Source organism: Sarcophilus harrisii, chromosome 3, assembly GCF_902635505.1.
Source record: "Sarcophilus harrisii chromosome 3, mSarHar1.11, whole genome shotgun sequence".
NCBI classification, from domain to species: domain Eukaryota; kingdom Metazoa; phylum Chordata; class Mammalia; order Dasyuromorphia; family Dasyuridae; genus Sarcophilus; species Sarcophilus harrisii.
Window position 1 is genome coordinate 283,942,189 of NC_045428.1, and position 288,358 is coordinate 284,230,546.

At 33.0% G+C, this 288,358-nt stretch overlaps 1 protein-coding gene across 5 annotated transcripts; it reads right to left on the reverse strand.

Moving 5' to 3' along the window:
• Positions 1-5,779: 5,779 nt before the first annotated feature.
• On the reverse strand, positions 5,780-223,303 carry CBLB (Cbl proto-oncogene B). 5 transcript variants are annotated; one of them, XM_012544469.3, is made up of 19 exons: positions 222,840-223,303; positions 221,518-221,719; positions 208,121-208,371; positions 137,420-137,566; positions 123,500-123,656; positions 114,615-114,736; positions 110,693-110,830; positions 105,061-105,148; positions 102,202-102,333; positions 90,983-91,186; positions 76,305-76,490; positions 74,294-74,656; positions 57,863-57,957; positions 44,212-44,334; positions 41,037-41,134; positions 40,789-40,920; positions 37,086-37,226; positions 30,310-30,429; positions 5,780-9,579 (listed from the first exon to the last, which is right to left on the reverse strand). In XM_012544469.3, exons 2-19 carry the CDS (start codon positions 221,683-221,685, stop codon positions 9,320-9,322), a joined length of 2,925 nt encoding a protein of 974 aa, XP_012399923.1. In that variant the 5' UTR covers positions 221,686-221,719; positions 222,840-223,303; the 3' UTR covers positions 5,780-9,319. The 5 variants fall into 5 exon arrangements, with proteins under 5 accessions (XP_012399923.1, XP_023354720.1, XP_031815480.1 ...); XM_023498952.2 differs by having other exon boundaries at positions 44,212-44,358; XM_031959620.1 differs by lacking the exon at positions 222,840-223,303 and adding an exon at positions 222,356-222,509 and having other exon boundaries at positions 44,212-44,358.
• Positions 223,304-288,358: the final 65,055 nt, after the last annotated feature.

The following is a 288,358-nucleotide window of genomic DNA, read 5'->3' on the forward strand; positions in this document are numbered from 1 at the left end:
CTCTGAACAAGGTCAGACATAACACATATACTTTAAAAGGCTTCTTTTAAGTAGGCAAGTCTTATGACAGTCCCCGAAGGCACATAAACTCCAAGTCTCTTAGAGAGAGGAGGAGACTTCAAATTTCTTAGCAATGCCATCTCTCCAGTATCCCAGATTTTAATTTTAGGGATTTATAGCAAACACAGTACTCTGAGAGAGACAGGTCATTTAGCTTGGAATAAAATCAGTAGGTGATTAAAATTAACCTTCCTAATTATACTCCAAAGTCATAGCATAGACTTTGGAATGCTGCTGTAAAACAGTCTGAAAAATGTTAAATTTTTCTTTAAACTAGATCAGTAGCTGAATTTAAAGGCAGCTGAAACTCAGCAGAAAACCATTCTGAGAAAGCCCCACCAGCAGTGCCTCCTGGTCACCTGTGCTGAAAATTGTTCCATAATCAGATCCTGATGCTTACAACTTACCTGGAGTTATCAGTTTCTCACTATCACTTGGGTGTGTGCTATGAGGTCTCAGCTGGTGAGGAAATGTCAAGTGTTCACTAACCCTTAAGATATTGAAGATGTAATTCTCTTCACAACCTCTGCCAAGCAAAGTGATATTGGCAAGATTAGCTGTTCATTTTTTAAAGACTGTAGAACATTTCTCTTGGGAATTTGGTTGTGAGTCAGAGCCAGATTAAAAAACTGGGTGCTGGGAACTAAAATAATCCAAAATATAGAAATGTATCTAGTTCCACCAGTGAGGGACCATTAGTACAAGAAAGGATGATGTTCAGGGCTTTTTCCCACAAAGACCACCAGAAGTGATGCTCAACTTTTCACTAAAGGGTTTGAAAGAGACAGCACTGTTAGAAAGGAGAATGGAGAAGGAAGATGAAGAAGCCAAGAGAAAAATGTTCATGAACTATATGAAGGATAAACACATCCATTGGGGCATGCAATTACAGTAATAGGGAAATGGAGAAATAAATTGACTTTGTTCCCTGTGCTGTGATTGATGTATATAATTTGTTGTTCAGTCATTTTAGTCCTGCCTGGCTCTCGTGAACTCGTTTAGGGTTTTCTAGGCAAAGATACTGAAGTGGTTTGCCATTTCCCTCTCCAGCTCATTTTATAGATGAGGAAACTGAGACTAATAAGGTTAAGTGACTTATCTAAGTCACTAAGCTGTAGTCATACAGCTAGGAAGTGTCAGAGACCAGACTCAAACTCCAGTTCCAGCATTCTGTAACCTATCTGCCCTAATCTCAAATTAGTAGTTTAGGAGGGAATTATGAACTATCAAAAAATTATTTTAATAAAATTTAATTAAAAAGTTATTAAAATCCCTAAAAAATCTCTTCTTTGAATTTTTACAATATCTAGAAGCAAGTATTAACTTTGCTTTCCAAATGAAGAAAATTAAGTATAGCAAAATAAAATGCAGTGATAATTGTGGAAATATATAGAGAAGAATTGCATATGTTTAATACATATTGGATTACTTGACGTTTAGGGGAGAGAGTGGGAGGAAGGGAGGGAAAAAAAACTGGAACACAAGGTTTTGCAAGGGTGAATATTGAAAATTATCTTTGATGTGTTTTGAAAATAAAAAGCTTTAATAAAAAAAAAAAATAGAAGGCTGGCCACCTTCTTATTCACTCTTTTCCTGTTCATTATCATTCTGGCTAGAAATTGGAGGCTGCCAGCCAAGGCCTTTAGGCACTTTTATATAATTTCCTGGGTTTTATGGGTTTTTGTCTTTTGTTTTTGCTTTGGTTTTTATTTTGTTTTTTAAAACCAATAGGTATTTGGAAACATAGGAAAAGTCACCAATGGTTGCTATTAGTTAGATCTTGACTTAAAAAAAAAAAGGCATGCAGAGCTAAAGGTTAGTTAGAGGCTACCAAGCTGAGAAGAGAGCCCTTAGGCTTCCTAATTTTTTCCGCTAAATCAGGCTCCATCTCTCACTTAAAATATTCTGCTTCTCTCCTCTCCCCCAACAATAGCCTTTAAATTCTGCTCCTAACAGTGCAAAACTTAAGCATTGTTGCAATGTTTGAATATGGCCTTCCATGGTGGAATAAGAGTGTGTGCCCTCGAAAAGGAACCAGTGCTTTCATTTCCATTCATAAGTATGGAGCCAGTTTAACTGAAGGGATTAATATTGAAGATGATTGATTCATTACTTTAGTGCTTCTGGCCCTTTGGGAAAGTTGTAATTGCAACAAAACCATTGGTCTTCTCAGACATCCTCAGATTGACAATGGGCAGCACAAGTGTTCTTATATGCTGCTGACATACAAGGTAACGTAGTCAAGCAGCTTTTGCAGGGTCCTCATCCTGACAAGTTTATAGGCACTTAGGCATTGATAGTATGACTGCCTAAAAAGCTTCAATACCTATTCAAGTGTGCTTTCTAAATGAAACACATGCTTTTTTATTTAACCTGTAAAACTCTCCTGGTCTCATTCACCTAACTTGGTATCTTCACAGAACCAATCCCTTAAATTATTCCTTTATTTGCTTAGAAGGGGCTACACTTGGTATTCCCTTTTTAGTTATAGCAAATGAATAAAAATCAAAAGTGACCCAGAGTACTGAGTCATTTTATAACACCACTTGTTAGTTTTTTAACTTCAGTTGGGTTTGACCTAGATGTGATGTAGGATTGGGAGCGGGGATAAAACATCAATAATCACTCTCTGTGTATATACTCCTGGATTAGCAGTTTTAGAGGATGTTTAAAAATCTAAAAAGATTCTAAAAACTTTTCACATATATTAATGAAAAGTGGGTATTAGAAACATCCCTGTGTATCCAATGGAAACCTTCTTAAAGATTTTGTCAATTTATGTCAAAGCTTTGTGCATGAATAAATCTTAAAGATTAGATAATACATTTGAAACATGAAGTTTGGAGAGATGAGATTAGGGTATGTCTCTTTACTGAACTGCTATAAAAGTTATTTAAGTGTTGCATGATCTTTAAGTCCCAAATTTGTAAGAATTGTAAAGGGAATGTCCTTACCTTTCTCTTCCACTTCAATAGAGGTATTGAAGAAAATAATGTTGATTATTAAAAATAAAATACTTCCCAGCCTCAAAGTACAATATAAATGCCTAATTTTTTTTACTGTGATTACAATACCCGACAAATGTATGTATCCACATTTTGCAAAAAAATTCCAGATAAACTGGCATTTAGAATTGTTCTTGAATAAAAATTTATACAAGCAAATGTCATGGTTAAGGTTCTGTGTCAGATGTTACTGAGTTTTTTCAAGCTCAGTATTACTACTGGATTAAAAAAAAAGAAAAAAAAAAGGATCACTTGGACCCTAAAGAGGTGACAGTTTATTTTTGCAAGGGAAAGTGGAAAATGTGTAGGAGAATGAAGGGAACCAGATTTTGTATATACATGTACACAAACATATATATGTATATAATACACATATATATATATACACACACATATGTATGTTATATTATCTATTATTTCTTATATTATACTATTATATAGTCATATATATTAAAATTAACAGGGAACTGTAACCAAAATATGTACATAGTAAGAAAGTGAGTTGTGTTTCTTGAATTCAAGGACAAATTAAATTTTAGGGTAGCAAATGAGGTGGCATTTTGTAATGGATAGAATACTGGACTTGGGAGAAGGATAAAATGGGTTTTCAATTCTACCTCAGACATTACCCTGGGCACTCTGGGCCTCAGTTTTCCAAATCTATAAAATGAAAAGTTTGGATATGATGAAGGTTCCTTCTAGCTCTGAATCTCCAGGATGACCTTATGAAAGAAACTGTGGGATATAAATGCTTCATTGCTGCCAGTGATCTTTGAGAAAATATGGTCAATGGAATAGGGACCATTGGCCTAGGGACAGACCAATATTCTCCCAGTTTTCAAATGTTTGGTGGGCCTGAGGAGATTTTTATGTCAATTCTTGCTAAAAATCTGTAATGTATTAAAGGGACAGTTTGTGGGCACTTGCTTAGAAAATTAAGAGATGATGAATATGTGATATAGGTTTACTGGATTTCTAAATCGGGGAGAAAATATGATTGGATTTCAAAAAGATATCTGACAAATGCATCATGGTATCTTTGGGTAAAACATGAAGAAATACAGATTGGGATACAAACAGTCAGTTGGATTGAGAACTAGTTGAATAAGAACAAAGAATTTTGATGAGTGAAATCTATGTAATATTTTAGGATTCTGTCCTTGGCATATATTCCTGCCTATTTGAAAGCCCACAGTAGTACAGGTTAAGATCCTAGGCAGATCTGTAACTAAAAGTGCAAGTGAGTTTCCTAGCTTTTCCTATAGGGAATAATCCTAGCAAATTTGAAAATCGAGAAGATGTGGTTCAGTCTGTCATCCAATTTTCTTTACAGAACTATTGACTACTTACTTTTATAAATAGATGAGTGTTCATTTTCATAGCTGTAGTTCATCTCCTCAAAAGACATTTCTAACCCTCAGATTCTATACGCTGAGAAACTATAGCAGTAACTTATCAGTATAGACCATCCTTAGTCTTCTTTCTGGACCCAGGTGATGTTTATATGCTGTTTTAAGTTTTCGCTTGGATTATGTTATTTTATCTTTGAAAAAACTCTATGACATAGCTAGTGCATTTTGCAAATGAGAAACAACGATTTCAAGAAAGTACTATGACTAGACCACAGTCATAAAACTTATAGGTGTAAGAGCTAGATCTTAAAGCCAGTTTTTTTTTTTTTATTATTAAATCAGTACTCTCCCCCTATATCAGAGTAAAATACATTATAAAAGGAATTTGGTTGTATTAGAGTAATTTCTAATTGTTTCCTCCAGTTCAAGTATATTGTAAATGTAATGTGATGGCAATTACAGACAGAAAAGCAGAAGCACCAAGAAGTGAATGAAAGGTGTTCTCTGTATCCAGAATTTTAAATTCTTGGTTGGACTAAATGACATTTAAGGTGTCTTCCAGCTCTAAATCATCTATAATTCTAGGTAGGTTTATGATCTGATGTAGTCAGCTCTAGTATAGTGGGCAGAGCATAGCATATAGAATGAACAAGATCTACATCCAATTCTCACCTCTGACACTCAAGACCTTTATAACAAGTCCACTTTGCCACTTTAAGCAGGCCACTTAATGTCTATCTGCTGCAAGAAACTCCCTTGGATTTACTTATTAAGTCAAAGAAGGTTCTAATCTGCATCTGTTTTAGAGGAAGGCCCACTAGTAGTTGTCCCTTCTGCAGTTTCCCCAGTGAAATTATAGACCTCTCTTCACAAAGCTATTTATATCTCATGCTTATTACATAACATTTCTAATCTGGGGCCTTCCTAAAAAGTTAATAGTTTTAAGTCATGGGATTATCTTTATAGGCAAGTACTTTACTGTTCTTCAATCCCCTTGAGTGAGTTCAAATTTGGACTCTTCTTATCCTGAATTCAACTGTGCATAATCCACTTCACATTGTATAATTTTCTTTCAAATTAAATGTCATTTGTTCATTTAGCTTATCATGAAAAGAAGGGAAAAGTACAGCCCTTAAAAGAAACAAAAGATTGTTTGATATTAAAAGAAGAAGTGAGTCAGTATTCTGGTAACATTCATTTTATAAAATACCTTACAAGAACAGATAAAGTACTTGATAACATAATAACCAGAATTGGAAAAAGAACGTTGAATAAAATATAAATTAATTGAACACATAACTATATTTGCCACATGTTAGACAAAATTTTAAAAGTATTTTTTTTTTTTTTTTTTTTTTTTTGCTGATAAAATAGTTATTTGGAAGAAAACCCTTCAAATATGCACTCAATTTCTGTCTTTTTTTCTGGAAACTTTTCCTAGAACCTTTAAATTCCAGGTTAACAGGTAGTACCTGAAACTATTTAAAATGTACTGTAGTTTGCTTCCAAATCTGTCAAGCTTAAGACACAAAAAATTTAAAATATAACCAAGTCAGATACTAAGTGCAAAGTAAAGCTTCAAGTTGAAAATCTGAGAGGAAAAAAAATTCCAAACATCTACAGGAAATGCTTCTGGTGCATAAAAAAATTCACATTATGAAGAAATCTTTGCCAAGTGTTCTTGGAATGTGAAATACTGACAGTTATAAAAAGTGGGCCCTTGGGAGTTACGATCAGAGCTCTAATGACCATTTGCCAACGTGTGAAGGTTCAGGAATAGGAAAGAAGAATAAGAGCCATTTCTTTGGAAGGGAGTTGGGCTGAAGCTATGCATGGTTAGCTTTTAGAGTTAACTCTGGTTAACTTTTAGAAAGTCTCGCTAGGATATCAATCTTATTTTCCTAGCAGTACAATAATAGATATTAAAAAACCAAATTAACAGCAGAAGCCAGAGATGAGTGAACTGGAAAGTCAATGGGGAAAGTTTGTCCACAAAAAACCTCACAGGAATTTAAATTTCATCTTTACCTTCCTATCATACAGAATACTGATCAAAATAAACAATTCTGTAGATATTTTTGATACATACAGAAAAAAAAAATATATGTATGTGTGTGTGTGTGTATGTGTGTGTGTGTGTGTGTGTGTGTATACATACACACACACACATACTTTTTAGGTTACAAATACATAAAATCTAGACCACTTCTAACTATAGAAGCACAAATTTTTGTTAAGTAGAGGGAGTTTTTAGTATTTTAGATATTTTCAAAATAATCTTTCTGATGTCCCCTATAAAAGAGAGCAACAATTCTTTCAAAAAAATCTCATATTTAATATAATGTTTGATGTATCTCTTTTCTTTGCTGCAAAAGAATTTCTGATAGGTTCATTTGAGATGATAAAATGATGTAAACTGTTGAACACAAAAGTAGATATTTTGATCAGTTGGAAAGTTTTCTGTGCATGAAAGTTTTCACTTTTAAAATAGTGCTCATTGATTTGAAGATCTTAGATCAAATTTATTAAATGTTCAGCTATCTTTGCTGACAGATAGGTGAAGGCTCACTTTAAGTTCTGAGAACCTGTGGAAGTTGCAATGCATTATTTTTTCACCAATTTTATGAAGGTAGGAGGAACAGATTGCTATTCTAATAAAGAAGCCACTTGTTTCTTAATAGCACACATATACAATCAGAAATTTCTTTAACATGGCTAATGTAGGATATGGTGTTTCCTTTATGAAGTATCCAATGCACAAAACTGAAAGCTGTGCATGCTATCAAAAGAAAAGTAAAGAAATTAAGTTACCGCAATCCAGAAAAGGAAGAATAAAAATATGGTCATTTGGGCTTTGGTATGCCTATTCACAGAATGAACAGTGAATGAAAAAAGCAAATTCCCCTTTCTGGCCAACCATCAGCTGAGAGATATTTGCAGAAATCAAGCAATAGAATGAAGATCCCTAACTTGTGTCTGCTCAAGTCTCAAGTCTCTTTGAGCATCTCCTACTGTGGGACTTAAAAATTTAAAATAAATAGGTGCAGTTCTGAAAAGAATTGAGTTTATGATGTTTTCCCTCTTCCCCCCAACTACCCCGGGGAATATTGGAATTAGTTTTGGGAAATGCTAATGTGTATTGGGCCTGCTTTTTTTGTCAACATTTTGTATCAGATGTTTGGCAAATATTCTTCAAATTACTGTAGACTGCAGGTGAATTTATCCCTGATGTTAGGCTTCCTAAGTCAGATATCTTTTACAACATGCTACTATGCTGATGAGGAAGGAGAGCGGCAGAAGACACATATTAAGGTCAAGATTAGTTTATATTAGAAAAGAATATTCTTAGGTGGACCAGGCAATTTAGGATGAAGAAAGGAGCACATTGATTTAGCTTTATCTTATTTTCCATCTTTCTGTAAGGCAAAGAAATATGAAAATAACCGTGAAATCTAAACAGAGCTATTTTAAAAATATTGTCTTAAAATTAGAGGCCATTTTGCAAAGAGAAGATCAGATATAACAAGGAAAGATTAATCTAGAGTCAGCTAGTGTCAGTTTGTGCAGTTCCTAAAATTGTGCTGGCTATATGTAGCAGGTATTTAATACTTGCCAATTGATTAAATTTTGCAAAATGGCTTCAGAAGAACCACTTCTGTATGATAAGACTGAGGAATTTTTGGATACTTTCACTTAATTAGAAGGGGCAATGAAGGAGTGAGTCTACGAATTAAATATGGATTCTAATTTGAGTGCACAAGGAGGAAATTACTAGGAACTCTGGAAAAATATATTGCCACAGTAGCATTAGCACTTAACAGTGCATCAAAGATTTAAAGTTTCCAAGCTAATATGAACTGGTTCCCGAAGTCGTTATGAACCAAGTATAATCATTCAAACAGGAAATGAACTGTATTACACTCTGGAAAAAACGTTTGACCATAATTTTATGTGAAAATTATTAATATAATTCAAAGAGGAGGCCCCATTATTCAGTATGCCCAATAGCAGGTGACCTCATTAAATAACTTCAGTATAGCATTATCCTATGCATTTGAATTTTGCGAATATCTGCAGCAGTTGTATGGCCATCTCTTAGATTTTGCAGAACTGTGATGATCTAGATCAGATTTTGGTAGATGAAACACCCCAATATCTACAGTAAAAAGAAAGGTAGTTCTTTATTACTGCGCAAATACCTCAGAAAGGATAGCTCCTTGATAAAATAATGCATTATACATTCAGATTCTACCCCTCTCATCCTCCTCCCACCACCCCAAACTGATGGTTTCAGAAGAAAAGACTCAGTAGTGAAGGCCACATACTTTTTTTTTTTTTGCATTTGTTCACTAAATTAAAATTCAAAAACCATTAACATATATAAACTGGAGAAACAGAAATGGGCATGTGAAGGGGAAAATCAAATTGAAATAAATTCTGATGATTCTTCTGCTGATATGGATGGGAGAGAGGTTACTAGGAAATGCTACAGTAGACTTGTCTATACTACAAAGGGTCACATATAGGTCACATACAGTACAGATATCAAATTAAACAAAACAAAACAAAACAAAACTGTAACTTGCCAACTTGTAAACAAGGAAAAGCATTTCACAGATTCAAAGTTCAAGGGAAGTAAACTTCTTTAAATTATTTTTTTTGTCAGTTCAACCCTGATTTAAAAGTATGGCTAGCAAAAATATTGTAAGCCGCACGCAGCCCATTTACATCTTCAGTACAGCAGCTGTCTTCCTTTGAAAAGCTGCACCAGTTGGGCTCTCTTCTACAAAAGGAGAGAGAAAACTTTCTCTTTTGAAATCCATCTTGCATTTGCTCTCACTTACACATTTCTAGAATTCCTCATCTGCTGATTTCCATTTGAGAGATTCAAAATCCAGGTAGCTATAGATTTAGCCTTGGAGAAACAGGAGGAGGGAAGGCAAATTCTCTTAGGATGCTACGGGCCACGTCAACATTGTTCTGGGCTATCTCTAGGGCTCTTTTCACCTCTTCAAAAGCATAGCCCTCTCCCATAAGTTTTGCAATTTTTGCATCAACATTTTCCAATGCTGCTTCAGGACCATGGGCTTTTCTATGGTGAATTTCTGGTGCAGTCTTGCGGGGCCGTGGCTTAGGAGGTCTGGCAGGAGCTTGTGAACCATCTGTGTTTAAAAAAAAAAAAAAAAAAAAAAAAGAACATTGATATGTAATGGGGGAAAAAAGGGCTTCTCTCAAAGGTACTAATTTTGCAATAACATGGTACAATTAATTCACAAAAGCTAAAAGCATTTTACAAATAACATTTCAACAAATCTTTTCAAATGCTTCTTTGGAAGACGGAAAAAGGGAGAGAGGGAGCTATTATTCTCATTTAAAAGATGAAGAAACCCAGATTACTATAAATAAATAGCAGAACACTAATTCACAATTCTATTTTCTTGGGTCACAAGAATGAGATGGAGAGAAAACCAACCAATTAGACTGAGATAAAACCATAAGATAAAACTCTTTCTTCCGTTAGTTTAGTATTACAGTCGATTCACTAGAAAGAGAAAATCTAGTGGCATGAGATTATGCTTCTTTAGCTCTCTAGTGAGGTTCCTATGATATCAAATGAGATTATCTGTAAAAAAAAAAAAATTGCTAAACTCAATGCCTAGAACATAGTAGGTGCTATATAAATGTTTATTTATAGAGGCAGTTATATAATTGCAAGATCCAAGAAATTAAAGACAAAAACAAATGAAAAGTCCAATGGATCATTGAATATTGGCCATAGCAGAGATGCTTTGGCTAGACACATCTTCTAAGGTCTCTTCTTTAATTTTTCAATTCAATGGAATCACAAAACCAGAAGGGATTCAGAGGTTCTATAGTTTAATCTTCTTAGAGATAAGGAAACAGGCCAAGTAATTCACTTGCCTACAGTCACATAGGTACTAAGTGTCAGAGGTGAGATTTGAACCAGGTTCTTTAATTCCAGAACCAGACTCTTTCCACTGTATTATGCTGCTTTCCTATTGTTAAGAATTCATGTTTTGGTAGTGACTGGAAAGAAAAAAGTCAAAATAGCATGTTTCCAAACTTTTTTAAGTCAGTGAATCATGATGACTAAAATCTTGATGATCTGCCCAAATACATTTAATTCCTTTTCCACAACCAAAACTGAGAACATTAAGAAGTCCTGTTATAGAAAATGTACAAGGAACAGAAATGTAGGAAGCAAAGAGTACACTAACTTAACTTTCAGTTGATTCGCATGATAAAAGCAGTTTGTCAAAGTTAAACAAATTACAGGGATGCTCAAGAGAGGAGAGCAACATGAACAGGATAAAGAAAATTAATTATAAGCAAAAATTCTACACTGATCCCTAGGCATCATCTAGCTTACTTGAGAGAGCACTTTAGCTATTTCTAAAAATATAGACTATCCCTGTCTAAAATAAAATTTTAAATTATACTCACTAAATATTACAATTTATATAAATAATGGAATATGTTTAACAAAAATAATACAAATAAAAATAACAATAAGACTAATCACCATATTAGTGTATTTCTGCCATTGTTTGTCCTTCAATCTCAAAGAGCACCATGACATTAGGGAGGTGGTACCATGACATGCAAGCGAGTTGGATTTCAGTGAGGGTGGGCTGTACAAAGTTACCTCAGTATATTTCTACAAATATCTCAAAGGCACAAAGGATTGACCAAACTCATTCAATCCTAATCATGGTACTACTGAAGCTAGAAAAAAAATCTCTTGGCTCTCATTCTGTCACAGTCTCTTATTCTTTTGTATTCCTCCAGCTCAAGTGAGTAAGACTGGATGGGTGGGAGAGGGGGATCCAAAGACAGGCTTCTTCATGAATCATTATTCTTAATGACATTTCCAATGAACTGAAACCACTTTAAAATTATTTATGCTTTCTTCTTTGCCCTCTCTTCCAACTCCTTTATAAACAGGAGTAGAGCCCTGATGGTTTTCTACCAAAGATAAACTTTTTGTCAATTACAGATTTAAACAAGATCAAGATAACACACTTTTAAAAAAGAGGCCCATGAGACCATATAACAAAAACAAAGGATGATGCCATGTGGATTCAGAATAAATCTGAATAACTATATAAGTTTTATTTTATGTTTTGTGATTATAATTTAAGATTATATGTGTTAAAAACAAAGGATGATGCCATATGGATTCAGAATAAATTTGAATATACAAGTTTTATTTTATGTTTTGTGATTATGATTTAAGATGATATGTGTATATATTATATATGTGTTTGTAATCAGTAATGTTCATTATTAGCAAATTGCTAAGTGCATGAATTATTTGTTTTGAAGTTTCATTAATTTTCCTCTTAACCATTTCCATTAGAGTCAGCATAGTGGACAGAGTAATGGACCTAGAGTCAGGGAAGGCTTGAGTTCAAATATGAACTCAGACATTTGCTAGCTGTGTGACCTTGGCTACAAGCTTCAATCTGCTAACTCATCTGTAAAATAGGGATAATTGTATAGCTGCTTCATAGGATTGTTGAGAGGATAAAGAGAGATGTTATTAAGCACTTTGCAAAACTTAAAGCATTTTTCAATTGCTACATATTATATAATTTGGACAATGAATTAATTCTTTAGGTTTCTAATTATTTTTTATAAGCTATTAGAAATTTTTAAAAAAATCAAACTGTTCTCTAATGGGATAATTAAAAAAGAATTCAATTGGAGATTAGGGTTTCAAAGAGAAAAATCAAGATTTTCAACATACTTCTCTCAAATCAGACTGTTTTATCACTAGCATAAAACATTTAATAACATATAAATGATGAGGATAAGAATGACAAGTATTTATTAAAACAGTTACTATGTGTCAGATACTGTGTTAAGCTCTTTACAAATTTTATCTCATTTGATTTTCACAAAATGGATTCTATTATTAACCCTATTTTATAGTTCAGGAAAGAAAGAGAAACCAAAGTTAAGTGACTTGTCCAAGATCATGCAGCTAGTAAGTGCAGTCTGACGTGAGATCTGAACTCACCTCTTCTTGACTCTAAGTCCAGTACTCTATTAACTTTACTTTTTACTTGTCTCAATGAACTCTCTGATCTTCATTGCCTATCAATTAAATTTCCATTTACTTAAAACAGAACTAATGCCTCCTTTACAATCTTCACTAATTATTAGAAGTTGCTTTGTATCATGTGCTATATTATGTAGTATGAAAAAAAAATGGAACTGAAGCTGTGCAAGCTTTATTTGCTCTGAAAGGCTGACATCTAAAAATGGCAATTTCTGACTAGTTATTTAAGTATGTTTATACTAACCGAATTTAACTAAAGTATTTTAGATTTGTGATGACTAATACCAGTTCTGCCACACAGTTCTGATTTATTAGAAAGCTGTTTTAATGCTGGACCAGTGCTGGACCACATTAGTAAAAAATATCTGTAGCAGATCTTTTTGTAGTGACAAGGAATTGGAGAATGAGTGTATGCCCATTAACTGGGGAATGGCTAAATAAGTTAAGGTATTTGAATGTAATGGAGTATTACTGTTCTGTAAGAAATGATGAGCAGGATGATTTTAGAAAAGTCTGGAAAGACTTACATGAAGTGATGCTAAGTGAAATGAGTAGAACCAAGCTAATGTTATACACAGTGGCAACAAGATTATATGATGATCAACTGTGATGGACTTGGTTCTTTTCAACAATGAAGTGATTCAAAACAATTCCAACTGACTTGGGATAGAAAATGCCATCTGCATCCAATGGAAAAAAAAAACATTTAAAGGCTGAATGCAGATCAAAGCATACTGTGTTCATCTTTAGTTTTTCCTTCTTATGGTTTTCTCTTTTTTTCTTATTTTTCTTTTACAATATGACTAATATGGACATATGTTTAAAATGATTATATATGTATACTCTATATCAGATTGCTGTTTTGGGGCAGAAGAAAAAAATTTGAAATTCAAAATCTTATTGAATGTTGAAAATGAATATTGAACATTGAAATGTTGAATGTTAAATATTGAAATGAATGTTGAAAACCACTTTACATGTATCTGGAAAAAATAAAATCCTATTAAGTAGGGGGAAAGGAGAATATTAGAAATCAAATAAGAAAGGACAGCAATAAAAAGTAAAAAAAAAAAAACATCAACCTTGATTTAGGAAAAAAAGTAAGGAAAAAAAAATACAAAACTCTCATAGAACTTTGAATATCTTCTGTTTTTACAAATATGAAAATGTCTATTAAACATCCCATTGTATTTCTCTTTTAGACTGTGTGAAAGAGTAGTTAAAAAAAGAGGGGAGGGAGGAAGCCTGATATTCCATAGAATGTTCCAAAACCATGGTCCTTCATCACCTCTGCAACATCTTCTTAAATCTCTCTCTTTTTTTTTTTTTTTTTTTTTTGGTGGGGGGCAAGTTCATCCATGCTACTAGATGTTATTTTCTTCCTTTTGGAAAGTAATCATTTAGTAATTTGGTAAGAGAATAGGATCTGGTACTATTAAATTTTAAATCTTTATTCTGCCACTAAAATTATGCTATTTCTGAGTAAATCATTTAGTTTCTCAATATATTCTACTTAACAGAGCTATAAAATGGGAATACTACAACTAATGACTGTTTTAGTAGGAGGTAGTGGGGATTAATTAATCTTACTTGCAATAGAGGAGCTAAAAAGACTATTAATATGAGAGGACAATAGCTTCACGTCTACATTGGTAATTAATACATCCCAAAGTTAAGGAATAAGAAATATTTCCAATGACCGTCAAGATCATGTGAGAGAGGAAAACACAAGTTTTATTATATACCTTTAATCCCACAGTAAGCTACCATATTACAATTTATAATATAAATTATAAAGCACAGTATCAATAAGCAAGGACTGTTAACGTGAATAAATATAAAGGTATTTTTAAGAATCAGGAATTCTGAGTTGATGATTATAGAATTACGTTTAGCAAATCAACTGAAAAATCATTTCTCTATCACACTAGCAGCGCTTGAAGAGTGCTCTTCACTAGTTACCAGATGTTCCACACTTACAAGTCTTTTTTTTGACAATGTTCCTCCCAAGTCTAAAGTACTTGACATCATTTGATCATGAATGTTAGCAGAAAGATGCAATGATAACAGAAGTAGAAAACTTTAATCACAATGTAGCTTTTGTCATATGTTATATAATATTTAATTCTAATGCAATGAAATTTTGGGTTTTTTAAAAGCTAAAGTACTTAGACTTTAAATTAGCCATCTAAATGTTTAAATAGCATTCTTTTTAGTCACTTTAGAAGCTATCTAATTATGCCAATAAAATTTTCATCAACTACAAATATCTCTGAATGATCCTTCTGGGAAATTATTTTTGAAAAAACTTAGAAGCTTAATATTACCCAACTGTCATAACCAATCTTATTTAGCAAATTTGTCTCTGAACTATTTGCATCAGTTTTGAAAAATCAAAACTCTCACAAGTTAGAGATTTTTCATTATGAGGATTCATTAAAGAATCTCTTCTCAAAAAGGAGTTGCACAAATGTTTTCAGTAACAATAACTGTGCAGTCTGCCAAGATAAGGACTTTAAACTGGGTTGTGTTTGTTTGGGTGTATAACTTCTGGTATATTTGTTTAAACAATAGCCACAATCCTTTAGAGTCACACCTTATCTAAATGTTTTCCAGTTGATTTACCTTCCTAATTACATTTTGCTTTGGCTAATGTGGGAGTCATTTTTCATTCACTGAGGACACACCATATAAGGAGGGATGGCCTAGAAAAGGGCTGGATAGAAAGGAGAAGCCCATCTAGGATAAAATGTATTTTAACTAATTCAGGCAGACAAATTAAGAGCTGAAGTAATATGCTGCTATTTTGCAGAGAAGGAAAGCAAGGAACATAAAGGTTAAACCATTTGTCAAAAATCATTCAGAATATAATGACCAAGAATACAGGTCACCTAAATCCTAGCCCAATATTCTTTTTAAAATAGCTGTTTCATTCTTTAATCATCTTTATAATCTTCATCTGTCTTACTCAATGACATGGAAAACAATTATCAGCATGGTATAGAAACCTACAGCAGTGAGGCTTCCATTTTGTAGTCTTCAGTCTTTCCCATCTCTCTGGAATCCTTGATCAGATTAGAATTTAGGAGTAATTTTAATCCCACTAAGAAATCTAAACCTTTGATCAGTTCAAGAAACCTTTTCATCTTCTTTAAGGATATGCTTACAATATATGCTCACATTATAATCAGTCCCTTTAACAAATCATTTAAAACTACAACTAAGAATTATTTACATTTGTTTCTTTTGTAGCCACAGAAATTATTTTTTTTTCTTGGTTACTATACAATATGAGCTACAAATTACTTCAGAGTGTTCTGTTTAATGAAGGGAACTCTACTGGCCAGATTTCTTTCTAAGCAAAATTACTTGCAAATATATTTCTGTTAGACTTTTAATTAAAGGATAGACTATTTTTTTTTAATTGTGCATGCTGTGGGGAAATTTTTTAACTTAATTATTAAATATCTTTCTAGAGAAAAAGATAACAAGCATCCTTGAATTGTTTAAAAAAAAAAAAAGAAAGAAAAAAGAGCATCTGTATAAAGGATTATAAAGGATCTTTTCACATTACCCCCCAATGGTTAATAACCTTTTCAGTGTCAAATTATAACTGGTTTTTTAAAAGCTATCAAGCTCTAATGCTTCAGCAAATTGTAAGCTTCTTGGAGTCAGGGTTCTTCTATATGTATTTGTATTCTGAAAGTTTAGCTTAGCCCAATGCCCTGTACACAATGGATGTTTGCTATATTGAACTGGACATGTCATACATTCACTATGGTTAAGATAACACTATACAGCACAACCTAAAATTCTGTATGAGACTAAACAAATTAGATGGAAAATTCTGAAGAGTCTTATTCCATTATAGTGAAGTAAGTTTCTTTATGAAGCATCATATATTAATGAAATACAAGAGCTGCTAAATTGAAATTTCCTTTAAAATGATATTAAATATTATTTCAAATTATAAATCTGAATATATAACATCAGAATACATGTATTTTGAATAGCATATACTTTTAATAAACATTTATTTCTTTAATATGTTCAACATTCAATTTAAATAAATATATATTCACTACATATTCAAATGTTATACATTAAAACAATTTGAAATCTAGAAAATAATACTAAATACACATCAATGCTCTATCAACTTTATAAATATGAATATCAAACAACATAAAGATAACATTTTAACTAACTGAAATTAAAAAAGAGAGCCTTAAATACTTATATAGAGCAAAAAGCATGACTCTATGTTTACATAATTAATCACTGGCAAAGTCTGTATTATAAATGAAGAGTTCTAACTCTTAGGAAACTATTCTTCTTACTAAAAATAAAAGGGTGAGGGGGAGAGAGGGATTTAATAATAAATCCAAGCAGTAATGATATTTGAATAGAATTGGAAAGAAAAAAATGACAAGTGAATTTAACTGGTTAAAAGATATAAGGAACCCTATGTGCCCTATCTCTGTGCCTTTATGAATTCTACTGTAAGAATACAGACTAGTTAATCCCGGAATTAATTTATTCCATACACTGGAATTATTGCCATCATAAAAACAACCTTCCAATTATAGGAGGACATGATTTAACATGCAGTTTTCATTTAATTCAAATTAAAATCTTGATATACATCATGCTGGATAATTATGATAGTTAAAGTTGAGGATATAACATATGATTTTAGGGGATACTTTCTAGACATAGTTATGGAAAACATATAGATATGAAAGTAATATTTATAAGCAATATGTGCTGAATATCACAGGTACATAAGTTATTAATTAAAAAAGGAAGGAGCCTGAAGGAGAATGTTACAATGTTAATTTAGTAGAACTAAGTTAACACTCCATAACACTGTTGAAGGTTTAAAATAATTTTTGGGGAGGGTTGAAAACCTTAAAATACCCCTTAGAAGTCTTACTATGAAATTATGCAGAACAAACAACTCTTGTGTGAAATACCAAGGGTTGCCAAGTGAAAGAAGATAAGGTGGGAATATCTGATCCTATTATAAAATTCATTTGATCTCTATTGAAATGGAAAAGGAAAATATTTCCATACTACTAAACAAGAATAATAGAGATACTGTGGCACAGAGGACAGAGTTGGCTCCAGAAACAAGAACTGTATTCAAGTCCTCTCCTGGTACATAATGGCATTAAGATGCTGGATGAACTATTTAACATTTTATTCCCCCTACTTCCCTTCTCCACACCTTGATCCTTCCCTCATTCTCTAACATTCTAAGTTGTGGTCCTCTACAAAGAAGAGGTGTGATCTCCTTTTGGGGTCTGTTCCCTTATACCACTAATATCACAAACGTGTCTTATCTCTTAAGTGCAATATAGGAAAATATTTATTCAAATGAGGATATGGAAGGGCTTGTATTATAAGAAGAGTTACTTTCTACTGAATTTTAGTTATGACCTAGAATTACCTTAGAATATGATGTTAGGCTTCACAAATATAATGCATTCTAAGCTTTTTTCAAGCAAACAATTAAAATTGTGTGGCATTATATAATCCCAAAGAAAGAAGCGAATATGGAATATTGGAAAACAACTTATACACTTACTTAAAAATCCCTGTAAAATATTTTTTAAAGGACTACAAGATAAAGGATTACTATCTGCATGAGTACATGTGTCTAGGAATACAATTCCTTTCACATATTTCTAACTTAAAATTTCTTTGGAATAGAATTCGTATTGTTAAGATGTTTTCTAAAAACTTTTAACAAGAAAAATTATGGAAAATATGTTAAGGCTTTATTGTGTTATGTAGATGTGTATATACATAAATCATATAAAGCACAGAGACTCTTTAGACATGGAGATAAGAGGAAAGATTTTATAAATTAGGTCGTAAAGCACTTCTGAATCCTTCAAAAAATTCCTTCCACAGAAATGCTCTATATAAATATGAGTCATTATCATTTATTTAAGGAGCTATTAAAAAAAAAAAAGAAATTGGGTTTGAAAGGTACAGCAATCATACCCAAATTCTCATCCTGTCATCTCCAAAAGGACAGAATAAAAAACACATTAGTCTCAGCAAATAAGGGCTATTAAAATCCCAAAGGCACACAGGCATCCAGTCTCAGAGTTTCATATGAAAAAAACTAATCTGGAAGACAAACTCAGTCTCCCTACTGCTTTGTCAAAATCTGTATAAAAAAAAGAAAAAGGAAAAAAATACAGGACAGGATGGTAAGCCTCTGATCTGCATATGAACAAAGGCTCTAAATATTTACTCAAGAATAATCTGCTTGAGCCCTGAAGATTAAATATCTATAGAGTGTGCTCTAGAGAGGTTTAATGATTCTGCATTTAGGATCTTTAAACCTGGAAAGAGATCTCAGAGACTGTCCCATATAACTTCATACTTTGTAGATGAAGAAATTGAGTTCCCCTTATATAAAGAGATTTCCCCGAAAGTCACACAGGTTACTAGAAGGGTTTTGAACCCTGGAGCTCTTACTCCAAATGAAGGGTTCTTTGAATAATTAGTAAACAAAATTAAATGTCAATAGACACAAACTATCCTTATAATTCTCTTGAGATCTGAGGTACTTAATACAATGTTGTTGATACAACATATGAATAAGGACCTGGTAATATTGATTATAAACTATAAATTTCATAGAAATTGATAGCAATGTAGTAAAGAAGATACATAAAGTTGACTTGTCCATTCAAAATGAACTAATGTGTATTTGAGAAGAAAACTGTCTTGACAATATAAATGTTGTCATTTTCTAGGAAAACTATTCCAACATGTCAACAGGTATCCCTGAAATAGATGTCTCCCTGGAAACTTAGATGAAAATGAAATTTTTAATGTAAAATTTGATTTTTTATTCTTTACACTATGAAAATAGGAACTTGTTCCCTCTTTTACCAAGTATCATAATCCAGGAAGAGTTAATTAATGTAAATGTTAGTTCATAAACTCTGTAAGATACTTCCTGTATTTTGCTTTCCTAATGGGTTTATGCGTCACCCATTGAAGTTTGTGAGGTCATTCCTAATTTTAGGATGAGGAGATCAGACTAAAGGGCTACTGCTCCAGACTTAGAATCCTAAATTTTATACTAATTAGACCCCAGAAAGAGTTAGAAAGTACAAGAATGGATCTAAATATTGAGAGAGGGAGGGCCAGATGGACAGAGATTTCTAGCTGAGGTCTGAGTGTTTTCAAAGTGAGGCCATGTGCTCAAGTGATGGTGCCCTATCTCTGCAACATTATATTCCCACAGAGGATTTGGTAAAAGAGCCATAGAGTCTGAAGTTTATTGGTTACAAACAGTTCCATAATTTAAGTGTTCTTCCTTTACTCAAGGCTTTGTACCTTTGGATGACTCGCAAAGTTAGCAAAGTACTGCATAAATATTCATTCATAAACTATAGCTGTGACTTAGATGGGATGACTAAGGGTACCAAAATATAGAAGTGCAAACATTTTAATAACTTTTTTAGAAGTGTAAATAATTTCTATATGTTATATTTACATTTTGATAACACAACTCTTTCAGAAGCAAAAAAAAAAAAAAAAAAAAAAAAAAAATTGAACGAGCTACTAAGTTTGTGGGCTTCTGTTCTCAAATAATTATAGCCTAGGTAAGCTCCAACCCAGCTTGGCCCAATTTTACCTTCTGTTAAGCAGTCCTTCTCTATCCAAGTAAAAATAGGAGACATAATTGTGAAGGGTTCAAAGTTTTCTTCCTATTTCTTTTTTTGCCTACTTGGTGAGAAGGTGAGAGTTCCCTTCAACTTCATGATCATTAGACAGAAATTTATTTGACTGATTATCTGATTATAATTTGAAACTTATTAATATTATTTATAATTTAAAATATTATAATAATTAAATAAAATGCAAGCACCTACCTAGCAAGGGTGGGTAGATTCTGCCTCTATTTTAGGTAGAGGTGTGTCTTTGAATGGGACTAATTGGATGAAGTTTTCTCAGTTTGAGACTAAGTCACATGATCCCTATGCCTGGGCCTTGAACCCTGGGATGCAGGAAGTTAGTGAAGTTACAGGAAGTGATGTGATCTGTAGGAAGCAGACAACATTGGTGACCACTGGTCAAGGATGGTTATGTCCTTTTAGTTTATCCAATGAAACCCAGAAGCTGGTCAAGTTCCATAGCACATAGTGGGAGTTGGGATGGCTCCCAGGTGTGTGTCTGGGATTCTCCCTGTAGGGCCAAAATAAATGCTTTCTCTTTGTAATTGAAGATGTCTTTGATTAATTAATTTGGGAAAGGGGGTCCCATCCCACACAGTTTATAGGGGCTCAGTCCGGGATCTGTGGCTTCTCAGAGAGATGACTAGGATCCTGATTCAAAGCAAGGGCCAGGTTGGGTCCTCTGACCACCCTTGAGATCAGACTCTCAGCCTCCCTCTCTGTGAAAAATAGGCCCTGGGATATTCAAGGCTTGGAAGATCCGGGTTAAGGAATGAGTGTCAGCAAAAAGGTTCTGTTAATGACACAAGGCAGGGGCACTCTGGTGGGCCAGGGAGGTAGGTAACTCCTTCTGAACTTGATCAGCCAAGTCACTGGGGCTCAACTTTGTGTATTACAGGAAATCCAGCTGTGAGTTTGGATGCTCTGATGATCCAGTGGAAGGGGTCGCACTCTGAATAGGGGATCCTGGGATCATCAAAGAGAGGGAACAGTCCAACTCAAATCTTCGGAGCAAAAAGAAAAAAAAAGTGTATTTCTGGGGAAGGGATGGTTCTCTTCCATGTAATTTTTGTCTGTGTTTATGTTTTTGTGCAGAATGTCTTTGTCATGTCTGTTCTGTGAGCTAAGATTTGTTAAAAAGAGAAAGGCCGGCTTTCCTGTAGACTCAAACTCAAAGTTGGAACTGCAGGAAAGTCTATTGAGAGTGATGATTGGGGAATTTGGCAATTGGTCATTTCAATGCAAATTAAGACAACTCTAAGATACCACTACACACCTATCAGATTGGCTAAGATGACAGGAAAAAATAATGATGATTGTTGGAGGGGATGCGGGAAAACTGGGACATTGATGCATTGTTGGTGGAGTTGTGAACGAATCCAACCATTCTGGAGAGTAGTTTGGAACTATGCTCAAAAAGTTATCAAACTGTGCATACCCTTTGATCCAGCAGGGTTACTACTGGGATTATATCCCAAAGAGATTATAAAGAAGGGAAAGGGACCTGTATGTGCACGAATGTTTGTGGCAGCCCTTTTTGTAGTGGCTAGAAACTGGAAACTGAATGGATGTCCATCAGTTGGAGAATGGCTGAATAAATTGTGGTATATGAAAATTATGGAATATTACTGTTCTGTAAGAAATGACCAACAGGATGATTTCAGAAAGGCCTGGAGAGACTTACACGAACTGATGCTGAGTGAAATGAGCAGGACCAGGAGATCATTATATACTTCAACAACAATACTATAAGATGACCAGTTCTGATGGACCTGGCCATCCTCAGCAATGAGATCAACCAAATCATTTCCAATGGAGCAGTAATGAACTGAACCAGCTACGCCCAGAGAAAGAACTCTGGGTGAAGACTATTGAATTCCCAATCCCTATATTTATGCCCACCTGCATTTTTGATTTCCTTCACAAGCTAATTGTACAATATGTCAGAGTCTGATTCTTTTTGTACAGCAAAATAACGGTTTGGTCATATATACTTATTGTGTATCTAATTTATATTTTAATGCACTTAACATCTACTGGTCACCCTGCCATCTGGGGGAGGGAGTGGGGGGTAAGAGGTGAAAAATTGGAACAAGAGGTTTGGCAATTGTTAATGCTGTAAAGTTACCCATGTATATATCCTGTAAATAAAAGGCTATTTAAAAAAAAAAAATGGTCATTTCAAGATTTCAAAGTAATTCAATTAAATTGGGGCCTCCTGGAGGAGGATAGTGCATACATTAATGATAATCTCTTTCTTCCCCTTCTGCAGGAGGGACATGAGGGACCAGAGGGAGAGAAAAAAACTATGCTCAATCAGTTTAGTGAAATTGGTTACCTGAGATACGATAGCAAAAGAAGTTTTATTATTGGGAATTTAAAGCTGTATTTGATTTGATTTTAAATTAAAATATAGATTATTAAAAACAAAGTTTTGGTAGCTTACCTTAGGGGAGGTCACATTTATATCCCCCTAATTAGATGGTATGTTGCTTTCTAGAAGTATATTGGGCAATTTGTAAAATTATGAGTTATGCCTTAAAATTTTGTCAGCTCTGCTGGATATATGTATAAGTTGTATGAAATTTTGTCCAAAGTTACTGTGAATCTTAAAGTTTAAAAAAATGATTTAAAGAGAAGGGACAAAAAAGATTGATTTGCAAAAGCAATTAATAATTTAAATGTAGCATCTAGTTAAAAGGGTTATTGGTTTGGGAGCATGTTAGAGAAAGGGAGAGAGTATGTTAGAGAAGGGGAGAGTATCGGGAGGAGAGAGATGGGACAGGGGAAGAGATGGTGTGAGAAAAAGAGAAAGAAAGAGGACAATGGCTTGTTAGAAATAGGGGAGAAGAGTTAGATTGAACAGAAAGTTCCTAGTGGAACTTGCCATTTGCCAGGAGAAAGGAGACATCCTATGAAGCAGAGGCCTGTCTGGGAGAAATGCCATGTGGAGTTTGGGGGGGGGGAGAAGGATAAGAGGACCCGTTAGGTGACAATCTAATTTCCCCCTCTCCCCTCCACTAGGTTTGGTGCAACTTTTTTTTTGTTGTTGTTTGTTTGTTTTTAAACAAACTGCAGCTCTTTGGAGTTCCCCTCCCCCTTGCTGGTTGAAACATTAATTGCTTATACTGTTTAAAGCAATAGCCTACATTTACATGGTGTTAATAACTGAATGTTTTATTTTTATTTTTCAAGTCTATAGCTGTTCTAAGAGCTATATAGCTCAGTTGGAACTGTAAGTTTTCTGAAAGAGATTTATTTCTATGATAACAAATGTGATTTATAATTTTCTTGAAGTATCCAGAGCAGAATTTTAATCTGATTTGATAAATTGATAGAGCTATTTCCAAAAAGTTTATAGGGAGTCCTCAATTGGAGGAAGTTGACCACATTTTTTTTTTTTTTAAGAATGAAGAAACTGTTAATTCTGATAAGGTTCTTTTATGTGAAATTAAGATATTCTATATTCTGAGTTTTAATTGATTGTACTGTCATCTTAAAGTTGTACCCATTATTTAAAGGGACTCTGAGCATAATAGTTTTTGCCTTTGTCCCTTTGAATATGTTTTTGTTATGGACAATATGCAATTTAGAATTTTTCTATGTACTGGACATTTTAAAAACAAAATGATTTATATAATGTTGAACTTAACCATCTACTTAGCTATGAAAAATAAGCTATCATTCTTATTGTAATCCTTGAGAGCTAGATTCATCTGAAGCTTTGATTAATGAGAATTGCTATTGGAGATAAAATCTCTTAGGACTGCAGCTGATATTTATTTGAAGTTTTAAATTCAGGTATAACTGTCTGATCATCAAGCCAATGATCTACCATCTAAAGGGAATATGCCACAAGCTCAGAAGAAATTGTTACAGGTAGAAGTTTGTCTGGAAATGAATGAGAAGGACGATCTTGGCCTCTGCTTAAGCTAGGATACTTCTGACTCAATTTCCCAGTGGTGTTCTTTGAATGAGAATCCACCTGATTATTTCGGAGTCTGGCATAAGATGGAATTGTTAAAATTAGGACAGTTACTTGAAGTAAGACTGCATTAAGGATGCTTTATCCTGTATGTTTTGAAAGACCAGTTTTGATATTTAAATCATGTCCCTGATTTTTCCTCTTATAACAAATTTCTGTAATCAAAGCAAGTGGCCAGTGGAAGACATTGTATGTTGATGGAAGGTGGGGCTAAGTCTTAGGGGTCCTCTGGAATGCTATCCCAGACCTGCTTACTTTTCAAAGATCTATACTGCATTTTTCATGTTTTGTATGATCATGGGAGCTATATGGAAAAGAAAAGGGATTTTTGACAGCCAAAAAATTCCCCATTCAGTATGTAGGGAAAACAATTACTGCTAGTTGTCCATGGATCTAGAGAAGTTTCTGTTGTTTCCTAAAAGAAGGGGAATTCACTTCAGATGAAGGGAAGCAGGCTTACAGATTAGCTGCCTGTTTGCCCCTGACCATGGCACCTTTAATTCCCCAACTCTTGACTCCTGCATTTCCTCATATAGTTCCCAGGCAAGTAAATTCTGAAAAGACTGTTAAAAGGGCCTGCACATGTGCCCCTTGCAGGGACTTCAAACTGCTTTAAGTTTTGTTAACACCTGTAGTAATTGGGTAAAAGCCTTTCCCTGTAAGGCTCTAGGCAGGGGTCCTCAAACTATGCGCGGGTCAGATATGGCAGCTGAGGACGTTTAACCCCCTCACCCAAGGCTATGAAGTTTCTTTATTTAAAGTCCCACAAAACAAAGTTTTTGTTTTACTATAGTCTGGCCCTCCAACAGTCTGAGGGACAGTGACCTGGCCCCCTATTTAAAAAGTTTGAGGACCCCTGCTCTAGGGTTTTTGCTGAGAGAGATCATACTCACTAAAGGGCACATGTTCTACCCACTGCATCTACTCCTTTGAGGGAACAAAAGAAAGACTTTTGGGAAAACATTCTTTGATATTTATCTTAGGAAAAGCTGTTTGAATGAAAGGCATTTATGATAGCCTCTTCTCCCTGCCCCAGCCTTCCTTTGGGTGGGGTTTCTGGTTCCTGTACCTAGTAACCTCCATATTAACTCCACTTTTGTTTATTCTTTCTCTTTTGCTCATATTTAGTCCTTGTATTTTTAATCTACTTATGAGAATTGCTTATGCGCTTAGAGTAATTCAGGATTTAGCTGAGTTTAGGAGTAGCTAAAGTGGTTCCTGAAAGCTTCTAATGATGTGGGGGTGTTGGTTCTAAATGAAACAAGAGGGTGGTACAGTTAGTACTGAAGAGGGACCCGCCTGAGGGCCCAGGTCACAGAGATGCCCTAGTGGGAGATGTATATACCTCAGGACTGGAGTAAGAAATCTTCAAATAGATGAAAGAGAGACTGAATGAGACTGATGGGATGAAGTTTTCTCAGTTTGAGACTAAGTCACATGATCTCTATGCCCAGGCCTTGAACCCTGGGATGCAGAAAGTTAGTGAAGTTACAGGAAGTGATGTGATTTGTGGGAAGCAGACAACATTGGTGACCATTGGTCAAGGTTGGTTACGTCCTTTTAGTCTATTCGATGAAAAGGCTTGGATCCTTTTCTAATTACCCCCCCCCCCCCAAGCTTGAAGCTGATCAGGTTCCAAAAGCACATGATGGGCATTGGGATGGCTCCCAGGTGTGTCTGGGCCTCTCCCTGAGGGGATTAAATAAATGCTTTCTCTTTGTACCTGAAGATGTCTCTGATTAGTTAATTTGGGAAGGGGGTCTAGCACCCATCCCACACATCTTTTAAAAACACACACACACACACACACACACACACACACACACACACACACACACACACTAAGCCTACTCAGCTGGATCCCAAAGCAAAGTTGATTTAATATTAGAATTATTAATGATGATGATTATTATTAATAACAGCATTTACATAGTGCTTACTATGAGCCAGACACTATGCTAAGAAATTTACAAATAAGATATTTCATTTGATCTTCTCAACAAACCCCAGGAGGTAGCTATTATTATCTTCATTTTACAGCTGAGGAAACTGAGAAAAAAGAGGTTAAATGGCTTACCCAGGATCATATAACTAGTAAGTATTTGGGTAGGGTGTGAACTCACATCTTCCTGATTTCAGCCCATTGCTCTATGAGTTGCACCACCAGAAATGTCTTTATTGGCATAGTTTTATATTTCCTGGCACTTCACATTTTTTTTTAGCTATTATTTAATGACTATAATAAAATCTGGTGCTAATGCTCTAATCTAGTTATAAAGGTTAGGACAAAAAAAAATACCTATTTGAGGTTGTTCTCTTCAATAATGGTAATATCACTATATTAATCGTAAAGCAGTCCAAGGTAAAATTATTTTGGGAATACTAGATTAGATTATCACTTCAATTTTTCTACAGCTCTGAAATGGAAAGATTCCCTACATACATGCTGAATACAGATTAAATCAATAGACCAAAGTATTGAAGGTCATATCCAATCGATTAATCAGTAGGATAATTCATTTAGACATGAAACAAACTTCTCCAGAGCTAGCATCTCTCCCAACCCCAAGAAACAAAAAACAATCCAGAAAAATAAAACACCATAATATCAGATAAAGTACACCAAGGTGTTAACATTATATTACAGTAGACAATGTACTGTTCCCTTAAGGTCTGTTGCTCAATTAGGTTCTGCTCACAGTTCTAAAGAAAAGCTGCAACTATGAGAGACTTTTTCAAGGTTTTATTCTTTAGAGTTCTGAAACAACTGTTGTAGAGTTTGTAATAAAGGGCAGAAATGTGTTGTATGATTACGAGACAAGTATAAGTTATCTGACTGTACTGTGAGACTAGTTGGAGGTATTGAACAGCTGTATTTTGAACTGATTCATTTAATACTATAATTGACGTTAATGGATAATAGTACTATAATTGATATTAAGGATTAAGTAGCTGAGCAGAGATTGTTGTTTTTGTCCTTTGTTCTTGAAGAAGACCACGTATCAGGGAGATGATGCCGTGACATACAAGTGAATTGAATTTGTGAGGGAGAGCTGTGCAAGGTCACCTGCCTCACTTTCCCCTCAAGAGCCATTTGGATCTAGTGGCCAGATATAGATCAAGACAATTGGAGCTGAGCAGAGGAAAAGACTAGAGGCAAAGAATTATGAAAATCAATCAGTGGATCAAGTAGTTTGGCAATGGAAGTACCTTATAATCAGTCATCAAAGAACATACATCATTAAGAACTTATAAGAAAGCCATACTCATCAGGGAACTTTTATCTGTGATTCTTGAGAAAGAAAGAAGACATTAATCTTCAGATCCAGAGTTCTAAATTACTCTGACTGTGTGGATTTTACTCACTCGTGTGCCCCTTTGACAAGCTTCTGTGTGTGTCCTACAGGCAAGGCCCTGAGTACATTGGTGGAAGAGTGTGACTTATATATATGGACTGAGACAAATAGATCACTATGTATATATATCTCATGCATTTATATTAACACGAGTCCTTATGTTATTTCTTTTGCTTTATTACATATTATTATGTTTTAATATCTAAAAGCATCATTGTGAGTTGCTTGTTGTATAAAAATGCATCAATAAGGGTTCAAGCTCAAGTGCTAAAGTTATTAGTAGAAAGAGTATTATCTTTGTAAAAGCTCTTAGGGAATTTGAATGTAAATAGGTGGCAGTCCTTCTCTGGAAACCTCAATCTGCAACTGAGCAGGCTGGAGTAAGTGAGGACAAATAGTTACCCATACACCCATGTAAGAGGCATGAGGTACTAGAGTTGGGGTGTACACCTCATGTAATCCTATAATACGTTACATGAAAATAATGAGAATAATTTTTGAAAAACAATTTCATGGCTTTACAATTATATCATGCAATCTCATTTAACAACTGACTAAAGGACAATGAATTGTTTTACTCCACCCCTGAAAACTGCACTAATGAGCTAAAATCATATCACCATCCATTTTACTGGACATTTGTCTTTTTTTTATTTATAAATCAAGATTAATAATATGTTTTGCAAAGAGCTATGGGGGGGGGGGAGGGGGAACCCAGTGGTTACTCTTAGAGACTAGATAATCAATTTTATATTAGCTCATAGCCACTGTTACTAGCTAAGTTTTCTTACTGTCAAGGGAAGGAAATGTGCCTAGCCATTGATAAAGGAAAGAAATATCCATATTTGCAATTGTAAGGCTTGTCAATGGAAAATCAAAGCAATTCTCTGAAGAACATTCTTAACACCTCTAAAACTTTTCAAATACAAAATCAGTTAAATATAATAACAAAAAGCTACTAAATAGTATTCTGTACACTTTGTCCTTTGGACTCAAAAGAATGTTAAAAGGGAGTATTATAAAGAAATCTGGAAGGACTTCAGGACTTTTAGAATAAAAAGCATGAGAAATGTCTTGAGTTATTAAAAAAAAAACTGCTAGTTTCCACATAACTGTAGTAGAGAACTATATGCATGTACAAGAAACACATACAAATCTGCTAGGTTTCATTAAATTAAAAAAAAAAATCGACATGATTTTGAATTTAATATGATAAGCTAATTTTTTTTTCATTCTACTATTTGAAAACATATTACAGGTAAGTCACTGAAGAATACAAAGATGGATACAAAGTAGTTACAGACCAGTGGGAAAAGTACGGTGGGTCTTCACCCAAATATAGATAATGGTGCATAAACTAATAACTGATAAAAATCCTTTTGTGATTAAATTAGAAGGTATTTATTTCTCTTTTCCACTAAGAAAGGAGAAACATAGATCAAACAGATTTCAGTTACTTAGAGGTTACTCCTCAATTCTCACATGTTAACTACACATCATATATTGTCAATGCTTTCTGAATGCAGACTCCATTACAGGGAGAGAGCTCTCGGTATTCCATGGTTTCACCAGACAGATTAAGATCTAATAATGATACTGGGATGTCATGAGGAAGAAAATTTAGAAATGGTCTATTTTGATCATAACAGGGAAGAAATAGGAACAGAATGAAATTAGAAAGATGAAGACAGGATTTTAGATCAATTGTAAAGAAAACATTTCTAATAATTAGATCCATTTCAAAGGGACATTTAGAGCAAAGTCTACTTGTTGGAGATCTCATTGAGGTGACTCCTATTTAGATATGAGTTGAATTAGATAGCATTTATTTGAAGTCCATTTCAATTCTAGGGCTCTGTAATTAAAATAGTATTTGTATAATCTTCTGACCAAATTTCTATGAAAAATATATTACAAGTTTTCAACCTTGCATTTCTAAGACATAGTATCACCATATGGCAAAGTGGGCCAGAAGATTATTCTCCATGATTTAGGATGGTGGAAAAAACATTAGAAAAACAGTTAAAAGACCTAGGTTCAAATTTTGGTTCTGCCTGTAACTTGCTATGTGATCATGGATTTTACTTATGTGCCCTGGTTTCCTATAATGATGGGTACCTAGAATATTTTCCAGGGTTCTTCCTTTTAGTTCTAAGTCTGTGTTATTCTTAATTCCTTTCCCCCATTGCTAATCTCAGAATATCCAGGGATGATTTATATTTAATCCAATTTTCTCATTTTACTGAAAAGGAAACAAGCCAAAAGCTTTTAAGGGCTTTACACAGAGAGTAAGTGGAACATATAAGATTCAAATGTGAATCTTCTGGCTCCAAATTCATTGTTCTTTTTAGGATACAGCATTACTCCTTTAGTCTTAAAGTTTCATAATCATTGTCCCCAAATGACTATAAAATGTGGGGCAGAGGTTGGTAGTTTCTCCTATTCAAATAACACAACAGAGTTAAAAAGAGTCTGAAAAGTGAAAGTACTTTAACACAGGATCTATGATTTTGCTGGGGTAGGTGACTTCTTTCACTGACGCATCACATCAGTGCAGACTTTTATAACTTAATAAATAGCTTCCAAGATCTAAGAGCAATATAAAAATATATTGCTGAAAATTTCATTTCCATGATACCATGATGCTGTTGATCCCTCTTTGCATTTGGCAAGGATGGTCCACAGACAAAACACTACTAGGCCTATAACACAAAAAAAGCACTAAAAAAAGCCATTACTACAATTTGTAATCAACTCACCTGAAGCTGAAGGAAGCTGATCATAGTCTTGAGATATCCTGTTTGTTTTGACATTTTCACTTGTTAATCTCCGAGCAGGAGGCATAGGTACTAAGCCATTTGCTGGATCAAAAAAGGGATCTTTAAAATAAATACAAAATTCTAATGAAAAACAATGAAATAATCGTTTTGTTTACTAACCTTCCCCTCTCCCCAACTCACTAAAAGTTTATAATCTTTAAAAAAACCCAATTAGTCCAGGCTTGAAAAGCTTTAAGAAAACTAATTAGGAACACTAATAAACACTATTCTATATGCTCACTCATTCCTCCCTCAGGAGATATTCTCAATATTGACTATTGATGGGATATACTTATACTTAATCTCTGTTAATTAGCCATAAGCTATATAAAGGTAGAAATGTAACTTTTAAAATCTAGCACTATAACTTGGCATTGAGCTATAAAGACTGGGTGATAGACTCAGGCTCCCTCGTACTTACATATAAACTGAACTTATCAGAAACTCTGCTACTCTTCCTGTAAAGTGTTGATTATAAAATCTGATTCTGTCTAACTTTGATGGTTAAAGTTGGGGGTAACAAGAAAAGGAAAACTGGATGGAATTACTGAATGTTATAAATTGGAGATTCTAGATTTCATTGGTTTTTAGCATAGGGAAAAGCCTCAGAAATGATGTAAATCCACTCATTTTATAAAGAAGAAAAATGCAAAGTAGGGAAGCAAACTTCTTACTCAAAAATCTCTTAGTCAGCAGAAGCAACTTTAGAACCCAGTAATCTTGATTCCACGCCCAGAGTCCCATTTACTATATACCCTTCTGCCTCTGAGTTTTATTACTTTAAACTTTGTACAGATATTGGAACCAACAATTAAAAATGTAGTTTCCAGGATAAGTCCTTTCAGATCAACTTTAAAGTTCTCTCTTTTGAGCTTCTGTGAGAACAACTAAATTCATTTACTCTCAAGTTATTTTGTTGAAAATAAAACATCAGTTATCACATATGTAAGCGTTTTCTATTTAAGAAGTTTGAGCTTGAATCCTCAGTGCTTTTATGTTTTGCTATCAACTATATACCATTCAAAGATGAGTGAGAATAGAAATAAAAGATAAGCTTTCTTTCTAGTAAACCAATTTTCTATCTTTGGGAAAAGTACTAAATAGAAGATTTGCCTATTTTAATATGAAGACCCAGGAGTTCTGTAAATAAACAAATTAAGATATAGGTTTTCAAAATCCCACCTTCCCAAATATTTAAAATGTTGTTGGAGAACTCTGAAATAATTTGATAAAAAGCATGTTGTGATAAAAAACTATTGGAGTTCAATTTAGGTATTCTTCTAAAATGTGTTTGCCTCATTATAGTACATCATAAATAACTGTATTAAAAATGGCTTTTTTCAGTGCTCCAGTGTTCTTGGATTTGGTGTTTATTTATTCAGACTTAAGGAAAAATATGTTCAGATTACAAGTCCTTGCCAATATATATCAATGCCCCATTAAAATCTTTTACTAATATATCATTAATTGCCATCAGAAGTCCTACAATTGTTGTAGTGTTGATTTACTCCCACCACTCATCCAATTCAAAACCCATTTCTAGATGCAATGACTTTTGCATCTTGCTAAGGCAGAAGCTGTACACATGGCTAATAAATTGAGTCTTATGCCTGGAAGAGTTCATATTATTGCCCAGTACTTAGTACTCAAGCCTTAAAAGACAAGAACACATATATAACTCAATTAGCAATGCAGACTTGAGTCTAATATTATCAGTTAATAGCAAGACCTTCATTTATATAATGCTAAAATGTACAAAACAAGCACTTTGCCTATATTTTCTTGTTTTGCTTTGTAATGTTATGTGTATCATTATCCTCATTTTATACATAAGGAAACTCAGGCTCCAAAAAGGGACAAGCCTTTTCTAATGACCACAGAACTAGTCAAGGCAGAGAGATAAGATTCAAATCCAGATTCTGCTGATTCTGTGTGTAGAACTTTTTTTTTTTTTTGCCATACTGCATGACCCCACTGATATAGAATAGCTGAAGAACAGCAAATTCTTAAAATATATTTTCTAATTTGTAATCTTGAAGTAAAATAAAATAGAAACAATGACCATCTTTGATACAATGTAGTGCAAATGGTAGACATTTAAATGTTTGCTGAACAGATTATTGTACCACATGATGAATTTAATAATATGGAAAGCAATTTGTACAGATATTATTTGTTGTAAATTATAATTTAATATTTCCTGTAAAACAGGAAATTTGCTATTTCTTATAAATCACTATATATATATATATATATATATATATATATATATACACATACACACATACATATATGTCTTCTAAATATCTACTAAATGTCTTCTTATATTATCAAGAAAGTGTGTGTGTATATATATGTCTTCTTATATTATCAAGAAAGTGTATACGTATATCATACATATATATAGATATACATATACACTTTCTTGATAATATAAGAAGACATTTAGTAAAAGTAAAACATTGATATGGAAAGATATGATATTTATAAATAACTGAACCATGAAAGGTTCTACTAGATAGAACCTTATAATTATAAAGCTTTTTTGAAGAAATTGTCAAAGCATTCCTGCAATAGACAGGTTACTATTTCAAGGAGCAATGGCTATGCTTCTACTGGAAGATTTCTATAAGAGAATAATGGGATATAACATAAGACAGGTAGCTAGGGATCAGGTTTTGGAGGGTCTTGAAATCCAGGAAAGCATTCTTGTGTTTTCTTCATATATTAACACTATCTTTCTTTTGGACCTACTCTATATTTTGTCTGTCTCTTTAGACTAGCTTTAAATCCTATTCTAAAACTATAATCCTATGAGATGGAATAAGAAAAAAAATCACACTGCAAACTAAAAATGATAAAACAAAATATCAATGGACTCAGTTTTTTTTTTTTTTAAAGACAAACACAACTAGTTTACTATGGAGTTAAAGGTTACTATGTTTATTAAGGTTACATAATTTACTATGGAGTTAAAGGACAGCAAGTTTACCAACAAGATAACTGAAAAGCAGAACACAGTTACTCAGTGTTGCTTAGGAGAGAAGGATAAGATGCTAAGGGGAACTCATGCTTGGAATTTAAATTGATGGGAGAAGATATTACAAGAGAGACAACTGTTCAGGCTGAATAGAGCATCAAGCATTAAGCACTTAATAAATAATCTCTCTCTACCTTCTTCCTTTCCTTTCTTCTTCCTTTTTCCCTATCTCCCTTCTCCCTGTGAAGATAGTACAACTGTGCTTCTAGTGTGGATTTCCCAAAAGAACATTATTGGCAAAATCTAGGCCTATAAATGGGGTAAAAATGATTGAGTCCAAGGGGTTCAAACTGAGTAAACTGATCCTAAAGTTTCAAATTTTTCAATCTTCTACACAGAAGATAAAGCTATAGAATATGAACTTATATTTAAAATTATAAATAAGATTGTGAATGAACATAACAACAATGCATGTGGAAATCAATATTATTATGAAAAATTGCTTTGATATTTTCCTGTAATAAAAAGAACTAAAGTTTTGTCAAGGTCATATGAATTGATAAATAGCAGTCATGACTTGACTTCTGAATCCATACCTTAACCCTTAGCTGTTGTTTATTCTTCATCTTTAATGAACTTTTATGATGAATTATGATGGATGGAGAGGTACAATTATACACACAAGATGTCATGTAATATTAAAATCTTGTTTGAGTGTCTGTTAAAACTTTCTGTTCTATAGAAAAGATGGAATCTTCAAACACTAAGGCAGGTTTATTTGTTTGTTTGTTTTTTGCTGAGGCAAATCAAGGGATCACACAGCTAGGAAGTGTTAAGTGTCTGAGGCTAGATTTGAACTCAAGTCCTCCTGACTTCAGGGCTAGTGCTCTATCCACTATGCAACCTAGCTGCTCCACTAAGGCAGTTTTTAAAAGAAGTCATTCTAATCATTCATCTAAGCACCTAGATCATACCAAGATTTACCCAGCATTGATGTATTATAATGTAATATAATAATATAATAATGTAATATAATATAATAACCTGACATTTGATCAGGTCCATATAAGGTGACAAATAAATATTTACTCAATGAATGCTTGCAGATTGAACCAGTAATTCTGGGGAGGAGGAACAAACTAAAAAACCAAAAACCAAGCAACCTTAAGAAGAAACTACTCTCTCCCCAACTCCCGTCTGTTTAGGGAAAAGAGCATGTGTGGCTTAAGTATGTTATTCGTAGTGTCACACACCACATAATCCACCCCGCCCCCTTTCCCTTTTAATTAGCTGTGGTGGTTGTTTTTAAGTAACTTGCCCATGATCACAAAGCTAGTCAATGTCTGAAGCCAAATTTGAACTCAGGAATGAATCTTTCTAACTCCAGCACTCTATCTGATGCACCATAATGGCTGCTGGGTTTTTTTTTTTTGTTTTTTTTTTTTTTACTACAGCTACAAAAAAGAAACAAGAACTTTTAAGTCACAAGTTTTTTAAAGGAAATCTTATATTGTTCTTCTCAAACAATCTAAGCAGAATGAAATTCCCAATCATGGTGAGGACATGTAAGTTCCTCCCATGCTAACTTCTGAAAACAATAATACCTTAACTGAAGTTGCTGAGAGATGATCTGAATTGAGGAACATGAGATTGTTTGGTGCCAACCTAGTTCTGAAAGCACAAGACCCTGGAGTATTTGGGCACCGACTTATATTCAGAATATTTTTTAAAGTTAAACCTAAGGCTATATAAAAATGTTAACATTAGAATAAGCTGACAGCAATAAAGTGAATGTTGTGGAAAATGTAAATCTGTCTCTTACTATTTATGTCTAAAAATCCTGAGCAGCTAGTGGCTCAGGTGAATACAGTGCCTGGCCTAGAGTCAAAAAGACTAATCTTCCTGAGTTGAAATCTGGTTTCTGGCACTTACTATCTATGTTACTCTGAGAAAGTCACTTAATCCCATTTGCCTCAGTTTCATCATCTGTAAAATGTGCTGGAAAATGAAATGGCAAACTACTTGCCAAGAAAATCCCAAATGGGGCATGAAGAGTCAGACATGATTGAAGCAATGAACAATGACAACAACAAAATTTACTTTTAAAACTGGACACAAAATGTAGGGCCTTCAAATGGGGATACAGTTATGATTATAATAAACTAATGTATCAAGAGATGCTAGATAAAAGGAATTCAGAAAAATGTAGAAAAATTTTGTTAAACTGATATAACACAAAGAAGATTCAAGGAACCTAAATAGAAAATGAGCATCATAATAGAAAACAATAAAAGAAACTATCAGAATTCATACTGATGCAAGTATTAATCTTCATCATAAAGGCCTGATGATGAAACATATCTACGTCTTCCCCTCAGAAGAGAAGTGATGGGCTATGGAATGAAGCATTAACTGGTCAACACAACAATGTGGTTTCTCAAATTTCTTTGTTACAAAGTGTATTCTAATGGCTAGGGCATGTTATCATAGTAATGTAAAAGAACAGTATGCAAAAAAAAAATCAATAAAACATTAAAAATCTATAAAAGTATCTTTTTTTAATGGTTTATTATCTGGTTATTTTAGCAATGTGATACTTTTTGATCTAGAAAAATAGAAACTGGGAAAAAAGGTGTTAATTTTAACTAAACTGCTTGTATCAAAAAAGCTGCAGCAGAATACTATCACCACTTTGTGGCAACATATTCAAATTGCAGGTCATTTTGTTAAGCAGTGAACTGATCCAATTTGGAAGATTAAATGGTGACATGAAAATTAAGAGTGGCAGTAAATGTCATAGTACTTGAGTAACCTTTCCAACAAACTTTTTTCAATTATAGAATCAAGTTAAAAAGGCAAGACAAAGAAATTTTCAGTGTGACTGTCAGTCTACTAAAGAAAATCATTTTACATCACAGATTTCAGTTAAGGTATTCTTGTTTTCAAAAGTTAGCATGGGAGTTTCAACCTTTATGGTTTTTGGTTTATATGGTTGATTCTTAGATTTTTTTAAAAATATTTTCTTGGGTGCAAACCTATTTCTATGGTTAAGCAAACAATCATATCAGTTTAAATTTTAAAATACATATTTCATCAACATTAACAAGGTATATTGTTCCAGCTTATATAGTAATGATCATTTTAAAAGTTAATTCTACCTAGGAAGTAAATTTTTTCTTAATATTGCCAAATGAATAGTATTTGGAAGTTTCTTAGTCTGAAAACAAAACACTAAGTTAATTCTTCTAAAAAGCCATAAAAATTGTTGAGTAAGACAAATTACATGAGCTATCAATAAAAACAATATAGCCATTATTTGACACAATGGAAAAATTAGTAAGCATCTGCAAGTTAAAAAAAAAAGTTAGTTGTTCTAAAACCTAAAACTATTTTAGTACTTTGCAAAGTATTTATTAAAGGGACTTAAAAATTCAAAAGAACTGATTTTGTCACAAATTTGTACTGCAACCTTGAACATTGCACTTAATCTCATCTGTCCAGTGAGGGGGTCAACTAGATCTTGAAGGTCCTTTCTACCTCTAAAAAAACCACCTATGATTCTATTTTTTTTTCTCCTTTCTACTTTTTAAAAGTTTCTTTTGTTTCAAAAAACAGATTCTTACATTTTTCTGATAGCTAACAGTAAGCAAATTGTGAATGTTTGAAAGCTATCTCTTCAGAAAAAGAGATGTTTCTATTCTCAGTTAAAGAACTGGATTTAATTGTTTCCTCTTACCTGAAGGAGGAAGAAAGAGATCGTGTCCTGAGGATGGCCGGCTCCCAGAGCCAGGAGGTTTTGTATGTTCAATGACACTATGTCTGGCAGGAGGTGGGGGTGGTGGGAGGGATGGGGGAAGGACATCAAAAGCATCTTCACCTGTTTTCAGAGAAAAGTCAATACCATAAGCCCAACTTTATTAAGAAAAACATAGTATCAAATAAAAGTTACAACTGATTTTCTCTTGCTCTTTCTAGTCTCTCATTTTTAAAATCTAGCAGTTCATTGTTTCTGATAATGGAATCTTTAAGTCTGATTGCTTGTTCAGGAACTGTGCACATGTATGTGTACAAAACTCATACACACAAAATGATTGACCATTAATTCCTATATGTTCTTTTCATTTCTCAGGTGAATTTTTGCAGTTTATGCAATTTTTCAGCTTGTGGAATTTGCAGCATATAGCTACAAATTTTAAAATTATGAATAAACAAAATTCAACAAACATTTACCACTAAGTCAAAAATGTTTCTCCCCCTCTACCCTATTTACTACCAGTGCTGCTTTATTCCCCAGTGTAACTGTTCAATACAACAAAAGAATGTCAACCATCCCTTTAAGTTAATTTAATAGGATTTAATCTTTTTAGTCTAATTGCTTTATTTTACTAAATAAAAGCTAAAACATTTCAGAAGATATATTCACAAGCTGCTGACATGCTAAGTCTCTTAAAGAAAGAACAATTAAGTTTTGAAACTATTTTCTTTTGTGTGGTTCCAGGATTCCTAATAACTGATACTCAAATATTGCAAAAACAAACTGCATATTTATCTAATCAATGATTTTACTAAAAAGAAAAAACAAAACTATATTTTTAAAGAAAAAAATAATGTTCCCATGTATCTTCATCTGGTTAAATTAGTAAAAATATTGTATGTGATTACATCTATATGTACAAATGTCACTATATATGAAAATATCTAAGTATACACATATACTTCATTAAGCTATTGAAAAAATATACGGATATAAACCTTTGTAGGTCATTTTATTTTTATATGGATATACAAAAATCATATAGAGATTTATATTTAACTTTATATTATAGTTAAATTTATAATTACAGATATCCTACACCAAACCCTTTTCCAATATTTCATCTTGGCATGGAGATGACTCAGTGAGAAAATTTTGATAGGTTCTAAAGAGGAGGGAAGCCTTGTTAGTTCTGACCTGTTGATTTCAGATAACTGAACGCTGGTTATCTGGAGACCAACTTAGCAATGTTTGGAATGGTTCACTCCTAGAGAGATGGCCAATTGCTGATGATTTTTGTTTAATCCAAATAATTTACCAATACTGTCTTGTAATGAAAAAAAGGTGAAAATCTATATTGATGGAAGGACTCACACTAATGAAGTACTGAATCTCTTAGCTGTTGAGCTAATACATATCCATACATATATGAATTTAAAATGGGAGATTTAATAAAACATTCTCTACTTGATAACAATCTACATTAGTGTAACATTTTCTTTGTACATGTATGGATGAGCTTCAACAGAGTTTTTAATTATACCAACTTTTAAGCTGTTATGACTTTTGTTATCATAGGTCCACATTGAATGGGGATGCTTTATTTTTTAGCATTCTTCATTGCAAAATTGGAGTTTCATTCCCATCAATCATAAATACTGTTCAATATGATAGTAAATACACATCTATATTTATACATATACATGTCTGTCTAGATACACATCTCTGATGAAAAAGCTTCCAAAGATATTCAGGTCGGTTTCTTTTTGAAATAAATGGATACAGAATAACAACACAAAAGACTAGAATGGAAAGGGAATAGAAGATATAGTTACTTCTCTTTTTACCATTACCATATCTTATAGTAGCACAGAACCTAGAGCTCTCTGAAATCCCAGAGGCTGTATCCAGAGGGATTAAGTGACCGAACTTTGTTCTAGACCTATAAAGTGTGTAAAGGCAAAATTCAAACTCAGATCTTCCTGACTCTCTTGTGCTCTATTTGAATAACATCTGGGCAACCTGCTGGGGATGTTTCTGCTTGAAATCACCCTAGCAACAGCTTCTGATTCTCAGATCCACACCTTTAGTTCTCTAATATACAGAATTTTTTTTTCCAATTTTCCTCCTTCTACTTTTGTTCTTGTTATTGCTGGCACAGCTGGACTTTTTAAAAGCTCATTTGCCAGGGAAGTAGCAGCAGTGGCAGTAGCAGCAGAGACAAAGACTTGAGATTCCTCTGAGTACAAGTTTAAAAATAATGTATTTGTGTATGTGTATTAAAATGGGTCCTTGACAAATTCTACAACACTGATGTTGATACAAGGAACATCTTCATGTTAAGAGACAGGAATCCTCTTCTTATAGAGTTTTCCTGAAGAGCTCAAAATAACCTAGCAAATATTAATTGTCCTGTCAACAAATTTGTGTTAGGTAGTGGGAAAAATCATTCTTCTTCTTTTTTTTTTTAAAACAGACTCAGACATCAAGGAAATAAGGGATTTGCCTTCTATCACAGAGTGAATGATAAAACGATAAAACCAGGAATAAAGGAAGAAAGGAAACAAGTATTTATTAAGTACCTACTATGTGCCAGGGATTGTGCTAAGTGCTTTATAAATATTATCTCATTTGATTGTCACAAGAACCCTGGGACATGATGCTATTATTATTATCTCCTTTTTACATTTGAAGAAACTGAAGCAGAATAGTGGTTAAGTAACTTGCTCACAGTCACAAGTTGGTAGATGTATGAAGCCATATTTAAATTTGGATATTCCTAATTCCAGGCCTAGCTTTATAGTTGTCATGATACTCAGTTGCCTGAAATGCCAGTTTCTCTACTCTTTTTGATATATGTGTAACATCAGGTTCTAATCTGAAACAAGAGATCTGAGATTTATGCTTTTTATGTAAATATGTCAATCATTAAAAAAATAGGGAAATAAATTATAGTGTTAATCTGTGGAAATGATTGAGAATTGGGTCACAAGTCTTATATGTAAAAGATACTGCTTATTTGACTCTCATCAATTCACTTAATCTTTCAGTGCTCTGGATGACTCACCAAGATTTTAAGTTCTCAAGAAAGTGTCGATTTGCCCTGGGCAGAATAGATTTCCTTACTGGGACCTCTCTAGATCAATGAAATCATAGGTCTAGTCTACAGTTCTATTCCTAGGGATGTAAGACATTTGACCTTTATAAGAATTCTGCACAATTAAGAAAACTATTTCTTATGGCATTCATAGAGGCCATTAAAGAGCTCACTAAACTAACGTCAGTGGCACACTCATTAACATCTGATAAGTTTTAAAATATCATAGTTATTTATATTATACTAGTTAAGTTTAAAGGTGTTATAAATCATATTTTATATATGCACTTTGCACAAACTGCAAAGAATATAAATATTATATCATTTATATATTTTTTCATATTATATGACATGAGAAATTGGCATTTATTTTTCCTCCTACCTAATGGATGTCTGTCTAAACATACAATATTATTCATTAGTAGTCATGGCCATAGAAACGTGAGAGTCACCAACACCTTTAAATCCTATCAACCTTCCAAGGAAAGGAGAATGATTAGTAAAAGTTTAACTAAATGTCTAACTTGGAATGCTGAAAAGATGCAATGTGTTTAAAAATTTTGTTTGTTTTATAAAAAAGTCTTCAACCTAATGGTGGGATGAGAAGATCATAATCAGAGGGCGTCCTGTTGAGTGAAGAATCAAGCTTTGGATTGTCCCGGGATGGAGGTCTGGCAGGTGGTAATGGCACTGGAACAATAGCTGAATCAAAAACATCTCCTAGAGGATAACACAAAATCTTAGTGTATTTTTAGTACAATAAATTGACATAATTTTGCCTTTCAATTCTAGCATTAAGATGCTAAATAAAGATAGGATAATTTTCATATACTTACCCTTTATATATATACCTAATTCAGGGGGATTTGATTTCTTCAGCTCTGATGAGGTACCATGTATTCCATTCATTATACATTGACCATTCTCACAGGACCTGAGGGTAGAGGGGGAAAAAAAGACATTGACTTATTTCACTATAACTAAATCCAACTTTAAATTTATTTTATATATTTGAGAGGAAGAAATAATTAACTATTTTTATGAAAAAAAATATACCTAAAATACCTTATATGTCCTAAAAAGCAAAGGTAAAAAAAAAAGGGCTATTTTAAGAGACAGTGTCACTCCTTAAATGAAAGTAAAGATTGCAGTGGCTTTGGAAAAGAACTTAGACAATAAGAGTTATCAGTAGATCATACAGCTCTAGAAATCTATATTTGTTAAGCACTAAAAAAGAACAATCTGTATCATTCTTAATTAGTAGTTTTAAAAAATGGCTCCTGGCCTCTTGCAGAAGGTTAAAAAATGCTTATTGGTTATCACATATATTTTTTTTTTCCTTTACAACACAAAACTTTTTTTTCCCAATGAAAAAAACTAGTTTCCATTATATATTCAAAATATAAAATAATAATCGTTGAACCAGCAAATGAGATGAGAGAAAAACATAGAAAGGAGTAAATTATATTACACAAGGGATTCAATTCAATAAACATTTATTAAGTGCTTACTATATGTCAGGCTGTGTGCTAGTTGCTTGGAGTAAAAAAGACAACGTGAAAACAATCTGATTCCTGTTCTCAAAGGAAGAAAGAAGGAAGGAAGGAAAGAAAGGGGGAGGGAAGGAGGAAAGAAGAAAGGAAGGAAGGAAGGCAGAAAAAGGGAAGGAAGGCAGACAAAAGAAGGAAGGAAGGAAAGAAGGAGAAAGGAGGTAGGAAGGAAGGGAGGAAGAAAGAAGGAAGACAAAGAAGAAAAGAGGAGAAGAAGCAGTCTTCAAGAAAGACATCAATTAGAGTTGAAAAAAAAATGCCAGGGTCTCCTAAAAAGATCAGATTCTAGTAATGGTTATTCTCCTGTTGCAGCAGTTAATTAATACCAATAGGGGCAAATATCAGAATACAAACAGCATAAACAGCCTAAGCCACTAAAAGTAACTTATGAAAGTGAGGAAGGATGAATATATGAAATTTAATACTCTGTAGATTCAGTTTTATTTTTTTTTCTTTTCATGAAGTACTTGTTATAAGTCTGTATAAAGGTTCAATCATTTTACAACAAATATGATTAGCAAAAATGAACCCCATGAAAATATCTCTATAGTTATAAGTACTAACTTATTCCATATAATATTTGATACAATGTAAGAATTTCACAAGTGCCTCTTGGATTTTTTGCAAATAGGTTTGGAACAGTGTAGCTTTAGTATTAATGGGAGGCACTGACAACATATTTTAAGAGGGCTCTAAATAATTTCCAGACAGTACTGTTGAAGTGAATGAACGATGTAGCACTTACACGGTAACCTTTATGATCTCACATACTAGTATCAATGTCTCTTGCCCTTTCAATAGAACTGAGGAATAATGAATCCTTTTGTGAATTGTTACTTTCACAAAATCTACAGAAAATGTAGGCAAACTAAACTGATTCTTAGAACGAATGAATGAATGAAAATATATTAAATATATTAAAAAAGGGTGGAAATTTCAATATTTAGAACAAAACAAGTTCTCTTTTGGAAATGCATTCCATGGACTCTGGCAGGTCATTCTCTTTAGGAGGTAAAAAAAACAAAACAAAAACTGGTTTATTTTAAATTTTTTGAATAGATGAGGAAACCTAGGTCAGCAAAGGTGAAATGATTTGCCCAAGATCACCGTCTTCTAGCTAGAACATTATAGCCAGAATATAAATTAATAACAATCTCTAATTCATTCTGAGACTCACTTTTGACCATTTTTATTTTATTACAGATTTTTTTTCTTCACAAAGCCATTAAAGGTTTTGTCAGTAAAGGTTCCAAACAAAATACATTAGCATCACAAACTTGAGTTCTATCCCTGTTATAGAATGCTTGTGGCCACCAGGCTGTTGATAACCCTGTCTTCAGAAAGATGCATTTCACTTAACTATTTAAAACTACCTCCCCTCCCAAATATACCTAAATTCTCAAGAGAAGGGTTTGCTTCTCTTGAAGCCCCTTCATTTTTTCTTTTCTTATTCTATAAAAATGGCAACATAATTTTGTATCATTCTACTCCAGTAAATAGTTTTACATTTATTTGGATGGGTTTTAAAGTAAATGGTAGATTGCTGGAAGCATCAGGGAATAAAATCAAGTGTCCATGAGAAAAATTAAAAAAAAAAACCTGGTATTTTATGCACACATAAAACTAGGTGAAACTGGAAGAATACAATTAGGTTGAGGATTATTAATAAATTCACTTTTTGAATTCAGTTTCTTCTTCCAACCTGAAAATATGAATCCTTATCTAAACTCTTCAAATTCTCAATGACGTTTGAACTAATGGTAGTTGCCTCTCCAAAAAGCTAAGGATAACATAATTTTAGTGGGAATAAAGAAAAAAAATTGAATTTTATGTCAGTATCTGATCTCTGTAAGCCTGATGAAATTTTAACTAATGCAAACTGCAGGGATGTAAGGATGTGATCTAGTATTGTGAACAGCAGATACTTTTTAGATGATTTAGTTTCATTTATTCAAAATTTGAATGGAGGCAGCTATGTTCATAAGTGAAAAGACATGAATATACAAATTCTCCAATATATAATAAGGACAATGTTAAGGCACATTTACATAATGACTTTCTTTATACCATTTCAAAGTTTCTATAGATACTCATTCTTCTTGCAGAGGAAGGTAGGCAGAACAAATTCCAAGCATTGAAATAGTTTACTGAAATTGTACATATTGTACATGAGCAGAATCATATTAAAGTATGAGCTATTTTTTTCATGGAACAAAACATCCCATTATACCCACCAGTTAACTAATTTACTGTAATGGCTTCCTGATTAATGAGATGTTCACATCTTTTAGTTCACTCTGAAATAAGGGTAAAAAAATAGAAAGCATAAGGGAGGATACAAATTAACCCAAGAATTCAACCATTTCTAATGAAAGGTAAATGACCAAACCCCATAAAATCACGAACAAAAGAAATGATGTCTATGAAGATTTAAGTTGATAAATGTTGTATCTGTTCTTACCGTACAGCAGGCTTTATACTATGACAATGAAGTGGTTGTGAGCTCAGGGATACAGGATGGGATGAAGGAATCTTGTAGTCATCATCCTCTTCCTCTACGTTCTCTTTTATTTTTTCTGACAGACTATTTGTTAAAGGAATAGGACACCTATTAAAAACAAAAATTCTCGTCTAGAATTTGCCTGACTTTTCAGCAGACAAGTTAGATGTGATACATACAAATCATAAAAATTATTCTGTCAATCATTCATATTTCAATTACAGGATAACATCAGAGGAGCTGCTCCTTAAAATTAATATAAATTAATCAAATTTTTCATTTTTTGGTCAAGATTCAATAGAAGATGGGAAAAGTATCTTTATGGTTATAATTTTAAATGGAAGAATAAGGAGTACTAGGTGCTGTCAAATCAAACAACAACAAAACAGCAACAAAAATCTTGCTGTGAAAGATGCAGAAATTTTCCCAAAGCCAACTCAATAATATATTCATTGACAAATTAACTTTTAAACTTTAAATGAGTAAATAAAATAACAGAAATAGTTGTAAATTTCAATTTGCTTTTTAAAAAGGGTTCATGAAAGAGCTAATGTCTCAGGATAATTAGTGCTTTCCATAGTTAGGGAATGGTCAATTCAGTTGAAGGATATCTTATTTTATTTTCCATAAATTTATATTATGAAGTAATTAAAAAAAATTTAAGCATGAAATATGAACTGAAGCTACCTAGAGCAGGAGAGAAAGAAAGAACTTTACTTGAGATCCCCACTTCCATTATCTGATAAAGTATAATAGATAATTGTTTAAGTTTTCTTATTTGGCTATAAGAAATAGAAATTAATAAAATAAGGGAAAACATAACTGGAACATAAGATGATTAAGTAAAACATATGAAAAATAAACTTAAAATGAATGATTTATGTGTCTACTTTCATATTCTAAAAATGCAATTTTCAACCACCTTCCGTAGAGGGAGCAAGAGTTCTTCTATAGACTGAAATAATTTCTCCTCCCCCTTGATTTCATGTCAATAAGTAATAAAGTTTTTTTTAAATTATAGAATGGAGACAGATCTTGTACTTAAGAGTATTTTGAGTTAGAAGCAAACTCAGAGATGATCTAATCTAACACCCTTCATCTTACAGGCATCTTTTTAAAGAAGGAATTTGGAAAAATTTGGAGGACTATATCCATATACTTTAATCTATGAAGTTCACATAGCTAAAAGAAATAGTTCCGATAAGAATTGTAAAGCCATATTCTTAGTATCCTTTGAAAATTTAAAAAAAGTTTTCAAAACAACTAGCTGTGAACTTTGTTTCTTATTTATTGTTTCACTGATAAGCAACTTAGAAAATGCCTATACTGATACACGAAGGCAAATTCTAGATTCAACACAGCTGAAGGATTTAATGAGTTCAAAGTTAAATCTGGAATGATATATGAGCCCCTATTAGTAAAGTTAAAGTGAGCACATGTTCAGCTGAGAAGGGAAGAAGGTAGGCATGAAAGGGACACACACACATACACCACACACATATGCACACACACCGACACGCACACACACATAGACACACCACATCACACACACCATACCCCCCATAGAGACACAGACACAAACACATCACACAGACATGTATACACCACACACCAACAAAACATACCGACACACACACCCCACACATAGACACAGACACACATCACACCCACACCACACAGACACACCAACACATAGACACAAACACATATCACACACAGACACACATCACACATACAGACACCACACACAGAGACACAAACACACATCACAGACACACACACCACACCAACAGACACACTACACATACACAGCACATGCAGAGAGACACACATACACACACTATACACACATAGACACATATACCATATACACACATACCATACATATACCACATACACATCACACAGACACATACAGCATAAACACCACATGCACAGATACACACCATACACACACACACTACACACACCATATACATACACACAGACATCCCCCCACATCATACAGACACACTCACAGCGACATCACACTCACAGAGACACAAATACACACCACACAGACATACACACCAAACCAACAGACACACCACACATACACAGCACATGCAGAGAGATGCACACACCATACACACACCGACACACACATGGACACATATATCACATACACATATACCATCCACACACCACATAGACACATCACAGACACACATAGCATACACATCACATGCACAGATACACACACCATACACACAGACACACACAAATACACCATATACATACACACAGACATCCCCATTTTTCTATTTATATTTTCTATTTTAGAAAGCTCATTTACTCTCACAATTAACCCATTTTCCCATCTATGAAGAATGATTATTAAATCAATTCATAAAGCCAATCATTATCTTCTCCTGAGTTTTAGTTCACACTTAACAACTCTTTTTAGGATATTTTCACCTGGATATTTTTCCTGGTTTGCCTCCAACTGAACATGATCAAGGCAAATCATTTTCTTTGTGAATTTTGTTTTCTTTTGACTTTCCTTTTTCTTTCTATTAATATTAATAATCTTGCCAGGTTTATTCTTGTTCTTACACATCCAGTCACCAAGTCCAATTCTTTACATTTCTGTGATATTTTTCTATCTCCCACCTGCTTTCAACACAGTTACAATCTTTGTTCCGTATTTTACTACCTCTGAATTACTGCAACAAGTCTCCCCAGCTCCAATGTCTCTTTCCCTAACCCTAAGTCATCCTACACACAAATTAACCTCACTGCCTAATGAATTTGTACTCATCATTTACAAGCCAAGTCAAATACTACTTACAATCATACCTTACCTGCCTGAGTTGGTAATGACTCTGACTTCACAAGGCCAGGTGCTTGCAACAATCTCTCTCAATATAGTTACTGTATATTGGTTGTTTTTTTTTTTTTTTTTTTTTTCTCCTCTCACAAATGTCAGATCTCTCTAATAGTCCAGAAGTTCTATGTAGGAATGGGTAATATTTCATCTAAACTTTGAATCTTTCCCATACTTCTATATGCATAAGTCCATTATAAATGACTGTCACATTAATCTTTTTGAGTCTAATTCTGGTCATGTCATGCATACCCTTCTCCAAAAATCCCTTCAATGGCTTCCCATTATCTAACAAATGAAGTCCACATTTTTTGGGGGGATTAATATTAAAAAGCTTTCTTTGATTTGATTCCAATGTATCTTTACAGTCTAATATTTCCTACATTTTGTCTTCTAGCCAATTTAGACTAGCTTCCTTTCCTTAAATGCTCTATGATTTCTTGTACAGGTTCTTCCTTCTGACTTCTTTAATTCCATTTACTTGTATCATACCTATGCCTTCAAGGCCCAGCTAAAACTGCCATCTCTTCCAACAATATATCTTATTCCTCCAACTAGGTATAATAAATTAAAAATAACATTAATTTCAGTTTTCTTATTATATATTACCATGGATAGAGAGACTCTAAAGTGTATGAGAACATGTAGTTTTTCTTCTTTTATTATAGCAGAATTAAGGTTTGTATTCAAGCTTTTAAAAAAATTTAACTACCTTGTAGTTCTATGGCCATGTACAACTCACTTGAACTTCCTAAGCTTCAACTTTCTTTCTGTAATATTAGGATATTAATATTTGAAAGGTTTTATTAGAAAAGCACTTTGTAAAACTCCAATCACCATATAAAGGTGAATTGCTACTATCCCTATGGTATTTAACATACTTTTTTGGACACAGTAGATATTTGAAAAATGTTTGGCAAATGAATGAAAGGATGAAAGGTAAAGTTCACCTTTCACTTTGTGGGTCTATGAGAGTCTAAAATTCATCATTTCAAAGTAATTTCAGAGAATTAGCTTTATAAGTTAAGGATGATAATTCTTTAAATGACATTTGTAAAATAAAAAAAAATATTTACTAGGGCTCAAGCTAACCAGATTTGTTTTTTGTTATAATAACATTTCATATGTGACTTTCTCACGAGGACATATTACTTAGAAGATTAAGTAATTTTAATATGATAATGTGTTCAATAATGTCGATATAAGATTTATGAATTAACAGATTATATTAATAAATAATATTTCTCATTCACATACAAAATTATTGAAAATAAATCTCAAGGGATCAGAAGGAAATTAGTTTATGCAATAAAATGAATAAGCTAGGGTTGACACAAATTTCTCAAAAGTTGAATTTTTTCCATGGAAACACCTTTTTTCTCTCTCTCAAATAATTTCATTCCTGACACTCAATTCAGGTCTCAAATAAAATTTGTGACAAAAGAAGTAATTAAGTTTAGGAACATTCACCATTTATTCATATGTCTATTTATTTTTAGTAGTGGATAAATGTTAATTTTTTTTCCAAAGACTAATTTTCAATGACTCATTTTGTTTTGTGAAAAGCTGTTGGGTCAGCAGATTAGCAAAATAGAAATAATGAGATCTGACTGATTCCCAGTTAAAGTTGGCCAAGAACCCATCCTGCAATTTTAATTTTAAATCATAATTTGATATTCTTTTTAATAGTCTACAAACATTTACTAAATGTTCAAAGGCTACATTGCATTGTGAAAAACATTTGTATGCTGTGATTCAAACAAATAGTGCCCTTCCAACTATGTTCTGACTGGATATGAACCATAAATGAAAAAAAGAATAAATCTATGCCTTTTTATACCTGCACACAAAAACCAGGTAAACTTCAAAGGAAAAAATAGATGTTTATTTTTTTGGTATTATGGCTTCAATCAACAAATACTTATCTTTGATAGATTCATTCTTCAAACCCTTTAGTCACTGAATATCTTATCTTCCTAATGTGGGGCTATTTAAACTTTGGCTAGTGTCATCGTCATCTTACACTTAATTTAATCTGTGTAATATTTTTTACACATTAACTCTATTCCAGTTTGCTAATCAGTGTTTCTTCCTTTCATTTAAGCAACTCCCAAATAAAATTCTCTCTTTTTTTTTTTTTAACAAACCATTCTGGATTAGGAAAAGAGAAGTGATTTTCACTCAAGTGAATTCTATCTAAGTGTAGGATTACAATGAGGATACTCCCTATTACTTTACTTAAATCTTTATTAAACTTTTACATAATGGAAATATTTAATCTGAAATATAACCTGAAGTCATACATATTTGTTCTCTCATATATATGTTTCATAATAGAGTCTGCTATATTGCTGCTATATACCATGCAAGATCCTTATTTTCCTAATTACAAGAACCATCACTAGTCTCAAAGGGTGAAGTCTTTATTGAATTTTTCCACAACCCATAAAAGTGTAAAATAACTCACATTTATTAGTGGCTTATAAAGCACTTCCCTCACAAACATTCTGTGTTGTAGCAAATATCATTATCCTTATTTTAAAGTAGAGAAAACTGAGTTGAAATGACTAGTAATTTAAAAAGATTTGATTCAACCCTCTCTTGTTCTCTACTATGTCATGTTAAAAGAGGGTTGAATGTTGTGGAGCTGACCCATTTGTCACATAAAAACAACATTATCCAAGCATATCTTACTTATCATTTATAGATAAATGTCTCCTCAGATGCATTTCAGAAGATAATTTTTATTAACTGAATTGAATCTTCTGGACCAGCTAATCTCTTACTTTAGATTTTTTTGTACTATATAGGATACCAATTTCAAAAAGATACTGAAGAACTTAGAACCATAAAAATTTTAAATATGAGGGATCCTGGTCCAAACGCTTAGTTTATGGACGAATAAATAGAGATCCAGAGGGAGAAAGTGATTAGATTAATAATAATCACTAGTTAAAGTAAGAAAATAGCTTCAAAATCTAGGCGTAATGATCAGTTTGGCCCATTGTCTACCACAAGAATACTCATTCCAGAATGTAGATAAAGTAAACTAGACTCGTGTATGAGAGAATAGTTGCACTTGTACCACACAAACCTATTTCCCCCCCCAAAATATCAAGGTAAGATTAAGAGAAAAGGAAAGGAAAGGGCAAGGGGTGGGGGAGGGAAGTTCTATGATCCAAGAAAAGCACACATATGTTACTAACATATGGTTTAAAAAAAAAAACACAAAAAACTATTAGAAGTAAAAAAAAAATCTCTCTACCACACACTAAAGTTGCCAAATATAGGTCTCATAAAAGAATAATATCACACTTACTAACACTTAAAGCTTTCTGGCCTGGAATGAGAGATCAGAGATGAGAAATTTATTTTCCTCCTATAGAAGATGTAATTTCCAATAACTGTTGAGCAAACTATATGGAATAGCTCACCACAAAACATTATTGAACTTACCTATCTGGTACTTGAACAGTAAAGCAATTATACCAGTATTCAATTCACTGATTTCACATAGGGATAGGAATAGAAATATGAACATTTTCACTTTTAACAAAATGTAGATGCTACATCTCAAGATCTTAATCACAGTCTTTTCCCCTAGCCCTACAATTTTCCCTATTGTGGGAAAATGAACAATTCATGAGGAGAGGAAGACAAAGATTCAGCTCTTCACATGTACGAAAGAGAAGGTTGTATTAAAACATAGAAAAATTAGATTGTGAATTGTTATGGCATAATAACTGTTACTTTATTTGTGGAAAATAATTTAAAGGAATGATAATGCATTTCCTATAACAAATATAATTTTCTTTCTTTTTTCTCTTTTTTACCTTCACTATTTTTCTAATCTGTTTCAGAGAAAGGAATTTTATGAGATTATGTATTAGTAAAGATATTTCAAAGATTGTTCCTAAGTTTTTGGTTCTATTTAGAAAGGATTAAAAGAACTTGGATAATAGAAGAAATGAGTTTCCTATCAAGTTTGGGGATGAAAACAACTGGGAGGAATAGAAAACATACTGAATGACAGAATGAGGGTTCAAAAAGATTCCAGCAGAACAGAAAGAAAATCCTCAAACTAAATTAACAGAAGCAGTATCCAAAGTAAAATACATAACCATGTCACTGTATTTGGCCTTGACCATCTCTGAAGCACAAGGGAAAACTCTAGTGGAAGGCACTGGAAATCAGAATATAAGGATCAGCTGAAGGAACTAGAAGACAATTAGCTTAAAGAAGAGAAGATATACAAGAATATTACTTCTAGTATTGGAAGTGCTATAATGTACAAAAAAGATGAGAATGTGTCTTACTTGATCCTAAAGAGCAGAACTGGAAACAAAGGGTGGAACAGATAGCAACCTGATATAAAAAAATCCAACTGACAATTAGAAGTGCCTAAAATGGAACAGATGTCCACAGTAAGTAGTGAACTGATAATTACTAGTGATGGTTCAGGCACAGAATGGATGATTATTGTTAGATATATTGTATGGGTTGATCTAGATGGCTTCGGGGGTTGCTTTTAATTCAAGTTTCATAATCTTTGACTATAGCAATCTGAATAAAAAGAGTCCCCTGGTGGGTTTGTTGCCTTGTTATTTAGATTTAAGCATTGAAGGGATTTTTGAAGTATAATAGAAAAATAAAAAGCAAAAAAAAAAAGACTTTGTTGGAATCTAACAAATTTGTTGAGCTCTATACTTTACACTGGTTCTAAAGGCAACCCTAATTATGTTTAGGACTTAATATTAAAGAATTAAAGTCCTTTGCTTCTAAATTATCTTTCAACTATCCTGCTTCCACAAAAAGTAATAGGCAACTTATATTCACTGGCAATTAAATAAAATGCTACATGAAAAGAAAACAGTATGCATATATTTGTAGTATACTGACTGACATATTAATGCTATTAAAATGATGAGTGACAATGCTTTGCATACCTGAATTATGTATTATAGTAGGATAACTAAAACACTAGGAAAATTTACCTTAAAATAATTATTCCTTCTTTGGCAAGAAAATGAACCATAATATCTTTTTTATACCCAATTTCATTCATTTAAAAATAGGAGTGATTGTTGAATAGTCTGTGTTTCCCTTGGGTCAAAAGCAAATCCACACAAATCACAGCAATACATAATCAATGGAAGAAAGAATTTCATGGAAAAAAGAACACTGGATGAGCTGAATAAATGATTTGCTGGTACTATTTATCACATACATTCTTGCTTATGTGAGACAAAAAGCCCTGCACATCACCTTAAAACAAAAGAAGATCACCAAGGTTAGGAAGAAAGCAAGGGGAAAAATGTTGGGGCAATTAGCTTATATGTAAGAATTAATATAGGATTAATTAGTAAATGGAAAAGGAAACTTCTCCAGGAAAGATATATACACACATCTTATACATATGCATGTATTTATATAAGAATAAATTTACATATATATTTCACTTTGTACAACATCATTGCCTTTAGGTATTTTTCCCCACATGCTCTTACATTTCTCTTAAAGAAACTTATTTCTTATAATTTGAACAAAATAATCAGTATAAAATTTGAGACAATTTCATCTACTTTACATTGCAGATAAAAATGAAACAGCTTATTTAAAAAAAACACATCAAGTAACTACAAAAGTATAAAAATTTTATGGGTGTGCAACTGTATATGCATATATGTATGTGAAATAGTAAAACAAATATTATATGAGTCATTTCTCCTTTCTCTTGCTATTTTATTTTCTTGTTAATTCTATTGACCTACAGTGAATTACAAACTTTTTTGATCACAAGGTCCTATAAAAATTTTTTGAGTACACACTCCCTATATGTGCATATTTACATCTATCTATCTATCTATCTACCTACCTACCTACCTACCTACCTACCTATCTGTCTACCTACCTACCTATTCATACTACTATATTGCTAATTATTTCATTGTAAAACTTTTTTAAAAATCTGAAACTGAAAATGAATTAAAGATAAAATAATCTTTGAAATGAGAGTTAATAGAGAGCCAATGGAGTCTATTAAAGAGGAAAAAGAACATGAAATGGTCAGACTTGCATTTCAGCAATAGCTTTTTGGTTAAGAGTGAAATCCTACAATTAGGGTGTGTTGTCATTTTCTAGGTGGTAAGACTATGAGCTAAAGCAGTGGCTGTATCAAAAGAAAGATGGAGAAAAATAGAAGAGATTGGAAGTAGAATTGACAAGCTTTATCATCAGAAAGAATATGGGCATTTGGAATGAGAGAAAATTATAAGTCAAAAATGACAATAAGGCAGTGAAAAGCCATGACTAAAAGGATGGGAGTACCACTGACGATAACTGGGAAGTTTGGCAGATGAATTGGGGGTTTGAGGAAAAATATATTCTAATATATGTAGTGCATGTTCTTACCCATCCATGCCTACTTATTCTGTTGTGGCATTCACGATCCTCCCACGAATGAAAAAGAGTAAGGGTCTGATTCAGCCTCCCCGTTCATGGCTCCCAAGCTCAGAATTCACACTGTACAAGGAATTGTACTTTGGGGCAGTATTGAAGAATAAGTGAAGTTGTGGTTGTTGCAGACAAGTCTAAAATTGGTGAACTGAAGTGAGGGTAAGATGTAATCTGTCTTCCCAGACTCTACTTTTTTTGATCATACTTCCCTTGGGTCTAGCCAGGTCCCCTATCATAACTGCAAAGTCCCAGTCCCTACTTTGGATACTATTGTTCAAAAGAATACTAAATTTCCTTTACCCTTTAGGAATTCAAACAGTTAGAAGATGGCTTGGAAATTTAAGAGAAGTGTATTAGTTCATTACTGTTAGCTAAGTAGCCAGGACTGTTCTATGAAGCACCAGATCTATTCACATCTGGAAAATGACAATTTTGTTGTTGATGCTCTTTTGTTTGTTTGCTTTTTAAGTTGATAGAAACTTTGTTCTATTTCTTAATCTAAATAATCAAGTAATAGGTAATACTGGAATTCTTGTTCAGGTTTCTATGGTTATAAATCACAGAATCTAAGAAATGTAAAGGATATCCATCCAAAGATTATTATCACAGATGAGAGTAAATACACATATACTTACTGTTATCCACAATATATTGTGTATTTTATAATATTTGATTTTACATCATTTTACATCTTGAACTAACTTTCTCTCCCTCTAATTCCTCCAAATGTTTCTCCTCTAAACCTATTTAATCTTCATTGACCACTACTGTGAATTTCTTTTGATAAGTGGGGATCTCCTATAGTGACATCTAAGCCTTGAAAAGAATTCATTCAAAAAGCATTTATTGAGCCCCTAATGTATTCTAGCCATGACAGTTAGAACTAGGGATACATTTTAAAAAAAGAAAAGAAGAAAGAAATAGTTCCTGCCCACAGGAAGTTTATACTCAACTGGTGGTAAACATTTACGTAAATGAAGAAATTAAAAAGAAAAAAAAAAAAAAGCAAACCCAAACATTGCAGGGTTGGAGACTGAAGACTACCAAGAAAAAACTTTATGTAGTAGTCTACTGGACACTTTAATTGGCATAAGTTGAAGGAAAATTCATTATTGGTAGGGGAAAGCCAAAGCACTGAAACGAAATCTCATGTAAAGGAAACAGCAATTAGATCCAATTGGCTAGAATGAGGGATTCATGCATGAAGGGAAATAGTATTTAATTATCCTAGAAGGAGCTGGAGCCAGATTGTTAAGGGGTTCAAATCCCAAACAGAGAGTTTGTATCTGATTGCAGAGATAATAAGAAGTCACTAAAGCTTTTTGAACAAGAGCGACCTGTGTTTTACATATAAAAAATTTGACAGTTTTGTGGAGAAACAGACTGGAGAGAGAAAAGACTATAGACAAGTGGATCAATTAAGAAGGAAGCTTTTGCAATCACCCAGGCAGAAGGCAATGTAGGCTAAATGAGGGTGGTGGGCATGTCAGGAGAAAAAGAGGGCGAGTGAGAGATATTGGAGAGGGAAAATCAAAATGACTTGGCAACTTATTGGTTATGGGGATGACAAAATGGTTTTGAATATGTTTTATCAAAAAAAAAAATAGCAGGACCCTAGACCAAAATATGTCTGAGAAAGGGGTGAGTTGGGGAGAATTGGTAGGCAGTGCTGAAGAAGATGAATTCTTTTTTCTGCTGGGGTCAGGTTCAATTTGAAATAATCTAGTTGGGGAAAAAATGCAATTGGCAATTACTGATATGGGATGAGAGATGAAGAGAGAAACTAGGTTACAAAAACCACAAAGGACATTGAGAGGAGGATAGGAATATGAAATAGATAGTATGAAGAAAAGAATCTCTTTGGGAGTCAGAGGGAAATATAAAATTATGCATTTTAGAACCTATTTCTTGTTACTTAGGCATGACTTTAATAATAATGCCCTTGATTTGAACTTAGGCCCCAGCATTCTATCCACTACACCAACTATGTACTCTGATATAATACAGATATGTATATGGGTGAGTATGTATGTGTGTGTGTTATCTGTATACATATATATACACATACATACATATATATATATGTGTGTGTGTGTGTGTGTGTGTGTGTGTGTGTGTATGTGTGTATAGGAAGCAGGGAGAGAGAGTGGTTGGTAGTATGTGCTTAGTTTTTTTTTTTCAATATCAAATATTCATGCCTAAGTATGACTAATAATTTCAACAGGCTAAAAAAAGAGCTAATAAAGCTAATGTGAATTACAAAAGTAATCAGGACCATATGATCAAAATTATATTAAATTTCAAGATAAATAAATTATATTAAGAGAGATAACTTGAAAGAAATTTACAGGTCAGGGAGTCCAACATCTTTTTACATATGATGAAACTGAATCCCAAAGAAGTTATGGAACCTATTCAACATTTTACAATAAGAATCAGCAAATGTCCGAGTAGAACCCAGATCTTACGATTACTCTTGTTTTTCTACAAAATGTGCTTTTGACAGAAAATCTTTCATCAAGAGCCCAGAAGCAGTATAGGGGAAAGTTCTTGAGAGCACTTAGCGGGAAGGAAAAAAGCATGCTAATAGAAAGGGAAACCACATGGGTCTGTGAGAAGCATTTGGAGATTCACAGATTTCTACAACTAACAGATTCATGCAATTATCCAGTCTAAATTCATTTTTATATAAATCAAAGCTAAAACACATAGAAGTGATATAACTTGTCCAAAGTCACATATTTAATAACAGAATTGGACCAAATTTAGGGAAAACAGATCTGGGTTTTTCCCCAAAGAACTCATCATAGCAATGATTTTATCAGCTTTATTACTTATACTTCATCAGGATTCTCAGTTGTTTGTGCCTTTTTGACAGGGGTATAATTTTTTAAAATCCTCCCAATATTTAGCTAGAGATTAGAAGTTCAGACAACTCTTCATTTTCAATGGCTATATTGTTTGCCTTTGACTACATTATCATCAAACATTTTCCACTTAATCTTCTTTTAAGCTTCCTTTTCTGTGTGTTTTCTATCATTAAGACCAGAAGAATCTTGATTGTCTTTTTTATTGGTATCCCCAGTAGTTAGGACAGTGTTCAGGACATTCTAGGTGCTTAACAAATGTTTACTGTATTTGGATTGTAGTGTACTTGGAATTTTAAGAACCTGGGCTTGAGTTCCACATAATAAATTTTGGATAATTACTATTTTGGGAAAGTCACTTTTCTTTTTGGGGCTCTTTTTCATAATCTGTAAAATGATGGGACAAAAGTGTATGATCTCTACAATCTCTTCTAATTCTAAATCTAAAATTCTATGATTGGGATCCAATGCTACATCCCTATCTAATGATTTTTCTGTTATGTCATTTGTCATCTCAGTACACAGAACACCTGAGTCATTAAAAGCCAACATTACTATTTTTACCTAGGAAAAGAGAAATTGTGTGGATAAATAGCTAAAACATGAACTAGAGTCTCCAATTATGAGATGTACAAGTCAATTTACCAAACCTCCAATTATAATTGGTATTATGATAAAAAAAGATTACAGCAAATGTTCATTACTGGAAAATGTAAAATTCAATGTGTTGAAAATACAGTATTAAAACACTCCTCTATTTAATCAATACAATTTCATTTTGCTTCTGGGGAAAAATAAGAGGTAATGGAAAAATGTATACACTTGGACAGTTTTAGATTCACTAGAAATTTTATGGGTTAGGAAATTGCCAATGAAATAAATTTCATGAGAACTTTGCTAATTCTTATTTCACTTATCTACAAACCAGATAATTATAGTTCAATAAAAATGAAATGACCCACACACCTAGAGGTTTTATTCCACTTCCCCACAGAAATTTAATAAGCAGAATGCTAAAAGTATAGACTAATTATGACAATTTCATTAATTTCATTGAGTAGTGGTGAAAACTGTGTTTTAGAAAGATTATTTTTATCTAAAAAAGTTCAAGTTTCATTAAAGTATAGATATATGAAATCTACAAATGATGGAATAAAATAATCTTCATAAAATATAGTTTTCATCAGTATTCCCTTGCTTTAGAACCTATGCTTCCCATTCTCTGCTAAATGCAATCATACTCAGTAATTTTTCTTGTATTAAAATCAAAACAATCTGAATCATTAAAATTTGCCATTTATAACTGTATTATAAGGCTATTTTGTTACTTCTTGCCCATTTATATTAAATTCTCTTTGAGGAAAGGCAACTGATAATGGTTTCCATTTTTAACAAGTGATTTCCAAATCTCAATACAACTTACTTTAGGTTAGAAAGGAAGGATGTAGTTGGAAGAGGAGGGGAAAGCCGGGGAGGGACATCATATTCTTCACTTCCCAGGTGACCATTAGAAAAGACCTGAAAAAATGGAACAATTGGTTACTTTAAATAGTCTACTTTCTGGAGGTGTTTTGAAAAAAAAAAATTAGACCCAAATCATGCTAATTACTGACAAAGGTGAAACTCAATATTTCATATTTATGCTTCATTTTTATGTAGTATTTACAAATTCCACTGAAACCAAAAAGGAGACGGTCAAATCCAGTTCAATTATTCTTATTTATTGTTAAGAATAAATTAAGTATTATTAGCAAGAAAGAAAGTAAATCCCATGATTAATGAAGGACAGGACTTGTTAATTATAAATTTGACATAATTTTCTTCTTTTATATGAAACCACTAATCCCTAATATGTTCATCTTGTCTTTTTAGAACAAGTATATAATACATTTAGAATTTAACTTTCAAAACTTGCCAGTTTCCTTATGAAACTTTCTTGTTTCTATTCCCTTTCTTGTGCTTAAAAATGTTTTTCTCCTTTTCTTTTCTTCTCTTCTCTCCTCCTCCTCCTTCTCCTTTTTTCTTCTCTTTCTCCTTCCTCCTCCTCCTCCTCCTCTTTCTCTTTCTTCTCCTTCTTCTTTTTGATAAATTTTTTGGTAATTTTCCTTTCCCTCTCCAATCCTCTCCCAATTAAAAAAAAATACAATCCTTGTAACAAATAGGCATTATCAAGCCAAAAAAATAATAATCAACATTAGCCATGTCCAGAAAAGCATCTCATTCTACCCCTTGGATCCATTACCCTGTCAGGAGGTAGATAGTATGTTTAATTATTAGTCTTCTGACACTGTGATTGGTCATAGTATCAACCAAATTCTTTAAGTCTTTCAAAGTTGTTTTTCTTTATAATTTTTAGTGTATAAATTGTTCTCTGTTTCTGTTCATTTCACTCTGTAGTAGTTCATACAAATCACCATCTCATGTTTCTTTGAAACCATCTGTCATTATTTTTTTTTAATTATTGAGCAATTCTATTCCATCTCAGTTGTTTTTAACAACTAGGTGGGAGTTGAACTTCTTTCAAAACCAATAGTTTGTCATCTTGATTAACAAATATCACATTTAAATAAGTATAAAAGATCTTTATCTGGATTTGTTTATAGAGTATACTTGCTAAAATTCAAATTAAGATAAAGTTTTTATAGGCACAAATTTAAATTGAAAGGAAAGTTAGTAAGAAAGTTAGTTCTCTGTAAGGAATATGCTAAGAAAAAAGATGGACTAGCATGATTTTTTTTCCTAATCTAAATATGAATATATTTATATATACATACAATCAGTTACTAAGCATTGTTTAAGCACATAGAATGTAGTAGGTATTGTGTGAGGTACTAAAGATACAAAGGAGAAGAAACAACAGTCCTGATTTTCACGGAACTTATTACAGTTTAGTGTAGATCACAACATGTATGCACGGTGTTATACAGAAAATATATACAGACTAAATACAGGAAATTGTATGGGCTAAAAAGGATGAGTAAATGTATCGCAGATGTGGGGGTGGTCAATGCAAAGACCCAGAAATGAGTAGTGCTATGTGTAAATAATAGCAAGACTAGTTTGGCCAGACACAAGGAGTTCAAAACAGGTAAATATATAGAATAAGGTTAGATAAGTAGGTTGGCCAGTTTGGGAAGGGTTTTGAAAGCCAACAAAAGAATTTAATATTTTAATCATTTTAATGATTAATAATTAATAATTCTAATTAGAGCAGATATACTAAGTAGAAAAGTAACATGGTCATACCTGGACATAAGAAAAATCACTTTGGCTGTTCTATGGAAGATGAATTTCAGTAGGGAAAGATTTAAAGGTTGGAAATAAAGGAGGAGATTTCTGTAATAGTTTAGTAGAGATGTGATCAGTTATTCAACTATATAGTATGCATATTTAGAAGGGGGCAGAGGCAAGAGATGTGGAAACAAGATTCAGTAACTGGACACATGGAGTGAAGGAAAGGAAGGAATGCATAATAACACAGTGTTTGTAAACCTGGAAGATTTCAAGGATGGTGATTTTCCTGAAAGAAACTGGGAAGTTCAAAAATAGAGTAGGTTTGGGGAATATTAATGAGTTAAGCAAAGTTTGAGATATTTATGGGTCACTCAGCTTGAAATGTCATATACTTACTTCATGATATCAGACTAAAGCTCAGGAAGGATTCAACCTGGATATATAGATACTGAATTAATTTATATAGAGATGGTAATTGAACTCATGGGAGCTAAGGTCACAAAGTGAGAATCAATAGAAACAAAGAAGAGCGTTCAGGGCAATACTTTGGGGTACATATAAAGTTACAATCCATGATACTGAAGATGATCCAGAAGCAACAGTTAGACAAGGAAGTTAGAACCAAGAAAGAGCAGTCATGAAAACCTAGAAAAAAGACTATTCAAGAAGAAAAAAAAATGTTCAAAGTATGTTCTCTCTCTCTATTTATATTTACTAACCAATCAAAACACAAGTAATTATTTATGATCACATTAACTTGACAATAAAACAATACAAAATAAAAGAAGTGGTAGGAAGGTATAGTTTTTCGGAATAATTTTATTTTTTAATTATTCTGAATACCAACAAACATGAACATCTTTACATAAAAAACTGCACATCTCTAATGCATAAAGCTTGCTTTAAAAAAAACAGAATATAATAAATTCAACATGTTAGCTTCAAGGCTGTTCTTTTTGCTTCCATTTGAACTTCCTTCTGTTCTCTTTTGTATATTAAAATACTTAGATGAGACTTTTCTTTTTTGCATCACTCTTTCTGGCCCTATCTCCCTCCACTATACCTCCATCCCACTCAAAATAAAAAAGAATCCTTGTAATAAATTATCAAAACAAATCCCTACATTAGCTATAAGGGAAACTGTTTCATTCTGCACTTTCAAAAATGAGTAGCATTGCTTTATCCAGAGGATCATTAGATCCTCTGGAAACATGACTAGACACTGCAACAATCACTTCTTGTGCTTCAAACTTAAGTTTAAATATTGCTTTTTCAATATTGTTTTCTGAGTTCTATTCATTTCATTTTCTAGTAATGAATATAAATTTTCTCATATTTCTCTGACTGCAGCGTGTTTTTTACTTCTTATGGTGAAATAATAGTTCATTACATTCATATAAAATAATTTATTGAGCAATTCCAGAAGTGCAAGATACATCTTTAGGTAACAGTTCTTTTAACCCAAAAAAATGATATTAAAATATTTCTGAATTGGTCTTTTCACCCTGTCTTTAATCACTTTAGGAATATATGCCTGGCAGTGAATTGAATGGGTGAAAGCACTGATTTTGGGGATATTATTCCAAATTGAAGTCTGGAATTAGTAGACCAATTCATAGGGCACACTTTTTAAAAATGTACATGTATCTATTTATAAGTATGTATTATAATGTTTTTTTTCCAACCCCTAGATCATTGTTTCTTGTTTAATAGAAGCAGAAATGATGTGTGTATATGGGGAGGGGTATATTTTATATATAAACATTTGGGGAAAGGGTGTATTCATTACTTAGAAAATTAGTTAAATAGCTATAATGATTTCTCTTCCTTATCTGAAACTGTATTAAATCTTTATCATAGAACATTAAAAGGCAATTTCTTTATCATAAAGGGGGAAAAGAGCTGATATGAAAAGCTTCAAATCTCTTAGCTATAATTTAGAGAATGATCCATGTCAGAAAGTACAGCCTGTGCTCTGGTTAAAGAAATCACTTCAACGTGCTTATCATTATGTATGTGTACTTGCTAAAACTTATTATGTATAAGTGAACCATATATAAGTGTACTGCGATTCTGTCTGAAACAGCATTTCAAGATCCTTACCCACTGTGATATTAAAAATGCTATTACCTTTTACATTAAGTAAACAGGGAACAGGCTGTATAACAGCAAATCTTTCTCTGCACCCATTTAGAAATTACTCTTAATTCTTCACAGAAATAATTAATATGGGCATTAATTCTTATCATAGCTAAATCACTTTGAGAAATAAGTGAGGGAACTTATTCATGGGCACACAGAGAATACTTACCTTTCAAAGGTGAATGCATTATTCCTAACTGTATAGCATAACATCCACCAATTGTTTCTAAATGTTTGGATGGCCTGGTTCATTACTGACCTCCAATATGTGTATCCTTAGTCAAGGAACTACTTTTCAGTGGCACAGGTCAATCTCTTAATATCAGAATCATTCTAAACTGATCAGCTGCCAATCTGTACTGGTAGAGAAACTTTTCTTGGTATTAAAATTTTCCACATTGGTGAAATCACATTTTGTTTTTTTTTTTAAGAGCGTGTCCCAAATAATCTACTATTTCTACCATAAATTCAGTCATGGCATGACAATTTGTATTTCCAGTTATACATTTATATAGATGGTTCCACATCTTTTTGGCAAGATTAATATACTTTGAAGGCAAAGACTCTTTTTTATCCCTTTCCTATATTTTGTAACAATTAAAATAGTGTCTTAACAGTAAGAAGAGTATCAAATTAGCTCTGGAACAGACCTCAAAGGTTATTTAGTCTAATGCTTTTATTTTATATATGGAGAGTAATTGACTTGCTCAAGGTCTCAAAAACATTAAATCATGGAAACAGATTCTAAGCCCAGACCTCTGCCTCTCACACACTAGCACAAAGTATTAAATAAATATATTTGACAGACAGTATCCTCACTTTCAAAGTTAAAGTGGCTGAATTTGATACTGTAATGCCAAAGTTCACTTTTGGGGTGACCAGTTCCTACAATTGTCCTATTTCGTAATTCTGCCTTAAGGTTATGACTGTCCCCTCTTAATGGTTGAGATAAAGGTGTTATAGACATTCCTTAATGTCATTAGAATATCAGTAACCTCCATCTATTAGGTTATCCCCACTTAGGTCTCTGCATTATGTCATTGTTCTTGTTATTCCATAAAAGGCTTGCTGTCCCGATACTCCCGGCTAGACTCTTTGAGATGATAGTCTCAACTAACCCTGGGATCCATTGGTCCTAGTATTTCTCTCCATTTAATAAATTATTGAATTGGTCTCTAATCTCTGTCTTGCTCAGTTTCTTTTGGCATTACAATACAGGGATATTTCTCCCCTTCATTCTAGTTACTTAATAATATAAAAGCTCAAAAATGTAAAAATGTTCATCTATTGCAACATGTTAACTGCCATCAGTTAACTAAGAATCCAAAACTAAGAAATTTATTAGTTTCCAATAAATAAAAGCTAAAAGTCACCCTGCCTAGCGCTACTCAGAACATGAAAAGTCCAAATTTAATATGTCTGCTGAAATATGTAAATGGGGCGGGGAGTTGATTAAATAGCTGCTGAATATATTTAAGAAAATGTCTATGGATAAATATTTTCAATAGGATAATATTACTTTTTTCTGGTTTTTGTTAATATTGCATTATCCTGTATTTCATGTTTCTCTGTACATTTCATTAAATCTAAAATCATTTTAGTTGCCTCTACAAGACAAGCTTAGGAAAAGGAATTGTTAAAACCTGTTTTTTTCTGTATTGGGATGGTGTAAAAGGATACTTCGTTATATTCCTTAGGAGACTAAAGTGCTTCTTTTTTGAGATACTTACAAAGTTGCTCCTCTAAATTAAGTCTAGTTGTACCCTGAAGATTTATGAGCAACTTTTGTGATTTCTGTCTAAAAAATCAGGCTAAATTAGTCTGTCTCTCCAGAGGACCACACATATATTCTCTTTTCTCTCTCTCTCTCTCCTTCCCTCCCTCTCTTTGTCACACCCCCTTAGGTCCCTCCCCCCTCCCCCCCTTGTTAAGTCTGGGCTAGCTCCCTTGGGGCCTCAGCATCAGCCAGAGTCAGGATAAGTAAAAGTCCTTGGTCTTTAGGAGGAGAAGTGAAAGAAGCAGGCAAACTGCCACAAGCTTGCCAATGATGTATCCTGGATTCTGGAGTCCAAAGCCACCAACTTCTCTCCTCATCCTGCCTCAAAGTGAGTGTCTGGCCTCTGTCCTTCCACCCTCTAATCTTGCCTACGATTATCTTTACATCAAACATTGACCCAGCATCAACTGTAAGAAGAGCCATTTATCCAAACATATGCTAATAGAGTCATTGTCTCATATAGAATTAGGTAATTAGTGTTAAATGCTCTCTGCTTCAAGCACACCTTTTTCAGAGTTTTAGCCCTTTACATCCCCTCCTGAAATAAAGAATATATTTCATAGGAATGTTTTCCCCTAGAAGAACAAAAAATCAAAAATCAAAAAAACTCAAAATACAAAAATAATTCAAAGCTCTAGATTCATACCAATGATTGAAAACAAAAATCTCCATACTCATAGTTCTTTTCTGACAGGCTGTCCCTTTTCTTATAGAAATATTTGAATACTTCACTGAAACACTAGCTTCCAAATAACTCCCCAAAGAAACATGCTAAAGCACCAAAATATGTAGTAAAAAGAAATTTCAAATGCACTTTCACGGCAAAATCTTAGAACAGTTACAGAGAAATAATGAAAAGTAATTTTCACTACAAGCAACATCAAGTAATACCTTAAAACAAAAAAAATCTCAAGTGAATATAACCCATAAATGAAAATAGGTTTAAGTCATCAAGTATACTGAGGAGTAAAGCTGTTGACATAGAAGGAAGAGGGGAAAAAGTTTTCATGTTTCCAATAATACTGAAAACTATTTCAGAAGCAAACATTTTTTTCATGTAAGTTAGAAAAGAAAAAAATTAGAAACAAACAAAAACAAAACCTCAAAGAACTTTAAAATTAGCAAGAAAAAAACTGGATCGGATATAAGATCAGACTTATCATGATCCAAGAACTAGAGAATTTCATGAGTACATGAGAGAATTTAGTGAAAGGGAGTAATACTAATTTTTATAATTATAGCCTCTATTTCAAGGTATCTACCCAGTGGCATGAAGAAATAGACAAAGTTTGCTAGGGTATTTTATGCCTGACTCACATACCTTCAACTCAGGAGGCTGCAGGAATTTATTTGGTTCATTTTTGCTTAATTCAGAAGGGACTTAAAATTCTTTCTTGCCAGCAAAAAGACCAAAAAGAACAGTTTTCAATAAAGAAAAATTCTCCTACTTGAGCAAAGTGTCAAGGATCTTTTCTTATCTTTCTCAGAAGGAAAGACTATAAGGATGTTAGAAAGCCTATCCTTCCCTCTGCATTTCTGTACATTCTGGTGAAGGGTCAGCCCAGTTTGTTCTTCATGTGATTACAAATGGTGCTATATTGTGGCTCCTTGGCATATTGCTCCCACTGAGTGTGTGTTTTATCTTGTTTGTTTGCTTGTTTGTTTAAATATAAAGGTCCCATTTCATTTTGGTTCATTTTTCAGAGAAGTTCTAGCTGCTTGTTAGTGCACATAGTTCTCCATAGGACTTGGAGATACATGAGGCTTTCTTATAGCCTAAGTTTAATCCAGGGTATATCCATTTGTTTTGCAAAATGCACACTCATTATAAAATCTAAGTATGGAGCTGGGGGGGGGGAGGGGGGAAGGCATGGGGAGAAGGGAGAGAATCCAATTTGGTGGGCATGTTTGACAAATTAAACTCCTTTTGTATAAATATAAACATGTTAACAAACTCTAAAGAATTCTTCCTCACAAGACATTAATAAAAACAAACAAACAAACAAAAACCTAGCAGGATATGAAATTGTCCACTATTTATTGTCTGTTAAAAGAAGGGAAGTTTAACATAATTTTGTTGCTGGATAATGTCTTCATTTAGGGACAGCTATGTATGTGGCAGTATAAAATCCAGGGTCTGTAATCAGGAAGACTCACATTCATGAGTTCAAATTGGGCCTCAGATACTTACTGGCTATGTAACTCTAGCAAGTTGCTGACCCTCAGTTTGCCTCAGTTTCTTCATCTGTAAAATGAACTGGAAAAGGAAATGGCAAACCACTGCAATATCTCTGCCAAGAAAACCCCCAAAGAAATCACCAAGAAGTGGATTTAACTAAAAAAGCAACTGAAAGTCAAATATCTTCATGTATAACATGTATTCAGCTAGGTGGCACAATGGATAGAGTAGCAAGATACAACTTTCTGAATTCACATCTAGCCTGAGACACTAGCTGTGCAACTTTAACAACCCAATTTGCCTCAGTTTCCTCATCTATAAAAATGAACTGGAGAAGATAATAGCAAATAATCCCAGTAGCTTTGTCAAGAAACCCCTAAATGGGGTCACAAAGAATCAGACACAAGTGGAAAATAATTGAAACAACAACTTGGCATATACATACTTGGATCTGCCTTCTTTGGCTCTGTATCACTTCATAAATTTTTTAAAAATTTCTTGATATTCCTCAGTGTTTATGGCACTAATGAATACTCTGCATTCACATATAATATTTTATTAAGCAATTCTTGATTCTCGAACTAACTGTTCCCTAACTAGCTGTCATTACAAATAGCTCTATCACGAGTTTCCCTTTCACACTATCTTTCTCCTTTATTCCCTCCCGTCAATTCCTTTCTTCCCCATGTTCCTCATTTTCTTTCTCTTTTTCTCTTGCTTATGCCCCCATAGGTATATTAATCAAATGGTAGTATTGTTGTAAGAAACAAATAGGATAAATACCTTTGAGGCCTCACTGGTTCCCCCAATACTGAATTAGTATATAATTCAATACTTCTCCCTTAGCTTTATCTATCCATCTATCTATCTATCTATCTTTTTTTTTTTTTTTTTACTAAAAACTATCTTTACAGATTTGAGCAAAATGATATGCCAGAAATTTTTTCCACTTTAAAAAAGTTTTGTTCAGTAATTTTGAACTTTTAAAAAATTCACATTGGTAGTTTTGAAAAGAAATGGATTGTTACTTTTATTTTAACAATGTGATATTGAACAATTCCATATAACATTCTCTTAGAGATTGATGTCAATTCTATCAATTAATATCGATTTTGCCAGAGATAGCCAATAAAAAGACCTGGTTTTACTCCACGTCCTTATTTCATATTCTAACAGTTATTGTTAACCATGCAAAAACTTAAAAGTTTTATAAATTTTTAAATATATGTCCATATACATATATAAAAGATAAAAATCTATTCCCCTTTATTATTATTATTAGTTATCCTTTTTTCAAAATGTAAATTGTAGTTACTTAGTATTTAGTGTAATTTGAGAAAGATCATAGTCTGAACTGACTTTCCAATGTTTACCCTGTATAAGTTTTGTTCTTGGATTTAAAAAAACCATCAGAACTATACATAAATCATGCCCATGCAATCAATTTTAGTGAACTAGATTTCTATTCTTTTTAAAATGTGACATTAGTTATTTTTGATGATGGCTGATCTATAATTTTAGCTCTATAATAGCATTTATCTCTTCTTCCCAAATTCTTCATTATTTTTCTTGATGCTGTTAATTTTCTGTCTCTTCATGTGAATTTTGTTACTGTTATAAACAATTTTTTAAAATATCCATTGATGTTTAAATTTGAACATAGAGCTTAATTTAGCCAGCAATATCACCTTTACTACACTAATACAAACTAGTCATATAAGCTGAATATCTTCCAGTTATTTAGCTTATACTTTATTTTTTCTATAAAAACCTAAAACCCAATAATAATAATAATATTATGTATGTAGAAAACAAAGAAATGCCCTCTCTTTGTTCTGGCACATTCAGGTAACAAATTTATTTAAAATTTGTTTAAGTTTTATTTCTTTCTAGCATTTTCCCCATAAAACATGTTGATTATTCTTGTGGATTATTTTATATTCTACTATTTTATTACTTATTACCTTTCTTCTCAGAGGATTCTTTGGGATTTTCTAAGTAAACAAGATATATTTATTTCATGAGCTGTGATTTCATCAGGATAGGGAGATTCAGATGACATCCTTTTTACCAAAGAACATCAGCAACTGTTCTTACAACCTATACCTTAAGTGTAGTTTCCTGAGGTGAAATTGAAATGTTAAATCAAAAAATTCCTTAAGATCACATGGCCAGTATGTGTCAGAGATGGTTGTGGTCTCCTTGAAAACATATAATGCTCTGTTTCTACAGTTTTTCTAAAACAATATATTTTTGTCCCTTAACCAATTCTTATTTCCTGAATTTCTTTATCTTGATTGGTTGCTATAGTAACATTTCTGATAATTAGAATGAGAGGCAATATGATCCCAGTGGATGGGACACTGGACAAAGGTGGGCAGAACTGGGTTCAAATTCAGTACCAGATACTGATTAGTTGTGTAATTGGGCAATTTATTTAACCTCTATGTGCCTTACAACTATGAAATAACAGGATTAGCTTGGATGGCTACTAAGGTCCTATTCAAATTCTTACATATTATGAATAATGATGAGGGAGCATCCTAGCTTTAATCTTGAATTTAATGGGAAAGCTGCAAAAATTTCCCTTTATTAAAAAAAAGTGTTAGTTTACAAATTTAGATAATTTTCCCCATAAAAAAATTTCGTGTCAATGATTTTAATTCAACATAAATTTTAAAAGGTTACATCAAAATTATTTTTTTGTTTTGATTTACACCAAAATTATGGTTTTTTGTTTTGATTCCTATTATTAATGAATTTTCTTGATAGCAACAACTAATAGAACAGTGTAGCTGATAAGAAATTGACTCTGGCATTAGGAAGCCTGTGCTTCTGAAATATATTAGCTAAGTGATCCTGGCAAGTTACTTTACTTCTCAGTGTCTTAAGACAATTCTTTATGACTATAAATAGCAGAGCAGTCAGTTGCTGATCTGCATTGATATATCTATTTCTTTGTGAGAATTCACTAGATCAATGAAATAAGAAGTCTGGCTAAAAACAAAAACAAAAAAACAAACCCAAAAAAACTCCACCAAAAAAATCAAAACCAATATTTTCTTACCCTAGAACTATCCTTACATCCCTGATATGAATATAACTTGATCTTAACAAACAATTCCAATGATAAGTTATTGTGGGTTTTTAGATAGACTTTTATTACTATTGCATCAATACTCACTGGTGATAATGACTTAAAAGTTCCACCTCAGCTCTAAGATTTGGGTATTAAAATCATTATTGTCACACAGAAGGTAAACTGTGGTTATCTTTTTTGTTTCTGAAAAAGTTTTTTTAGTATAGATTTCACTTATTCACATCTTTGATAGAATTCATTTGCAAATTACTCAATAAGCATCAGTTAGGTGCTTACTATAATGTATCAGGAAATGTGGTAAGGAAAATACAAAACAAAGGTAAAAATAAAGAAAATAGTATAATGGAAAAGCTGTTTTGAAGGGAAGGCACTAGCAGAGAAAAGAGAATGGCGGGGAGAAGGCAGAGAGGAATGGCAACTGGGAGGTAATAGGGAGTTTAAGAGTGGTAGGAGAGGGAGAAGGGAGGAGGGATTGACATGGATATGCCAGTATTTTAGGAAAATAATTTTAGTATATAAGCAAAGAATGAAATGGAAAATGACTTGGAATAGTCTATTACAATCGTCTAAGTATGAAAAGTGATGAGAATTTGCACCTGTGTGTCACACAGGTGTCTGACACAGTGTCAGAACATATGGGGATATGAAAGTGTAACAAGATTTGACAACAGATTGGACAGGTAAGGTGAGGAAAAGTGAGGAGTTGAAAGTGACAGTCAATCACCTTGAGAGCCTAGTCCAGGGGTCCTCAAACTATGGCCCACGGGCCAGATTTGGCAGTTGAGGACGTTTATCCCCCTCACCCAGGGATATGAAGTTTCTTTATTTAAAGACCCACAAAACAAAGTTTTTGTTTTTACTATAATCTGGCCCTCCAACAGTCTGAGGGACAGTGAACTGGCCTAGCCAAAAGAAAGATGATGGTATTCAGGACAATAACAGTTAAGCTGGAAATAAGAGCTATTTAAACAGGTTGGATGCCTATGGAACATCTACTTTGAAATACCTATTAGGAAGTTGGAAGCAGAATTAGAGCTCAGAAGAGAGATTACAGTTAAAGATATTTATGTGTAAATGTATACAGACTACTCCCTTAAAACCCCTCTCCCATTTGTATATACAGATATCTGTATCCAACTCTACATAAAATAGATTATCTAGATCAATGACTCAACACTTTTACACATATGCATATATATATGTACACACATATGTATAGATACATATGGTAATTATCAGTATAGAGATAATAATCAAGCCCATGGGAATTACTGAGATAGAATACTAAGTGAAGCAGCATGGACGGAGAAAGAAGAAGGTAAAGGGCAGAACCTTGGGGGACAACCCTGATTAGTGGGTCTGACCTGGAAGAAGATCTAGAAAAGGATACTGGGAAATCGTGCAAGTAGAGGAACAAAAAGATGACAGTGTCTCAAAACTCCAAAGAGACAAAAGAATAAGAAGAAAGTGATTGATAATGTCAAAAAGTACAAAGAAGGCAAGGATGAAGACTGAGAAATAGCAATTATTAGATTTGATCAATAAGACATCACCAGTAATTTGGGAAATAGCTTCAGTTAAGAGAATAGGTTGGAAGTCAAGCTGCAAAGTAGTGAGAGTTAAAGGAAATACTTTGACTTTGTGGATGCTGGCTTTCACAAGTAGTTTATCTGAGAAGGGTAGGAAAGCTATAGTCCAAAAGCTATAGGGATAAAAGGATGAGTTGTTTTTTGTTTGTTTGTGTGCTTTATTTTTTAAAGGATGAAGGAAACATGGGTGTGTTTGATGGGAGGAAGGAAAATATAGAGAGAGTGAAGATTAATGAGAAAGCATTGGGGTGACAGTGGGATCAATCTATAGGGGAAAAGAAGAGAGAACAGATGGGGTCAAAAGAACATGTAGAGGTGTCAGCCTTGGTCCATGAGAAAGGACCATGTGAAATCAGTGGAGGAATGGAAGAAGTAGTGGGTAAAGATACCTGAGTGATGTCAGATTAAAAAGTGAGAAGGAAAAAAAAAGCTTTCAGCAAATGCTGTCAATTTTTTCAATATTGAAAAATCCTTAGCTGAGAGGGTGAGTGAAGAAGATGCAATAGGGTATTTTGGAAGGATGAAATGGTTCAAAGTAGTTGCTGAGGTAAGTGGAATATCAAATGAATAAGGAAATAAAAAATAACTGATTTGTTACAAGGAAGGCCTAATTAATATCATGTAACATATATCTGTATATCAGCAGGTTTTTATGATTTTCTCCAGCTCATTCAACTACATGTATGGGAGCAAAAAGCAAGAATGTGGGAATAATCCAAGGCTGAAGTCTGGCAAGCTGCGATCAGTGATAAGACAGAAGAATAAAGGATTTAAGAACAGATTAGTCAGTAGTATTCTAATAAGTGTTTAAAAACTAGCTCTCCAGGGAAGAAAAGAAATCTGTATTTATGACACACTTTTTGTTGTTATTGTTGTAGTTGTTTTTTTTTTACAATTATGTGATACTTTAATACTTAAAAATACTATTCTCCTTTTTTTAGGTTACACATGCATATTCATTTTAAAAATATTTCTAAGTCATATTGGGAGAGAAAAAACAGAACAAAAAGGAAAAAATAACAAGAAAAAAGCAAGAAAAGAAGAAAATTGAAAATAGATTGTATTAATCTACATTGTCTCCATAGTTCTCTCTCTGGATGTCAATGGTATTTTCCATCCAAAGTTTATTAGCATTGTTTTGGATCACTTAATTGCTGCGAATAACCAAATATGACACATTTTAAAGTTCAATCTGCATTTTCTCTATTACTTTCTTAAGCCTAGAAATCAAATGAAGTCTTTGTAGCATTTCTTGATTTCTAAGGTGTAATTCTCCCACTGAAATCAAGGGAGAAGAGTATAGCCAAAATAGAGATGACAATTTTCTAAAAAAACTTAAGACTTGAAGGAAATAGAAGCAAAAAGTACAAATAGGCTAAAGGTGAAATGAAAAATTATCAGATAAAGCTCATAAATACTGAAATAGACAAGTCTCATTATAATCATTGGTCATCTTATTTCAAGTAGCTGAAGTGGAGTACAGGAGTAAGCCATGGAGAAGGAGTAGATTAAAAAATTTGTAAATTAGGGTATTTAGGGAGTAACGCAACTCCAGGACTTTCATTCCAAGTCTAACTTAAATTCTCATTCTAAGATTAAGGTTATCTATTTACTCTCTTGGATTATTTGGGTATTTTATATTAAATATGTTATTTACATTTTCTTCAATTTTTTCTAGGGAACAAAAAAAATGTTTTCCTAAGTTCTTTCTTCTAGTCCATTTTTTTTTTCCAGGCACAGCTAAGTAGCACAGAGAATATAGAGATGGGCTTGGAGGTAAGGAGATCAGAGTTTAAATCTGGTCTCAGACACTTACCAGCTGTGTGACTCAGTGCAATTCACTTCTGTTTCCTCAGCTGTAAAATGCAGATAATAGCAGCATCTCATCAAATTAAATCTTATTTGAAATTTGCTTGGCATAATAACCTGGGACATTGGAAGTACTATATAAATGATCATTTTTTCAAACCCTTCCATTTTAGGAGCTCTTAAATTCATATTCCTGTTTTGTTTTGTTTTTTAATTTGTTCTACCCCTTCTGTTTCCATTTGGATTATACAGGTACTGTATTTTTTCTCTGTGTCTTTCTGTCATTCTCTCCTTATGAGGATTTTTTTCTCTACTGTCATTCATTCATTCATTAGAATTTTTTTTTGTCATTTTGAAGCAATAAAGGAAAACTACATTTAATCATGACTCTAGTAACCTTTCTATAGGTTAATATCTGAAAAACAAACAGTGACAATAAGATTTGATGAATAAAGAAGCAAATGTGGATATACATAACTTCACAATTCTGCAAACAGCTTTTGGCTAAAGCCGAATTCACTGTTTCCCCTGTTGTTTCCTTGATTGTTACAGTACTACCTTTGTTAGGAATTTAAGAGTAATAATATCATCTCAGTCATGACTCATTATATAGACAAGTTTCTTTCAAAGTGTATTTTTCAGGCAATCTAAATTTTGCCACACAGGAAATGTTAATTTTTAATCCTGTAGTTCAGTTTAGGTTTTTATTTAATATTTTGTATGATATTAATCTAGATTTCCAATCTGTTATGTTATAAAAAAAGCATAGATCCACCCCCCCCCAAAAAAAACCCTCAAGAAAAATAAAGTAAAAAAAAAGTATGCTTCAATCTGTATTAGACACAATCAGTTCTTTCTCTCACTATGGATAGCATTTTTAATCATAAGTCCTTAAGAGTTATCTTGGATCATTGTATTGTTGGGAATAGCAAAGTCACTCACAGCTGATCATATGTAATACTGCTATTGCTTTGTACACAGTACACTTCATTTTTCGTGAGCTCAAGAAAGTCTTTCCAGGTTTTTCTGAGAACACACCGCTCACCATTTAGTAAGAAATAGTATTCCATTATAATCACATAACACAATTTATTCAGCTATTTCTCAATTGATGAGCATCTTCTCAATTTCTAATTCTTTGACCCCAGAAAAGAGCTGCTATAAATGCTTTTGCAATCATAGGTCCTTTTTTCTTTCTTTTTTTAATCTCTTTTGGGATACATGTCTAGTAATGGTATTGTTAAACTAAAGAGTATGCATGATTTTATAGCCCTTTGGGCATAGTTCCAAATTGCTCTACAAAATCACTGAATCAGTTCACAAGTCCACCACTAATGCAATAATATCTTATATTTCCTCCAATATCTGTCATTTTCTTTTCTGACCTATTGGGCAATCTAACAAATATGAGTTAGTACTTCAGAATGGTTTTAATTAGCATTTCTCTGATTTTGGATAGGATTTTTCAACATAAGTCCTTTGGAGTTGTCTTGGATCTTTGTGTTGTTGAGAATAGTAAAGTCATTCACAGCTGATCATCTTTTAATATTGCTGGTATTTTGTGCACAGTACAATACAAAGCATAATTTTTCATATGGTTCCATCTGAAAACTGTTCATTTTTAAAAATCATTTATCAATTGGGGAATGGCTTTTTTATAAATTTGACTCAGTTCCCTATATGTTTGAAAAAATGAGACATTAGAGAAACTGGCTACAAAATTCTTTTCGGAATAACCATTACTAACTGTATTCCCCAATCTGTCCCCCATCCCATTTTATTCTATTCTCTCTTTCCTTTTGTCATGTTTTTCCTCAAAAGTGCTTTGCTTCTGACTATACTCTCTCCCATTTCTGATTGCTCTTAAGCATAAGTTTTAATGAGCTTTTGGATATTTAGGCCACAATAATTAAAGTACAGGAAAGATCTATACTCTAGGACAAGACTTAGACAATCTTTCATACCACCTCACAACCAGCTGAGTTTACATGTAAATTATCTAGCCTTTGCTTTGTATGTCTTACCTTAGCTCCTTCCAAAGGCAAATCGTGGCGTCTGTGTTTTCTCATAAGTACTTGATCAGAGCCTATCCTGTGCCTTCCGTTTATGTTTGAACTTGCAGTGAGTCCAGGTTTAGGTGAGCCATCCCCCAAGATTCGACATCCTAGCAATGGATTTGTCCCCAACACATCCCTGGGGCACCAGGCTTCAAGAGGCATGGGTTGGTCTCTGGAAGGTACACCTTCCAGATGATGGAAATGTCTACTTAATCTGTTGTCAGGTGGGATGGGAGGTGGTCTTTCAGGTGGAGGTGGTGGAGGATCTCTTAAGGGAGGTGGAGGTGCCGGCAGAGGTTTGTCTTGCTTTCTCACCATGCATGGAGAAGACTGCATACACATGGGGGAGAAAAAAAAATAGGGCTGCATTATGTTAAAAGTTTTTAAACATTTATCTTATTAAATTTCATTTACTTGCCTTTTTCTGGTTAAAAAGCCTATTATTTTTGTGAGCTACTTAATAAGATCAAAGTGGAGAATATTATATTTTTATGCCATCTGTCAACATATTCCCTTAATCACAAATTCAACAACATTGGAAGCTAAATGAGAGAAGCCTAATGCTATATTTCATTGTAGCAGTTTTGGTGGTAGCAGTAAAATTCAGTATTTGAATTTAATGTTCATGGTTTTAAAAATTTTAAAAAGGACAAATAAAAATGTCCTAAGCAATGGTTTTGAATGATTAACACTAAAATAATCTAACAAAAATCATCTTTTTGCATAGTTCTGTAATTTAGCAGATTATGAGGAAAGACTTCATTTGAAACACTTGAAAACAATATTTGAAAAAAAGTTAAGCAAGTGTGCTCTCAGTGCATTGGAGGTTCTTTTATTATGCAAAATCTATGTAGTATATAATCTTTCAGAAACATTAGAATTTTAAAATTTTTATTTTAATCATTATAATACAGTTCCACAGTAAGACACCTATGTTTTGGTTCTTTTGTCTCATCACTGAAAGATCAAGAACTTGAAAGTCTGATGGAATTATACACACTTTAAAGCAAATTTTTTGCAGAGCACACAGGCATTCTATGTGCAGTTCCAAAAAGAAAATGAGTCTGATTCTCTTAGAGGAAACATGATTATTCTGCTAAATGAGCCCTCATGCCTGCAAGTGATCTTTAATTTTATGAAGTTGATCTGATCTAGAAGAAAACTCATGTTTTTAAATATAAGAGACCCTAGAGTTAAAAAAAAAAAAAAAAAAAAAAGGAATCTAATATGTGTATGCATCTGGCTAAAAATTACTAATGACTTTTAATGTTATCTAAAAACAAAACTATCAAGTAAGAGAAAGTAAAAAGTACTAGAAATGATGTCTGGGCCTAAGTTTAAATTTAAATAAATGTATGTTATCAAAGATTGCTTCATAAAAACTTAAATGATTATTTTATCACTAAATTTAAGAAAACAAAATTCATAATATAATCTACTTTGTGGGTTTCATTAAATGACATGAATTTAATATAAAATTAGTAAAACTATCATTGCTGGTATGTATTTATGATATAAGTAATTCTTTTGGTTAATTCAATCACATATAAAAGCTACATATAATGTAAGTCATCTTGAAACCCAAAATCTGTTATACTTTAAGCCTTTATGCAAATATGCCACCACAATTTTCCTGTTGTGACACAATGAAAATGAGTTTAAAATATCACTGGATAATAGCATGTAATTTATTTTAATGCATATAATGACCTTTTAAATTAATTTTACAGAATAACTTTAGCAATAAATGCTCTGACATTTATTTTTGCAAATCAAAGGATAATTATAGGGACTTCCCTTCTGAAGAAAATGTAACTTCTATGACTTATCAAAATTCAAAATAATATTAGGAATCAGATTCTGTTTATCTAACAAAATATGAGGACAGGATACGGAATAAGAGTTTTTAAAATTAAAACTTATTATCATAAAATAATAATTATGTTACAAATGGATATTTTAATGAAAACTTATTTACCTTTGGTGAACCAGTTGGGCTGCCACAGGGAGAACGAACTACACCTTTCTGAATGAGATCCAGGCGGGGAGGTACTGGTGGAAGGCTAAGATGTGGTATCTGAAGAGGATCTGGAAGTGGCTTTCGTCTTTGTGCAAGAGGAGAAGATCCAGGTGATGTTACTGGAGAATTCTGTCTTTCATTGCACTGTGAAAAAAAACCAGAATGAGACCATTCATTTACCTCACCTATGAAGTGCATGATTCTTGAGTAACTAAAAAAAAAATTGATCTTGGTGACAAAAACTGCTTTGTCTATCAGTTAAAACAGTTCCTTTTGGTTAATGCTTAATGAGGATACTGTCCATCAAAGGCACTGTTATTTAAAGAACATATTGCTACTTGAGATCCAGATTATATAAAGAAAGTGTAAAGAAATTACATATATACATATATATATATAATGTACACATACATATATGCATATACAAACATATCAGAAAATATTTAAAAGTCTTAAATTGTCTGGAATTCTTTTCTATCAATATTTTTTATTTATATTGCAAAGTTTTTTCTCTTTTGTCCTTTCCTTTTTTTCATACTAAAGAAGTACAAAAAGAGGGAAGGAAAATATTCAGTAAAATTTATGCAATTCTTTAAAGCTAATATATTAAATAAGGAAAAACAATTTGTGCTCTCTAGTGAAGATTAGGCAAATATTTCAAATTACAAGATTTTTTATTTGTTGATTTTACATTAAAATCAATTTTTGGACTCATCCTTACAATCATGCTGTTTTCTTGTACAATGTTCTGGTTTTGTTTGTTTTGCACTGTAGCAACTCATACAAGTCTTTCCAGGTTTTTCTGAAACCATGCCCTTAGACATTTCTTAAAACACAATAGTATTCCATCACAATCATATACTACCATTGTTCATTCCCCAATTCATGGACATCTCCTCAATTTTAAATTCTTTGCCACCACAAAAAAGAATGGTTTTAATATTTTTGTACAGATGGGTTCTTTTCCTTTTTCTTTTATCTCTGAGATACAGTAGCATACAACATTTTTATTAAAGTCATGTGAAGCATGGTAATTAGTGAATTCTTCTCTAATAAGATAATTGGGGCCAGCAGCTGACAATTTAATTCTAGCTTTTATAATGTTTATTAAAGACTCAATTTTTGCATCAACATAGTTTGTTTTTAAAATCTGAAACATATGGTATAGTGAGAATTTGTATGTATTTAAATTCTTATTTAGGTATCCTATATATTTATTTTTCAACTTCTGATTTAAAAGTTCTAGCAGTTAAACAGAAGCACAAAGATCTCTCCTCAGAAAACATTATCAGACATAGGCTTCAAACATCTCACTGCATGCTGAATTGTCAAAACCTTGTGTTCTTGTGCAAACTAATGTCAGAAACAAAACAAAACAAAGTAATTGAAGCACAGTGAAATTTACTTTACATTTTTAAGTACTTTTTACTAAATGCAGACTGGCAACAATTCTATAACTGAGATGCTTAGAAAATTTCTTGATTATGTTTTTAGTGAAATTAATGTATGAAGACTACTGGTAATTCTTAGTTGAAGAAGGGAATAAAATGATAAATATAGTCATAATTCTAATGTAAAAGGAGTCTTTGTATTTATCATACAGGGAAGTTTCCATGAAGAAGGGTGAGGGAATTATTGGAGTACAAAAATCATTTATCATAAAGAAGGTAAAATTCTGTGACAGAGGGAAGACACATAACTGTTGAGGTAAACCAAAGCTATTTCAAGAGTACTTTATTGACTTTTTTGAAGCAATGTTATCTTACAGTGTGTGCCCAAAGTTTTGTGTCCAAATGTTAAAAAAGGATTACTCAGTAGCTAATAGCGTCCTATTTTGCAGAGCAATTGTCAATGCACAATTGATTATTAGAATTTGAGACAAGGGTTGTAATACATTAAGCTCATCTTTTAACAACTGTCAGATTCTCAGCCACTGTCCTAATCAAATATTTCTTCAAAACAAACATTCAAAAAAAAAAAAAAAGATTGAGGAGTTGAAGGAAAAAATAAAACAAAACAGAAGTGAATGTTTAGCATGGTTGTTGCTCCAAAGAAATCAGGATCACTAAATGTCCCTTGAGGCATTTTTAAGGACATAATAAAGATCTCATTTTTATTTAACTATCGTAATCAAATGCTAATTTTCTGAACTAAACTGGTTAACAAATTAAATTTAAATGACATTTATAAACCCTTTGGTTTCAATGATGTTTTAGGGCATCTTAATTCATCAATAGAGAAAGAGAGAAATATGGCTTGGTTCACACTGCATGTATTAAAAGAGAATTTTTTTTTAATCAATAAAATTATCAAAGAAAGTTCCCTACTTCAATTTTTCTGGAAAAAAACACTTTTTAACTAGAATGATGTTGACCAAAATCTTTCAGTAAAAATGGGATTTTACAGTACCTGGGCATAGCCAAATATACCTTTCATTTCTATTCTTTTCTCATGTATTCATTTTCCCTTCTCTGATTCTCCTTTCCCTCCATGGCTTCTTTTTTAGGTTTCCTTTAACCTGTCAATGGCACACAGGGAACAACAACTTGGCTTTCTAGTGGTACTAAGGACTAATGGAGGCTGCTGACATTTGCTTGTCCTTCTGTGTTCAGAACTCTTATTTTCCCTTGCTGATATATCAGTCTTTGCTGATGGGAAATCTGGCTATGAGCAAGAAACTCATTATAAAAATATTCGGTAAGAATCAATTGCTAAGAATGAACAGGATCTTTGAGATCCTAGTCAGTCACCATCAAATTCAACACCTTCCTTTTATAGCTGGGAAAATTAACATAAAGATTCTAAGTTTTCTGCTAGGACTAGTCAGTTCGCCTGATTTCTACCAAAAAATTAACAGCTAGTTTAGAAAGGACCATTTACTGAATCAAATTCACATAATTATACCAAATTCCTCACATTCTAAATAATAGGCTGAAATAATTTGTGAAACAGTTTATTAATATAACACAAGGTCCAACTATGAAAATTCTTGGGTCAGAGTTCCAAGAAACCCTTATGATGCACTAGGATCACTTAACTCCAAGACCAGCAGGCCCCTTCAGCTTTGTACATATAATTGGAACCAGGGCTTATACTTAGTACAATTCATTGTTTTCACAGAAGTTATTATGTACTATTCTCTGAAGCACTAATTCAATTTGAAGTATTACAATAGCTGGAAGTGGATTTAAAACAGTAATTTTATGGAGGGCGTACTAGTTTAGGAAAGAGAAAATAGGCTTTATTTGTTGCGTCAATGAAATTCATTGTCTGTAGCTTATTATTTTTTTTCCAGATTCTTTATACACTGCAATTAAATTTTCAAGAAAAAGATAAATAACCAAATACTGCCTTACAGACACTAATGCAAGTTTTTTTTTTTTTAACAAAATCTGTAGTTATTCATACCAATAATTATACAACTATGGTAAAAAAATTATCCACTACTATTAACTGGTTGTGAAATTCATATTCAGTGACAATTTACATGAACATTTTAAAATAATTTTGAAATAAGATACCCCAGTGAAGTCAACAGAATTCATTGTTTAAAGTGCATGACTACATTTCAAACAAAAAAAACTAAAACTAAACAAAACCTAAAAAAGCAACTGATAGTTTATAATGGACAAAGAACCTGACTTTGACACAGGAAGATCTGACAATCAAGACACTTATTACTGGTTTGATCATGGACAAATTATTTAATTTTGTCCTTGTTTATAAAATGTCATATTATAATATACAAAAGAATCATTTTTATATCAGAATTATTAAGACTTTGGAAGATTCTACATATTATTTTGGAAAGTCAGATATAGATTTACCAGCTTGATTAGTAACAAAAAAAAAATTGTCTCTTTTTTGTGTGAAATGAAACAAGAGAGCAAGGGGAGGAAAGAGAAAGGAAAATATTCATATATTTTAGATTTGAATTTGTTTAGCATTAAGTTAGAGAAACATAGATTTTTTTTCATTGTCTCTTTTTAAGAAAAAGCCAAAATAAATATATTCAGTAGATTCAAATTGAGAAGTCAAAAGAATAACTCAATTCCTTTTTGCTAGTTCATAGGTCCAGATTCATAACTAAGAAGCCCGAATATATATAGAATTTTGTTGTTATCCCTTTCCAACTCACCTATACTTGACTAATTAGTATGCTACTAACTAAATTTGACTCTTTAAACTCCTAAGATCATATACTTCAATCATGTCTTCACAAATATTCTGGACTCCCATATCTTCCAATACATTTAAGGAAATCCTAGAGGCAATTAGTTGACATCGTAGATAGAGTATTGCTTCCAAATTCAGGAATATCTGAATTTAATTTAGGGATCAGCTATTTACTACTAATTCTGTGACCATGGGCAAGTAACAACCCCTGTCTGACTCAGTTTCTCCACTATAAAAATGGGGATAATCATAATAATATCCAGCAATATTGTGTGGATCAAATGAGATAAAATTTGTAAAACAGCACAATGATTGACATATGACAGACACCTAATAAGCTTTCCTTTCTTACCTCCCTCCTTCCTTCCTTTTTTCTTTCCTCCTTCCTTCCTCCCTTTTCCCCCTTCTTTTCTTTCTCCATTTCTTATTCCTTTCTCAATTCTAAGCCTTTCTCAATATCTAGGCCACTGAATGTTGCTAACATTAAGTTAGAACTGACTTAACCCACTAAAAACTTGTGAGTCTTAACCCTTCCTGGGGCAATTTTGATTTTTTAATATGCTTCATTCTAAATTCTGTATCTTCTGTACAAAACTGGGAGATCATAGCCTTGGAACAGGAAGAAACTTAGTCGTTATCTATTGTGTTTCCTTTTAAGTAATCAAAGCATGGTTTAGAGCAATTTTAATTTTTGCTTAAATTTACAAAATAAAATGGCAGAATCAGGATTTAAACCCAGGTCTTTTGACTTTAAAGTTAGGGTTCTTTCCATTCATCACACTAAATGTCTTCCTCCAAATAAACATTACATTGTTTTAAAAATAAGAATAAATAAAAATTACCAAAATTTCTTGCAATCTGAATTGCTTATAGAGGCATCGATGAAATAACAACCTCATAAAGCAGAGTAGGAATCCAAAACAAAAGTGACTGATAATACTAAAATTATATTCAAATTCTATTCTCACATAAATATATAACAAAAGCCACCAAAAGAATACCTGAAGAACTACAATACACTTGGAAACACATTTTTTTATGGACTGGGGAAAAATTAGCTCTTTTATTTTCTCTAACTGAAAACCACCAGGAAGTAATTGAAGTGCCAGTCAAATAGTGGTGCATGTTTGAGAAATAAGTGATTATTCTGTTTCATCAGTTCATGCCCATGCCATATTTATTTTTCCCCAAGTAATGACTACAGAATTCTGTCTAACTTCCATTTTATAGAATAGAAAGAAAAGATTGAACTGACTTGCCAGTGGTCACGCATCAGGTAATGAGCAGGAAAATCAGGATTCAACCTCATGTCCTTTTACTTTTACTTCAGGGCTCTTTGTCACATAAAGTATAACCTTCCCTCACAAAATTTTCATTGTACCTATTCTCTCCACTTGGCTGTCTGCTGAATTCCATCCATCTTGCAAAGTTCAACTCAAGGTCCTCTCTTTTGCAGGAAGTCTTTTCCCAATTCCCACTGATTTGATTAAAAAAAAGAAAAACAAAAAACTTCTATGCATGGATTTCCCAAAGCACTATGCACCTTTCTAGTGCACTTAAGTAATATTATCTATTATATGAGTTATTTGCATTCATGCCTGCATGTTCTCTCAAGAAAGGATGTGAGTCTTATCTAAAGTTTTTATTTCCCTCAAGGCTGTGCAGAGAAGCTTTTTTTTTTTTTTGGGGGGGGGATACTTAGTAAATGTTTATTGATATATATTTTTTTTAATCACACTTTATCCAGATAAAGAAACAACAACTCTGGGAAAAAGATTTGGAGGACTATAAAGATGGCACTAGTACTAACCAATGAAAAAAAGTTGGATTTGTGTTCTTATTTTTTACCATATCATTCAACTGAAATGTCTCTCTCTCCAGTCACCAGTGAAAAACTTAACAGTTTTTGTCAGTCTTCATCTTTTTAAATATCTCTCTGCAGTATTAAACACTGTTCACATATTCTGAAAAGGTTTTCCTCTAAGAGTTTTAATACAAACTCTCTTGGTTCTCTCATAGTTTGAATGGTCTTTCTCAATCTTTTTTTTTTTTTTGCTGGATTATCTCTCATGTTAGACTAATTAACAATAAGTATGTACAAAACAAGTACTAAGACTTGTTGTCTTTTTTGCCTACACTTCCTCATTTGGAAGTCTCACCAGTTCCTGCGGGCTAAATCATCTCTATATAGATGACCGCCAAACGTAGAAATCGTGAACTAATTTCTCTGCTAGTTATGAGATGTTAAGAAATAAATGTTCTATAGCTACCTTAAGCCCAACATGTCTACCATCCCAAAATAGTACCAACCACAACCAAATCACTTTGTTTACAAAACTTCACTTTTTATAGTTAAAAGCATTACTACCCTTCCAGTAATTCAGGTTCAACAACTCAATGTCATTCTCACCTCCTCAATCTCACTCACATATATCCATTTGCTACCATCCTTTAGAGCCAAGATCAAATGCTACCTCCATTCTAGGAAATCTATACTGATTTCTGCAACTGTATCCCCTTCCATCTAAATACCTTTCATTTAATAAAAATTTATTATTAATTAAACTGGCTTACTATGGAGATACCATATTCCATCTTATGCTGTAGATATCTATTTGTATGTCTCAAATTCCCTATTAGGCCATAAAGAGTTTTTTGTTTTTGTTTTCTGAGGCAATTGGGGTTAAGTGAATTGCCCAAGGTCACAAAGCTAGGAAGTCTTTTAAGTATCTGAGGCCACATTTGAACTCAAGTCCTCCTGACTTCAGGACTGGTGCTCTATCTACTGTGCCCACTAGCTGCCCCAACCATAAAGTTTTTAAAGACAAATTGTCTTAATTATTTATATCCTTAGAGCATCCTCAAGGACACAGATAAAGAAGAACCAGTAGGTAAAGCTTTATATAATAGTTAAGAGAGATGACATGTTATAGTTAGCAGAGGGTTAGTCTTAAGGGTTTAAGTGCTGACTCTAACAGGTACTTTACTATGTGATAATGAGCAAGTCACGCTCAGTACTCTAAGCAAATCACTAAGACCATAAGTTATAGTCATATTGATGATTTGCATCATTGGTGAGAATTTAATTCCCAAGAAAAACATTGTCATAGCTCTAGAACCTTCCCATATTTCTACCCTGGAAAGTACTTCAAATTTGTGAAATACTTTCCTTACAGTCTTCTGAATTAGACTATAATTATAATCTCCTCATTTCATGTACAAGGAAGTAGGTTAAGAGAAGAAACAGAACTTGCCCAAAGCCACATAGTTATTAAGTGGCAGAATTTCCACTGTGACTCAATTATGTAATTCAATGCATACACATTTTTAGACTTCAGCTTAGAGCAAGTAAAAATCTTACTTGAGATGCTAAATGATTATGGTGGTTAAGGAGTTTACAGATAGGGTTTGGTGAAATTCTAAAATAAATTAATGCATGGTACTCAACAGTTAAATTAGATGACAACAAAAACTAATTATAAATAGCAGGTAAAGTCTCTTGGAACATGACGTATTTAGGATAATCATATCTGGAATGACTGTAATAAAACTTTTTCTCTACATTTGAGAGGTGGAAGGGGGTTAGCAGTATAAGAAAACTATTAATCAAAGTTTAAATGTTATATTCATTTGAATTATCTATTCTTACTTTAATGAGTATTTCTTTTTTTCTCTGAAAAGCTTTCTTAAATTCTTTTAAGATGAAAATGACAAAACTTTGGTGAGAAGCTACCAATATTTCTGTCTATGGAGATTATTATGAGAGAATATAAAATTTCATCTTATTAGCAAATGAAGATTATCATAAAAATTATGGAATTAGGACTTTTCCAAGGCAATAGTTGTTAACTTCTTTTTCCTTATTAGCTAAAATATACTTTCATTTTAGGTGATGCATATCATACAATAATGGCCTCAGGATTATTTCTTACAGATACAGTTTTCATCTTCATTCAAGAAAACCAGCCATTGACAATGATGAAAATTCTACCAATAAATTTTTAAGACTAAAGGACTATTTCCTTTTAACCTGGTATCATCATTGGTCACCTCTGTCCTGCCAATGAATTCGAATTTAATTTTCTTAGCCGAAGAATAGAATTATTGGGTAAATAAAATATAGTATATTCAAAATTCAAATATAAACTACTTATGAATAATTTGTAACATAGGTCATATTTTCATGATTTTCATCATGTGATATTAAGAGAGCTAACTATATTGAATGAGTTTTGGTGGGCAAAGTGAAAGCATTTCAAACTGGGAAGGGATGAGGAAACTGGAATCAGGGAAAGCTTCACAGTTTTAAAGAAAAGATTTTCAAAAGGTCTAAATGGAGATAGGAAGAAGAGAAAGGCTGGCTCAATCTAGGTATGAGGAAGAGCTTGAGCAAAGGGATGGAGATGTGAAGAGGAAAGTGAGAACCATTAGTAAGCAGTACAATGTAGCTAAAATGTTCAGAATGTAAGACAAGAGATCTTATTTTATTCTACTAAGAGATGAGTGCTTTTAATTCACTTATTAATATGAGAAAAACTACAAAGATCATGCTGTTAAAAACTTTAGTTGTCTCTTTTTTCCTGGCAATATGGAGTCTTCCTAGGTTATCATAATGATTCACATTTATATGGTCCTTTAAGATTTATAAAATACTTTCTTTCCAGAAGCATGAAGAAAAAGGTAGTACAACTGTTAACACTCACTAACGATGAGGGAATAAAGGCACACAGACATTAAATGACTTGTCCCTGGTCACAAAGATAATAAACAGAAAAGGTAGATGCTGAATCCAAGCCTCCAAACTATAGCCCTTTTGCCTACATCTCATTATCTTCGGGAAAAAAAAAAAAAAAAAAAAAAAAAAAAGGAGATTAGGACGGAGAAGTAAGGTATGGCAAATGCAGAGGCAGCAAAATCATCAACTCTAAAGTATTTAGTACAGAGACACACGGTATTCTATATATTATACCACTTGAAGGCATTACTGCATGCTCAGGATAATAATTAATGATCATAATTATGACTAAGCATAAAGATTAAATTATGGTTCTCATGCATGCACTAAGACATGTAAGATTTTCACAAGTTTTATCTCAAAATTTCCTGCACATTATAAAAGGCTTTGAAATTCAAGATGAATTTAAAGTAACACTAGAAAGCACATAAGTAAACAGTACAATAATTTTCCTCCTGAGGCAATTGGGGTTAAGTGATTTGCCCAGGGTCACACAGTTAGGACGTGTTAAATGTCTGAGGCCAGATGTGAACTCAGGTCCTCCTGACTTCAGAGCTGGTGCTCTATCCACTGCATCCCCGAGCTGCCCCATAAATAAAATTTTTCAAAGGCAAATAGAAGCAAGACAATGTTAATTTCCCCATGTAAGAGTTCTGGTAAAACTAGTGGGCAAAAAATTTCTCAAAGATGTTTGTTCTGTTAAGTGGTTTGGATTTCATTTACGTCTTAGCCAAAGACAGAATATCAGCAGGAAACCTTTTAAAATGAATGTGTGTGAAGTCAGAAAGAGTAATGTAATCTAACAAATTACTAGCACTAGTTTTGGCACTATCCCAGACTTTTCTTGAAGTCCTCCACTGACACACTAAACAGCATCGAGCCCCAATTAGCTTGTGAATCCTGACAGCTCCAGAACACATATGGTTATATGATTTCTTGGAAAGACTCTATATCATCCTCCAATTATAAAAGTAGTAACACAGCTTTTTTCCAGAAAAGCAATCCATTTGGGCTACAATACAGCTATATATTGCATTTATTTAACTATATATTACATGAAAGCTGCTTTACTCTCAATTTAGAAATTTTAAAAAAAACAAATTCTGTTTTTAATTTTATGCCCTGAATACTGTGATGGTAATGGAAATGAACTCCATAAATGAAGTCTAAAGAGTTCTATCATATAACACCCAAGGCATGATGATGGCATTAAAAATATGGAGAAAACAATATGCTTGCAATAGGAAGGCATATTTTTATTGCAAATGGAAAATGCTGATCATGACAGAGGAAGAAGATGAGAAGAATAGTAGAAATGACAGGTGAAAAAATTTGAACAGTCTGAGTAAATGATGAAGACAAATCATTGGAAGGAATGAGAGAATGAGACATTTTTAAAAATGAAGACACAGAATGAGTCACAAATCAGAGAGTATGATGTTATAGATTGGAGAAATCTCATGCCAAAAAATGAGTACCTGATGTATGTGTATCACCTCTGCTATGAGATTGAGCTGAACAAAAAGAATATGATGATTCAGTAAAGAGAGTAATGGCCTTTTGCTTATACAGTGAGGCAGGAAGGTAAAACAGAATCTTAGCTAGTGACTCTCGAGATCTAAATCCTAGCAACCATTTGTGTTACCTTGATGAATTTTTGATTCTCAATGTCAATGTATCCAACAGTTGAAAGAAAACATTATGGGCATAACTAGATAATAAGCATGATAAGATATGGATAGCAAACAACCATCTCTCTTGCCCTCTCTATCCCTCCCTTTTGCCTTCCTACCTGCCTGTCTTTGTCTTCCTTCCTGTCTTCATCTTCCTTCCTCCCTCCCTCTCCCTCTTCTTCTCCCTCTCCCTCTCTTTCTCCCCCCCCCCTTTCTCTCTTTCTCACACATACACACACACACACAATATCCCTTTCCCCTACTTTATTCTAGGTCAAAAATAATTACACTAATTATTAAGTGAGTCACTTCTTTAATAACTAACCAGTCCAGTAATAGATTTTCATTCATAATTTACAATATAAGACTTTGAAAGAATGATTCTTACAGAAAATAAGTACAAATTTGAATTTCCTAAGTCCCACTTGAAAGCTTGTTTGTACTGCTATAGATATCCAGAGAAGAAATAAAGCTTTTTTTTTTTGGCTGGACTGCCAATCATTAAATACCACCATAATTGCTAAAAAATCACAACTGTGGAGAGATACATTAGACATATAAGATTGTTGAATGTTTTTAAAAATAGCATATATAAGAAATGGTATAAGGTATATCATCCAAGAATAGTCAGAAAACAGGATGGCTAAGTGATACAATGGTTCCTTAGAAATTATAAGTCCTATAACAAGGTCTACAATACACTGACTAGATCTTCTGTGAATTTAAAGGAGGAAATGGAAACAAAATACAATAAGAAAAAAAATATTGGCCAGTTCAATATACCAAAGAAGAAAGGGCCAGTGTTAATGAAAACACAATACTCCTTGGGTCATCAAGGACACATATGACCAAATAAAATGGGTCATTCATGTAAAGTTTAAAAAAAAAAAAAGAATTACCTGATGGATAGCAAAGTGCTATGTTGGTATCTAAAAAAAAAAACAAAACAAAACGACAAATGATATAGAAGATGGCCCCAACTGTATTAGGTAGATCCCCTATGGAGGTTCTAATATGAACAAAAATACTTAATGAGAGGGAAATGGTTGTATTTTGCACCAGTGGAAGGAATTAACTATATTTATTATATCATAGATAGAAAATACCAGAGTAAAGGGAAACTCATTAAATAGTCTAGCTCAATGAAAAAATAAAAAACAAATACTCAAGAGTCAATTCAAGTAGACTAAATCTGCTTTAGAAATCCAATTCATCAAACATTTATCAAGTATCTCTATATGATCAGAACTGTGCTAAAATATGTGGGAAGTTAAAAAAATATAAAAGTCCCTGTCATCATTAAACCTACAATCTACAAGAGGGAGACTGGCACATGAATCAGACACAGATAATATAAAACTGAACACTTAACTGAGTGGCAGAGATATTAATTATTAAAATACTGAATATGAAAATAAATATCTAAAATTTAAAGTTATAGGTAATACAAACAAGTTATTCAGCTTAGCTTGGGTTATTTAGGGAAACCATTAATTAATTAGTTATTGGAAGAATTAGTCATTACTAGAAAAGAGGAGTTAATTCAAAGGGGTTTTGGAAAAAAATCATGGATTCCTATCCTTTGGAATTAGAGAAACTATATCAGAGAATTCTTTAGGGAAGAGTTCTAGTATACAAACTCAAAAAAACTCAAAAAACAAACAGAGAACAGTGACAGAAAAAAAGCGTAGATAGCTGGAGAAGTCAGTCTAATAAGAATATAACAAGTTAATGGCAGTCAATAGAATCGGAGAGCCCATAAAAGCAGCAATCAGACATATAACATAAAGTCAATGTTATAGAGAAAAGTAAATACAACCCCCCAAAAATTATGAAATGTTCTATTTTTTTAAAACTCAGATTCAGCAAACTAATTAAGTGAATATACATTTCAAAAACAGATATTATTGCGTACTAGAAAGAACATTTAACTAGGAATCACAAAACCTAGGTTTCACTAGTGCTATCAATAATGGATTGGATTTTGGTTTTCTCTTCTGAGAAAAGTTGGATTCAACAATCTCTCAATATTCCTTCCAGGTCTAACTTCCTCTGACTTTGTAAATGAAAAAACATTACTTACAACTTTTCTCATATATAAATTTAATACACTGAAAAAGTTGGGTTTTTAGTTCTACTTAAATACAATCAGCAGTCACATGGACAAGTAGATGAACTCTTTTTTGAATGAGAATATACAAACTGAAATTTTATACAACTTTTCAAAAAAGATATGCTCCTTTAAACAGCAACTGATTTGAAATCCACATGAAGCACGTTTAATATCTCATGTTTGCTTTCAGTGGTGGGATGGAGGCTTTCTACAACAAAGAAAGAGATGACAACATCTCTAATGCTTAAACTTTTAAAAAATAGATTTTACTGTGATGTGATACACAGAGATTGAAATTTAATTTCATATTACAGGATATATTTAATTCACTGCAGACAAATGAGAGTAGTCAGGGAAACTTGTCTGATATATGATTGCCTAACTTTAAAAAAAAAGACTACAAGAATTTTGTTGTTGGTTAAAACAAACAAAATAAACAAAAACATTGTTAAAGTAATAATTCTCCATAAAATAATTTTACTCTTAGACTTAGGATAACCTACACTGCCAGGTAATCTATTCAATATAACTTCAAAAATAGCCAGGAACTTAGAATATTGTGAGTTTGAGAGGGAAGAGTGAGATGAGTAATTCTTGGGTGAAGAGTCAGTAATTTGAAAAGACACAAAAAACCCTACAAACCCTTCCCACCCCCACCCCACCCCCAAATAAAAACGATTAGTTCCTTGATGGAAAGCCTAAAGTCAACCAGGCAGAGCAAATCACATGTAAATCTGTGATGGGTTCAGAGTCTGAGAAAAGCAACCAAGGTGATCTGTTTTTATCTCGCCCTTCTTTGTACATTTTGCTTTATTCTCTTTGCCTACTTATCTCCTCCTTCTACTCTTAGTCTTCTCTACATATCGACCCTGGGGTTTAACCATGGCTTTCTCACTTTTAAAGGATAATAGTCATCCATTGATCTTAGGAACCAAAAATTTTGGTGCAATTCCAAATAAAAGTAATTAACTATTTATTAAATTCTTCTCTACTTCTGGCCATTATTATCCTTACTTTCCCCCTAATCTACAATATACTTCTCCCACACAAAACCAGCAATTTCCCACTATTATGTAAAAACACAGTCAAATTAGCCTTCTTTACTAGTCTTCTTCCATTAACCCTATTCCTCCATTCAGGACAAGAAGCCACAATTACAAACTGACAGTGGTTCTCAATAAATACATTCAACCTGACAATAAGCTTTAAACTAGACTATTTTTCCATCATCTTTATCCCCATTGCATTATACATCACATGATCCATTCTTCCATTATGTTTCTTACCCATTTTAATTTAATGGGTATTAAAATACCCATTATTTTATTGTATTACCCATTTATTGAAGTTTGTACTGTTTTCTTGGTAGGCAAATCCTGGGAATAAGGCTCAAAAGATCCAGGAGAAATAAGTGGGTCATCATAATGTGTATGTTTGATCAGAATAGCTATCAGGCACACTGTATGAAAGCAGTCAGAATAACTAATAGTGTCAGAAAAGTCAAATAGAAATGAAGTTGGACAATCAAAATATAATATATCAGGGCATACCGACTAAAGGATTTATTCAACATTAATGATTACACTGACCTTTAAACACAAAATCATTTTGGTGACACATTCTATTTGTGGTTCGTAACATTTTTTCTTGGACTTAAATGTAGCCCATTGCTATGTATTAGATTTTTGGTTCCATTTTTTTAAACAGAATCAAGAGTCATACCAACAATCTGACAATCTCTTTTTGATTCAGAATATACAAACTGAAGTTCTATTCAATTAAAAAAAAAAGATTTCCCTTTTTGGCAATTCTGATTTAAAATTCTCATGAAGCATGTCAAATATCTTATTTATAATTATGCAATCTCCTCATATCTCAAGTTGTAAATTGTGCTTTATTAGGTAACATTCTATTACAGACCATGGCATACAATTTTTACCTTTCGAACTGAAGCCAAACGATTCATCATTAAAGATTCTTCTCGGTCATCATCATCATCCAAATCCAGCATTGGCATACTGAAGGTATCGATAATGCTACAGCACCTGGAGCTCTCATCTCTTGGATCAAAAGGATCCACAATAATGGGCTCAGTTCCTTTTATTTCACATCTGCAGAAGGGACAGCCTTGACCATCTGATTCCTGAATAAAAGAATAAATGGATCACTGGCTTTTGAATAATATGAATGATTATGGCAAAGTTTTATTGTTGCAAAGTATGAATAAAATGTACATAGTTCTAACTTTAAAGACAAATCCTGGGGAAATAAAAGTATTTGATTTTTTTTTAAACCAAGATCTGAGCTTTCAAACCTTTGCGTTTGGAATGTTCTAAAGTAATTAAAACATTCCTATAGAGTTACTAGAGAAATTAAACAAAAAGACAGGAATTTTACAATGAACCAAGCTGTAATAACAGTGATGATCAATCATTTTAACATTTGATATGGAAAATCTTCCTATTTATAGAACAAGTCATATTCTAAACATATCAACTTCCAAGAACTAGGTCTATTTAAATCTTGGTTTACAAGAAAACACTGTAAAAACAAAGAAATCAGATTTCAGTTTCAGAAATCATGGCAAAATCATAGTTTCAGAATTCACTGCCTGTCTTCTTGCCATAACTCAATTGGGAGGTAATGCTGCATAGGATGACATTAGTCTCACTCTGAATCTTACCTTTAAACAAGAAATTCCCAACAAATTTACTGAAATATTTCTGAAGATGGGATGATTTTGCTAGGAATTGCTTTTTTTTTTTTTCACCTCAAATCTATTATAATCACCTTTTATAACACTGATATTCATAATGGGCAAAAGAATCAAAGAATTCTGATGCCACTTCATTGTAACTTTTTTTACAGCCTTGAAATGAGTGGCAAATTTTAATCACATTTCTACAAAGGGAGATTAGAATGTAAACAACTTTTCACTACTGAATTCAAGCACAGAGATAGAAAACTATGTTGTCTGTTTTAAATATCAACAAACATTCTCTGTCTTCTAGGCAGAGACAATAATAATTATGTTCATGTTAAAGATAATAACACTAAGGCCTATAGACACTGTATCATATTAAAGAAAGCAAAGAGATGAATTAGCTTAAGATTCATTTTTACAGAACTTCTAGAACTTCATTTGATATAATTTAAAAATTTTTTTAAAATTAAAAAAACATTTCACCATTGTCTGGTTAATGAAAAGGAACTTGAACATCCCTCATTTAAAGTAAGAAATCTCTATTTTAGTTTACTACTATGTGGGAACAAGATAAAATTCAGGGTCATATACACTCCTTTAAAAAAGAATTTCTACTACACCAGTGTCTTAAACTCACTCAACTCAACTAATTTCTATTTGCAGACATTGTGGTTGTTGTTTGTCCTTCATTCTCAAAGATAGACCATGATATCAGGGAGGCGATGCCATGACAAGCAAGTGAACTGGATTTAAGGGAAGGAGGAGAGGGATGAGCAAGGTCATCTCCCTCATTTTTTTTTCCTCACGTACTCAGAAATATAAGGACATAAAAATCACAGGCTTTTGTTGTAAAGTTCACTTGTTCTACATATGGAGAGGAAACATTTACTGTATAGCTTATCTACTGTACAGCAGAAAGCACTATCACTACAAGCCAATCACAATGACAATGCCTTTATTATATACAGAATTTGTCTTTACAATGGTGTTTAATCTAATGGAAATTGTTTATATCATAAGGTTTTCTACAGAAACTGTTATGAAATTCAGTGAAGCTGTAATTTATTATCAATTGAGACATTAAGCCTTAGTTCTGTTGAATGACTGCCTAACTACATATAGTTCAGGTCAAATGTGTACTCTCTAGAAATTATTGTTATTGTTGTTTTAAATGATGCTAATAGCTGTACTAAATTCAAAATTCACTTATGTATCTAATAAGACAGAAAGCCCTGCACCCAATTCACCTTTTATAAGGGTTCATTTTTGGAATCCTACATTTTGTTATAAAATGTGTATCACTCTAAAATTTTTGATAAATCATGAAACAAACTGATAATCTTTTAACCCGGAGGTGGGGAACCTTTTCCCTGCCAAGGACTATTTAGATATTTGCGGCATCACTTGCAGGTTATACAAAATTATCAATTTTCAAAACACAAGCAGTGGGAGGTTGTTTTACTAAGCTTTTAGCTCATCATAACCTGAGGTTGCCTCAGCTTTTGCTTAGATTTTGCTAGCTTTATATGGCCCTTCGGCTGGTCATTCTGCACCTATTTTAACCCATTAAGACTCTGAGTAGGTTTTAGGATTGTGCCTTTCATTCATGGTTCCTAAAAATTTTATTATGATCCATAAAGAATATTTAGCATTCTTCATATTTACATGTATTTGAAATTTTTCTGTGCCTTTATATATGATCAATTTTCTGCCAAAGATACTATGTGTTATTGATATATGTGTATATATGTTTTTTACTGGTGCCATACATATTTTAATTATGATTAATCCAGCGTTGTTTTTTTTTTTCTTTAAATTTTATCTTTTTTCCTTTTATTTCTCATTCAGTTAAACTTGTCCAACTCTGAGAGAAAAACATTAAAGCATTTTGTATTTTTTGGGCTATCTATATTTTTCAATTTAATTAGTTTTTTATCTTATGAATTTAAATGATATGAAATTTGCGGTATATGTTTAATGGTGTTATAGCTTCATTAAGCATCATGACATCTTTTTTATCTTTGTTTACACTGTGAATTTTTATTCTTCCTTTGTCTGATAGAAGATACGAAGAAAACAAATATTAAAACTTGCCCCTTTTTATCCATTTGATGCATAGTCAATTTTTTTCTATCCTTTCATTTTTCTTATATTCACATTTTATAGATATATTTACAAGACATATTTAAGATACATTTTTTTCCTGTAACAGATAATGGGATTTTATTTATCCAATGTGCCACATTATTTTGTTTTACTGGATTAATTTATTCACATTTAAAATTTTGAGAGATAAGTTTTTATGTTCCATTTCTTATTTTTACTAATTTTTTATTAATTATTTTGGTTCCATTCCTTCTTTAGGTCAGCACCCTTTCTTTTTATCATTAGTTTTGCTTAAATTACTTAGTTGTAACTATTTCTATAACCTCTTCTCACCTCCACTTCCCTTTGTCAATCTTTTCCCTAGTTTTGATGTTGTATATGATTTACTGATATTTTCTTTTATTAAGTTATCCAGTTCGTCTTCCCTTCTCTCTTTTCTTCAAAACCACTCCTCCTATTACTTCAATTTTCTAGTGTTTTTTTTCACCTTTAAAAAAATTTCTTTATTCTCTTCATTTGTGATTTTTTCTTTCTATGTATTTTGAATTTTTATTCTTTGATTCATAGTTCATAAAAACTTATCTATTCTGTCTTTATTCTATATATCTTGTGAAATTAAAATTTTTTAAGTTTCATATGTGATTTCTTCTAATAAATTCTATTGTTGCCTTTTTAAGATTGTTCTCTCTTAACCTTTTCTCATCTGTGGTACATCGTTCTTAAAAGTATAATTTATGAGGTTAATAATGAAGTTGTAAAAGCACTGTCTCATGGTAGAAATGTTCATATGCTCTAAACTGTGTAGTCCATTTCTATATCCTGCCCTCCTCCTCCCAAATACCATGCAGTCCCTTCTCTGGATCCATACACTCTCATGTTTGTGGATGCCCGAAGTCCCCAGAAGTTGGGACTTCTCTTACTCTTAGGAAGAAATGTTTTTATATCAAAGCACAATAGTTTCTTAGAAGAAGCAATCTACTATGCATGAATTCCTTGAGACCAGATCCATATAAAATGCTCCATCTTCAAATAAATAATTTACTGATGAGTTCCCTTCCCTTAAACTCCCCTTTTTTATCCAGTTCTTTCAACCCCTCTCTTTGTTACCTATGCAATTTTTCCATAGCCATTCTCTTAATGAGAGTATAGAAGCTATCTTATCTTCATTAGTCTTCTACTGGTTTATTTGGGGTACATCACATATTTCCTTTTAACTTTCATATACCTACTGTTCTTTTGTTTAACCTTTCATTTTTTGCAGTTTGATTCTACTAAACATAATGATTCAACTAAGAGTATGAAGGAAAGGAAAATTTTAGTTCATAATGTTTCAAATCTACTCTTCTATAATTTTTACTCCAATTTTTTATATTGCACTTTCATTTTATATATTTGTCTACTTTTAAGAAGAATTATCTTAACTCTCTTTGGTTATTACTGCTTTTTTTCCCAAGTTTTAAAAAATATGCCTTTTTTCTTTTATTCTTTCTTTTAATGGCCTCGAAATAGGATTGTTTATTTTGTCACTTACTCTTTTCTTCTTGTCTTACTAGTTTTACTTATCTTTCTTGTTTTGGAGAGTGTTTGCAATTTGAATAATCTACTCACATTTGGGGGACTGGAAGTTGGAAAAGGAAGAATAGGATTGAAGAAAACTGTCTAGTTTTCCATCTTGCTGAATAATGTGACCAATAATTTTGGCAATTATTTAAAAACCAACAACCAAAAATATTAAGTAAAAATCCAAATCATATAACTTTAGGAAAAAGAACTTTTTATATAACTTAGAGTATGGGCATATCACTTATGTCAGGTATTCAGTCATTACGATGGAAATACTAATTCATATCTACACTTAGCCTTATATGTGAACATTTTCTTTTTTTTCTTCTCCAAATAAATAATACCATCAGAAAAGTCATCAGCAAATTTTAAAGTAAATACATACACTAAGCATTCAAATATTTGAGGTAAAATTCAACTAATGACAATGTTCATTAAAACCTGAACACATTTGGTACCCTAAGCACACTCTAAAGCACAGACTAACGTTCACAGAGATTCAAAAATTCACAGTACCTTTTTTTTTTGGTTGACCATAGAAAGAAATGATAGGCAAAAGTACATGCTTTTAAAAACTCTACTGTGGAGAAGAAAGGATAGTACCATAACAAATGAATTCCTTTTCAGAGTCAAAAGAAATATAGCTCAGACAACAAGAAATCATAAAATAAAAATACTTATTTTAATGATACTTTTTCTTTGCAATAAAAAAAGCAAGGACAAAAGATTACAGAAGTATTACTACAGTATTCTGATGAACCCTCACCTAAGAATCAAAACTAGATAAGAAACTGTGAGGGTCAAAAGATTAAAACAAAGACAAGAAGTCCTGCTGAGTCATTGTGGCATAGAATGACCCTGGGTTCACAATGGTTATGCCAGTGAAAAACAACTTCTGGAAATTGTGTTCACTAAACTGGAAAATCTCCAAGTATGAACCCAACAATGCACTACCTTTTTCACTGATTAGACCACCTAGATTGGAGAAGTTCATTTAAAAAGTTAGGATAGTATGACTTATTTCAGCCACAGCAACTGTATTATTTAATCAAAGATCACAAGTAAAACTTTCAAGTACCTGAAGACAGCTATCATAACCCTCGTAACTCTTGTCTTCTCCAGTTTAATATACCCTAAAGTTTCAAGCCAATCCTGTTACGACACGGACTCAAAAATCTTTCATTATTCTGGTTTTCTACCTCTAGATTTAATCCATCTTATCAATGTACTTACAAAAATATGATGATAAGAACTGAATATAATAGTCCAACTGGGGAGTGAAGAGAATAGAAAACAAGAGGTACTATCTCTTTCTTATTTCCAGAATAAATGTTAAGAAAAGTAAAAGTATAAAAAACTTTCTAGAAGTTTGGCATTGAAAGGAAGGTGAAATATAGGATTACTGCTTGTGGATGTGACAAGGTCAAGAGAAAATAGTTTTTGTTTTATTTTAAGAATAGGTCATCCCTGACTTTGTACAGAGGTAGCAGGGAAGAAGCCAACAATTTTGAGGTTGGGGAGGGGGAACTTTGAGAAATTACAGGAAAGGAGGACAGATTGCAGTAGATAATGGAAGAGATTTCAGAAGAATGAAAGTGCCTGTAGGAGAGGGAGAGAAAGACTACAAGAAAAGGAAAGAAAGGAAGATAAAAGAGTAAAGGAAGGGAAGAAGGAAAAAAGGAAGGGAGAGAGGAACGAAGGAAGAACGACTTATTAAGTGCCTTCCTTCCATGTATCAGTCACTTTGCTGTTTTACATATATCTAATTTGATACTCACAACATTCTAGGCATTGTTACAATTATCCCCATTTTATACTTGAGGAAATTAATTCAGACATGGGCTATTTGCCCAGTGTCACACAGTAAGTGAGACCAAAGGAAGAAAGAAAACATTTACTAAGCATTTACCATATCCCTGGAGAGAGGTAAAAGGAGAAAAAAAAAGAATGAGAAATTAAGAATGGTGGAAGATTCCAAAGAAGACAAAAGTTTGAGGCAGAAAACATAAATAAAAGGATTGACCTTAGCAGCTCTGAGGTAAAGGAAAAGGAAATGGTGAATATGTGGTAGGGAAGAGGGTAGACACACATCCATTTATTTTTTGTTGCTGTTTGTTTCTTTTTAGGACAGAAAGTTTTAAGGTGATATAAATATAATAATATACTTTGAGGCCAAAAAAAGTTATGTGGCTTGAGCAAGGTCACACAGGTAGTAACTGCAAACACAAGATTCAAGTTTGGATCCCTCTGGCTCTAATTCAAGAATCTTTCTACTACATTATATCACCTTCTTTAAAAGAAGGTTTTCTAGCCACTAATATCATATACTCCCCCATCCCAGCTCTGGACTCCAGGCTCTGATAGGTGAACATTTAAATTATCTTGACCAAAACAAGGTCTCCATGACTCTTCCTAGCCACCTACACTCACTCCCTCACTCTCTCACTATACACACACACACACACACACACACACACACACACACACACACACACACAGATTTATATATATATATATGTTTTTTTTTAATTTATAATTTTTAAAATTTACCAGTTTTTTGACAAAATATATTGGACTTTTACTGAGGCTTTAAATACTCTAAATTCAATGCTTACATATCAAAAAAGCATAAGTACTATAGAACATAAAAACTGCATGTAGAAAGTCATTAAAAAAAAAAGAAATGGTCTGAAATTAGAATATAATCATAAGTATTCTTTTAGTTAAAAGTCACTTAGGGATTCTGATGTTGAAAAAAAAAGAAAAATATCCTTGATACACCATTTCACATGCTTCTTTTAATATTGCAAAAGAATTTCTAATATATATATATATATCTGTGTGTGTGTGTGTGTCTTTCTCCCTGCCGCTTTCTTTTTCTTACTCTTTCTCATTCTCTCATTTTTCTTTTAAATATCTGGATATCATATAGATTAGCTATAGATACAAGATTTCTTAGTGACTGATGACACTACAAATCAAGCCTCCATTTTGTTTCCATAAAATATTTTGAAACAGACAGAAATAGTAAGAACAAATTTGCTTGTTTTTTATTTGTTTTCTATATTGAATTAAAGTTTTCAGCAATAATATGCGTTCAACATTTGGAAGCAAATATCTTTTAGAAAGTGCTAACTTTTTATTGTGTGGAGAAATTTTAAGGTACCAAATAGTTTGTGAATTGTTCTCCTGATATCAGACAAAATACTGATGCATAAACTTTCAACCCACGTTTATTGATATGGATCTTCACAGTGCTATAAATAAATATGGTACTACAGAATAGCAGATAAAAATTATCACTGAGAAAAAAAATCCCTTAGTTAATATTTGATTCAGCTGAGGGAATAGAAGCAAATTCTACCACTCCTCCTGCCAAAAGTTCAATCAAAATGAAGCATACAGAATGAAACAGTATCAAATAGAATTTCTAAGGAGGTAAATTATCTGACACCTCACTTAGTATTCTGTGCAGACTTAGGCTGCTTATTCCATTTATTAAATAACACAGATGTTTCAATTGGAGGAAAAAAAAAGTATAGGAAACCTCTCCTGAGGCATGACTAATGAGCCATTATGACAGCAATTAAACACTAACCACTTGCAGCCTGTAAAACTGACATCGCTACAGTATGTTTCTTCATTTTCTCATTAATTATACAAAAGTTAAATCTTCAATAAAGTTTGATTAAGTTGAAAGTGTAGCACCTAACGGGAAGAAAACTTCGTGTACATTTGTCATCTGAAAAATGATTTGCTAATAAAAATTCTTTGGTAGAAAACATTATGTTTCCATTCTTGTTCCTCTATTTCCGTTGGGTTTCCCAGGTTTTTTTTTTTCCCCTGAAACAATTGGGGTTAAGTGACTTGCCCAGGGTCACACAGCTAGGAAGTATTAAGTCTCTGAGGGCAGATTTGAACTCAGTCCTCTTAACGTCAGGACCGGTGCTCTATCCACTGTGCCAGCTAGCTGCCCTCAATTTACCAGTTTTTTGACAAAATATATTGGACTTTTACTGAGGCTCTAAATACTTTAAATTCAATGCTTACATATCAAGAAAACTTAAGTACTATAGAACATAAAAACCTGCATGTAGAAAGTCATTAAAAAAAAAAAAAGAAATGGTCTGAAATTAGAATATAATCGTAAGTATTCTTCTAGTTAAAAGTCACTTAGGGATTCTGATGTTGAAAAAGAAGAAAAATATCCTCGATACACCATTTCACATGCTTCTTTTAATATTGCAAAAGAATTTCTAAAAGTTTAGTCTCTGGGATACCACAGGCAGTAGTCTTAGTTTCTGTCATAAAAATGACAAGTGAAAAAAGATTTGAGGAAAATAACCCAATATTTTCAACATAAAGAACGGGTTGAAGGAAGGTAGAGAATAGGTGTCAAAGTTTGTCATGGCAGCTTTCCAAGAAGATCAAAGAAATAAGTCCATGAGAAAATGGATAGATTTGTGGATATTTCTCAGGACAATAGGAATAAGAAGTCTAGTATAGTTGCAGAGAAAAGTTTAGTAGTTATTAATGGTATGACTGAATTACAAGAGCAGAGAAGTCAGTGTTGCACAGTGGAAAAATGGGTTTAATTTCAAAGAACATGGGTTTCTATCTATCTGACCAAGTTAATGAAATGCTCACATACCTTATATGAGGTATAAGGATATACCTTATATATGAGATAAGGGCCCCACTTACCTCATATATAAAATTAGAGAGTTGACCTAGATGATCACTAAGGCACCTTTCAAGCATTAGATGTTAAAACTAATTGTAAATTATTTTCCTAATATTCATTTGTTTTTCTCCTTTCCCAATGGATTCCATTCTTACTCTTTATTCTGTGCCTCTATTTACTTTATATTGCAATAGTAAGTCTATACTTATCTTACTATGCAAACTACTTCAGAAAATGACAAGTCATTATTTTTACTAGTTACAAATCTCAATATGAAACATGAGTATATTTAAATAATATCACAATAAAACAAATATAATAGTCAATGGACAAAATGTTCATATTTCTACTCTGAATTATTACTAAATCTAAGTTTTACATTTTACTAGTTCTGATCCTTCTATTATTTTTTAGGGATTTGTTCCTCAAATATCTACTTTTAGTGACTGACAGTTTACAAATTTCTTGAATTTCTAAACATAACATGGAACAGAACTTTCGAGGGAAAAAGAATGATTATTGAAATAATTTACCAACTTTATGTCTTCATATGAGGCTACTTCAGTAATAACAAAAAGCACAGAGGCTTAGAAAAAGATTAATTAGTAGATAAATTGTACCAGATGGAGAATAAATGGAAATATTTTAGAATTATAGTAATATAGAAAATAATGTCATAGTTATAACAACTGGAAACAACTCTGGTGTCTTTTGCAACAGTGAAGCCCCCAATTGACAAATTTATATTAAAACTTTTAAAAAAATATATATGTATATATTCAGGCCCCGCTTTTTCAAGTACCAGTACTATTTTTCTCAAAAAGGGAAAAGTAAATCAATTTTCTCTATTCAGAGACATAATTTAAATCACTCTAGTCAAGCAAATACATGAAAATTTACTACACTGATTTGTATGGTAAAGGCTGATTATGATTCCACCATGATGTTGTAGGTTTTAGGCTCCTACTTCAGTGTTACTTTCCTATTACTAGTCAGTATAACAATAGTAATTCTATTAGATTATAGACTTCTATACAGTCCAATTCTCATGTGGTAATAGAGGTTAACATTTTGCCAGTAAAATGACTAGGAATCATCAAGTCCCAAGGTAGATGAAAGAGGGTAGATTTGAAGTGAGTGACTATTCAACATTGAGCACCCCAGGAAAGAACAGAAACAAAATAGGCCCTACATAATGGTGGATAAATGTTGATCTTCATTGTCTCTCCAGTCCAGAAGTCTATACTACCTGAAAAATGTCCCACAGAAAACAAACAATAGGGTAATTTTTTGTGTCTGGAAAAATGTGTGAATGAAGGCTGTCAATCCAAAGGCTTACTATTAACTTAATCCTTATTCTGCAAAACTGAAAGAACTATCAGCTCAGGTCTCATTGAGTAATTCACACAAAAACAGTTGGAGCTTAATTCATTCTTCCTCATCTTTCCCCAAATTGGTGAATGATGCCATATATCTGTTTTTATATAGAATATACTTGAAAATAGAAACATTATTTCACTGAGCTGCCTAAGGAGTTAAAAGTCAATGGCATTATAAATATTGCTGAATTCAGGAGTATATTATTAATGCTATTATCTCTTAGCATTTTCAAGTATTCTGCTATATGCTTGGTACTGACTTGTTGATCCCACATTTAAAATTCCCTTTTCTTTCCCTAGGATAAGCAGCAATGATCATAATCATCATCAGTAAAACAACTACATAAGGAGGAAAAACATAGTTCAGAAATGAAAAACTAACCTGGGGGAAGGAATGGGAAGGCAGTTAGATGGCAAAGTTTAAAGAGCATCAGCTCTGAAGTCAGGGAGGACCTGAGTTCAAATCCGGACTCAAGACACTTACTACTTCACAGGTATGTGACTTGGGCAAGTCACTTAACCTTAAATGCCTCAAAAAAAAAAAAAAACAAAACCCTAATCTGAAACATAAATGTATATTTAAGGTGTGAAATTTTTTAAAAATTAATTTCTTTTTACAGAAGCTCATTGTGTAAGAAATCAAACAAAATAAAAACCAGTGATGTGAAAAAGAAATATATGACTTAAGTCAATAAAAAAGCTGAGTAAAACAATGACAATACCTGCCATGCAGTAAGACAAGACGTACACATCAAATGCCCGCAAGGTTCAATCTTTACATCTTTATCATTTTCTGCACAGATTTTACAAAGCTGGAAAGTAGAGCCCATTTCACAATACAATTCATATTGTTCCTGGAATGAGAGAAAGTTAAAGTTAATGCATTTCCAGGAAGATCAACTAAACAGAATTTCCTTAAATAATAATTACCCAAAGTACTTCATACACTTGGATACCAACAAGATTATTTTTCTACTTAATACACGCTGCAAATGCCAACATAAATTTGATGACCATAATTTGGTCATCAAATATGAAGTAATAGTTTTTACAAATATGTTTTTACTAGAAATTTAAAAGTCTATATACTATAGATTATTTAACGTTTTCCATTTTCTTTTGTAAAAGGATCAATTTTCCTTAACCAGTTATACTGACTTAAGGAAAAAACTTTTAAATTAAATGTGAATACAATATTTATAGTATTTAGTTTATAAACATCAAATTCCTTTCATACCAAGTCATATCATTTTTTAAATATTAAAAATTACCTATTATAGATTATTTTTGTCCTACCTCCAATTATATATTTATTTCTCCATTTCATTTGAACATTAAAAAAAAATTCTCAAAACTACTGCAATATTCATTTTTAAACCATTGAATTTGAAATAGTATTTCCCCTCTCTCTGTGTTTTGTTAAAAAAAAAAAAAACAACTAACTTGTATATAGTACTTATTATGTTGCCAGGTCCATGGGGTATTCACAGAGGATTAGCACTTTAGTATGAGAACCTGATAATTCCTTTTCAGGACTGCTTATGTGCCTTTGGTGTTTACTTTCTCCCAACTCTCACCTGTGGCTTTAAAAAGCTACAGCATGCACAGCAGGCACACCTTGGTAAACTGTCTTGACCAATGAGCAAAACCACGCTGAGGGTTACCAACAAGCCCCAAACCTTTTGGTGAATTAGGGGGAATGTCTACCCCAAGCATGTAAAAGTCTTCTCTCAGATGAGAACAATTTGTTCCAATGATCAAGAAGACTGATGAAGCAGTTGCTGCAGAGTGCTTAGAGCCTGGTCAGACATTAAAGACATCAATGTCATCCACTGCATCCTGGCCCATTGTCAGTTATCTCAACTTGTTCTGCCACTGAATGTTCCATGACTCAAGCCTTTAACTATACACAGCTCTGCCTCATTTAAATCTAATTCATGTAAAAGTCAAGACATCATCCATAATATCATTGGTCCTCTTCAAAAACAAAGGATAAACAAACAACAGAAATTCCAAGACTAAAAGAAAATTCACTAAAAATGTAATGCCATAAAATAATTAATAACGTTGGTCAAACAGCTTCTTTATCTAGACTCATTACTTATTTCTGGCTTGAATCCTTCTAGTGTGGCAAAACTCAAATAAATGCTTTCAAGTATTCAGTTGCTAAGAGAAACTGAGTCTATATAGATTAGCTTATAAATTTAAAAGAAATGTAGAAAAGGAATTAATAGTGGAATTAAAAAATAAAATTAGAGTGATACTTTATGAGTTAAAATACTAGTTTGTTTTTAATTTATAATCACTGAATACCTACAATGCATTTATCCCTATGCTAATTGCTATCAAGTATAAAATATAATACCCAATCTCTGTTTTAAGAGAATCTGTGCTCAAGAAGTTTACAAACTTATTTGGAGGACAAAAAATGCAACAAATAAAAAAAAATTGAAAACTACTTAAAACTTTGTTGAATAAAAATATTACCCAAATGGAAAAAAGAACAGCATAATAGGTAATAAAGTGAAAAAATTACCAATGAGCTACAAAAGTGATAATTATTTAACAATATTGTTAATGGATATCCAAAAAAGAAACTTAAAATCATCAGAACATGAATTAAAGAAAACTCCCTTTGACCACACGGACAATTTAGCCAAAATATTATGAAATAACTGAAATGAATATACAACTTAAAAAAGGTTGGCTTCAGGAAATAATGCTCATTGGTTTATTTAAATAAAAAGAATTAAGGATATAATCACAGCAAATTTTTTTAAAAGTCAGAAAAATGACAAAGTACAATTTCTCTTTAAGAAATTTGTTAAAGTTTTTCTGTCTCAAACAATACAGATTTTAAAAGTGTTTTTTTTATTTTTTAAGATTTGACATATATAAGACAAAAACCAACTCCTTCCTCCTCCACATAATTTTTTCAAGGCTTTCAGAAATCATCTATATCATCTACATTTTAGATTCTCTAGAAAAATCCAGAAAATAGTGAGTATAAGGGCAAAAAAAAATTTGAATTTATTTCCCAGATCTGCTCACAGACTATATTACCTCCACATAAATGATATTCATTTAGATATCAAAAGCACAAGAAATAAAAAGGAGATGTTCTATTGGAAGGAATAAAAAGCAAATGTTTAGCTATAGGTTTTTTAAAATTACTTCTCCAAAATTATTGTCTAAATCAAGTCTAAAAGACTTGAAATACTTCTATATATCCTATTACCATTCTCTTATAATAATTACTCAGGATTTCATTTTTTTAAAAAATTAAATCCACTACCACCCAACAGAAAACAAGTTTCTATAAAAACCCTATACAGAAGAAGAGGAATAAGAATTTAAAAAAAAAAAAAAAGCTCTTGAGAGTTTGAAGAAAATTGCCTAATTTTTGCAAGTGCAAGTACATCCTTAAATTCCACTTAAAATAGATCTGAATTAAATCCAGTCTTTTAGCCAGGATACTGGTAAAGATAGCTTACTTCTGAAAGTCATATTAATTTTCAATAAAACAAACCATTAAATAATATTAACTAACTAAAAGTATATGCATCTGAAATCAAACATACCTGTGTAACTTTGATATGATCATGTGGTGTAGGTTCACACAATCCCGTCAGATCAGGATTATAACTTCGTCCATCAGGATACAGATAGCTGAATTTTGAAACAAAAATTGTTAATATAACAGTAATAAAAGTTAACATATAAGATAAAAGTAAAATATATTTATTGATCCTAAATCTAAATTTGTTAAATATATAATGTTCAAACACTTCTTCCTTTAACATATTCCCATTAATGATAAATCTCTCTCCTTGGATTCCCTAAGAATACACAGTCCACTTACAAATAATCTTCTATTTTCTTTCCCTCAAATTCTATTAAAGTCCCTTTCACTTTAACATTCATTCACTTATTCATTCAAGAAATATTTATTGAGTACTTATTATGTACAAAGCATTATATTAGGCACTAAGATGGACACAAAGAATATAAGGCACAGTTCCCTGCTCTTATCGCTTAAATGGTGTAAATTTTAGTAACTGAACAGTCATGAAATATAGCAACAAAATACATTTGTCATGGAATTACAAAGCATTTCCTTTACAAAAATGAAACATTTACTCCAGAGATCAACTGTTTTCTTTGGAAATAACTGATTAATGTAAATGTAGATTTGCTATGATATTTTAATGTGTAAACATATGAAGAAAATTAATCACCAATTTGTGTTTATGTGGGAGTGAGGTAACAATCAACATCTTTTATAAAAAAAGATTTGAAAAACACCAAATGAATGAGATTCAATTGAGTATGGGTAGTTACTTCAATTTCCTTTTTTTTTTTTTTTTTTTTTTTTTTTGTAATAAACATTAAAGATTAAGAAACAGATGTTATTAAAAAAGACCTTGGGAAAGGAAAGACTATATTTCAGTCAGCAGCTTTTATCAATGTGGGTGTGTCAGAGAGAGAGAGAGAAAGAGAGAGAGAGAGAGAGAGAGAGAGAGAGAGAAGGAGGAAGAAAGGGAGAGGGGGGGAGAGAAAAAAGGGAGAGGGGGAGAGGAAGGAGAAAAGGAAAAGGGGGAGGGAAAGAGAGTAAGGGAGAGAGGGGGAGGGAAAGAAGGGGAGGAAGAAAGGGAAGAGAAGAGGGAGAGAGAGACAGGAAGAGAGAGAGAAGGAGGAGGGAGGAAGACTATATAATTAGAGATCAAATGAAGGCCTGTCTTTTCTACAATATATATAAATATATGTATAATCTCCAACAATCTGTCCAAGGTGGCTGACTTAGAAGCAATTTTATGGATAGCCTGACAGAAGGAACTAATAATACACTCAATATCTGGAGGTCAGAGCAAATTACCTAGAACTGAAAATACCCTTTTGTAAGGAAAATGTATTTTTTCAAAATAATTTTGGCAAAGTGGGGAAATTATTTTTAAAAAGTAAAGCTTCACTAGGAACAAATATAGAGTAACTGAGAACAAATGTAGAGTAACTAAAAACAAATGTAGAGTAACTAACTGAGAACAAATGATGCCCATGTAATTTGGCAATCTCTCTTTTCTATACTCACTGCCACCCACTCTTTTTCATGTCATCATTACTACTTTTTTTTAAAAAGGTAATATTTTTTCCTTCTATTTCACCTTCATTTCCAAATGTATTCCTCCCCTCCTCCCCTATGCAAGGAGTCATCCTTTGTAAAATAATAATAATAATAATAATAAAGGAGAGAGAGGGGAAAGCACTTAAGGAAAATTAAAATATCAACTGAAATTGACAATATAGCAATGTTTCCCACTCAAAATCCAACATCTCTGCAAAGAAAAAAGGGAGGTGTACTTAAGATAAAGCATACCATTTAGAGTTTGGGCTTCTTAAATGTTTTCCATTTGTGACCCCTTTTTGCCTGAGAAATTTTTACATGACCCTGGATATATAGGTCATAAAATAGGCATACAAATAAAACATTTACTGATAATAAATCATAATTTCATGACACCTACATTCAGTTGTGAGACCCCAAAAGGAGTTGTGAACTACAATTAAAGAAGCTAGGCTATATAACAATGTCAATAAATAAATGAATAAACATTTTTAAACACCTACTAAGTACTAAGCACTGTCAGATTAATTTCTTGATGTAGAGTTAAGAATATATCACTGTACTGCTGAAAAAAACCTTTAACGTGTCCCTCCTGCCTAGAGAGCAATATTCAAATTCTTTAGGCCTGACATCTAAGATCCTTCATAATCTGGTTCCTTCCAATATGATATTCTAGCCAAAATGAACTACCTGTTTTGCCTCAGAGATATTCCCTTTTCTAAAGACATTTTCCCATCTAGGTGCTTTTGGCATATTTCTTTCCCTCCAAGTGGAATCTCTTTTTCTCTCTCCCTCATGTAGTAATCTTCTCCTCCCTCATTCAAAGCTGAAAGGAAATATGACCTCTTCCATAAAATGTGCGGGGAAGATGGTTAAATTTTTTGTCTTTGTATCTCTCACACTCAAAATAAGCATGTCTACTAATTCCTTTTGGACTAAATTGAAAGCTTTCCCTCCTCTGACCTCTAATAAGAATTTATTTTCCTTATATACTCATTTTTGCATACATCTCATCATACTGGCTTGGATGTTTACCAAAAGCATTAAAAGTGTCTTACACCTCTTTGTGTCACTTCCCACCTCCCCTATCACCCAACACAGGGCTTTATACAAGCTAAGTACTCAATAAATGTTTGTTGAATAAAATTTTGGGGGATGGGGAAAAGGTACAAGCAATACTAAAATGGGATGGGTCGAGGAGAGCTGGACGGACCTGGAGGTGGTGGTCATCATTGACTATAATCTGAATGAGTGAGCCATGCAATGCCATTGTGGGGGGAAAAGGGGAAGCCAACATGATCCTGGGGTGAATTAAAAATGATGACATGCAAGGACTGGGGGAGTGGGTGTAATTTGTTTTTACTTTTATACCCTTATAAGGTATTGTGTCCCATTCTGGTCATCAGACTTTTAAAAGGATGTGGAAAACCTAGAAAGGATTCAGAAAAAGAGTGACAAGGAAAATTAAAGGGATGGAAACTAAGTTCCAAAGGAAATGTTAAGGGAATAGGGGGCTTGAGAGGTTATATAGAGGGGAGAAAGCTACTCTCTTCAAGCACATGAAAATGAAACTGATCCATTGTTCTCCATTATAGTGAAGAACTAAACTAGAGGAAAACAATAATAAAGGCAACTCTCAGTTGGATTTTAGAATAATCATTTCAGTATTTGCCATCTTGAAAATGGCCAAGGTATTCTGGCCAAGAGTTTCTATCCCTATTTATGATCATTAAACTAAAATATTCTGGATACTTTACACATTTATATTCCTAAAAGCAACTAAATCCAATGATCCCCTATCCCATGCAGTCCCCTTACATTTTATGAATGTCAATTATCATGTGATAGATATGTATACATATATGTACTATAATATGAAATATTAATTAATTTAAAAAGTATTAATAACAGCTTTGAGTTTTCTAAAGTAGTCTACACAAATTATCTTGTTTGACCATCACAACAATGGAAGATAAATAACTCAGATATCATTATTTCACTTTATAAATAAGAAAAGTGAGACTTGAGAAGATTAAATAATTTCCCTACATGCTCATGATGTCAAAAGAAGAAAAAAAAAAAAAAAAAAAAAGAATCAGATCTTTGCTGGACAAGTCCAGCCCATCTTCTACAACACTATTTTACAACTCCTGACTTAATATGTACATACACACATACAGAGCTAGTGTCAAATCATTTCCATTTATTACCCAGTTAATAAGTTGTATTTGATCACAAATAAGTAGTAATTTGTTACAAGAAGGGGAAAAAAATAAATCACACCATACTCTTAAAATGACAATTACTTTAATTTGTAAATTAGGATGTTCCAAATTTGACTACTGCAACACGCAACTTTGGTAATATATAATTTTACATTCTTAGTTTCTTAGGAAAGATGCCATAGTCCAATAGCTTTTACTGGGTAGCATCTAGCTAAATTTGAGATTAGCCTGTCTACAAATATAAGCTATGAAAATGATAAATTATGGCAAAATTAATCCATCTATGGTTCATTTAGATCAGGGCTGATGAAACTATGGCCTCCCTTGTTTTCATTTGTTTGTTTTTAATAAGTACAAGATAAGAATGATTTTTACATTTTAAAACAAAGTTTCTATTTTTAAATGTAAAAATCAAACAAACAAAAAATCCAAAACATATTCATCACTCACAGGCTATATAAAACAGGCAGATTTGTCCTGTGAGCCACATTGGATATGCTAACTTGTGATCTAGATTAGATCATCATCTCTGATAATTTCTTAGAAAGAATAGTCAATATCTACTAATAACACACAAAAATCTTTAAACAAACTAAAGAACTGTATTACTATTGTATTGCATTGTATTGTATTAATATTACAAGTATGAACAGTAAATTTATACAAATACTAGTTTCAGATACTCATCAAAACTTACCGCTCTGCTGATTAATCCTGGTTATCTCCTAAAATTCATAGATGAAATAAAACTAATTCTATCCCCTTTATTATTATTTCTTTTCTTTTCCATGGATGACCTATGAATTTAATGAATCACCTTTTCTTATACAACTCTATTGGACTGCCTCATTCTGGATGATATGTAAATTGCTGAACACCTCAAATCCTCTGAGTTACTCATCACAGAAGTTGCAATAGAACTGAGCAAGACAGAGGTAAAAGAAAAACAGAAGAAAGAGCAAAAGAAATGTGTGATACTGAAATGGAAAGAGTAAAGTATCTACTTTTACTGATAGAGAGTTTACCAGCTTCCCAAGGCTTCTTTTGAGTTAAGAGCATTATTAAACTGAGAAACAATAACAGTGCACTTTTACACACCAGAATGATACGCAAGGTACGTATGCTTAAATTTGTTTTATGTAAATACATATAAATATATACACATGCTGTGGTTTAGAAAACTAGAATATGATTTTTTTTTTTTTGCTCAAAATAGCTATTAGGACATCAGTTTAGTATTACAGCAATAATAATGATAATAATCATAACTAACATTTATATACCATCAGGCACTACACTAAGTGCCTTTTTTACAATTACTATCTCATTTGATCCTCACAACAATCATAAGAGGCAGTGCTAATATAAACTATAAACTATGTAAACTTAAAAACTTCAAGACATTTAAGACAAATATATTAAATTAGCCTAAAGGCAGTGGCAAAAGAGAAATTAATAGGTAAAAACAGATACTTCTTTGACAAACTTCTTTGAAATATTTCGGGGAAAACTAACTTCTCTTTCAAAAAGACATATACATGGAGAGACATAATATATATGTGTGCATTTACACACATAAATAAAATACACACACACAAATATATTACATCTCTCCATTTGCTGCTAAATACATTTGTTTGAATTAATTTAGTCAACTATTTTTTTTGGAGGTAAATAATGAAAAGATCATAATGAATTTCAACAAAGTTTACTCTCTTTAAGAACATGTAAGTAAATGATGCTATTCAACTGTTCTCCAAGATTCCCACAATCAAATATTTCATGTATTTCATATATTAAATTCATACATTTTATAATAACAAAGAATGAATTGACACCTTTAACCACAAAACGTTTAATACTTACAATCCTTCCCTGCTACCATCAATCAGGGCTTGAAATAAGGGTTTATTATGAGGTATGGTCTGCAGGATGTTACCATCTCCTGTGACATATCCAATGGCCCACTGTCCTAATCGAGTGCAACTTAACCTGAAAATATAGCTGAAAAAAAAAGGGGGGGAGGCTTAATCTCTTAAAAAATATTCTTATCTCTTAAATATAATCACAAAAGAGAAGATATATTCTAATAAGGTAGTAAGTAAGACTTATGAGTCCTGGAATCTATTTTCATATTTTATAATGTATTTTGTAACATGCTATAAATTCCCATTTCTTGATGAAATAAGTGGTCATTAATAGTTTTCACTTACTTATTTTACATAGGAAAATTAAATTATATTTCTGAAGTGATTTACAGCTCTTAGACAAAATAAAATTTGATATGTTAGCATCTAAAGAAGGATTTAGCAACATAGAAACCCAGTTTGAACTATATCTTGCTTATAATTTTTAAAATAATATGTTTTTCCCATTTTCCTAGGTAAATTGCTTTTAAAATACTTTACTTTCTGCAATTATGATGGCCATTCTATTTTTTTTAATGGAGAAAAGCTCCAAAAATGCCTTTAAATTACAATAGTGTCTAAGTTAAATATTTGATTCATAGCAGCTATTTAACCCTGTCAAATTCAATATTTCATCTAAGTAGTCAAATTGTTCAATGATATAAATCAAAGGAAAAGACTACTCTTTTAAAATTAACTCTTAAGTGGCAGGACAATAGCAAAGCTTTAAATATCTTCTTTCTTATTTAAAAAAATTCAGATAATTTCACTTTACAACTTTACAAAATGGAATATAGCAAAATATATACCTTTACACTTGTCATATTCTTTATATTTTAATTTAATGACCTGGTTCAATTAATTTTGTTGGATACATTTAAACAGTTTGATTGCTTAAATGTATCCAACTGAAATAAAAATCTTCTGATGTATAATGATTATTGATGAACCAAGTACTGTAAAAATAACTTTATAAGGTAATTATATAATAATAGTTACGAACTCTGAATTTAATCAATTTACACACTAGTAGCAGAATATGATTAATTTATCCAAGCTAATTAGATTAGGTCCCTTTTCCCAGGAGCAAAGTGGGTGAAGAAATAGAGGTAGAACTAATAATCAACTTGGGTGTGCATTCTTACATGGCTTACTCATGACCGTAACATTCACAAAAGGCATCTAGGTAACATATATGTATATATAATTGGAAATATAGAAACAAAAGTCCAGGTTGATGGTAAGGAAGAAAGTGGACCAATCATGGGCAATCTATAGTCTGAGCTTGGCTAGATAGCTACTATTTTTCTACTGAAAACCACATAAAGCCTAGAACCAGGAAGAATGGATTCCTGAATAACTATGTCACAAAAGAATACAATTCCCTCTTTAAGTTTTTGATTGGATATCACCAAACTATAATTAGGTTTTCCTAGAATAATATAAGAGAACTACCCAATGATGTCTAAGAATGTTACATCTAGAAAGGCCTATTGCTCTATGATTCTTAATAACTATATATGCTTAACTCTAGGAAGAAACAAAAATCATATAATATATATGACCAACACAGAAAGTAGAAAAATAAAACCTGAGGAGATAAACAACTTGAATGAAGTAAAAATGATCCATTTTGTGCACTAGAAAATATTTAATACTGGTCTAGCAACACACTCTTAGCTCTTTTGAGACATAAAAATTTCAATGAACTCATCATTTTTGATCTTTTGGAATGTTCCAGAGCCCCCTTTTCATGTTATGTGAATTCCAACATTAAATATGTTGGGGTTTTTTAAATTTTATTTTGTTTATTCACCCCTAGACATTATGAAACAACCAAATGGTCCAGGAGGATTTCAACATAGATAAACCTTTCCAGGACTATTTCAAAATCTGTTCTTTGATTAAAAAAAAAATTCAGAAATGATGGCAGTACATAAATATGGGCATGGCAAATATACAAAATAGTCAAAGCAATAAAATCACTACATTGTGAACAATACTTGCTGATGTATTCTTCCAGTCTACTTGGTTCCAAACCTTAATGTTATCCATAATGTCTCACTCTTCCTCACCTCATATATTCAATCAGTTGCCAGATCTTGCCTTTTCTACTTCTGTACTACCGGACCCTTTTCTCTATTCCCATATCCCTACTTCATTTCAGATGCTGTTCACTTCTCTCCCAGAATACTGAAATGACATCCCCCTCCAATCTTTCCTCCATGCAGATGCCAAAGTGATTTTTATTGAAGTACATATCTGACCATGTCACTCGCTTATTCAATAAACCTCAGGGGCTCCCTATTATCAAGGACAAAATAATAACACTTCTTTTAAAGCCATTCACAATCTTACCTCAATCCATTTTTCCAGCAGCACTGTCCATTAATGATTCTATTCCCTATACTTTATAATTCAGTCAGTCAACATTTATTATACACTTATGTATATAATATATATCAGGCACAGTGCTGAACTCTGAGAATTTTTTAAAATGGCAAAAATACTATCCTGGCCCTGAAGAAGCTCAAACCCAACTGGGGGAAACAACATTGAAATAACTATGTACATACTAGCCTTGTCTTTACTCCTCACTCCCTTTCCCAACTCCCTGCCACTGCACTGGCTAACTCCCATACATGGCATGCTTACCACAAACCTTATTTGAGTAAGCTTTCAAAAATAATCTCATAAAACAGGAAGAAATTTTTATAAAAGTAGCTCATGATAACTAACTTCTAGGCCCTCTGTATCTATGTATCTTAATGGAACATTGTTATGAAATAGAATATCACTAGATATAAATAATAAAATTCAACAAATATTTCTAATGTGCAAAGCAACCAGGCTTTAATGAAAATGGCCTAAGACCAGAATCAGGTATTATTACCTGTATGACTATGAAGAAATCATTACAACATTCCAGGCCTCAGCTTCCCTATTCTCTCACTCCCCCCCCCCAAAAAAATAGCACAATAGTCAAGATTAGCTTCAGGAAGGAGATAGCTGAATTAGGCCTGGATAGATAGTTTGAATAAGTGGAGAGATGATGAATAGTCATTTTAATTGGGAGAAAGGGAAGAAGCTTGAACCACGGTATATTCTAGGAAGAAGGAGGGCACTGACCTCACAATTATACATAAGGAACTTTTAAATTGATCAGTCTTTTCTTAACACTTCCAGAAAGAAAAGTTGCAAATTTAGTTCTCAATAAGCTTTTTTAGACCTGTGAATTTATCTACTAGGAAAATAATCTCCCCAATCCTCAGTATTTCCACAATATTTGCTTTTCCCACAGTCCTGATTTCTTAATCTCAAATACTTAAGGGGGTATAATATAAATAGTCCTATACATACATTTAGATACATGAACATCAAATGTAAGTACACTATGGCTGCAGTTTGCCAGTAGGTCAGTCTTTCTTTGTGATTAGAAAATTAGTGAACTAGGCCTTTGTTTCCATCTTTGTTCTCAGAACTAATTTGAGTATTTTAAGCAATGCCTGTCAAAAATAGGAGGACCACCAGTATACTCCTTTTTCAGAAATGAAAAAAGCAGAAAGTTTGCCAGAATCAATAAAGACTATTTTGATCCATGACGATTACTTCAATCAACAAGCATTTATAGTGTCCTTGGGGATATAAATAAAGGCCAAAAATCATGTCCTGCCTTCAAAGTATTCATGTTCTAATGGAGGAGATGACATGAAAGTAACTATTTACAAATCAGACATCTAAAAGACAAATTGGAAGTAATTTCAGAGGGAAAATAGTATTTTGTAAAGCCTTAAACCTACTATGCAAAATAACACAGGAATATTTGTAATTATAATTTTCAAATTTTCAAAAATAATGGATTATTAACAAAGATGCCTCACCTTCCAGGTTTTGTGCTGTATTTCTGTAGCCGTGCTTTGACTTCATCATAGGTTAGAAATGCCATGTAACCAGGATGTGTAACGGCTAAAAAATTCCAATTCCGTAAGATGGAACCCCAGGGCTTGAAAATACAAATAATGAAATGAAATTAGTTGGAAAATATTACATATTAGTAACAAAACACCAAGAATACATTCAATTAACTTTCCAATTTTTACAGAAAATTTCTAGATCATTATAGTTAATGTGAGTATGTGGGAAAATGTCAGTGGCTCAATGTCAAGTGGCATTGTACAATAAGGATGTTGGATTGGATGACTTCTATAAAGCCTTCCAGAACTAAATAAATCAGTGATCCTAAAGTAAGATTCAAAAGGCTAAGGGCTATGAAAAAGTCCAATTTTCTAGGTTGAACTGTAAAATCTTAAAAATATATAACGAACTGTCTAAGATAAAAATGTGCAGCTGCCTTAGACCTTCAGCACAAGTTCATTTTATATAATCTTCTAAACAAACAAAAAACCCTAAATGTTACTTTTGATAATACAAAGAATATAAGCTTAGATTTAATTAAAATAATTTTTTATTTAAAGGGAATTTTATAATTCAGATTGGGGAGAAGAGATTTTATTTGCTAATTACAAACACAGAACTGATTATGATGCACTTATAGAACTTAGCTAAACATTTCCACTGTTTACAATGAATCTCATGCAATGAAAGAAACCTAGAGGGCTTTTTTTTCCTCTTTAAAACAAACACTATGAACATCTTACTGTATATTCTATTAAATGTAAATTGCTAGTCTTATCATTTGCAGTTTAGTTATATTGCTACACCATCACCACCAACTCCAGGGTGTGAACAATGGAGAAGTCCCCAAATGGAAACACTCTATAAAGAGAAGAAAGATTGCACCATTATTGCATATATGCATTAAGTGGGGAAAGGCAATCAATATTTTTACAATGCATACATAATTGCTACTATATGAAGCAGTCTAAAGCTTGATAGAGCAAATTTTGGACATTTAATACAAAATAAAAATTTAATTTTCTCAAATGACAAATAAAAAAAAAAGCTGAGCTTCAGATAAGTAGTCTAAGTTCAAATGTTTGTGGCTGAACAACAATTCTAGTCTTATTTATTGAATCACTTTCTACTACTTTTCCTGATACCATACTATTTCTATAATATATATGAGTTTAGCTTTAGTCAATATTAAAATTTCAGTAACAGGATAGAGATTGGTTGGAGAACCTAGTAAAATTTAGCTCAGAGAAAAGAAGACTCAGGGGGAATATATTAGCTGTCTTAAAGTATTTGTAAGGCTTACATATAGAAGTGAGAGTAGAATTGTTATTTTTAGAGGGCACTCTAGAAGCAATGAACAGAAGAGGCAAGTTTAGGTAGAGATTGCTGTCAGGAAAAACTTCCTGATAAACAGAACAACCAAAAAAAAAAAAAAAAAAAAAAAAAAAAACAAAGGAGCTAGCTTGAAACAAAGTGAGATTTTCTCAATCAAAGATCCTCAAACAAAAGTTACATATGTTACAATGAGAATTCTATTTCAATTATGCATTGGACTAGATGGTTACTGAGGTGATTTCTAACTCAAAATTTCTAAGTATCCATGATTTTTATTTTGGACCAAATCTGTGCTTTCCTCAATGTAGAGATGTCTAGTGAAAAATTCCTCCTACCATTACAGAACACTTTCATTATGTCAATAACTTTATTTTTTTAAAAAAGCAATATAAGGTTGTTGTTCAGAAACATAATAGACTTTTTAGTTTGAGTTATCTCATCATTACCTACTTAATCTTATTATATGCTTCCACTCCTAGTTATCATAGTAGAAGGCGTAAAAAAACAGTTACTAATACAGTGTTGTTTAAGAGGGACAGTAATTCATCTCTTCAAAATCTGTAGGCCTGAGCTTCATTTATTTCAAGAAGTTGGCTAAATAATCTGTGTGAGTTTATTAATTCCCTTTCTATCACAAACATATTCTATTTAAAAATTAAAAATAAATAAATAGAAATGTAGGATAATGAGACAAAAATGTAATAATAAATTCAACCTAAATGTGGAAAAAGTTTTTTTTTTTTTTAATTCTGGGGAACAGTAAAAGAAAACTAATTTTTTTTTCTAGAAGGAGATATGATGCTCATTATCTTTAAATTTCAAATTTGCAAGGTACATTCTTCAAGGATTATACCCTTTATGAGGAGAATAATAAAGGAAAACATGCGTTTATAGTAAAAGTTTCTGTTTAGGACATCTCCTTATCACACTGAAAAAACTACATAAGGAGAATTAGTGTTACCTTGGAGAACCTCACAACCCTATTATCCCTCTAATCCTGAACTAGAGATTCTATATACTTGGGGGAGGGAAAAATGATTTCAATTTTCATCTTGGACACATGTTAAAACTGCATAAAACAATACTTTGAGGCAGATTTAATTAAGTTAAACAATGGGGAAAGGCTTTAGCAATTGGCATGAGGCCCCACTCCTCCAACCTTCCCCCCCCATCTTTTTCTCTAGAAGCAAATAAGTTATTTTGAATACGATATTTGGTCTACTCCCATAAAGGGCCATATAAAATAATAAAAGAATTGACAAATCAAGAATTTCTTTCCAATTATATCTAATCCAATCCAGCAAGCTTTTCTTAATTGTCCACAGTGTGCTAGGTCCTATGCTAGGTGCAGAGACAAAATGACAATTTTTACAAAAATTTCTGAAAAATTAAATTAGTATTTATAAAATATAAAAATTTAGATTTATAAGTAATAACTTGAGAAAGGAAGACTGCTAGTTAACTACTAAGGAAAAATTAAGGTTTCTTGTTATATGATAATTATTCTCAAAAATTAATTATTCTGAGAGGCAAGGCCACAAAAATAGTTCATTCTAAGCAAATGGGATGTGCAAAAACATTGGGCAAAGTGCAAGGTGTAGAACTGAATTTGGGAAATAAAAAGTAGGTTTGTCCAGAAGTAACAGAATACATGAAAGAGCACAATGAAGTACAATCTTAGACAGGTAGGATAATAGGAAAGAGCTTTAAAACGTCAAGTTGAATTTATAACCAAAGTTAAGAGGCAATTATTAGAGATAAATTAGATAATTCTAATCACACAAAATTGAAAAGATTTTTTCACATACAAAATAATTAACTCACCTAAAAGAGGGGAAGCAGTTAGTTCAGAGGAAAAAAAAGGTTTTGGTATCCAAGAATCAGACACTAATAGAAACAAGACCAAAAGCTAGTCTCAGTAGAGAAGCTATCAAAAACCAACCATTACCAACCATATGAAGTAATGCTCTAAATCTCTTTTTAATAAAATAAATACAATTCCTTACTTTCTCTTCACTTCCCAATATCTATTTTTTTTTTTTTTTTTTTTTTTTGCCAAATTTCTCCCTTCACAACATCTCCCTTTATATTTTCCATTCTGGCCTCTCAGCCTATCATTGCCCTGGTGTGGGCCCCTCATCACTTCACACCTAGATGACTACAAGTATCTAATGATTGGTTTGTTTCCCTTCCTCAAACTCTATTCATGCGCCCATCTAATCTGTACTGAGCTATTAAGCTATCTTAGAAAGAGCAGATCCGATCATGTTAATGTTAACCTTCTTCCCCCTTCCCTTTCAATAAACTCCAATGGCTTCTCTTGTTATTTTCAGGATTAAACATAAAATTTGTTTGGCCTCAAACACTCATCATAACCTGCCCTTCCTATGTTTCCAATCATTTTACTTTCTCTTTCAAGTATTCTGTGATTCAGTGACAATGAGCATCTTGCTATTCCTTGAACAAGACACTCTTATCTCTTGACTTTCTGGATTTCCACTGGCTATCCTCCATGACTACAATGTTATATTTCCTAGTTTCCTTCAGATTTCTGCTGTCTTTATCTTTTGCCAGAGATTGTTTTTCCACTTTTCCATTCCCTCTGAAATTACATATGACACCCTGTATATGTTTTTTATGTACAATGGTTTGTATGCTCTCATATCCATTAAATTGTGGATTTTTTATAGACCGGGTTTTTTTTTTTTTTTTTTTTTGCCTTTTTGGGGGGATATATGAATAATGTACATATTTGCAAATAGGAGCTAGCTGAAGCAGTGGTTAGAGGACCAGAAATTTTGAGTTAAAAATCTGGCCTTTATTAGCTGTTCATAAGCCTGGGTTTAATCCTGTTTGCCTCAGTGTCTTCATCTATAAAATGGATGGCAAATCATTCCAGTATCTTTAGCAAGAAAACCTAAAATAAGGTTACTAAGTGTCAGACATGATTGAAAAATACTGAAAAAGATCCTTTTCAGGAAATATATTTCTGGACACAAACAATGCTGGACTATATGCTACAAGTTTGTTTTTGTTTTCCAATTATGGAAACGTGAGGAGATAAAATATATCCTTGTAAGTTGAAAAAAAAAATTTAAAAGAATATGAGGTAAGGGTAGGGACTATGATTTTGATATTGTGAAATATCTTATTTAGAAAGTCTTTAGCACAATGCCTAGCACATAATAAATATTAATAAGTACTTGTTGACTGATAGTTAAAAGGTCCTTGTTTTTCTATTAGTTAAAACGTATGTGAACTATAAATATAAAGTGCTGGTATCATAAAGCAATTAGCATTGTTAGGTAAAGTTTGGCAGAAGCACAGATTTTAGAATAAGGAGATGACCTACTGTAAACTTTGCCATTTTATAAATAAGGCAACTGAGGATCCAATAATTAAATTGCTTGTTCAAGATCAGAAGATTAATGCATTATGAAAGGTTTAAATTCCTTTCATATCTTTACATTATATTTTTAAAAATTTACAGAAAGCTTTTACTAAAGAGTGCCCTTATAAAAGTTCTTCCCTCCCAAAAAGCAAATTCAAACAAAAATTTTTCTACAGCTGCATTTAAGTCCTCATTCTAGCATATGATTCATAAAAAGTATTATTCTGAAATTATAAAAAATATAAACCATAAGTTTTGTTGACAATTATTCATTTGTCCTTTTGCTAAGGGATTCTTTTAAATTAAAAGTTAATCTTTGGCAATGCAGTTCCCTTAACATAAATCAGACTCTCTGATCCTTTAAGTTCAGTGCCAAGTATGCTCATAAATCAGAATGGCAAAATTCTAATAACATAGTCAACAGGAAGACCAATATTCTATTTCAACAGATGTTGAAAATATGTATCAAACAAAATAAATCTCCTTTCATACTAACAAAATGAAACATTACTAAGCTTAAATACAAGCCTGCTTTTGTAATCATTTCTATAACAGCTATATAAATAGAATTGTAAAAATTTAAGAAAATAGGATGGTATAGTGGGAAAAACAATGAATTGGGAGCCAGAATAAATGCATTCAAGTCTTAGCCCTGTCACACGTGAATTTTTTGGCCTTGTGCAAATCATAATCTGAAAATCAATTTCCAGATGTGTTAAATGAGGAAGCTGGACTACATGATGTCTGTCACAAAAATCAATCCTTTTTACAGACTAAAACAAAAGGCTATTAGGATTAATTTTTTAAAAAAATCTACTTTTTAAAATCATTTTTTCAATTTACCATATTACCTATCTGTTCTAGGGCAATAGCCAGCAAATTCTACATTAAAGTACAGAGAACAGAGTTTATCTGGGGCCCAACCTTAAAGTGGGAGGATGTAGATAAAATCCTCTATCTACAAGATTATTCAGTGGCATCATTCTAACAAGGTACTCAATTCAGTTGTTCACTGCAGCTGAAATAATGCAGTCTCTGTCAATTTCAGAGCCCTAAGCTAAAGAACCAGTCACCATCTTGCAACACACGTAATATTCCACTAAATTCATGTACCACTTGTTTACTATCCCCAGCTGATAATGGTCATCATATTTACTTACAATTCTTTGTTGCCGTAAAATGTGTGGCTATAAATATTATACTCTCTATAGAACCTTTCTTTTTGTCAATGACTTTGTTGGAAAAGGTGATTTTAAGGAGCAGCTTGAATAGTTTTAGCAGTATAAATCACACATATAGGTCTGGAAGGAACCATCAAAGTCATCTACTCTAAGTCCCTCTTCTTATTAATGAGGAAACTGAAAAGCAAGGAGGTATGTGTCCTCTCTTGAGTACCAAGCATTAGAGCCAGGATTTGATCTTTCACTCCACATCTAGTACACTTTTCATGGGTTTTGATGAGAAAGATGCTAATTTTTATATTCTCCAAAGAGTACTGACCAAAAAAAAAAAAATGGCAACAGCCGACTTTCTATGATCTCTGCATCAAGTCTCTTCCTATGGCATTTCATTGCCTTGGCTTCCTCATATATAAAATGGACGGCAAATAACTCCAGTATCTTTAGCAAGAAAATCTTCTACACTTTATGGCCAACATAGTTTTTTAAAGGTAGACTGACAACAAAAATTCCCTACTCAGTCAAATTCTGGCTTCCTGTTCCTAATAAGACAAAACGTAAAATTCTCTTTTTAGCTCTTACTGTCCTACACAATCTTCCTCTACCTAGCTTTCCAGTTTCTGAGGACATTACTTCATTTTCTAATACTCTTCTTATCAAACTGGTCTTCCCGCTGTTATTCACAAACAGAATTCCATCTCTCAAGTCTTCATGCCTCTCAATATTGGTCATCTCACACTCCTGGAATGATCTTCTTCTTCACTATAAAGATCCCCATCTCTTCCTTCAGGACTCAAGCATCATCTTCTACAAGAAGCCCTTCTGGATCCTTGGAACTGTTAGTGACCTTCCTCTCACAAAACCTTGTTATTTAACTACTTCCTATATATTAGTATTTCTTTGTTTTACATTTATGTCATATTGTTTTACATATATACTTGTTCTTGCCCTTCCCTTAGATTATTTCACTCTATGAACTTGAATAACCAGTGCTGAGTATGGGCCTTGAATAAAGAAGATATTTAATAAATAGTTGGTAGTCCCTTAATTGAATAGTTATTCAGATGATCTGAGATTTATGCCTGGAGAGAATTTCAGAGGTTATCTGGTCCAACTCCCTCATTTTTCAGAAGAGAAATGTCAGACCTAATTCACCTGAACTGACTTTCCCAAGATCACACAGGGAGTAAATAGCAGAGTAGGATTCAAAATTAGACCTCTGACTCTTAATTCAGTGTTCTTGCCACTGTATCCTGCTTTGTCCTCACTGAATTATACCTCAAATAACTATGCCAGAAAGAAAATCATACTGCAAGCCTTGGGCAAGCTTAAGCCTAGGAGAGTTACAAGTCACTAAGCTGTCTGTCAGGTAGATTGTCCTCAGAAAGGACTGGCTTCAGATCTAAAAGTTTCACAATAGCTGCTAAGTATAGGTCTTCATCTGACAAGGCCTTTGGCTTGCCCACTTTCTCCAGGAGTTAATTTCATCATCAATTTATGTATCTCAAATTATTCTATATGTATCTGCCTAAAGAACGAACATCTTACTGTATATATGTGTATTTAACTTAAAAATTCCTTAAATCTATCCCTTAGAGTAGATATTTTCATTCTATAATATGTCATGGGCATTCTATTCCATATAAATTAACACTATTTTCACCATCTTTAAGGAAGCATTAGCACGTTGTTGGATCCAGCAGTACCAGTACTAGGGCTAAACCCCAAAGAGATCAAAGAAAAAAGGGAAAGGGACCTATATGTAGAAAAATATTTATAGCAGTTCTTTTTGTGATGGCAAAAGAAAATTGAAACGGAAAGGATGTTCAATCAAGTTGTGGCACAGAATTGTGAAAAAGTACTATTGAGCTTAAGAAATAATAAGGGCGGTGATTTAAGGAAAACATGGTAATAACTATATGAAAGGATGCAAAGTAAAGTGAGAAGAAGTAGAAGATCACTATACCACAGGAACAAGAATGTTTTAATGATGATCAACTGTGAAGGATTTGACTACTTTGATCAATAGAATGATCTAATAGAATTTCAAAGGACTCAGATAATCAAAGGATTATGATATCTATGATAGATCATAGACATAGATATGATTATGATAGGATATGAGGTAATCCTTGCTTTAAAAAATGTTACATATATTCATTCTTGTTAAAAAGTGAACCTGAAAGGAAGGGGGGAAGGAGGAAGGATGGGGAGAGGAACAAATAAGCATAGTCAAACAAAATAAATCCACACACAGTTCAAAACGTATACCAAAAAATTGTAACTGAACAGACTACTACAGAGTGAGTGAGAATAGTATATAGAGAGAAATGATGAACTCTTGATTGCAAACTAAAGCATGATTTTCTTGATTAATTTTCTTTTTGCTTTTTTGTGATATAACTACTATGGAAATATGTGTTGTATGACTTCACACATAGCTGATATAGTTTGTCTTCTCAGTGACTGAAGAAGGAATAATACTAAGGTAGAGAATCTGGAACTCAAATTTTAAAAAAGGAAAGAAAGTTAAAAATAAATATATAAATAATGAGAGTTTTTTCCCTTAAAGAAAAAAAAATTTTGTATCTCTGTATTGGCAGTTAGGTGGAACAATGGATAGAGTGCTGGGCCTACAATCAGTAAATTCTATGTCCAAATCTGGCCCGAGACACTTACTAGCTGTGTGACCTTGTGCAAATTATTTATTGTTTGCCTCAGCTTCCTCAAATATAAAATGCAGATAATAGCAGCATCTATCTTGCAGGGCTGTTGTGAAGATAAAATGAGATAATATTTTTAAAGTACTTAAGCACAGTGACTAAAACATAATAGGTTGCTATATACATTTTATCCTTTCCTTCTGTGTGTGTGTGGAGGTGGGGTATGTGTTGGCATATGTGAAGGAGATCACTGATGAGGGGAAGGATGAAATATAAAAGCTTACCTGAAATAGCCTGGTAAAAATATCAAATTCAAAAATTGAAATGTAATCATTGCAAGTCAAATCAATCGTTGATTTTAGAGCCATTGCTTCCAAGCCAGAGCTAATTTGATGAACCTCATGGAGACATTGCCTGAATACTTTCCACGGCACGATAGTCCTATATAAGGATAAAAAAAAATAATTCAATCAAATGTCACTTAAGACATAACACAATCCAATCCTTAAATTCATATGATTCCAAATGTACTAAAAGACAAATAGTTCAGAAAATTTCCTATAATTCAGAATAGATAACTCCTTTTGCTTTTCACTAAAAGTTATTTCCTTTTCATTTTCCAAAGTACTTGGGAATTAAAATAATGAGAGAGAAGAACTGTTACTATTTCAGAGTTCTACTATGTTCTCTTCCAAAGCATGTCTATTAGTATACAACACTAACTATAGATTATGATATCTATGATAGATCATAGATATAGATATGATTATGATAGGATATGAGGTAATCCTTGCTTTAAAAAATGTTACATATATTCATTCTTGTTAAAAAGTGAACCTAAAAGGAAGGGGGGAAGGAGGAAGGATGGGGAGAGGAACAAATAAGCATAGTCAAACAAAATAAATCCACACACAGTTCAAAACGTATACCAAAAAATTATAACTGAACAGACTACTACAGGAAACTTCTACACTTTAAAAAAAAAAAAAAACCTCCAAATTGATAGTATCTTCAATATTTCATTCAGTAAGAATCTACTGAATGTTTGAAATGTACAAAACACTACTTATAGGCACAATAGAAACTGGATCTCTTCCTACTTCAATGACAACTCTTCAATCTTCTTTATTGAGTCATTTTTCCATCTTTTGTCCCCTAATTTTGGGTATACTCCTAAGGGTCTTTCTGTAGCTACCTAGAGGACAGATATATAGGTACAGATATAGATATATTCTCCAAATATATACATGCATATATATATATATATATATACACATACATACATACATACATACACACACATACACACATATATAAATTTTTGGTATTTTTACCTACTACCATAGGATCCATTATCATCTCTATGTAAAGATGCCATTAGTATAATCTACTATGCTTGCCCTTGAGGAACTCATAATCTAGGTAGTGATACAAAGCATATTACATGAAAGGTGAAAGAAGATATGTTGGCATTTAATCAAATGCTGAATATTGGGACATTGAATAAGTAGTACTTTAGGGAAAGGAAAATAAAATTCCTGTGACTACTGAAGTGTTTCAAGACTTCTCAAGAAATAAAGTAAAGATGCTATTTTGCATTCTTTAGAACACAGGGGATTATTGTAGTATGAATCTGAAGTTTAAACTAAAGACAATTATAAGAAAAAAGATGATGGTTAATGTCTCAAAGATTTTTCTCTATGTATAAAAAAACAGGAAACCACAAAGAACTGAAGAGAGATACCACAATAGATGCCATTTAGAAAAGAACACACGTCAAAGTCTGATTAAGGTTAAAGACAAAATTTTGCACTGTTTTAAAAGAACAAATGAAAATCAGAAAAGTAATATCAGAGATTGAATAAAAGATACTGAAGTATATATATTTGCAACTATATTTCATTTCTAAATATGTATATATGCATATGCACATACATATGCATACACATGATAGTTTTTGAAAGTTTAGATTTCTCTTTAACTAAAGTTATCAAGAATTCTTTTTTCCCTTGCTCCTACCCCACCCCCACTGAAAACCAACAAAAACACAAGGTAATGGGTTAATAAATGAAGAAATAAAATACTGATTTTGTAAAAGTTATATTCTTATCTCTTGAGGGGAAGTGAAAAATGTTGCGGATACTTTCATGCTAAATAAAATTGTAACTATGCAGCCATATAGTCTACCTTCAAATTTGCTGCCAAATGACTTATGCAAAGATATAATCATTCCACTAAGCACTCGATGCTTTTACATAGAGACCTGGCTTCTTCTGGTAAATACTTTACAATAGGGCTCACAACTTCAACTAAAAGTGCTATGCATAGAAGTTTTGTTTTGTTTTTTAAATTGTCTCTTAGATATAACTACAAAGCCACCAGAAGCTGTTTCAGGAAGCCTCCTTCCAGACACTTCTACTGACTTCTCACAGTTAGAAAATCTTCCTTTTGAATAAAGTATAAATACTAATTAATAATCAATTTAATATTAATTTAGATTAAACCAGATAGATTAGTAAAAATCATATCCCTAGAAGAACAGGGTGGAATGGAGAAAGACTGGTTGGTGGACTTGGATGTTTAGGGTGGGTTGGAGGTAGTAGAGAACAACACAAGAACACAAGAAGGGTATAAGAAAGGGGCATACTACTAAGTACATGCTTCAAGAAGGTAAAGTATAACTTATTCCCCCAAACAAAAACTTCTCACATGTATCAAAATATTCATCATAGCTTATTTTGTAGAATAGTAAAAGACTAAAACTAAGATTTCCAAATCAGTGAAAGAGAAGCTACAGATGAGAAGTTATTGACTTAGAGAATCAGTAAGGTATTGGAACTGATTAAATATTGGAATGAGGGAAAATCAGAAGTTGCAAAACTGACTGGCTGGGAGAATATCAATCACTTCAACAGTTAAGAGAAAGGGAAGAATTTGGGGGAAATGAGCTTGCATTTTAAGCAAATAAGTTTGAGAAGGAAATTCAGGAAATTCAGTAGGAGACTGCTAGTTCTTAGTGATTCATGACTTGTTCAAGAGAGATTAGTGCATATATAGATTGAGAAATTATCTGTACAAAGATAACAAAGAAACCTGAAGTAGATGAGATTAGCAGGGAGAAAATGTAGAGGAAAAAAAAGGACCCAGCACAGAAGCTTGAGTTAACAATCAAATCTAGAGGCCAGAAGATGGGTGATGACTCAGCAAATAATACTGAGGAGGAGTCAAAAACTAAGAGGAGAAGCAGGAGAAGAGGTGCCATAAAAGTCAAAGGAAGAGTAAACAGAAATAAGAAGAAAGTACCTAGGAAAATTACCCAATCAACCATATCAAAAATTTTCCCTAAACTTCTTTGTGCCGAGAGCACTGAGATACCACTAGCCCTACTGTCACCTGGGTTTTCAATTCTTCTATCTTGCTGCCTCCTCAAGTCCCCTATCTAGTTTCCAAATCCTGTCTCTTCTCTCTTTTATCTCCACAATATCTATTCCATTTATCCTTTCTCTTCACTTACAAGCCCTCATCAATACTCCCTTAGACAAATAAAAGTTTTCTTTACTGTTTTCACTGACTCCAGTCTTTTCCTTCTCTAATTCCTCCTACACAGTTACTAAATTGATGTTACTAAAACAGATCTGACCATCTCACTGTCTTACTCAAAATCTTTAATGGCTTCTTATTACTTCATGGATAAAATGCAAATCTTGATTATGATATTCAAAAACTTCCATATCCTATCACCTCATCAACTTTTCTAGGCATTTCACATCACTGATCTTTCCATGTTCTGTTCTAGTTGCTTTGGCCTGCTCTGTTGGAACATGAATGATGGCAAGATGGATAAATAGGTGGGATGTAAAAGTGCTGCATGTTCTGAGACTAGATGCACAGAATAAGTTCAGTGGGTGAGTTTGCACTTATTCCTCTATCACAATTAAGATGACTCGGCCATCTTAATGAATTAACTTTCCCAGGGACTGGGGGCATTGACTCTAGAATTCCATGATATGAAGATCCAAGTCTGGTACAGAAAATGGGAAGACAGTTGGAGTACACAGCAACAGGTAAGAAAGAAAAGAAAATACAGCTGTAATGGAAAACAAATGGAGATGTAAAGACTCCCAATGAGGCTGGTCTTGCTTTACAAAAATGAGACAAAAGAAAGGAAGAAAGGACAGGAAATTTTGATTAGACAGAATTGCAGAGTTTACACTCATTTTGGTGATGGTGAGACCTAAAGTATGTTGTCAAACCTCTACCTTATAAGTGAATGAATAAATAAGAGATGTTCATCATGGAATATGAGGATTTTGAAAACTCAGTTATATATTCTTAATAGCAAAATGATTGTTATTTGTGCCTCTGTGTATATATAGATATATATGTGCATTTATGTATACATGTGATATATAGATCTATATATATATATATTAAAAATAATATATAGATATATAGAAGCTCAATCTGGGGAAAAAAAATCAAACCAGAACAGACATGGAAGAATTTATAGAAGTGAGTTTTTATACACTCTAGAGCCCAGCTTCTTAAACTGTGGGTTACAACACCACATAGGATCTCATAATTGAATTTAGGGATCATGAAATTATGATTTATTATCAGTAAATGTTTATTTGTATACCTATTTTACATAATTAACAATCAGGGATCATGTAAAAATTTCTTGGGTGAAAAGAAGAAAAATTTTAAGAAGCCCTCCTATAAGAGTTTTGTGTGTCAATTGAGAATATGTACAGTAACTGAAAAAAAGCAATAAAGTACATAAATGAGGAAGTGGGGAAGAGTTAACTTCTTCAATACTTATCATTACAAAGCACCCACAATTATCTGAAACCACTTTACATATGTCTGTCAATAAGTCATGAAGTTCCCAGTGTATTTAGAAAAAAAAATGCAGCCTCTTATAATTGCATAATTTTATTTATCTTTATTTAATTCTCTCAGAAGGAGAGGTCGAAGTGGCTAAGAGTATTTTCAAAAGGTGCAAATTACAAAAATGGAGCAAACTACCAGGATGACATTTTTTTTTGCTGCATGCTGGAAGGGTTATGATTATATTCTAGGAAACTGTACTCTTATGTCTTTTTTGACCAGGCAGAAGAGGACTAAGATTAAAGACTGCTACTAACAAAAAGCAAAATTGTTACTATCTTTCAACCTTGAAAGAGGCTATGAATTTTATAATCATTGATAATTCGTGTCTTCCTTCCATATTATGATCTAAAACTTCAGTAGATCTGTGATATTAATGTGGGTATTCTGCCTAACAGTGATCACAATGCCTCCATTTTTGTTCAGTGTCTCTTCCCTATCCTCCCACAAATTTGCCCTCATCCAACATGCTGAAGGTATTACTCTCATTTTCTTGATATGAAAACATTTTCTTGATAAGTGAACTTGATGATTCCTAAAGTTAGTTCTTATTTCTAATCTATCCTATCCTATGATTCAGGTACACATCTGATAAAAAATCTTAGTAGTAGAAGTCAGGATAAAGGAAATAGTGGAAAAAGAAGGAAAGAAAATTCTGAGAAAGAAGCATACTCTGGCATAAATGATTAATCTTTAGAAAATTTTACTTGTAAAAAAAAAAAGAAAATTTTACTACTTGTTATATGAGATCATTTTTAGCATAGTATATATAGAAATATTACTCCAAAACATATTTAATTTTTATTATCTGTAAACCTTTTATAAACTACAGTTTCCTCAATTCCCAACTTTTGGGTAATATTTTGAAAACTTTTTTTTAAAGACAAAGACATGGGAAATTCTTATGAGGCTATTGCTGCTTTTAAGTCATAGAAAAAAAATAAACTGGGTTTCAATGAAAGAAATTTATAACAGTCAATCAGTTATATACATTTATAAAGTAAGTAACTTATTAATGTTGTCGGGCATTGTGGGAATAGAAGAATGTCAAAAGACACTCCCTAGCCTTGAGGAGCTCATAATGTAATGGGGAGACAATATACAAGAATTATGTGCAAACATATATACAAGACAAATAAAAATTAGTCAACGGAGGGACGGTACCAGGTTCTGAAATGTCATGTAATACACAAACAGTAGCAGTAGACTAAAGCAAAGAAAGCAACACTGAATTAGAAGTTAGAAGAAGAATGTTCTAATTCATTTTTAGTCTAACATTTTAAATTGCTAAATAAAATCAAAAGAATGAAAAACATATGAAGGAACTAACTTTAAAATTCTATTACCAAAGACCCTTTATAAAAGAACAGTTCTTTTCTACTTCATGCTTCTTTCCTACAAGCTATCACCAGCAATAATCCTGGTCACAAAGTATATTCAGAACTAATTCCATCCAGTCTTCTTTGGAAACAAGATGCTATTGTTCTAATGAGGAAGAAGGATGGACTCTTCCAGGTTTGTTTTTATCTCAATATAGGCCCTACATGAAGAAAACTCCACCCACGGCTTTCCTAGTATTATCGTGCTGATGTTTTCATCTTCATGGAGTAAATGTTTAATACTATTATCATTTACACATTTTGCTACTTACATGTTCTACTGACAAAAATTTACAATCAGATGGAAAGCTCTAGAAATCCATTCTTTTGGCTCAGAAAGTTGGAAGGGGCCTTAGAAGACTTTTAATCCAATTAATCTTTATATATGAACAAGTGCAGAAAAAAGAAATAATTTGCCCAAAGTCACACAATTAGACATTGCCAATCAGATTTTTTACCTTAATGCCCTTTGTTCTAGACCACACTATCTAGTCTCACTGTCTATCTTAATTAATATTACAGACTCTTCATCAAATCACCTTAGACAACATGCTAAAAAGTAAATCTATTAAGATCTGCCCTATGGTAAAAACTAGTCTGATTTATTTTCTAGGGAAATAAATCTCATCTATCATAAAATTAAGGAAAGTGATAGTTAATCTTATTATTATTAAAAATGAAAGGAATACACCGGAAACCAACATGGGAAAGTATTACTTCCACAAGAAATTAAGAAATGAAATAATGAATTGAACTAGAAATAGTATGCAGTTTTCCATAGTCATGACCTTACTTTCACCTTACTGTATATATACTGATGAACTTTAGAAATGTATAAGCTAATTGGGAAATCTGAGCCCTATGAATAAAGACCAATATTATCAGTGATAATTAATATTAAAACTGTCATTGAGATTTGGTATGATTAAAAGTTATCAAACTGTGCATACCCTTTGATCCTGCAGTGTTACTATTGGGCTTATATCCCAAAGAGATTATAAAGAAGGGAAAGGGACCTGTATGTGCACGAATGTTTGTGGCAGCCCTTTTTGTAGTGGCTAGAAACTGGAAACTGAACGGATGTCCATCAGTTGGAGAATGGCTGAATAAATTGTGGTACATGAATATTATGGAATATTATTGTTCTGTAAGAAATGACCAACAGGATGATTTCAGAAAGGCCTGGAGAGACTTACACGAACTGATGTTGAGTGAAATGAGCAGGACCAGGAGATCATTATATACTTCAACAACAATACTAGATGATGACCAGTTCTGATGGATCAGGCCATCCTCAGCAACGAGATCAACCAAATCATTTCTAATGGAGCAGTAATGACCTGAACCACCTACGCCCAGAGAAAGAACTCTGGGAGATGACTAAAAACCATTACATTGAATTCCCAATCCCTATATTTATGCCCACCTGCATTTTTGATTTCCTTCACAAGCTAATTGTACAATATTTCAGTCTGATTCTTTTTGTACAGCAAAATAACGTTTTGGTCATGTATACTTATTGTATATCTAATTTATATTTTAATGTATTTAACATCTACTAGTCATCCTGCCATCTAGGGGAGGGGGTGGGGGGGTAAGAGGTGAAAAATTGGAACAAGAGGTTTAGCAATTGTTAATGCTGTAAAGTTACCCATGCATATAACCTGTAAATAAAAGGCTATTAAATAAAAAGAAAAAAGAGAGAGATTTGGTATAATTTAAGAACCTGAACTCATTAGTGACTTGTCCAACAATAGGCACATAAATCCTCTCAGTTCTCAAAATCTTCATGTTTATTCAAGTAACTTCGCAATGTCAAACTTAGCACCTAAATATTTATCATAATTAATCAATGTACTCAGGGACTTCCCTAAACTGGGATACTTCAAAAATATGAATGTCATGCTTAACATGTACAATCACATAAAATGTGGCATTTTCATTCAATGCAAGTGCTCTAAATTTTAGAGATATACTTGAATCTTAGGCTCAAGTATACTAGACTGTAAATTACTGTTTTACAGACCATATTTTGGCATTATTCTCATTTTAAAATACCATTTCTTTTTCCTGTTTATTTTCAGGTTTCTTTCGTTCCACCCTCTAACCCTATCCCCCATCATAACTTTGAGTTAAAAAACCCTAAATTTTGAATGTTTAAATAAAAAATTTCCTAAAACATGAAAAATCTATTGAAAGAACAATTTCATCTTTTTTTTTTTTTTTTTATCTTTGTGCCATGAGTAAACTCTTTTTGTTTTGTTTTGCTTTGTCTTGAGACTTTTTCCTAGCTTTCTTAAGTTGGAAGTGCAATTGCCACTCATAGGTCCTGCTGATTCCCAGGAAAGTTTCTTCTGTTCCACTTCCAAATTAGGCTTATTTATTTCAACTCGGTCACCTTAAAGGTCCCCCTATCCCTGACCCCCAAATCTCAGGAGATCACCATATTAGTGCCAAACTCAATTTGTCTTCCAATTAGGTTTTAGTTTAGTTTAGAGCTGCGGAGTTCAAGAGTCTTAAACCTCAGCCTAGGAACAACCACAAAGGGTTGAGGAGATTATGGAGGAAATAACCTGAGATTTGGGAGTAGAATATATCTCATCTTTCTTAACTATAGGCTATTAGTAAATATTTATTGATTTTTTTTAAAAAATAACTTTATCTTAAAGGTCTCTTAACTTCTACTATCTGATATTAGGTTTGAATCATGATTGCCCTTAAGAAAATGTCAGATCTTTTTGGAATACGTATCTAGCTAATTCAGCATGAATTTTTGAATGATTCCATTTAAGGAAGCAAAACTGCCTTATGTCTATGATGACTTAAAGAGAAATGAGAGAACCTACAAATGGTCTCTAGGTATGCAAAGAATAAGTACGATATTTAAAATGTAAAGATCTTGGAGGCAAAAGGAATCTTGCAGATCATTTGACTTAACACTGGCATTTTACTAAATTCAAAACCAAAAGCACAGAGGTTAAATGACTTTGCCCAAAGTCAGTAGAAGAGCTGAGGTACAAAATCAAGGTTTCCAGGTGGTGCCTTTTCTACTCCAGCAGACAACCTTGAATAAGTCACATTTCCAGTCAGAGCTTCATGAAAGGTTGCTAATTAATGCCAAATAATTCATTCCTTTTAAAGAACTGCTTACTTACCCAGATGTCAATAAGGCAAATGGTTAATAATTTTCACACTTGGTACAGTGTTCTTCCTAAAGAATTTCATACACAGAGTATGGAGGGTGCTTGAAACTGGCTCTTATCCCAGACAGGAAAGTATTTAGAAGAGATAAAGTGGCTTCTTCAAACAGAGTTGACAATAGGACACAGAGGTAAAATGAGTTTTTTGTTTTAATTAATCTTTCAACAATTTCCCATTCAACTAGGTAATATATCCATTTATCTAAAAGATACCTGGCTCATAAGATTTCAAAATGCATTTTCCAGTCCCTGTAGCACCTTTATCCAGTAGTTCTAAACAATGAATCAGCAGATGTATTTCAAGAGAATATTTTCTACATAAGTCCAAAGCAAAAGGAAACTTTCTCTTGAAGAAACATTTATTATTTTGTTCCTAGCAAACTTACACATATTTAGTCTGTGGGTTTTGTTGCAAAGAAGGTCATTTAAACATTTGCTTGAAGAGCTTTCTTAAATTTTAAGAAGAGGTCTCCTTAATAATCTAAGAGCAGCATGTCAAGACAATTTATCTCTTACAGAATAAAACCATATAACAAAAGAGAGGCATAATTCTTCAATGCCAATTTGTCTTAGCTGTTGGCTTAATTCAACATCTTGGTAAACAAGATAATCCTCTCAGTTCTAGGCATTTGTCCCCTTCTCCCCCAATATCCCATACTTAGAATGGCTTCCCTCCTCAATTCCAACTACTGACTTTTCTAGTTTCCTTTAAGTATTAATTAAAATTCCATCTTTTATAGTCAAAATCTTTTTCTGTTGTCTATTTTCCTAGCCTATTACTCAACATTTAACTCTTTGTTAAAGTAGGGCTCTGTTTCCAGGGTGATGGGTGTACCATTCCAGGGTTCAGGGGTTTTGTGCAGCTGTTTTCAGAGATCCTTTTACACACCTGTCCACAAGACCTGGAACAATCAGGAGTGTCCCTGTCCCACTGTAGCTGTAAGATCTAGTGTGCTGAAGCAAGAGAGTTCTGCTTTCCTGACTCTGGGGCCCAGGATGGGACTATGGCTACTTTGGCATGGCCTGTTCTGATACTGCATCCCCGGATGAGAGATCCAGAAGTCACCGGCACTGCCCTGGATTTAGATTCAAAAGCTGATGCTGGGCTAGGGAGCCAGGGTCAGGGCTGAGTCTGGAGCTGTGCTGGTGCAGCCTGCACTGGGATTGTGCACTAGGCTCCCACCCTGTTCCCAAGTTTTCTACTGGGCTTCCAACTCCTCCCTGGTGTCTCTGGGTTGAGAAGTATGAAAGCCACCAGGACTGCCACTGATTATAAGTGAGAGTTGGGCTGGGGTATTGCAGGTCAGGGCTGGGGCTGGGAGGCACTGGCATGGCCCGTATCAGAATTGCACGTTAGACTCTCTGCCTAGTGTCAAAGACTTTTTCTGCTGACCTGCTAAGTTACCTTTGGCTGGAAAATGTTCTACTTCCATTTTTTTTTGGTATTCTGATGCTCTAAAATTTGTTTAGAGTCATTCTTTGAAGGGGACAGGTTGGACAAGCTCTGATCTTTACTCCACATCTTGGCTCCACCTCCTTATTCCCATCTTTTAGAGAAAGCTTTCCCTAACTTATCTTAATTTTAGTGCTTTCCTTCTGTTAATTATTTCCTATTTATCCTGTATATACCTTGATTTGTATATTTTGTTTGCATGTTGATTGGATCAACTGGATTCCTCTATGTTAGAAAAACTGTCAGTTTTGAATAGGAGTAAAAATAATATAAAAGACAAAACTTATGGAGGTAGAATAGTATGCAAAGATGATTCATCTTTTAATTTTTAAAAGGTCTGAGAATTATGGAAACATTTTGAAACAGAGGAGATTCAATACATCCCTAGCATCCAAAAATGGTTTGATGGCAAAATTGTATAAGTAGGCTTCAATATTTTTTAGGCCCTGCAATCAATTACCAAGAGTTTAATAAAGATTAGCTATGTTTCAGGTGGTATGTTAGACACTAAGGGATACAAATACCAAAGACTCTGTCTACAAGGAACTTACATTCATTTGGGAGGAGAAATATAACATGCTTCAAACTCACATAATTAAATACAGAATTGATTTGATTTCAAGAGGGGAAAGGGGACTGATTTTCACTGAAAAGTAAGGAAATTTGACAAAACATCTTTTCAAAGCATAGAATCCAGGGCTTCTATAAGAAGGAGGAAGGAACAAGAATACTCCGGGGGGGGGGGGGGGGGGGGGGGGAGGGGGTGGGGGGGGGGAGAAAGATGACTATTCAAAGGCATAGGTGAGATATCTAGATTTATGGCAAAAAGGGATCTCAGGAAGTCACCTAGACCAAGGGTTGGACAAATGGCCCTGACAGTTGTTCCTATTTGTGTACTACCCATGAAGTAAGAATGTTTCTTTTACTTTTTTAAATACGACAAAACTTTATTTGAAAATATAAAAACTATTTTTAGCTATCAAGTAATAGATGTTCTCTGATCTTGTCCAACTCCTCTTAGTTTGCAAATGAGAAACTGAGACCAAGAAAGGCTAACTGACTTGCCAGACTTTTATGGGGAAAAAACAGCAAAATCCAAGTTCCAGGTGCCCTGATTTCAAAAGCACTGTATCAAGTAGGCCAGTTGGCCTAACTGCCATATTGTTGTGACAGCTCCAGATATCAATATTTTCTTGAAACTTCACACCTAATATGGACCTTCAAAAGTAGACTCAAACTTTAGTTATCAAGTTTCTACTAAAAAGGAAGGGACTTAAAATTTCAGGATTTTCCTGCTTCTTTTATACTCTTTCAGATCTTAGTATATTCTCAAGGAGTGACCATTCTTTATAGATTTTCTGAGTGATGTCATCTTTTAAAAAGATTTTCTAGGAAAGTAACAGTCTCAGTGTTCTGGAACAACAATTAGATCTTCAGATGAGGAACATCTTACAAGCCTTTTCCTCTCTTCACCATCTTAACACAGACATAAAGAGATTTTTTTCTTTATTACACCAGATGAGATTCAGGTTTAATTTCTTTCTTTTTTTTTTTTTGCCAACTTTTTATGTGGCACAGTGCATAAGAATGCTGGGCTTGAAGTCAGGAAGAGTTGAATTCTTACTATGTGATTTTGGGCAAGTCACTTAATCTCTGTTTGACCCAGTTAATTCAACTCTAAAACAGTTATTACAATTTAGCATATATTTCACAGGGTTGTTGTGAATACCAAATTAGATATATGTAAAATATTTATTAGCATGGTGCATGGCTAGTAGATGTTATATAAATGCTACTATGATGATGACAATAACATCCAAGTTAGAAAAGCTCACAGAAAATATTTATTTTCCTCTCTCTAGCATTCATTTTGAAATTGATTCATTTTATTTCAATATCTTATTCTAATGTTTACGTTTCCTAGGCAAGACAAATAAAACCCATGACCATTCCTTAAAGTAATAGTTGAAGATTATCAAACATAACTTCCCTTTTATAAAATTGTTGGGTAGTTGTTTATATTTTTGAACAGAAGTGATCAAGTACCATGCCAACAAAACTATAATATGAAAATTAAGGATATAATTAAAACAATGTGTAAAAACTCATCATTTCATTACAGATTCAAAACAAAATTTTCTTCTTAGATGATTATGTAGTTTAGCTTAAAAGGATAAATAGAACTCAGATTATTTTAGACATGTTAATTTTTAGGGCCTTGTATATACTGGCAAATATTAGGACTATATCAGTGTCTGAAGTATGTGAAACAAGGTATGTTTGCTGCTTCTAAGAATAAAAAGTAAGCAAAATCTTCTTAGGAAATATGCTACCCCTCCCCCCCAACTCCCAGTTCATCAAAACCTATTAGTAAAGATCTTTTTCTTGCTCCACAAAATCAAATTCATCACATAAATTTTATCCCAAGAATACAAAGCAAGAATCATCTTATCTTTAATTGTGACCTATCTTAATAACAATTTATGAGGAATTCTGCATAGAGTAAGCACCTGCTTGTTGAATTATATAGAATCAATTGTTTACTTTTACAGAACCATCAATTGAAAATAATTACCTAAACTAGGTGTAACAGAATTTTCATCACATGTTTACTTAAAATCTAAATAGAGTTTGAATAATATTTGAATGCTAAGAAATATACTAAATACTTAGAGTACAGAAAAAGTAGTGTAATCTAGGCAACAAATAGGTAACTCTTGAGCTATGTAAAGATGCATTTACTTTTTGAATCAAAGCTTTCCTAATACTTCTGGGAGATAAAGGAAATCAAAATGAAGTTAATTGTCAAAAATTATTTATTACTATAATATTGAGAGGCTATTTATTACTGACTAGAAAAAAAAGATGACCTCAGACACTTAACACTTGATTATGATCCTGGGCAAGTCACTTAACTCCAATTGCTTCAGAAAAAAAAAAGCTTTATTTCATTTTTTAAAAGTCTTTTTATAAAAATTAACTGGAATATACACAACATAAAAATCCTCTGAAGGGGCATTAAAATATAATTAATTTAGTCTAATTATCTATGTCCATGAAATATAAGACAACAACTTGCTATAATAAATATATTCTCCAATGCAATTCAGGAAATATGGAGCAAAAATTTTTTTTAAATAAAATTAATCTGGTTAGTAAAGCTTACTTTACTAGGCTTACTTATATTAAGGCTCAAAATACCATATGAAATCCATATTCTATAAGTGCTTAAAAAACTTTCTTCTGTGATATATTTGAATAATATGAATGGATAATACTTACTTGTCTCCAAAAAACTTTCTCCAGAATTCAGCAGCATCTGCTTTTGTGATACGAAAATTATCCCCTTGGAACTGCCCATTAGGAAAGATTGCCTTGATTTCTGCCAACATGTGACTGAAGATGAGGGACAACTTGGTGAGATTCCGCCTAAAAGGAAGAAGGGAAATTAAATAAAGGATACCTTGTTATTTTCATCAAAATCTACCTATTTGCATACTAATCTGAAGTTATTATGTGTCATAAGAAAACAGGCAAAAAAAATTATAAACACTTAATCCAGATAAAGATGCTGATGATGTGTTCTACTTGGTAATTAGGATATATATTATATGAGAAACCCACTAATAACTTGTATACTTAAGTCAGGTCTTTTTTGTTTTAACCACCGAAACACTTTATTCAAAGACCAATATAAAAGCAGTTTTAATTTTCATTTCATTTCTTAATCTCTCCTTTATTCCACTTTCCAGAAAAAGGCCTTTTACATTTTAAGTCAGTATTCTAGCAATCTAATGAAAAGACGTTGAAAAATGCTGAGATTTAGTAATTTCAAAATATTAACCTCCAGGCATATCTTAAAAGGACTAATGGTAATTAGAGACAAAGTAATCCAAATAATAAAACTGCACATTCTTTGGAGCCACAAAGACTTATGTTACTGTTTTTGCTCTTCTAAAAACATGTAATCCCCCAAATCATTGAAATTTATAAACAATGTTTTATTAAATAGCTTTACTGGCTGACTTGACTGGTTCCCATATATCTTAGCAATAACTTTGGAGTCTCAAGCTTTTATTTTTAGTGAACTAGGTTCTCTATTGTGAAAATGGATATTTCCAATCACATTCAATTATTTTAAATATACAACTGTCTATCGCACCACATGTATATAAACTAACCAAACCTTTTACTTTGAACTTGGAGTATTTCAAGCCATCTGGAAAGAAATGACATGATCATCAAATGAAAAGGGAGGCAGCATGACACAATGGAGAGAGACCTAGATGTAGAATTCAGGAATATCATGATTCAAATCTAGGCTTCTCTGTTTACTCCTTGTACAGCCTTGAGCCAGTCTCTTAATGTCTCTGAAGTTTCTTTACCTTTATAATGGGGCCACAGCTCTCTTATCCTGGCCCAAAAATATTCTTCATTCCCTTGTTTTCCCTAACCAGAGCAAAATTATTCCCTTATTCTCTTTAACAAAGCATCTTCCATCACTATCATCATCTCTTCCACCTTCTTACCAAGGTCAAATGTTCTACAAAAACCCTTGATCCCCTCCTAGTCTATCTTCTCCAGAATATACTGCCTCCTGTATTATTCCTATTCCTATTATCTCTTATATCACAAATGAAAAAGATGTTTGTAATCAGAATAACCAACTTTTCTCATTTTCTATGTTGGTTATTTTTCTTTACTTTGTTCTTCAAATGAATATACATATTTCTTATTTTTACTCATCTGAGCAATAGAACCTGAAGTACAATAGTAGTAATAAAACCATCCACTATACTGGATTTAATATCTTTAACTTTAAAAGAATACCAAGTTCTACTTGCAGAGATCATTTGTGGCAGCTAGATGGCGCAACGGACACAATGCTGGATCTGGAGTTAGGAAAACCAAAAGTTCAAACCCTGTCTCAGATATTAACTAATTTTCTTAGACCCTGGGGAAAGGATTGAATATTTCAGTTTCCTCACCCTTAAAATGAGGATGATGATAATAGCACTTATTATACAGGGTTGCTGTGAGAATGAGGAGATGACATACATAAAACACTTCACAAATTTTAAAATGCTACATTAATGCTAACTATCATTATTTTCTTATTTATTATTTCAAAGACAATAGCTAAACCTGATACAAATGAATATTCTCATGGTCATCTTTTTCCTGTTTTCATTGGTTTATTGATATCTTTTTAATATAACTTTTTTTTTTACAAAAATAATAATTTATTTGCTTTGTATGTTTATTCAGAAAATATCCTTTATTATGAAATATTTTAAAATTTAAATTTAAAAATCAGATTTGCCTTTTATTATTGTTTTGCGTGCATGTAAAAATTAACTTGACATTTATAATATTGATCATTACAATCCATGCCATGCTAAAGTCCTATTGCAGTGGCATGGAAGACTGATTTCTTGAAAGTTTTGCCAGAAAAATACGAAATCAAGTAAGTAGGTCCAATATCAAACTGTATAGGTGATGCAATGTATTTGTGTACATTTTTAGTAGAAAACTTAGTGAATTTTAAAGGGGGTAATTATCAGAAGGATGGCCAACAGATAAGAGCATTTAACACATTAGGGTCCCAATTGTAGCTGCAGAGGAACCTCCTCTTCATAAATCCTGAAGAGTAATCCTACAGTTTCTAATCATCCAATACTAGTCTTCTGAACAAACCCATTCAAATTTTAGATGATTATTTTTGAACAGAATGAGATAAAGAACTACAACATTTATGATAATTAATATGTGATTAGTTACATAAGAGAGGTCAAGCATGACCTACTATCATAATAAATACAAATGTGATCAAAGGAGGAAGGGATCACTTTTAGCTGAAAGGGAGAATTGATCCGAGATTTTTAGGAATAATGGGTTCTTATTCAGGGATGGAATAAGACAGCTAGATAGTATAGTGGATAGAATGCCAATCCTGAAGACAGGAAGTCCTGAATTCAAATCTGGTCTCACACACTTACTAGCTATGTAACCCCAGGCAAGTCACAACCTCTTTTTATCTCAGTTTTCTCAACTATAAAATAAGGATAATAACATTACCTACCCTCCCTAGAATGTTTGTATCAAATGAGAAACATTTGCAAAGCACTGAGCAAAGTAGTAGGAGGCATTTGTAGGATCTGGAATTCCCCAACAAAGGGGAGCTCCAAACCTCTTCTATCCCATCCCCCAACAAGGGGTAAGCTAATTGTACCAAAGAAAGAAGGGAGCTCCATTGATTATTAAATTACATATATAATGTTTAAACCACTCATATAAGGACCCTTATGAACAAAAGTGATGTTTAGCAAGTATCTTCTGTGGAGAATCAAATTATTTGTTATTTTATGGCCCCAGAGCTAAGAGTGATTTATAGAAATGGATTTTTAAAAAACTTTATTTTAAAATGTAAAAATTATTTTTGGCTCACAGGCTATATAAAAACAGGCAGTGTTGGTTTGTCAGGATACAAAACTAGACGGTATCATTTGGCCTATAGTTTATCAACCTCTAACATGTAGGATTTTAAAGTGCCTCACCAGATTGTTTAGCTTGGAAATGAGAAGACTTAGTAGACACCTGACAAAGATCTTCAAGTTTTTTAGAGCCTGTCAATGCAATTTAATTTTGAAGAAAAAAAATATGAAGTGATCTTTACACACAGGACACGGTGCTGGGTTTTGAGGACGGTACCAAAAACAATGACGTTCCTGTCATCAAAAGAGTTTACCTTGTAATAGAAAAATAAACAAGTACACAAGTTTGCAAATATGTATCTGTGTATATATACATATGTATATGTATATATACAGGGTACAGGATAATACAAGGAAATTTCAAGAAGGAGCTCAAATACAGCAACTTGGAGAGGATCAGAAGCCTTCTGTAGGAAGTGGAACCTGATCTGTGCTTTTGGAAATACAAAGATACCAAAGGACAAAACTGAGGAAAGAGTGCTTTACAAACATGGGGAACCATCTGCACAAAAGCAGGTGATGTAATGATGTGAACAGTGAGAATCCCTCTTTCACTGGAATGCCAAATTTGTCAAATAGTCTAATATAAAGAAAGATTTGAAAAATAGTTGAGAACCCAACTGTAAAGGTTCGTTTTGTTTAATCTTAGACAAAGGATTTTGTATTTCATTCTACAGACAATAATAAAAACCACTTATGGGTTTTAGGAAGATGATTAGATTTATTTCTACCTGGCCACAAAGCATATAACTCAGTAAAATGGCTGAATAATGCAAAAAAACAAAAAACAAAACCCAGAATTGAGCTTAATGTAAAGAAAAGCTTCCTAACAAGTATAAGTACTAAAAAATGAAATAGGAGGGAAAAGATATCAATAGACAAAGATGTGGAGAAAGTATAATTATCACTTCATTTTTTAAAATTTGAATTATATTGTCAGCTTTTTAAATATTTGAACTATGAACTTAAGGCTAATTCCAGAGTGAGCTATAGCTAGTTCTATAATATCATGTTGCCTCCAATAAAACTTTTCTCCTAAACTGAGCCTTAGGGCCCTAAGTTCCATTTGTATCTTTACATATGCTCTTGAGATATACTTTAAAAGAAGTCTTTACAATAATATTCTACTGAGTTAGTTTCTTAATCCACAGACACTGAAGGCTTTCATTATATCCTTCTTAGCTGTATTACTATAAACTGAAGAACAACACTATCTCAAAAAGTCTTACTGTTCAGTTTACATATTTTCATCAAATTAAATAGTTATTTGGTAGTGGGGAGGAAGATGGTTATCTTTTTGAATAAAGTAAGAAAACCATAAAAACAATAAACATTGGATTATAGACTACATTATAATTTTTGGTAAACAATCTAGAGAATAGCTTTTAAAAATGTTATTGATATAGCCAAGTGAGAACAATGTGGATTGAAAAGAAAAAAAGAAAATGGAATTACCAGATTAAACAGATGATGGATTGGGGGTGGGGAGAAGATAGAATACAAATAAATCATAAACAGCAAGGGGTGTGTGTGTGTGTGTATGTGTGTGTGTGTGTGTGTGTGTGAGAGAGAGAGAGAGAGAGAGAGAGAGACAGAGACAGAGACACAGAGAGAGCAAGAATATAAATAGTGAATTCACAGTGATGAAAATGAAGCCCAAGAAGGTCAGGTAGCTTCCCTTGATCACACAGTACCAAATATCAATGCTGGGACCTCAACTGAAGTCTTTTTACTGCAAGGTCAATAGTAGAATGTTGTAAAATCATAGAAGGTTAGAATTGGGAACTGACTCCTTAAAGGTCTAGTGCAACCCCCCCTTTCTTTTTTAAGATAAGGAACCTAAGACCCAGTAGGGTGACATAAATTTGCCCTAAGTCATCATACTGAAGTGTAAACCCAGAATGTCTGGAGTAGCCAGTTTTATTGGAATTTTTTTAGTATAGAGGTTGTCTTTGAAACGATGTTCACTGTCTGTATCTCAGGGCACCTGAATTAGGTACCTGCTATGACTCTATTCCCTTTCCTTCTAGGATTGGGATACAATGTGGCTAATGGGAATTTGTGGGAAGAGAAAGGAACAGAGCTGAATCAGTCAATACTCAGCAATGCTTCAGAGCGAAGGAATCCTAACTCTGAAATTAACCTAGCCTCTAAAGTCTAAGGATTGAGACTGATTCAGGTCTACCTGGAGCTAGTTCCTTTGACCATGATTGTTTACCTAAACCCAATTCAAGACCATAGGAGTTCACCTGAAATAACGTAAGACACACAAGTATGGAGACCTGAATGGAAGTTAAACATACCATATTTCACTTCTTTGAAATTGTGTAATATATACAAAATCAGTCCCCAGACTGATTTGAACTCTTAGCCAAGACTCTGTACATTGTTCCACCCAGCTGCTTTCCTACATGACTTTTAGGATTACTTTCTTAAGTTTAATCCATATGATTCTTAATGATTAGATTATACATATTTCAATTATTAAACTATATTGGCTGTAAGAGTAGAAAATGGAAAAATAAACATTTAATAAATGCCAGTTTAATAACTCAAAAAGGAAATGTGACATTATTTGAAGCTTTTTCAAAAGAAATTAATTTTTCACCACATATCAAGAAGTACATGAGTGAGACATAAAGAGTGATACCATAAGCAAATTTTATGTACTAACAGAAATGCTAAAGATATCCATAGTTGGCGAGATTATGACATGGATGAAAAACCAGAAAAAGAAACTGAGCATGAATGGTCAGACTGGCACCAAAAGAAAGTAGTGTTACAGAAAAAGATGAGTGGAGAATATCCAAGAAAAGGTGATCAACAGTTCAGAAGGCACAGGAAGATCAAGAAGGATGAGGACTAAAAGAAGTATCATTAGATATGGCAATTAAGAGAATATTAGTAATTGTGAAAAGAACAGTGTCAGTTGAAGGATGAGGTTGGAAGACAGATTGCAAAGGTTTTTGAGGTAAGTAGTGAAGGACACCACTTCAAAAAGACAGATGGCTTTTTAAAGATTTCTGCCAAGAAGTAGAGGAGAGATATGAAAATAACTATAATAGCAATGAGGGGATCAAGTGATTAATTTTAAGGACCGAATGGGAATAACGTGGGCATATTCATAGGCAACAGGGAAGGAATAAGTAAAGAGTAAGAGATTAAAGATTAAAAAAAAAAAAAAAAGAATGAGGGAAATCTGCGAAAGAAAAGAAGATAAAGGGGATTCAAGGGTATACCAAGAGTGAACAGTCCTGAGATAAAGAACAGCCACTTCCTCCTATGATTTTCTTAGGAGATTAGAGTGCACAAAGAAGTAGAAGAGGAAGATGCCTAAAGAATTTGAGATACAAAAGGATTGTATCTTGGCAAACAACCTCATTTTTTTCTCAATAATTATTAATGCTTGAAATAGATCACCCACCAAAAAAAATCTGTGATAAAATGATATGACCATCCGACAATGCTAATCTATCTAGTTAAATGTCAGCTTGCTTATCTCTTCCTCTTTTTTGCATTATTCTCTCCCTTTTAAAAAATTCTTAAATGCAGGGGAAAAAATTCACCTTAATATTAGATAACAGGCCATTATCTTCTAAATTCCAAGAAAATATATCTTACTCTTTTCTAAAGTCTTTGTATCTGATTCCTTTTCTTTCTGCCCTTCTATTTACTGCTATTCATCAGTTTCTACAAAAACAGGGCTAATTATACTTTTGTTTCCACAAAGAACAATAAAGCAAACATCCTAAATATCTTTCTGAATATACCTAAGGAAAGGTTACTACCACCAAAAACTTTTTAGTACCCTTAAGATGGTATACAGTAAGTAACCCTAATGAGTCACCCACAATACAAGTTGTACCTCAGGGTAACAATGGCACTTTACATCTTAAAGTCCAGTTTAACACCTCTAAGATTGGCTAAGATGACAGGAAAAGATAATGACAAATGTTGGAGGGAATGTGAGAAAACTGGGACACTAATACATTGCTGGTGGAGTTGTGAATTGATCCAACCATCCTGGAGAGCAATTTGGAACTATGCTCAAATAGTTATCAAACTGTGCATACCCTTTAATCCAGCAGTGTCACTACTGGGCTTATATCCCAAAGAGATTTTAAAGAAGGGAAAGGGACCTGTATGTGCAAGAATGTTTGTGGCAGTTCTTTTTGTAGTGGCAATAGCCACATGGAGTGGCTGAGAAGTAACATTCAATAAATCTAAAAACATATACTGGAGCCAGACTGTGAATAATTTTAAAATCTGGGCAAAAAAATATGTATTTTACCCTAAAGGCAAGAAGACTGGGCCTTTGGAGTTTTTTTTAATAAGTAGGAAAATGTAATATTCAATATCTTAATAGTCACAGACACCAGCCCAGTGACAGGTATCTTGTGCCCACTCTATAGCCTACTTCATTTGTTTTCCAGTTTCCCAAAGGCAGAAGGATTTTGTGAGACATTTCTAAAAGGCAGGAGGATTTTGTGAGACATTACAAAACACTGGGATTTTCCAAAAGCTTGTTGTACATTTACAGATATGCTTAATATTAGCATTCCTGGGGGTGGGAAGGAACAAACAAATTTTACAAATAGTGTTTATTTACAGAAACAAAGTTATCAAATGAAACACTAAAGCATTTATAGAACATGACTTACGTGAGTGACTGTCTACTACCTGATTTTTTTACTATAGTAAGCCAACTTTTCAGTGGACTGAGAGATGGACTTGTTTTTGGAAAGTCACAGGGAATCAATGAGACACAAGGACTTGCTAGAATGGTTCTTAAGTTTCAAAGAACAACAGCATACTAGAAAAGGCAAAAGTGAATAATCAACTTATTTTCAAAGTAGTAAATTTTATTAAATCTGCTTACTCATAAGATGACAAATATGATGATTAAAAATGCATATAAGATGCTTAAGTAAATAAGGCATCAAGGAGGACTCAGAACCACCTCCTTATAAAAACTTTATAAAATTGAAATGACAACAACAAATCCAGTCAACTTTATAAAATTGAAATGACAACAACAAATCTAGTCTTGCTCTCTATGAGTGACTAGATCAGAATAGGAACTTCCTTACCCTTAAATTTCCAGTCTGATGCTTAATCCATTTTTTTAAATTTAATTTTTTATTACAGCTTTTTATTGACAGAACATATGCATGAGTAATTTTTCAACATTGTCCCTTGCAATCACTTCTGTTCCAACTTTTCCCTCCCTTCTCTCTACTCCTTCCCCTAGATGGCAGGTAGTCTCATACATGTTAAACATGTTAAAGTATATCTTAAATACAACATATATGTATATATTTATACACTTCTCTTGTCGCACAAGAAAAATCGGATTTAGAAAGGTAAAAATAGCCTGGGAAGAAAAACAAAAATGCAAGCAGTCCACATTCATTTCCCAGTATTCTTTCTTTGGGTATAGCTGGTTCTGTTCATCACTGATCAACTGGAACCGAACTGGATCTTCTCATTGCCAAAGATAGCCACTTCCATCAGAATTGATCCTCATATAGTATTGTTGTTGAAGTGTATAATGATCTCCTGGTCCTGCTCATTTCACTTAGCATCAGTTCATGTAAGTTTCTCCAAGCCTCTCTGTATTCATCCTGCTGGTCATTTCTTACAGAACAATAATATTCCATAACATTCATATGCCACAATTTACCCAACCATTCTCCAACTGAAGGACATCCATTCAATTTCCAGTTTCTGGCCACTACGAAAAGGGTTGCCACAAACATTTTTGCACATACAGGTCCCTTTCTTTCTTTAATATCTCTTTGGGATATAAGCCCAGTAGTAACACTGCTGGATCAAAGGGTATGCACAGTTTGATAACTTTTAGACCACAGTTCCAAATTGCTCTCCAGAATGGCTGGATCCATTCACAACTACACCAACAATGCACCAGAGTCCCAGTTTTCCCACATCCTCTCCAACATTCATCTTAATCCACTTTATTTTAGAACATTCTCCAAAAGAAAGCAATGTAAGTTTATCATTACTGAAGAACCCCTGGAAATCCACTTGGATAAATCAACACTTCAAACAAATTGTAAATCTTGCAACATCAAGACAGAAACACTCACTCTCACATGAGTACAGGATTCAATCAATCTAAGTCTTCTTCCACTGTCTATATGATGAATGAAAATGGCTAAAAACAGAAGGGGGGGCTAATGTAGATGTCTACCATGTTACAGAAGAATAAAGCATCATTCTTTTAGCAATAGGAAAGCTTCTGACAACTAATTCTTTCAATATAATAAAATGATAATAAAAAGTATAAGTAAATTAATTGCAGATATATAATTAATTATCCACCAGCTTCTGAGCACTGAAAAGTACGTTGATCTCTTCAAATGACAGTGACTTTCTGAATTTTTGAAATTTGAAATTTCTAAAACAACTTAAAAAAAGCAGTTAGATATTTTTGTTTGGAGTTTTCTCTCTGATGGACAATGTGAACAAACTTGCTGCAGGTTACTCTTGGGTGGTAAAAAGGATTTTCTATGAAACTGCTCTATTCCTCTTTTCCCTTAGCCTAGAAGGCATTTTGTACAGCTATGAGGATGACAGAGAGAATGGCTAAAGTCCACTTAAAACATAGGTCAAACATTAATTTTGTTATCTAGTAGCTGATTTGTAGGTACAATATGGGAGTTTTTAGACATCAGGGAAATATTTGGGTCAATAAAGCCAGTAATTAATCTAAGACAGAATATTGGAATAAATTTACATATAAAAACATTTTGCAAAGACTTTAAAAAGCCTTACTTTTCAGTCCAAATTCTTTATCAAAGTTTGATGTACTCTTTTTTCTTTTTTTTTCCCCAACAAAAGAAAACAAATGAATAATTGGCATGAAAACAGAATAAAATCACAAAGCAGGAAAAAAAAAAACAAGAAAAGGACCATTTAAAAGCACTCTGATTTATTTTAATGAATAGTAAATATTGATATACTGAAACCATGTGAAAAATCTAGACAATATGGAGCAAAGAAAAAAAGGCCAGAAGTTTGGGGAAGTATATAATAATGGCAAATGTGTATTATTTCTTCTTTTTTTGTTAGAAAGATGTTTCAACACATGGGCTAATCAATATTAGATTTAAGAATTTTAACTTCATATCTCAACAATTAAGACGCTAACAAAATAAGAGCATTACATAATCTTAATACATGAAGGCTTAGATACATGATCACAAATGGAAAAAAAGAAAAAGTCAACACTATAAAACCACCACCATCTACTTATATTGGCATTTCAAGAAGAAGCAAGAAAAAGGTGAAATTTGTCTATATATTCTTTTATTCCTCAAGGATATTCTTCAAACACTTGAGTTGCTAGAAGAAAATAAACCTGCAATAAATGAACCTCAATCTGAAACATCCCAAATGATGTCTCTGACACTTTTCTTAGACCATGCTTTTATTTCCAGTTTTCATATTTGAAGTCAATATCTATTCTTTGAGAATTATTATTGCATATGCTTTGTGTGTTGCTTCATATATTTTTAAAAAGTAAATAGAAGCATTTTTTTAATTGAAAAACCTACTAGTAGAAGGCAGCCTAACCAGAAACATACATTTAAATGGGAAGGAATCTGGTGTAATTATTTCACAACATATGGTTATTTGGATAACCCCATCACAAAATATGAAAATAGATTTAAAATATTCCATTAAATTATACTGGCAAAATAGTCAATTTGATTTGTATAGTCTTAGATAACTCTGAAAAGTTTAGAAAATGCCATTGCATATGTCAAATGTAAGCTAAAACATGACTTGCTTTGACTGCAGTTTCTTTTAATTAAGAAGACTACTAAATTATGTATTTCCAAAAGATAATTTAATATAATGAGTTACCATGTGTCTAGATAAGAAATCATTTTGGAGATGGCTTGTCTAGTTTTATACATCAATCTCTATTTAAGATAACCCCTAAGTGCAGCTAAATGGTGCAATGGATAAAGCATTGGCTTCAGACATTTGACTAGCTGTGTGGCCTTGGACAAGTCCCTTACCTGGACTGCCTGAGTTCCAATCCCTTTACCTCTCCCCCGCCCCCTTTTCAAAAAAGTAACAACTTGTCACTCATCAATACTAAAGTGTACATTTGTTTTGGAATCATTTTTATTCCTCTCCATGTTGTAAGAATTATCACTAATTTTGAAAAGAAATTTTAAAATATTACTAACAAAACTTGAGATCTCTATAGTAACTATCTATATGAGTGTTTTCAATGAAATAATATTTCTAGCATATATATATATATTACTTGTTGCCTAGGAGAGGGGTGTAGGGAGAAGGGTAGGAGAAAGATTAGAAACATAAGGTTTTTCCAGAGTGAATGTTGAAAATTATCTTTGCAATATTTTGAAAATAAAAAGCTATTATTACATTTTTTAAAATTTCCAGTTCTATATACAAAGCTACATTCCAAGGTATCAATTTTTTCTCTTCCTTTTGTATCTCTCATCAAACTCAATAAATAAGAAAACTTAAAAGCAATGTGATTTTAAAACAAGATTTGAAGTAACTCAATTTTCAATTATTTCATTTAAATCATACTAGCTAAAATTTTTAAAACGTTTTAGACTCATGTATAAAACTGTCTTGCAAATGTCATTCATTCTATAAATAAATATTTCAAGGAAAACAAATTCTAAACTTTAAATATATAAACAAGATAATCATGTAGCCAACCTGTGTTTTCTTTTCATTGCTCTGGTTGTGCATATATAAGGTCTTCTGAGATTCCTGATTTTAGAGATTCAAAATCAGAGAATTTCTGATTTCAGATACAAAAGTTTCATTACATATGTAAAACTGCATTCCGCTCTAAATTATTTTAGATTACCTAAACTCCTGCTTTCTTTTTTTTACCTTGATAACATCTTCCAATAGGAAGAAGACCAATTGTAGTATTAGAATCTGCATGAAAAGAATGTGCATGTGTGCTTTTGTATCAAGCCAAATGATCTACTAGAAGGGAGTGGGTGGAAAAGGGAGAAGAGAAGAGTAGTAAACAGAACAAAAGGGTTATTATAACCTTTTTCTTCCTGACCTAGAAAAAGATCAGCTCCTATGTATGTCCTTATTAAAGGAGATATTTCCAAAAAAAAAAAAAAAAAAAAAAAAAAAAAAAAAAGGCTATTTAGGTGTCTAAGAATTTCCATGTATTGGGCAAGAATAAGCACAAGTTTTCTGGAAATGATGATATTAAATCTTAGTGATGTGAATGAATATAGTTAGACATGACAAGTCTAAAAACCAATCCTTACTAAAGGGCTACATTTCAATGAGCATAGTCTAAGAATGAGCATGGCATTTCTGGAGTCTGGAAGGCTTGAGTTTAATCCCCAACATTGCCTGATATTCTAGGCAAGTTACCTAGTTTTCAGCTTAAAACTATTGATTATTGACTTTTTTTTTTTTTGGCTGAGGCATTTGGGGTTAAGTGAATTGCCCAGGGCCACACAGCTAGGAAGTGTTAAGTGTCTGAGGTCAAATTTGAACTCAGGTTCTCCTGACTTCAGGGCTGGTGCTTTATCTACTGTGCCACCTAGCTGTCCCAAAACTATTGATTATTTAAAGTTCAGAATATGATAGAGTCAAATATCAGCAAAAAAACCAAAGGATCAAGATGATGATTTAAGACAACTTCCAAAAGACACATGATAAAAAATGCTATCCACCTCCAGAGAGAGATCAAATGATCATTTAGTACAGAAAAGAATCTTACTATTTTACTTTCTCTACTTTTCTTGATTGTCAGTTCGTTTTCTTTTAAAACACTGATAATATACAAATGTATTTTATATGACTTCACATATATAATCGATATCATAGAGCATTGCTCCTTAAGCGATAGGAGAGAATTTGGAATTTTATTTTTTTTTCGTTTTTTTTTTTTTTAATAGCCTTTTATTTATAGGATATATACATGGGTAACTTTACAGCATTAACAATTGCCAAACCTCTTGTTCCAATTTTTCACCTCTTACCTCCCCCCCACCCCCTCCCCTAGATGGCAGGATGACCAGTAGATGTTAAATATATTAAAATATAACTTAGATACACAATAAGTATACATGAGAATTTGGAATTTTAAAAAAATAAATGTTAAATTTTTTGCACATAATTGAGAAATATTTCATACTAAAATATTTTTAAATTAAGGAAAGAAAAAAGAACATTTTCCACATTTAAAATTTTGAATTAAGCATAAGTAAAACTGTCATACTGCACTATATAAACTTAGGATTTCTTATAACATTTCTGGAAGCTAATAGATTTCACATGTTCAAGCAAAATACAGTAACAAGAGTTCATATCTTAGAAACAGATGTCCTATTTTAAGAGACTTTCTGCCATTGCTTTATTATTACTTTCAATAGTATACACCATATTAAGCCATTCCAAAACAATGCTTCAATTTCAAAATGCCACAGAGATTCCTTCACTTCAACAAGATATATAGAAAGCACAATAAATAAATTCATCTTGTTTTTTTTTTCCTTTTCAATCTAAAACAAACTATATTTATTAGGTTAACATTGACAATAGCAACCTGTTAACAACTACTCTTTGTAATTCCCTGTATTTGGAATTTATGCCAAAGATTTAACATTCATCCATTAGTCATTAAGATTCATTTAGTTCTCATTTGCTTGGACAGAATATGATAATCTATCCATAAAGGCAGTTTATAAAGGCATTACATTTTTCCATTAAGTTTTATAATATTTGGAGCATTTTTATTATCAAATTCAACAGTTAAAATTTTTGTGAGGCATGTTTGGCATTTGCTAAGCACGTGTTTAATTCTTGTAAAAATTTGGTTCCATCACAATCCCAAATAGCAGCATATTTTCAGAAGGAATTTAAGTTGAAAGCTGTTCAATATACAGTAGAGTTTAACAGGTCTCTCTAATCTGTAACAAACCGCCCCCCCCAAAAAAAAAACAACTATTCCATTAAACACAACTAACAATTCCAACAAACCAAATTCTTGAGTCTCTTCTCAATTCTATAGAATGCTAAAATACAATTTTATATTCAGTTAGTACTAAAGAACTACTTTATTGAAAACACTTGAAAAGACTAAGTTATAGACTTATTATCTATCAATGTAACAGGTTAGCAGTCAATTTTTTGGAATTCAAAATATAAGAAACAAGTCAGAGAATCATCAATGAAAGAGAATCACCAATCAAGGACATTTAAAAAGATCCCTAGTCAGTAGTATCAAACTAAAACAGAAACACATCCTTCCAGACCACATATTGACTTAGAAAACCACAAATTGACATTAACTATGTTGTGTCATATTTTTATTTATTATGCCAAATCTCTCCCAATTATATTATAATCTTATTGAAGACACACAAGGGAGTTTTGACAATCACAAGCTGCCCAAGAGCAAGGCATGTAACCTACTTTTTTCCCCAGTTTCTAGTCAAGGCTACATATTGACACTTTTTTCAACACCTACCAAGAAAAAAAAACACCACTGTTCTCTTGCAACAATTATATCTTGACACCGTTTTGAAAGAGAAGAAGAGGGAGAGAGAAAGAAAAGAAAGGGAGAGGGAGAGGGAGAAAGAGAAGGAAAGGGAGAGGGACAGAAAGAGGACTTTCCTTCCCAAGATAGTCCCTTGATTCTCTAGTCCCTAATCATAGTAAAGTTTTCTACTTCCAGGTTGTAAGCACTCACGGATTGGGAAGGAGGAAGGATAGAGAAAAGGGAGGATTGAGAAGAAGGGGTAGAAGTTGAACAAACTATGGTATGTGAAAATAATTTAAGTATTATTATATTGTAAGAAATGAGTCAATAATTATAGTAATCTAGTATTTGATAAACCCAAAGACTCCAGCTTCTGGAATAAGAACTCATTATTTGACAAAAATTGCTGGGAAAATTGTAAAACAGTATGGCAAAAACTAAGTATTGATCAATACCTAATACAATATACCAAGATAAGGTCAAAATGGGTTCATGATTTAGACATAACAGCTCAAAGCTTGTGGAGAAGGAAGGGATTTGTGGTCAAAGAAGAACAAGAGTACATGAAATACAAAATGGATAATTTTGGTTATATCAAATTAAAAAGGGTTTATACAAACAAAATCAAGGCAAATAAGATTAGAAGGGAGGCAGAAAACTGGGGGAAAATGTTTACACCCAAAGGTTCTGATAAAGGCTTTGCTTCTAAAATATATAGAGAATTGAACCAAATTAGAATACAAGCCATTCTCCAATTGATAAATGGTCAAAGACAATTTTCAGATGAAGAAATGAAAAACATTTCTAGTCACATGAACGAAATTCCAAGATAACAACAATAATGTAAAGGGAACCAACACCAAAACACTTCAAAATTCTCATAAATGTTTATAGCCAGCCTCAAATTAAAAGAAAATAAAAATATCTTATAGTCAAAGGTGCTCAACCAGGCACATTTTCAGACAGACAATATGCTGGTTTTGCTCTCTTTGTGGCAAGAGAGAGTTCAATTAGTGTATGGGGATAGAAAAGAAAATGAAAGAGTATAATCGTCGTAAAGTGATAGCAAAGTTCAAAAAACAGAATGCAAACAAAATAAGAAAACAATAACAAAAACTATTTCTTATTTTAAAGGTCATATAAAAATTCCTTGATAGGATCTACTTCAACTTCCTGCCACCTGGCATTCATAAAAGAAGTATTCTTCTTTTAACAATGAGATATTTTAAGCAGCACTGAAATTAGCATACTTGCTCATTAAAAATTCCAAGGATTTCCATATATTGCACTAAATTATGTTTATGAATTTGTGACATATTATAGATCACAGAACAAGAGTTTTATCTTATTAGAAACTTTCCTTCTGAAACAGGAGTAATGGTATTTAGGGATAACTGCATTTATCAACTTTTAGATATCAATACATCCAGGATCAAAATTTTTAGGATGTGAAGAGAACTTAATTTCCTAATCTATATAATCAGAGAGATGAAAACAACCCATATGTTCCCCTGTTCCAAATGTTAGGTAATGTGTATATATATGTGTATGAGGCTCTTTGTCCACTGTAGCTATCGGTTCAGCATATTAAAAAGAAAGAAAGGGGATAAGAAGCAGAGATGAATAAGCTTTCCTAAGCAATATAGATTTATCTTGCCTCTGTACTTCCATTAAAACTAAAAAATCAAGAACCACTTTGGGACATGGCTAATTATATAACTGTTGCCAGGGAATACTTACCAAAATCATAACCTGAATCCTATATCCAGACCTCATCAAGTTCATAAAAAAGCAACAAGGGATAACAAAAAATGAAATGAATTTAGGTTTAGGAGACAAAGATTCTAATCCCAGTTCTGCCATTCATAAACTATGTAACTTGTGTAACCCACTTAACTTTTCTATTTTCCTTTCTTCATCTTTAAAATAAGGAATTTTAACTAAGTGAATTCTAAAATTCACTAAATCCCTAACATTATATAACTGTTTAGATATCATGAGTTGCCTGAAATAGTCAGGTGAGCCAAAGATTGCTAAAGTGAGAAAACCTGTATGAATAAAGTTATGGGTGTATGGGTACAGAATCGGTAAATAGATAAAATTTAGACAATTTAGACAACTTGTTCTAATTTTCAAAAACTTCTACTTGAGATAGAAAAAAAGCTTTTAATTTATTATTTCATTAGTCATTTCAAATTTGGCAAATGTGAAGAATGAAATAACAAAAGGTATGTATACTAACAGAACCAAGAGAAGTTGTTCACACACTGCTTTCATAGCAAAGTGCTAATTACTTTTCTTTGCATTATGTTCCTTTGACTCCAAGGTTTGATGATGGAATGATAAGGTCTATCCCTATTTATAGATTGTTAAAATGTGGGTCTCTGTATTTTAAACATTTAGGAAACAGAAAACTCAAGGCATCATCTCTGGGTCTTAACCTAACACGTCATTAACAAGCAGGAAATGTCTGACCCTATGGGTCACTACTGTTTATGTAAAGAACAAAAATAGAACTTAAAAGAAAATAAAAGTTTGGGTGCAGAAGAGGATTAAGAGGAAGCCTGGGAGGTTAGTTTTTTGTATTTTTTTTTTTCCTGTATGCAGAACCAGATGTTCAAAAGGTAATAGGGGGAGGGGAGGATAGACACTTCCTTTTTTAAGGTCATAGAACTATGGCTTCCCCCTGCTGCTTATTGTAAAGTGATATGCAAATGATAACATCTTACATCAAAAGACAAAGCCAAAATGTTTTAAATGAAAACTTTAGGGAGTTGTTTTTGCCTTTTTCCTGATAATCAAGGCCAACAGGTTGAGGGAATTAGACTGAGGGGATACAGAGGAATAAAACTGAGTGAGAAGAACAATTAAATTGCTGGATTTTTTTTTTAAGGGAAACAATCAAATGAATGACAAGTATGGATCAAGAAATGGTGAAACTTTGAAATGAATTGTGATTGACTCTCAAAAGGTGCTAAGAAAATAGTTGTTATAAACTGCCAATATGTAGCCCTAGAGTATAATCCTGAAATGAATTCAGAGAGAAGCAGCAAAAAAAGGGCAAAAATAGGGATGAATAGAAAACAAGTTTCTAACACACGATCCAATGCTCCGGAAAAACTCTCATATATTGTGGGATGACTCTCAAGAGGATATTTTTCTCCTTAGTTCACTGCTTCCAGCTGTAGTTAACATGGAAATCTCCAAAATGAAACTAAGATACAGATCATATTTAAGTTTTCTAAATGAGGGTCATGGAATCCACACACTGTACAAAGGTATTCAATGCATGACATGAGCACTGGATATGAACAACTTGATTTACAAACAATGCAGTTAAGCATATTTGGGGACTTTAAGCACACTCAGCAATGAGAAGTCTGGGTCTTCTTAAAGGCTTTTAAATTTGGGAATGTCTAAAAACTAAAAACTCATGAACATTACAAATTTCTTGCTATATAGAAATAGGGAGATGGAACACAAATTTAGTAATATGGATAAATATATCCAAATGACAATTTACTATAATAAGATTATCTGGTATAAAGGGCTGAAACTCTGAGTTGATGCACTGGAATCAGACAACCAAGCACTTAAGGCTAATTACCAATGGGACAATACTCTATTAGCATATGCTTGGAAAATGGCCCTTCCCACTATTCTGTGCTGGCTCGATTTTTTGGTGTATACAGATAATTGTAGGAGGGACTGGGGGTGGAGTAAGACAAGCCAGGATAACTTTTGGTAGTAGACAAGGAGAAGGGAGGTCATGGAGATCCTACATCCATCCCTTTCACTTCTACCCCTAACGACCAAGAATAAAAACCAAGGACTTTTGCTTATCTTAACTCTGGCTGATTCTAAGGCATCCAGGATGCTAACTCGGTCTTCACAAGCTGGGATGGGGGAGCAAGAATTGAGGGAAATGGAACAGGGAATCAATTTGAGTAGTTCCCCAATCAACAGGATAAGATTACAGGGCCACTATTTAAAAAGCACTAAATGGCATCTCCTTGTTCTCCATAAAAGGGAACTGGTTATCCTTTTCACAACCTAAGAAACCCTCTTAAGCCTAAGCTAACTCAAAAGACAACTATAACTGTTCACTATCCATTACTCAGGGAATCATAGTTGGTTTCTTTTCCTTCTCTTAATGTGTTTAAATTCAGCATTATTATATGTACCACTTTCTAACCTTTCAGGCTATAGAAAAGTACTTAATACCAGTGCAATATGCTTCACCTGATAGTCCCTATTATTTAACCTGCCAATACAGTAAAAGGCAGAAGTAGTATGTCAGCAAAGCCATATATTAATCAAGATGAGATACCAAGGCAATTACCAAAGCTGAGCTGCTCAGGGAAAATTTATTTTCAATATAAACTCAGGAATCACAATGTCTAAGAAATTAAAAATTGTCTCTTTTACCATAAAAAGCTGTCCTTTCATCCAACAAGTATAAGTGCTATAGCTGGTGCTAAAGATATATAAAAATTGACAATAACAACAGCAATAAGCCCTTGTTTTCAAGAAACGTTTTATTGAGGAAAAAATGTACAATCAAAAATATATAAAAATATGCAAGTAGAAATGCAATTACAATTGCAGGGGAAAGTAGGAAATGGGGGCATATTACATTAGTTTTCCTATAGAAGGTGACACCTGATCTATGTGGGACACCTGCACTGAGGAGGACATCTCTTGAATTGAATTCCTCTTTTGGGCTGAAGGCAAGTACATGTCTATCAAAGCTAGGCAGTGCTGCTGACAATTAACATTTCTGCTGGGAGGTGACAGAAAAGTTTGCTAATCTCCAAAGGAGAAGGTTAAGAGGAAGTCTTGAAAGGGAGGCTATGATCAGCTTACTTATTTTTACAAGCTTTTAGCAGAGGCATAGCAAGTTTTTCCTCTCCACACTTCCAGTAAGGTGACTCCTCTTGAGCTTTAGGGTGGTCAAAGACCATTTCCTACTCTCTTCCCTGCCAGAAGGACAGCCAAGAAGGTAGTATAATTTACACTTATTTGTTAAATGGTTACATTTTATTGTGAATAAGTTTCAGTCAATGTGCTATTTATTCATTTACACTACAAGTAATCATTTCACAATAAAATGTAGTCAGTCAATGAATTATTTTTAACTAGTATTTAATTTATAATAACAATAGCAAATATTTATATAGCACTTACCATGTGCTATGCTCATTACAGACATCTCATTTGATCTTCACAAGAATCTTAAGAGATGGATGCTACTAACATTCCCATATAGGTTACCTCAAACCAGGATAACCTCTGGGTCACATCAGTGGTGGGTGTCTGAGGCCAAATTTGAACTCAGATTATTCCTTACTCCAGGCCTGGCATGATCTACTGTACTAACTAGCTGCCTTACATTTAGCCCTCTGATCTTTTTTCTTTAATTCAAAAACCTTTGTCTCATGTTAAAATAATTTCAAAAATCACTAAAGCAGGTCTTTTAAAAAAAAAGAAAGAGAAAAAGAAAAACTGGAGTGTAAGAGAATCTTTAAAATCCTACTCGGGATATAGCAATCTTTGTTGGTAAATCTGCTGTAGTCAATTCTGAATAACTGGATTTGAGATAGAGGAGATCCTAAGTATACCATCTGAAGTTTCTAAGGAATAGAAATTTCTCCAAAACTGCTTCTCCAAAAGAGGATAAGAAGATAGGCTCCAAATTGACTAAGGTGTGGCTAAACAAATTTCTCTGACTTAAGGAGTGGGTGTGGAGGGTTGGTGTTGAAGGATACATCCCAACAGGACCTTTTTGCTATTAGGACCCAGGGAATTCCTAATCATTGGCTGACTGAGGATCAGTCACCTCTCCCTATGGCCAATAAAAGATAGTTAGTTAGTCGTGTTCTTCGCTCTAGGACATCCTAAAACATAACCCCACACATGCTCCAATGTTATTTATATTTCTAGTCATTTCGGAAGAAAAAAATGGTATTAATGAAATCTGGTCTCTTTGTTAACAGAGGTATTATTAATTGTTGGGTTTAAAACTATTGATTAAAGAAATGCAAATTAAGACAACTCAGAAATACTATTTCACACCTCTCAGATTGGCTAAAATAAGAGGAAAAGATGATACAAGTTGGAGAGAATGTAGAAAAAGTGAAACAGAAATGCATTACTGGTGGAGCTGTGAACTGATAAAACCATTATGGAGAGCAATTTGGAACTATGCCCTCAAAAGGCTATGAAACTCTGCATCCCCTTTGATCCAGCAGTGCCGCTATTGAACCTGGATCTCAAAGGGATCATAAAAAAGAGAAAAGGATCTACATGTGCAAAAATGTTTGTAGCAGCCCTTTTTGTACTTACTGGCAAGAAACTGGAAATTCAGTGAATGTCCATCAGTTGGGGAATGGCTAAATAAGTTATAGTCTATTAATGTAGTGGAATATTATTGTTCTCTAAGAAATGATGAACATTAACTTGCATGAATTGATACTAAGGAAAGAGAGTGGAATCAAGAAAATCTTGTATATAGCAATGAGATTATGTGATGATCAAGTGTAATCGATTTTTCAATTCTTTTCAACAATGAAGTGATTCAAGGCAATTCAACAAACTTATGATAGAAAGAGCTACCCGCATCCAAAAGAGAATATGGAAACTGAATGTGGATCAAATCATAGCATGGTATTTTCATTATTTTTATTGTTTGCTTGGTTTTTCCCTTTTTCATCTTTTGATTTGATTTTTCTTATGCCACATGACAAAATATAGAAATATGTTAGAAAAATTGCACATGTTTAACCTATATTGGATTTGCTTGCTTTCTATGGGAGGAGGTGGAGGGAGGGAGGAAAAAAAAATCAGAACACAAGGTTTTACAAAGGTGAATGTTGAAAACTACCCTTTGCATGTATTTAGAAAAAAAAAGGTATTAAAAATTATCGGGATTAAAAACCCACTCCTAAGGCAATTTTGCCTCTTTTTCTGCCAAGTGACTACTTGCACTCATTTCACAAAGTCCTAAATTCCTTGTGTTTATTTATTCTTATTTTGTTTCAAAAACAATGAATGTTACAATCCTGAGACCATATTAAAAAGCTCTAAACCATTTATTTCATGAAAGTTCTATCACTTCTACTTTCTACATAATCATTTAGAAATCTTATATCCCAAGAATATATCCTTATAATATTAAATTCTTTTACTTAATCACCTTTACTTGTTTTAACTTTGGTTAAGTTATTTACCTATGTAAATTTTTCCTATTGGTAAATAATAGGTATTCACAAAAATAGGTAAATTGACATTACAGAACAATTTATGGGGTTTCTTTAAATATAACAGTTGTGCTAATTTATATAGTTATTTGCATAAACTGAATTTATACACTTTTTAAGGAAAAAATGTTGTATCTGTGATCTACTCCTCTAATACACTACAGAAAAAGAAAAAAAGTAAAGCTCAGCCTTACTTTTATTCTCAAGCAGTGTGCTAAAGTAAACATCTAAGAAAATTCAATTCATGGCATAAAATACAGTTTCATACACTAGGGAAGAAGGAACGTTCTCAAAATGCAAAAGAATATCATTCACACTCTTTCCAAATCTACTGCGATGATTTTATTTTGCTAATTGAACAGGAAAGGAATGAAATTGAAAAGATAGGCTCCTAACATATCTTCATAATAAAAAACAAGAAAAAACCACTGACCCAGCTCAGTGGAAAAAAGTTAAAATATATGTTTTCAACATTTAATAAATAAAGGAACATATAAGCAAATGTATTCATTCTATCTCAAACACCCCATCTGCTGATACCCTATGTCTAATGATAGTTTTCTTGGCTAATTTGAAAGCTAGACTTGGGAAAAGTCTTGATCTCTCAAATGATAAAATATTGTCTTTTAAGTGAAGATTACTTTTAAAATATCAAATAAAACAATGTAATTAGCAGAAGCAGCCTTTATAGTTGGGTAAATGTTCTGAATCTTAAATGCTAACAAAATGTATGACCTTAAAAATTATGTCATCATTGTTTAATCTAATACTTAAGTGAAACAATGGTAAAATGTAGCATTTTAATGAAGAAGTAAATCCCATTTTCTTTTACTTAACATATTACCAGTGTTGATTTCAAAATTTTAGTAGCTATTCATTACATATTACATTCAAAGGTTCCAATAAATAATCTTCTATCATTGGATAGTCAAAGACATTATCTGGTATTTCAATATAAGCATTATGAGGGATTTGAAAAATTCTAATTTAAATTCATTTGCTAAAAAAATCTCAAAATGTTTAATCACATTTTTCGATTTGTATTCATTTACATTTAAGTGATGATGTCTAGTCTGTGTTATGATGAACAATTAGGAGTCTTCTAAAATATGTACACTTAACTATTTTGGTGTCCATTGTGAAATCTATTACATCATGAAATTCTTAGGGGATTATGTGTCTAAAAAAAAATTCAGTAAGAACTTAAAAAAATTTATAATACTCCCTGGCCCTCCCCACCAAAGGAAAAGAATTTGGGTTACATTCAAGAAATAGACTACACAAAGGAGACTAAACTATGTAGCATTTCTGAAACCTATTATAGCTTAACCTGTCTACATCAGGAAATTATTTAATTCCTCTATCTCCTAATAGTTACTCTGTCACTGCCTAATTTATTCTTTCAAAAAAAGAAAGCTCAGTCAGTAGTACCAAAAAAAGAATTAAATTCTACTTGGCATAGGTATCCAAACCTGTACAGTACATAATGTGGACCTAGGACAAGTAAGTCACTTTCCCTTATCAGCTCAGAATTTCTTTATCTATTTAAAAAACAAACAAAAAACGGGTTTGGACTACAAGACTCTCCTCTATTTTTACCCTTCATTATAACCCCAAATCTTAGCATGATACGCAGCAAAAAGTAAGCATTTTCAAAAATGCTCACTGATTGACTGAATTATCTAAGTTTCCTTCCAGTTCTACTGTTTAAACAAAAATGTTTAATTCCAGCAAAAATTCAAGTTGATAAACAGTGTAATAATGCAATTGACTTGACAACTTTACTGGATAGCTTCTGATGAACAGAATGAAAGGTTGCTCAAATAGAGTGCCAAGTACCACATCAAAGGTCTAGCTATTTAAATTTAACGATTCTCAAAATATTTTCCCAGGCCTAGAGCCCAGGAAGATTGAATGATGGAATTTTTAGCTTTTAATATAAAATCATTTATTTGGCTCTGATTTTTTAGGAAGAAGAAATTGACACTATAATTGGCAAAACATTAGACCAGGCTAGCCACTGAAAAGTTACATTCCCTCAGTATTATTATTAATTAGATTATTAATTATTATATATAATATATGAGTATTATTAATTAGATTATTAATCAGTTTAGAGACCTTCACAATAAAATAATTGACAAATTACAAAAAAATCATTGCAAATAAATCAATAAAGTTATTAAAATCTGCAAAACCTTACTTACCCTCCCCACAAAAAAAATCAACATATATGATTATGATTTCTATTGATGTCTTTCTGTTTAAAGAATGGTGATATGCACTATTGATTAGAAAATACAAATTAAGACAATCCTGAGGTACCACTACACAGCTCTCAAATTGACTATGATGACAGGAAAGGATAATGATAAATGTTAGAGGTGATGTGGGAAAACTGGGACACATACATTGTTAGTGGAATTGTAAACTGATCCACTCATTATGGAGAGCAATTTGGCACTATATCCAAAGGGCTATTCAGGATATGCATATACATTTTTTGATTCAGTCATGTCTCTACTGGATCTGTATCCCAAAGAGATCTTTAAAAAGGGGAAGACTCACATGTGCAAAAGTGTTTGTAACAGCCCTTTTTGTACTGGCAAGGAACTGGAAACAGCAGGATGTCTAACATCTGGGGAATGGCTGAATAAGTTATGGTATATGAATGTAATGAAATATTATTATTCTATAAGAAGCAATCAGCAGGGTGATTTCAAAAAGGCATGAATTGATATGGGATCACAACATAGTATTTTCACCTTTTTTGTCTTTTGCTTGAATTTTTCTTTTTATATTTTTTCTTTTTGATTTGATTTTTTTTTGTGTGTGTAGCATGATAAATGCAGAAATATGTTTAGAAGAACGGCACATATTTAACTTATATTGTATCACTTGCTGTCTAGGGAGAAAAATTTGGAACACAAGATTTTGCAAGACTAAAGGTTGAAAATTATTTTTGCATATATTTTGAAAACAAAAAGCTATTATTTAAAAATAAAAAAGAATGAAGATATGTTGCCTGTTGTGGCATTGGCTATAGAAGATAACTTGATAAATTCAATCAGAGAAATCAATGGAATCTTCCAAACGACAAAAATTAGTCTGAGATGTTCAATGAATGCTCTTTAAATAGCTCCTATGTAAAGCCAATTTTTGTGAAAATTTGAGTTCTTGAAAGGTTCTTGAAAGTTCTTGAAACTAGGCAAAGCAGTTTAGGTAATTTGCTAATTGTGATTATTTTAATGTGTAATTTTTAGTTTTAATATTTATTTCTTTAGGTTCAATATTTTAAGAGATAAGTGGCAACTAGTAATAAGAAGACTTAGATTTTACTTTTAATTTTCCTCTTACTACCTGGGTAAAATCATTTTGTACCTTAGTTACTCTCCATAAAAAAAGAAAGTTCAATTGCACATTGTTGAATTAATATTCTATGGTGCTTAACTCAAAATTGTTATCAACTATATTTTATTATGCATCCAGTATATGTTCACAAAATGTTCTGTAAGATGAAAAAGTTCTTATAAAGAAAGTATTTAAAAATTTTCCAGACAACATATCTTCATTCTTTTTTATTTTTAAATAATAGCTTTTTGTTTTCAAAATATATGCAAAAATCACGTAAACCAACCCCTTCTTTCAAAAAAAATTAAAACCAAGAGAATCAACTTGTTAGAGGTAGCACATATAGTACACAGCACAGGCAAGATTTTTAACCCAAGTACTCTGACACTACATCAGGGACCCCTTTTCTACTTCACTACAACACATATTCATTATATTCTTACATTCTCATGTTACATATATTTTCTCTGTCTCTCTCATTACATAGTATGTAGAAAGGTCTTGAAAGCAGGTTTTCAAAACTAAGATTGGCCTATTATTCCTTATATCCTGTTCCCCTGAGACTTTGAAAAATGCATTTCTAAATAGGAGAGAAGGGGGGAAGAGGTAAAATGATTGGTTGGAAAACAGAATGCTTTCTTCACAAAAATCTAACTTCCACCTGCCTCTTTACTACATGTCTGCACTGGTACATTTCATGTGGATTTGTTTTGTTACTTCATTCCCAAAGCAAGTTTCTTAAGTTATCTTGCCTTTACCAGAAATCCTGTCAATACTTATGTATAATGTTTATCAATTTGCACTTACAAGTTGTTTTGTGAACTGACTAATCTTCTTAGGTATATATGTCTAACTATGTGGTTAAGTGAGTTTATGGCAGAAACAATGTTTTCAATCTTCTGTTTTCCTCACACTAGAACTTTGAACATAGTTCATAAGCCCTTTATACTTGAAAATATCAAAATCTGAGATTGCAATTATTTGTATGATTAACTGACCAGTTTACATTAAAAATAAAATGAGGACACAATACCATTGCTAGACAGTATTGTCAAATATTTCTAAACAAAAACCAGCATCTGCAACCCCACTCTACACCTAATTTTTGGAAGGCAGAAATAAAGATATATGTGTACATACACACACACGCATACAAATATGCATACATACACAGATGGATAGACAAACATATATACACATAAACCAAGATCAGACAGGTGAGACACAGGTGTAGAATAGTATAATACAACAATAAAGTGATAGTAATATTCATGTGAATTTTAATTCATGGATTAAAAACCTGTATTTTGGATTAAAATAGTAAAAAAAAAACCACCACTATACACACATATACATATATATATAGTGGTCACACTACAGTGAATATTAGCTATAAATTACTAAAAGGAAAATATCATGTTTGAAATTACTAAGAAATACTGTAAATTGATCAGCATATGAAAAAAAAATCAAATATCTTTTGAGCCAGCCAAAAACCTGGCTCTTAGTTTTCCAGAGTGTATAGCCAGCTCTTACAAAAACCATCCTCATCTCAGAAACATGAAACTTTCAGTACATTCAGTGAATTAGCAAAAGAGGGCTTAAATAATTTCAAGATTTACTATGAAGTGCCATTTTTAATGAATTTCTGTGCCTAGAAATACTGTCAAGTCAAAGATCTGAGAGATAGAAGTTATGCAGACATGTTCTGTTGTATTAAGATCAATAAAGGCAATTTTTATTTAAATGCTAAGTGGGATATATATATATACCTTGCCAATAAACAAAAATATTATGACCTAAAATAATAATTTAAAGAAAAAGTATTTTAAGCCACTTAAATCCTTCACCAAATGTACCAATTCTTGTTTTGTTTTTTTTTAACTATGTTACATTTACTTACTCCACAAAGTCCTCCACCAATGCCTCATTATGACAGTGAGTTATAACACATGGATTCTGAAACATTACTTGATTGAAGTAAAAACTCTGATAGGTCATTCCAAAGTAGTTGGATTCAGGTATAATTGTGTCAATAGACACTTCTCCATTCTGCAATTAACCTATCCGCAGAAAGACAAACAAACAGGCCCAGAGACTTCATAAGGCAATAAAGTCTCTGATGATGAACTCATGGAAAAAGACAAAGAAATGATCATCAAATCTCTATTGAACCTTTGTTGGTTGGTTGGTGTATTTAATCCTCGAGAACCAAAATGTCATGACTATAGTGAAGTCAAGGTACAGTGTGTCCACCTCTGACTGATCAGACCAAAGTGAGCTAGGAAGGCTCTTCCACAGATCAGGCACAAATAGTCTATAGAAACATTTGGGGTGGACTCATCTAAGTTTGAGGATCTCATCTTTGTTTTAAGCTAGTGCAATTCTGCTTTGCTCATAAAGCACAACACCTTCTTTGATGTCAGGATTTCATATGGGACAGTCCTTTGTCAGTGTTGCCTATGTCTCACAATAAAGTTTAAAGTTCTTCATAGAACTTAAGAGTTTCCTTGTGTCTCACTTCTGACCACCATGTGAACATCTACTTTGTGCAAGTTCTCCATAAAAGTCAAGCCATCAGTTACAGCAGAGAAATTCTGCCTAGTGAAAATAAGTTCACTGACTGTGGCAATATACACTTTCCAGAAATGGACACATAGATATTGAGTTTGATATAAGCATTGCCAGAACTAGTTCAGTGTCTGAGAGGTTTCAAAGAAAAGTGTGAGAGAAAAAAGGTATTAGGATGCCTACCAAACTGAAGGTTTACAGAGTTGTGCTGACCTCATTGTTGTATGTCTGTGAGTAAAACCTGAATCGCCTACCAAAGTCATGACCCAGAAAACTGAATTATTTCTGTTTGAATTGTCGTAGGAAGATTCTGAAGATCACCTGTCAAGACAGGATACCAATCTATAGTATTCAAAATCTTGATATGCTGACCACATTTTTTTGAATGCCAAAGGTACATTTGCCCCAATATATGTTTGCCTAATTATACATTTGCATTTTTGTACTTCTAGAATGAAGAGTGCTATAATAACATTAAAAGGAACAAAAGTGACAATACAGTTTTTTAGACAAGCTAATAAACATTAGACTAACTGTAGGTAGTCAAAATGAAATCAACTAATGACAAACAAAATGAAACATTATTTAACAAAGTGCATTGATATAGACATATCTGAAATTAAATCATAGAATTAAAATATGTTAAATGAGAGAGGGCAACATGTTTTTTCTTGAAGAAGAAAAAATTGGCAGTGCTGATTCACAATAGGTCCAAATGCAACAGAAAACATTATTTCATAGGACTCTTGCTGTTGTCATAATGGAGTGCTCAAAGAGCATAAACAAAAAACCCATATAAACATAATTTTAGTTTATATACATGTTTATGTGTATCATACGTATTATACATATGTATTTAGTTTATATACAAAGAATGTGACAAGATCTTCCAAACCCAACACACACTTTGGTACTCAGTGTATTCTATACAAAACTGAGTACTGGGAAGAACAAAAATATGTATGTGGTTATGGGTTTTAAAAAAATTAGTCCAAGGCTACTTATCTACTAGTTTTTTATTTATATAGGGACTGCTTTCTTCCAGAAGAATATTGGAAAGTTTTGCACATATTAAGCACTGAAGAATATCACAAAAAATAAAACTAATTATATCTGCACAGGAAATAACTGTTAATGTGGGAGTCATATCAAAGTCAGCTGGCTGTGATAGAACTCTGATTATTTAGAGCAAAGTTCAAAATCAATATCAAATTAAAAGGATAAAAGCAAAGAAACATTGTGTACAAGCATAAGAAATTATATTGCATATACTCAAGTTGAAAACACTGAAAAATAGTACATAGAACTAGAACTAGAACTAGAATAGTACATAGAACTAGAATTTATTAAATTTATTAAAACTAGAATTTATTAAAATTTTTTGATTAAGTTAACTCAAAAGTAATGCAAAGAAAGATGAGCCAGAAACCACAAATTTCTGATTTCTTCATCAAGCTCAGGGGTATGGAAAAAGCCACTTTAGAATAAAAACTACAAGCCCACTTCAAGAAAACTTCTTTCCAAAGTTTCTAAAGCTCTCTTTATAGTTAGCTATAGTCCTCATTAAGAGTTAGTCTTTTTCCTCCTTTTCCTTGTGTTCTCTGCAGCTACTGATACTGGTGACTTCTTCCTTTGGATTTCTTCTTGCAATTCTGTCCTGATTCTCCTTTCCTCTCACTTTTCTTTACAGGACATCTAAGTTCTGCCCCCTTGGCAGAGGTATTCCCTAAGGTTCTCTCCTGAGCAATTTTACTTTCTTAGTACAAATATACGTATATTTACTCTCTGGAGCGGGGGGGGGGGGGGGGGGGGGGGGGGGGCGGGGGGGGGGGGGTGGGGGTGGAGGAGAACAACAACAACAACAACAACAACATCTCATCAGATCCTATGTGTTCATGCTTTATCCATATCTATGCAAGTTTCTCTAATTTACAAATTCATTCTTAATCCTGCTTAAATTCTACATACATCATCAGCTGCCTGAATTGAAATCTTCTCTTGGACATACCACGTGCATTTCAAACTCAATATGTTCATTACAAAACTCATCCTTTTCTTCCTACTGAACCTTATCCTCTTCCAAATGTCATTATTTCCTTTGAGAGTACAGTCAAACTCTTTCACCCAACTTTAAAAACTGAGAACAAGTAGTTTTTGATTCTTTCCTTGGCCACCATAACTAATTAGTTACTAAATTTTATCAACTCTTATCTCCCTCACATTCTATACTCTCTCAGTCACAATTTTAGTTACAAGCCTTTATCACCTAGGCTAATCTAATTTCCCAGTATTTAATTTCCCTACTTCCACTCTCACACTTCTCCAATTTACCCTTCACAAAGGTATCAAAATATTCTTCCTACAGCAAGATCTATGTTCTTTCCATGATCAAACGCCTTCACTGGCTTTCCATTGCTTGTGGAACAAAATAAACGCTCCTTCACCATAGGAGTGCTTAATTCTGTAGCTTTCAGTGAAATGTTGCACAATTTCTACCAATGAATTGAATAATATGCATTATCAATAAATCTGAATCTCTTAAGAATAAAGCATCTGTAATTTCTGGTGGCAGTTACATAGTCTTTAATTGTCATCATAAATCCTTTCTATTTTTATAAATAAATAAATAAATACATCTATTTGTGTGAAACTTTTTTCTTAATATACATTAAGTCCTTGTTGATGTTAGCCATGGATTTTTTTTTCTTTTAAATTCACTCTTGAATCTGCCTTATATCACAGCTTAAATCACATTTAGCTACATTCAACAAACCCAGTAGAATCAGGACTTTGTCACATTTTACTAGTGGTTGGAAAAATGATGTCTCCTTATTGAACATGTACTTCTCTAAGTTTCTAACCTATTTATCATGTAGTTTAAGGTCATCTATTAATCCTGTTTCTTCTTTTTGAGGAAGAAGTATTGCTATTTCTAAAGCTGCCTACAGGAACTAGGACCTGTGTTCCATCAATATTGTTATAATACTTTTCAAATCTTTTGTTGTTGTTGTGATGCTCACATCAATCCCCAAACCATTATAGAGACTTCTCAATGATATCTATGACTACTCAAAAGAATTAGTGAAGAAATCTACAGAAGAAAAACTATTGTTTAGCTGACATTTATCTGGATGTCAGTTGATTATTTTAGGATATATTTCTATAACAAGCATAGGAGACACAGAAGAAGGTCACATGCATTAAGGAAAGAAAGTGCATGGTGTTTTTAATGATACCAAATCTTCATTAATATAAGTTCTTATTTTCTCAATCCCAATATTCTCCTGGTAATATTTATGGCTACAAATCTTGCAACATCAATTATAATCTCAGAAATACTAAATGTTCCTACTCAAAAGGAAATGGAAGGATGCATGTTTCATGTTTGAAGATTGTAGCTTAATTCCAAAAATGACAATTTCTAATTTAAAAAGGAGTTGAGCCAGGATCATATAGCAAGAGTGACAGGCCAAGAGCTGGTAGCCCAAGTGCTATGGAACACCCCAAAATAGGGGAATAGGGGAAAGAGATGAATTTTTAAAAAGTCATCCAGCAATCTGGTTAGATCCAGTCGGAAAACTTAGAAGAAAAGATGGGCAAGGACCACATGAACAAGGTGAAATCTGCACTGACATTAGTAAGATCGCAGATCCCCAGAAGCATTTAATCCATTATAGAGAGTCACAGACAGTGTTGGAACTCTGGGTGAGGTATAAGATCCTTCAGCCCAGAGGGAACCTGCTGACAATGTCTGGTTCAGCTCTCATCTCCCCTAAGGGCTCTCGGCCTTCCTGAGAAGTCAGGGGATAATAACAGCCTATGTTGTGATTGAAGCAGAGTGATACCAGACAGAAGAGTAATACCAGGTGGCAAACTACGTACAATAGCAAGTTTTTCATGTGGTCCCATGCACACAGTATATACTGGGCACATGCCCAGTGTTGTTTTTGTTACATTATAAAAAAGGGAAAGTCCTTGAAATAAACAGACTATAGTATTCCACCATCCTCAGGAGTCCTACTTATCACTTCTTTAGTAGGATGGTATATTTTAATCACTCCGGTTTGGGGGCTTTAGAAAGAAACAGTATGTTTTGTCACACCAACTTGGGGGCTATAGAAAGCAGGATACAACAATCCATTACTCTAATAAGTATGCATTAATGTCAAAATACCAAGAACCCAGGAACTTATCCATTCTCCAATTAGTTCAATGACTACTTCCCCTCTAACACAGATCAAAATGCCTCAATATCTTAATACAGTGTGGGAGAGTAGTTTGCCAGTAAAAACTTATAATCTGTTTGCCAGTTTTATGTTAATGAATCTCCCTAAAGTGAGGTAGGCTGGTTCTCAGATAATAGCCTACACTCCCCCTCTGCTGGCATAGCCTTCAAAACTGAAGGTCTCTTCAACAGCATCAGGAGAATATTGCGTAGGACTTTAAGGGAAATCTTTACAGGTACTTGATATTTCCTTTTTAAATTTTTGAGTCATATCTTAAGAGAGATTTGATTAAATACTATTTATGATATATTTGCAAACATGCTATGCTGGAGGAAATCATAAATACAAGTGGGAATAAACACAGCATAAGAAATATAACTTCAACAAATGGAGGGATAGGAGTGGTGATGGTGATGGACTGCTATGTAACCTCTTCTAGAATTGAAAACTTCATCCCAAATAAAAGTTGAGAATAATGTACTAAAAATTCTAAACCTTTGTTCTAATTCTACATACACATACACACACACATATGTGACACACACATACACAGAGAGAGAGAGAGAGAGCTATTTTAAGAATAAATCACAAGAGAATTTTTTTGTAATGGAAGATACTATAAATTAAGCAGATTAAACATATATGAATTTTAATCAACTAGAATAAGGGCACAGATTTTATTTCCACACTAGGAAGTCTCTTATAATAACAATTTAAAAAGAAAAAAATAAGATATAGTAAAGTTCTGTTGCTTCCAAGAAATAATAAAAGTCAACTTAATAATTTTAAATTGTTCAAGCCTACAGGAATTAGTTAATATTCTACTTGATGCATTAAGTATCTATACAGTATTGCAGAGAGCTAAAATCTCAGTAAGATTATACTTATTACCACTTTTTATAATCAAAACAATTGAGACATGTATGGTTTCAGGAAATCTTAATTAGACCTTTTCCTGAAAACCTGAGGATTTTTCAGCATTCAAGGAAGTAGTAGGACTTTACAATACTTATATATAAGAGAAGATACAATTTCATAAAATTAAAAATATTGAGTATGTTAAAATTTTATTTGGAGCAAGGGGTAAAGTTCTGAAGTTAGAAAGAGCCGAGTTGAAAGTCTGCCTCAAATATGTACCAGCTACATGGCCCTGGGCAAATTAAGGTACTTAACCACTCTGCCTCAGTTTCCTCATCAATAAAATGAGGGTAACAATAGCACCTAGCTCTCAGAATGATAATCAAACAGGATCATATGTGTAAAGCACTTTGTAAACCTTAAGTATTATATAAATACTAGCTATTATTATTTCTCCATATGTAGTAACACATTAATTAAATTCACTACTGATGGGATCTCTATCCAAAGACATTTTTCTGTATTCTTTTATTTCCCTCCTAGATCTAGGTATTATTTTTTATATTTTACAGGAGGTTTGTGTAAACTGATAAGAGAGTTCAATAGGAGATCTAGGTTCAAATTTTGTTTTGACATTTAGTATAAGAGTTTCAGAGCTGAAAAGAAGCTTGAAGATGATCTAGTCCAAATTAATTTGTCAGATGAAAAAAGGGACTGAGGCCAGAGATGAGATGTCCAGATCACTGACAGATACAAAACTGAATTTTATTACTCTCACTCCAAATCCAATTCCCCCTTGATGCAGAGCAAGTTGAGCTTCTGTTTCATTATTTTTTAAATCGGCATAATTTGTTTACCTGTAGTGCCTACCTTATAGCACCAGTATGAAATTAAAATGCTTTATAAATCTTAAGACACCAGATAAGTCTCAACTCTTAATTGCAAGCAGAACACTTCCTAAGAGAATTTTAATGAATGGTTGTTAGGTTGAGCTATTTTGTATTTTACTTAACACATATGGAGCTTTGACTATGTATGCTTGGTGCCATAGGAGATATACAGACAAGCAGGAATGCCTTCAAAGAGCTTACAATGGAATGAATAGAGAGTAAGGGTGGAAGTGGGAAACAAAAACCAAGGATAAGAATCAATGTCATCTAAGCTAAAGCAGGCTGGATTGCATTTATGCAGCACTTATCTCACTGCCAAAACATTCAATTTAACTAGCATTTACTACAATAATAAAAATCACCTCTATTCTCCCAGGATTGCTACATGGTTAGAAAATCAGAGATCACCAGGGTCTCAGATCACAACTGCAGGTCAGCCAAAGGCAAAGAGAGACTTATATAGCAGGTATAAGTGGACTGTAACCTATTATCAACAATGACTTGTTTATGAGAAGTAGTATAGAAGACACGATCAAGAATATGGGGAAAAAAAAAAAAAAAAGGAGGAACACCAGGCACAAAATGTAAATAAGAAATGACAGATTACTGGAGCAATCTGGTATTGATAAAAAATCATTCTAAAAATCATTAGGATCGCAAGCACATTGGCTCTCTCCTCTATAGAGGATTTATATAAAAACATGGATAAAAATCACACAGTGTAAAAAGAGGATTGGGGGAATCCAGGAAGGCTTCACTCATTAAAGCATTTAAGTCAAGTTTTAAAAGATAATTTCAACAGGCAGAGGTAGGGAATGTAGTTGAAGACTACAAAAGGAACTCAATAAAGAGATCACAAGTGGAGAAAAAGCAACTGGGGGGCATGTTAAAAGAAGAGTAACTAGTTCATCCTGAAAAGAGACCTACACCTATACCTTTCCAGATCAATTCAAGAAGTTCCTCTTCATGCATTCCATGCCTTACATAGATAATAACCATTTCCTGCAGTCTCCCACTGCCATACCCACTTTTTCCTAAAACCCTTTTATGGATCATCCTCCCCAATCTGCATGTAAGTTCCTTCTGGGCAGAGGCAGTCCTGTTTGTTTTCCTTTGTCTCCCCAGATCCTAACAAAGAGTCAAGTGATTGATGAATACTTTGATGCCTTAGGTTAATAATAGTGCTCTCTCTCCTCAAATGTTATTTATTGAACTACTTAAGTATCATATCCTTCAGCAGATGATAAACCTTTTTGTCTTTGTACCCTCAATACATAGTACAATGTTTTATGCATAGTAGATGCTTAATATTTGTTGAATTGAAATTAACAGACCAAAGTAGTAGGAGATCAAGTTGAGAAAAACAGAGAAAATACATAAAAGACTCTTTATAAAAGACTCCAAGCTAAGGAGTTAAAATTTTCTACAAAATATAACAATACTTTTATCTTTTACTCTCAATTTTTAGTAATAATTGCAATATCAACTTTATGTTGAATTATTATTTTAGCTGTAATTGATTTTGTGGGGAAGACCCTTTATTGGGGAAGGAGGATTAACACAGAACTAGAAATCAGGCCTATGTCTATTTCAAATTTTGTACAGGAGTACATTCTTGGACAAATCACTAACTGCCCATGACTCAGTTTCTCTCTATGCCTACCAAGAAAAAATTTTATTGGACTATTTGCCTCATGTGATGGTTCCAAGAATCAAATGGACATAATCAAAATACTGTGAAAAAATATTAAAACAATATAAAAATGAAAAGTAAAATTTAAACATTTTAAGTCATTTTAGGTAAGATTTAGTGAAAATTAAAATAGTGACTGAAGTCATTACCAGCACACAATTACTTTTGCCACTGAATTATCATTTGAGATTAGTAAGAGTGGCAAAAACTTTTACTTTATTCATAAAGGAACAAAAGCAGAATTTATCTCTACTTGAAGTCTCTCCTCACTATGGAAGGAAGTTGGGTAGCAGAACAGTAATTAAGGAAGAAGCTCTAGAGAATATTTTAGCTTACAATAACAAACTTCTTCCTTCCTTCCAAGTGATAAATGCAAACAAAGAACAGTAGAAAGAGAACTTAACTACAGTGAACAGGATGTTCAGCTCTGGCATCATTTGATTCACCTCCACTAATAAAATACTGTTTAATGGAGAATATGTAAAAAGTTAAAAATAACAAACATATAAATAAGAGAAAAGTTGTCATCTTAAAGAAAGTAGCTATTTTTAATTCAAAAATGCTATCTGGTGCACCAGGAGGTATTTAATAAGTACTTCTAATTTGTTAAATATCAGGAAAAACTGTCTCTGAATAAGGTCATATAAAATTATATGTCTCAGTCTCCCTTCCCCCTCCCCCCATCAGTACTTAGGAGCTATATCACACAAAGAAAATATAGATGCAAACTATAATCAGAATGGCTTTCTATAGACTCATTATGTCTCTCTCCCTAAAGACCAAATAACATTAAATTTTTAATTTTTCAAAATATTGTCAGAGTAGCTACCTTAAAATAAAGGTATAAATTATAAAAATATTAAGACCTTCTTGACTTCCACCCTCCTGGGAAATCTGATACTGTCCGTCATCTCACAAATGGCAGAATATTAGTGACAATTTGTAAAATAGGATCTCCTAGGATGAAAGAGCCTAAATTTGATGTCACTGAAACTGTCTCCGTCTCAGTAACAATAGTTTGACTCAATTACCAAACTTACAATTTTAAAATTCCCTCTATTAAAATTAAAGAGACCATCTGATTTTTGTGTATGGAATTTTCAACAGAATTGAGCTTTACCAGGTCATTTATAAAACTCTATATACTTTATTTGCAGAAGAGAAAGAAAATGAATGAATGACTGAAAAAGAAAACACTTCTGATCACTGCATCTAAAATAATTTTTATGTCAATATAAGATAGAGTAAGTTTTTTAAACAATCACTGAAATTTTGCATTCTTACCCAAATTAAAGTCTGACACATTAACAAAAAAAACCGAAACCTTCCATTTTCTCAAACACAAAAATAATTTCTTCATGGAACACTATCCAAATTAGTAAATAATTTAAAAACAGAAACATTCCTGAAAAAAAAGTGATACTAATTTCAAAACTCAAGTCTCAAAACAAACCTTGAAGGCTGAAACATCCTATAAAACACATTTTTTCCCAAAATTATTTGCATGTATATTTGCTTTTTCTTTGCATTAAGACAATTAGCATTCAATCCTTATAATCTTAATCAGAACAAAATTATCTAGTTTCCTAATTCAATGCTCAGAGCAATGGCAAACAGATAAACCATCCTTTCAATATGGCAAAACTGAAAAGGATGTTTAAGTATACTTTAGAAAATGAATGATGGTGTATTGATGTTCCTTTTTAGTTGATCTCATTGTGCTACAGACCTTGAATATTCTTTTCGATGCCTTAGAAATTCCACAGAAGCTGTATTAGACAGAAGGTCAATGCCCAGTAATGGGATCATAAACACCATCTGCCTTGACAAATAAACAGCCTTATTGGCATAACTAAGGCTAGTGAGAAAGTAAACACTTTACTCCATTAAAGAAAGTTTGTTACAGATTCTATACTAGGACGCAAAATTCCTAAAAGATTAGAAAAGTTAGATAGCCCCATAAATTTCAAAGGCTAATCCTGACCTCTTTTCTAAAACATAATCTCAAACTGGAAGACTCTCAACATCACCTCAAACTGAAGATATTTAGAGAATACATCCTCTTCCCTCCCAAACATGTTTCCCTTCTAAGTTCCTCACCTCTATTACTAAGACTACCAATAACAGACTAGTCATATAGATTTGAAATTGAAAAATTCTTCAGTACGCATGCTCTACATTCCAGATAAATCATACTCTCCCCTAAACACACCTTGTAGTTTCCTGCTTTTGTCAATTCTTTTAATATGATCCTTCCATCCTCTAGAATACTCTTTTCTTGAAGAGCTTTTTAAATAACATGGTCAGTATTGCTCTCTTCTTCTGAATACTTAAACGAGTAATTTATGCTTTCTCCCTATCAATTAATAAATATTTATTTAACTTTTCTTATGTATCAGGCAATGCTTCTATCCCAGTTCACATATTATCTTTTATTATACTCATTTATGTGTATGCCTGATCTCTTTTACTAGATTATAAATTCCTTGAAGTCAAAGACAAGGTTTTATTAATTTTGATATCAACTAAATATGCACTGTATTTAATGTTCACTTATATACTTACTGAGTAAGTAAAATGAGGAACTACAGTCTCTCTACAGTTAACTTTCCAATTCTAATATCTAAAATTGTATCTAAATACAATGAATGTATGAATGATAAGAATATAGTTAGACATCAACATGCAGGGACTAAGGGAAGAAAAGTTCTTTAAAAAATTACATCTTTAAAGAAAGAATAAAAAAAGAAAAAAGGAAAAAATAAAAAGAAAGAATGATAATGGATGAATTTATAGTATCGGGATATCTTGAAAACTTTTGTCAGTTCAGTGAAACATATTAGAATTTGTACTGTTTGCTGGTGTTTATAATTTTGTAAAGCCATGAAATTAGAAACAAGCTAAGGCTTCCCAAAAAGTCACATTAAATATTTCAACTAAATTGATGCTCTTCCTTTTTAGGATTTAACATTTTCCTTCCTCCCTCCCAAAACAACACCACCACCACCACAAAACAACTTTAGCAGCATAAAACTCTGGTAAGACCCCTCAGTACTCCCTGCAGCAAATAGCAGCAACAGACTAAAAAGCTCTGAAAAAACTGACTTTAGTTTTTCCCTGGAGATGGATGCAAATTTTCGTAAATAAATGTTTCTCAAAATGAGATCACAGTGAGTCAGAAGAGCAAGACAACACCTCTTATAGAAGATGAATATAGGAGTACTTCATTCATATGATTCAATAAGTGTCTTCCTACAGGAAGCAGTATGGTGTGGCAGAAAGAGCCAAACTCTCTTTCTATCGATTTTTCAATTCCCTTAACTCTCTTTCTGGCTTAACTTCAAGTGATATCTTTGCTTCTCAGCATACAGAATGGTTATCAGGAAACCGGCCTGATCCCAAGCCTGCAATCTTAAGTCCTCATCTGTTGAATAAAGGGGTTGGACAAGATTATCCTTTTTATCTCTGTAATAACAAGATCATGCCAATAAGTTTAATATAAATGAAAATCTCATAACATATGTATATGTATGTGTACATTAATGTACACACATTTTTAGAGAGACTTAAAAAAAAAGAATGCTAATGGATGAATTCCTAGTAGTCCATACCCCATGATCATAGAATCAAAGATTTAGTCAAAAAGGGCCAAGGTTGAGTTAAGTACCTTTATTATGCAGATGAGGAAACTGAGAAACTAGAGAGAATTATTTTATTATTAACAAAACAAAATCCTCTTAAAAGTTAAATAAATCATTCCTTACATAAATCTATCAATCAACAAAGTGTTTGCCAAACACCTACAATATATTCCTGTATGGATTTACTTGACACCATGGAAGATGTGAAAAATATATTCCCTGCTCTCCAACATAAGAAACTATAGAGAACAAAAGACCATATATTGTTGGAATCCTTTCAAAGTGCTAATTTAGCATGGTACTTAGCAAATCTTCTAGCTTACTAATGTATTTAAGTACTCATTGGAGTTCACATTTTGGGAGATTTCAGGGTTTAGTATGAGATATCCAAATTCACACTTCCCTTAATCCCTCCCTCGGGAGGAATCAACCTTTGGGAGATCATACATATAGAAGCTCTTAGAGCTTCAAGTTAGTTACTTGAGAACATTGCCAAGAGTCGGAGAGGAGCACTCCAGGAGATATAGAAGCTCACAAGCCCTCTCTTGGAGGCAAGACAGATTCATTCCAACTTTCACCTCGGTGCTGGCTGGAGACATTCGGAGTTGAGCTAGAGGATTTGCTAAGTACCATGCTAAATTAGCACTTTGTAAGGATTCCAACAATAAACAATTATGTGTCAATTTCAGGGCAAACAGAAGAGGCCAGATTTTGCAGAATTTTAAGACTTATTCTGAGGGAGTTATTTATTATGATCAAATTTTATTATTGCATTATTTTCTGTATTACTATTAATTATTCAACTTATTTTCCTACTGCCTTGGAATATGTCAGAATGGCTACCTCACTGTTTTCTACACAGAAGTGTAAAACTTCTGTGCTGATAAATGTTTTAACAACTCTAGAGGGAAGGGAGTGGGAAGAGAGCTGGGGAGGGGGTTTTGGAGATGTATGTGTGACTTATTTTTAATATTAATCTGCATGAAGGATTTTCTCCATCACTGTTTTAAGTCCAAGCACTCAACAAAACAATAAATCCAAGACTTGATTTGCAGTGTCTGTCAAGGCATAGTAAATACTCCCACTGAAAAGATAACAATCGGCTTGGCAATATGAATGAGCTAGCTCTAGCATATCCCTGAATATGGCACACTTAATTTCAACATCAAGCTTCTGGGCCTGGATTCATTCTACCTTTCCAAATTCTATTTTTCAAAGCTCAGCTTAAAGTATCATTTTTCCACAAAGCTTTCTTCATTGCTCCTCTCTCACAGTAGATCAATGTTTTACTGTACAAAGTAGGTAATGCAACGTCAGTACCTGCATTTTACAGATGAGAAAACTAAATTTGTGTTTAAAGTGAATTTCACAGATAATAAGTAATATGGCCAGAATCAAACTAGGTCTTCTGACTTTAAATCTAACACTGCTTCCATCATACTATGTGACTGGACTTGGAACAATAGGAAATAGGCAATAAGCCTTCTTAATGAAGATGCATGATAAAAGTGGTATTTGAACTCATAAACAAAACTACATTGGAACAGACATAAAAGATGGAAGGAGAAATTAGAGTCTTGTTAGCAACTCTTGAAATCATTCTCATGTAAAAAAGAGGAAAGCATGGTAGCAATACAATTAGAAATGAATAGAAAGATCCAAAAACAGTTTGAAAGAAAAATAAATGAAACTTGTTAACTAATAAGATACAAGAGAAAAATTAGAAACATGCTACCAAGATTTCAAGCTCTACTGATTGGGCCACTGACAATAACTGGCATGTTTTAAGAAACAGATAAATAAAATTTTTGAAGATGGTCAGAATTGTGGTGGAAATATATAACATGCATCTGATATTATAGAACTTCAGTTAGATTAAGAGTTGAGGCCTCCAGAAACTTTCAAGGATTAATAATCATCTATGGCAAATTTAGCAGAGTGGTCAAGTAAAATGAGGAAGGAGAAAGAAAAAAATGACTTAGAAATAAAGAGCTCACTGACTGATTCTCTTTAATAAACTGATTTTTAACAGCATGGTACATGGGAGAAGTAAAATAAGGTATTATGGTTGTTTAAAAAAATGGATACAGAGGTTTAACAGTAGTTGGTAGGCAAAAGAATAGAAGGCTTATTTAACATAAAGGCGAAAAATCCACTTTTAAAAGCTGAGGAAAAGGAGCTGGTGTTTTTCAAATCTGAAATCGTCATAAGATTTACAGTTTGCAACTTTGTTCTGCTTAAGTAAAAACATGTCTATACCAGTGACAATTTAAATTCCATCAATAAAATCAGTGTACCAATTCATTTTAAATGGTAAAATCTGAAATTGGATCTATCCAATCCCAACAAGAAAAATCAAATTTTGTTTATATATATAAACTACAGTCAAAAGTATATTTCAAACATCCTAATTATGTCAAATAGCCTAGGCTTTTGAAAACCCATATGCTCATTAAAGGATCTAATGTAACAGATAACATGAATAACAAAATGACTTCAAACAAGTACTCACCACACAAAAAAATAAATAATATATAAAATAAAATCAGAATAAAGACAAAATGCTTTAATTTTCTGGGAGAAAAAAATAGAATTTCCAGAAGAAGTTATTCTGCAGATAAAGTGACTAGTAAATTGGATTATAATAAAAATGATTTTTTAAAATTTGACAAGTTTTCTCATGGGCAAGTATAGGCATAGTTTGATAAAATTATAGTATAGATTTAATAAAAATCCTATTCTGTAACAATTACAAGTGACAACTTTCCATTACTTAAATAAGTTAGTTTAGTTGGTTACATTCTCTGGAAACAAAGAGGGAAAGGGGATAATTATTTGAATATTTAAATGAAAGGGGAAACTGTTATTTAAAATCATTTCATGATTTAGCAATCTTAATAGCATAATATATCAAACTGGGAGAGTATAAAAATTACAGCAACACATTTGCAATCAGGTGTGCAAAGTTTTATGCACTTGAAAAACTAATATTTCTTTTTCTTAGAATTGGAAGCAATATTGAACAGATGTTATGATGATCTCTCTCCTACCTTCCCCACTCCCTTTCTCTAACAAGTTCAATTGTTATCCCTATTTCATAAGCTGCAAAATGGAAGCAACTTTAATATTAATAACTTATTTCATGTAATGAAATAATAATTTCTTTTGTGTTCTGATGAAATATCAAAATTATTTGTCCAGAACTACATGCACTAATATTATAGTCACTTGAATACAGGAACAGCTGTGGAAACAAGCTTTACAAAAAAAAAAGATTAAATTTTGAAATTTTATAGTTATTTTTGGATTTTTATTTTTCTTCTACCACAATAATGTTAAGGACACAAACTAAAATCTTGTTTAATTTTAAATGAGCACCTATTTAATGGTCAGTTAAATATTTCACAGGAGTCATATACAATTGTAGGTTTTACATCATAAGTTATTCATGCCTCATTTTAAAATAAAATTGTTTAATAAACAGTAAATCTCAAAATGTCTCATATGGTTTTGAACAGAGAATATATTTCCTCATTAAATTATATTCTTAGCTACTTAATCTAGTTTAGCCTTTGAATAAATTGTCTTCCCACAGATCTGAATCATATAGCAATAGTGTAAAAGATATGACTGCCACCCTTTCCATTAAAAGACTTCTCGACCAACTCTGCTTGGGTTTTTAAAGAATTTTTTTGGTTTAGATATCCGTGTAGACTCTTATTTCTAAATTAATTTCCAGAATGGATCTAGCACTTCTTGATACTTTCTTAAAGAAAGAATAGAACAACAAACATTTTCAAATTAATTTTCATTTTCAAATTAATTATGAGAAATTCCTTGGTTATATATATGTGTGTATATGTGTTGGTGGATGTAAAAAGAATTAAGTATCTTATTCAGTTTCCTATTAACTATTTCAAAGTGATCTAATGTCAACACCACTCTTATACAGTATATTTCAGGGTCAGTAGAACGAATAGACACAATTTTCACTTTGGAGGTGAAGATACTGCCATTGTAATATTGTTGTAGTGGTAGTGGTGGTGGTGGTAGTAATAGTGGAAGTCATATATGTATATAATTCGATTCCATAATTATTCAAGAACTAGAATCATATCAAAAGGCATTTCATCTCTAAATGACAAATATCATACATTTCATAGATCCAAAAGTGAACAATTTCTTTAATGTCCAAAACTTCTAATACCATTTTCTGGTATTGTATGGGGATATAAAATGTTTCTAATATTTCTACCACATAGAAAAAATATTAGTTATATATGAAACCCTTATTTTAATATATATATATGTGATATATACATCAATCATCCAAGACATTTTAATTTCTAGGAGGATTAAATTTTAGAAGAAAATTAAAAGGGAAAAAAAACCACTCCAATTTATACAAATGTATGATCCTGATTCAGATTATTTTTAAAATGATCAAAATCTAAATCTAATATATTTTTATAATACTCTAATATGCACTCTTCTATTCATATATTTTTCTTCTCCCTCTTACTTGGAGAAGACAAAGAAAGCCTGACTGTGCTAGGCTTACAGCACAGAAAATGTCAAGGCAATATTTTCAACTTCCTATGTCTAAATTACAAGGTTTTTGCAAGTAGCATAAAGACAATATGGTATATAGTGATAAACAGAACACAAGGGTTCAAATCCTATCTCTGAATTCGTACTGGCCCAAGAACATTCATTTTATTTTGCAGTTCCTTTTGGTACTACAAATTGCATTTTAAATTACTTATCTGCACTACTGAAAAGAATTTCAGACTTTCCTCCTCTCCCCTTAATTATGAGTTCAGATCAAATACAAATAAAAAGGGTAACAATCTAAAAGAATATCCTTTAATGCTTAAAGTTTATGTTCTTACTTTAGTTGAACCTTTATTTTCCCTTTATAGAAAAAAGCAGAATATTAATTTTAGGAGGTACAAAAACCATATTTTTAATACCTATCCTTGATGCCTTTCTAAAAGGCAGCAGTATTTTTAAAATTTTAATCCAATTATAATTGTGGGTGTGTATAGTTTTAAAAATTTCAGTGTGTCATCCATTCATTTAATCAAATGAAATTATCCAGACTTATTCCTTAGATTATCGATACCAGGTAAAGGGCAGCAAAAAATTCACTTTCCTTATTTTGCCCTTTTATGGCATGTGGGAATTTTCATGATATATACTACTTAAGAACTGTGAATGAAAAACAGAAGGCATCATTACAATTTAAATATCCAATCTTAGAAAATAATCCCTGTTTATGTCACATATATAGTCATACGTACTCTCCTTGATGAGGCATCTTCAGAAAAGCATTAAATAAACTATACACTCTATAAAATAATAAATAAATTAGATTTTCTGAATTTTCTACCATAGAATTTAAAAGATTGAATTCATAGTCCTGAAGCTAAAGAACTGAACCAGTTTATCTTTCGGGTTCCCTCTTAATCTAATCATGATTTGAAACTAGCTACCTTAAAAAAAAAAAAAAAAAAAAAAAAAAAAAAACTACACTTAAGATACAGCTAATTTAGAGTTTGAAGCTCTATTTTTGAAGAACACTGGTTTCCCCTGAAACTTCTACCAACTCTCTACCATATCAACCCTGTCACCTAATTGTCTCTAAATACATTGTAGAAGGGAAGTTCATGCATTTATACATACCCTACTACACATCATCTTCAGCAAGAAAGATAAAAATAAAATCAAGGCCATGTCTGGGATATAGCATCTATATACCTTTATCAAGGGCTAAAAACAGGCCCTTAACTGTCTAGTTTGAAGACTGTGGTCCCTGTTATGTCACTATCCAATGAAAGCTTTGATAAATCACATGTGCAATTAATGAAATAACTCATGAAAAAAAAACATTTCTCAACATACAGGGTAGAATTTTCTGACAATAAAAAGTTAAAAGTGGCTGTCATTGTGAAATGCCTCAAATCCATATCATGATCCCTTACTTATCCCAAGTCTCAGTTCTAGCATTAAGTGATACTCTGACATTTACAAGCCTTGATCTCTTCATTCTAACAAGAGTGATAGTAGAATGGCTAGTTAATTCCACCATCCACTCATTTAGCCACTATATAACCACACACAAAAGCCACTGAAAACTTCACCTCCAGGAAAATCAGCAAATAATTTTGCTAGGTTCATAATGTTCTTGAGGGTTCCCAAAGATTAAGACATATGTTCATAAACAGAATGCATCAATAAATGGAAAACAAATTATTATGATATTAATTTATGCATCAACAAAAACTATAAATGACAATTATTAAATAATGTTTTATAAACAATTTATTGAACTAAATAATCAACATGATAAAAAAAACACTAATAATCCTCAGTCTTATTGAATGGCTCACTATGAAATTTCCAGCACCTAAAATGTCATTCACAGGCTACAATTTGAAAGTTGAATTATCTGCATTTTCTGGTGGTTGAAACATATCTTAGGTGCTAACTCAAGCTCAGTATACAAGAGAAGATTAATTTGATTTTAATCTTGCAGAGAAATCAACAAAGATATTCTTCCAAGAATGGTATAGAGGAAAGATAAGCATACTGAGGGTCAAATTAACCAAGTAAGAATGGAATATGAAGTTAATTTTATCCTTTCTGATATATGAAGGATAATAGTCTGTGTAAAAGAAAATTAAATTTCCTCAAAACTTGTTTTGCTTAACATATATTGGATTATTTGCTATCCAGGGGAGGAGGTGGGGAGAAGGGAAGGAAAAACATTTGGAACACAAGGTTTTACAAGGGAGAATGTTGAAAACTATCATTGCATATATTTTAAAAATAAAAAGCTATCATTTAAAAAAATCTTTTGCTATATAGTGCTTATTTTTGAGCCAATATTCTTAAGGTCTTTTGTTGTTTTCACTGTTGTTGTCAAATCTAAGGCCAGATTTGAATTGAGGTTCTCTTGAGTGCTCTATCCACTGCACTATCAAGCTGCCCCCAGTGTTCTTTATTAGACAATTAGGATCTTGTAGGATAACCGAGGTCAATGCATTTTTTTTCATTTTGTGCACTTTTTTGAAATAACATCTTTGTTTACCCACTACTGTTGTGTCCCACACAGCTTATGGCAACTGAATTTTAGCTAAAAAGTCCACATCAACAATTACAACCTATCTGCTTCTTAAATCCCCAGGAAAATTTAGAAGTTTTCTCAAATTGTAACAGAGAAGATAATTTTATTCTATGAGCCTTCCCTCTTCTGAATCTTAGTGTCACATTCCTGGACCTCATAACATACTATTTCTAAAGCTTGTTTTCCTGTTTGTGGCACAGAAGAAAGATTGTTTATAGAATCTTTCCAATGTGTTATATGACCTAGAAGTTGTATGTTGAAAATTAAAAGCTTGTGCCTGAATTTGATAAGTGAAATAAATGTCAGAGAACAAGTCTAAACAAGGTTATCTTGAACCTTTCTAGAGGGTTGTAAAACAATGACTGACATTCTCTTTATTTTTGTCCCAAATAGACAACGAGTGTATACTTTACTCAAACATCTATTTCTTGTTATGACCAAGGAAAATACTATGAACACAGGAATAAAAATAGAGAAATTCCCAAACAGGTGTATAGCTCAGTCAAGTTTTGTTCCCCTCTTTCTTACATAATTTTTTGTGGTTACCACCTAGAAGAGATGCTTGACCCTTTAAACATTATGCCTCTGAAACCAATGCCCTTTCATCTTGTCCAATGAGATACAAAAAAAAGTTATCATAAAGTAAAGAAACTTTTTATTTTAAAGTGAGGATCTCAGTAGCTCTATAAAGTACAGATATATAACCTTATGTAATTTAATTAACTTGCCAAGGGTTTAAAGTATTTTTGGATATCTTTAAGGTATGTTCCAGTTTATTTTCAGATACTTAGAATCACAATGTTAAGTTCACTCTATTTCAATCCCCAAACTAAAGATAACTTTCCTTTCCTTTCTCCTTCCTTACTTTCTTTCTTCCTTTGGAACCTGGAAAAACAGAATCCTTTTCTGTCTGGGTAGAATCCATACCTGTCATCAAGTAAAAACAATTTCATCCAACTGAACCTAAATACCAGAATCCACTGGATAAAGATCATAGAAATTCTCTGATCTGTTCTCTGCTATTCACTCCAACTATCATTCTATCCAGGTCTCTGAACCCTCCAGCTTGTTTTTGACTGTTCTTGAATTCTAGGCCTTGTTTGTAGAATTGTTATTCTTGTTACTTATATATAAAAATCTATCCAATAAGCTTGCTTACCATACATACTCAGTTCCTGGTACACTGTGGTATTATACTGAAAACAAAGAAATGGAAATGAGGTCAGGGGGTATGAGCTAAAAATATAGTTCAAGTATTTTAGAAAATCCTGCCCATCCCATTTTTAAAAAAGCAAAGCAAAACCTAACTCAAGTAAGATATGTATAGTCAAGCAAATCAAAATCCCTGCATTCCTAATATACAGAGTTAGAGAGCTTGGGAGGCCACAGGCACATGTTGCATTGATCCAACGAGAATCTAAGTTCCTTAAGGGCATAACTGATTTTTGTCTCCATCACCTGGCACAAAGCTGAATTAAAATGAATCCCTTTTTTTACCCCCATAGGTTCTTTAAAATTGCCTTTCCTCAATACCCCCATTTTCTTTGTGTCAGCAATCCACATTGGTATCATATCTGCAATAGTACATTAATTTCATTAGTACATCCTGAAAACATCATATCTACATTTTAACAACTCTAGCTCATTAACCCTAAGATCACCCATCAAACTGTTAATGTTGCTTACTAATGAAATATACTTTTTTAGAGAGAGTTAAGTGGTAAAGTGGATAGGAATATGGGCTTGCATCCACAAAGACCTGCATTGAAATTCTGCCCCCAAAACTTCAGTGTTTGATACTGAACAAGTAAACTGTTGGCCCAGATTCCCACAGCTTTACAATGAAAGGGTTGGACCTGATAGCCATTAATATCCCTTCCAGTTCTAAATTTATGGCTTTTAAGCCTATAAAATACAGCAACTGGAAGGAAGAAAGTTTAATACAATCAGCTTTTTTTTACTATCCTTCTCAGAGTGTGCTACAGCTCTTGTATGTCTCCTCAATGCTCAACAGTTTACCATCTTAGTTCAGGCTCTCATTTCTTCCCATCTAGTCTAATGGAATGGACTCATAATTAGTTTCCTTACATTAAATTTCTCCCTTCTCCACCCTCCATAAAGATAGCACATTTTTATTCTTAAAGCACAATTCTGATCACTTCCCTGGTCAGGAAACTCCTGGTTCCCTACTACCTCAAATCCAAATCCATCTGCTTTGCATTTTAAATCCTTTACTTCTGTAACATGTTCTGAGGATGGTTTAAATATCAGTGATATTTAAGGGAATATGTGATAAGAGAAGACCAAATGGACCATAGAGTATCTTCAAGCCAATGCTGGATAAATCTATGTTAGGTATTGCTGTATGGGAGGTTCTGGAAGTCAGGAAGACATGAGTTCAAATCTTCCCTCAGAAGACTGACTACCTATTTGACCCTGAGCAGGTCACTTAAAAATAACTAGCCTTTTGATAACACATAATAAATATTAGTTCATTTTATTCTCACAAGAACCTAGAAAAGGAGGTGCTAGGAAACTTTGTCAGACAGAGAAATATTCACTTAAAAAAAATTCAAGATAACTTTTAAGTTTCATTATCTATTACTTGGTAGCTGTTTATTTTGCTTAGGTATCACAAAAAGGACCCTATATGTACTGAGTGAAACATCTGAGATCAGCAAACTCCCCTAAAGTCCCCTTTCTTAACTAGATCACCAGAAAAATTTATCTCTGTTTCTTTTCAAGATTCATCACATACAGACTAACATGTAACTAGTGGGGAAAAAGGCTGACTTGTAGTAAAAACACCAGAAAGTAAATGGACCAGGAAATATCTTAATTGTGTAGATGCACAGGACTAGAATGGCAATAGCCAGGAGCATAAACTCCCTAAATCTCAAGTTCCTTATTTTGAATCCTGCTTCTGCTATATTCTTGTAGCTTGGGCACTCATCACCTCAACCAAATGGTTGGATCCAATACCTTCTAACATCCCTTCCAACTCTATGTCTATGTTCTTACAATTTATAAAATAAGAAATTTAACTGAGTTAGATGATTTCCTAGGTTTCTTCCAGCTTCAAATACTATTATTGCTATCATATGTCATTATTTTTAGCATTATTTTCTCAAAGAAAAATAGAAGAGGTCTCTCTTGTGGCTTTATGAGCTTTTAATTCTACTTTCTCCTTAATGTCTTGAGAAAGAATCATACTCTATGTTTTAAGGTGAAATTAAAATGTCATAGACCACAAGCTCCTTGAGTACAGGGATTATATTAATTTTTATCTCTGTACCTCCATCAACTCTATGCCCTGAACATAATAGACACTTGATCTATATTTATTGAATTAAAGCCCTAATGTTTATTCTTATAAGGGGTAAAAAAATCATTTGGGAGGTGGATGGGAGAGGTACAAGAGGAAGAAAGAGGGGGCTCATAGGTTATATAGGTCCACAAATGTGTCTGATAAGTTCAATATGATAAGTAATAATGTCTCCTCTATTCATGTGAGGAGGGGAGAGTAGCATGTTTGTTTTTCAGTTCACTATTAAAATTCCCTTTCATAGAATATTACATCTCTCTCTGTGTAATACTTATCTAATTCAATGTTTCTAGTGAAAAATAGAATAAGAAGGCAATGATACAAGCAAACATCATTTAACAACCATTACTGCTACATGTTAATGATGAAAACACTGACTTTTTAGAATTACAGAATATTTTCCACTAAAATGTCCCTGTTCTTACTTTACAGTAACATGATGACATTAGAAAGTCAGGTCCCAGAAAACTGTGAAAATGCATAAGCTATTTATAAGTCTTATTAATTCAAGTCACTGAGATTAAAATCATTGCTATTATAGCAGCACCAATCACCAAAACCTGAAACTTCTCAAATGTAAAAACAACAAAACAAAAAACAGCCCTAAGTATAGATAACTTCTGTGTATGTGTTTCATAGTAAGCCAGCAAAACCATCTATAGATATTTAACACTGCTCTGCAATCCAATTAAATCATAGGAAAGCCAAATGATAAGACAGGCAGATACTTCCTTCACCAGATAGAGTCATATAAAGTGGTCTCTATTAAGTTTTCACAGAGGTATTTCACAGAGGCAAAAATGTAAATGTTTAGGAATAAAAAAGATTTTCATTAACAAGATAAAATTCTAAACAAGAAATATAGCACTAGTAATTTAGTTATGTGATCTTATTTTATGATTAAATAGCTGCTAACAATAATCTACAAAGAAGTCTGGGAGATGACTATGAACCACTACATAGAATTCCCAATCCCTCTATTTTTGGCAACCTGCATCTTTGATTTCCTTCACAGGCTAATTGTACACTATTTCAAAGTCCGATTCTTTTTGTACAGCAAAATAACTGTTTGGACATGTATACATATATTGTATTTAACTTATACTTTAACAAATTTAACATGTATTGGTCAACCTGACATCTGAGGGAAGGAGTGGGGGGAAGAAGAGGAGAAGTTGAAACAAAAGGTTTTGTAATTGTCAATGCTGAAAAATTACCCATGCATATATCTTGTAAATAAACAGCTATAATAAAAAATAAAATAAAAATAAAAATAATCTTCAACAAACATTTTCAACATGTAACTTTCATTCTCAAAAAGGTGGAAGGATTTCCTTTTACTCAATTTGGCAAGAATCTGTGATTTTTTTTTTTTTTTTTTAGCATAGGAATTTCTTCCACAAACATACTGTTTGTCACCTTGCACCTACAAATCAATAAATAAGTCCTGGGGAGTTGTCATGAGGTTAAGAGAGAATAAATGATTTGCACACTCAAGAATCAGAGTTAGAATTTGAAGCCATGTCTTTTTAGACTCCAAATCCAGTACTCTATATGTTGACCTGTTCTATTACCTAGAACCAAAAATTTACTGTGCTAAGTTCTAGCACAGTCTAGCTAAATTCTGACAACCTTTCCAACTTTCTCTACTTGCCATTGTTGTTGTTCAGTCATTTTCAGTTGTGTTCAACTCTTCATGACACCATCTGGAGTTTTTCTACTTTAATGTACACTCTTCAGTTTATATGACTGCTCCTCTGACTTACAACTGTAGAAGCAGTAATGCCAGTGCTCTGTTTCCATGGCATCTACTGTTTTCTTTGACCCTTCCTTGCCCTCTTTCTCCATTCAGAACCACAAGTGCAACCATTCTCTTTTCCTTGGCTATCAACTCACATATACCAGGACCTGTTATATTGCTACAATGAGATGTTTAACATTTATTATGAACTATATGGCTCACAAAGGATCATCACTTCATAGTATATTTAGTGTTAACCCAAAGCTCTCACAAAAAGATGCTGTGCAGTAATGTACTTCACAATTTGAAGCTGTTTGAGACAGAAAACACATTGACTATTCAGTTCCAAAAATTCCTACTGTATTTCATATGTTAAGTAGTGTTCCCTCTATCACATAACTAGGTGTAAAATATCTTTTGAAATGAGAACTACTATCATCCCCACTACAGTAGTAGGACAAATGACTTCCTCACAGCATACAAGTGATCTTAAGTTCTTTTATTATTATTATTTATAAGGGGGGGGGGTTAATTGCTTATAAGGATGATTTTTGGTACAACTATCATTTCCAACTACCTTTATCCAGAAAAGCCCTTTTTAAAAAAAGAACAATTAAGAAAAACAAGTTAACACAATGATCAAATTATGCCACATTGCCACATTGTCACATCTTTAGTCAATAGTCTCTACTGAGAGAAAGGAGATAGATTTCATCATCAGTCTTTTGGAGTCATTACACTCATCTTAATTCTGACACTTCTTAATGTTATTTTCCTTTACATTATTGTTGACACTGAGTATATCATTCTCTTATTTCTATTTACTCTGCTTTACATCAGTTCAGACAAGTCTTCAATTCTTCTGAATTATTCATCTTTGATTTCTCTTGTGAAACAATAAGAATCTAACATATTTACATACCACTGTTTATTCAGCCACTCCCCGATCTCAGGAGACCCATTTTATTTCTAATTTTTTTCTACCATGTAAGTGCTACTTACAAATATTTTTGCCTTGGTGAGGTACTTTGACCTATCTTTGACTTTAGGCAACATGCCAAAAAGAGGCACAGCTAAATCACTGGATATACACACAATGCTAGAATGGTTACTTTTCTAACATGGTGCCAAAGAGTTTTCCAGAAAAGTTAAACTAATTATTAAAGTGCCCAGTCTTTCCACAGCCCTTTTCATGTTAACTTTTTCTGTGACCCTAGGTTGTTGAAGGGAGATCATATCCTGCCAAGTTGGCAGGACTTTACAGATCCTTATATACACATGATATTCTGTGTCTCTCATCTGAAGATTAGCCTAGCTAAGGAAATCATACACTAAAATATGAGAAGGCTGCACTCTGAATAAGTAGGAGTACACATCCACAAAACTGCAGGTCTTTTGAATTAGTGAAAGTCAACATATAACAAATGTACCTTGGGTGGCCTAAGTGATCTTGCAAATTTAGTTCACTTGTAAATACAATTTAAGTGTAATAACTAGGCATACAACACTTAATGGATGGTTTTATAGTTTTTGCATAATTCTAAGAAAAGCCACGCAATTTTAGCTACATGATATTTTTGAGATTCTAGAAATTTTCTTGTGTAGTACAAAATTGGAGATCAAAGCATAGCCTTCACTCCTTCAAACAATGTATAACTCTCCTAGGTCCTACTATCCTCCAAATATATTTTTCTGCTTTCAACTCTCTCCAACTATAAAACCTACACCTGACAATTTACCAAGACTCTTACAAATCTAAGAACAACTTCAAAAATTACAATTTGGATGAAAAGCATAAGGTCAAATTCCATCATTCATTGAAGCTAAAGCTATCTGTTTCTCAATGTAACAATATAACTCTCTTTGTGAATGAAAATTATACTTGTAATACTGTTTCAATTTCTTATTCATCATTGTGGAACATATTTTTTCCTAGTCATCACCTCCCACACAGGAGAGTTCCCACAACATTCGTAATTTCTTGTAACTCATATATCTTAATCTAAAAGATTGTTTTTTGGAGGACAGACCTTCCCCCCTGCCTCCCCACTGATTAAAAGCTACATCTTCAATAAGGTTTTTTTTTCCTCCATGTTAAAAATGTCAAGAATCTCCCTAATCAGCATTAAAAATACTTAGCCCTAGTCAACTAGTCAACCAAAATTTCATTAGTCATTCCTCAAATATAAAAAAGGATAAAGAAAAGAGGAAACAGAAATGCAAATGGCAGAAGACATTTCTCCTATCATACCCAAGACATTTTAAGAAACAAAAGATTATGTTCTGTTTAATTCTATTTTTGTTTATGTATTACAGATAAAAAAACATGGATTTAAAGACTATCAGATGCATAATCTTTAAAGATGCCAAATAAGTATTATATAAATGTGATAGAATATGAAAATATGGTGGTAAAGGAAATAATTAAAGTATGGAATATGTGGAAGGAGAGAGTATTCTTAGCAGGGGGAATAGGATCATATTTCATGGGGCAGATGATATGTTTCAATAAAATTACATATATATTTTTGATTTAAAATTTCTCAAAGGTATTAGGTAAATAATTGAAACAAGACACTATAAATCATTAAAATTATGATTCATCTCTCTTAAGATTTTAAAAATATGAATATCTGAGAAAATTTCCCATTTTTTGGCTTTTTTCATTTGTAACAAAAAGAAATGTTCAATTTTATTGAATAATATCTTTAAAATACTAATTTAGAAATTAAGTGTAAAGTCAGACATGACAGAACAACTAAAGAACAACTACTTTTAATATAATTCCATCTCTTGATTCCATACTTTCAAATAGGCTATGCCCTATGTCTGGAATACTATTCTTCCTCCCATCCCTTTCTTATGATCTCCCCAGCTTCCTTTCTTAGTTCAAGCATTGCCTTCATCATAAGACCTTTCCTGATCCCTCCATTTTTAAGTCAACTTTCTTAAATGACTTCGTATACATTGTGTATTTATTTAATCTGTGTACCCGTCATTTTCCCTGGAAAATGTAAGTCTCTTGAGAGCAGGCACTACTTAATTTCCATCTTTGTATTCCTAGTATCTGATACATAGTAGGTAATCAATAAATACTTGTTAAACTAAATTCAGTTGGCTGTAACCCTGAGATGTTAAATTTCGGTATTAGAGCAGAATGTTTCAATCAGGTTACTGATTAAATAAAGACATACATTTTTCAATTTTTAAAAACAGAATAGTTAATGATTTTAGTTAATACCTCCTTTCTAATTCAAGTCAACACCTATATCAATACTTAAATATTTCTTCACTGGAATTTCTCATTGATCTTCTTACTCAGAGAAGATCCTAGATGTTAAAAGTCTTTATTGAATATTGAATATTGAATTTCATTGTAAGTTATACTCATTTTCCCATAAATAAATACTACTAAGTACAGATGAGAATACAAACAAAAAACTGGTATAAATTCCTCAGTACTATTTTAAAAAGACAATTCAAATCTTCAGGTATTAAAGACGAATACAAGATAGGATTAGTTCAACTCCGGTTCAAGAAGAAATCTCTTCTTGTATGACTCAAGAACAATCTCTTTGGTGACCAAATAAACAAATTATATGTAAAATTTCTCGATTTTGTTCCATTTCTACTACAAATTTCTATGACTCAGAGAAATCCTAAAGTAATATAGTTTTATTTTCCTTTGTCATTCTATACATTTTATATTATACATTTAAAATGGAATTTTGGGCTTCAGCAGACTAACAAGACACAATAAAAGGTCAAGAATTTCTGTTCTAACAGGTAATTTATGAAATGACATAAATATTCAAACTATGTTATCTCAGAGGGTTTTACTTTGTTTTAAGAAAAGCATTTTGCAAACTGAAATGTTGCATAAATATGAGGCACTAGTACTAAAATGGTTGTTAAAATAATCACAATCTGAAAATATGAGATCAAGATGTTACATTAATGGCAACTTTGTGACAAGGATTTAAAATTTAATTTGCATCACAGTGAGAAGTTCTAAGTACATGTTTCTGAGGTGGAAAAAAATGTAAATTTTTTTATTTTGTTAAAACAGTGAATTTCATCAAAGTTAAAAGTTGCCCCACTTGACATTTCTGATACCTCAAAGAAGGAAATGAAATATGCAGATACTCATCCTCTTATGGAATAGTCACAAAAACTTGATACATGGGATTAACTACTGCTTTGCATCATTTTCAAAGTCTCCCTTGAAAAGAAAGTCCACAACAGCTGGCTTAAAGGACATTTTTTCCTCCAAAGACACAGTTTACTGACATACAACCCAGTTATCCTAATGAAGCATACTAAGAAAGGTGGGTTGCAATGTTATTCCCCCACTCCAAAAAAATCCCCAAACAAAAAACTCTTGTGACAAGCACTGGGATTAATAATGTCAGATAATTTTATGACATATATAAGACAGCAGAAAAATGAACTATTCAACTGAACAGAAGCCATTTTCAGTGCAGTCTTTGTATATGTGAGAGTATGTAGATATACATAAAAACATATATATGCATAAATATACAAAAATATACAAAATGCATATTAATCATAGATACAGCAATTTTCATTATTTCCAAAGGTGATAACACACAGTGGAAAAAGAACTAGGATAAAGGCAAATAGAATTACAATTCAAATACTAAAGTATATTTTGAAGTACACACAGTACATGAACAATTAGAAAATGAGAAAACAAAGTGAATGAACTTTTCAAGAGAGTAGAATAGTTGCTTATTCCAATGGCCAGTTAAAAGTTGAAAGTAAATATAAAACTTGTAACTTAAAATAATAATCAACAGTGTTTATTTTGTGCAGTATATTTGACTTTCAAAATAACACACATTTTCATTTTTTGTTTACCATCAGTTTCTTTTTCTAATTAGCACAATGTTGTTTTGTTTTCTAATACTCCAGGGAAATTTTAATTACAAATGCTGAATGTAGAAAGAATGTAGAAAGAAATCTGATTTAAACACTATATTATTCTCAACAATCCAAATAAGTTAATTATTCATTGATACTTTAAAAATGCCAATTATTTAGCTGTTTAATTAGTTTGCATAAATAATGAATAAATTAAAGAGATGGGCTTTTTACTTTAATTCATAATGCTTGAGGATTCAATTTTATTTTCTTAATAGCCAAAAGCTAACATATGACAGTCATAATTTTAAAAAGACTGAATGAATATCAAGTAATCATTTTAAATAATCATTAAACTTAAAAAAAAACCTAAATGTTATTCAACTGTTGCAAGAGATTATTATTCTAAAAAAAAACCCACTTTAAAAAGGGAAGACATTAGTGATAAAGAATAAGAAAAGCAATTCTTAAAAAAACTATGCACAATGATTAAAATAACATTAAAAACAACAGCAAAAGGCAACACAGCTTTAATATCATGAAAAATGTTGTAGCTAAAGAACCCAAATTGAGCCACACAATCATTCTTTCTGCCAGCCATCAGAAAACTAGAACAGTATGGCTGTGTGCTATATGTATAAGTACTCTTAAGCTGAAATTCCAGTAGGTAATTTACTTTATTTTGAAGTTTTAGTGTTTCTTGGAAAGTGACTGTCAAAACATTTTTTTTTTCCTTTTCAGAGAGAACTATACCTTAAATATTGGAATGTCAAGAAATTACTGCTTTCCTTCTCCATGATCCCTTCAATCACACTTTAATTAAAAATCCCATTATTAAGAAATTAAAAAACATTTTTACATATAAAAGATCTATTGTTGTACCATTATCATTCAAATTTTTTTTTTTTACAATAACACACACAAGTACACACACTGTATACACAAAGCTCCAGTTTTAGAAACCGTTCTTTTCATTAGGGAATGACTTAGTAGCATTAGGCCAAAAAAAACAAACAAAATACTGTCAATTTAGACAGAATATATGCATCCCAAAGCAAGAAACTTTTGCTATTCAAAAACTGAAATTATTGAAAATTCCTTAAAAGAAATAAATTTATATTGTAACTCTTATCTGTAAATGGGCAGAGCTGGAAGTACTGACCTCACATATCAATACTCCAACTGTTGAAAGGCTTAATGTCTTAGGTTGCAAGTTTTTCTAACTGCAACTCAGAACGCTAGGATCTACTTATTATACAGTCTCACACATTTGAGAAGTTACTACAATAACTATGATAACTGGTACCTGGTAAAAAATCTTTTGTTGTTTTGACTCAATGGCACTTACCTAACTGCTTCTGAGGGTTAAATAGTAATCACAGGATATTAAGGAATAACTAATAAAGTAGAAAAGAAAAAACACACAAATAGTTAACCATATGCTGTATTCACAACCAACTTTTGCATTCCAAGCACAAAGATTCAAGTCAGATTGAGAAAGAATCCAATTGTTTAAAACTAAACTCTGTGCAAGCTGATAGGGAACAATCCACTTCAATAAGGTAGCATTCCATTTTTAAAGTTACTTTGACTATGAAAACACTTCCCTATTTTTGACTTACAACTTCCCTCCCTAAAATTTCCATTCACTAATCAAAGATCATCCAGAAGAACTACACAAAATATGTCAATTTCCTCTTCTCTAGGAAAGTGCTTCAAATCTGAAGACAGCTATTTCAGCCCTTCTCCTCAAACTCTTCTTGACATTACCAATTCCTTCACTTCTCACGCTTTCATATTATCCTAGCCATTTTCCAATTTTATTATTTATCAACAATCATCTTAAAGCAAATTGGGTGAGAACCAAAAAAACATATCCAATGTTGTTTGACTAGCACAGAATACAAAGAGCTATTACTGCAGCCAGATACTATCTTAACTTTTTTTTTTTTTTTGGCCATGTTTTATAAAGAGCTACACAGAGAATTTAGTCAATTGCAACCCTTTGGACTATTGCACAAACAATGATGGTTAAGTAAAGTCTATCCTGTCTTATGATTATTGTATTTAAATTAAATGCAGGATTTTACATTTAACCCTATTAGAAGTAAGCCTGTTAGTTCCAACTCAGCTTTTTTGTCTATTAAGAACTTTTTATATTGTTATATTATATTCCTTTTCAGAAGGTAGGCATCAACTTCATCCATTACAAATTCGACCATGGTTGCCTTTTAAGTTTTTTTTATCAGTTATTGATAAAAATGTTAAGGCAAACATGCTAGTGATCCTATAACTCAGGCTACATTAGTATTCTTCCAGGAATTAAAAGCTTAGCTCACCAGCTTGAAGTGCGTTTTTCCCCACCTTTAAAACTAGGATATTAGCCCCAATGTAGTCTTCTAGTTTTCCTCTCCTTTTATTTCTCAAAAGTTACCAACAGCTCAGCCATCACATTTGCTAATTTTTTTTAGTTTTGTAGAATATGATTACTCTAGACCAAGAGTGATAATTTCCTTCAAAACACTAAGTTGCTCTCTTACTATTTCTTCATCTATCTCAGCCATAAATAGTCTTAGAGTCTGTTCTACCCTTTCTAGTTTCAAGTCCCACCTCCCACCCTCCCCTAAATTAGTTTCAGTTTGGCACCGTCCACTACAACCAGCAGTCTTTTTTTCTATAGAGGAGACAATGCAAGCAGAGGCTAATTAAAAATTAATATGAATTGTAATTGACTTGTAGAGATGATAACCTTTACCTGACAGAGGAAAAAAAAAACTGGTCAGAAAATCCTGACCCAAATAATTAACTTAGAGTGGAACAGGGGAGGAAGGAGAGGTCATGATAGCATAAAAAAGATGTGTCTCAAAATAGGAAATTTTTAGTTCTGGATGATGATACTAAGGAATAAATTCAAAAGAATTTGAATGCTAAAAGAATTCTATAGGAAAAGGTATGAAGAAATTATGAAAAGAAAAAAAATTACATGAAAGATGAATAATTCACTTTCCGAAATATAAGAAAGGAAAAAGGGGAGGGAGGGAGAAAAAGAGAAAGACTGAGGGAGAGACAGAGAGAAGGAGGAAAGGAAAGAGGGAGATTGGATAGGATAGAGGGAGAAAGGGAAGAGGGACAGAGAAAAAAGGGAAGGAAGGAAGGAGTCAAATAATATCTTTTAACAACCATGGAAGTGACAACAGGAGAATATCTATTTTGAATACATATGCTTGCTTCCTTTAAAGTTTCTCAAACTCTTCAGCGTTCATGTGGAAAAGCAGACTTGCTGTTTTATTTAAAACCGTTAGGTTCCAGATTCAAACTTTCTTCAGCACATCTCCCTATCATAACCCAAACAAAAGAGTCAGCATCAAAAAGAAAGATGATCCTCTCTCCCAGTCTGACAATGTACAAATACTTAAAGATACCAATCCTCAATCAAAATAGAGTGGAAAAAAATGATAGTAAGAACTCCATTTGTATCAGAGATTTCGAAAAAAACATTATAACAACATGACTTTTACATTTTAACTTGGGTGTATTTATGCAGAATAAACTGGACTCAGTACAAGTAAAACAATAGAAAACTTTAAAAAATTATCAAGGACGACTGTGTTGAAGAAACTGCAATAATAATGGTATATAACAACAAATATAGATGTATTTTCATTGACATAAGATTCTCTTCTACTATTTCCCTAAGTTACTGAAGGATTACATTTGTTCATGAACAATATAACATGAGTGAAAAAAATTCTTTCCAGAAGTGCTAAAATGAGAAGAGAAGGATGAAAAGAAGCATTAAAGTTAATATGGAATAAGTCAAATTGAAAGAACTATGAAATATACATTATGCCTTGGTCCAATTGATGGGAACTGGGAGAATGACTCTACAATGTTTTTCTAGAATTTATTCTTCAGGTGTTAAAACAAATGCAAGAATAATCTACTTAGAAAACGTCTCTCAATTACCAGTAAATTCATACTTTTTAGCGAACACTGTTGCCACATTAAAGACACTTTGAGTGAAAAAAAAATCCACTAAATTAATAGTTGCTTTAAAAAAAGTGTAGCATAACAAGAAATATTGATTATAATAGTATGCACCTACTGGGAGGGCACTTTATCTCTCAAAAGCACACAAGATATCATGTGGTTACTCATGCCTACAACAAACTTCTAAACAGCCAAGAATAACTTACCTGCAGATGCCAAGAGCCAGAAATTTGGAATTTACCAGTGAACACCTGTTTATCTAGAACTGTTTTCATTTGTCATAGGGGGTCAGAGCACTTAAGACAAGCCTCTGTTCAGTTTGGAAGCAGAATCCTACTTTCATGCACAATCTAAGCATCTGTGAGATCTCAACCAACAGGGAAGAAGAGCTTCTCCACAGGGCAGTTACTACAGTATTGCCCCCAGCTGTGGTCTAAGGATCAACGAAGATTGTTAAACCACAAGAGTACTCTTCTGGGGAATGAATATATATCTGGATGTCAACTATATACAAAGCCCAGTGCTACATATGATAGAGGAATATGAAAAGCAAATTACAACTTTTGATGTCAAACCTTATCATACAACCTAACTGGCAAGATAAGACACATACAAATATGTGCATTTTTCTCCATATAAAGAGATAATAGCAGAACCTTCTTGGATTGTTGCAAAATATTCTGAGTGGTATAAATAATAACATAGACTAAGAATTCAGATCCGAAAGAGATCACTGGATTAAAGTATTTAGAGAAGACTATACAGATGTATTGAAATTTTGGCTAAACAATTTTTAAAGAACTAGTAAGGCTCCAATAGTTGTGAGGAAGAAGAACATTGCATGTGCAATCTCTATTCTCCTCTCTCTCTACCTATCTCTTCCTTCCCCGTTCTTCCTTTATTTTTCCCTTTCTTCACCTTCCCTTCTTTGGGGTTCCTAGCCTTATCAACATAGACTATGTCATATTTGCCATCATTTCCTCCAGTACAACTTGGCACAATACCTTGTTCACATTAGTTGCTTAATTCATAATTCTTAAAATAAATATTTCTTTAAAAACAATAATTAGGATAGGCTAATTAGATTTAATCTACTTCCAAAAAGCAACGTATCCTTCAATATTTGCCACTTCAGATCTTAGTCACACTCAATCAAATTAAGCATTGAATATGAATAATATAGGGTCCTGTTGGTGTTAGGTTATGAACCTCACACCCTCATTCTTTGCTAATTGTATAGGTCTTCATACTTAGCTCAAACTACCAAATGTTCTAGGTTCAGTTGTAACAATGTACTAATCTAAAGACAATCCAAGACACATGAAATATCAAAAAGAAAAATATGAAGACAATTTAAAAGATGAAAAATTAATTCTCTCATTCAATACTGATTTTCCATTTTAAAATGCAAATTTTAAAAATTACTTGAGTCTACCACCACTACAGACAAAACATTAATAATCAAATTTTTCAGAGCGTAAAACTAAAAAGGATTCACAAGTAAATGTTCTTATTAATTAAATATATGACTCTTTACTATGGTATTATTAAAATGTGTATATAAACTTTCTTATGAATGATTAACACATATGTTGATTATAAAACTACCTAGAATTTCAGTGAGTTGCCGAATAGATGTCTTTAAAACTATACTGTTAATTTCCCCAATGCAAACAATCTTTTTTCAGATTTCTGAAATCTGTTAAGTGCTTAGAAGCCACTCTTCATGGAACATTAATTATAAAGAATAGTAGAAAAGAGGAAACATAAACAGGATGTTGCTTACCTCTCTCTTGTCCTTCAACTCTGAGGATTTGCTTAAACCACAAACTACAGTAGCAAAAGGCTTATTAACTAAGCTATGAGTTAAAGAATTTCAAGTCAATCTTCCTCTGAAGGTAAACAGCCCAATGTATACCAGCTCATCAATAGCAAAAATCTTCTTTTTGTTTTAAACTTATATGTGAGTTATAAATAATAAAATGTTATCCCTCTATAGAACTTAGAAAAGCTCTAACACAACAGTTCTGATTGATATCTTGAAAAGACATGGAAGTTCTATTTCCTACCAAAGTTAGCTATTCCATTGAATGTTTTTTGTGATTTTCTGGGATTCTTAAAGTAAGGGAAGCATTTCCAAAAGTAGCCTTACTCAAATTTACTGTCTGAATTCCTGGCCCCCCCAAAAGGACATTCTGTCTGCAGGCTTCTCCCAGACAACCCCATGATATGACAATTCAAAGGACTGAGTCAAATTTGACTCTCCTCCTAAAAAGTTGAGAACTTCTTACACAAACAGATCGGTTCCCAAGCAAAATCTAATAAAGGAATAACAAATAGGTCCCTTATACAAAGTACTCTGATGTATTCTTAAAATCCTATTATAAATAGACTTCAACCGAATATCTTATAAAGAAAGACATATCTTACTCAGATAACATATCCACATACTATTAAAATGTATATTTTTGAAAAGTCCTGAATTAAAATATTTTTCCTAAATATAAAGTGATTTGAAATATAAACAAAATTGTAAGATGTCAGAAGTAAATGTAAAACTAACTTAAAAAAATTTTTTATGATACACTTTAAGTAAACCATCCACTTGGACTTTCCCTTTTTTTCCCTTAAAACTATTATAATATATACTTCAGGTTTCCCAATAGCCAAAAAGGGCAGGAAGAGAAAAAAATTAGTTTACTAAAACATGTTTAATTTTTTTAAAAATGTGATATGAAAAACTATGATAAAGAACATTCTCACAGTAAAGAAAATTTGACAAATCACATTTATGTCTTCTGTTTCCTTTCAAATGAATTATTATCTCATGTAAAATTATAGAGGGGTAATTTCTTCAACAGAGCAAAATATTATTGTGATCCATAACAATCCTTAAGAGAGAAAAAAACAGACATTTCAGAGACAACAGTGAAACTGACTTTTTATTTTCTTTCCTATCTTGGTAAGTTATCCAGTTCACCTTTCTCCATACCTTTCAACAAAAAACCCAACAATTTCTTTAGTTATGATCAAATCCAAATTATCATAGAGGAAAATGGAGTACTTTTTTTTTGCACTGCTAAATTAGATATAATTGTTTATGATTTTTTAAAATAAGTCCTTTACTTTTAAATAAATCTGTTACTATCTGCAATCTTGTGATCATTTGCTGACAGTAACAACAACTGATATTCAATATTAATAAAGCTTTAATGAAAATGGAAAAAAAACACCTCCACTGAACCTTGGACAAAATATGCTAATAATTTATATATATGAATATATTTGTGCTAGTAGTTTATATATATATATATATATATATATATATATATATATATATATAGTTATATAAAATTTGTTTCACTTTTAATGTAGAGAATAAGATAAGTTTTTCACCTGCCATTTTTAGTTCCTGACAATCTGTAATAGACCGTCATAACATTTGGAAATCAATTATTCAAAACAAATGGTATAACTCATTAACTCACCCTTCAAATTACATGTAAAATAAAATTTTATGTTTGTATGCAAGTGTCCAATTACATGATATGACTGAGCATACTACTAATACCATTAAAACTTTTTAATATAAAAATGAGATAAAACATTCTTATTAATTATGGCATTCTTATAAATCAAGATTTTATCTTTTTTTCCAAAATAAAATTTCAGAAATTATATCAGAAAAACTGTAATATGATTTAATAACACCCTGACAACCAATGTTTAAAAAAGGCATAGCTTCACTTTAGGACTTGAGAATTGTTAAGAACTATCCTCCCTCCCCCCTTGATAATATTCTAATGCTGATGCTACAATTAGGAAATGAAATAAATTGTTGTCAATGTTTTTTGAGCATATTTTACTCAAATGTTAATTTCTGCCACCAAATATCCCATTATTAGTTTTCCAAAATTATAATCAAATTTTGTAAACAGATTTAATGACTGTGATACAAGCTAAAATAAATGTTTTAATTAATTCTCCTGAGTTTAATCCTCAAAATAAGAAAACACAATCATGCTCCAGTAATAATTATGCTTTAAACTTTTTACACTAAAAAACAGAGACCATATTTATATCATCCATCATTTTATACTTTTTTGAAATAAGTATTTCTTAAACTATAAAATTATCACTGCAGTATGTCTGTTTTAGAAATAGGATTTAATTAACTTTTATAAAAAACTGCCAAAGGACCTTTCTTGAGCCAAACAACCAATCTAGTACTTGAAAAACAAAATTCATCAACATCCTTTGTGGTGGTGGTTTTAGTATGAAACTCAAGTGGAGTGTTTTTCTTGCATGCTTCTGGACTTTAATTATTTAATCTAAATGTCAATAGACATTTACAGGATGAAAAAAATCAACTTTAATAAGCTGTCATACATCAGAAAGGGATAGAAAACACCTATAAAATCAGTTTTACTTTATCCCTATTAAAAAGTACTAGCTACTTTCTCATTTGATATCTAACACTAGGAATGATGAACAGACAATAATAACTAATCAGAATAGTGACTAGAACTGTGATTTCATTGCATATGGAACATTGCCTATGGAAGCCTCTATGTAAATTGGTCTCTGCAACTTAACACTCTTAATGAAGTTCAATTTCTTCTTTATGGTCTCAGAGTAAGCATATGTCAGAAGTGGGATTTAAACCAAGGTCCTTTGATGATTGTCAATTCTTTATCCACACCAGTGGTATTAAACTCAAACAAAAATGAATTCCTGATACTAACCTGAATAGTACAAATTAACATTAATTATACTATATTTTTATTTTGTTAAACATTTCCAAATTTCCATTTTAATCTGGTTCCAAACCCACTTACCAGAGGAGTCAAACTCCTCTCTACTATGCCATCCTGTGTTTTATTCTTAATAATATATAATTTATGTTACATAAAAATTATGTTATAGATTATCTTTACAAATAATATATACATATACATACAACACCTACAAACAAATGTCCTTATCTGCACTTTTAAAAAAATAAGTTTTCTTATAATTAACTTTTATAGGCAAATCATAGAGATTAACCAAATGAAATGATAACACTAAATTATGAAGCAGCAATATGAACTATATTCTTTTTCTAAAAATTATGTTGAAGGATGAATTTAGCTACAGAAGACGAAGAATTTTAAAGTTAACTACTTAACCTCTGCATTTCTATATTTTTAAACTTAGATTTTTTTCAATTAATTACATCACTTTGATTATTCTTATTTTCTTTGATCCTATTTTTAAAACTATAGCAGAGTATTAAACAATTTGAACAGACTTTTCAATTAAAATCAAAAATATACATGATAATGTCTTTATAGGTTTAAGCAAGATATTATAAATACTGGTAAAAGAATATTTATTATTTTCCAAATAGTCACTTAGCATTTAAATTCTCTGCCTGTTCTCATCTGCCCTTTCTAAAAGAAATTTATTTAAATATGGAAATGTCATTAATTTCTGTGGTCTCTAATGAATGCATTCAATTTATTTATTTATTTTTTAACACATTATACCTGAAGAACAAATTATAAAACTTATAATTTTATAATATTTATAAAATAATTTAAAAAACAATTCTTCATTTTTTCCTGAACACTTTTATGAACCATGTATCCTTTTTTACTCATTTTACTGACCATCAAAGCATATTTTGAGATCAATCCTGAAAGATCACTTTATATGGTTTATAAAAACAAAACAATAAAAACAATTCAGTCAAAAAAGCAGAAGTATAGTGTAATCTGTAAAATTGAAAGTATTTGAAAAATAATGTAGAAAGCATTTTAAATATTTTAACAAAAGAAACAATTGTTTCATAAAGTAAATTTAGCTGTTTTGGTATCTAAAAAGAAAAAAAAAAACTAGCCAGATTATTTTGATATCTATGTTCTTTGGTTTCTCCTCCTTCTCTCTCCCCCTTAAATCATTGAGGAATTTAGAATAAAAGACAAAGTACAGGTCTCAGAGTTCAAGAAGACGTGGGTAAGAGTCCTGCCTTGACACTTTATGTCTGTGTGACCATAGCAAGTCACTTAATCTTTCAACATTGCCCTTGGAACTCTCTGGGAGATTATAAATAGCAAAGCAGTTGCCAAAGCATATTGGGAGTTTCAGAGTTTTCTATACACATGAAATCATACAGGTCAGGACCAAAACAAACAAACAAAAAGCATTCTCTTATCTTCACTAAATTGTTAACAAAAATAATGTGACAACAATAAATTCAAAGCAAGAAGGAAAAACTCTGACATTTCAAAAGAAGAAAAAAAAATTTTAAGTCATATAATTACATTGATCACTAAGAAATAATTACTCTATAGCATCTGTTCTATTTTGACTGAGAGGTTGCCTAGATAGCAATTTTACAAAGAACAAAATGTAAATAAAAGTCAGGAGAGTGACCAAGGTCAGAGAGCCTTGGCTGTCAGAACTGGAAGCAGACCATAGATGTTCTTGGCTCCAAGTCATGTTGCCCAACTACATCCCTCTTTTCTCTCCTGTTTCCTTCACAATGCAAAGCTGATCACATTAATAAGATATGCAGATCATTTTCCTTAAACAAGGAGTTAAAATGATTTGGAAAATTTAGAATTGTCTCAATGAATACATAAGTACATTAAATGAACATTTACATACATACATGTTTTTTGAAAAATTTTAAACCCTAACCTTTTGTTTTCTGCCAAATATAAAAAAAAAAAAAAAAAACATTTAATGCTATAGAAGAAGGGGTTTAAGAACTAAGATCTTGGCAGGATAAGTAATCTTTGCTTTTTAATATGTGGTGTCAATTTGTCTACACAGGCAAGTAAGTAGGTAGACAAGCAGACAAATGAATTAGATAAATATATAGGTAGACTAAAAAGATCTACACAAAGTACTATTAGCATATCACCTTACAAAAATCAGCACATATAGGCATATCCATATTGAACAACAATTCTGTGAATTGTGTTGGCATTCCTTCCAGTGACTGGCCTTTTTAGTGAGTGGGAAAGGTTATCCATGGGACTTCTTGATCAGTTTTATAGTAGTCCATGTATAAAAAAATTAGAAAACTACTATTCTGCATGGACAATTTTAAAGTGGGTTAAAATATGGTCTCATGCCATTTTCTTCAGGTGTATCTGGGTCATGTTGCATGAAAAATTAAAGAGATCAACTTACTATGTTACCGATCACAAACTGTAATGACTGTACTATTATTGCTAGAATTTACCAGTTATTATCATTTTTAATTGTGATAAATAGTGGGAAAAGAAAAAGAAAGTTTTGTAGAAGTTTGTTTATAGCCCATTTTGCCATTTATCCTTCATATCAATCATGTCTTTAAACCACATAATATAGCACTTCCTTTTTAAAACTAAAAATACAAATGGTACACGCTCCCTTTCCTACAAAGACCATACATACTCATATACAAAGTGTGTTTGCCAGAAATACTGAAGAGTCTACCAGTTAATGCCAGCTCAGTAGGGTTTATAAGTCAAAAGTAACTACTAGCTGGAGCAACATCAATTCAATATGAGGTTCAATTGTGCCTGATGAAACTTATGCAGTGTGATATAGGGAAAAGGGACATACCGTGAATGGAAAGTGGGACATAAGAGCTTTCTCATGACATGTGACTAACAAAATTAATTATTCTAGCCCATTTACAAATAAAATGTTTGAGTAAAGATCCTGCATTACATTACTCCTATCTTATTTGTTAGCAGACACATTAATAGAGAAGTTCCATTTTCTTTCAGAAAAAAAAAATCTTTTAAATCAGGTTCATTTACTTCCCTCATTTGGATAAGTGTAGAAAATTCAACCTGAAAATTTTAATTGCTAATTTAATTTCTAACAAATTAACATACACACATGCAAAGTAGAAGAGGGAATGTGAAAAGAAGTCCAATAATATGCATAGAAAACTGGCTTCAGAGTCAGGAAGTCCTGGGCTTAAGTCTTTTCTCTGTCACATACTAGTTGTATGGCATGAGAACAGTCACTTAATCTCTCAGAGACTCAGGTCTTTCTCTAAAACAGTAAGTTGAAGAGACTATGCCAACCTTATTGACAGAAGGTGTCTCTTCATTTGGAAGCTACCAATTCCAATAAATTCACAAGATCATTTAATATGTGCACAAATATACAAATACATCTTTTTAACATCAGAAAAATCTTTGCCTTTCCTTTAAATAACAAACTCTGAAATCTTCTTGTACCTATGACAATAAAAAAAAATTGATGTTCATAATATTCTACTTTCTGAAATTGATTAGATTATGTTTAGTATAGTTAAAATAAAGTATATTTAATTATATTCTATCCAGTATAGATGTATTATTTGCATAGTAATTTTATTAATAAGAATACTCTACTCTCCAACCAGGACACATAGCAAGGAATTTCTATGTACTTTCTTTACCAACAAAATACATTCTGCATGGCATAAAACTGTACCCAGTAACCTCCACTACATTTCATAAAAGTATACTTCTGGTTGCAAATAGACCCAAAAGAATGAGCAGAGATTAATACTATCATCACTATTAGGAAAAAAAATACAGAAAAGGGTACTCACAAGGGTAAAACAAACACAAACTGCTTTTTACTTAGATATGCTCCTCAATTAATCCTACCATAGATCTGTATTCTATCCAAAGCAATAGGTCTTTATTCTCTCCAGAAGTAAACTGTAATATTCAGGTTAGCTTTCTGGAGGACCTCGGAATCAGCCCAAGTCCTTGATCTTATTGGAGAAGTGATGAAGGCAGTTCAGCCACCAAGAGGGTGGTCAAAAATGGAATGTCTCTTTTTCAGTCCTTCTCAGCCCTTATATACCTTAGTACAATTACATCATTACAGCATATTGAATATGTGTGAACTAGAAAGCCATTACATCACCATACTAAGTACTAAGTACATATGTGATCTAGAGAACTATCATGTCATCAACTCCACTGAGTTAACACCTTGTTTCAGGTATACTTCTCCAGAGTTCTGGCCCTCTATGATAAGCTACCAAATTCTTAATTATAAATGCATCTAAGACATTGGTCAAAAATTCAAAAGTGTATCACAAGTCTCCCTCACAATCATCAGCAGATAATATAGCAATTGAATTCTAATTTACATTGTATTATTTCCCAAGGGAATAAATTCCTCATTTATCCTTTTTGATAGGAAATCAGAACCATCTAAACTTTTAATCTCCTCCAGGATCTGTCTTGTGTGCAATGCACACAAGTAGGGGGCTAACACTTTTTATATCAAATCCACATTTTTAAAAAATGAAATCACTAGGTTAATTATTTAAGTTTTGCAGGAATTAACTCAAGATTCTCAGGAAGATGGTATTTATTTCCCAATAAAATAAAAACATATCCAAGTATCTAGTTGAGTATCTACATAACCACCAGAGATATTCTGAGACCTTGCTGTTATAACAATAAATGTCTTTAAAGTCACAACCCAAAAGACCATTTTGCAGCATCAAAATTGGATTTAGAGCTAAAAATTCTGGGAGAAAAAGCACCTAAGTCAATGATACAAGTAATGATAGTTACAAAAGCAACTATTAACATTTATGCAGTTTTAAAGTTTTGCAAGCCACTACACAGGTTGTCTCCAAAGTCATAGTGTAGTTTTAATCTATTAAAGTTTACAATACAATAAAGTGTAAAATAAAACAAAATATTACTTAAAAATACAAAAAATTTTTTTTTTCATTTGAGGCCATGCAAAAATAGGTGTAGAAGGCAGAGTTGGCCAGTCCTGACTCTAAGGAAAGAACGATAGATATAGGTTCATCAAGACTTATTTACTATGCCCATACAGTCTTACTCTCCTTCTGTATTCTCTTTCCTTACTCCTGCTCTCATAAAGCTACAACTAAAACTAACTTCCAACTGGACTGTAGAAGCACAGTAATTTAAAAGACCTAAATTTAGTTAGTGAGAGGGTTAATTTATTGTTTTAATGATGAAGATATTAAGATGATTTAGGATTAATGACAGTTCATTGTTTTAGCTATTGGCTTAGAAAATTCAATTATGTTTTTGAACTCCACAAGATTCAAGTTCAAATCCTGTCTCAGATATTTCTTAGATATGTGATTTTGGACAAATCAAAACCTCTCGGCCTCAGTTTTCTCATCTCTAATATGAATAATAGTATTTCCCTTAATACTATTATTGAGTAATTTTAAGGATCAAAATGAAATAATATTTATAGCATTTGAAAACCTTAAAAATGGTATATAAATATAAGCAATTGCTGTTTACCAAGTGGTAAAATCTTCATGCCTGTGCACTGTGACATTTCTATTAAATATGAAAATGTGACAAAACAAGCAACAATTATAAAATTTGTATCATAAAAAATTCTTACCTGTCCTGTGATTGTTCCTCATACATTCTTTCTTTCCCCTCTTTAAAGAGTCGGATTGCTCGTTTTGACTTTTTCATTAAGCTATCAATGTAGATTTTAAAATACTCATTTTCGCTGAGTTGTGCAAGTTTCTGGTTATCATCATATTTGCTCAGTATGAGTCGCAAATGTTGATAAGTGTCAGGCAAAATATCAAGTATGTATGGTGGGCTGTTCTTTAACTGCAGTTTGGGATTTTGGCATAGTCTTACCTAGAGGAAAGAACACAGATAAAAATGTATAAGAAGTTCATATTAACTAGTCAATAAAAGTCTTTCCCCTCCTATAATATAATTAATCCACAAGGAAGCTTATAAATTACTTTCAGATAGATCTTAGTACAACTTTATTTTATTCTATTTCTATAAATGCAAGTTATTTAGTAATACACCTTAGAAAATATTTATCTATAACTTTCCCCCCTAATTTCTTAACCTTCTTAAAATTTGAGTACAATAAACTATTCAACATAAGATGCAAATCCATTTTAAAAAGTAAAATCACAATGAGTAAATAAAATATATTTCATCAATGAGCATCTGAAATCTTGCTGTTAAAACTTCATTACACTATACTTTGTTCCCCACTGAAGTTATTTTAGGTTTTAATTAATGTTTTAGTTGATTAATCCTGTAGCCTGGGGAAGTTTAAACAAAAGACTGCAATTTTAACAACTAAATTAATAAATAATAAATACATGTCAAGTTCAAACTAGCCTTCACTATCTTATTTTGATACTTTCTACCTAGTCCACAAACACAAGTTATCTCATGGTTCAGTCAGCTGCAATCCAACCAAGTATTGATTCAGAAAAAGTATGTCCAACTGACACAGTGAACAGAATCCTGGAGCTGGAATCAGGAAGACATCATTTCGGGTCCATTTCTGTCCTCTTCTACGTCATCATGGGCAAACTATTTAACCCCTACAAGTTTTAAAGCAACTTTATAAAGCAGTGAAGTTATAGAAGGATTGTAACCTGTGTCAGGGAAGAACAGATGCATACTAAGAGTTCTCATTAAAAAAAAAAAACAAAAAAACAGATCCTGGACATATTAATACATATGTTCAATTCTTCACTGAATGTCTGACCTATCTGCCTAACTGGAACCTCTTTGTAATAGATTTCCTAAGTAAATCATGAACTTTCAATTTGAAAGCTGTAGAAAAGCAACAATGTGCAATTCAACAGCATAATACTATTACAAAAAGGACAAACTGTAAATACTTAATATCCACAGGTCAAAATGTTAAACTCTTGAGTAACAGTAGCTTCAAGAATCTTACCAACATATGCACTGCATTAAAGAAATAACATTGTCAATCCTTATGTAATAATTGGTTTTTTCTTTGAAAAAGATCACATCAATTTTTGTCCATAAATACACAAAATATCTTTAAATGAACTTTGTATTTAATTAAATGATTAACTTATTTCTCTCATCACTACTGCTGAATCCTGGCTCCCTCTAAAAACCATTTCATCAAAAATAATGTCTTTGACTTGATTTCCTTGAACAGAACTTTACCACTTAAAATTCATATCCAAGTTACATCAACCTCAGCTTAACAAATAACAATAGCAAGAACAATTCACATTTATATGTACTTCAAGCTTTACAAAGAACTTAGGAGTTTTTCACAGATGAGGAAACTTGAAAAGACAGAATTGTTAAATGACTTGACCAAAGTCACAATGCTAATAAAGGTTCTGCCACAAGGTCCAATGTTTTGTATATTGAGCTACCTAGCTAAGAAACACTTTGGATCTCCTAACAAAATCAAATATAGCATTGATTTTGTCCCGTGTGAAAAAAAAAAAAAGTAAGCCAAATACAGATATTTTTTCCTTCCTTAAAAAATTATCACTTGGTCTTTTTTGATTTTCTTAAGTATGATACAGCATGGAGCAGTAAGCAAGAGAGCAGACTTCAGAGTCAGAAATATCTGAGTTAAGTCATGCCTCTAAGAAACACTGGCTGTGTGACTCTGATCAAGTCACTTATGTTTTCAGTTTCCTAGGTAATTTTCTAAGTTGTAGAGAAAGGACAGATACATATTTAAGAGCTCTTTAAAATGATTAAATCACTTTTCAGAACCAAAAAAAGCATTAAACAGTCTATAATGACTAAAACTGGAATCAAGATACAAACTGCTATTTGGGCTAGAAAATAACAGCTGACATTTTACAGACATTAAAGGATTATTTCACTTTTCACTTAAGCATGATGTACACTTGTACTTGAATTGGATTTTTTTTAAGTCCAGTTTGCTAAAAGGGAAGACTTTCAAAGGACTAATGAATTTCATACAATAGAAGAGAAGGCACAATAACAATTGTAATCAATATTTTAAAATACTACAAACACAGGCCACAACTGGATTTCAACAGGCATATCCCTGAGAGAAAATTGGATAAAATATGACACAGACTGTCCTGTAATATGAGAAATACAATATAATTTTTTTAAAAATCTGTTTCAAATTTATTCTCTCCATTCATAAATGAAATGTTTACTAGTTTTTTAAAATGTCCCACCTTTTTAATACCGTCACAGTTTGATCTTGGACACGGCATTTAACTTTTGTGTCCCATGAAGTTCTGTAGTGATAGAATAGTTACTGATCAGCATTGGTAGAAGATATTTTCTTACCAGGATTACCTATGCTAATTATAATTAGATGTAAATAGTAACCATTACAAACAGCACTACGGAGTGGACAAAGACCTGGACAGAACTCTGGAATGCCTGGATACAAATCTATTTCAAACATTTTCTGGGTGAAATCACTTAACCTACAAGTGCCTCAGTCAATTCCACAGGACTTAACTATTGTGGATGAATTCTGATCTGATGCTAGAGAAGAGAAACTAAAAAGTTTTTCTTTGAAAGTTTTTTGTTGCTGTTTTTAATATATGTGTGCATTCACAAATCTAGAATTTTCAGAGATATCACTAAGAATTCTGGAGCAAATTTAGTTGGAGCAAAAAGGTATAGAACCAACCTAAAGTATGACCCCTCCTAAGTGTGATTATTGTTGTGTTGTTGTCTTTCCTTCTTAAAGAGAACCAGGGTGGAGGGGGTAGGAAGGGAATACCATGAAAGCAAGTGAAGTGGACTGAAGTGAGGAAGAGCAGTGCAAAGGTACCAGACTTGCTTTCTCCTTCAGAGTCATCTGGGTCCAGTGGCAAGATATAGATCAGGACAACTGGAGATGGCCCTCTAAGTGTGCTTAAGGTAGACTTTCAATAATTCCAGGAAGTTGAACTGGGAGGCCAGGGTATTATTCAAAGGAGCTGAGGGGGAGATGTCTGCTTTCTTGGTTATTAGACTTACGGAGGAGCAGCAGAAAGAGCAGTCTAGGAGTAAACACATGACAATGAGAATCTGTATAACATGGAGTGAACTTTAAAGAAATCTAAAAACAACTGTGAGGAACAATGAGTATGTCAACTTTTCTTCCTTACTCTTTATGTCAGAGTGAGAAAAGCTGAAAGTCTGGCATAAAGAGGATAGCAAGATACACTGGGATCTACAGGGGAAAGGTGGATATCAGAAAGTAACAGATGATGAAAACCTGAGAGGAAGAGATATAGAGCAGAAAGAACTAGCTTAACAACAGAGGACTCTAAATTGAGGACAATTTAGAATTTAGAAATATGTTTAGAAGACATACTAGAAAGTGACGAAAGCACAGAATAGAGTTGGGGAGAGCTGAATTGACCTCTACTACTGATCCTACCACAATGGGACAATTCCTAAAACTGGATGGATCTATTGGCACAATACACTTAAGAATGGCAAAACCAGGAGAGGAAGGGCAAGGAAAGAAACATACCTCCCTCTACAACCCCAAAGTTGGATCAATACCTGGGGGAAAGTCCCGTTCAAGCTAGGTTCTAACTCTATATATTTTGTAATGGCTTTTCATTCATTTCCTAAGAGAATTTCATAAAATGGTATAGGAGTAGAAGCAGTCTTAGAAACCATCTAATCCTATCCCCTCACTACAGATGAGAAAATTGAGACCCAGAGAGGCAAAGTGACTTGCCCATAGTCTACCACTAGCTAAGTGCTAAGGCTCAGACTGAAGTTCAAGTCAATGCACTTTCTACTACATTAATCACAGAAGTATAACTAATTACAGACTCAAAATACAAATTTACCTTGTGACACACCAAGAACAAAACTTCAGAGATTCAAGACTTAATTTCCAGTTACATGTGCCAATATATAATAGGGACCTTCTGTAATATATGAAGAGTTCAAGTCAATCATTTTAGCAATAAGGATAGCAATTTATGACAGAATCGATTCACATTGAAATAGCAAGAATAGTCCCATAACAACAACAAAAAAATACTTTCTTGCAGACCAAGACAAAAGGAAAAGGTCAAAAACCTAATGGTTTTATAAAAATAGCACATTACAAAATATCCAATTCACAAAGTTACATATCTTCCTCTACTTATTTTTTAAGTTTCTTTTGTTCAATCTAAATTCCATATAGAAATGGGTTATTATGAAAAGAAAGGACTTTCCTATGGTCAATAATAACTGTTAAAAGAACAACTTTTTTTTAATACACCACCTAAGTGTTAATACTATCCTTCCCTGGTGGTCTAAATGATCAAACATTTAACTAGGAATTTTACTAGCATTTAGAAAGTAACTATATTCATAACCTCATAAAAATTTAAAGCTGAAATGAACTCTAGAAATCAACTACTTTATATTCCTCATTACACACATGAGGAAATGAAAGCCCAGAATGGTGAAGACTTGCCCAAAGTTACACAGCTCAGTCATGATCCACACATCTCAGGGCTCATGACCACTCTCCAGGAAACCAGACTGCCTCCTTCTCTGATCACTGTTTTTTTGTTATGAAAATTTATTCCAAACAAGTCCAGTAGTGCAGTAACACCTTTTTCCATGTACATAAACATATATCTTCAATCAATTACATTATGCAAGAGCAAAAATATTAAAACAGGTTCTAAACAAATTATAGGATTTAAGAATAAAAGAGGAAACTTTAGAGGCTTTTAATACAGCAAAACATTCTTAGTATATAGAAATATTTCTTAGAAAACATTTTAAATGTTTCCTGATTTATGCCTAAATTAAAATTCACAACTAAAGACCAATAAAATGTTAGACCCACTAATATAGTCCTACCAAACAAGATTTAACATACTGCATCCCCTGAAATGTATCAAAGCAATTTCATTAAAATAAAATAAAATTTATAGACAGAGCAAAGAAATTCTATCTGTGAAACTACAACAAAATCCTGATATAAAACCCCCCAATTAACCAAACATTTGGCTATACCCTGTGGGTAAATGCTGTGAAGTAAAATATTTCACAGAAACACAAGGGATCACTATCCTCAACGGCTGTAACAGCATGATTCTACTATATAATTCATCATTGAAATCAAAAGCATTTAAAGTTCTTCTGAATATTTTGTACCAACCTCAGTACAATATCAGTTTGACACTCTCTATTCTACATATTTTCATGTAAATTAGAAAACATTAATGTAAATCAAAGTACAAAGAGCACGCAAATAAACTTTTCCAGCAATAACTATATAGAATCTTCACTATGAATGTAAAACCAATTCTCTTATTTAATCATGAGAAGAGACAAAGAAGAACAAGGAAGAATGTGACTGCTTCTGCTGCCTTCCATTCAAAGAAGGCATGTGAAAGAGAAGCAAGATACAAGAGAGCTCTTTACATGGAAAATGGAATTTAGACAGCATTAGAGGTAAAAGTATAATTACAATAATAATGCACACATACTTACAAAACAGTTCACACAAAATATTCTTTTAAAACTATATATATATATGTATATATATATATACATACATATATATATTAATATGTATTGCTCAACTTGCCATCTGGAGGAGGGGGTGGGGGGAAGGAGAAGAAAAATTGGAACAAAAACTTGGCAATTGTCAATGCTATAAAATTACCCATGCATGTAAACTTCTAAATAAAAAGCTGTAATAATAATAAAAAAAACTATATATATGTATATATGTAGTTCAAATATGAACTCCTTTTTATATACAAGGAAACTGAAAGTCAAGGATGAAAAACGCATTGCGAGGTCATACAGCTAATAAGTGTCAAATCCAGGCCTCTAGACTCCATATCTACCACTGTTTCAACTGTGACATGATTAGCCAAGACTAGTACCTTGGTCTTGCAAGATCAAGCAGCTAGCTGCCTCAAATTTTATTCTGTTTCATACTTACAGTGCTTAAATGGCATAGGTAATGGCAGCCATAGTATCACCAACAGAAAGCTTTTCATTGTTTTGCTCTGCAAAAGAAGGGTCTCCTTACTCACATTTTACAATATTATATCAGTCACATAAATTCCTTGCAAGAGTGGAAAGAATATCTAAATGCTGGGAAGATTATGACTCTGTGACTTAGTATGTATCGAAATATACAAAAAGGTTGATATTTACAAGGAAAAGAGAACACTGGATTTTAATTGGAGTCAATAAGTTCTTTATGTCATTTTAGTAACAGAGAAAAGCTCATAATTTAATATGAAAAGAAAAAATCTTTTGCTGTGGTCACACTGAAGTAAGGATTTAGTGAGTCACATTTTAGAATTTAAGGCCTATGTGACTGCACACTTTCATCAAATAATTTAATTCCAATCAGAGTAAGAATCAAAGACAATTCTTTCCATTCAAAACATGCTATCTTCCATCAGCATAAGACACAACTCAAGGAACTTAAAGATGTGAAAAAAAGATTAGAAAACTCTGCCCCACTTTTCTTCCAAAATCTCTACGATCCCTATAGCTTTTCTGAAATGTCTAAATCCTGTCACATTTCTATACTGTAAGACATGGGGGGTGGTGGGGAGTGGGGAAGAGGCAGGAGGAAAGAAGGGGGAAGGGAAAGAAGCTTTCTAATCATATCAGGGCTGACAGGCTCATAATGGATCTATTTCTTCAGCTCTTCTTGGTTCCATGAGGTTTCTCAGACTGGAATGATGTTGGGAGTACCCTGTATGAACTTCCCTTCAATGTGGATTTGGATCTACCTAGCGAGATAATGGCCCTAAAAGTTTGTATGTCAGCTCAGAAATAAAACCTGAAGGCTTTCGTCACCAATCATTTAATAAGTTCTTGAATAAGGTCATTTTATGAAATAGAATGACATAGTAAGAAAGATCAAGTACCTAATGATATGTATGATCCAATTTATGAGAATTTCCACTACCAATGGTGATCACAACAATGCTCAATGAAATATAATTTTAATACCAATATTCTGTAGGATTCTGCAGGATCTGGATATAATAAGTCAAATGGTCTATTAAATGGTATTCCACTTAAATATTTAATATACCAAAACACTACAGAATTCATAAGGAAGTTTAGATATGCTTGTTTGGTTGACAAGAAAAAAAAACTAATATGTATGTTATAATCTGTCAAACCAGTATTTTAACTTCTCCATGGGAATTATAATAAAGATCTTTGTAATGTTCTATTATATGTGTGTGTGTGTGTGTGTGTGTGTGTGTGTGTGTGTGTGAAATTTCACCTAATAGGATAGGAATAGATTTCTTGCTTATTTACCTATTAAATTTCTGATCTTTTAAAATATATTCTATTCATTCAATAATACATTACTAAAAACTTGATTTAAAATATCATCAATTTAGGTAGCCATACTATAAGAGCAATCTCTCAGTACAATAGCCTCAGCTTTTCCTTCAGAAACAGGATAATTGGCCATGCCCTTTGGGTTTTTAATCTTACTGTTTAATTGACCTTTGTTTTTACATCACCATCAATTCCAAATATATATCTTCCCAATCATCTACCTAGTGAGCCAAACTTTATAACAAACATTAAAATTAAAAGAGAAGAAAAATTGGTTCAAGAAAAAATCATCTCTATCAGGTGCAATATTATATACCTATGATCCCCATCTCTATGAAGGGAGAACAGAGGAAGGAAAGGAATGCATTTTTCTATCATTTCCAATGACCTTACCTTTTGACACTGTAATCTTCCCTTTGGGAACATGCCCAAGGAAGTCATTGAAAAGAATACAAAGAACTATCAATCCAGAGATTTTATATCTCTTTTATAATGTAATCCTTAAAAATTGGAAACAACCTAAATCCTCATAGGTGAGGAATGAGCAAACAAATCATAATAACTTCAGTGTTACAAGAGGTCATAACATTATAAAGGATAGTTATGAGGGACAGGAAATAATGTCAAATTCCTATATGAAATAATTACAAGTTGGGGAGGGGGGGAAGAGAGCTATAATCAGTAAGGGAAAGATAGGTTACACAATAGATAGACTCCTAAATCTAGAGTCAGGAAGACTCATCTTCAAGAGTTCAAATCTAGCCTGTCTCACACTTTTAGTAGCTCTCAGGCAAGTTACTCAAGTGTTTACCTCAGTTTCCTCATCTGTAAAATGAGCTGAAGGAAAATAGCAAATTACTCCAGTATTTTTGCCAAAAAAAACCCAAACTAGATCACAAGAGTCAGATGCAACTTTAACAACTAAACAACAAAGTCAATAAGAAGATGTTAATTAGTAATATCTATATGTTAAAGTATATTTTGTTGAAAAGAGCTTAAAGATTGTTTATTTTTTTTTCTTTCTGCAAATTTGCTTAGGTTCAAAAAATTTTTTTAAAAGGTCTTTAATTTAAAAACCTAATAACCATGCCTGAATTTTTGTGACTGACATAACATTGTAAAATGTGAGTAGGAGACCCTTCTTTTGCAGAGCAAAACAATTAAGAGCTTTCTGTTGGTGATGCTATGGCTGCCATTACCTATGCCATTCAAGCACTGTAAGTATAAAACAGAATAAGATTTCTGGCAGCTAGCTGCTTGATTCAAAACTGAATAAGATCTACTACAACATAAAATCACCAAAACTTGAATCAGTTTACTTCTCCCAGAATTACAAACAACCTTGCTTTTTAAGTTACCTCTCAATCCTACTCTCACACCCACCCACACAGACCAAAAACATCCTTAATTCAGCAAGATCTGCTGGTTCTATTTATTAAATAGTCAACTTGCAGGAGGCAAAAAATGGATTGGATGAAAAAACTTACTGCTTTACTTTGTACCAAGGGTATTGATGTTTCTGAACTAGGCCTTAGAAGTTTTTTTTTAAAAAGTTAACATTCACAGGCAAGTCCTAAGTCCCCAAAATAATATTCATTTAAGAGATGAAGAAGGATCTAAACCTAAGGAGAAAAACACATCATTCTAATGAAAGATGTAAAATAGAAGGCCATAAACAAATGGCTTTGAAGTCCGATTTTAGCTACATTGTTGTCACATTAAAGTTTTGAAGAATGAAAAACAAGCCATCTAAATGCAGTACACACAAAAAAGGGGAAAGTAATCCTCTATCATTTTCATATTGAGTGCTTTTGTAATTCTTAAAATAACATGACTTTACAAAAATGACAAAGGTAGCTGTAGAAAATGTAGGTTCACAATTATACTCTGCTTTTCATTATCAATTAATTGTTATGGATTTATTGAGCATTCATCCATGTTTACACGATGCTTTTAGCATCTATTAACTGGAAAACTGCTTCTACTTTCCATCACCTGAGTAAGATTCTTATGAGAATCATGACACAGGAACTGCCCCTCAATCAATTACCTTTTCTACTATCCCAATTAGCAATCATTTTCTTATCCTAACCTCAGTTTTTCCAAGAGAGGGATGATAGTGCTTTTTCTAAAAGGCAGACAATAGCCAGCCAAAACCTATTCATGTAAGTGCCTAAATGGTGGCCATGATGAGAAGCACTGGGTACTGTTTAACTGATTAAGCCAGCTGTGGCCCCATATCCCCAGGGGATACTCTTGAAACAGACTCAGCTTTCTAACTGAGAAAGATTGAACACTGGCACTTTGGGGATCAGTTCAAACAATACTGAATCACTAGATGCACCCTTTGGCTCACCAAAAACTTTCCTAACTAATGCAACCTTGGCATTACATCATTCTACAACTCTGTCCCAAAGTGCCTAAAATGCTTAGTTACCTGACTCTTGCCAACAACCTTTTTCCCTATTATGCTGTGTATGACAATTACTAACAATTAACATCCTATGAGGACAAATTAAAGCAGTTCCTCTCAGATAATCTTTAAATAAAGTATTAAATTTATTAAAGTTGAAACGTCTCAACTACTTGAAGGTATTATGAATTAATGGGTCAGTAGAAAAATAAACTTACATTTATTCATTCTACAAAGCTCACATACACCATCTACCTCAGTACACTCCCCAAACCTTAAGAGTAATCAATTATCTAATGCTAATTAACTTTAGATTTTGCTTCAGGGGGAAAAAAAATCAACAGTACATCTAAAATGTCTTTTCAAATCACTATCCAGAGGACTGAAAAGTAACTCTTCTCTGGAATTCTGATGCTAACTACATATTCTTGCTGCTATTTTACTAAACAGTTAGGTAATGTATCAAGGGATTAACTTTTGGACTAACAGTCAAGTTTCTGATGTAATCATTAAGACAATGTTGATATTATGAACCACTTCCTTTACCACTGACAAATAAGAGAAAATAAACACATGTGTATGACTCTTCAGTACTACATAAAATGAAATAACAACATCAATTAGTAATTATAAATGTGCTGATAGTACTGTGTTGCCTGCATAAGCCACACATGAGTCTAACATTTTGTAAAATAAATTCTCCTCAAGAAAGCCCATGGACACAACGTCAGGAACAATTTTTGAAAACCACTGAAAACTTATCCAGAAGTCCACAGTGAAGAATTTAGGCAATAGAGTTCATCAAGTTACTAAAGTTAAGCTAACTCTACAAAAGGCCTAAAGATAAAGCAAACAATGACAGGTGCTGGTCTTATCTTAGGGAAATGCAAGTCTCTATAACCAGAGCTGTAAAAGTAAATAAAACCCCTCAGCATTGTTATTGTTGTAGTTCAATTTTTTTTTTTCCCAGTCCTCTCCTATGAGACCACAATCAGGATTTTCTTGGCAAAGATATTAAAATGGTTTGTCATTTTCTTCTCCAGCTTATTTTAGATATGAGGAAACGGAGGCAAACAGGATTAAGTGACTTGTTCAGGGTTATACAGCTACTAAATGAAGATTAGTTTTCCTGATGCCAGGCCTGGTGTTCCATCCACTGTGCCACCAAAGTGCCCCTATATTAGCATAATGGGCTGGTTTTTAATGTTTTTAAAGTAGGGTCTTTACAGTAACTATAACTGCATTATTTCCTATATGGAATCTATGTAATATTGACCCAACTTTCAGTTCACCTTGTCTGATTTCTAGATGTCTTTGACCACCATAAGAACAAAAGAGAGAGAAAAACCAAAAATTTTACAAAATCTGACACATTCATATAGGAGTCACTTAATAATCTGGACTTATAAGTCTTCATAAAGGATGATTTCAACCAGAAACCTTGAATTTTGACTTTAAATTCCAATCTCTAATTTAAGAAGTGAAACTGAACTTCAGCTACCACAAATAAAACTGAAAAAGTTTTGTCTGCCAAATATCTTCAAATTTTTTCAAATGCATATGCTTCAATAATTATCAAAGATCCAAATTAAAAGCTGAGTTTAAGCAACAGGTTATAAAGTCTTGTCTGCTACACTTTCATAATAAAATTTGGATCATAAATTTTAACCAATTGGCAGAAACCTAAACAGGCTATCCTAAAAATCCAAAATAAATACCAGCAAAATTAGAAAGCCATCCCATCTACCTACATTCCAATCAATAAGAAAATGAAATAAAGTTGATCTGTCCAAGAATTGGCAATTACCTATATCTTTAAACCAACAGATTAGAATTTTTTACACTATATTTGTATCTAGTGACAAACTAAAAGCAAAGGGGAAAGGTCCAAGGTTTCTTCATATTAAAGAATGTAAGACCTAACATAAAAATATGTGTGTATCTTACTGATATTTGAGACAACTATATATCTACTTCAGGCCTCTTTCCCAACTAATTGTTCTAATTGGCTCAAAGATCCCTTATGGAAAATCTATGAGGTCCTCTACCTATTGCAAATATAATCTGGGAAATTACATTGCTTCAAAAAAAGATCTTTTCATTATGAAATAAAGTTGGGGCATCATCATATTTAGGACACTGCTATCTAAATTACTTAAGCCTATGATGATCTTAAGTTGTTCTGAAATAATCTTAACTTGGTTTACTCTGCATGTGCATTTATAGCTAAATTTCCGTGTGTGATCTTTCAGTTTATCTGAAAGCAACTTGTAGAAACCACAGAAATATTTGAAACTCTCAGAACCACCACCCCCAACATAAATTTTCCCTTCACAACAAATAATGTGCAATCAAATAGATTTCCTGTTTCAAAATGGAATAGTAGATGAAAGAAACTGTAATTTAGCCATTAACAAGAGCACATAACTTTTAAAATGAAGATGTTTTCCAAAGATATAATGGAAACTATTTCAAATTTTGCTTACTCACTTGAGAGCTAATCTGTGTAATTATTTCCCAGATAAATGCTCTCCATTTCATGCACTGGATTGTCATCAGAGGGCTTTATAAAATGCTTTGCATAAATTACCTGTTTAAGAGCTCCAATTCTGGTCTAAGGGCAAGACAACCTCTTATAAGTGAGAACAAACATTTCCAAATTATTCTGAGACAATATGCTGACATTAAGCAGCTTATTGCATGAGCTTTGCAATTCTGAGTTCTCTGGAAGAACTCTGAATCTTAAAGAGTAAGATAAAAGGTAAAAGCAAGACCAATTCCTATCAAGACATCAACTTTTACAGCAAATACAAAGCCAAGAAGTGAGCAAAATATCTGATTCAAATCATAATGCCTTTGTCTTTCATTAGCAAACTCAGAACTTTAGACCTAGAAATAAACTCTGAGATGATCTATCCCAGTTGCCCATTTATATGAAAGGATGATCAAACTGATGTACTTGAGTCCTGAAACATCAGCTACATAAGTTGAGTAATTTGCACAAGGTCACATGGTCAATAAGTAACAAAAAGTAGCAAAACTATGGCTAGAACCCAGGTCAAATCAACAAATATTTATTAACAATTTGTTAATAAATTTGTTAATTTGTTACTCTCTCTCTTTCTACACACACACACACACAATTTACAGAAAAATGCTGGACAAATCGATCTTGTGTTCATTACAAGATTTAAGAGTCCATCAGAAGCTTATCATTGCCAAGTGTCACGAAATACTAAATGTCTAAGAGATCCCAAAGATTCTATAAGCAAAAAAGAATAAATACTCACCACTTTGTCCATGAGTTTCCAAGTCTTCTCAACAGTTCTTCGATCAGCTGCAGCTTGTTTAGGTGGTCCAACTGCATCCTGGATAGCATCAATAATGCCCAGGATCCGTCCTTTTCTGGGATTTCCTCCTCTGCCACCAGGGTTCCGGCCATTCATAGCGTTAGCCATCTGGGACCTCGGTTCTTCAGCAATTATGAGAATACTGAAAATAATTTTTTAAAGTTATCAAATGAAACTCACAAGGTCCTTAAAATATTTTTTCCCCAACAGAAAACTAAATGTGCTAACTCATCCCACCCACCTCCTTCAGTAAAGAATGCAGTAGATGGAGTGAAATCGGCCCAGAGTTCAACTTTTAGACAAGGAGAGTATGGATTCACAGTGACAATCTACACAGAGTGGGTGTCTGGGAAGTGACCCTGACTCTGCTTTTCGAAAACTAACAGTTGTGGACAAATATTACTCATATTTGAAGGAGCACAAGCTGGATTGCATTACTCAGCTCAGAACAAAAAGGCAACATAAATACAATCACTCCAAAGAGATAAGAACACAATGTTCTCCCCATCTCCTTTCCCTTAACCCCCTACCAAAACCCATAAAAACAAAAACGAAGCCACTGAGGAAATTTCTTGGGGCTTCATTCATTTTCATCCTGCACTAGATTTCAAGTTAGGCCAACCAAAAAATTACTATACACCTCATATGGGGACACATCTGAGCTCAACAAAGGCTGTATGACTTGTATTTTATTCCCCAGCTTAAAAATCTCAAACACGGAGACAGATTCCCCCAAATTCAAAGTTATCTTTTAAAAAAATTTAATTTCAGTAGTTACCTATAAGTTAGTTAATAACCAAATCAGAGGGGGGCTAGAGGGAGTCCTTTCCTTCTTTTCTGTTTTAAAGGAAAGAAACTGAAGGAGGGAAAAAGGAAGAGGAGGGAAGATCACTCCTGATTCAGCCCTCCTACCTCCTCCCCCCCCATCGGGAAAAAGAAAACAAAATACACACATACACATACACAACACACAGAGCTTTGTTTCTGGATGGAAAAAAAAAAATTCATCACCACTCCCCAGCTGCCCCCATTGCTTTTCATCCACAGTTAGGGAGGAGAAAGGTAGAAAGAAGGAAGGACAAAGTATCCTTTCTCCTCCAAGCAACAAGAAGCAGCAGTTCTCTCGTCTTGCCCTCTCCTGCGCCTTTATACAGCCCATGCAGCTCCCTTCCAATCTCCACGGCTGTTCTCCCTCTCTTTTTGCCTTGCTTCCCTCTATACCCCCCGCCCCAGCCCACTCGGGGGTTCGGGTTATTAAATACCCCTCTTCAAACAGCAGCGGCGGCAGCAGCAGCAACAACTGTAGCAAGAGCAAACTGGGGGCTCTTCTCTCTTCCTCTTCCGTAGCTCGTGTCTGGCTGCTCAAGGGGCACTTGGCCCGGGAGAAACATTGAGTCTCGCAAGCAGAGCTCTTCCTCGCCTTCTCTCCCGGCAATAGAGGACTCCTGGGGGGAAGGCAGGCACACGCGTGTGCGTGAGGCTACACTATGCGCGCACGTCGGGGCGGGTGCCGTAGGAGGGATGGCAGCACCGAGAGAGTGAGATAAGACAGCTATTCCAAATACAGGGAGCTTCTACCAACCAGCTTCAGGCAAGACGTGGAAAAAAAAAAAAAAAAAAAAAAAAAAAAGACAACAATTTAAGGTTGAAATAAATCCACACCCGCCTCCTGCTTCTCCCCACTACACCCCCCCTCCTGGGCTTGGGGACACACCAGCAGCAGCCCGGGAGGGAGGAGGAGGAGGAGGAGGAGGAGGAGAAGGAGGAGGAGGAGGAGGAGGAGGAGACAACTCACAGTATGCCCCACCCCTCTCCTCCCCTCTTAGTGTCTCCCTCCCCCCTCTCCCTGGTAACTTACACTCAAACACCCAGACGAGGGGAGGAGGAGGAGGAGAGAAGAGGCAGGAGGGAGGGGTTTGGCCAATCCTACTAAAGCTCAACATTGCAGGACACAGGACTTGACCAATGGAAGATAGACCCTTTCTTCGCCCCTCCCCTCCCTCCACGTCTCCTAGAGTACCCAGGGCTGCCAAAGAACCTTCCCCCCCACCTCCCCCCCATATACATTCACACATATACATATATACATTCACACACCCATCCCAGACACAGAAGAGAGGGTATAAATACGTGGCCCCCTGAGGAAGTGGGAAAAGGAAGGGGAAAGGATTCAAACCCCCAGGGAATTGGTCAATGGGGGCTAAAAGGAGAAATAGGCGTGACCATCTGGAGGGAGAGTAAAAGCCAACTAGGGGATAAGAGGCGGGACTTCCTGCTTTGTCCACCTTCCTAGTCTTTTGTCTCGTAGCAACTGAGGGTGGGAGGCAATGAGTGGCACTTGAGCCTGGGTTAGAGTGGAAAAAGCAGAAATTTTGCTTGCTAAGGCTGCTGGAAAGGACACTTTTTTTTCGTAGGACCTGAGTCTTAGTTTTTAGTAGGCACTATGAGGAAAAAATTGAGCTAGAGTGGGACCCCTATCTAGGCTGGGATTATAGTAAGAGCGTCTGACTTGGCAAACCAATGTTCTGTTCCAGCTGTTAGTTCCTGGAAGGAATTGTATTTCATTGTACTGAAAGGAAGCAGTGACCCAGTCAAAAAAAAAATAAAAAATAAAAAAAGCAGATTTTCTGCTAGTACACCAAAGTAGGAGGAACTGAAAGATGAATGAATCTATTAATTAAAAAAATTTTTTTCTAGGTTTATCTGAGCTATCGTTTTCCTTTCATTACTTGCTCTTATTATTCCTCTCTCTTTTCTTTGTAAAATTGAGTCCCTTACCCCGAGAGATCACATCTATCCTTTCTCCTTTTTAAATTGGCCACGGGGAAGGAGAGGTATATTCTTACCAGATTTATTAAAGGCCTTCTATCTGCGCCCCAGAGATATAAATAGAAAGGTTAAGCAGTCCATCCTCTTAAGGAGCTCACATTTTAGTAGGAGAGGAAAAAAATATACCTTGCTTGATTTTTTTTTTTTTTTTTTTTTGTATTTTATTTATCTTCTCAAGATATGTTCGCTATTGTGGTCTCTAAATTTTCCATCTTTTTTTTTTTTTTTTTTTAATTCTTCAATTCTGGCATTCTAGTTTTCATTTCTACCGAGATGCTTTTGGGTTTCCACTTCTTGATTATCTTTTTCATGAACCTCTATTTTATTTTGCATTATTAAATACAATGACTCTTGGTTCTATTCTGTCATTTCTCTGTTCTTTATCCTTTTTACTGAATCTTTTTGATCTTTTCTTTCATTAACTACTGGTGTTCCCTAATAATTCAATCCTTCTAAAGCCCAATATTGAATGTGTGCTGAATACTCTATTTTTATCAAGGTTCACTTAGACAGTATTCTTATTTATTACAGCCTTGAACTTTAGGTGATTAGGAATTTTCAAGCTGGAGTTGTTTTGTTTCATTTTGGTCAGCGGAATAGAAAACAGGGAAAATATGCTTTTAAATCCATTAAGCAAAAGAACTACTTTTATTTTAGCAGCTTATCATTTCTATTCCACTGATGACTATTATTGTTCAGTTGCCCCCTACTCTTCAACCCCAGTTGTTTTTTGTTGTTTTGACAAAGGAATGGTTTGCCATCTCCTTCATCAAATCATTTTACAAATGTGGTACTGAGGCAAATAGGATTGAGTGACTTGCCCAGAGTCACACATCTGGTAAATGGCTGAGGCCAGATTTGAATTCAGGAAGATGAATCTTTTTGACTTCAGACTCAGCACTCTATCCACTGCTCCACATAGCTGCCCATGAATCATTTATATTTGACATATATAATCATTTGATCTTGTTTCTTTTTCAAGATTTTCCACTTCTTCTAATTACCCCCTTAGAAGGAAGAGAGATACACATGAATACATAGCTACCAACACTCTTGTAATTAAATGCATTCTCTCCCTAGATTCCAGTTACACATTAATTTGAGAACAATTTATATGAAAGGAGATGTCTATAATAAACTATATAACTATGTTTAAATGGAATAGATAGTACACATTGACAAAGATGACTGCTCTTAAAAGCCCTTTAACCAATGGACACATCTTGAAGGCAAATTGAGTAATTTTCATGCACTTCAGGATATGCTCCACATTCAGGTTTTAATCCCAGATTAAATAACAAACCTAAGTAAAAATGGATTTCCCCTCAAAGTCACATGAGATAACTCATAAATTACTGGTGACAGTACTTTACTATCGGAATTGATTTTGCTATGCATCTGATTTATTAATTCTATAACTTTTCTATGAACCCTATCTCCTTTACTCAAACACAAAATAGTAATGTAGGCAGAAGTGAAAAAACAAAAGGAAAAGTGTAATTTAAAGAGACCCCTTTTGAAAACAGGTTGGAGTAAAGATTTATATCATATGAAGCTACATCAAGTTTTTCAGTACCTAGAGCAACAGTGACAGTTAAGTTTGCCAACAAAGTATATTACTCATATGCACACCTGACTAAGTGTAGAGTAGGGAAAATATTTGCATGTTATAGCGGATACTACTGCTTTTTATTACATTACGTAACAAAGAAATGGCAGGATGAAGAAATGTCATTGCCTACAGTATTAAGGATTATGTGTCATTAACAATGTAGGTATTAAATTATAGGCTTTATAGTATGTGGTATAGATACATATATAGAGTCATGTTTAAAGTAAGTATTGTAGAAACATCACCTAAATATTACAAAAATAGTTCTAAAAGTATTCAAGTATTAATATTTTGGTTTTTTTAATTAACTTTTAAACAGATAGTTGGGTTTTTTCCTAAATTTCCATCTCCCCCCATGCCCTCAGCATTTAAATGGAAGCAAAGTCTGAGGATAAGAAATGAAAATTTTTCCCATTACAGGATTACTGATGGAAGTGGGGGAAGGGAGAGAGAACAGAATACAGTTCGATTGATTTGACCTCAATTAACTTGAGGATATCACAAAAGATTTCAGAAACAATCATATTTTCAGAAAAGGACAGAACATTGAAAAAATGTCTTAAGATTTCAAACCAAGTGTAAAGTATTTCAAATTCTGTCATCCATTTAGAAGGTATGATAAAATTCTCCCATCAAAACTAACAAAAATTAGAGGACATTTAGCCATTGCCTGGCAAAGAATTTGTTTCATTCCTGTTGATCTTTTAAAAATCAAACTTTCTCTAAGGAGTAAGTTGAGCCAAATAATATCCCCAAGAACCTCTGTCAGCAGAAAAGAGAGGAAAGTAACAATTTACAATTATTTCAGTTACTCTTCCATTCAATAAGATTAAGCCCATAGTTAGGATGAGAAGGCACACTAAATCTGCTGTTCCTCTTCAGTACTCTAGGCCTGGGATTCACACATTAGAAGTACCTTTTGCCCTTGTGTCTTATCCTCCTGATTGGATAACTCTCTCCCAGAACCTCCATGTAAGAAGTGCATCCAGGTCAGTCATATCTCATTTCTCTCTAGACCACACTGCAGATATTCTCTACCATTCATTTCCCGTCCTCATCTTTCAACTTCATTTTATGAGTTGTCCTCCATTAGAATGTAAGAGCACTATTTGTATTTGCACATAAGCACAGAAGGAGCAGCTGAAGTTAAACCTGAAGTTAAGAAGACTCCTCTTCCTGTGTTCAAATCTGGTCTCCAACACTTACTAGCTGTGTGACCATGGGCAAGCCATTTAACCCTGTGCTGCAAAAGGAAATGGCAAACCATACCAGTAAGTTTGCCAAGAAAACCTCAAATGAGATCAGGAAAAGTCCCCATTCACCTAATTCCTTCACCTAATCACCTACTTCTCCTAGTTTCCTTAATCTCTCATACTTCTTCCATACTCATACTTTTCTTAGTGTACTAGCTCTTCCTCTTCATCATTCCCACAGATAGTGAGTCCTCTAAGTAGTTTAATTTGTAACCTGACTTGGTTTACCTATCAAATCTATTTCATGAGATTATGACTTTTCTTAACTAAATTTAACTTTTATGATTGCTTACCAAACCCTCACATCGGAAGGGCTAATCTTCCAAGAATACCCCATATACCCAATGTTCCATGAGTGCATCAAAGGGAGATTATGCAAAGTCAGATATTGGGACAGAGTCTGTTTGAGTAGCCCCTATGTTTGAACATTGCTCAGTCTTTGGGTCCTGTGTTCAACCAGCCAGCAGGAAAGGATGAAGTCCCCTTAGGATTAATTCCATCACGTGAAAGCTACTCTCATCTCCTAATGATACTATGATGACAAGCTGAGGTGACACTAATTCTACCTTCTTATTGAGAGTTCTACCAATCAAGATTGTCTTAAACTTATATGTAAATTGCTTTACTCCTATCTATAAAAGGTGCTGACATTTGGAATTCAGCTTCAGTCCTACTGCTTGGTGTCTTTGGTGTACCAATAAATTCCTTTTCTCTTAAAAAAAAAGTGAGTAGTGTCAATAGCCTTAGTTTATTTTCATTCATGGTTAGCCAGAAAACTCCTCTTGTGTTGAGTTTGAATTCCTTTCATCTTCTTGCCTCATACCTCATGATAAAACAAAAGAAAAAAAATTATGTTTCTCTTGGATAGTAATATGATCACTCTAATATATGTGAAGCCCTTTCAAGGGTGTTATTTGCCCTAGTTATCATTTTTTTCTGCCAGCTACTTATCCAAAAAGTTCTAATTCTAGCCTATGTATTGTTAAAATTGAAATTTACAGTCAACTTCTTCAATAATAACCTTTGCAAATCTAGGCTGCCTTTAAAAAAAAAAAGTATGCTTGCCCCTTTCCAACTACAACTGTTTAAAAATGCTGTCAGTTAATTAAATTTAAATTAAAGTAAAAATACTTTTATTACATTAGATTTTAAGAGTTATTTTATCTATAGATGATTTTTGCCTTTCACACTGACTTTAGAATCTTTGCTTAAAATACAACTCTACAATCTATGTTTTTAAAAAAAATACTCTGACAGTATAAAATATAATTCTTTCTTCCAAATTCATATCGCTTCCCCCCAAACCTACCATTTTATTGGATGTTTCTATGCATTCTAAGTTGTTAGTTCCTTTCCACACTGTAATATTGGTTCAGGAAATGTCACATTCCTACTCCTAGGGTTTGTGTAATGATTATGAAGTGGCTGGGGAAAAACTTTGTATAATTATTCCCTCTCTATATATTATGATTTATAAAAGCAAAACCCTTTTTTTTTCATTTTCTTTTCTTTTCTTTTTTTTTTCTTTTTTTGCTTTCACTATCTAAGTTAAACATGCAAAATCTTAGAATATTAAAACTAGAAAAAATCTTGGAGACCATCTACTTAGTAATGAAGAGATAGACTGATGATTTAGTAAAATATTGGAACTCTCTGGGCTCCTGAATATTATCTTCCTTATAAGCATTGGTCAGGTAGTCTAGAATAACTATAATTGTTATAAAAATTGTTATGTCTTATAGAAACTCATTTGTTGTAGTGGAAAGGGCATTAGATTTCTAGTCAAACAGCCTTGGTTCACCTCCTAACTTTGGACCTATTTGGCTGCATGACGATATCCATGATATAAAGGGGATTCTTGGTCAGTTATGAATTTGACTGAATAAATGGCTTCTGAGATTCTAAGATTTTTTTTTTTTTTTTTTTTTTTTTTTTTGCAGAGGGTGGGAGTTTGGAGAGTAGGGAAAGTACTTTGACTAGATCTCCACAATTCTTCATCAATTTGATTTGCAACAGAAAAACAGTTTATTGCCATGAGAATTATAACTACCATATAGAACAATATTTTTATAAGATAAAAATCAATAATTTAAAATAGAATCAAAAAGTGATATGATGAGAAATATTAAATAAGCTCTAGATAGTGATGCTTATGTCCCTGATTTTCTGATACAGTTTCATATATATACATACATATCTATATCTATATATGTATTATGCCCTATTGCTCCATGAATGTCCCAGAATTTCCAGCATTTCATCAAATTGCTACTGAATAAGTCAAGTCTATCAGCATTAAATACAAATATTAAAGTCACAAAAGATGGAAAACCCAAAACATGAGAAATATCACAGCTATTCCAAAAAGCACATGAATAACTAGATTAAATTATATATATTTATAGTTAGGTATATACTATGGGCACAGATGGTTTGGTAGGCAGCACAGCAGTGATGGCAATTGCCAATGTATCATTGAAGAAATTCATTAAATGTATAAGTAATATATTTCATTTTTATTTTAAAGACATTTTTATAAATATACAAGTCAGAGGGGGAAAAAAAATCTCTTGTAAGACACATTATTTGGTTCAGAAAGTCATCATGAGGAACTCCTTGCAACCACTACAGAGTTGTCCAAGGTATATGTAGATTAAGTTAAGTGAACTAAATTTACAACTAATATCTGAGGCAGTATCTGAGGCAGAATTTGAATATAGCATTTTCAGGCTCCAAGCCCCACTAAATAACACTGCCTTTACATAGGAGTAAGCATCTTCAGATGGATTCAGAGCTCCTATAAGCCAACCTAGATACTCAATGTACTGCAGTCTATTCTACAAACATGCAGGTACAAGTTTTCTCCTCTCTTTTCAAGCTACCATATTGTACTTTCAATTATCTGACTGCATCATTTTACATTACAAAGTTGATGAATGATTCAGGGGAAGAGTCTTTTAAGAAGACACTAATCTTTTCAAAGGGAATCTAATCAAGAAAGATATGCTATACCATATTACAGAAGGCATAAATATGGATTCTATATTTTCCAAACCCCAAACTGGGACAAGTGCTCAGATAAAAGATTTTTTTTTTGAGAAGCCTTATTCAAAGTACATTTTTCTAATGAAATTAGTTCTGTCCCATGAATTCAGGGACATACAGTGAGTAGATATTGACCATGAAAAAAGTATTAAATGTAAAGGAAGTCAATCAGGAGAAATCATGGATCAATTTGAGGAGTAATGCTAAATGACCTGAAAACCAAATAAATTGTACACCATTGCTAGTCAATGACCAAATCTGAGAAATGTCTCAATCTGTCTTCACAGATTAAAGAACTGTGGCCATTAAATAAATGCAAGTGATAAGGCTCAGGGAATTTTTAATAATTTCCTGAGAAGATCAGCCTTGCCCCTTGTGGCTTAAATTAAAAAAAAAAAAAAATAGCTACACTGAAACAATGAAAATGATAGTCATTTCTGTGGAAGTTCCAAACTCTGTCCTTGTATCTCTCACCTCTTATAGACTACAGGGGATTTATGGTAAGAGGTAGAGATTCCTCCCCACAATCCCTAGCAGTCTTGGTCTCTACAAGCACATGACAGAGAAAATATTTGTTTGCTCGGCAAATCTAAGCCCTTGGACACTTGCCTCTGCTTCCTTTACTTTTCCTTTCTTAAGAATAGATCAGAAAATAGCAGACCTGAAAAAATAGATGTTTTCAGGCTTAGCAGCAATCTTGTATATTTGAAAATTCAGGTGTTCCAAAGTCAGGTGCTGGTATCCCGGTGAGAACTAATTCCTATAATAGCATATTTCTTGAAGGAGAAAATGACCATTGACAGAATCCTCTTGAAACCCAAAGGACTAAAGAGCCATGCCTAGCTGACCTGGAAATGCAAAACTTCTGAAGAGAGAGAGATAGGTGCTTTAAGGAGAGGGAGGGAGAGAGGGAGAGAGAGAGACAGAGAGAGACAGAGAAAGAGAGAGACAGAGAGAGACCAAGAGAGACCGAGAAAAGAGAGAGAGAGAGAGAGAGAGAGAGAGAGAGAGAGAGAGAGAGAGAGAGAGAGAGAGAGAGAGAGAGACTCAGAGAAATTTTATCTTACACTGGATCTTACAAGTCAAATAATTGCAGATTTCAGGGGTAAAACTCCAAAGAAGCAGAACTTGAAAGGTTTCCTTCTCATCCTAAGATAAGAGTTCCCATTCTTTTTGAAAGAATCCAGCAGGACCTTAACCTACTTTAGGTCGTGTCAGAGTCAGCAGAGGTTGAAATCTACCAAAGAGCAACATAGAGTAGACCTAGTGAGCCTAGCAGAGCAAGGCACCTAGTATAATTATCTTTTCCAGGAAGAGCAGTAAAGAGAATATCATGAGAGAACATCAGGAGCCCTTTAATTTCAGATGACTGGGGTATTCATCTGTACACATTCTCCACTTATGGATTCCTCATAAGTGATCTCTATACTTGCCCACTCTCCCTAGGATGGTGTGTATGTTTTCAGCAAAGTATACACTAAACTTATGGGGGAAATGTTCTATATTACACATATTACTATGCTATTTAATAAATGCCTTTGGTTCTAGCCAATTATGTTCTAGAACTAAAAAGGTAAGCACACCACTGGGGGATGTGAACTCTGTTTTTAAGAGTACAAGTTCAAAGAGTGCTTTAAACTGAGTTATTAATTCTTCCAGGGCAGTTAGGGCAGCTAAGTGACACAGTGGATTAAAAGTCAGGAAGCCTCATCTTTCTGAGTTCAAATCCAGCCTCAGACACTTACTAGTTGTATGATCCTGGGAAAGTGACTCAACTCTATTTGCTTCAGTTTCCTTATCTATACAAAGAGTTGGAGAAGGAAATGGTAAACCACTCCAATATCTTTTCCAAGAAAACCCCCAAAGGGGTCATAAAGAATCAGACATGACTGAAATGAATGAATAAACAATTCTCCAGGGAACATAACCTGTAAATTCAAGCTGGAGTTGTGGTCCTAAAAGGGAGCAAAAGAAGTTATATTCTCATTGGATAAAGCAGAATATTCTTTCCTTTGGTATATATTATACAATATTATATTGTATACATTGTATATATACAACATAATATATTGTATTATAATATAATATATTTTTTCTGTTATCCAAATATTGAAAATAGTAACATCCTTAAAAGCAAAACAACAACTAAAAGGAAAAAAAAACCCAGATCAACCCACTTTTGAAAGACACAAAAACTGTCCCATTTATTCACAGGAAATAGGCCAAAAGTATTTATGTGGTTTGCCCTAATATATAGATACTTAGTGAAAGTCAGGGTGCCTCTTTTCGTTGAAATCATTCATATTCTATAACTACTACACTAAACTCTCATATGTGACCATTTGCACTAAGTAAACCACAGAAAACCTAGGGAAAAAAAAGAAAGCTTGCCAAATGACATGCAACAAATGAGCCTACAGTAAAGATACTTTCTCATAATAAATCATGCACTTTTCAAATGCCATCTTAATTTCTAAATCTAAGACTAAAGGGTAGATTTTCATATTCATTATTGAGTTTCATTTTCATTATTAACTGGGCTCTGACTACTGAGGAAAATGAAAAGGGCACTAATCAAGTCCCATCTTTCTAAAAGCACCTTTAGTAATTACCTTATTCACAGCTAAATGGGAAAATCAACAAATTATATCTGTCCATCACAAATTCTTGTTTTGGTCTGACAGACTTTCTATCTAGCCTATGCAATTTACTGAATTATATTCACAGATCCTATGCAAAATTTTACAGTAGATACTTCTTAAGCACCTTTCTGCTGGGCTTTCAGAACCCTATTCCCTCTTTCTAGGGATCTTCAACTATTCATATTTCCAGGTGAATAGTGCCTTTACATTATCCCATGGCTGCATATTGCAGCATTTTACCCACTCTTATGCTTCCCAAGTTTTCCCCTAAATCCTGTAATCCTATCCTTAGATCTAGCTCTTTGCTTACTTTACTATCAAAATTTATTCAGAGTCTTCTAATCATTCAGTGTCCTGTTCTTACCTGGCAATCCTTTTGAGAAAGATCCTAGAAATTCATTCACATTAAAGTGTTAATGATTAAAAAAAAAATCAATTTGTTACGCCTCTGTGGATGATTGCATTTTGTATAAGAAAAATGTCCATTCCAAAAGATAGAATTTTAAACCTTATGGTAAGTATGGAAAATTATTTTGGGATGGGGAGAACTTTCTTTGTGGTCATTTTATCACCTCTACAGTTAGAATAAAAGGTCCAGTTACCAATTCTTTCCTAATTCACTTTGCCTGTTTAGTTGAATAAAAATGTCTTTTCCCTAATGTTTAGAAGTGAACATTCCAATCAGAAGGAAAACTTCTTTTTGTTAAATATTAACTTACATATCATATTCTTATCATATACACCATGACTTTGCATGGTTGCAGGTGAAGAAATAAGCATGAGGAATTCAGATGATATGCACACCTTATATACTAAACTCTGTATTTCTGTGAAAATGGAAGAGGGTATTATCATATAAAACACAAGACTGTGGATATTATACCTGACTGTTTTCATGTGTTTTGACAAGGTCTGAATCCTTAAGAAAAATGATTTTTAAAAAAATAGGAGAATTAGGAAGTTTAGAGACAATTCTTAAGAAGAATCTGGGGTTTGGAATCTTGAATTAAAATTCTCCACCTTCCAATTCCCCTTCTTTCCTGTCTTGAGACCAGTCCTTTAAACACTTCTTTTTCAAAAGTCCCTTGACTATATCTGGAAAGATATACATCATTGTTGGATTTAATTTTTTTTAGTGTACAGAAGGGGAGAAGCCTGGTAAAGTTGAATGTCAGCACCAAAGGCCACCTCACTATTTTTCAATGAAAGAGTTTTAAAGCAGCATATTTTTAAAATAAGTTTTTATTGCTGTCTTTATTTTTTGACATCATTCATAGTTTTCCACAGTACTGTTCTCCATTACTTCTTCCCATTCTAGTTAACACTTTTTTTAAAAATGGGGGAAAAATCATCATAAGTACATTGAAAATAGTCTGTAACTTGTATAACTATGTAACCCTTGCGGTCTTCTAACCTCCAATAAAGGAAATGAGGAGAGTATCTTCTCATATCTCTTCTTTTGAACCATGTAACCTTTTTGTTTTTTGTTACTTTTCAACATTCAGAAAGTAGCATTTTCCATGAAACCCTGGTATGATGTGGAGAAGAGACCCTTGAAGAAATGTTAATGCCAGTGATATTTTTCCCTTTCTAAATTAAATATTAAATTACATATCATAAAACTGTGTTAGTCTATAAAACTAGGTAAAACCTCAGTTTTGATCCAGTAATACCTTGTAAGAGGTAGAATGGCCTAGAACATACAGGGTGGTATTGCAGCAGGAGGTTCATTCCTTTTTTTGATTCAAGCTTATTGTGCGACCATGGACAAGTCACTTAACTCAGTGCAACACAAAATTACATATAGCTATTCAGTTAAAGAGGAGTTGCTATTGTGCATAAGCGAAAGGAGTTTCCATAAAATTAGTTCTCAAAACTGAGAAATCACAGTTGTAAGGGACCAACCTTCCTAAATCCAAAAAAGCTATTTGACCATAGGCAAGGCCCTAGGTAAATAATTGAACCCTATTTGCCTCAGTTTCCTCATCTGTAAAATAAAAAATATTTATTTCTTATAATACTAATCTTAGCACTCTTCATAAAAACCCCATGAAGGTTTTTATGAGAGTAGTATAAATGTTACCATTCCTATTTTACAGAAAAGGAAATTGAGCCTTTGAGGGGTTAAATGATTTGCCCTTAGTTACATAGATAGTAAAAGTCTGAGTCAGGATTTCAACTCAATTCAATTCACTTTAACAGACATCAAGCATGTGTAAGGAAATGACACAGTTTTAAGGAGCTAATATTCAACTAGGGAGATAACAAAATAAACACATATAAATAAATTCAAAGAATATGCAATTTCCAGAGAACTAGAATACTAAAAATTGGGGGAATCTGGCAGGTACATTAACTGAACTATCCTTTCAAGGAAACCAGGGATTCTATAAGACAGAGGTGAGAAAGGGGTGCATTCTATATGTATTGTACCACCTGTGAAAAGGCTGATGTGAGATTTGAGTGGAATAGAGAGAATGTGAAGTAGAGTAATATTTAAAAAAAAAAAAAAAAAAAAAGAGGTAGGAGCCAAATTGTGGATTTAAATGCTAGACTGAGAATTTTGTATTCAGTCCTAGGTGCAGAAGGGAGCCTTTAAAAGTATTTAAGTGGGAGGAATAATGTTCAACATAGACATGTTTTGTTTTAAAATGATGATTTGCCATCTGTGTGAAGGATAAATTGGAAAAACAATAGACTGAAAGCAGAGAGACCAATTAGGAAGCTATTGCAGTAATCTGGGTGAAAGGTCATGAGGGCCTGAACTACTGTAGGAATTCAGAGAAGAGAAATATCATGGAGGTAGAATAGATAAGGTTTGGCCATTGATTAAATGGGATGGTGGGGGAGGAGAATAAAGCTTATGGAGAGTCATGGCTGACTCCAAGGCTACAAATCTTGGTAACTGGAAAGATAGTGATATTTTGAACAGAAATAGGGTTTTGATTAGAGAAAAATATAGTGCCTTCTTTTGGATATGCCGAGATTTCATAGGATATTCAATTGGGAGGGATAATATAGGACATTCTCTTAGTCACTGTATTTGTTCAGGTGCTGATCAACCATCCCCTAAAGCACTGCAGTAATGGTCATGATGGTTCAGAGCTCATGTCCTTGGTCTCACTTATTCCAATTCCCCTCCACAAAATTGTCTAAATAATATTCCCAAATTATAAGACTAATCATGTCATTCCTTTCTTATAAATTCCTATGGCTCGCTATTACTTCCAGAATCAAATATACATTTTTCTGTTTGGTGTTGATAGTCTTTAAAACTTGACTTCAATTTATTTTTTCCAGACTCATTACCCATCATTTCCCCCCATGTATTCTATACCCAGGTTGATCTTCTTGTTATTCCTTGCATATACCACTCTAACACCTGTCTCTATGAACAGACTGTTTCAGTATTCACAGAAGGCATTTCCTTCCCATCTCCTTCTCTTAGAATTTCTACTTTCCTCCAAAATACACATAAATTGCTGCTGCTTACTAAGAGGCCTTTCTTGATTCCCTTCAGGTGTTAATACCTCTTCCTCAATTTGTCTGGAAGATGGTAGGTGCTTAATACTTGTTAACTTATTTTTAAGAGAAATTATAGATTTACAAATTATCTACAGAGAGATAATAGAATCCAGTTTTGTCTACTGACTTTTCAAATATATATAACAAAAAAAATTTGAGAAGCAGCATTATGTGATTAAAATTTTCTGGAGTCAGAAAAGTGATTGTAGGGATGAAGGGATTAACTTGGAAGGGAACAAACATATGTTACATTTCTATTTTGTGCTAGGCACTGTGCTAAATTTTTGTTGTTGTTTTGTTGATTTTTTTTGTTTTTTTTACAAATATCTCATTTGAGAAGTCTGGATTAAAATTCTAGATATGACAATTACTAGCTATAGAAACAAAGGCAAGTTACTTAACCTTTTCTAAACTTCAGTTTCATCATATCTAAAATTTGGAAGTTGTAAAGCTCTATGCAAATGCGTTTTTAATTGTTATGTCAGAATTAATTATTACACGTCTAAATTAATTTAGGAAATGTTGACTTAGAGGACTCTCCTTTTTCTTTCCATCTTTTCTACTGCTTTTAATATCTATTATATCTGTATAATTTTAGGCATTTGACAACCATTGGATTTTTTTCCCAGAAGGAAAGTAATATAAAGAAATCAGTATTTTAGTAGGATTAGTTTGACAGTGCAGTAAAGGTAGAGAAATCAGATAGGAATACCCTGCAAATAGTCAGGAGGCTGTTGGTGGAAGAAAGGATCAATGAAGACAATGGGGATAAAAGGCAAGGATGAAAAAAAATGTTTTAAAGAACCTACCTGTGGAATTCAGCAAATAGTTGCAAAGAGGCTATAAAGGAGAGGAAAATAAAAAAAAAATAATTTTTGGATTCTGCATCTTGATAACTGAGAGAGGGTAAAAGTATCATTAACAAAAATAGGAGAACTTACTTGGGAAGATATGGTGGGGAAAAAAGCATCATCTGTAATATGCTAAAGATCTTCCAAATAAAATCAGAGGTTAAAAAAGATTTCCTTTATTACTATTATTATATAGTTAGTTCTTGGAATGCTAGCTGCAGGAAATAGAGAAAGAAAAGAAACAGAGGGAATAAACATTAGAAAAAGAAACAAAGTTATTGCTTTTTGCAGATGCTATTTGATGGCTTACTTAGAGAATCCTAGAAAAGCAACCAAAATGAATTGAAATAACTAATAACAACTAAAGCAACAAAATATAAAATACTCCCACAAAATCATCACCTTTTTTGAATATTACCAACAAAATAGGAAAATAAATTCTATCTAAAATAATTAGAGAATGTATAAAGTATCTGTAAATCCAGCTAACAAGACAAAAATAGAGTTTATAACAATATAATCATTTTTTACAGAAATAAAGGAAGACAAGCAATTAGAGATATATTAATTTATTTTGGTCAATTGGTCAATGGTCATTTTGGTCAATGCTAGTATATCCAGTGCCATACCAGTCAAATTACCAAAGGATAATTTTATAAAACTAAAGAAAAAAATTTGAACTTAATAGCATGGCATTCAGTAAATTCATAGGTCCCAATTGCTGGTGTAAAGTCTTATTATTCAACAAAAACAACTTGGAAAATTGGAAAGCAGTCTGAAAGAAATTAGGTGAAGATTAACATTTCATGTAACCTACCTTGATAAATTTCAAATAAAAACTTGACCTAGATATTTTAAAAACATCATTGGGAGGAAAGAAGAGATATATTTCACAATGATGAAGAGTTCTTGACCAAACCAGGCATAGAGATGATCACAGGAAATGAAATTTACTGATTACAATAATTAAAAAGCCTTTCCACAAACAAAATCAATACAGTTAGAATTAACAGGGAAACATTTATTGGAGCTGGGGGGAATCTTTCTAGCAAATTTCTCTGTTAAGGTTCTGATATCCCAGTATATGGCAAATTGATAAAAATAAATAAGAAAAAAGAGCTATTTTCCAATACATGAATGGTCAAAAAGAAGAAATGCAAACTACTAACATTGTAAAAATGTTCCAAATCACCAATAATGAGACATATAAATTAAAATAACTCTGAAGTTGTACTTTCTACATAACAGCTTGACAAAGGTGACAGAAAAAAATGGCAATTGTTAGAGAAACTTTGGGTTGAGTTTGCCATTCTGGAAAGCAATTTGGTTCCATACCAAAAATATCATTAAAGTTTTCATTCAATGATATCACTGCCAGCACATAATTCTAAAGAGATAAAAGAAAAAAAAGGAAAGGACTCATTTGTATAATAATTTTTATAACAGCCGTTATAAAGCTGCAATAAAAAGTGGAAACAAAGTAGATGCCTATCAATTAGAGAATAGTTGAACAAATATAGATATATTAATATAATAGGATAATTAAAAACTATAAAACTGATAAAAGGAATTGACTCAGAGAACCCTGGGAAAACTTGTATGAAATAAGTAGAACCAGATGAACTATTTATACAATGATTATAACGTAAAAAAACAATTTTCAATAACTAAACAATGTAAAGATCAACTATAGTAGTTCCAGGAAGTTCATAATAGATCATTCTTACTACAAGGCTAAATGATAATGACCAGAAGTACAAAATGAAACATACATTTTTAGATATGAAAAAGTAATTACTTGAAGCCTATATTGTATGAAGACTGCTGAGATTCAACTAACTGAACCCTGACAACACTGAAGTGAAGTTGGATTCTGTAGTTTCATTAGTCATAGAAAAATGAAAGGAGATTAGTTTGGGTGTAAAAATGTTGTATATGAATAAACTGCTCCACTTAACTTTTTATGAAAGCTAAGTTAGTAATCATAGATGAAAAAGAAAAAAAAAACTGGGGTATGCAACTTGTAGGAAGGACAAATGTAATTAGAAACAATAATCTTTCTTGCTACAAAAAAAGAAAAAAAATACAAATTGGGAAATGAGTTGCAGCAGATTTGGGTTAATTGTAAAAAACAATAATAAATTAGTCCCAATGGATACAGGCTTAAAGCAATTATCAGTCTCTCTCTACAGAATAATTTGGGGGCAGAGGGGAGAAAAAGAGTGAGAAAGATAGCTATAAGCATGTACCTAAAGGCCAAGAAGACAGGCAGCTTAGTTTAGCATTAAATTACGAATGTTAAAATTTTGCCCCTAGGAATAACACTTCCATTTCTACTGTAGGTCATTGCCAGTGAGAAAGGTGACAATGTCAGGAATTTAAGAAGATTAAAAAGAGGGCCATGAGGTGTTGGGCACCACACATCACAGATGTCTGAAGTCAGGTTCTTTTTTCTGATATTGATGGAGAAGAAGAAGGGTTAAAGATCCTGCCTTATCCTCAGCACAGCGAAGGACTCTTACTTTCTCTAATTATCTATAGCTACAGATAGGAAAGAGGGCAGAGCAGGCTTAAAGTGGCAGAGTTTCCTGCTGAGACACAGCTAGAGATTATGCAGGCAAGTAATTTGATGGAAAGAGAAAGTGCTAACACTATATCCTTAATATGAAGACCGATTTATGAGGGTGGACCTTGAGGGACAACAACGAATAAAAGTGCATATCAATTAGGATGCTGTCTAAAGTTGGAGGAGCTATAATGATAAAGTAAAACCAAAAGGAAGATATGACCTGATTTTTCATTGAATGATTGTCTGTGAGACTTAGAACAAGAAAGACATATAAAAAGTCTCATTAGCAAGGAGAAAAGTTTCTAGGTTATCACAATTTTGTTCAAAATTCAGTACTACTAAAACAGAATTATTATGCCAGATTATAGGATTTTAAAAGCCATCTTTCACATTTGGAGTATTGTGTTCAATTCTAAAGAGTACATTTAAGAAATATTAATGAATTGAAGTAAGACCAGGATGCTCAAGGGTTTCTAGATCCTGCCATATAAGGTCCACTGAAGAACTAGGTTATTTTAGCCTGGAGAGGAGACAATGTATAGGAAAATGATAGATATTTTTAAGTATTTGAAAGACCATCATATGGAAGAAGTGTTAGTTTTGTTCCACTTAATCTTGAAGGTCCAGTGGCAAAAGGTGGAACTTGTAGAGAGGCAAATTTACAATTGAGGTCTTCAACTAAAATAAAGATAAATCAATCCACATGAAATTATTATCTGTATCAGATACTGTGCTAAGCCCTGAGATAAAAAAAAGTTCAAACAGACTTTGTCTTAAGGATTTTATAAAGAAAGACTATTAATAAATTAATAGATACATCCAAGATATATACAGAATAGATTTTGGGTTATCTTATTGAAGGGAGTGGTTCTAGCAGCTGGCAGTACCAGAAATTGGTATTTGAAAAGAATTGTGAAATAAGACAAGGATTCTAAGGAAAAAAGTGAAGAGGGAATGGGTGGATATATAATATCTCCAACATCCCTTCGGACTCTTCAATTCTGCAATTAATTATGTTAAAGGGCAAGATTTGTTTAGTCATATGCATTTACATGCCAATCTTCCTTTAGAAAAAGAAAAATAGATTTGCTACATTATCCTCTTGCTTTTAGATCTCCTAGTTTTCAGTTCAAAAGAGTAATCCAAAATAATAACAATTCTTAAAAATAGGAAGAGGATATTTTGTTTGTTTGTTTTTGCTGTTTGCTATTTTTAAAAACATACTACAGGGTCTTCAGAAAGAAACAAAATAAAGGAAGTATCTCAGTAATTACTTCCTGCACAGATATTCAAGGGAAATTCAGTGGTTAGAGTGCTAGGTCTGGAGTAAGAAAAACCCTGGCAGTGACTTAGCCCTGTTTGCCCCAGTTCCCCCATTTGTTAATTGAGTTGGAGAAGGAACTGGTGAACCACTCCAGTATTTTTGACAAGAAAACCCTAAATGGATTCATGAAGAGTTGAATATAACCAAAACAGCTGAACAATAGATACTCAGTCCTATGTCCTGTTATATTAGGTTTTTACTTCTTGAATTTTTCTTTTTACTTTTTTTCAGATCATTTTATTGAAATGATAGACAAATTTGTAAATTGCTATTAAATATGTTTATAACTTAGGTAGTACAGTACTATTACTTCATGAACAACAAAGAAATTCTGAAGGTTTTATGTCACTTTAAAAATATGTGTGTAATGTTTAAATTTGTACTCCTAGATATTCTAATGTAGGCTGAACAAAAGCAAAACTTAGAGCCAAAAATCCTGGATTTAATCTTGATTCCAATTTTTGAGCTTTGGATATTGGATGAGAGGATCCTTAGTTTCCTCATCTGTAAAATAAAGTGGATGTGTTGAATTAGGTGACCACTGAAGTCCTTAATAGCTATTAAGCCCATAATTCTAGGGGAAAAAAGGCTTCAATTCATTTGAAACCACAATACAGGAATCAATAAACAAACTGGTTACTCATAGAAACTCCCAAGGTTAAGTGCGTCCTACATTTCATGAAGTCAGCTGGCCAAATGACAACAATGATGGTAAATTTGAAATGACATCCGATGAGATGAGAGAAACAAAACAGGAAAGAGTATTTCAAGGATGAAAACAATGAAATGTATGACTTTATAATTTTTGAATGGAAGTGGATGATTTTACTGTTGTGTGTCTGATGCTGCCTATTGCTAAGTTGCTTTGGATACATGCCACAATTTCTCAGCAAGTCAAATCCAAACAAACAATTATTAAGAACTGGACCATTAATGCTGGATGTGATTTTTTCATCTAATTTATTAAAAAGTAATGATTTTCAGTTTTAAGAAAATATAGAAAGAATAATTCTATTCATGTCATGATCTTTCCACTCTGAATTTAAAGTTGATTCCTCTTAAAAGATAGATATACTATGTATCAGACACTATTGGAAACAATGAGAAAATCAAGAAGTATTTGGACGGAAATCTACATTTGACTAGAAAGAGAAAATATTGACACAAGTTAAAAAAAAAAAGACAATTTGACTAAGGAGAGGTCATTAATAAGATGGGAAAGGGGGAAGAGAAGGCTTCATAGAGAAGATAAGGCCTGAATAAAATTTTGAAGGAATATAAAAATTCAATGAGTCATAGAGATGAGATAGTGAATCCTAAAGCATGAATGATTGATGATGTAAATGCATAGAAGTAGAGGAGGGCACGATGAACTTAGAGAATAGCTAGTAATTCATCTTAATTGTATGAGGAAATTAACAAAAAATAAAGTTGATTGAAGCCAGATTGTGAGTACATTTGTCAGCCTAAAAAGCCTGTATTAAATCTAAGAAACAATAAAGAGTTAGGTTTTTGAGCATGGAAAAGACATGTTCAGACCCTTAGGAAGATGATTTTGACAGCTGTGTAGAGGGTAATCTGGAGAGAAAAGAGACTGAAGAAGTTATTCTAATATTGTAGATGAGAAGTGAAGAGGCCTAAAATAAATAAGGACTATATGCATGGATAGAAGAAGACAGGTACAAAAATTGTTATGGAAATAGAACTTACAGGACTTGACATCTGGTTATATAAGGAAGGTAAAGGAGAGGGAAGAGGGAAGGATAACTCCAGAGTTATGAACCTCAGGGACTCCAACAATGCTAAAGGGGTTTCAGGAAAGTTAAGTGAAGACACAGATGGGAATAAGAGATAAGAGGATAAGACTTTAAATTTGGTCATGTTGAATTGAAAATTCAGGTAGAAATGTACAAGAGAGAGTTGACAGTACCAGAGAAATTCAGGAAAGACATCAAATTGGATGTTTAGTTTTAGGAGTTGTCATCATCATGGAAATAAATAAATCCATAGAAGTAGATGAGTCAATATTGGGCACATATCCACATGGTGGGTTATGATCCATATCAAATGTAGATTATGATTCAGCACAAGAAAATAATAAGAAACATTTGTAAAGGTGGAAGAATCAGGAGGGAAGTATAACTAAAATGAATGTAAGAGAGAATAACTGGTAATATCAAAAATTGCAAAGAAATCAAGGAGGCTGATAATCGAATTAAAGTTATCATTAAATTTAGCATTTTAAGAGACTTTTAGTCACCTTTGAGATAGCAATTTTAGCACTGTAGTAAAACAAATAGTTTGGTAATAATGATGCTTCCTTAGAATACAGCAGCAAAATGGAGGAGAATGATATTTGGGGGAATAACAGATCAAAAATAGAGGATTTATTGTTGTCATTGCTGTTAGTGTTTTTAAAGATGGTGTCTCTTAAGTGGGCTAGATGTGTATGGACTACTCATAGACGTGAACATATTGCTAATGAATCCATTTTCAATCTGGGCCAATTTTGCCCCACTTTAGGCAACATGGTTGTACCTCCATTTAAAGGGAGATTGCTATATAAATACAGAATTTAGTACAGGCACCCAACTGAGATAATCCACTGCAGTTCAGGGTTCCTGATCTCCTTGCTAGTTGAAATTATAGGTGTACATTACCATAGGTAGGAAAATGAAGATCTTTTAAAGAGTCCTTTAAATTATTTAACCTTTGTATGCCTCAGTTTATCCATCTAAAACAAAGAAATTGGACGGGATATCCTTAAAGTCCCTTCAAGTTTTAAGATTATGATCTTAGGAGCTTTGTAGCTTTCCACAAATAAATTAAGCTGCAGAAGAAAATGTCAAACAACTATAATATCTTTGTCAAGAAAATCCCAAATGGGGTCATAAAGAATCAAGTATGATTGAAATGACTAACAAAAAAACAAAACAAACAAATTTCTGGGTAGCCATATTTCTCCCATCTTGTACTTGCAAAGTTTATTTTTTAAATACAAGAGTAAGATTTTATAATAATGTTCTAAATTTCTTTTTATCAGAATTAATCTAATGTTTTAGTCTTCCATAATCTTCTCTAATTCTGACTTTATTATTCAGTGGGTCAGCAAGCTCTTCCAGTGTTGTGTTCTAAGCAAATTCAATAAACATATCTTCTATGTTTTTATCCACAATCCATAAAAATTGTAAATAGCACAAAACCAATCATAGATACCTGAGGTCCTGCACTATGGACTTTCTTCCACGTTGGCAATGAACTAATTTTCTTTGGATCTGGCCATTCAACCTGCTCCAAATTCACCTAATTATACTATTTTTCTAATTTACCTCTTTATTTCTCTTCTACTAAAATAGTATAAGACTTTATCCAAAGTTTTATAGCAGCATGTAGCCAATGGAAGCGTAGTAGAAATGATAGAAAATGAAGGACACAAAGTTGAGTATTAGCAGGGTGTAAATTGATGGAAGACAGGGGGACAAATGTTTCAGGGTAGAGACTTGTGCATATTTGAACTGGTTCATGAATCAAAACCATGAAGTTGGTCAAAGTGAGTTCAAATGAGGAGTAATAGAATGGAGAAGATCACTTTGAATGGAATGGAATGGAATGGAAGAACATTCATTAAATCATTACTCCATGTCAAGTATTATATTAAGTGATGGTGATACAAATAGAAAAGTAGAAGTTGCCACACTTAAGGAACTCATGGTCTAATTTGGGGAGACAATATCAAAAGGATCATTCAGCTTCATGGCAAATGGAAAAGCTAGGTAGTACTTAGGATTCAGCAGTCAAACCATCAGGGCAGATGGTAAAACACCGGGGACCTTGATTAGCAGTGGCAAGATACATGGTCTCTCTTGAGTATTTGTTAAGAAGGGACTAAGGGTGCTAAAAGTTGAAAAGCAAGGAGGCTTACAAATCTTTGGTAAATGTGAGGACTGGGAAGGAGTGAGCATGCACTTGTGATCACTGTCCAGCACTGAATGGGAACCAGGCAACTGTGGGTAGGACAAGTAAGGGAAAAGATATTCTAGGACCTACTCCTGTTGATAGGTAATCCAGAATCAAGGAGGTATGGGAGATGAAGAATAAATTAAAGGAAATTGGAGCAGAAGATCAGAGAGAGGAATGCCAGTTCAAGATGATGGACGTGTCACTGTTTGGACTGATACTGAGTTTCAAGTTATGTTAATTCCTTTGGATTCACGAACTGAAATGTGGATATAGTTTATGGTAAGAAAGTATTTGACCTGAGAAGCCAGGATTTGGGGAGAGAGATTAGTGTTCATTTTGAAATCCCCAAATATGAGGGCAAGAACTAAGATAGAAAAGAAAATTATCAGTTAAGACTTTCTTTAAGAAAAAATAATAATTTGGAAGTTAATATGTTACAGCAATAAAGATGCCACAGACAGAATGGACCTTAAAGAAAGAAAGGTTGTAGATCAAAATGGGAATGGAGAATGTTTAGTATCTCAATTTCTTCTTTTTTTCTCAAGATGGATTTTCTTTTGTTTTGGGAGCCATGGCATGCTGTGAGTGAAGAAACTGAAAAGGAGTCTTGGGACTTGGTGTCTTGCATTACCAGGTAAAGTGTGAGAAGATAATATCACATCCACAATTAAGTTAATAATAAAGAATTGGTCCCAAAGGGATGCAGGCTCGAATAAGAACAAGAATTAAAATAAGAGCAAGAAAGGTGAGGATTAAGCTAGGTAGGATGAAAGAGGGGAGAGATGACAGGGCAAAGATGTTTTAATCCATTAATTCTGAACCACAGAGAGAGGGAGAGTAAGGAATAGGAGCATGGGACAGCAGAAACACCAGTTTTTTTTATATAATTCTTTTACTCCTAGGAACAAAGATGATGAAGGGAAGAGTCAGTAGAAGGGAGTGATGCATCATTTTCTGAGAAATGTTTTCTTTCCAAACAGTAGGAAACTGGGAGTATCAGCTGAGTAGCTAAGTCAGAAATTTCCTGGTGACTAGGTTCCCAAGGGCTGAACCAAACTCATATGCTATGACAGCTTTGTGGCTTTCACAGTTGTGTGGGAGTGGGAATGATTACTTGTGGAATTTTGAAGGTGAACATTAGGATAAAATCTTTCTCTCTCATTCATTCCCTTCATTCTTACACTGGCAGGTTTTCATCCATAGAACTGAAGCGGGAGAGGACAGCAAAAAAAAAAAAAAAAAAAAAAAAGTTTGGACAATTTTATGCTGTTGTAGTTCTGCTTTGAAAATACATACAAACAAAAACATACATGCATGTATGTATTTTTCCCTTCAGAGTTTTCTTGTGGTATCTTCATTTGAAAAGACAGCCAAAAATAATGCTCTAGCAAATCTGTCTCATCTGGCTTTTAGGAGTTCTTCATTTTTCTTAAAACCTGACAAAATGATAAAAGCTGGATTTGAAAAACTATGATATGTGACTGTCAAGGCATTAAAACTTATTCAAAAATTGTCTGTTTTTGAAAAAGGCAAGTGCATAAAATAGGTAAGGTAGTCCAAGTCTTCATAAAGGAAATAAAATGATTTTAAAGATTAATAACACACAGCTCAAATATTCAAAAGATAACCCTGGAAAAGTGCTAAAAAATTTCCATTTTAATCAAAATCTTACAAAGGAATCACAGAGTTATTTTTCTGGAAGATGTTAAACATGGGTATTCTTGAGGATCTAGGCAAGAGTATCTTGCACTTCTGATTTGCATAGCAGTCAACTCGAAACCATAATTTTGTGTTTCTTGCAACACAGATGTCTTTTCTTGCCTGCAGAACCAGCATTAGCCAGTATGAGAAATATAATCTGTTTTGGTCACATCCACAATTAACCAGGTGCTTTGCAAAATTGTTGTTGTTGTTCTAACACTATTCTATTTTTAAAAGCTGTAATTTTTTTTCTGTGTTCCTTTTAAGCCCTCATTCTCCTCTTGGACCATGAAAGTGTGTAAGAGTTTAACTATCTCAGATTATCACTTGTTTTCTTAGTTTAAACAGGTTATCTTTACTTGAGCTCTCTAGGATTTCAAAATATACCTGTCCCACTGGGAAAAAATGTACATATAAATATAATGGAAAGGATGGATTCCTACTTTTAATGATAAATTGTATCCAATATACTTTTTATTCATTTAAAATGAAATCTATAGATCACATAGTAGAAAGTTCAAATATTTTCCAAAATAAAACTTTAACATCTGAAAATCATGATAGTAAAACCATAACCTTAATCACTGCATGGGAATTTTATTCAAGTCGCAAAACTTTTCCAAATACAGTTGCAAACTACAGACAGCCTCTCTGGGAATCAAACTTCATATGGATATATGGAGAAGGCTAAAAATAAAAGAATTCCATCACTTAAGTCTCTTTTTATTTGGCCTTCAAACATAAAACTTGGATTTATGAGACTTAGAAGCCAATATTTTCTTTTGAGTATTTGAAGTGGTATTCAAAACCATAATTAAGTATTGAAATGCCCCAATTAATGGTCAGAAGAATTTCTTTTTATCATTTAATGGTTAAAGTGGAGAAGCCATATATCACAATGGAGAAAATGCAAGATTCCTAGATTGGAAGGTCTGAACTCAAATAAGTCTTCACTCTTTCACACTGGTTGTTTTGAACTGAGTAAATATTCTTATTTTTGAAGTTAATTAAGCACATTTAACCTCTCATTGAGTGCCCCAGTCAACTTTCTAAAATGATGAATTGTAAAAAAGTTTCAAATCTGAATTTGTATTTCTTTTACCTATGAAATCGTAATTCTTAGCCAAAGGAAAAATAATAAGAAAAAGAAATAATAATAAAATTTCAAGATGCTGCCTGTGTTGAAGGGTTTAGAAAGTTGTTTTATAGTATTGCTAGCATTTATAGAGAGCTTTAAGGTTTGCAAATATTATCTTATTTTATCTTCACAACCATCCTGAGAGATAGGTCCTAGTAATAACCTCATTTTATAGATGAGAAAACTGAAAGTGAGGGAAGTTAAATGGCTTGCCTAGGATCACACAGCTAGTAAGTATCTGAGGCTATATTTGAACTCAGGTCTTGCTGATGCCAAGTCTAATAATAACTACTGCAACACCTATTACCCTACTTTATAGTACTGCTATGTCAAAATAGAAGATGCTACACATAAAATTATCATATATCTTGAGTTTTTGAGAACAGTCCTCATTCCTATTCTATTCCTATTGTTCCTATTCCATCCTATGTTCCTATGAATGATATAATTATCACAAATATTTCAATATTTTAACAAATAGTGGCTGAATAGGTCCAGTCAATAAATATGACAATAAAAATATACATGGTCACAAAAGACTGATAGTCATCAAAGATGGAGAATGGCAGCATAAAAGATGCAGGATAATTCAGGAAAATCCGACAAACATTGAACCATGTTATATTTGTCTATATTTGTTACTGTGAGTGTGAATTTGAGACCCAAGTGGTATGACAGGAGTGACAATTGAGATAATTCCTACAAAACCTACACCACATATGTTTTTAGAAAATCTAAATAACTGTTGGAGCAGGTTGATTGGCTGCATGGGCCGATTTTGGGGTTAGTGAATATAGTCACCATAATATGGTCACATTGTTGTGTACATGGGAAGAGTGGAGAGATAGAAATGTGAGTTGAATTTAATTATATATGAAGTCATGACATAGTAGAGACTTTACTGTACCGGAGTGCTAATCTTATATTAATGCTATAATTTGCTTCCCCATTATTATCTCATTAGGCTAGCTCTGCTTCTGATTTTCTGAACTTTGATACCACATCTCAGCCATAGTCTTACCCAGGACCATCCCTCAGACATACCAACTGCTTTCTCTCATTAGTGAATTCCTCTTGCTCCCTCCATTTTCAAAGGGGTGCAGGCCAGCCAATCTTAACTAATGACTTCAATATTTTATTAAAGTGTTTTAGGTGCTTTCTCACTATAAAACCTCCCTTTGTAAGTAGTGGAGCTTCCTTACTCTGGATCATCTATCTCCTCCTTAGGGTCTTCTCGTCCTGAAAAATCTCTATATTAATGCCAGTTTCCTTCTTCCACTGGTGAGTTCCTGCTGGCCTGCATTTTGGAAAGAGTTTCAGGCTAGCTAGCCTTCATTTTCCTTTTAGCTCTGCTTCTACCTTTCTAGATTTTGATACCGTATCTGGGTATCATCTCTTGTAGAAGAAAAGCTATGTTGTGTGGGCAAGTAGGTGCTACAGTGGATAATGTTCAAGGCCTGAAATCAAATCTGGCCTCAGACACTTACTAGCTATGTGACCCTGAGCAAGTCACTTAACCCTATTTGTGTCAATTCCTTCATCTGTAAAATGAACTGGAGAAGGAAATTGCAAACCAGTCCAGTATCTTTGCCAAGAAAATCCTCAAAAGAGTCACTTGACTGAAAAAACAATAAATTGTATATAATTTTATCTCATTAAAAATATAAACTTTTTGAGGCTAAGGACTGTCTTTTTGCATACTAAGGGCTCAGGTCATGCCTGATATTAATAAATGTTTGTTTCCTTGCCTTACCTTTCTAGAAAGGCCAATACAGGTATAAGATGAAAATCACCATCAAAAAACTTGTCATCTGTAATTTAAAAGATTAGTAATTACTAAACAAAATTAGTAATCGAATTAGTAATTCAATTAGTAATTGAATGGATGCCCATCAACTGGAGAATGCTGAGTAAATTATGGCATATGAATGCTATGGAATTTTATTGTTCTGTAAGAAATGACCAGCAGGATGATTTCAGAAAGGCCTGGAGAGATTTATATAAACTGATGCTGAGTGAAATGAGCTGAACCAGGAGATCATTATATACTTCAACAACAGTACTATATGAGGATCAATTCTGATGGAAGTGGCCCTCTTCAATAATGAGATGAAACAAATCACTTCTAATTGATCAGTGATGAACCAGCTACACCCAGGGAAAGTACATTGGGAAATGAATGTGGACCACAACATAGCATTTATACTCTTTTTGTTGTTGTTTGCTTGCATTTTTGTTTAGGTTATTTGTTATTTGTTAGGTTATTTTTACCTTCTTTCTAAATCCAATTTTTCTTGTGCAACAAGATAACTGTATAAATATGTATATATATATATGTAGGGTATTTAATATATACTTTAACATATTTAACATGTATGGGACTGCTTGACATCTAGGGGAGGGGGTAGAGGGAAGGAGGAGAAAAGTTGGAATAGAAGTGTTTGCAAGGATCATTGTTGAAAAATTACCCATGCATATGTTTTGTCAATAAAAAACTATAATAAAAAAATAAAATATTAGTAAGTCAATAATCCTTTACTTATTATGTACCAAGCACCACACTAAGCACAAGGTATACAAGTATAAGCAAGAAGAAAGCAGTCCTGTCCCTCAGGGTAGCTAGCAGAGGAAGATACCACATAACAGGAAGCTAGAAAAGTCCAAAGGGCAGCCTGGTGAGAAATGAAGGGGAGCAGAATCCTGAGAATTGTTGCAGTGTCAAGTGAACTGACTTTATATAATAGATCATAGAGGATCCCAGAAGTGGAAGACTGATTTCTTCAGTGTACAGAACTCCTTAAAACCTATCCTAGAAAAGAAGGAAAGCCCTAGAGAGCTGTGTTGAGAAACAGCAGAGTTAGATGACTTGAAATAGGTCCCATAACTTATTAAAGGGTCAGAGGTAAGATTTGAGCCTGAGGCTTCCTTAGTTCAACATTCATAATACTAACTTTGTATACAAAGATACCTATAAAACATTTCATACTTTGTTAAGAATTTTTTTTAAAAAAGCTACCTAAGTAGCACTTCAGTTTGTCCAGAAATCTAGATTTAACTTGTGAATTTGACATCTAAATTTGTATCTCACTATGTCAGTATTTTTATTTTGCTGTTTTGTTGTTAGGTCATTTTCAGTCATGTCTGACTCTTTGTGACCCTATTTTTGGGTTTCCTTGGCAAAGATACTATAATGGTCTGCCATTTCCTTCTCTAGCTCATGTTATGGATGAGGAAACCGAGGCAAACAGAATGAAGTGACTTGCCCCGGTTCATACTTTTACTAAGTGTCTAATTTGACTCTTCCTGACTCCAGGCATGGTACCTTATCCACTCTACCACCTAGCTTTACCTTACTAGTACAAAAAGGAAAATGTAGTAGGGAGGAAAGTCTTAATTTTATTTATAATTCAATAGTAGGAGGGAGTGCATTACAGGTATGAAAGACAGTGAATCAAACAGAGATGTGAGTTTATTGTTGAATCTGAGGAATAGCAAATAAGTGAGGTCAGGCACAGATGAAATGATTGGGGATTGAAGGAAGGGCAAAGTACAATTTGAGGAAGAATGAGACATAGGAAAATAGAAAGGAAAGAACATATAAAAAGGAATATCACAATTCCCTACTGTGGAGGTGAAAAACTTTGGAGGGATATTGAGTCTGGTTCCCATTAATATCCGATAAACTGGAGTAGAAAGAATTAATTGATTGGCCCCCAAACACACAGCAAAACATTTGCAAAGCTGATATTAAAACTCAAAAGCTCCTTTTATTAACCCCAGTAAAGCAAATCTGCCTCTCTTCTTTCTGTCTGCTTTTATTTCTTTTTAGTTCACCTAATTAAGTTTTTGTCTTATTGGAACTGGGTCCTGTCAGCCACCCTTGGTTGCCTCTACCTGTCGACTTTTCCTAGAGGGATGGAACATTACTTAAGCGACTAGCTTTTTGCAGTGAATCTGCTTGTATTTTACTGGTCATGTTGTCACATTCACAGGTCAGTAAACCCCAATTTAGAGGGATGAGAGTCTGAGATGAAACAGTTGAGTCAAAAGGGAATTGAATTTAATGTCACAGTTCACAGCTTGGGCAAACAACACGAAGTATAAAACTCTTGGTTTTCACTCATACAAGTGTAGCATGGGAAAACAACCTTACAAAATTAACTACAAGGTCCTAAACTAAGGTCTGTGTCAGAAGAAGCTTATCCAGATCTTTTGTCAGACAGCAGTCTTGCTGACATAACTTGCTTCCTCAGATGGAAGTTGAAATCTAAAGCAAGTATTATTTGTCTGTTCATTCTTTCCACAAAGGCAGACTATACTAAAAGGAGCATTTATGTCATTTTCTGGTCTCCAGTCAAGGATCACTTTTTAAAAATTTATTATAATAACTTTTTATGGCCAGAACCCATGCCAGGGTAATTTTTTACAACATTATCCCTTGCACTCACTTCTGTTCCGATTTTTCCCCTCTCTCCTTCCATCCCCTCCCCTGGATGGCAAGCAGTCCTATATATGTTGAATATGTCGAAGTATATCCTAGATACAATATATGTGTGCAGAACCAAACAGTTTTCTTGTTGCACAGGGAGAATTGGATTCAGAAGGTAAAAATAACCCAGGAAGAAAAACAAAAATGCAAACAGTTTACATTCATTTCCCAGTGTTCTTTCTTTGGGTGTAGCTGCTTCTGTCCATCATTGATCAATTGAAACTGAATTAGGTCTCTTTGTCAAAGAAATCCACTAAGGATCACTTTTAAAATAGGTTCAAAAATCAATCTATTAACTAAGTTTTATTGATTGTCTACGGTGGGTATGAGCCTGTACTAGGTACACATTTTTTTAAACAACCATTAGTTCAACAGAACTTTTTAAAAAATTCAGTCTGCAGAATTTACACTGGCCTTGCCCTTTCCTGCTAGTATCACTTACTCCTCTACCTAAGAGATCACAAATATTTGTTTAAGCACAGGAATTGTCTTTTATTTTTCTTTGTATCCCCAATGCTTTTCAGAGTGTTTGAAACCTAGTGAGTATTTAACAAATGCTTATTGACTTACTGACAAAAAATATAGTACAAATAAGACAATTTAATTTTCTTGATTTTTGTTTATTTCTGAACATAGCTTGTATTTGTGGTGACATCTTAAACTATCTAGGATAGATGCCTCCTTCTAAATCCTTAAGCTTTCTAAGTAACATACCCACATTTTTGGAGACTCGACTCATTAAGAAAAACATTTTGAGCATGATAGGCATGGTCTAGTTAATTGAATACTCACATTTAGGCATGAAGAGCAAGAACATGCAGTTCTTTTCCCATGCCCCCTGATCATTTGTTTTCCACCTTTCCCTTAACTCACTCTCAAGTATTTTGGGTTGATTGGAACTGAAAGATGATCACTTGCTATATTTGCAGAATCAACTGTCCATTAACAAATTTTCTAATGTTTTTCATGTTAATTCATATTTAAAAATATCTGCATCAACTCATAAAACTGTGGGGCATAGAAACAGCTGTCAAATTGAGTACAACGAAAACTTCTCAATAGCTAGAATTAGACAAAGTGAAGTAAAGTATGTTTGGTTGAAAATAGGGAGAATTTAAACTAAATAAGATTACATATTTTGAATTTTGTCAGAATCCTGGAGTCGACATCCTCATTCTTAGCAAAGTTGTAATAAAGAAAAAGTATTTTAAGGTATCTACTAACACTTGAATTTCTAGTGAGAAGCTGCAAAGAAAATAAAGAAATACATTTTTTCATTCATGAATAAAAATAATGACACTATTTTTTGGACTTTTAGTTAGTTTATTATTTTTTTTAAAAGGAGTAACTGAGACAACATTAGTTATTAACTATATTATTGTTGACTTGCACTTGTTTAGCTTAATTTTATTCAAGATAGTCTACTCTAAAGATATCCAGGGATATAAAATCAAGAAACAATAGTATCATGGAAATCAAGCAAAAAGACAATATCTAGCAGAGGGGGGGATAATTGATATCAAATATAAGAAGCCTGATAAAAAGGTACTGAGTGTGACCTCTAGAAATCATTGGTGATCTTTAAAGAAAAGTTCTAGGGAAATAGTAGCAATTGAAGTCAGAGTGCAAAATAGTGTGAAATCCACAAGTAAATGGGAAGAAAAAGCATCAAATGTAAACTATTGTTTCAGGGAATTTGTCAATGAAGGTAACAAGTATGAGGAAGTAGCAGGGTCAAGAGAGAGAATGTGTTCCACTCATGTGCCCCATGGGTGAATAAAGTCATTGAAAAAAAAAAAAAAAGACTTTCATTTTCTTCTTTATCATGAATGTCTACCATAGTACATTGCACATAGTCTTTAATAAAGTATTTTGTTGAATTGAATTAAAGGTATATATTTTCATGATGAGAGAGACTTTTGTGTTTGTAAAAAGAATTTAAAAAGTAATAGAATGGAGATGGAAGAGAGAGAGAATTGATATTCACTGAGGAGTTATGATGCAATATAATGATACTTATCTTCCTTTCTTCCCCATACCAATTTGTTAAGATATTCAGCATATTTGCTTTGGAAGAAGTATATACCCTCAAAGATATTATTCTAAAGCAGCAGTGAGGTAGGTAAGCATTTCAATAATCAATGAAAAATTGAGTCTCATTGAAATGTAAGAATTTAATAAAAACAAAGACTAAATTCTATTGAATAAGTGAACCTTTAGGTAGAAATTAGCAGTCTCAGAGATGAATTACTTAGTTGAGGCTTCCTGACTACAGTAGTATGAGATTATTTCAATTAGATTGCTGTTTGAAATAGTTGCAGATGTACCTCTGGAAGTATCTTGGATATCTTAAGGAAATAGTGTGTTTTCTCAATATTATTTAGACTAGTGTTTTATATTTTGTTTCAATGAAAATTGACATTTCTCTTTTCTCTCCTAAATTAATAAATTGGTAAATATTTAAGCATATTTTTATATGTGTCCTGAAAGACATTATGCTTGTAAAACTTCATGTTAGTTACCTTAACAGCTAATTTCTTTGAATTAAGTTTAGACCAAGAAGTTCAGGAATAAAAGAGTGTAGGGTGAAAAATGAAAAAAAAAAAGATTATCTTTTAGTACCTGCATGAAAGTAGATGAAATATCTTCAAAATAGGCTTCTACATGTTCTTGGTCCCAGTTTTCTCCAACTGACCTTCAGTCATTCCTGCATAATATTATTTCATACTAAAAAAAGTAATACTTTCCATTCTACAGTATTCAGACTAAAAAACTAGGATGTTATAAATTGGCAAAACCCTCAGGATAAAATCAACTAAATTATAAGTATTTGCATGTAGAGAGAACTGACATTTCAACTTGTATTGTAATTATCTTTCTTAGTGACAGGAGCAGGCACTGTAGCAATTGAAATTATAGTATTTAAAATTTAAGAGCAACACCTGAAGAGAATTACTAATCAAGAAATAATTTAAAATATGAAAATAGAGAAATGGAATTTACTAAAAAGGAAGGCCTCCAAGCTACAAAAAATGTGTGTGAAGAGTCTATACTTCATTATCAGCCTAATATTACATTTGCTTTTGAAAAATGTTGAACCTGATGTATTATGTTTAATACAGAAATACAGGTTTGGTTTTATGATCAATTATTTGCCATCTAAAAGCATCATGAATCATATACACATATAGACATATGTTTTTTCCTTATCACATTATTGCTTAATACCAATCAAATTGTTCTACTTAGATTAAAAGTATGTTTCACCTCATTAGCAGAAACACTTTCTCAGAGAGCCCCATGTTAGGCAAAGAATACTATTTACTGTTCTTTTGTCCTAAGAAAGCCCCTAATCCTCTATCATCCCATACCATTACCTCTTCAGGAGAAAGGGTTATTTGATCCAAGTTCCAGATCACAAGAACAAAGGCACCTAAATATTCTTTTTTTCCCCTCTTCTCTATGAAACATGGGTTCAACCAAATCTTCTTTTCTTCTTTATAAATTGGTGACAGATGATAGTGAGTTTGAAAATCCTTCCCCACAAACAATATAAGCTGAGAAATCACAAGAAGAAAATATCAACCTACATCATTGCTTTCAGTCCACTCACCTTGAAGGTTAATCATTTGAGAACATGCAAGCTCCCAGTCTCTAGTCACCCCCGTATTCAAAGGATCATGTGATGTGATAGTTTCTTCTCACATGTTGAAGGAAATTAATTTGACACAAAAATCACCATGTACACAATGACTGACAAGGCCAAGAGCCGAATTTATATATTCTACTCTAAAAAAAGGATAAATGAATATTTCTAAGGTCAAAAGACATTTTCACAATTTAGTACAGATCATGCCACTCTCTTGCTCAAACATCTTCAATGGTTCCCAGCTAAACGTTCCCAGTCCTCCCACTGGCATTTAGATATCTCCATAATCTGGCTCTCACAAACTTTTAAATATTTATTCCATGTATCATTCTGCCTTCCAGTCAACTGGCCTATGAACTCTGTCCTGAACTTATCATTTATTTTCCCTGTCTCCTTTAGGCTAAACCACACACTCCTTATCCCAGTATTTAATCCCCTTTGCAATCTTTCATTTCACAAATCATTCCCCTTTACCCATTTTATCTTTTAACCAAACTGGGTTATTGCACATTTCACCTCCAGGCCCTATGTGTTTATATGAGTTCTCCTCCATATCTGAAATGTTCTTCCTTCCTTTTGTGTCTTAGAATCTTAATTACCTTTAAAGCCCACTTCAGACTCTATTTAATCTATTAGGAACCTGTCCTTATGAAGAAGGACTGGGAACTAGGAAGTTCTTAATACGTGCTCTCTATTTTTTCCTCTCTTTCCCTCTTCCCTCTCTTTAAATTATTTACTTAAGCATTTATAAATGATTCAACAAACCTATTGGATAGATTTTCTTTTATCATTATGGAGATAATGCTAGAACATATCTTCTAAGCACTTTATACTTTTGCCATATGACCAGCCCATCTTCTTTTTATTCATCCAGGTTGAGAGACACAGATAGACAGACAGAATGAGAGAGACAGAAAGACACAGAAACATGTAAAAAGTTTTGGCCTTCTCCTTGTATCAGAGGTCTGAATTATTATGTTATTATGTTATTAAAAATAAAATATGTTTATTATGTAATTATTTGCATATATTTTATGCATTTCTAAGTTTCTAAACTTTTTCTATGCCATCAGCTGTCCTTTGTGTGTTGTCTGTAGTTTCTTCAAATCCCCTCCCCAATTTCCATTTAATTTCTTATGCCAACCCTTTGATCCAGCAGTGTTACTACTAGGCTTATACCCCAAAGAGATTTTAAAAAAGGGAAAGGGACCTGTATGTGCAAGAATGTTTGTGGCAGCCCTCTTTGTAGTGGACAAGAAATAAATGTCATTGTTTGCATTTGTATATCCATATTGATACTTGGTTATGTTTAGAGTGCATCAGAGATCAGTCAGCTATTTTGTTTTGCATGGGTCTTCTGCACTATGTGAATAGAAGACTCTTTTAATATTCAATTGAACAAATATTTATTAAGCATCTAATATGTATAAAGCACTGTGCTAAGTCTTGGCATGGCAAAGACAAAACCAAAAGTGTCCATTAGAAGTATGGAGCTAATTTCTATAGTACGTCATTATTCATTGATCATAAAGTACTTTACCAACATGAATTCAGAAATCCTTCTTTAGAATGGAGGTAGCAAATAGAACATTGATTTTTCTTAAGGGTTACTCATTATAATGAGATAATAGGATTTTTCTTAATATGTGTCAAAAAGAAAATTAAGCTTCTTTTTATGTATATTTTCTATGTGTTGAAATCAGCAATGACTTCCATAAAGTCTTCATGTGAAAAATCCAATTAATCTGATAGTTTTCCAATTTAATTGCTGAAGCCAAAGAATGGATTATAAAATCTATTATAATGAAAGTTTTTTATTTGTGAATTAAAAATTTTGTAAACATATATTTATCCATAATATTCTTAGAGAGGTTAGTATTTGAACAGTAATTGAAATTCAAAGTACTTGAGATTTTTTTTTCTGAAGAGCAAATTTGCCTAAATATGATAACTTGGCCTCCCTTTCTAATATTTTGTCATAAATTATGTTACTTATAAAAAATTACTTGTGTTAATCATGATCTGCATTGGAGTCAGGAAAAACCTAAATCTTCTTCTGCTCCTTCAACAACAATGTGATCTTGGGCAAATCATTTAAACTCTATGTACCCCAGGTATCTCCCTATCATTTACCAAAGAAATCATAGATAGTATATCAATCTTCAGTTGATAGATAGAATTTCTTATTCTAGAAGTTTTAGAATATGCATATTGTGGTCTGAATCACTGTTCCTTCCATATATGTGGTTAGAGTTTGTTTTTAAATTTAAATTAAATTTTCTCCTCAATCTTGAAAAGGGAGCATAGAACAATTTTCTTTTAGCGTAAATGTCATGGAGTACAAGTGGTTTGGTCTTCAAGTTGAAAAATCAAGTTAAAAAGCATTTATTAAGTGGATTTGAAGGATAAGTACAATAGCCTCTGCTGTCAAGGAGTGTATAATCTCATTCAAGCAGAATATATAAATAACATGTACAAATAAGAGGTAGGATAAATTGGAGATAATGTCAGGAAAAACTATTGGAGAAAACCTTCTTTGAAAAAGTTTATTGTTTTTTACTTTAATTGTAAAGAGAATGAAAGAAGCCAGTAAGTAGAGAAAAGTAGGGAGAACATTCAGGCTTGAGAGGCAGTCAATGAAAATGAATGGATTCATAGGGGTTGGTGTCTTGTTGGAGAAACAACAAGGAAGCTAGGATTACTATATTAAAGATTATATGCTGGGGTGAAGGTGGTAGGTGAAGGTGATTGAAAAATGGGAGGGTGGGGAAGACAATATGTTATGAAGGGCTTTGAATATCATACAGAGGCTTTTGAATTTGATTCTGCCAGAAATAGACCCCGGAGCTTATTGAATGGGTATTTGGGAAGAGGTAATATAGTCAAACCTATCCTTTAAGATTTTTTTGATAATTGAGTGAAGGATGGATTAGTGTGTGTATGTGTGTGTGTGTGTGTGGGGGCAGGCAGACAGACCAATCACAATGTTTTCAAGGTCTGCACCAGGGATGTTTTAGTGTAGGAAGAGAAAGGGGTCATATTGAAGGGATATTGCTAATAGAGAATTAACAGGCTTCACAACATATATAGGATATATGATTTGAGAGCGTAAGGAATTGAGAATGACACCTTAATTGCAAGCCTGTATGATTGGAAAGATCATTCAATAGTAATAAAGAACATAAGAAAAGGACAGAGATTTTGGAGGAAAGATCACAAGCTCAATTTTTTCTATGTTGTGTTTTAAGCGGTCTTGGGAGTGAGAGAGGATTTTTGGAGTTGGAATCAAGCCAGCAGAGTGAACCTAGGAAAGCTGCTTGAGTTTTCTCGATTTTCCTCAAAAACCATATGAAATGAACCCTTCAATAGAGATCAATGGAATGAAACCACTTTTCAGCTCAAGATAGATTAGAAGAACTTCAAGAAAGCAGTCAGAGAAGGCGTGATCACCTTCTTTTTGGGGGTTCTCACCTCCTTGAGAAGTTAGGGAGATCATGACCACCAATAGAACCTCAACTGGTTCTAAAATCAAAAAAAAGTGTAAGATGTTACAATTCTTACAAGGTGCTAAGTAAGTGGAATTGAGGAGACAGTGATTGAATCTAGTTTAGCATTAATTTAATCCTACAACAAATAATGGTTTCCTAGTGATATATAATTGGTGTATATTCAGTGTGGTATATATAAGGAGTAGGTCTCAGGGCCAGGAAGAACAAGCGCATCAAAGGACAAGCCCACTAGAAGCTTTCAGAGGCTCAGACAGATTCATTCCATCTTCCACCTTTGTTGTGGCTGGAGACTGAAGCAGAAACTTTTGTAGTCCAGGAGATTCAGAAGCCAAGATTCATTCGAGGAGATTCAGAAGCCAGCGACATTAAAGGATTTGGACTTTAATCCCTGGCTGTACTTGTGGTGATTATTGGGTGCTTGCAGAAGCCCCCCAAGAAACCTGCTCCCAGAGAACAATATATTTTAGAGAAGAATATTACAACAAATGCCTTTTATACCCAGATTATGATGTAGAACATGGGAATCCAGAGGCCCTCTTGGCAAGGGACTTCCAGAGAGACTCATCAATGCTTTTAGTGTGGTAAAATAGGGCATCTGAAAGCCCAATGTAGACATAGAGACAGAGCAAGAAGACAGGGTGAGAGAATAAGACCCAAAACCCTGTGTCCAAAATGCAACAAGGTCTTACACTGGGCCTCAAAATGTAGAATGACCCAAAGAAATGAGAGGTAGTGCCCAGCTCCAAGACCTCAAACAAAAAACAGGTGGGGTATGATGGCAGCCGAGATTACATCCAGAGAGTCTTTAGAACTTCTGTACTCTGATATGATCAATCAGCCAAAAAGCAATCAGATGGGAGAAAGGGATTGCATGATCAATAAGCCAAGAAGCAATCAGATTGGAAAAAGGGATTACAATTGGGGAGAATACAAGGTTTTTAACTCAACACAAGAGCAGTGTCTAGTGCAAGCAGCTCCAATATAATAGCCAGGTGATGTGGAGAGATCTAGAAAGTGAATGGAAGGGACTAGATAGGTTAACTGCTTGGGGGAAAGGGTTTGCATGTACCTCTACAGATAGAGAAGGAATTAGATGGGTGCCAATGAGCTGTATTCACCTTGTCCATCAGAGAGAGACAAAAGAAAAAAGAAAAACCTCAAAACAAAGGAGAAGACTAAAAAAACATCTGACACTGAAAGAGCAAAGCTGCTAATAAGACAGTTACACAACTTTAAAACCTGCAGGAATCATTGGATTCCATGAGATGAAAAATTGATGATAAGACTGTTGCAGAACTTCAAAATGTGTGGGAATCATTGGATTTGCTGACACGTGAAGTAATGGACAATGGATTGGTTTTGGACTATTTCTAGGACTTGTGGACATATATAATTCCTCATGTTGATTCATGTTGTTTGGTACATCATTAGTAGCCTATGCTGTATTGCTATGTGCTTATGTAATAATTCCCATGTTGATGGATTTTATGTATACCTGTTTCAAGTGAGACCCTTCAGAAACCTGCTAATCTGCTTTGATTCCTCATTTTCTTTGGTGTTTTCATCTCCCTTTCTGAGATGTTAGGGAGGGTGTGATTACCTTTTTTAATGTTTTCACCCCATTTTTGAGGAGTCAGGGAAGGCATGATCACCTTGTTTTGGGGTTCTCACCTTCCTGACAAGTCAGGCAGGGCATGACCACCTATGTTCTAAAACAAAAGAAAGCGGGAGATGTTATGGACCAGAATTCTGTATTTAAAAAAAAAGATTCTTACAAGGTGCTAACTCAGTGGAATTGATAAAGACAATGGTTTAGCATGATGATTAATAGTTCTTCAAGTTCAGTATGATTGATTTAATCTTGCAATAAATAATGGCTTCCTAGTGATATAATGATTAGTTTATACTCAGTATGATGAATAGATTTAGCTGTAATAGAGCATATAAATTGGGAGGGATTGAGAGACAGATTCATCCCATCGTCCACCTTTATGGTGGCTGGAGGCTGAAGCATAAGTCCTCAGACTCAGAGAGATTTAAATTAAATGAAATTTAATTAAAATAATATTAAATAAAAATATAAATTCCAACTTCATCAGCCTCATAGTGGCTGACCTATCCTCCTGCATTTCTTTTACTGAGACCAAGTCCCATTTGAAAGCCCTCCAGAAAACTAGCCAAGCCCCAAGTGAAGGAGATAGGACTTTGAAGGAGATAATAAAGAATTTGGACTTTAACACCTGGCTATTCTCGTGGAGATTAATCTACTGAAAAGAAGGCTGCCCCAGAGATCTTCAGAAAAACAAACAAGAACACTACAGTAGAGGAAGCTTGGACAATATCCCTTGCCATAAAAGTAGATTGCAACCTAAAAAGGAGCAAAAAAGCAAAAAAGAACTTTGATCATAGTGTTTATAGAGAAAGAGAACAGATTTCAAACCCTGAGGTCTCTGAAAGTAGATTATCTCCAGATGAAGTCCCAAAGGGTGATATAAATTGGTCCCCATAACACAAGGCTCTCTTGGAATAAATTAAAAAGTATCTTAAAAGAGAGCTAAAAGATAAATGAGGAAAGGAAATGAGAACTTTGCAAAAGGGTTTGGAAAAGGAAACACAGAAATTGTCTGAAGAAAATTCCTTACCAAATAGACTTAGTGAAATGGGGAAAGCATATAATTCCTTATATAGTTCCTATATATTTCTAAATATATATTTCCAAAAATATAATTCCAAAATAGATTTGACAAAATGGAAAAAGAAAACAACTCCCTGAAAAACAGAATTTGTGAAATGGAAAAAAAATCCATAGAACAAAACAACTCATTTAAAAATTGGGAAATACAGAAAGAATTTTAAGAAAAGTAAATGAAGAAAATAATTCACTAAAAATCAGAACTGAACAAAGGGAAATGAATGACTCAATGAGACATCAAGGATCACTCAAGCAAAACCAAAAAAAAAAATCGAAAAAAACAGAAGAAAATGTAAAATACCTACTTGGGAAAACAACTGAGCTGGAAAATAGATATAGGAGAGACAATCTAAGGATTGTTGGATTCCTGAAAACCATGATGAAAAAAAAGAACCTAGGTATTATTTTTCAGGAATCATCAAAGAGAACTGCCCTGATGTCCTAGAATCAGAAGGTAAAATATTCACTGAAAGAATTCACCAAACACCTCCTGAAAGAGACCTCAAAATTAAAACTACAAGGAATATCATGGCTAAATTTCGAAACTATCAGACTAAGGCAAAAAATATTGCAAGCAGCCAGAAAGAAACAATTCAAATATCAAGGAGCCACAACAAGGATTACCCAGGAACAAGCAGCATCCATTTTCAAGGATCAAATGGCCTGGAGTCTGATATCCCAAAAGGCAAAGGAACTTGGAATGTAGCCATGAATAAACTACCCTGCTAAACAGCATTTTCTTTCAGAGAAGAAGATTGACATTCAACAAAACAGGTAAATTCCATTTGTTAACTTTCCACCAATGAAAAGGAAATTAGAGCAATAATTAGGAGTTATTTTGCCCAAATTTATGCCAATGAATTTGATGACCTGAGTGAAATGGAGGGATACCTATAAACATATAGCTTTCCCAGATTAACAGAAGAGAAAATAATTTTTTTAGGTAGTCCCATTTTAATAAAGGAAACTGAACAAGCTATTAATCAACTCTCTAGGAAAAAATCTTCAGGGCCAGATGGATTTACCTGCGAATTCTACTAAACATTTAAAGAACAATTAATTCCAATATTATATAAACTATTTGAAAAAAAAGGAAAACAGGGATTCCTACCAAATTCCTTTTATGATATAGACATGGTACTGATATCTAAACCAGGTAGAATGAAAACAGAGAAAGAAAATTATAGACCAATTTCCCTAATGAATATTGATACAAAAATCTTAAATAAAATATTAGCAAAGAGATTAGAGAAATTCATCCCCAGGATAATACACCACGACCAAGTAGGATTTATACCAAAAATGCAGGGCTAGTTCAATATTAGGAAAACTATTAGCATAATTGAGTATATCGATAACCAAACTAATAAAAACCATATGGTTATCTCAATAGATGCAGAAAAAGCATTTGATAAAATCCAACATCATTCCTATTAAAAAACACTAGAGCGTATAGGAATAACTTTTTCCTTAAGATAATCAGTATTATCAATTTAAAACCATCAGCAAACATCATATATAATGGGGATAAAATAGAACCATGCTCAATAGGTTCAGGGGGAAAACAAAGTTACCCACTATCACCATTACTATTCAATATTGTACTAGAAATGTTAGCTTTTGCAATAAGAGAAGGAAAAGAGATTAAGGAACTAGAATAGGTAATGAGGAAACTAAATTATCACTCTTTGCAGATGATATGATGGTATACATAGAGAATCCTAGAGAATCAACTAAAAAGCTATTAGAAATAATTCACAACTTTAGCAAAATTGCAGTATATAAAATTAATCCACATAAATCATCAGCATTTTTATACATCATCAACAAAGTCCAACAGCAAGAGATACAAAGAGAAATTCCATTTAAAATAACTGTTGACAGTATAAAATATTTGGGATCTATCTGCAAAGGGAAAGTCAGGAACTATATGAACACAGCTACAAACACTCCACACAAATAAAGTCAGATCTAAATAATTGGAAAAATATCAAATGCTCTTGGACAGGTTGAGCAAATATAATAAAAATGACAATACTACCTAAATTAATCTACTTATTTAGTGTTATACCAATCAAATTCCCAAGAAACTATTTTATAGACCTAGAAAAAATAACAACAAAATTCAGCTGGAAGAACAAAAGTTCAAGAATTTCAAGGGAATTAATGAAAAAAAAATGCAAACGAAGGCGGCCTAACTATACCAGATCTAAAACTATATTATAAAGCAGCAGTCATCAAAAACATTTGGTACTGGCTAAGAAATAGAGTAGTCAATCAGTGGAACAGATTAGGTTCACAGGACAAAATAGTCAGTGACTATAGCAATCTAGTATTTGACAAACCCCCTAAACCCCAGCTTTTGGGATAGTAAATGTCTGAGGCAGGATTTGAATTCATGTTTTCCTGATTCTAGGTCCAGCAGTATTCTGAGGCTGTTGAGTTCCTTTACTACTCTCAGCTTCTATATTTCTCAGATTCTGTATTGCTGGCATCTAGTTCATATGCTTGTATAAGTTTAATAAATGACTATATCTTTAATTTGTGAATATATTCTTGACAAATGTTTATTGAATTGGAAAAATATATTTTCATGGATTGATTACATGTATAATAGTGTAACATTCAAGCTGCATATATATACATATTTTTTTCATTCTTAATGGTATATAAGTCTTTTCTAGTAACACATATCATGTTTGAAATTTTTATGTCATTTTTGCGCTTAGTAATAGGGTTCAAACCTCTTATATCTCTTAACATATATATTTCTAAGACATAAAGCATTTGTTGTTTAAAGTAGTTTCTTGAATTTTTTGCTCCCCTTTTATAGTTATTTGTTGATTTCAGTTAAATTTCCAAAGATATTGCTAAGTCATGTTGGTATGTTCCCCTTGTGTCATTTCCCACCTTCAGCATCAATAATTGGATTGAATAGGTAAGGCTTAAGTTTGTATAATTTTAGAGTGTATCATCTTTTAATTATTTTCCTTTCTTCTAATCTGATATTGATGTTGATTTGTGTTCTTACAAATCAATGGCCTAACTGCACATAGGTGATTCAAAAATAATTTCCCAATGAATTACTAATAATATCCTGTCAACATTTATAACATTAGATTGAGGGGGGGAGTTATGTCTGCTTATACTTGTGTCCATTGCCTTGTTTCTTGAAAGATTTTTTATGGCATATGTGTATAACATATGTTTAGTTGATAAAACTTTGTCTTAAAAATTCTAAATTGTTTTTCACCTTTTTTCATCATCATTTTATTTTATTCTGAGGCAACCTCACACTGGTATAAGCATTTTAGTAGATGGGCTATGCCAGTTTGAGGATAACTGACAGGCCTTAAAACTGTCAGATAGTTGGGAGAATGTCTACCTCAAACATGTGATGATTTCTCTTTGACAGAATGAGTGGATGACAATAATTTGTTCCAGGGGCCATGCATGAATGTGGCTGAAGCAGGGTTCTTGGAACTTGGACAAAAATTGAAGATGATAATGTCATCCACTACATCCCAGGCCATTTCTAGTCATCCTGACTTGTCTTGCCATGGATTTTGATGAATCTGGAATAGAGAATAAGGCTAACTGCTTTGGGTAGCTTTGCTTCACTTACATTCGCTTCATGGACAAGTCAACACAACATCTTGTAATATCATTACTCCCATCAAAAACAAAGATGAACAACAACAAAATAAGTAACCAAGTGTTGTTATGTGTTTTAGAGAACATCTTATCAAGAATACTTTAAATTGTTTCTACCTCCTTATCCTCTGCAACAATTAATGCACAGTTACACTTATTTTCTTGGTAATTTTTTGGATAATTCTCACCATGAGCACTTCAAGGCAAACTAATCAAGTATCCCATGAAATAAGATATCTTTTTGTCTTTAAGTATACCATTTAGAAAAATTGCTTTATTTTATTATCCAAGGAGTACTTGTGAGCCTTTTTATATTCACCTGCTACTTCCTTTATCTTCTACTTTTATTTATAGCAAGAATGCAGATATTATTATATATATATGCATACATATATATGCAGATATAGTGCTTATATGCTGTATTCAACTTTTTTGGTCATTAGACAATGATTTTAAAGTATTAATGGTTAAATTCCTAGTAATTAATGTTTTTAATGAATCAACATCTAACTGCCTATTATATGATGGGAACTATGCTAAGTACTAGTTTTTAGACTAAAAGTTATGTGATTCTTAATATTTTAGTCCATTTCTGCTTCTATCACTGAAAAGGCAGAAAGGAATTTCACAGAACATTTAGAACTATTTTACATTTTCTTTTTTTCCATGGTTTGAGACAGCCAAAAGATGAACAACCTACTGGTGATATCCCTTCATCATAATTATCAAGGTTATCCTCATGTCACAGTCTGTCACTGGAACCATATTCAAATACATTTCACTTGTTAAAATCTTCTACCTTTCAGTGGAGTTTATACTCCACTGACAGTTTTTTTTTTTAAACTACCATCAACTTTATGCCATGAAGAGAGCTTGGAGTAGGCTTTTTGTAGAGGGATGTAGTAACTAGTTCATTACAAACACATGTTGTTGATGGTGGTCAACAACAAATTAATGAAGGGAAAAAATAAAACAGATTTTTCTAAGGGCAAAACAAGTATTCATTTTACTTTGGGATTTTCTTCAGAACTTTGGTTCTTCTAAGTTGATGAGTTTTCTTATCTAGTAAATTCTTTCTCTTATCTGCCCAAAACAATATTAGTTGTTTTAAACAGAAAGTTTCTCAAAGGATATGATTTGCCACGTAGCAGAGTAAGAGATTTTAACCTACGTCTCTGAAATCTTAATCCCTATATTTTCCACTATATCATCATGTTACATCCTCTTAACCCTCCACCCTAAATATATGGGTGTTTTGAAGTACCTGTGAGTGTATTGGTAAGTTTTTGTCTGGACTCTATGTTTTCCAATAAAATAATGTGCTCCAGGTACCCATACAGACATCTATACATACACATGTACATACATGCATACATATATACACAAAGACTTGATTGTTTACATCTAATTGTTTTTCTGGCTAGAAGATGGTACTACAGTAGATAGAGTGCTGGGAATGGAAGTAGTAAGACCCAAGTTTGAATCCTGTCTCAGATATTTACTAGCTGTGTGATCCCGGGAAAGTCACTTAACTTTTGTTAAGTGTCTCAGTTTTCTCAACTGTGAAATAGGGATAATAAAAGCATCTATTTCCCAGGGTACTTGTGAGGATCAAATAGGGTGATTTTAAAGCACTAAGCATAATGTCTGGAATATAGTAGGGGCTTAATAAATGTTTCTTTCCCTCCCTCCATCCTTATTTCCCTTAATATAATAGATTTGTCTCGAAAAGAAATATTCAGCTACACTGAATGATAAGCAGGGAGCAATTTTTGGATGCTATGTTACCTTACAAGAATAGAAAGATGGTCCTTTTAAATATGTCACATCCACCAATGGTAATATTTTTCCTGAGATGCAACCAGTTTTCCTTACTTCAATGATACTTCCTTCCCATTAACAAAACCAGATTCTTTGCCTAAATATTTGAAAAATAATTAGGGATCAATTAAAAAAAGGGACAGGCCATATTTATGTTAGGTTGTTCAAAAAAAACTTTGAAATCATATACTAATATAATAGTATAGCAGTGGAAAAAAAGCTAGATGGTATTGTTGTGGAATAAGGCAGAGGAGGAGGAGAGAACAGTCTGAATCTCTGACTTCAGCTGGAAAGGGAATTTTTAGTATGGAAACTCCCTCCACCAATGCAGATGGCAATTGTTCAACTGTTCTACCTATAGTCTTACAAGTTGCTTGAGGACAATGAGAGGATTATTTTGACAGTGTCAAAGGTAAGATTTGTTCCCAGGTTTTCCTGACTTCCAAGGATGGCTCTCTATTATACTATACCATGTAATGATATGTCAGCTGCTAGTAGGACAGACAAATAGTAACTATGCAGTAATATTTCCATTAATCTTGATACATTGAGACCTCCTTCTTAAGAATAACTTGGCAAGAAGTTATATAGTATGATGTAAATAAAACTGAAAAGTCAAAAAAATTGTTGTCAATAAGTCTGTAGGTACTGTTATGCTTGTCTTCTGCCCTGTCTCAGGAGAAAGGGTTTTCCCCCTCTAATTCGTTATCTCTTTATTCCTTCTCTTTATTTCTATTGCATTTTTTTCTCTTCTAAATTTTATCTAGCTTATTTCCTTACCTGTGATTGAAATCCACCAATATCACTTGGTAATATCCCCGAGCAATGTTAATCCCCCCTGGCTTCACAAAGCTTGCTTCCTGAGATAGAGGGAAGTGTGCAACAAAGAGTGAGCTTCCTTTTATGTTTTGTTTTGTTTTGTTCTTTACTGAGGACAAAAATAAGTTTATACTGCAATAGGTGTGATAGAGGGAAACCACATCATGTAGGACTTCCTGAATATAATAGCTAAGACAATGATATGCACAGCCCAGGAAGACTGCTAAGCTTTTTTTTTTTTTTTTTTTTTTTTTTTTTTTTTTTTTTTAATGGAAAACAATGATATGTAAGTTTTATTGAAGAAATAGTTGAAGCATTTTTTTTTTTTTGCTAAAATAAGACAATCCCAAAGGAACATTTCCTTGTCATCAGTTCCCCTTTATTTGAGGGAAATTTTATAATACTTATATCAAAGCCAACTTTCAAATGCATCATAACTTTTGAGCTTGGAGATTTTTATGATTATTATCTTGAGGTCATAAGATTATATCTGATTTTAGTATCTGTGAAACATTTAGGATACAGTTTCATTGTATTGTGACTAAAAGGGTTAAAACTGTTGTGCTCATTTTTCAGAGAACAGATTTGTAACCTATTTAGTTTCTATGGGAACTATATCCTTCAGTTCATTGAATTACATACTATATCAGACTCAGGAAGAGGATAGAGCCTTTTTTAAAGCCATTGTTTTTGAGGGAAAAAGGTACACAATACTCACAGCATCCTCTATTCTTTTAATTGTGTTTTGTCTTCCTGTATGTCAAAGATAAATTCTCTAATTCCTTTGAAACAGTCTCTCAGTGAAATGTATTCAAAGCTTTAGCATTACCCTTTCAAAATCTGCTCCTTCAGTGACAAAAATTCTTTTGCTCAAGGTTTGTTCCTTCACTCTACTTCAACGCCCATTTAATGTCCTAACAAGTTATCTAATTGGCTATATATAAACAAAGTAAAGATTATTTGTAATTATCTTAAGTAATGAGTAGGGAAAAGTATATAGCATACAAGACAACAAATGATTCCTCCACAAATATTTTGATATGGTTCTGGGATTCAGTAAGATATAGACCTTTGGACAATTTTCTCTATGACTAGCCTCCCTTTGCTGGGAGCTTTGAAACTTGTTCAGAGAGGGAAAAATGCAAATTACCTTGGATAACTTACTCTTGTATACTTTTATCAGACCTGAAAGCACACCATTCCCTCTTCCCCCTTCTGCTTCTCCCATACAAGAACATATGACTGAGGGATTTGACCAAAAAGTTGCTGAAGGTGCTATAGTTGTTCCCCAACTGGGGGAACTCCAATAGCTGGGAGGTACTCCAAGACATGAGTTTGAATAAACTCTGCATTTGTGAACAGTGAGTAAGAGTCCTTGAATTCTTTTGGTCTCTCAGCTGATTCATAGTAGAGATCCTTTGGATGTTTATGTTTAATCCATTTTTCCCTTTTAATGAAGCCTGGGTTTCTATTTAAGATTGTGACGAATACTAACAAAATTTATAATTTATTTGGATTGTGTCTGCCAACCTATTTTAGAGGTTGCAAATCATTTTCCTAATATCAGTATGATCCTGGAAGAATGGCTCACTGGCAAATAGAATAAAGTTTATCTTTTGAAGGGAAGTAAAAAGTACAAAGTACAGAAGTTGATTTCTGAGTTGGGAACACTCCTGAGCTTACTTGGGAATCTCAACCATTCTTACTATTTGCTTCTGTGCTTTGCCTTTTGCTGTCATCACAGAGGCAAAAACACCTGAAGGCCTTCTATCAAACATTGTTTGATCTTGTATCTTTAAAGAGAAAAGGAAGGGAAGAATCATTTTATGGAGCTATAGGTATTCCCTAAGTGGCTGGTGACTGAATAGCAAGTTAGATGGGTAGTCTTTTCCTACTCAGTAGCATTTGAGGTCAGTTATATTCATTGACTTCCTAGAATGTGAATGCCTTGTAACTCTCCATTATGTCTCCACTCAGCACAACATTACCCATTATTTTCTTACACTCTTGCTAATTTCTGACAATTTGGTAGTTCTCAAAGGTGTCATCTCCAAAACAAGGTGACTTTTAAAAAATGACCCACTTTTAACCAGGTGTCAAAATGACTTCAGAAAATTTTCTTTACAACACATGTATGGGGGCCAAATGAGTACTATATTCTCCTCTTTTTTTCTGGTACCTAGAAGATTTAGGAAAATAAAGAAAACAAACAACTATGCCAGGCAGAGAATTACATATTATATATTATCTTTTATACTTCTACATATATGTATGTAATACACACGTATTGTGTCTCTCTGTGTGTGTTTATCCTTGAGTGGTTTGAATTAATAGCCCAGAAAGTTATTTAACAAAGTATTTTTTACATATATTGGTTAGACAATGCAAAATTGGGGAAAGGAACTAGATACTTGCTTCTTTTCCTTTAAGATGAAATGAAATCTATAGTTAAAGGGAAATTGCATTCTTTTCCCCATTCATCAGCAAGAGTAGAGCCCAAAAAGTGGTCACATAATAACAGATTTTTTTTTCAATCATTACACTATAGGATTAATAATGGATTAATTTATCTTCAATATGGGTAGAAGTTTTATATATGTGTATATATATAATATATACTTAAATTAAGAAACATATCTCTATGAAAATTTATACTCTTCTTTATGAAGTATAGTGCATGGCCTATATGAACAGAATCTACACCTATGATTTCACTGGCATAGTGAAGTCTTTGGTGAGGAAATTTCCTCTACTAATGAAGGTCAGTTCCTTCAAGAATTAGAGAGTTTCCTAAAGCATTAACCTAAATGAATTAACCAGGATCACATAGTATGTCACATCAGACTCCAACTCAAATCTCTTTTTTTAAAAAAAAGACTTTCTATTTTATGTTTCATCATATACTAGATGCTTAATAAACACCAGCTGATTGTTTGAATTGAAGTAGATAGCTGTGTTTTAATTAAAACTGTCTTTAAGTTGGTAGAGTTGTGATAGCAGCTAGTTCCTTTGGAGGAATAAATATGGGAAAGCAGAATTATAACTCTTCTATTTATATTGGCTTATGAATGGTATTTCTATGTAGTGACTTAATGGATTAAAGATATTTTAGGAACTGATTTAAATTTTGAGATCAGCTCTTGCCCAATGTTATATAGTAAACTTTTTTTTTTTTTTTACTAATTTTCCTCAAATTTGAAACTTGGATAAAGAAGCAATAAATTGACATAGATACTATTTTCTGGATCAAAAATATTCTAGTCTATGAGCAACTACAGGAATAGTCTCTGTAAATGGCTTGAACAATTGGATGCAGAGTATATGTTCATAAGAAGTTTCCCTAGCAGTCAATGAATAAACATTTATTAAATTACCACTATGAGCTAGGCATTATGCTAAGCACTGCGGATGCAAAAGGAGGTAAATATAGTCTCTGACCTCAAAGATCTCACAGTCTAATGAAGAAGACAACAAGCAAACACACACATATATAAACAAGCTATATACAATATAAAAAGGAAATAATTAACAGAAGAAAGGCACTAGAATCAGGAGGAGTTAGTTAGATCAGGAGAGATTTCCTATAGAAGGTGGGATTTTAGTAGAAATTTGAAGGAAGGTAGAGAAGACAAAGGTTGGAGAAGAGGAGGGAGAGCATTCTAGACATGGAAGACAGCCAGAGAAAATGCCTGAAGCAAAATTTTACTTGTGGGATAATAAGAAGGCCAGTGTAACTAGACTGAAAGAGTATGTGATGCAGAGTAAAGTCTAAGAAGACTGGAAATATAAGGAGTAAACTAGGTTATAAAAGTCTGATGAACACTGAACAGGGGATTCTGTATTTGATCCTGAAGGCAACAGGGAGTTACTGCAGTTTATTGAGTGACTTGGTAGGACTTACACTTTAGGGAAATCACTTTACTGGCTGAATTAAAGATGGACTGGTGTGAGGAGAGATGGAATGGGCAGATTCATCAGCAGGCTCTTGCATTAATCTAAGCATGTGACGATGGCTTGTATCAGGGTGGAGGCAGTAGAGAAGCAGAAAAGAAAAGGGAACATATTCAATAGATGTTGCAGGCTTTGGCAATATATTGGGTATGGAGGTTTGAAAGACAGTGAGGAATCAAGGATAATATCTAGGCTGCAGGCCTAGGGGACTGGGAGGAAGATGATGCCCTCAGCAGTAGTAGAGGAGGTTAGAAGATGAGAGGGTCTAGGCAGAAAGGTAACAAATTCAGTTTTGGGTATATTGAATTTAAGATAACTACTGGACATCCAGTCTGAAAAACAATTTGGAGGTCAGCAGAGAGACTGAAGCAGGTAAGTAGACTTGAGAATCATCAATTTAGGGATAATAAATTCATGTGAACTAATGAGATCTTCAAGTAAAATAGAATATAAAGAAATAACATGGCCAAGAGTCCTGTGAGACACCTGTAGGTTAAAGGGTATGACTTGTATAAAGATTCAGCAAAGAATACTGAGAAGGAACATTCAAATGAGTAGAAGGAAGTATGGTGTCCCAAAAATGCAAAGAGAAAAAAATGTCAAGGATAAAAGGGTGATCAAAACTGTCAAAGACTTCAGAGAAATCAAGGAAAGTGAGTCCTGAGTGGGATTTGACATTTAGGAGATTATTAATAAGTTATTTAAAATAACATGAATTTAGTGAGGTGCATCAGGCCAGTTCCAATGGTCTTGTGATAGACAGAGCCCCTATTCCCAGATAGAGGACTATGGGGACTAAATGTGGATCACAACATAATATTTTCATTATTTTTGTTGTTGTTTGCTTGCATTTTGTTTTCTTTCTCCTTTTTTCCCCTTTTTGATATGATTTATCTTGTACATCATGATAATTGTGGAAACATGTATAGAAGAATTATATACATTTAACATATATTGGATTACTTGCCATTTAGGGGACTAGGTGAGGGGAAGGGAGGAAGAAAAAATTGGGACACAAGATTTTTCAAGGGTGAATGTTGAAAATTAGCAATGCATATGTTTTAAAAATAAAAAAGCTTGATAAAATAAATAAAAAATAAAATAGTAAATTGTGCATCCAAATAGTTGAATTGTAAGGAATTAAGAAGAATAAGAGAAGAGAATATGAAAGGATCTATTATTGATTCCTCAAAGAATTTAGTCACAAAGGGCAGAAGAAATGGAAGCTGGTAAATAGCTGGAGTGGAAGAATCAAGTAAGGATTTTTTTGAGGTTAAAGGATATGAGGACTTATTTTTAGGCAATAGTGAAGGAGTCTGTAGACAGAAAGAGATTGAAGATGAGTGAGGGATTAGAGATGACAGAGAAAGCAATCTGTTGGAAGAGAGGATGGAATGGAATTACATCTGTAGGTAGATAGATCACTTCTTTAGATAAGACAGGGGTGAGAGAAGGGATAGTGACAGAAAGCATTTGAATAGTATAGGATGAAGAGGAGGGAAAGAGTTCATATTAAATGGCTTCAATTTTTCCTGACTTTTCAACTTAGAACATTGTAGGTTTGATGTTGAAGCATGTTTCTCATTTGCCTCCTCTCTGTTCATAAGATTACCATTATCTGATCTAGATAATTGCAATAATCTTCAGATTAGTTTTTGATACCTGAATCTCTCTCTTCTCTAATTTATCTTTCACATAAGCTGTCAAAATGATATTCGCATACCATAGTTAATGGAACTCTCCTTCCCAATAAACTAGAATGATTCACTAGTAGCATTAGGATTAAATATAAGTTTCTCTTTTTCAGTTAAAACTCTTAACACTCTGTCCCTATCCTACTTTTGTCCCCAAGTTTATTGCACATTACTCCCTTTTATATACTTTACAATCCCACCAAACTGGTCTTCTCATTGGTTCATAAATGATAATTCACTTCCCATCTTGGTGCCTTTAAGGAAGCTAGACTGCATTCTTTCTTCACTTAGATCTCATATAATTTCTAGCTTCCTTCAAAGTTCAGTTCAAATCTCATCTCCTGAATGAGGTCTTTCTGGTTCTACATTCCATTTCTCCCCACAACCATCCCTAGGGGCTAATGTCTTCTTCCTACCAAAATTACCTCGTGTTCTTTTTATATGCATATTTCAAACTCTCACTTGACTCTACCATAGCATCAAGCTATTATTTTTAATCTCTGTTCCCTTTTACAGTCTTAAAAAAACAATAAATAATTGTTTAATATCACCACTTATACTTCCTCTCCTCTCCCTCTTCAACACTCTGCAAATTCACCTTATTATGCAATGGGAACTACTTTCTACTGAATAACCAATGATTTCTTCATTTCTAAATTTGACAATTTTTTCTCAGTCCTTTCTTATTTCTTGACTTCTCTTTGCAATTTAACTCTCATAGATTACACTGCTTCTCCTGGATAGTCTATTTTCATAAGATGACTTCCTTCTAAGTTTAAGTTGTTTCAGAACAGGTACTGTTTTACCCTGGAGAATGTAAGCTCCCTGAGGATGAGAAAACCCTCATTTTTGTTTTTATGTCCTAGATATGCTATAATGCTTGGCACATAAAAGGAGCTTAATATATGTTTGTTGATTGATTTGCAGTGATAGAGAATAAGGAATGATAGGAAAAGGAGGTTAATGAATTTTTATGATTCATTCAGAGTGAAAGCCCAGGAAGTGGGTTTTTGGTCTTCTGGTGTATCTTTCCACTTTGTGACCCCTTTTTGCCAGAGAAATTTTTATGTGATCCTGGATATACAAATCAAACAAACATTTACTGCTAATAAAAAATCCCACGACCCTCACATTCAGTTATGTGGGGTCACAATTCATAGTTTATGAAGTTTTGGTATACAGAATCCATGAGAAATTTCTTCCCAGGTGACCCTCTTCATGTTTCTATCAAAGAGAAACAATTTAAAACTCAGGTGAACATCAAGGTAAAGTGGATCCTTTTCCTCTTCCTTTGATCATTGAAAGTAAATTTCCATATTTACATATGTGGTGTAAAGGGAAAAAAGTTCTCTCCATCCCCATACTGAGTTAAAGATATTTTTGGTAGATGATTCTTATGAGGCACTTCAGATTTCAGATGAATCACTGAAAGTTTAATCCATTAAAGGTGAGACTTATCTTTATACTTCACAACACAGAAAATAATTACTGCTTGGCAGTATCTGCAGAAAATAGAAACAAATGAGAATGTGATACTGTTTTACAGAATAAAAAAAGTAAATTAATAGAGCCATCCTGTCAGGACAGAAGCTGCTGTGTCCTTGAAAATAATTATGCAGCAATCCTTTAAAAAAAAAGAGAGAACTTTACTAGAAGCTTTTGGTGTCATCATCTGTTTGTTTTCTCTGTCAGAACTCTGTCAGATTATTAAATACTGAGCCAAACTTCACTTCATTCCATTCCTCTGCCAAAACAAGGGTTGGGTCGAATGGAAATAGCTTTCATTGTTCAAATTGCAAAAATGTGGAACTTATTTTTTGTCAATTTAAAAAATATAATTTTTACTGGATATGAATAGCTTTCTGAAAATAAGCACTGGCCTTCACAACTGTGATTCAGCAGGACATTCTGAATACATTTCATTGCTTGTTTCTAATCATCCGGAAGAAAAATTGCATTTTAAATGATAGTCATTATTAGGGTAGATATAGATAACTACAATTTAATCTTCTGAGTAATTCTTAGAAAATTCTTAGTAAAAGCCTAAAAAAGTAGGTTACATATAAAGTTCATGTAATAAGAGATCAGACATATTTTAGATTGTTATATTTGAGTAGAGTTCTCTTCAATTTTGCTTAAAAGGAAAAGTTTTCAGAATTTGAAGGGATGAGAGGATCAGTTATTGAAACCCTATGATTTAATTGTGAAGAATATGATAAAGCAAGCTGAGGAAATATAATTGTGCACATTTATGTGTAATGTGCACAATTGTGCACATTACTAAGATATTAACTACTTCACATAGTTCAAACTGTCACAAAGATATCAGAGATGGAATGAGTCTCCAAGTGTGAATTATATTATTTGTCCTCTAGTTAAGAAATATCATTTTCCACTCCTCTCTGTCTATTTGTCTCTGTCTCTGTGTCTCTCTTTCTTTCTCTTTCTTCCCAATACTGTCATGCATTTGAGATTTTTATCCATTCTCCCTTTCGCAAGTTTCAGTAGCTATATGTACCCAAACTTAAGCTGCTGTATTACATTTAATGGTAAAACATCTCCAAGAGTTGCTATGAAGAATGTGTTTCACTTAAATATCAGACTGATACATGGAACACATCTCTGCATCTCTAAAGAGTGCCACAACCCTTGATAGAAAATGATATGATCATTTTTAATTTAAATGTTTATATGAATAGCTGATCATATGATAAAGTCTCGTTACAAACCAATAGGACTTATTTTCACTAAATTACTTATTCTAAATTTAATATTGAGTACTAATGCAATAAATTAAATTTGCTTTTAACTTCTTTTTTTAAATAATTAATTGAAAGTAATATAATATGATAATTTTTTTACTCCAAATCTCTATTAGTATTCTTTGTCAATTTATTCATTTTACTTTTTTAATATGATTTTTTTCTTTGCATTTTTTCAATTAAACCTCTCCAGATTTCTTTATATTCCTCATGCTTGTAGGTTCTCTTGTATTGTACATATTATAGTAAGCAAATATATTGAACCATGCCTCATAATTGACTGTTTAATTTCCCACAAATAATGCTATTTCGACAATATGGTAAAAAAAAAAAAAAAGAAACAGTTCAGGCCCTCAAAGAGTTTATGTTTTACTTGACACATTCATGCTTAAATAAATATAGGATATCTACAAATACAGGGATAGGTGAGGCAATAAATAGACATTCAATAATGATCAAAGATGTGTTCAAAGGGAGATTTCTCAACATTTGACAATGTGTAAAAAATTCTTGGTAGGCTCTAAAGAAAATTTTCAAAAAAGTATTCCAAAGGTTTATTTATCTATTTATTTGTTGTTCATTTTTTAATATATATTATATGTATATGATTATGTATGAATTTGTAGCCATTTACATATATGTATATATATATGTGCATATATATTTATTTTTACATGCACATATAACATTAAGTACATCTTATATAGATCTAGATATATGTTTCATATTTAAGATAAGTCATGGATATATTCATAACAATCTAAGATTCAGGTTATTATTCCGTACAGACTGAATGAGTATAACTCACATTCTTCACAGCAACTCTGCAGGACATTTTGCTGTTAAGTGTAATATAGCAGCTGGAATCTGAGTAGATCTAGCTACTGAAACTTGTGAAAAGGAGAATGGATAAAAAAATCCAAATACACAAAATAAAAATAATAATGATCATAATAACAAAAAGAAGAAGAAAGAAGGAGGAGGAAGACAAGGGGGAAGAGAAGGATTATGATGATGATTATGATGATGATGATGATGAAAACCAGGCTGAAAACATTATATTACTTCCGATTTATATTACTGGCTCCTCTCCCAACTTTCCATTTCCTTTCCCTGCAGTCCTCCAGGTATAAAATTTCGGAGTTATTTTTGACTTTTATTTTTCCCTCACCATCTATATCTAATTAGTTGCCAAGAATTGTTGATTCTGCCCCAGGCCTTCCCTATAGTTAGCATGATAGTTTAGGCCTTTATTCACTCTACTTACCTTCCAATAAATCTCTCTGTTCTTTTTTTCCCTCATTCATCCTTCAAAAAATTACCAAAGTCATCTTCCCACTTCACAAATTAGACAAAATTTTTCCTTTGCATAGAAATCTTCACGGATTCCCCTTCACTCCTGGGAAATAATGCAAGCTTCTCTGCTGATATTTAAGATGTTCCACATTCATTTCCAATCTAGACTTTCAGATTAATTTTATTCAAATCTGATTCATACATTCTATGTGATAGTCCAATTGGATTATTTGATGTTCTCCACTCATGTTCTACTTTTCTCTGCTTCCATATAATCCCACAGGGTAATTCACCACCTGGCACAAATTCCCTAGATATCTCTATTCTTTATTTTCTTTTAAAACCTAAACAAGGTAATCTTTTTTCCATTAAACATTCTGGATCCCCTCTCAGATGAAAGTGATCTTTCACACTGAGCCCTATTTTGTAGCTTATTGTCTGATCCTCTCCCCTTTCCTTATCAAATTCAACCATCCATTTTTTTTTTGGGTAGGCAATTGGGATGAAGTGACTTGCCCAGGGTCACACAGCTAGTAAATGTCTGTGCCTGGATTTGAACTCAGATCCTCCTGATTTCAGAGTCAGCCTTCTATCCACTGTACTACTTTACCAATTAGATTTACTCTTGATGATAGGACTATGTCATGTATTGTATTTATTCTCACCTAAAATAGTGCTTTAAAAATAGTAATTACTTAATAAATGGTTATTGAATTGAATTCAGATGCTACCCACTTCCCCTCTTCCCCAGTTTATTTCTTAGATATCCTTGGAATCTAGATGACCCAAAATAAAGTTCTAAGTGGCTGAAATTGCTTATCTAGAATCATACTTGCTCTTAGAGTGGTTTTAATGTCTCCTAATTAGGAAAGCAGATCTGGATCTTGTTGAAAGCTATGGTCTATTTTAAGACCCATAATTCCTTTGTCTACCCCTTTATTCCAAAGGTCAGGATAATGAAAGGAGACAGGAAGATGCTAACAATCTTGGACTTTCTCCAGATTGAGAAGCCAAAAGAGAAGGCCTGCTAACTGCTACCACCACTGTTTGAGATGAGTAAGATATGGACTAGGTAAGATGCATATGCTCGTAGTTACTTCCATCCTTCCATTTTGTACTCTTTATTATCAGACAGATACAGTAGAAAGAGGCTGGGTAGTTATGATAGTTTATCTCTATAAATATATGTATGTCTAAATTTTTCTATTGATCTATGACTATATGAGAGCAAGGATAGAGAAAGGGAGAGGCAGTCAGATTATAGAAAAGCAAATAATGTATATTTAGATTTGCCATAGGGGAAGTTATGTATAATCAAGTTAGCTTGGGTAGAATTTATTAGATGAAAGACAGAAACAATAATTTCTGTGAGAAAATAAACTTTCAAATCATTTTCATATTTACCACCATCACCAGACTCACCAGTACCACCCACTCACCTAGAGCCACACACAGAAACACACACACACACTACATACACTAACACACACACACACACACACACACACACACACACTCTCACACTCCTTACTTCTATTTCTGCCTATGTCTCGAAAGTAAGATATCCAGGAACCATAGTGCTAGGAAGGAAGAGCTGCAATTATACTCAAGGGACAAACTCAAAGTGTGGGTGGTGTGAAAAGAGCTCTTCATTGTATATCAGTAGTTTCATTTTTATATATATAGGAAATATTAGTGTCAGTCATAAAGCACAATTATCTCTATAAGCTGAATATCCATATATGTGCTGATTCATTTCAATTGAATACATTTTTAATTAAATAAAACAAGGAAAATAAGATGGAAAAATAGTATCCGAAATTTAGCTTGCAGTTAACTTATATAATGCTGATCTCACTGCACATGAAAATCTTAAATTTGTCTAGGACTTCCAAGATTAATATCAGAAAATTAGTTTGTGGTTAACATTTTTAATGGTGACCTGAATGAATGTGAATATTTCATTTGAGTGCTCTGGACTGCAGTATGGCATCTTTCAGGAAGAAACTTGCATTGTAATTTCACCAAATTCTCTACTATTTGACCCTAATTGAAAGAACAGAAATGTATTTTGGAAAGCCTGATTAAATTTGGAGTGAAGAAAATTAGTTATTTAATATTTATCTATATGATAATATAATCATCATAGCATATTAATACAAGAATCAATATGTTGGATGTCAATAGATAATTAATTGTTCACTGATATTAAATTTTATAATTTCATCTGACATATTCAAACACAATGTTTGGAATTGTTCTTGAAGTTATTCTTTCTAGTGAGGTACATAGCTCTGGCTCTATTTTGTGAATGAAAACATGCCTTTCCTCCCAGGAACAGGAAGCAGTAATGACGTTACTAATCAGGGCATGATTTTTTTCCAGCCAGAATTCCCAATCATGAGAGTGAGTACTTCACTTGGCATTCCAATCCTCTTTCCATTCTGAGGAAATGTGACACTGCAGGAAAGAGCTTTACCTTTGCTTCCAGAAGCCTTATAAGGGCATGAGTTCTTGTTGAGCAATACATTTTTCATTGGGTTGGGATATTTTGTCTGCCTATGGTAAATGTCATCATGTTCTTCTCACATTTTTTTTCCAGGCTCTCAGGGGAGATAAGAGAGGCAGAGTTTTTGTCTGAAATTTGTACTATTAGAATCCACTAAATAGCACAATTTGACTTTTATCAATGTTTCTTATTATTCAGATCTTCCAATACATGCAGCTATTTGCCATCCTTTTTTTCCTTTCTTATTTTATTGCCATATATCCCTAAAATTAATAGCCGAGCATATGGTATTTATATGTAAAACTAATTTTGGAAAAAAAAGTTTTTTTTAAAATTCTATAAATAAAATTCAGGGTATTTGTAAGGAGAGAAAAGCCTCAATTTCACAACTTTTAGTGGATTACATTCAAAAGACATATTACTTGTTTCTAAAAGCTTAAAAATTTTCCAGGAACTGTCTGTGGCTGTTACTATACTGTGTATCTTCTGGATCCTTTCTGGTAACTCCATCTGCCTGATTCACTCAAAATGAATGTCAAACCCTAACTTATCATCTTTAATAACCAAAGAAAACCACAGCACAGCAGGACAAAACACAAAGACCGTGATATAAATAGCAGTCTTATTTTAAAATACAAATGAGACATCAGTGATGAAAGAGTTATTTAAATAAATGATGGGAGATTTTTAAAGGAGTAAACACTTCTTTCATATTTCAAGGACACATGATTTCAATGCTGAGGCTACTCACTTCATTAGTGCCTAATGCAACTCTTTATGACTTTGTAGAGCATGTTTTAATTTGATGTGATTTAGGAAAAAAGATCCTCATTTGATAATCTACTTTCTGTAATGAAACTCTCCAAGCTTAGCCTCTCAGCAGGTCTCTGCCTCCAGTTTTTCTCCTTCAGAAAAAAGTAGAGATGCTATCTCCCAGGTCTTAGACTTTGTCTAAGATTGTTTAGATTTCTCTTTTTCACTTATTATATTCAATCTTATGTCATTTGTGTAAACAATCTTTAACTAACAAGGGGTCAAGCAGTGTGATATAGTGGAAAGAGTGCTGGGTCTGAAGTTAAAGGATTTGGGTTCAAATCCTGCTTCTACTTTTTATTGCTTATGCCACCTTGGAAAAGTCATTTAATGTCTGTTGGCCTAAATTTTCACATCTGTAAAAAGAGGTATCTGGACAGATGATTCTTCTCTCCTCTGTGTTTTTTTTTTTAAATTTAACTTGTTTAAGTTCATTTACATTGCTTTACATGAAAATTTTAAACAGTTTAAATATATACCTTCCAATTTTTGTGTTTCCTAGATTGTACCACTCAAAGCACCAAGAACCCTACTTGTTCAGTAGTAAACAAAAAACAAGATTTTACCCTGAAAAATAGAAATGCTTTTCTGAAAAGCTTTGCTATAGTAAAGACTTAAAAAAAGCTGGAGTCCAACTTCATAAATACATGGCCTCTTTCTTTTTTCATCCAAAAGAATGACAATTTGAAATAACTTGTTTTCTTTGGTAACAAATCCAATCTAGTATTAACTCATACTTAACTGAATGTCAATCTATTCTGTTTCTTTTTTTCCCTGTTTTGGTTGTTCCTTTCAGGAGACTCTACCTTACCATGTGTTCTATGATTCTATGAAAAAGTCATCCTACTTGTAAGGAAACTTAATAGGATCTGGTAGATCTTTCACTATTTTTATTATGCCCTCCAAACATTCTCAGATTAGTTCCAAACTACTATGAATTGACTTCAATGTTAGAAACAAGTACAAAAGTAAAAAAAATCAGTGAATAGAAGATTTGCACAAATGGTTCCTTTTATTTTTACTTTAAAAATAATCTGAGTGAATTCAAGCAGAAATACAGTTACATTCATAATCATTTGTAAACCTCTGTTGAGAATGTACTATATATAAATCATTTTGCTCAGTGCTAGGAATAGAGAGTATAAGACCTATATTTGTTTCTAGCAGAAATTATTTAGAACTTCAAAGAGAGGCTTAATTGGCAGAATCATTGCTATCTATTCTCTTGAAATAATCATTATCAGGAATAAAGTTAATAGGTTAAAAAAGAATACTGTTGTGTGCTTTCCAGAGCCTCCAAGTTGGGGTGCCAAAATATACTATCCGGACTAACTCTCTGGAAGATCTCAGGACCAGCCTGAGTCCTTAGTCTTAGTGGAGGAGTGATGAGGCAAGACTCAAGCGGATGGTCAAAATATGGAGTCTGTTTATTCCAAGTTCTCTCACTCTTACATACCCTAATACCTTAATATACCCTTATACCCTTATATAACACTGTACATATGCTAACTACATACTGTGCATGTGGAGCCAAATAAACAACTTGCTTATTGTATGTAGATGACTCTTTTCCACTTGTATCACTCTGCTTCAACAACAACACAGGTTGTCACTGCCTCCTGACTTCTCAAGAAAACTGAGAGCCCTTATGGGAGATGGGGAGCCGAACCAGACATTGTCAGCAGGTTCCCTCTGAACTGAAGGGTCTTATACCTAACCCAAAGTTTTCCCCATTGTCTGTGGTCCTCTACAGAATACAAACTCAGGATATTCTTTTTTCATACTTAGAGGTTGTATTATTAAAAAATAAAAAGGAAATCCATGATACTTTAACAAATAATGGTATTTGTGTTTAATGTTTAGGAAAACTTCATTTCTTCTCTGAGTAGTATTATCTAACTTACTGAATTTTGGTAATACTGTTGAATTTTCATGTAATTATTCTCCACCAATGTCCTAGTCTGATGCCTCATAGTGGTGTGGAGGTGGTGCTGAGTTCTTGAAAAGTATGTAAGTAAAGTGGAAGTCATAGCAGACTCTGCCATGCTGGGAAGACTATAAATATGGATCCAGTGAAGAATTATAATATTCCTTTTGTCCAAGGGTTAGTCTAAGATGAAGAAGCTTATCATTAGAAGAATATTACTGAGTTCTCATATAAAAATTTAAAGCTCACGAAAACACTTTACATATATTCTATCTTATTTGAGACTTACAACAAACCTCTGAAGTTAAATGCCATAATTATCCCCATTTCATAGATGAAGAAATTGATGCTAAAGTTAACTAATGTGGAGACATTGTTCTGGAAGACATAATTTCTGAATAATTTAATCCTTTTGTTAATAAAGTCAGCATATTATTAATAAAATGTTGGTAATTTGGCCATCTCTCTTGACCAAAGACCCACAATGGCAGTGGGCTCATACTCTTTGAAGTGCTCCTTAAAGAGCAGGTATTTCTGAAAGGCAGAAACCAGCTCTGATTAGTTAACACAATGGGAGAGGGTATATTAAATTTAGTGTCCTGGAGTAAGTGATGTGAGTCATGCAAATCTTGATCAAAGAGACATCAATTTCCATATCACCTGTCTAGACAAAAGAGAGAACCAACACCTCTCCAGATCTGTCTGAGCAAACAATGAATAGGAATTCGTCCATTAACCCAATTTCTTTTACTAATAATACCTCGGGCTAGGTAACCTTTTAGGAGAGATTTATCACATTGGTTGGTTTCTGGATGAAGAAGCTGAAAAGGGGAAAAACACACAATCCTAATACAATTATAAGTTATTAAACACACGAAAGAAATATTCATTTCTCCCAGTATGTTACCCAAGGAACACAACTAGTAAATATCTGAAGCAGGATTGGAAATCAAGCCTTCTTAAATACAGGGATCATACTGCCTTCCCGCTCTTCCCCACCCCCACCCCCCACTACCCAGCAGTCTTAGAAATGTGGCTATCAAGTCATGAATATTTTTGGCCATGATAATGCTATTTAAATGTGATCTGCATCAGTAAATTATATCCCTAGCTAAAGAAAGTGTGGATTTTTTTTTTGAAGTATAAATGACTTTTCATAGTAGGAACAAGGAAAAATATTTGGAATATGGCATGGTTTTCTTTTCAGGTTTATGTCAGTGCAAAGTATAATTTCTATTTCTTTAAACAATAGAGTTCTCTGTCTGAGCAATAAAATGAGAGAATATTGCTGCTTTTCATATTGGAAAACTCTGTTGCTGACAGTATAACAATGATGTATAATTGGACCTGAGAGGCCCGATGCCCTCACTCAAGTCTTTGAATTCATGTTATGGGTTTGTGAGAGCATACCTCCTAAAGACCATATGTATTCTGACTTCAAATTAATTTCAGTGGTTGCAGGGCAGAGAACGTATGTCTGCTAGGGTTCTTACCTTAGGTTAAGCAGAGCCTTTTTTTATGTCCTTGAAATAAGCTCTCCAGGCTCTGATTTCTGCAAAGCCAGCATGGTCTGCTATTACTACTGAGCTAATATCTAGAATCTGAGGAGCTGTTACTTATTATCAACTTTCAATTATTCAGAGGCTGATTATCCAGCCTGCTCCTACTGGCTGGCTGCCTTCTGACTTTTTTTTTTTAAAGCACTTCATAGACTGTGCAGAGAGGAAAATAAAAGGAACCAGCCAATTTTGTCTCTGGTTAGAAGAGCTTTGATGTATAAAAAAACTGAGACTAGCTCTTATGAAGTTTTGGGGATTATCTGTGGATTTATATTATCCATACTAACACTTAAAAAGAGGACCTTAAGTCAGTGAAACCCTGATCAGCAAAGACCTCCCAAAGTTTGAGAATTGGAAGTAGATTGGAGGAAGACTTGACTCTAGCTCATTAAAATTTAAATTGAAGATGTTGAATAATCCTATGTACCTTAAAAGTTCGTAATGGTTTCCAGATCAAAAGAGAGATTCGTAAAAGGGTATTTATGTTAAAATTCAGCTCTCAAGGAGCACAAGACTTATTGCTCACAAGTAGATAATAGCATTTATGTAGTGCTTGAAAGATAGCAAAGTGCTATACATATATTATCTCATTTGACCAACTACCTGAGGAAAGTGTCAGGGTTAGCAAGAGAGCTTTTAGTACATCCTTAATTAGGGTGCTATTTGGGGGTGGGGAGATGGAAGCAGCTTCACCATAGTTGGTACCTTGTGTGAAGGGTGAGAGGAGGAGGAATCACTTATGAGACAAGAATTTTCCAGTGATAGTCATAAAGGCAGGGCAAAGAAAAGAGGAGGTGCATCCTGGGAAAGGCTGCCATTGCAGTAGGCTGGGCAAAGTATTGATGCTACCCTATTCTAAATTCTCTATCTGAGGCAATGCCTCAGTTGTTCTACCTCAGTGGTCTGACCAATACCACAAATTACACAAAAAAGTTTGATTTTATTTTTATATTTAGAAATGATAGCCAGTTTTCATAAAATGCTGGCACATTTCCATTCTTGATAATAGATAAATTGCATTATTTCCATAAAGCATACTGTCTTTTCTAATTTTGACTTTAATGTAAAGTAATATTTAAATGCTATGGCATTCTAAACATTTTATACACATTAACTAAGCAATTCCCCCAAAGCCTCTGGAGTCGAATGTTTAGAAAAGTTGTTTAAAAGGACATAAGCTATTCAAAGGTTTGGGAGAAGAAACAAACGCATACTACCCATTGAGGCCAATTTAAAATGACTTAGTAGACTTAGTAGTGCTTATATTAACTGGAGTTTGGCCAAGCCATTAATATCTTTTAACATTTAGAGAGTGCATTGTGTTTTCTTGTAGTCATTTGTTCTTCTATACCTTGTTCATTCTTGTTTGGCTAAAATAAGAATTTATTCTTATTTTGCAATTAAGAATACTGAGGCAATGTGAGAGGGTAAGTATCTTGCTAAAAGCCACAAAGAAATCTGGAGAAATAATAGCCATACCTAGAATAATTAATTTCTTGTTCACTTGTTGAGAAAGTCCATCAGTAAATCTCCATTGAAAAATCTTGTTCACCTTCTTCAAAGATATTCCTTCTATGTAAGGTATATGTGCTTCCAACAAGCAGTTTCTGAAAAGTTTTCCTACTGAGACATTTTGTAAAAGTGACAGGTTGCTAAATTATTGTTATAATATTGGGAAGAGAAGTACATTTCTTCTATTTAAGTTTCATGATTTGCCCAGCTAGTAGCAAAAGAATCAAACAGCTGATAATAGTGGTGCCATTTCAATCTTTACCAAGAGTAATATTAAAAATTATCTTCTGATTGGAGATATTTAATCACTTTCAGTAAAGTGTAAACTACTTAACATCTTCCTTGTGGTGCAAGAAAGGAAAAAGATATTTTCCTAGTTTTAACTTACATTTTCTATCTCTCTCCTGGGTCCCTTCCCTTTTGCCAACAAACATTTTTTACTAGGGAATGTAAAAGCAACAGTGTGTTGAGTTAGATAAAAACTTCTTTACATTTCCTGTATTTAAATTTCTTTTCTCAACTCTATATTGTTATCATGTCATTCTTTTTTTTTTCTTTCTAGTTTCTTCAAAGATTGATATATCCTTAATATCTCTATTTTCTCATCACCTACTCATTTGTCAGTTCCTTGCAATCTGATTTCTATCCATACCATTACAAAACAATCACTCTCTTTATGTTAACTGTTGACCGCTGAATTTTTAAGTCTTTTTTACCCTTTTCAGCATCTGACATACTGGATCATGTTCCTCCTTTTTCTTTGACTTTTGGGACATTGGATATTTTCATTTCTCATCTTTCTTCTCTCCTCATTTCTTCTCTGTCATCTTTGAAGAATCCTCTTCTTCCTCCCACTGAATATAGGAATCCCACAAAGTTTTATTATGAGTATTTAAATAGATAATTAGATAGATAAATTAGATAATTAAATAGATAATCTCAATAGATAAATAGATAATTAGATATAGAACAAGGGTAGTGAACCCAAATAGAATCAGGGACCACTAATATATACATAAGGATCCTAGTGGGCTGCATATTGATTCAATTTTAAAATTTAATGTTGTCCATGTTTCATTGTATTTTTATTTTGTTGAACATTCCCCAAATCCATTTTAACCTGCTTGAGACCACACTAGGAAATATTGTTATATGTTCAATACCTTTGCTGTGTGACACTTTCAGATAAATAGTAATGTAAAAAAATTTCACTGTTCATCCCCTTTACTCCTCCAATTCCTTACTCTCAGGACCTTGTCCATTACCCTATATAGTTTTTAAGACTTAACTCTAATATTCCCAAGTTCATTAAATTTTTTCTATACCCTTAGCCAATAAAGATCTCTTTATTTAATCTTATAGCTTTTTGATTTACATACTTATAATTTGATAAAATATTTGAGTTTGAAGTAACCCCAAAGGCTATGAAGACAGCCCTTTTCCTTAACAAGAATCTTTCCTGGCCAGGTTTCCTTTTGGTTCAATCTCTCCAATGAGGGAAAACTCACTGGCTCTTGAATTTATACTACTTTAATTGTAAGAAATTTTGCATCTCCCCAGGCTTTACTCTTACTTTTGCATTTTAGGGATAGAACTATCTTTTTTGTTTGTCATTATTTCAACTCAATTCACTTTAATAGTATTTAATTCAATAGATATTTATTAAGCACATATCT

What these genes read in the sequence shown, in the direction of transcription:
- CBLB (XM_023498952.2), bottom strand. Translation starts at nt 221,685, where the DNA reads ATGGCTAACGCTATGAATGGCCGGAACCCTGGTGGCAGAGGAGGAAAT. An exon ending in ATCATATCAAAGTTACACAG is followed by an intron (nt 102,334 to 105,060) that starts GTATGTTTGATT and finishes CTCTCATTCCAG; the next exon opens with GAACAATATGAATTGTATTG. An exon ending in TCAGCTTCCTTCAGCTTCAG is followed by an intron (nt 9,580 to 30,309) that starts GTGAGTTGATTA and finishes TTTTAAACACAG; the next exon opens with ATGGTTCACAAGCTCCTGCC.